General features: G+C 35.0%; 7 protein-coding genes and 2 long non-coding RNA genes across 16 annotated transcripts; 5 read left to right on the forward strand and 4 right to left on the reverse strand.

Annotated features, from left to right (window-relative positions):
* The first annotated feature begins 21,066 nt into the window (after window positions 1–21,066).
* LOC138333641 (uncharacterized) lies at window positions 21,067–35,374 on the forward strand. The gene is made up of 3 exons (XM_069282143.1): window positions 21,067–21,449; window positions 26,003–26,060; window positions 33,222–35,374. The coding sequence occupies exons 1-3, from the start codon at window positions 21,447–21,449 to the stop codon at window positions 33,833–33,835; spliced, it is 675 nt and encodes a 224-aa protein (XP_069138244.1). The 5' UTR covers window positions 21,067–21,446; the 3' UTR covers window positions 33,836–35,374.
* A 3,284-nt stretch (window positions 35,375–38,658) lies between these two features.
* On the reverse strand, window positions 38,659–52,236 carry LOC138333646 (centromere protein H-like). The gene is made up of 9 exons (XM_069282152.1): window positions 52,144–52,236; window positions 48,292–48,486; window positions 47,980–48,019; window positions 47,310–47,381; window positions 46,167–46,265; window positions 44,176–44,239; window positions 43,650–43,701; window positions 42,258–42,348; window positions 38,659–39,436 (listed from the first exon to the last, which is right to left on the reverse strand). Exons 2-9 carry the CDS (start codon window positions 48,458–48,460, stop codon window positions 39,286–39,288), a joined length of 738 nt encoding a protein of 245 aa, XP_069138253.1. The 5' UTR covers window positions 48,461–48,486; window positions 52,144–52,236; the 3' UTR covers window positions 38,659–39,285.
* Window positions 51,798–186,269, forward strand: LOC138333645 (serine/threonine-protein kinase RIO2-like). 3 transcript variants are annotated; one of them, XM_069282150.1, is made up of 10 exons: window positions 51,798–51,876; window positions 170,661–170,805; window positions 171,459–171,572; window positions 174,399–174,453; window positions 175,164–175,284; window positions 182,421–182,509; window positions 183,076–183,267; window positions 183,800–183,892; window positions 184,310–184,382; window positions 185,392–186,269. In XM_069282150.1, exons 2-10 carry the CDS (start codon window positions 170,667–170,669, stop codon window positions 185,995–185,997), a joined length of 1,482 nt encoding a protein of 493 aa, XP_069138251.1. In that variant the 5' UTR covers window positions 51,798–51,876; window positions 170,661–170,666; the 3' UTR covers window positions 185,998–186,269. The 3 variants fall into 3 exon arrangements, with proteins under 3 accessions (XP_069138251.1, XP_069138250.1, XP_069138252.1); XM_069282149.1 differs by lacking the exon at window positions 51,798–51,876 and adding an exon at window positions 164,236–164,374; XM_069282151.1 differs by lacking the exon at window positions 51,798–51,876 and having other exon boundaries at window positions 170,672–170,804; window positions 171,457–171,572.
* On the forward strand, window positions 52,267–62,429 carry LOC138333643 (uncharacterized). Its single transcript, XM_069282147.1, has 7 exons — window positions 52,267–52,310; window positions 55,002–55,243; window positions 55,937–56,140; window positions 57,113–57,249; window positions 57,622–57,776; window positions 58,486–58,603; window positions 59,060–62,429. The coding sequence occupies exons 2-7, from the start codon at window positions 55,009–55,011 to the stop codon at window positions 59,297–59,299; spliced, it is 1,089 nt and encodes a 362-aa protein (XP_069138248.1). The 5' UTR covers window positions 52,267–52,310; window positions 55,002–55,008; the 3' UTR covers window positions 59,300–62,429.
* Window positions 63,164–111,033, reverse strand: LOC138333642 (dual oxidase 2-like). 2 transcript variants are annotated; one of them, XM_069282145.1, is made up of 31 exons: window positions 110,875–111,033; window positions 103,557–103,643; window positions 102,890–103,051; window positions 102,466–102,641; window positions 101,848–102,082; window positions 100,387–100,553; window positions 98,319–98,433; window positions 97,578–97,674; window positions 97,002–97,149; window positions 96,268–96,361; window positions 95,801–95,985; window positions 95,162–95,358; window positions 94,659–94,786; window positions 94,011–94,178; window positions 92,275–92,382; window positions 91,764–91,984; window positions 89,306–89,491; window positions 83,593–83,815; window positions 83,043–83,136; window positions 82,377–82,558; window positions 81,568–81,640; window positions 79,086–79,291; window positions 78,328–78,558; window positions 77,873–77,966; window positions 77,664–77,713; window positions 76,422–76,703; window positions 75,473–75,705; window positions 66,360–66,521; window positions 65,732–65,887; window positions 65,273–65,401; window positions 63,164–64,939 (listed from the first exon to the last, which is right to left on the reverse strand). In XM_069282145.1, the coding sequence occupies exons 1-31, from the start codon at window positions 110,918–110,920 to the stop codon at window positions 64,817–64,819; spliced, it is 4,758 nt and encodes a 1,585-aa protein (XP_069138246.1). In that variant the 5' UTR covers window positions 110,921–111,033; the 3' UTR covers window positions 63,164–64,816. The 2 variants fall into 2 exon arrangements, with proteins under 2 accessions (XP_069138246.1, XP_069138245.1); XM_069282144.1 differs by having other exon boundaries at window positions 92,272–92,382.
* LOC138333647 (probable thiopurine S-methyltransferase) lies at window positions 119,477–127,172 on the reverse strand. Of its 5 annotated transcripts, none has more exons than XM_069282153.1 (2): window positions 127,086–127,172; window positions 119,477–120,463 (listed from the first exon to the last, which is right to left on the reverse strand). In XM_069282153.1, the coding sequence occupies exon 2, from the start codon at window positions 120,445–120,447 to the stop codon at window positions 119,749–119,751; it is 699 nt and encodes a 232-aa protein (XP_069138254.1). In that variant the 5' UTR covers window positions 120,448–120,463; window positions 127,086–127,172; the 3' UTR covers window positions 119,477–119,748. The 5 variants fall into 5 exon arrangements, with proteins under 5 accessions (XP_069138254.1, XP_069138258.1, XP_069138255.1 ...); XM_069282157.1 differs by lacking the exon at window positions 127,086–127,172 and adding an exon at window positions 124,069–124,098; XM_069282154.1 differs by lacking the exon at window positions 127,086–127,172 and adding an exon at window positions 123,786–123,900.
* LOC138333644 (serine incorporator 5-like) lies at window positions 127,492–164,131 on the reverse strand. The gene is made up of 12 exons (XM_069282148.1): window positions 163,885–164,131; window positions 162,136–162,303; window positions 143,295–143,473; window positions 142,009–142,085; window positions 140,669–140,762; window positions 140,379–140,422; window positions 139,435–139,608; window positions 138,470–138,565; window positions 137,284–137,530; window positions 135,754–135,854; window positions 135,168–135,306; window positions 127,492–134,893 (listed from the first exon to the last, which is right to left on the reverse strand). Exons 1-12 carry the CDS (start codon window positions 163,906–163,908, stop codon window positions 134,635–134,637), a joined length of 1,602 nt encoding a protein of 533 aa, XP_069138249.1. The 5' UTR covers window positions 163,909–164,131; the 3' UTR covers window positions 127,492–134,634.
* Window positions 186,270–203,443: 17,174 nt separating the features above from the next.
* Window positions 203,444–207,146, forward strand: LOC138333649 (uncharacterized). Its single transcript, XR_011210007.1, has 4 exons — window positions 203,444–204,176; window positions 204,420–204,570; window positions 205,064–205,266; window positions 205,644–207,146. It is a non-coding gene; the product is annotated as an uncharacterized lncRNA (long non-coding RNA).
* Window positions 207,147–209,523: 2,377 nt separating this feature from the next.
* Window positions 209,524–211,575, forward strand: LOC138333651 (uncharacterized). Its single transcript, XR_011210010.1, has 4 exons — window positions 209,524–209,739; window positions 209,983–210,133; window positions 210,629–210,831; window positions 211,211–211,575. It is a non-coding gene; the product is annotated as an uncharacterized lncRNA (long non-coding RNA).
* The last annotated feature ends 14,491 nt before the right edge of the window (window positions 211,576–226,066 follow it).

The following is a 226,066-nucleotide window of genomic DNA, read 5'->3' on the forward strand; positions in this document are numbered from 1 at the left end:
TTTGAAATTTTATTAATCATGTTTGACTCGGCTGTTTTGGGGTTCCTGGCCTCTCTGGTCCGCCCAGGGGGTCTATCAGGATATGGATGTTAAATATGCAATCATCTTGAGCTAATGATATGTCTAATCTAGTTTTGTACTAATTTCCTATGAAAATTGGGCAAAATAATGTGCAGCAAGATATGTTTTGTCCCTATATAAACTAAAAGTTTAACTTGACCCCGTGGTCCCCCGGGGTAAGACGTGAGACCCTAATAGTCATATAATGTCCACACAATTTTTTATAAATACATAACACCTTAAGACCTTTCCATCTATAATTATTTGATGTCTACTAATATTCCAGAATTTTAGAAGATATTTTGAAGTATTTTAGCTAATTTTGACACCTTTTTTTTTAGCCCCGGCCCCTCTGCCTCTGGCCCCAGGGGTCCGCCAAGGACCAGTGTGGAGATATGGATATTTAATATTCAATTCTGAAGGCTAATATATTCTAACCAAGGGTTATTGACTACATGTTCTTAAGAAAATTTGAGCCAAAAAATGTTTCATTTAGATTGTGATTTTTCCGCTATATAAACTATAGTACACTTGTGTCCCCCTCCGCAATAGGGGAAACGATGAAACCGTCCCAGGGTCTTACTGAATTACAACTTTTAATAAAACAACGTTCAAGACCTTTTCAGTCTATCAACAATGGGTATTTGATTCCTGTGGCCATTCTCCAGAATTTTAGAATATATTTATTGTAGGTTTTAGGCCTATTTTGACCCATTTTTGGGCCCTACTCGTCCCTCTGCCCCTAGGGGGGTTCGCCCCGGACTCGAATAGTGGATATGATGGATGTCAAATGCTATCATCAGGCTAATAATTTCCTTAACCAAGTTTGACTCGTTTTTCCAATGGACAATAGAGGCAAAAAATGCTGCATCAAATGTGTTTTTCCCTATATATACAACTATATGTAAAACGTTGACCCCCTCCCCAATGGGGGGAAAGCGTGAGACCTACCGGGGTTATATAAATTTCACAATTTGTTAAAAAGAGACCTTAAGACCTCTTCTATTTAATGAAAAGGTATTTTGAATTCTACCATTTCCCCAGAATTTCAGAATAAGATTTTTGGAAGTTTTAGCCTATTTGGACCCCGTCCCCGCTAAGGCTCCTGGGGGTCAGTCATAGTAAATTTTTGTTTACTAGATTAATATGGCCATCTCATACTGATAATCTCTGACAACAATTTTACTCATTACCTATTACAAATGGGACCAAAATAATGCTCAAAAATGTGTTTTCCCTATATAAACTATAGTAAACCTTAACCCACTCCCCAGAGGGAAAGCTGAGACACCCAGGGTCATATAATTTCACAATTATTTGTAGAGGGGGCCTTGAGATCTTTTCTATCTCTATAGAGTATTTGAATTCTACCACATCTGTGAGTAAATGAAGATTTTTGAAATTTTCTGAAAACTCAATTTTTACCCCTTTTGTTGGCCGCCTCCCAACAGCCCCCTGAGGGTGGGGGACCATATAATTGCACATCAATTTTGATTGTGCCTTATGCCATAGAAGGTTTGTGCAATAATTTCATTGAAATTGCTTCAGGCGGTTGTTGAGAAGAAAGTCGAAAAATGTATAATTGTTTCCGCGGGACAATACGACCCATCGACTGGACGACGACGGACAAAAGGCGATTTATAGAATAGGTCAGCTTGAGAGACTTCGTCCTCAGGTGAGACTTCAAAAAGCTCCTATGATAATTTTTCTCTATATAATGCCAAATATTGTGTTAAATAATGTTAAGGCCCCAAAATATTTACAGGACAATGGAACCTTAACTGAACCACATGGTCGTTGATTTCATGCTATATATTTCATATACCGCATCAGCACAATTTATTATTTTTCGGTTATTTAGGCTGTAATGTTTTTTAACAGACTAGACATCTTACTTATGACTTGTGAACACATTAAGTACACATTTTTATACTGTCCGTTGCATAAGCAGGATTGAACAACTCTATACCATTCTCTGCTTCCGATGTATGAATAGTAAGGTTATGCTGCCTTGAAAACAAAACCAGGGTTTGCTTCTATATGAACCAATTATCCCAAGAACACTTACGAACGCTAAAAATGTCACCATTAATCTCTGGCATTGTATTTAAATCGTTGCCGAAGGGGTAATTTTTTCTAGAATTGTTTGTTTTTAGCATTAAGAAAGAGGGCAACATTTTCCACTATACAAAGTAAGACAACAACACGAACATACCACAGTCTCCCAAAACATTCACCTCCGCACTTCAGCACACGCTACGCTTCACAACTTCCATACATTGGAGTCCGTGCCTTACATGACCCCTGGCTGTTTAATAGGGACATTAAAATAATCAAACAAACTAAACAATAGTGTATACAAGACATTGCCTTTTAATTAAACTAACCTACTGTTCAATTACAATTATAGGGTATGCACAAGAGCAACGGTATCACATTGTGTGTTACCGTGTATGTAAGTCGGCTGGCCGACCAACCACAACAACGCTATTAAATGGCCTTCCCGTTGATGAATGCCGGCGCTTCTAGGCGAAATTTTTCACTACGGCTAGATTTCCGTCAGTGATTGGTGATTGTGGATGGGACCCCATATCCCGGATCCAAGCTCCCACGCGTGGATGAGCCATCCCCTTCATCAATCGAAAGCGGATTCCACAGCATCAACGTGCTAGTGTGTCTGCGACTGCAGATGGTAGGTGTTAAGGTCCTTTAGTGGTTTGCCAAAATCTATAGTCTGTTTCAACTTTGGAATCTACAGTACATGTGAAACAGAATAGTTGGGAACCCAGCTGACAGGAATAGTAATTACATATGTAAATAGACTAATTTCATATAGATATTGTCTTTATTTTTATATATAGAGAACTATTATAAAAATCCATTAATGAAATAAAATAGACTGAAGAAATAGAAATTTTATGAAATCAAAATTGAATTGTCCCCTTGCATTAAATCTCACTTATAAATTCTATAAATATTTTAAATTGCACAATGACAACAGAGTATACATATTAATATATCATTCTAATTTTTTGAAGAAAGTTCATCAACGTGAATGCTGTGTGGCCGGGATGCTCGCACGATTCGCACGTCTTCCTGACATCTTCTGTAAGTCTTTTTATTTTTTAAATTAAATTGGAATATGGTTTAAATGTGATGAATAAGTATTAAATTGAAACTATTGACTATATTTATTGTGTTACCAGATGAATAAATATTGATAAAGCAAGTGTTGGAAATGTCTTGAACATGAAAGATATTGTAATAGAAAAGGCTATATTTTATTTTGCGGTATATGCAGTCAACCTTATACAGGTATTTCAATGTATGGTAAGTGATGCAAGCACATTGAAATATGTCCGGAACAGTTCCCTGGGAGACGTCTGAGTATCCTTGCCGTACCATTTTTTGCTAACACCCTATCCTTCATCCAGTTGGCTCCGCGCAGAACAGAGGTATAATGATGCACACACAGCAGAACCGGGGACCTGCATTGAAAGTTTGTTTGGGGACATGGGAAGCGTCTCGGAGGTAATTTTGTGTTGTAACATGTCATTTTGAAAGTTGACACGATGTGAAATAGATTTATATTAAACCTATTTAAAATAAATTGTGGTAACTATATCTATGTGACCCCCCCATCTCATCCTTTTTTTTGAAGAAATCGTTTTAAGATAAAACACTTTAGAATATCAATGGTTTTTCATTTGTAGTAAACCTTTACAAAAATAAAATAACAAAAAAATATTCTAAACTTGTTTAAATAATGTTGCATTTTTGAAAAAAAAAAATACATAAAAAATCTTTTGATCCGCAACACTAGTTCTTGTTATGTTTTCTTGGTACATTTGTACAACTTTAAAAGGTTAATTGTTACAATGTCTTTTTCAGATTCCCATGAAGCCTGAGAGGGTAGTAAGGATAGTCCTGGCGTGTGTCGTTCTACATAGTGTTAGACTTGTGCCCGCTGCCCCTATTGCATGATCGTAAAAGGCGACTAAATTTAGGATCTTATCTTTTCTTATAACTTTATCTTTCCTAATGCCGCACTTGGCACCGCCTCACTTTCGGCCTTGAGTTGAGCGTTCGCCCCTGTGAGGAAAGCTCTGGGTTCTGTCCCCTGGCCGAGACACACCAAAGTCTATAAAAGTGGTAGTTTCTGCTCCACTATACAAGAAGACACAACTTGAATATACCTCAGTTTCCCAAAACATGCACCACGCACAACATACACGCAACACACCGCATACATGGGAGACCGTCCTTATATGACCATAGACAAACTATTGCATGATCGTTAAAGGCGACTAAATTTAGGATCTTATATTTTTCTCTTCTCTCTAGCTGATTTTATAAATTTTTCTTTGGCACCACCTCACTTTTGGCCCTTAGTTTCGCCTCTGTGATGAAGGCTCTTTGGTTCTGTCTCCTGGCCGAAACACCAAAGTCTTTAAAAGTGGTAGTTAATGTTCAAACTCAACGCTCAGCATACAGAGTCGAACGACTGGTTTGCCTGTTGTCAGTATAATGAGACCAGGTTAGAAGTGGTAGTTTCTGCTCCAGTTTAATGTTCAGCGTACATGGAGTGGAACGACTGGTTGGCCCGTTGTCGGTGTAATGATACCGGTTGGGGTGTGTTGCTTTGTGTCTTCGGCTGCATGCTTCCGTGATATACTACAGTAAAAAGGACAAGGGTTGCACTATACCAGAGTACACAACATGAACATATATATCTCCCAAAAACACAGTACCTCGCACAACATACACGCAACACACCGCATACATGGGTGGCCGTCCTTACATGACCACAGCTGTTAATAGGACGTTAATGAATCAAACAAACAAACAAACAAATATATCTACAGCAATCTCCTAAAACACTGACATCGTACTACACCGCATACATGGGAGGCCGTCCTTACGTGTCTGGCGGTTAATAGTGTTGATTAATAAAACACACAAACCCTATCGTAAAAGGCGTCTATTTAGTATTTAAGATTTTATCTTTTCTTTCTTCCTAACATCTCCCTTGATACCACTTCACTTTTGGCCTTCTGTTGAGCACTTGCCTCTGTGAGGAAGGCTTTACTCGCTGAAGATACCAAGGAACACACCCCACCCGGTCGCTCTGCAGAAAGGATGTTTGTGCCTGCTGCATGCCCCTATTAGATGAGCGCTAAGTAGAAGCAGAAAACTACCACTTTTTAGTTTTATAGACTTTGGTGTTTCGGCCAGGGTACACAACTCAGAGCCTACTTTTCAAAGGCGAGCGCTCAGCAGAAGGTCAAAAGTGAGGCAGTGTCAAGCGAGACGTTTAAGTTTTTTAAGATTAGTCTGCACTGCAGGTAGGGCGTTAGAATTGTAAGATTGCATAATCTGAAAAAGCGATTAAATTTAGGATATTATCTTATTTCTCCCAAACTTACTTTCTTTTCCTTTCCGTTTGATTGATTATTGTCGTAGCTAGCCAGGATCATGCAAAGTCAGCCTACCATGTATGCAGTGACGACGCGCATATGTTCGGTCACTTTTATGTTACATCATTGAATGTAAAAGACGTCATTATTTTAAAACATGACGAGCGCAATTGACGTCATTTCCGACATTCGGCAAACCTGCAAGACAAAAAAAAACGCAATTTTTCGAATATTTTTTAATTTTCAATTCAGATTTAGCACACGTATAATTGAGCAAAAACGTATTTTTTTTTATTTTGAATAGAAAACAATTCCTAATATAAAGTCATTTTTGAACGTCGTGAACTTGCGTGACAGTCAATCTAAAAATTTCATTTTGTGTCATTTCTGCAAGACAAAGGTTTTGTTCGATAAAAAAGTAGAATGACGTCGCAGTCTATATTTTCTGACATATTATTACAATAAAAGAAAAATGTCATGAATTAGTACCGCTTTTTACTATGTGTGTTTGTGGTTTTTCACTTTTTTATCTTTTCTCTTCGGATCTGTTGATTGGCAAGTCTACAAACAAAGTCCATCATTTTGAAGTATGACGTCATGATAGTGCGTTTTCGGGGAATATCGTCATGATAGTGCGTTTTCGGGGAATATCTGTGTCAAATTTTATCGCCATGTGGTGTTCAGTATGACCACAGTGACACTTTAACTGGAACCTCATACATAGACGTGTTAAATATGTCGCGCCAATAAACGTCATTTTCTCAACAAAAACTGCATCAATAGAAAAAAAAAATATTGCAGACATTTTGATTAAAGTCCTCCCGTAATTGAATAAATATATACTTTCTACTTTTCAATTTAAAAAAAATATTGCGCTTAAATTATTTTACTGTTCAACGCTTTTTTATAAATTAGGGCGTTTAGAATTGTACCTGCTGCCCCTATTGCATGATCGTAAAAGGCGACTAAATTTAGGATCCTTATCTTTTTCTATTCTTTTCCTAAATCCGGTCTGACTTTATCCTTCCTAATGCCTCCCTTGGCACCGCCTCACTTTTGGCCTTGAGTTGAGCGTTCGCCCCTGTGAGGAAGGCTCTGGGTTCTGTCCCCTGGCCGAGACACACCAAAGTCTGTAAAAGTGGTAGTTTCTGCTCCTGCTTAGCGCTCAGCAAAAAGGGAGTGGGACGACTGGTTCGCCCTTGCCAGTATAATGTGACCGGGTGGGGCGTGTTGCTTGGTGTCTTCGGCGGCATGCTTCAGTGATATAGCACTATAAAAAGGGCAACAGTTCCACTATACAAGAAGACACAACATGAATATACCGCAGTCTCCCGAAACTACGCACCTCGTACAACATACACGCAACACATCGCATACATGGGAGGCCGTCCCTTACATGACCATAGCTGTTAATGGGACGTTTAATTAATCAAACAAACAAACAAACAAACAAACAAAATCCAATGAAATCCGGCGTTCGTGACGCAAAAGTGACCGAACATTGTGCGTTACGTCAGTGTGATGCGTGTAATGCATGTTTTGGGAGATTACGGAATATTCGTGCTGTCTTCTTGTATAGAAGAACTCTTGCCTTTTTTATGGTGCTACACTTCCTAATGCCTCCCTTGGGCAACGCCTCACTTTTGGCCTTGAGTTGAGCGTTCGCCCCATGTGAGGAAGGCTCTGGGTTCTGTCCCCTGGCCGAGACACACCAAAGTCTATAAAAGTGGTAGTTTCTGCTCCTGCTTAGCGCTCAGCAAAAAGGGAGTGGGACGACTGGTTCGCCCGTTGTCAGTATAATGTGACTGGGTGGGGTGTGTTGCTTGGTGTCTTCGGCGGCTTGCTCAGTGATTATAGCACTATAAAAAGGGCAAAGTTCCACTATACAAGAAGACACAACATGAATATACCGCAGTCTCCCGAAACACGCACCTCGCACAAACATACACACCGCATACATGGGAGGGCCGTCCTTACATGACCATACACCCGAATGTACCTGCTGCCACTATATCGCATGTGAATGTAAAAGGCGACTAAGGATCTTAATGTTTTCTCTCTTCATAGATTTACTTTCTTTCGATCCTACCGTCTCCATTGACACTAACGTTTTAACGGGTTGTTGCATATTACCCAGCTAGAATTATGCATTCTAGCTTATTAGCTTGTCAGTACATTGTAAGAACGTATAATGTAATTTCAAGAATTAAAATGAGTATAAAATGTACTAATAGCTGCTAATTTCTGTAGTGGTTACTTCCCTTTAATTGTAATTTTAGCTTAATATGAAACAATAATGAAAAGCGGTACAACTGAAGAGGGGATAGGTGTGTAACGTGAAAAATCATATTGCTTCCCTTTAATTGTAATTGTTTGAAATAAGTAACTTGTATTGTCCGTGTTCTGGTTAGCGATTGTATCAAAACCTTACTAGTTTTAATGTATTGCTCTGAAATGTATGTTAAAGTAAGTAGTTTATATTTAAAAATAGAAATGAGCTTTAAATTTATTAGATTGCCTGTAGTTAAATTTCATTTCTTTCTCTTGCTTTCACGTGTGATTAGTTGTAAAATTCAAATAATGGCCTCTATGACAAGGAGCACAGATTAATCATTATGTCAATGGCGTCTGAATCGTCTGTCCTGTCTAATTCTACATGTATCTCTTAATATCGCTATTTTTAGCAGATTTCATGTAAATTATTGTTTTGATTCAATTAAACGTCCTACTAACAGCTAGGGTCATATAAGGACGGCCTCAAAAACATTCCCTTGTGGGGATTGTATAAGGGACAAGAACTTGTATAAATTGGCGTCCTTAGGCTCCCTGACTGCAAAGCGCAGAGGAGCGCGGCGCCCTCTTGTAGCGGCGAAATAAGAGTGTATATTCCCTATATACAATCGACTGCTATGTCCTAGAGTTTCTTCCATCGTATTGTAACCAAATCCGTAAACATACTGACAACGGGCAAACCGATCGTAACACTCCCCTGTATGCTGTGCGCTAGCAGGTACATGACTACCATTTTTTAATGTATTACTTCTACTTAGACTTTGCTCTGTTCCACCGAGGAGATACAATCTAGAGCCTTCCTCCACAGGTGCGAACGCTCAAACTAAGGCCAATAGGGGAATTAGATGTATATATTCAAATTCCTTTCAGAATGAAACTATTAACCAGTATTACAGACAGTACTTGCATTACAAAACAGAGTCGTGAGCGATATCAGGCCCTCGTGGAGACCTCTTGTTTAACTATTTATGTACATGTTGTTTCAGTTTCAATTAACTGTCCTAGTTAAAAAGCTAGTGTCATGTAATGACGGCCTCCTCCCATGTATATGCATTGTCTAGCGTCGGTGTGATGAAGTGCGAGGTGCGTTGTTTTTGGGAAAAACTGCCGGTATTATTAATGTTGTGCCTTCTTTTAAAGTGAAACTTAGGGTTGCCCTTTTTATAGTGCTTATATCGAGCAACACACCACACCCGGTCACATACTGACAACGGGCAAACCATAACGTCCCACTCCTTGTATGCTGAGCGCTACAAACAAGCAAAGGAGCAGAAAATACCACTTTTAATTTTTACTTAGAATTTGGTGTGTCTCAATTGCTAAAAAATTGGTCAGACCCATTGCGCTTTTAAATGTTGATTTTAGAATGTCTTCTGTAATATCAAATAGATTAAACAGGGTGCTTATTAGTGAAACTCAAAATGGTTTCATTAAAGGACGGTATATTCAAGAATGCACCAGACTAATCGGTGATTTATTAGAATACACTGGGAAAGAATCATTCCTGGTTTGCTTCTTTTAATAGATTTTAAGAAAGCGTTCGATTCTTGAGAATAGAACTTTGTTTGTATAACTTGGGCCCATCCATCATTAGATAGATAGAAACTTTATAACAATGCCTGTTGTACGGCTAATAATGTTCATTGTTCTGAATTTTTGAAAGACAACGAGGTGTCAGACAAGGTGGCTCTATAAGTCCTTATATTTTCATTTTGTGTGCTGAGTTATTGAGTGCCATGTCCATAGATCTTTTGTTGGTATCCAAACAAACAAATATACCCAGAAAACAATAACACCCTAAGTGGGGGCTATGGTGCAGAATATTAACAAATTAGCCTCACTTTTGGCCTTGAGTTTTTTGAAACGTTCGTCCCCATGTGAGGTTCACGAGTTCTGTCCTCTGGCCAAGTGAGACACACCATAGTAAACAAGAGGCCCAAGAGGCCTTGACGGTCACCTGTGTGCTGCTACAGAAAAGCATTGCAAAGTTGATTCAAATCTGTAAAAAGTATTTACGAATTAGAATAAATTTTACAGTTGAACCTTTTAGAATTTTTATTTTTTGTTTTTCATTTTTGATAGTGTATTTTTTTTGTTACCAATTTCAACAAAACAAACCAAGAAGTCATGTTCATAGCAGTTTCAGTGATTTTCATAAATTTTTTCACTTTTTAACATCTAAAGAAATAAGATTTGGTGTCCATCAAATCTGATCATACCAGAATCATTGATTTATTGTAAGTTATAGCCTTTTTGGCCCCCGCCCCCTCTGCTCCATGATAAAATTACTATTCTTTAATTATGGGAGTCGGCCAGGGCCAGTGAATCAACATTATGGATATGTGGTGTTTAAAATGCTTATTTCAGGCTAATATATTCTAAAACCCAGTTTGACTAATTTTTCCTTATGAAAACAAAGCAAAATTAATGTTCAATAAATGTGTTTTTCCACTATATAAACTAGAGCTATATATGTACCGACCCTACCCACGTGGCAGAGAATCTTGGAGATCCCATTGCCTGACATGGCGTAGAAATTCACAAATTTTTGTAAAGGGCTCTTCTTAAAGGACCTTTCCCAATCTATGTAAAGAGTTAGTAAACAGCGATTTAAATCCAAATCTGTGAAATCAGATATGAAGAAGATTTGAAAATTAGGTCTGTTAGCCCTTTTGACACACTAATTTTAGAGCCCCGCCCTTTAAGGGGGCGGGCACCCCCCCCCTGGGAACGAGGTCGGCCAAGGCCAACCTATGATTCATGACGAATAAAATTATATCTCTGGGACATAAACATTGTAACCCAGTTTGGAATAATTTCCTACGAAAAAATATGCGAAAAAACATCCATATATTGTGTTTTTTTCCCTTATATATAAACTATAGTTATAATTAGACCTTGACCCTCTAACTCCCCTAGGAGGAGGAACTTTGAGATCCCTCAGGGTCAATATAATTAAACAATAGTTTCTGTAAAGGAACTAAAGACCCTTTCCATCTAAGAACCGAGTATTTGTATTTCTAACCAGATCCAGATTTTATAGACAGAAGAATTTGTTGAATGTGTTAGCCTATTGGACCCCTCTTATTTGGGCCACCGCCCCTAAAGGCCCACTGTGATTCTGTCAGTGCATGGGGAAATAGTTTGTTTAATAGAAATTCATAATGGGCCTATTCAATAGGGATAATTACTTGGACAATATGATTTGACTAGATTTGTTCCTATTATAAATGGACAAGTTAAATCTCCATAATTGTTTATTTTCACAATTATACAACTAATATGTAACACATACACCCCTCCCCAGGTGGCAAGACACTGAGACCCCAGTTGGGTCAATATAATTCCACAAATTATTTGTAGAGGGACTCGAAGGACCCTTCTTCTAATCCTAATTGAAAGTACGTATTTGATGTATCTACCTCATCTAGGTGAAGTGGAGAAGATTTGTAGAAAATCTCTCGTCCTTTATTTTACATCCTTTTGGCCCTGTCCCTCCCCACAAGCCCCCCTGGGGTAGTAGTAGCGGTCATATAATTCACAATTTTGAAGCGGCATCTATGCTCTTTAGACAGGTTTTGTGCAAAATTTCTATTGAAATTCCTTCAGCTGAGTTTTGACGAAAGATAGTCGAGAAAAGTAAATTGTTTCCGATCTATACCAACGTCGGACTCGACGCGCACGACGACTGAGATCAAAGAGCGATTTATGATTAGGTCTCACTAGAGACTTCGTTCTCCGGTGTCCTAAAATCGTATTTGGATAGCTCTATGACAACATTTTATTATAGTTTTTACACAGTTATTGATAACCAGAACGGTGATCGTTGGATAGATTACTACCCAAAGTCATTCACGAATTGTATTGCCCGTGCGCAACACGTCATTTGAGTAACACTTGTATAGCTTTGCTGTGTCTGCACTCTTCAGAAAAACATGACCACTTTCTCCACAGTAAGTATAATATGTAATATTGTTTTTAGTTTTCGTAAGGGTCAAATTGAGAAATTTCTTTCCAGAGTTTTTAAGTCCCATATTTAGCGAGATGAATTCCGTCACTAGTATGAAGTACCATTCATTAATACATTTCCACATTGCCTTTATTCCTGGGCAATTCATGACGCTAATTCTGTTACATAATCACGAAGCAAAATCTAACATAAATTGTATTGTGCTAATATCCTATTAAGTATATTTTGATTGATACCGTTGAAATTCCAAATCGCTGATCAATACGATTAAGCAGATTATAACATGTATACTGTACCCATACACGAGCCAAAGTCCACGTACGTTAACACAAATGCAATACATAACCACTGAGGAGTCGATGAAGTTATTTTTTAGACAAGAACATGCAACTTATAAGGAAAACACGCTACTGTAAAAGCAATTTGAGTAGTTCTTGACAAAAAGTTCTTACTACACTAGCAAGGGCAAGGGATTCGGCATACAATACATCCGACCACAATGTATTCAATGGCGGACAGCAAGCGAGTTTGAACATTTCACATACATTTCCTTACAATGGGCTTTTCTAGCATATCACAGTAAAACCAACAAATCTAATTTCAAGTAGAACTGGTTTGTTTCCGATATATAAGCAAATTTCTAATGTACTCTTAGACTGAATTGTCCTTTATGGCAGGTTTCACTGTAAACCTACTAGAACATAATGCATACAAAATATTAATGAATTTTCTAAATAGAGACATTAAAACACCAAGGCCAAAAGAGGAGATTGCCAATTTCATTCTAATTTCACAAATGTGTTTTAGTGGCCAACTATCGCTACTTCGACGGTTTCAGTGAGAGAACATTATAAAGGATGAGGCACAACACGAATAAAAACACAGCCTCCTGAAACATACAATTTACACACGCAATAGCATTGCACCCGGGACATGCTTAGTTGTAAACGGACGTTTAACAAACCAAGCATCTATATACTACTATGGCCAAAAATGCCACTTTTATTTAATAATTCATTCGCAAACAAACTAGTGCTATATCACTGAAGCATGCCGCCGAAAGACACACCAAGCAACACACCCCACCCGGTCCACATTATACTGACAACGGGCGAACCAGTCGTCCACTCCTGTATTGCTGAGCGCCTTAGCAGGAGCAGAAACTACCACTTTTACTAGACTTTGGTGTGTCTTGGCCAGGGGACAGAACCCAGAGCCTTACTCACAGGGCGAACGCTCAACTCAAGGCCAAAAGTGAGGCTGTGCCAAGGGAGGCATTAGGAAAGAATAAAGTCAGTTAGTGAAGAAGATAAAAAATAAGATCCTAAATTAAGTCTCCTTTTACGATCATGCAATAGGGCAGCAGGTACAATTATAACGCCCAACCAACCTGAAAGAGCAATTGTGACAGCACATCCAATTTTTAACGCGTTATATGGTAATCAAACATATGTCATAAGATGCGTTGTCCCTTGGAAATGTCTGTCAGTGACTGGTACGTAGTCAATTTCATTTTACGTGAGTTCGCAGATACATGTTGGTTTCTTTTTGCAAAGGATTACATTGATTATAAAGAGGAAATAAAGTGGTCTGGTAAGTATCAATGCTACTACGGCCAGCTGTTGGGTAATGTATGGTGGGAGTTGTTTGACGTCAGTACCCCAAGCTGTGTGCAGCATGTGACGTGGCATCATATGCCCATTAGTATCCGCAGACGACAGCACATCTAAATTTCCTTTGTATATGTTCATGGCTTAGTTCGCCCTCGATCAAGGCCATCCTCTGTCCAAATCAGCTATACATGGTGACCGATCATTATTAAATTATAATGTGACGATGTTTTCAATACTCAATGAATCAAGTGAGGTTTAATTTATTTTAATCACAACCAAAAGTTACCCAATAGTGTTTTTGAATTTACAATACTCATAGCCGCCATAAGTATTATATCACAATGTACAAATAAGAAGTTCAAAATGAATTTTGCCAGTATTTTTTTGTTTTTTTTTTTTTTTTGTGGTGTGTGTGTGTGGTGTGTGGGTTGGGGTGTGTGGTGTGTGGGGGGGGGGGGGGGGGGGGGGGGGGGGGGGGGTGGGGGGTGTGTTCTGCCAAATAATTAGTTATATCTACAACCACAGTGTCAGTGAAATTATATCCATCTTGACATTCAAACCAATGAAATCCAACTTGTGCGTCTACCATTTTTCATATACACATCCTAAATATGTGTTATATTTACTTATTGGTAAGTTGTTAAAGTGAATTTGGCATGTATATGTTATCATATAACCATCGCATAAAGAAAAAAAAAGCTAAAGTGCATACATTTTGTGTTGTAACTAATGTTTATAAGGCATAAAAACTGTTTTGTTCGTCCATTTAAATGAATACTGCAGTTTGAATTCATTTTTTTCAAAAGATTACTACGCCCAGTTAACTTATAAACATTATAGTCAAAATGGAATGTTTCCCAAACAACCAAATACACCCCACAATCAGTATCATTTTTGTCTTCAGCAATTCCAAATATATAACATGTATGGAAATTGTAAACAGAGTACAGTATAACCCACTTAAATCGCAATATTGCCTTTTTTTTAATTATAATGAATTAATTATATAATCCCCCAACCCCCAACAACTGAAGCTAACAGCTATTAAGATAATAGACACACACGATGTAATCAACATTACATATCACGCCCTGAAGAGGCAGCCATCCTGAACCAATGCATCAAACGGTTTCCTGGACATTGATTTTTTCTCTCTCTAGGATATTTGACGACGACATATATCTTCTGTACGAAGCTGTGCCTTGTTAATCAGCAATAAAATATGTGTTTGTCAATTTTCATTAAGGTAAACATCTATGTGGCTGACTAATTAACTTTTTAATAATCATTAATTGATATTTTGTTTTCCTGTTCGATAATTCATTCTTATATTTTGCTGTTGTTGATATCACAAAAAACCTATCTGAACTAGATTTGTAAATCACTTACACATGTTCTTTCAAAACCACAGATGAAATAGAGAAAAAAACAGGGTTGATATATTGACTTATTAGATTATAATGACATATAAAGCAAATTAAAAGCTTTCTAGAATAATATCAAAACAGGTGGTTTAGTTTTTATTAAGATTTTTTAGGTAATGACTTTTACATAACGGTAACGGCAAATTTAAAAGAATTCATTTGTCCTTGTGAAATTGTTAATTGTCGTGTTGCCAAAAGTGCGGTTATGCGTAATAACAGCTAAAACGTTACGTGCACGTGCTAAATTACCTTTTAATTACAGACGTTTTAATTTTATTACTAAATTTAGAAAGCCACTGATAGAAAGAGAATCAACTACATGCAATAATTCTGTCATTAAATGAACAATAAAATAACGTTTTGAGTTTATGTCCGAGATAAATTATACATACTGATGAACGCCGAAATGTAATCTAGACAATAAATAGTGTCATAACTTATTATTTAAGCATTTTGTAGCTGATGTAATTATTGTACAATAAAAGAGAAATAACAATAAGATGATGTAAAAAATAAGATTTATAATACCACATGTAATTTCCATGTTAAATGTGTATCGGGTTAAAACTAATGAGGTATTTACCGAGACATTTATTTGACACTACATTTTGTTTTATGGATTACATTAATGAATTCTCTACGAGAATAAAATCTCTTAAAATTTACAATACGTTCGACATTTTAAGTTGACTTTTTTAAAAGAAATCTTCCAAGTTACTTTTTATATTGAGACTAGCTGAGTAGAGGTAAAGTGTTAACATTTTCTACTGTTATTATTTAAAACAAATCACAATATTTTAAAAGATTGCAGTAAAGACATGGAAATGAGAAATAACAATAAGATGATGTAAAAAATAAGATTTAAGATTTATTACATCACATGTAATTTCCATGTAAACCGTGTCCCAGGTTAAAACTAATGAGGTATTTACCGAGACATTTATTTGCCACTACATTTTACTTTATGGATAGCATTAATGAATTCTCTACGAGGATAAAATCTTTTAAAATTAACAATACGTTGGACATTTAAGTTACTTTTTGTATTGAGGCTCGCTAAATAGAGGTAGTAAAATGTTGAACTTTTCTGTTGTTATTATTGAAAAAAAAAAAAAAAAGATTGCAGTAAATACATGGAAATAAGAAATAAAATGTGTCCCGGGTTTAAACTAATGAGGTATTTACCGAGACAATAACTTGATGCTTAACTACATTTTGTTTTATGAGTACCATTAATGAATTCCCTACGAGAATGCAATCTTTTGAAATTAATAAACACGTTGGACGTGAAATGAAGTATCAAACGATACTTTTTATATGAAGGCTTGCTGAATAGACTTCTGAGGTAAAGTGACTTTTCTATTGTTATATTTTAAGAAAATATTTTAAAAGATTGCAGTAAAGACACAATATTAATTAAGCACAACTTTCGTTCTTCTGCGACTAAAAAAATAGTAAAAACGGAAAAAAAATATCTACTTCAAACCAAAAAAATTAGGAAATAATATTAATAGTTGTATTACTGGATCATTATTGAGATGAGAAAAAATCTGGATATATTTTTCTTATGTTTTTAGCATAAAATTTGAAAATCAATATTAAGAACATGTCACTAAAGGGATAAAACTTCAATCAATCTAAAAAGTGCTGAATAATACATTGTATGTCTGTCTCCTTCGTATAAAGAAATATCCCAGCACAAATGATAAAAGTTCAATGATCTTATTGATCTTAGAAATTACTTTTTATCATAGAAATGGGCTTTATCTCTATTTTAAATGTTTTGTATTATAGATATGGGCTTTATTTATTTTCAATGTGTCTTTTTTTCCCAAAGTAACAGAATGCACGTGGTAGTTCTTGTTTGCCAGCTTAAATTAAAATAATGGGTCACCTATAACGCGTTGTATAAGCTCAAAACAAGCATTTGTTATGAGGGCAATTAAGCATCGGTCACTATAAACGCCACTGGTCAGCTCAGTGTACACTGACCATTGCTATTAATTGACCCCATGCGATGATATATATGCAATAAAATGCTTGTGTAACTACAGCCACGAGGTGTTTGTACGGTAGAGATATACCTGCTACAAACCAACGAGGACTCCATGAATGAAACCCCTTCACCCACATGGCACTTGTACTTGCTTGTTTCTGTCAGGAAACGCATGTTAACAAGCATCCAAACATGTTATCCACTTCCGGTTCGTCGCCTCTGCGTGTGTGGGCGGCCCAAATATCAACATTCGAACTAAAATTATTAATGAAATATCGGTGTACATTGGTCGTATCTGCATAATGTAGTCGGAGGTCTGTCACATGCTGTGTTGAATCTGTAATAACATTCACATGATGTCTCCGCTGTCATATTTACAGTTCAGAGCCATTAAAACATGATATATCGGTATCTTTATCAGGAATGGGGCCTACTATCGCACCACGATTCCCCTAGATCGCGTTTCACATGATTTCATTTTGCAGGGAACCGTTTACCGTTTGTATTGTTTTAGGATTTGCATCTTTGAACGCCCGGCTGGTTTGTCGTCATATCTATGGGATATTGACCTGCCCTGTGCCCAGACAGAATCGGCCAGGTCTCCGAATCTTGTCAAACCCTGACGGAGTGTTTACATGCAAACCCATTAAAATGTCATGAAAACACGGACTGCATTCTGACAAGAGCAGGTTTTGTTTCTCATACACGCACATTAAACTAAAAAGTAAAAATACAAATGATAATGTATTCTGCATGTTTACTCATGCAGTTAAAAACTAAGTTCAGGTATCTTAAATGTTAGATAACGATGACTTTGAAGGTTATAGAATTTGTCTACCTTTATTTCTGTTAGATATTACCGTACAATCTACTTTTTACAAGAACCAGAGACATCAGATAAAAATATAAAAATGTTTAAGGTTGACATGAAAATTATCAATATGTCCTAGGGCTGATTGCGGTCCCTCATTCACAAGAACGGACCGTAATAAAACTCTTATGATACATTAATTGGCCTGATATAAAACGACCCCATTCCTCTCATGCTTTCTGACAGAGGGTTACTTGATAGAAGATGTACGTTATGTTATTAAAATAGCAAAATCTTATTTCAATTCTTTTGTCATTTTGCACATGTTTCTTGGGTGGCAATTTAAAAGATACTCCATCGTTGACAAATGGTATTTTTTCTCGATCGAAAATAGAAGCAGTCGATTTAATATTTTTCTTCAGTTACAAAAAAATTACTTAGTTTACATCATTACCGCCATTGAAAAGTTGAAGCTTCTTATTTTTACTTCACAGAGAAAAAAAAATATTAAAAATCATCAATTGCATCCCAAAATCAATCCTTGGCACTATGTCCTATATGGAATGAAGGACTGATTGCGCATGACCAAAAGCAAAATAATAATTTTCTTTTATATTTTGTATTAATTAGATGTATATAAAGACGATTAAACACTAGCTATTGTTTAAATGTACCGTTTATGATGTCTGCGGTGGAGTATCTTTAACGCTGACAATGCAAAAACAACTAAAGGAACTACAAGCTCCGCTTATAAGAACATTACAGAAATATCCTGTAACTGTAATGCTTCGCCATTGATTTTTTTTCAATCAACTTTCCACAGTTCAGTGATTATTCATGAAGACACTACTAAAGGAAGAGACTATCCACAGGTTTCCGTTTTTGTCCTAGTACGCTGAAAATGATTATATAAATTGGGATATGAGAATATAAATTTACATTTTGCTCTTACTCTCTAAATTGAGATTAACTGAAATGAAAAACGCTCCTCTGCAAGACGCTTTGCAGTTGTGTTTGGTGAAAGACCAAAAAATGCGAAATTCGTATATTTAGTTAAGAGTACTCTTAGCCACAGCAATTCGTGTACATTGGAGCTCATTGTTCAAACCTGAATTGTTTTTTACATGTTGTAAAGTAATAAAGGAATAAATGTTTTGGGCTTTTCATCTAGAGATCTGTATCAGGTATTAAATCAAAAAATACGCCGTTCGCTTTCCATCCGTTGTCCTTTTTGTCGGTCCGTTAACAATTCTTGTTACCGCCATTTCTTAGAAAGGGGTCCACAGAAATAACCTCCAATACCACAAAACAAACCACAGACAAAACCACCTGCTGGGCAACCTTGAGTTAAAAACGTCAATTCCACCGACGTCTCCAGGACTTACACAACAAAAAGTACAAAAAAACACCAAGCATAAGAGAAAAAATTTACCGACGCTCGTCATAGACGTGCTTTATTCTCAACCGTCTATTGACGTTTTTTTTATTATTGTTTTTTTTTTTTAGAATCGTCGTTCCCTGTGATAAGATAAAACGCCAATGGCGACCACGCAAATTACACCTCCCCACTGCAAGTCAGGAAGTCAACGCTAAGACCCAAATATCACCAAAGTTTTTTTGTGGATGAAGATTCTCACGTGGAGGCTCCCTGCACTGTAATCTAAGAAAGTACCTACGGGTAGGGCTAGTTTTGAGTAATTTGTACCTGCTGTGACCCCTTTATTGCATGATGCGGTTTTAAAGGCGGAAGCTAAATTTAGGATCTTATCTTTTCTCTTCTTCCTAACTGACTTTATCTTTCCTAATGCCTCCCTTGGCACCGCCTCACTTTTGGCCTTGAGTTGAGCGTTCGCCCTTGTGAGGAAGGTTCTGGGTTCTGTCCCCTGGCCGAGACATACCAAAGTCTATAAAAGTGGTAGTTTCTGCTCCTGCTTAGCGCTCAGCATACAGGGAGTGGGACGACTGGTTCGCCCGTTGTCAGTATAATGTGACCGGGTGGGGTGTGTTGCTTTGTGTCTTCGGCGGCATGCTTCAGTGATATAGCACTATAAAAAGGGCAACAGTTCCACTATACAAGAAGACACAACATGAATATACCGCAGTCTCCCAAAACACGCACCTCTCACAACATACACGCAACACACCGCATACATGGGAGGCCGTCCTTAATCTTTCAAATAAGTAAGACTATCATTATGTCTAAGGAAGTACTATCCATTGACGTTGGTACAATAATATAACTTTATGTATGAATAATTGAGATTTCATTAATCAAAATCTCATAATTCATTTAATGTAATAACATACACATTATTTAAATTAAGCCATATACCATATATTTTGTGTAGATCTGTTTAAGATTACTCATTGCATCTCCACCGTATATTTACAGTTTTGAGACACGTTTTATGAGTCAAAACTGAGAATATCGTGTCATAATTAGAAGTAATTTATAGTCAAGGTCTTGACAAGTTCAGTTTTGTTGTTATTGTTGACAGCTATTAGTTGGTAATCGCAACCCCAATTACCCGATATTAATACCTGTATAACTAATGTTATTAACATATAGTTCATATAAATTGTACATGATATATAGGTGTACTCCACGAGGCCAATAAAAGACTACACTTTAGGCAGTAAGTTTGTATATGATTATCTGTTTCTTGGATTTATGACAGAATTACCAAAATGACGAGTTAATAATTAATAGAGAATATGATCTTTTTTATTAATTGTTTCTAGTATATATGTTTTGTGATCAAAAATTGGGTTGGTATAATTAACTTACCATTTCATACTTTATGTATTCAACAATATGTTCGGGTGTATTTGAGTTCAGTTTCATTCCCCACAAACATGTCTTTTTTGTTGTATCAGTCATATGTTGTGTAAGGTATGGGCTTTCCGTTAAATACCTTCATCAAATAGTATGTTAGAAAGCCAGACATCAAATGATGCACATCTCTTTCTCAGATATACCAGCTTACTACCCAGGTCAGACGTTTTTCTTTGATCAAAGCCGTCAAGGGGTAAAACGAAATATATTGTCATTAAATCTATGTAATATAGTTTAGTTAAATAAATATGTTACGTTTGGAATGTTGTAAAATTTTATGATATTTCAGAAATAAAATGAGAACTGCCCGTTGTAAATGACTATTGCTTTTTTTGTAAAAAAAAATCAAACTTAACAAAAACGTAGAGAACAGATTTAGGCCAAGTACGGTTAATAAGTTAAAATATCTATGTAATTGAACAGAAAGAACTACAAGCTGTAAACGACCGTTGTTTTTCTTGTCAATATATAGAATTGAAAATTGACATATATGTAGAAACCGATTTTTTTTCCTTTTGATTTTTTTCCGTGTATCGGTGGAAGTGAACGCCCTAGCGAGCGTCTCAGTAGATTATCACCTGTGGTAGTAATATTTGATTGGCCGATGCTTTATAATGTATACACACAGGTGACCTCTCAAGTAGTCATTTCTTATCCATCGTGTGTATGGACTGGTCACTTCGGATATACATTTACTATAAGTACAGTAATTCTTCAGCCAAATCTCTAGAGATGTTTCCGTCTAACGAAATCATTAATTAAGCGTTCCGTGGTGATATTTCATCTACCTGTACAACTTGTATTACAGGTGAATGGTATATGTGTCTCATCTCAAACTCATCTCTCAAATCTGCAGCAACCGTGGTTGAGTTATTTGCTAGCAGACACCTCTATGGACAGCTGTAGCTGAAGGGAAGAAGCGAGAGGACGAGCGAGTCATACCACTTTTCTTTGAAGAATGCGTTGACTTGACTTTCACACCTGATTCTGATTGTGCTTGGACAATTTTGTATCATTTAACTACAAAATGGTAAGTATACCGAGCTTCGGCGCAGTTTTTTTTTTAATTTTTTTATTATAAAAAATTAAATACAGCATTACATTAAAAAATAATTTCAAAATCGCTTACCTGTTCATTTTTTAAAGATTTTGTGTAACATATTTTATCTTAAAACAGCGAAAAAATGTATGATCCTATATTAAGCACATTGGACTTGTTTTTCATATTGTTCCACGTAAAGTGATATGGTCTTTGTTTGAGCTATTTCTGTTGTTTGCAAGAGAAAGAGAGAGAGAGAGATAGAGAGTATAAAAGTTTCCAAGCATGGTATTCGTTTATAACAATATTTTTTATCTTTACTGATAACTGTTCGAAGCCAACCTGTCTTACAAGCTCGGATAACAAGCTTTCTTTCGTCTAAGATTACGTTGTGAAGTGAGGCCTTTGTTTGGGCAGTAATGTTGTTTGTTTTCGCCCCATGATAACGTTTTGCTACATAACTTTTTCTATTCTTAAATTGTTTATTGGCTACATTATCATATTTGCCAGGAGGCCAATTAAAATGTATTGTCAAATAAATTTCATCGTTTTCATTTGTTTTTAAAATTAATTTATATTCACCTGACCAATGTATCACTTTGTACACTTTTAAAACTGTTTCATTTTCAAGTTCATTATTACTTTTCATAAACCGGTATTTGGTTTTATTCTTCTTTTTTTTCAAAATCATTGAATATTTCATAACAAGAAGGTAACAGTGACATTATAACCAAGTATAGAAGGTGATTCATACAAAATAAACATTCGCTGTTTGTAAATAGATTTCCGTAATAATAATCGTAAAATAAATAGTTGTAAACTATGGACGGTAACAGCTCATATATAGACCAGAACTGGCCATGTGTATGATAGATACATTAAAATTCAAATGTACTATTACACCATTGGCAATATGACGAATCTGAAACTTAAATTAACATTCCTTTCCATGAATATTCGAATATTGCGTTTTTCAAAGAACAAATACAACTAAATATTAACTTTATTTGTTTTACATCGATTACGAAACAAGTTATACAACTTATGCAAATCACTCTCGATGGCCCGGATGTAAGCGCGCGGGGATCTAATCCGAAGGTTAAAGGTTGGGGTGGTAGAACATTGATCAGACACGAGTAGTGTATTAATACAAAAAAATAGCATCATTTAAACTAGTCCCAGTTTTACTAATGCTACTTAAGTTATATTCACAACAAAACATAACATACTCTGAGACCGAAAGCAGGGAAATCCTGGTATATAAGGCTGTAGTCGATGTTTGACTTGGATATTATATATAGATGGGTAAAAGTCACCATTTGTTAAAACACGTCTTAACAACACAACGCAACGAAGTTAGGAGTATACTGGAATCCGCTGGTCCGTCCGTCTGTCTGTAGAATAATTTTGCCGAAAATTCCAAAATTAACGAGTTAATTTCAATGCAATTGTTGGGAATCATGAGCATTGGTGATAGCGCAGTCTCCCAAAACACGCATCACGCACTTCACACACTCAACACATCGCATACATAGAAGGCAGTCCTTATATGACTGGCTGATAATAGGACGTTAATTAATCTATCAAACAATCACAATAAAAAAATGATTAAACCATTTGAATGTTTATAATTTGACAATCTCATGCATCAGTAACCGTTATAATGGAGACAAAAATGGAAAAACATTTGATTGCCAATGTCTCGGATAAGTCGTAGCGGTTATATTAGTTAGCCATTAGCTTATAGTTTTAATTACATTGTATGTTGTTTATGTGTAAGTGATGTATTGTATTATCACTACAATTTCCTGCACGGTATTTCCTGTACTGCTATATGTGATGTATGTAGAATTTGATGTATTGGGATTGATGTGTATTTTGTAGACCTCTTAACCACGTGTGAGTGGATCATCCCAGACGTTTGGTGTGATTTATATAAAAGTTTAAATTATCAAGAGAGGATATAAATGATTTTTTGTTTGTTTTTGTTCCTCAATGATAAATATAAAAAGTACAAGGTTATGACCCTGATTGATGATATCAATTTTTCTTTAGATAAGCTAGAGTACATTTAATGACATTCGGTCATGTAGGTTGTCATTTTAGCGTACAAGGAAGAACGACAGTGGTCGAAACATGCTAGAAGATATATGGGTGTTCTCAGTTCTGTAAAAGATAGGTAGTAGTTTTCTTATAACGCCTAATCAAAATTATCAATGCACCATTATCTGAAATCCGAAATTGTTTTAAAATGTTGCTTTTGTTCAAAAGGGGGAGCAGAAAATAGGCAAAGCTTTTGATGTGTTTAATTTTCCATAAATATTCACTTTATTTAATGTTATTGTCATTACCATAACCGTTCTCATTCAGGGGCGAAGGTATCAGCAGAAACATGACAATTAAATATGTATCCAATTTTATTTGAAACGTGATCTTCGATACTAATGCTAGCCATCTGAGCACACCGGCGGCACTCAAAATAAATTGTCATGATACTTATTGTGGAACGTGAGAATGCAAAGCAAGGAAAACATCACACTAAGTATCTAGGTTGTTACAAGAAAACAACACTTTCTCCTAAAGATATTTCATGAAATAAAGAAGGGCAAACGTGAAACACGTTTTCATCAGGGGAGATATACTAAATCAGCAGCTTATTTTCATTATCAAGTGTTTATATATATTTAAAGTTAAAATGGTTTAAATTTCAACGCTTTTCATCAAATAGTACTGTAGTTAAAAAGTACTAGAGATCCCAGAGGGATCTTGGCGCCCACCAAAGAATGATCTATGTCTGACAACTGAAAGAGGGAGATTTTCCCTGCTTTTCAAACTTTTACTACATACTATATATGAAACTTGAGAAAGATCCTTTCAGTACTTTCTGAGATATGTAGCAGTAACAAACTTCAATCATCAAAATCCAAGATGGCTACCTGTCGATCATCTTGCTGACCGATAAGTCCGGAAATGCCCTAGACCCCTCGGGGAACCCGCACATGAAATTTGAGAAAGATCCCTTCAGTACTTTCTGAGAAGTAGTGGTAACAATCTTTAACTATCAAAATCAAAGATGGCCGCCAGTCGGCCATCTTGTTGACCGATTGGTCCCAGAATGCAATATGCACAACTAGGGCCCTAGGGGAACCTACATATGAAATTCAAAAAAAATCCCTTCAGCACTTTCTGAGAAATAGCGGTAACAAAAAGTGTTAACGGACGGACGAACGGACGAAAGGCGATTTGAATAGCCCACCATCTGATGATGGTGGGCTAAAAATACCTTGCTGTATAACGCAATGATATCGTCTATAAAACAAAACAAGCACAGCTTTTTCTAATTTTGAAACCAATCTGATCAAAATACAGCTCCTTATATCACAATGTTTGATAAGTTTGACAACATCCCATCACGTTCTGGTGACCTTTGGAAATGGTCAATCAAATTGCTACTATCAGAATCAGAACATGACCCCATATGGGATGTTGTCAGATCCTCTATTGAACGGAGTGGTTATAAGGATCTGTATTTTAATCAGATTGATTTCGAAACTATCATAAAAAACGACTTTTATAGTATTGATGCAAAATCATTTCCTTTTTAGATATGCGTTGTCGTTTAAGTTAAGTTTTTTTTTTACTTTGACAAAACTTACTGTAGTCGAACGTTTCAAGAACTGTAAAAAAAAGTTTGAAATTAAATGCAAGGTATTTTTACCAGGAAAACACGATTTAAGTAATTATCTCTTAAAATCAATACCTCTAAAAGGTATGCGATTGACGTCATATGGCATTTATTGGGAGGTCGTGTTACAGCCCAAAAGTACAACACAAAAATCATTTCTTCAAATCATGACTTCATAAAATTCATAAATGTCCAATTTTAAATTTCAAAAAATAGCAGACGTCTGCAAATATATGTAAAATTTCAATGAAAAGAAATATTAGCACTTCTCATATGCGAACTAATGCATTTTCTCTGTCGTTTGGTGGCCGCCTTAAAACATTCATAAGACTTCAAAATATTAAATCACAAATATGACTTAATGACGTACAGAAGAATTTAAGTAGACGTATAAAGCATGAATGTAGTTGTTTTTATAGTTTTTTTTGTAAATGAGAACGGACGGGACACGTTTACATATCAAAAATGACAAGCCATGTCTGTCTATGAAATATTACCAGTTCAAAGGTCATAGGCGTCGTGTCGTAATTTTATACTGTTAAGCACCTAACGACACTAATCCACTGGTTGGCTGTCGACTGCAAATAACCTTAATTCATTAGTAGACATGTTAACAACTTAGTGATGAGAGTTATATCTCCTATTTATGATCGAAATACGACTAAAATCTAATGTATGGAAATTATTCCTCTTCTGAATTTGTTGCGTTGATAACCATATCGTTGGATGAATTCATCTTTAATTATTCGAAGGAAGAAACAAGACACAATGGTAACAATATTTTAAGCAGAAATATGAATTTTTCCATGTGCAACTGTCGATAAAAAAATTCATTTGACATTATTTTGTCATTTTACAGAATTTGGAACTTTTTTGGCTGACGCTTTTGGTGGTGTGTGGAAGTGCCCAACGTCTCGGTAAGTAAATCATAACTCAGTGAGAGCTCTGTTTTCATATTTTAGTTTCCTTTTAAATTGGTTCCATTCAAAACTTTACATTCTATCTCCGTTATAATTACATTTTACATTGTTTACTCAAAAGACCATTAAAATTTTCTCAAATTGTCAGGTTCTGTGGGAAATCAGTTGATTAAAAACTTTAACTCATGGCCTCGTAGTGTTTACGTTTGCGAATTTTTAATGTGAATTCCGACGGTGTTATTGCTTGCCAATTCAAACTTCGCGATTTCACCATAATATTTTCAAAAGCTCAGTGTAGTAAATGTAAATTGATCACAGCGTGATTTTTATTTTCGCCTACTTTCCGGCGATTACGATGCGCACAAATAAATCGACACAAAAAATAAACTGCAATGCAATTGGGTGTTTAACTTGTAAGACGCAAAACTTAATCGCTGTAAAAATCGCCGAAAATAATTGCCTGTAAATACAGAAGTTTAATCTCCGTGAAAATATCTTGAGGTATGAACATGTGAAAATATGTTGGTTTACAGTATACATAAGTGTTATTATACCGTTTCCCTTTATTTGCCGTTACATAAGTGTTATTATACCGTTTCCCTTTATTTGCCGTTACATAAGTGTTATTATACCGTTTCCCATTATTTGCCGTTACAGGTGTGGGTATAACATCGTGCTAATAGTATTCCATATTTAAGTTATTTTTGTGGCCCGTTCCATAGATCAGCCATTTTTATTCCCCAATATTAGAGGTAACGATCGTCGTGCCTGTTTTTGCAGTGGGGGTATATTTCCGTTACCGACTTTATAGTACAATGCCTGTACCTTTATCATCTGGCCAACGAGAACAATCACCTTGCTTACACATTGCACTTTACGCCACTTAATAGGGATAGTTATGGTATAAATTTCAATCGTCCGCTGTAAATGTGTCCGCGCTGACGCGTGACGTGTGAGACGGTACGGTAAGAGATATATCGCGGTCAGTTGATTTCAGGGAAACCCACCGTTGGTCATTTATCACTGACAGACGTGATATATATAATTATACCGATGGACAAGGCCGACATCAAATACTAGGTCAGTCGTTACGAAATATAATTATACAACGAGAAAGATTTTAAATATATTTTAGACGAAATAACAAGTCGTCAGATACAAGGTCAATTAATACGTATTACAATTAATTTCAACGCAAATAAATTCATGAACATTGAAAATAAAATCAGTCGATTAAAAAAACATGCTTGAAAAGCAAGTAGAAGGAATATAAAAAAGAAACTAGAAAGATCACATATAATCATGCATAAAATTACTCATTAATAAGTTCAAAGACAAAATATCAACATAATGTATAAATTAAGCTCTTGACATCGTATTGGAAACGAGCTATAGTTTTGTACAGAGAATTTTCATATATCCTAAACATAGAAATGGTTCTTTTTTGCGTCGTTAGAGATCACTTAAAGCTGGATAGAATAAGAAAAAATCTACTATGAATTACATAAATGACAAATGCAATGTGTATATAATTCTAAGTGTCGAGTGACTGACAAAAAAAACCCAGGAAAGTTGTAAAAAAAAGGAACATATCTACTCTCCATGGTAACGTATCTGACGTTACTAGCCAAATTAACTAGCCTCGACGCTCGGCATTCGAGTGTAAAAATGGCCTGACTTATATAGTTATAGAATGAGATTTTGTTCCTAATGTTTCTTCATGGACCGCAACAAAACGCGTGTTTCTTCTTCATAACGTTGGCATACGCCATGCTAATCTAAGTCTATATTGGGTTAAAACTTATGAGAGCCGGAAGTTGATACAAGACTCACTAAACATTCCAACATAATTTTAAAAGATATATAAATTTATATTTCCCTAATAATATAATAGAGAATGATAAACAGCTTTCCTGAAAAAGTTCTGCTTTAAATATTATTTCCATGAAACTATAGAGCAGATACCAAATTGCTCTCATAACGTGCGAATAATAACTTAAGGGTGTACACCTCTGAGAAGTCAAAATTTTCTTGTATTAAACTTTTTTTCTCATATAGATTTTTGGAAAAAGGAGTTCGTACCATAAAAGAAAATGGAAGAAAAACCATATGTCCGTGTGCTCGTTTTTGAGCTTTTGTCACTCGAAGACACCTAGTTGACAAAATGTTGGATTTTATGGGAATTTTGCCGTTTTGACCATATGAGATAGCGATTAAAGCCATAATTTCCTAATGAGATGTTTGATATGAATGAATGTTTGTAGAATTCATTTTCTAGTAGTCTTCTTTAAAAATATACCAGTTTTGATCAATTAGACTAATATTTTTTTTCTCAGAATAACAACATATGCTACCCCTACCCCTTAATTTTGAGCTACAAAATGCACCATTTTCAGCCATTTTTGCCAAATTTAACCCATTATAGGAAAAGTTCTGGTATTAAACTTTTGTTATTATTTTGCATATCAATAGGGAAACGGTAGTTCTTTCTAAATCAGGAAGAAAAATTGGGGGTCCGTGTGCTTACTTTTTTGCCCCATTTTAATTTTTGTTATTTTTCAGTATTTTAAAGTAAAAAATAAAAGTGCCCAAATTACCATTAAATGTAAAAATAAACTCACAAACGTGTATCGTTTCACATATTAATGCTCAATATCTTAATTACTACGAACCTAGTAACGATTTGCAGCAAAAATTAGCTAAATACAGCTAAAAATGCTGGCGCAGTGATGATTTTAGTAAAAACAATTTCAGTAAAAAAATGGAAAAACTGTGGCTCTACTTGAAGCGAAAAAAAGACACAATTTCAAAATGGCCGCTAAATGGGCCATTTCTTAAAATCCCTGTATAAAAAAAATCTACTAAAAATAGAAATGTAATTCTTTGACAAAATTTGCATCTGGCAACTTGCTAAGGATACTGATAAATTATTTGAAAATCGCATAACTTCTTTGATTTATGTTGAAACGAGACTTCAACGGGACTGAAACCTCAGAAGAATACATCCTTAATCATATGTTATACGAAATACCTATGCTCCAGTTTACCGGTAATATACTGTAGTTGTAATATCATGTTACCACTATTTTTCATTATTCATCACAAAGGATTGTTACTTGAGAACGAAGGCGTTTCTTCATTTTGGGAATGAGAAAGTAAGATTGGTCTTTTTAACAATCGATAAAAAACAATTTACATAAGTTATTCTTTAGAAATGGTTGTCTAAAATGGATCAAATCTCTCATTATCTTTTTTCTGTAGCCTTTTCCATACATTCCCATTCAATTAATTTCTTTTTAGGTCTAGCAGTTATCCCGATGAATTGAAAGAAGTCCTAGCAAAGACCTTACTAAGCAGTTGCTAAATAAAGCAATGCGATTATTTATCCCGTTTTTCTCATTCTAAATAACATTATGTTAGTGCTATATTTAGTATTACATTAACCATTCTCTCTCAACTGGTACGAGCTTTGTTGTCCAGAGAAAGGGCGAAATGACAAAGCGTCGCTCTTCTAATGGAGCCTGTTTAGTTGAGCGGATGAATATGATTTAGAATTGAGATACACTAACTTCAAATTAGTTTCTTTGACAAAAATATATATTTAGCGAGCTGAAGATATATTTTCTTTAAGCCACATCCCGAACATTTTGACCCGCGAAAATTACCGGTATTACTAGTAGTAAACATTGTGACTAGGCGGTTCTTTGGTCTTTTACAGGGCGCAGATTCACTAAATACTTAAAATTATCTATAGAAAAGCATTACAGATGTTAACGAATTTTCCTTAACTAACGTTTTCGTTCTTGTCTTCTGTACTGTCTTTCAATGGGAATTCCTTAAACTTAAGGAATATTCGCCAATCTTGGCCGAGACTGATTTACTTATGATTCAATAATATGATGAAATCTAAATGTGTAAATATCAGCCTGTACCTAGAATATCAGTGGTGTTGATAGATATTGACATTTTACTATAAGTGTCAGTTATTCTGATAACCTCGCTCAATCACAGACAGGTGTGAATAGTGACAAGGTACTCCGAATGTGTAGCTATCACCTATACCTACAACTATGTGAACAACAACTATCTACATCATCAAATGGAATTCAGTACAAGTCATACTAAAACATTGTGTCCTTAATCTCTAAGAGTTTTTACTGTTGTCAGTATAACGTGACCGGGGTGAGGTGTGTTCGGCGTCTGGCGGTATGCTTTTATGGCGTAGCTATAGAAGAAAATACAGCACAAATATACCAAAGTCTCCCCAAACATTCAAACACCCACACACCACAAGACATGGGAGGCTGTTCTTCAATAACCGTGGATGTTAATATGACATTTAACCTATGATAAAACAAACCAAATTAAATGTACAATACACTTTGAATGTGAAAATATTAGCAGGTACCATACGTTCCATTAGTGTTAGCAAAAAAGTCGTGAAATCAGTATCATATGCACAAAAACAACACAAAACATGAGGTTTTTTTTATTATCTAATCGCGAATGATAATTCTTTATTTAATAAGCCTTTAATAAGTTCAAATCCGTTTGCAATTTATTTTTTGCACTTAAACCATGTGTACCAGCAGAAAGACGGACAAACATGCCCAAATCAACATCGTTGACAGCAGGAAATAGTGCAGCTTTGGCCTAAATGTATGACTGATAACTATGGACACCCACACCGAATGGTGAAAGGAGTGACAAAGTGTGCCGAATAAAGTGTCAAACCTAATGTATCCAACATACGGCTATATAGCCTATAATGCATATGTAATGTCCAGAAGGTGACAGAATTGGTTACCATAGAAATTACATACCTTGACTTCTGACAGTGTTAACGGTATCAGAAGGCCTGTTATTATAATATATGGTGTTAGTCATGCGGAATTGCAGATGGAGCAATGTCTCGCTGAATTCCCATTAGCCTTGCAATTAATCTTCGAAATGGCATTAACTTATTTCACCTGGACAAACTCCCACATAAACCTAAAATAGGCGGCAGTCACTTATTCGATTGGTAATGTTAATTATTTAATTCCAATACCGTTGTTAATGTGATGAAATATAAGCTTACTAGTTAATTTCAAAATGTTCACTTCCTAACACATTATTATGTTTTTTCGACGTTTTCCTTTCTTTCTGTGGATTTTTTTTCCACAGATATCCAATTTCACAATGACACAATGACCAACTGCGATTTCCCTTACTATTAATATGAGACGATTTTTTTATTGCCCACTATTATACCTTCTATCGATATAATATTATAGTGTCATCGAGTCAAATAGTCCGGGTCTTAACTCTAGTGCTCCAAGTGTGAAAATATGGCACAAGAAAGAAACATTCATGTGAGACATAAAATAAATATCATCTCAAGATATCAATAGATGATAGTTGTCGTACATCACACATTATAAGATAAAGCAAAATAATCCCATCTGTGTCATTCACATCACAAACAAGGGCTGGTAACTTTTACTTCTTTTTTCGACGCCAAATAATTTCGATATCCTAAAGATACTATTGCTGATCTGTGCCAATTCGTCTTTTCGTAATTTCGGCTTTTCGTTCCGAAAATCGTCTTTTAGGGGCAAAAAGACGAAAAGGGGAAATTTAAGGCTTCTTAATTCTCGTCTTTTCGGAACGAAAAGACGAGAATTAAGAAACCTTAAAGTCAGACGAAAAGACGAAATGGCAACAATCAGCCACCGTATAAAGATGTTCCATTACCGACATAGCATAAACGATACCCATTATTTCAACAAGAATTGGTGTTCACTCATGTGTGTTCACGTAAAATTAACACAAAAATAATATCAAACAACTTGTTTTTGCTATTGGTGGATGCACAATCTGTACTTCATTTCATGAACATGGCTGTTATTAGACAGAATCTTAGCGCCCACCAAAGAATGATCTATGTCTGACAATGGAAAGATGGATCTTTTCTCTGCTTTTCAAACTATTACCAAATATTACTACATATGAAATTTGAGAAAGATCCTTTCAGTACTTTATGAGATATATAACAGCAACAAACTTCAACTATCAAAATCCAAGATGGCTACCTTTCGGCCATCTTCTTGACCGATTGGTCAAAAAAAAGCAATATGCACATGTACAACTAAGGTCCTAGGGGAACCTACATACAAACTTTGAGACCGATCGCTACAGTTACTAGTACTTTAGGAGAAATAGCAGTAACAAACTTCAATTATCAAAATCCAAGATGGTGGCCTCTCGGCCATTTTGTTGACTGATCAGTCCTTAAATTTAATATGATATGCACAAGGACCCTAGGGGAACCTGTACATGAAATTTGAGAGATCCCTTAAGTAATTTCTGAGAAATAGCGGTAACAAACTTCAATTGTCGAAATCAAAGATGTCGGCCATCTTGTTGACCGATCTGTTCCAAAATGGCTATATGTACAACTAGGGACCTAGGGAAACCTACATGTGAAATTTGAGACGGATCCCTTTAGTACTTTATGAGAAATAGCGGCAACTTCAATTGTTAAACGCCATGATGGCTGCCTTGCGGCCATCGTGTTGACCGCTCGGTCAAAAATTGCAATATGCACAACTAAGGCCCTAGGGGAACCTATATATAAAATATGAGAAAATCCCTTCAGTCCTCTCTGGGAAATAACGGTAACACAAAATGTTAACGGACGGAAGGACGGACGACGGACCATGAACGAATTAAACAAACCATATACCACCATTGATTTTTTCGGGACGCAATTAATCCTTTTTTATATTCTCATCTCGAAATAAAATATGAATCACAAGCTTTAAACGTTGGTAATGGTATAAAATACTAATTCATCCGCTCCTGTTTGTGATAAGAGAAAAATACCATTCGTCAGCGGTGTAGCATCTTTAATATTCCGCCATCGCTCTCTGATACATGCGTTCGATAATGTCACTTATAATCCGGAATCATCAACGTTTGTACGGCGCGTGTGATAGATATACCAGGAACATAATCCCATCCGGGATACCAGAATCATACTTCCCATATAATGTCGGTCAAAGGGCATTTCGTTTGCAAAAGTTTAATTATTTTGATTTTTACTGTTGTTTCGTAATGATCTTGGTTTGATATTGCCAAATATATTTCTAACTCTTTCACATTTTGTTTTGACAGCACCCTACATGTACAGATGGCGGACTACGAGAGGAGGGAACCTTAACGACCGTTTTGTAACCAGACAACCCCAATTACGGAATCAGCTAAATACATTAAGACTTCACTCGGCGGCGTCCAACTTGTACAAACGGAGGCTAGCTTCCAGATTAGCAAGGCAACGATTGGCTACCTCCTTAACCAATCAGAGATTAAATGCAGCAAATCTAGCCAGCCAAAGACTGGCTTTTGTGGATCCAGTGCGAGGCAACCAGCATTCCGTCAGCTATCGACCTTTGTCAAGGTCGGACCAAATCGGCCAGTACTACAAGGGTAAAACTCAAAGTTTGTCGGGGCTAAAAATGTTTCCAGTAAGGCCATCGGCATCTTTCGACGACGAAAGTGTTTTCAGGAACTCGGCATCCTCTGAAAATGAAAATACTTACGCCAATGATAACAACTTTTTCCTGACGCTGCAGAAGACGAGGCAACAGTTAGCCGGTGGATATTCGGACAATAGTAAGTACAGTATAAGTGTGTTTCCGCGTGAGAATACCGCCATGAGGATTGTTCCAAAAACTTCCCTCTGGGATAGACTTATCACCTATTTACTGAACGACTGGGAAAGTCAATGATAAAACACTGTCTTTGCTTTTGTTCTACTGGGGAAAAAACTCACGTGACGTTTTTCTCATAAAATTTAGGAGTGCCACTTAATCCTTATATCATATATGCTTTCAAATACTCCAAAGCGGGGACAAGTAAGACGTGTACCAAACACGTTTCAAAAATATGAAAGCGGGAAAAAAGCATGTGACGCCTTTGTTCCAAAATTATTTTAATTGGCTTACTGTATGCTTTCAAACATTCCAAAGCCTGAACAAGAAAGGCGTTTTCTGAACACGACTCAAAAGATGTACGAGTGCTTGCTTTGAAGTATCTTGCTTTGCTTATAACTCTGAAATCGTGCTATAAAATGCCCTAATGCCTTGCATATAGACAAAGGAAAGGTGCAATGGTTTCAGCATTCATGGATCCCTGGAGTTGGGAGCGGGACAATGGAAGATGTTCCTAGAGACAGTAGAAGATGTGGTTATCTGATTTATAATAGAGGTCAGAGACAAATCCCATCAATGCCACACCAGTGGTCATCAGATTTGGACAATAGCTGACCAGTACAGGTTCGTCAGTACAGTAGTGACAGTTATATAAACAAGTATCTGACCCGTGTCAGTGGAAAACATATGGAGAGGTTATAAAAGTGCTTCGGCTATAGAAATCCAGTAGAATGGCGATATTAGTGCGATTGACCCTGCTCAATCGCTGGAATCCTGTTTCGTAATGATATACGAATTAGAACCATTTGGTGTTGTAAAATTGCAATGGAGTCAAAATAGTAAAGGATTTTGATTTCATTCAGCCGAGAGCACGCTATTTGAAATATAAAATAATATTGATTTTTTTTATCAGCATCTGAAATAGTCCTAACTTTTGATGCGAAAATTCCAACGTTGGTATGATAACATTGATATCTATGCATGTGTATTGCATTTGATACTATTTTTACAATTAATCGTCGTTTCAATTTTGATGGTTAATTTCGTGCATTAAAGTGTTTGCATGTATTGAATAATACAAAATACAATATTTACACTTTAAAACCTACCTATTTTCGTGGCGATTTAATTTCATAATCACCTGCCAAATGACTTTCTCATTCAAATTTGGAATTTTTTTGTTGTGATCAATTTTAACCACGCACAAAAATAGGTTGGTATACAGTACGTAGTTTATTTTATATAATTTTCAATTTCTATGAAATAAATATTGAAAGTGTCAAGTGCTGCCACTCTTAGTAAGCCTGACGCTTGTGTCATGAAATTTCATTATATTAATTATGTTTCGTAAGCACAGCATACACCATGTGACTAAACTGTTTAAGTGATTTGTGACGTGTGAAATATATTGAACCGTAACCGAACATTGGTATATTGTACTTTTTGATAATATTTCCATTGTTGCCTAACAAAATAGAGCTTGCAGTAATAAATAAGTTTTATATGTAATAACTGTTTAAGTTGTACTTTTCCAATATATTCGTTTTCCAAATGTAAATAAATGTGTGGGGTGAAAACTATTTATTTTTGAGCTACAAATAAACCGGTTTTTGATTACACATCTGTGTTTTGTTTTTCTGTTTCATTGCAGAAGTGACATATTTAAATTATCTGAAAGTACTGCAACAAATATTTTTATCAAAAAGTATTTTGTTGCGAAACTTCAACAATATTTTTATCAATAGTTTTATCGTTACATCTAAAATAAACTCATTAACATTGTTTTTGTCAATACTGAGATGCTGATCTAGACAAACGACATTTTTGATTTTTGAATCCCCTTCAAATACATAATTTTTATTGTACTTGACAAAAATACAATGAATATTTTATATTACTATAATTTTATCTACATACTAAAATATGTATTTCAATGCAAATAAACAAGGACAAAACACCAGAGAATAAACCTGAATCAGCATCCCCAATGCACCGTGGACTTCAAACCGCATGGATCCACCGTACACGTGTGTTGGGGATTGGAAAGTTCCTGCAAACTGCACTATACAAATTGGTTTTACATAAGATATTTTTTTTTCATAGAATAATGTACATTTTGTACATAGCTATATGTCAAATGAGACAATATTTTAATAGGATTCCAAAAAAAAAACCTTTAAACTTTTTCCTTTTCGAAAAATATTTCCTATTTTTTTTACATAAATGAGTTGGTTTTTTTTTTAATTCTACTACAAAAATGTAGTAATGAAAAATAATGTGGCACTCAATGTAAATTGACATAGTTGACACTACAACAGCAAAGTCTATGTAAAAAAATTGCTTGCTAATGCAGAAACGACCAATTTGTTACACTTTCTCAACATTTACACCAGCATACTTCAGATATCTGTACACATTTTAACCCTGATCATTGTTAATTTTATATTGAAATATAAATGTTTGAGGTGCTAAAATAATACATCATTTGGAGAAGAAAATAATTAGCCAGCTTCAAGACTTAAACCATATATTTTCTAATAATAAGGCGTTTGGGCTAGGGTAATTGGCTTAATTAGGGGACACCTTTATTGAGACAATTATCAAACAGTTGTCAAACATTATTTTATCGTCAGCTACAGAGACCAAAATCGCCATCTACCTCAATTTTTCTATGAAATGAGTTGAATTTTTTTCTGGAGAACATGTAAGTGGCCTTATTATGGAAAATATGGTATTCAACATAAAATATTTACTTATATCAGTTATATAAGTATTTGCCTTATATAAGCTTTCACTTCTTGGTCGCCTTAAAGTGAACAGTCGGGCAAGGATGGCTAAAGTCGGTAAAAATGGTGTGAATGTATCCAGTATAATTTCTTATGAAATGGAAAAAATAAAAATCTCTCGTCAAAATCTCTCTGCGTACGAAGAAATTAATTTAAAGTATGGGAATTCTAAAACGTCCTCCCGGCACACTATGTCCGTGGTTACATTTCCACAGCCTCGCTTTCAATGCTTTCAACTTTTCTTTACTTTAATGGTCAGAACTGGGAAACTAAGCAGAACTTGACAGTCGTATTAATATGTGAGATCTTTTGGAAGGCCAATGAACGCATTTAGACTGGTTTTCTTTGCCCGACTATTCACTTTAAAACATCACTTGTATATGATGTTCCATGGAATGAATTTCCCATACTAATTATCAGAGAAGGTGCAGTGATCAGGTATAGCTGTACTTGTTTATTAGTGGACAATGGCTATAGGTGGTGTTTTACCTGACGTTTTACCTGAATGTACAGGTAGGTCACACACCTGGAGAAATCAACATTGTATACACCTATCTATCATACCTGTACACATCAATGACAAACACACATATAAACAACCAGGTATGACCTCAGATCTTCATACCAAATGGATCAGGATTGAAACGTTCAATCACTTGAGGTATTTCTCATTTTTGTGTTAGGGAATGCATTTCTTAGACACACTTACTCTATTTGAAATTCAATATTGTGTATTATTGTTTTTGTAATTTAAGGATTTTATGGAGGAAAGTATCCAGAGAAAAAATCACCAACCTACAGTCATTACCTGGCAAATGCCCAGTGTGGGATTCACACTCAAAAGCTAGAAGTAGAGGCCTAGTGGTAAATTATGTAATACTGTCTGTCAGGATACATTTCACCACTATGACCCTCATGAAAATTTATATATTATTTACACTATAGTCATATGTTGTAATATCAGTTAAAATTTCTGAACTGACAATTTTACAAGACTTTATACCATTATTCAGTTCAATTTTGTTCTTTTAATCATTACTTTAAACTCTATAGTTCACTAATCCAATCTATTTACAAATGTATATCTTTCATTCCTCCAAGGGGAGAAAATTTATCAGGGTTTTTTTCACCAGAAAAAATAAGGATCCGTTCCCAAGTACTTGAACTCAATTTTCTATATCTTTTTATTATTTTTCCTGTGCTATAAGCTTTGCATTAATACCAAATAACTATATAAGTATAAATTATTCAAAGATAAAAGTCAGATCTTTTTAAAAATTAGTTTAAATCCATAATAAATTCAAAATAATGATCTAATAATTAATCACTTCCACTGCAAACTAGAACACTGACACGTCAGAAAGGGCCCCGCTATGTGTCTGACGTGCTTAAGTGGAAAAGTAGTATTTTGACAACGAATTCTTCCGTGTTAGCTATATGTTGCTAATAAATAATTAATGTCAACATTAATTGGGAAACCGATGATGGTACATTATTATAATTCTTTGGAAAAAGTCTTCCAAGTATTTAACTTGAATCCTGATTCCAAGCTAACATTATATTAAGAGCATACAATTAACTCAAATAAATTTGACCTTGACCTTCGACTTAGTAACCTTGGCCCATGACCTTACCTTTGGACAGTCAACTCCTTGTTTAATTCTGAACAACTTTGCATCATAATGTTATAACAAAAATGTTTATCAGTTAAGAGCAACAACATTGTGATTTTTTTTAAATGTTTAAAATCCAAGATGGCCGATTTTTTAATTTAATTTCAGCCTGAAAAATTACCAAGCAGATCTAGGATGGATGGGGAATCATTCATGTAAAATATGGGGAAAATACTACCACTCCCTTCCATCATTAATGTGCAAAAGAAAAAAAAAACGGACAGACGGACGGACGGACAGACGGACAACCTGATTACTATAGGGCACCCGCATCTCGAAGCGGGGGCCCTAATTACTTTACCAATATGGTATTATCATAAAGCTCAAAGCTTAATATGTTGGCAGAGAGCAAACATGCAGCACAATTACACTGGAACTCATCTATAAATAGTGAATCTGTCAGATATATCCACCATCTACATGTTATATTGACAAACACAAAATGATTCCAAATATTTAATTAAATATATAATCATACATGATAATTCATTACTTGCATATGTACAATATTTACAGTGTAAAGGAAAATCACTTTGTTTGCCTTCATTTTAAAATTGAACACATTGGGTTTCGACATATCAATCTGTAACAAAGATAAATCCCATTAATTGTCTGTAGCTAAGCTAAACTTTGAACAGTAGCTTCAGTAGGTCTGAGTTTTTGGATTTAGCTATTTTCAAAACGTTTGTTTCAAGATACTAAACGATCTGGGTAAGTAGGATTTACCATCAATTAGTCTACACCTTCTGCTGAATGTGATGTCACAAAAACCGTGGCAAAATATGTCGTCACAATCACTATAAGGTGGGACTAATCAACGGTAAATTGTACTTTACCCACATTATTTTGGTATACATGTATTGAAAACGACATATTAAATGGCTGTATCCCAATGTATCATTGAAAATACTCAATAGTTTGCTAGTGTAATTTAATAACTGTAATTTTACTATAACTTGTACTGGCACACAAGTCTGTAAGTTTGTTTAGAATTAACATTGTTTACCACTGATTTCACTAAAAGTTTTAGATTGTTGCCTGATTACCATTCCTGGGGCTATGATCGGCATCACAGTTCTAGTTTCTTGCCTATTTCCAGCACCAGTTCTTGCATGGCAGGATCCTGGGCCCAGTTGATACCACTACCAACAATAACTGCTTGTAACGTATTACGGGTTATAGTGATCTTCTGCAGAATCTTGTCAAGTTCTTCAAGCAAACTGAATAGAGAGAAGCAAAAATACAATTTAGTTTTATCAGTTTAATGTCATATTACCTGCCATTTCAGGGCATGCCAGGTTTGTAGTTGAAGCCTGAGTACTTGGAGAAAAACTATTGACCTGGCAAGTTGGCAACTGCCCCACATGGGATTCGATCTTGGAGCCCAGAGGTGGAGGGCTTGTGGTAAAAAAAATATATATTTTGAATTGCACTATAGTGGTTTTTTTTGCCATTAACATTATTATATAAGGTTTTCTTTCATAAAAAATTTAGTTGCTTTCAGATTCTACTGACTCATTCTCAATCTCCAAGAGTTACAATCACATATGTTCTCTTCCTGCGTATATGATAGTAACTCTTGGAGATCAAGGATTCCTCTGACTAAAGCCAAACGTAATTATCTGGCTTGATAACTAATGGCTCTATCACCTAACCAAAAGAAGCACAGCTTACAGACAGAGAGACAGTGACCATATTTGACACTGTGTACCAGTCACCATGACCTTCTCTCCTTACCATTCCAAATTCAGAATTGTTGACAACAAAGAGGACATTGTAACTATGTTTAATTGTCAGACAATACTTACCAGGCCAGTAAATTATTTATCATTAGCCTACTCAATGACCTATATATAGTCTAATGGCATATGTAAAAACTAATTAAATAAATAATTAATGAATAAATAAGTAATTAAGAGTCATTATTATAAATGATGGTCTATAAGAATGCTATATACACTTCATATGTAATGAATTAAAAATATCATAACTTTTTATTTTTTTTACTTCATATAGAATCAATTAAAGATGCTCCACCGCTGACAAATGGTATTTTTTCTGTATCAAAATAGGAGCAGAGGATTAAGTATTTTTCTTCAGTTACAAAAGTTACTTAATTTACACCATTACCACAATTGAAAACTTTGAGCTTCTAATTTTAGTTCAAGATGAAAATATCAAAAACAATTAATTGCATCTCGAAAAAATTCCGTGTCACTATATCTTATATTGAATGAAGTACTGACTGCGCTTGTGCCAAAAGCAAAATAAATCATTTTATATTACTTTTTGTGTTGATTAGACATACATCTACACGATTAAACACCAATTATTTTTCAAATGATGATTATTGTTAATGCTCTGTCGGCGGTAGAGCATCTTTAAATACACAATAATTTTTTTTTTTTTGACTTTATACAAAATGAATTAAATATACCATAACATTTTATTTTTTTGACTTTATACAAAATGAATTAAATATATCATAACATTTTATTTTTTTGACTTTATACAAAATGAATTAAATATACCATAACATTTTATTCTTTATGAACTCTCTACTTCTAAGTATTATATTTATTATTTAATGACGTTGAAGCTGTTTGAAATGTAGGTTGCTGTAGTTATGTGATAATAATAAGTATCTCCAATTTTGTTCATTTCATACGAGATTTAATGAAACTCATCTCAAAAGTTTTAAATTTTCTTTGCTAAAATAAAAACTTCTAAGACTTGTTTATTAAAATCTCATATGAAATGAACACTCATTTAAGATCCTTTATATATATTAGCTTCCTTTAATTTGACTGATTTATATCTATTCTGTTCCTCAATATGACATGTTGTCTGTAACATGTACTAGATATTCTCATTAACAAATTGACTTTCACTAAAAACTCTGCCATTAAATCATATCACTTTTCAGTTAACATTTTCATTCTGAAGAGTTCTTCCTGAACGGGACATGAAAGAGTTTGTTTTTACATGATTACATGTCAACAAAGTTTTTACATTGTATTAGGTTTTTTAACACTCCATGCATGATACAAAATAAGGTCAATCCATGTCCTATGACACAATGTTACAATACAACAATTCCAATGGGACCGTCGTCAACAAGGAAACAAGCGGTACAAACATATAGCCCAGGGCACCGAAGGTCAAGTGACAGGTATGCTTCAACGAGGTGACGAGTCAGAACACAGGTGTCAAGAATATCCATGGAGAAAAGGCGACACCACAGAGAAAAGGCTTTCTATGACAAAATGTGGGGAGAAAATTGATGTTTCTAAGAATTTGGGTTAACTGAACAGTCTATTGTATTCTGGTGATATATATTTAAATCTTCATATGAATGAACCAATTAATCATGGCTATGCATGTAGGAGTCAAAGAGTTATTGGTCATTGCATACAAGCAATAAATCCATCATAATTATGGGTTATTCACAGAAACATTATCTATAATGTACAAGCTGCAGAAAATCAACATACATTTTATATCTTGGAAGCAAACTAAGTATACTATTAAGTAAATATTGAAGGTTTTGGAATCGCAATTAATTAGCAGAGAGACAACAATTATTGATTACATAATTTACTACCATTCACCCTTCTTGATATATATTTTTGTTTCTAGTTTCCATGAGTTTTAACGAAAGATGAAACAGCAATCAAAAGATGCTAATCAAGTGTTTAGTTTGGTTTATTGTACGATATATAGTACTACAAACATACATACACACATCTTAAATATCCTGCACTTATATGTATAAATATATGAGTTATCTCCCCTTCATGAAATGATAATATAATTACAGGAGTAGAAACTAGAAAATTTATAAACTTATATTAAGTGTGTACTGGCCTTGGAACAGAACCTGAAGCCTTCCTGACAGGGGCAATCGCTTAACTCAAGAGAGGTGGTATCAAGGGAGACGTTTGGAAGAATAAAGTAGATTAGGAAGAAGAGAAAAGATAAGATTCCTGTAGCTGCCTTATAAGATAGGTCTCAGTGATTGTGACCACACGTTACACTTACTTCTTTATTTCTTGGTTCTGATTGGTGGAACGTTGTGGATTCTGACGTTCATGAAGAGTCTGCATATCTTGTCTGTTCCTACTCATCTGATCTGAAATCAAGAACCATAAATATGTTGGAAGATTGAGTTTTTCTAAGTACATAAAGATGATATGGATGTGTTCATTGTATGCCACAGATCGGTAATTAATAATTACTTTAACAATTAATTAAAGTTATAACGAACCACTGAGGACTAAAGATATCACCATAGTGTGTTGTAGACTTACTACATATATCTTATATGAACCTTAATGGGGAATAAAAATCACTTTGTTATCAATCTGATTAAAATCCGATATGTTACAGTCCCTATATTAAAATTTTCAGTTTCCAAAAATATTGAGAAACCATTTTAAGATTTAAGCCTAAATGACTCCAAGGTAACCTTGAATGAAAGTCAATATCATTTATTCAACCAACTTTGCAGCGCTTTGGGTCTCAAAGATTCTGTGTTAATTGTTGCTAATAATCATACATGTTTTTCTATACCTTTAAATAGTATTCACACCTTAATCCATCAAAAGTTACGGGAATCAATTTTTTATTGATAGATTACTGAAGAAAAAATAACATGTCAAAATTTTCACCCAGCTATGACAAATGACATTATCATAACAAGGTGAGCTAAAAATACCCCCTTTAGTATCTAAAGATATTTTTTCTAGGTATCCAAATCCATTAACTTGACTCAAATATAATTGCCATGTTGCATATATCATGGTTTTATTATCTATGTTACAAGATGAATTAAATCTAGCAGAAGATGACTCCGTAATAAAATATATCTATACCATGGGAGATAACTCAAGGTTCGTATAAACAGAAAAGCATGTCAGAAATGGCAGAGAAAATAATATTTTCGTGTTTCACTATTAACCTCAATTAAAAACCTTTATAGCTTGATAATAGTTTCATCTCATTCTTCATTGTCTCTGGTCTTAATTAGTATATGTACTATGTTCAAGGAGGGCTAAAAACTTGTACACTTAAAGTGAACAGTCGGGCAAGGATGGCTAAAGTCGATAAAAATGGTGTGAATGTATCCAGTATAATTTCTTATGAAATAGAAAAATAAAATCTCTCGCCAAAATCTGTCTGCGTACGAAGAAATTAATTTAAAGTATGGGAATTCTAAAACGTCCTCCCGGCTTACTATGTCCGTGGTTACATTTCCACGCAGCCTCGTTTTCAATGCTTTCAACTTTTCTTTACTTTAATGGTCAGAACTGGGAAACTAAGCATAACTTGACAGTCGTATTAATAAGTGAGAACTTTTGGAAGGCCAATGAACGCATTTAGACTGGTTTTCTTTGCCCGGCTAAAAACTTGTACACTTAAGATTGCTCTTACCAAAATTCTGTTTTTTGAGTTCAACCAATCTTTTCTGTTTCGGTTCCATTTCCTTAGAAAAAAAATATGAATATTAAAACATTTCATAAAATTAATTCTATCTTCAAACTTTTCCAAATATATAACAATTTATTATTCTAAATCATTTCAAGGTCTAAATATGACAAAATCCATGCAATATGTGGGTTTCGAGATACCAAAATAACGGGAGTAAAATATGTTTACTATTAATTTGTTCTACCTTCTGGTAATTATTACATCTCAGAATTCATGTCAAATATAACATCACAATTACCAGAAGGTGAGAGCAATCAAGAGTAAATCAAACTTCACCCACATTGTTTTTTTTTATATTTTGAAATCGTTGACAGGAGTAATTATCTCCCCTTATGTGAAAACTTGGCTGTGGTATATTAATCAGGATGGAAAGAAATGTTTTGACCAATGTTAGAGATAAACAAACTACACAGTGAAAAGAACAACAACAATTTGGTGTTCTGATTGTGTTTAAATTAAAAAAACATACTTTTACACTTTTCAAGATTCCGCTGACAAGTGCACATTGTTTATCCAGCAAATCCTTCAGATATCTGAAACCAACAACAAATTTCATTGCGTTTCATTCAAAATAAGTTTTAAATAATGACATGTTAAGTTTTAAAAGACATGTTAACAAGTGTATGAAAGATCAAATCTAACAAGAGATCCCAGAGGGATCTTGGTGCCCACCAAAGAATGATCTACATCTAACAATGGGAAGTGTTTTCTCTGCTTTTCAAACTTTTACTACATACTAATATGAAGTTTGAGAAAGATCTTTTCCTTACTTTCTGAGATATATCGCAGAAACAAACTTCAACTATCGATATCCAAGATGACAACTTCAACTATCAATATCCAAGATGGCTACCTGTCGGCCATCTTGTTAACCGATCAGTCCCAAAATGCATTATGCACAACGCAGATCCTAGGGGAACTTACATATGAAATTAGAGAAAGATCCCTTTCGGTACTTTCTGAGAAATAGCGGTAACAAACTTTAATCATCAAAATCCAAGATATCGGCCTGTCGGCCATCTTGTTTAGCAACGGGTCTCAAAATGCAATAGGCACAACTAAGAACCTAGGGGAACTTGCACATGAAATATAAGACAGATCCCTTCATGACTTTCTGAGAAATAGCAGTGAAAAACTTTTTTTTACTATCAAAATTCAAGATGGCAACCGGTCAGCCATCTTGTTGCCCGATCAGTCCCAAAATGCAATACGGCACAACTACAGTCCTAGGAGAATCTACATATGAAGTTTGAGACAGACCCCTTCAGTACTTTAGGAGAAATAACGGTAACAAACTTTTACTATCAAAACCAAATCTTGTTAAGCGATCAGTCCCAAAATGCAATAAGCACAACTAGAATCCTAGGGAACGTTAACCTACATAGAAATTTGAGACAGATCCCTTCAGTACTTTCTGAGAAATAGCGGTAACAATCTTTAACTATCAAACTCAAAGATGACTGCCTCGCGGCAATCTTGTTGAATGATCAGCCACAACATGCAATTGCACACTAGGGTTCTGGGAAACCTACAAATGAAATTTGAGAAGGATCCCTTCAGTACTTTCTGAGAAATAGCAGTAACAAACTTTAACCATCAAAATCCAAGATGGCTGCCTGGTGGCCATATTGTTGACCGATCAGTCCCAAAATGCAACATGCACAACTAGGGTCCCAGCTAGGGGAACCTACATATGAAATTTGAGAAAGATCCCTTTAGTACTTTCTGAGAAATAGCGGTAACAAAAATTGTTAAAGGACGGACAGTAGGACGGACGGACCACGGACCACGGACGAAAAACGATTTGAATAGCACACCATCTGATGATGGTGGGCTAAAAAGACAAAGAGTATACATATACAGAAGGTTATAATCAAGAAACAAGGCAGTCACTGTCCGTTTCAGATAATCTGTTTGTGTGCATTGTTAAGTGCTTCAAATGTTGGCAATGATATTTTCTGATGTCCCTTTGAGGTCTAGTCTTTTTATTACGGGAAGTTAATCCTACAGTGTTTCATTTCATGTCAGATATACTTGGAATTTTTTTTTTGTGGATATCATCAAATACGTTGAAGGTCTTTTTGTACTTCTGAAAAGATGAATTATTTGTAGTGTTATAATTTTTGCTTTACTTTGTTTCCATTGCATCTCTGCCAATATAGCCACATGTATGCAAACATATCAAAAAGTAAAAAATCTTGACACATAAAAAATAAGACTATAGTCTTCAGTGATTAAACTGCAAAACAGTTGGAAAGTTGACTAATAAAAAATGCCCCAATACCAAATTTTTCCTGTTTAAGATATACATTATTCTGCTTTTGCTGCAATACCTGTATAGACAAAGACAACAAATCAAATCAACTCCCATCTTTAGATGAATAACATTCCCATTGTAATACAGTGTGGTTTTTTGAAACAGAAAAAATAAACTTCCTTAGTTAGGTTTGTTTTACTTACTTTATTCTAACAATTTGTTTCTCCTTTTCAGAAGGATCAACGTCATTTGCTGTCGACTTCTCAAATAACTGCTTTATAAGGAATTTTCCCATCTGCATTCTATTAAAAGTAAAGATTATTTTGAAATATGATTCATACCTTTTTTAAAAAAAAATCCAGATCACATTTTGGACAGCAAATTCAAATCTAACTAGGCCTTCAGATCAACAACACATGTTCGATGCAGCGTTTTTGATAATTTAATAATATCTTAGAAACACAAGCGACGAAGGATGGCAATTTTATGAATCATACCCTATATATGGAGCTCAAATTCACAATCTTAGACACCCAATGCCCTAGCCAAACATAACAACGGCTACACCAATGCTCCACATCCAGATGTTTGCCTTGCGCAGTTCTGTGCTGTATATCATAAATTCGAGACCTGGTAGGGCACAAGTCATAAAATTGTCTTCCTTTGTCACTTCTGTTTCTAGGATTTTATTTGTCCTTTAATTTTTCATTTGGAACAATTTTCTTTTAATCAATGCTTCTGCACTTACAGAAATTAAAAAAAAAAATTAAAAAAAAAAAAAAAAAATGAAGGACTTTCATGATCATTTACCATCAATGATGACTATGGATGAAGAAATAGTTCATTAAATGAATTTCTGGGTTGTGTCTAAATTAGAACAAGAACACAGTCCAGAGTACAAAATTTAAAAGCTGGATTTCAGGTTGAATCACCCACCAACGCGGCAAGTTTGATCAACTTTCATGTTCATTTTACACTATATATATATTTGTAATACAAACTTTGAATGAAGAATGAAATCTGATTTTAGAACAAATGTATTTTTCAAGAATTTTTCAAGGCCACTTGGTGATTTTCAAGGACTTTTAAAGGCCTGTACCCACCATGACATCTACTCTGTATTTGCATATTACAGAGTACTCTGCACTTGCAGGTACTGTAGGTATTTATTGTGATGTCATGTGTTTGCCAGTGTAAGGTCATACTTTACATAGAAAATGAGGTAAATTGAGCTTAAAAAAATAAATACGTAACAACTGAAACCTACCTTCCAGGGAGCTAACTCTGTAATATGCAAAGACAGAATAATTGTCATCACTTTAGCTATGGTGACCTTTATACTGTACCTCCTTATGATGAGTTCCTTTTTATCTTTTTCAATATATTCTTCAACAAGTTTCTTCTCCAAATCTGCCAATCTGCACAAACCGAATATTTAGATAAAAACAAATGTTGTGATGGTGTGAATTACATAACCGATTGTTATAAGTACACCAGTACACACATTGATGTTATATAAACAATTTTGAATGTCATCGGCTATTTCTTACAGTAATAGTGTACGAGATAGAACACAAGCATTTTTAAGGGAGCTGATGTCTCAACATATTATAATTGCTCCATCTCAAGGTCATGAATTTGAATTATATGGGACAGTTGCAGGTACTGACAGCTGGTATTTTCTCTGAAAAAATTCACTGGGAATTTTGAGCCGATTGGTTCAAATGTCACAACAAATTACTACAAGCCCTTCACCTCTAAGTCATGAGTTCAAATACAATGTGAGGCATTTATTGTAGTAGTGACAGGAAAAGACAGAATGACAACAGGGCAAATCATACACATGCAAATAAAAGAAAAGACAGCACCATCAGCCCTCTCTCAATTGAGAACCAGGGGGAATAAGAATCGGTTTATTCTTGCTCACTCAAAATCTTGATAGGGTTCTTACCAAAACTATGACCACCCAATGACAATGTGTTGAATAGTTAAAAGGTAAGTGGTACCAGTACTTACACTTCGGTTCCTCCTGTGTCATCAATAGCAACAGATCCTCCTGATTACATATAAAAAATCTTAATTAAAAATTTCATTTGAAATAGATTTAATTAAGTAATAACAGGCAAAAAAAATGTAATTCATGATAGTGTACATGTACAACATATTCAAAGAAAAATAGAATGCTACTTGATTCTTCAGTTGAACCTGAATCTCTTTTTTTAATTAATTTTAGGTTCTCTTCATACATATTTATAAAACAAATACCAGATTGTAATCAAAATAAGTTCTTGCTGCCTACAATCGGTATGTACTAAATTTAATACTGACCTGTCAATGCCTCAGCCTTATGATTATCTATCTGAGCCTGGAGCCAGTCTTGTTTGGCGAGGAGAGTAGTACTGGTCTCCTGGTGTTCCTCCTCCTCCTCCTGGGATCCTAGTGGTGTAGAGGTCATCGGCTGTGGACGGCTGTCACCAGCCGCAGGAGAAACATCCATTACACTGGTCCGCTACATCTGAACCGCTGAATGTCAGAAACAATGCAACATATATCTAGCTATAGATAACAAGGAAACTTACAATATATACATGAAGGACAACAGAAACATACAATCGAAATCAGACTTTGTTCCTTTGATATATACTGTAGGGTTCAGGGTTCACATTTCCACCATTCCCATAATATATATCCAATTCAAGCACACAAGAAAACCCTCACTTTTTTCTGATATCCATTACAATTATACAGACACTATTTTATCTGAAAAGGACTCTATTTCTGGAATATCCAGCCCAAGCCCTATCTGGGCTTGCAATACCTATTTTAATATTTAGTTTGCAGGGTTCCCACTTTCACCCATTTTTTACATCTTTAATACTGAAGGTTGTGTGCACAACAAAAAATAAGACAGTTAATCTAATTGGTCCTCTGATGTATGTACATCAAAAGAATTGGATAGTGCATGCATGTGGTTGACAATATATTGATGTGGCTTTGGAGTTGGGCGTCGATCACTTTCTTATATATATAGTTTCCACATATAATCTTCAAAGGACTTTGTAGACTTATAATCGCTCACTAATTTCTTCTCCTGAACTGCTTTCAGTTAACTATATGACATATTCCAGCCTAATTTACTGTTATACTGGGTCGGGTTGTAAACCAACTATCAGTGCTTTCATAAGGTTAATGAATTTTGATTAAAACTGGGCTTGATAAAGTTCTGACAAAAGCCCCTGGCACACCTAATTTCCCAGGGGCAGAAAAATGACAGTGCACATGCATATGGTAGTTATAATTAAATACCCCTGGAGCATGGAGGATGGCATTTTAAAGCAAATTTTAAACAAATCATTCAATCATGTGAATTAGACTCTTTGATAAAGTTTTTCACCAAGATGTTACTGTAAACAAGGATTTCTAAGCGAGAAGGATTTGTCACAGTCTCTTTACACTACTAATCACCATGAGAGACGCCTATGAACTGGAAGATAAAAACCATTTTTCTCAACAAACACATAATTGTCTTATTGAGTCAAATGAAACACCAACGTAAAGTTAATTAAATTGCACAACGTTAAGTACTTGGGACGGATGATTTCGTAGAAATGTCTAAATTTTTGTTAAAAAAATATGACAGCTCATGAAATGAGAGCACGCTTCAGAAAGTAAGACGGTAACCCTCACACCCAACCAAAGGCTGCGCCGGCAGATTTCACAGAAAAATCAGTCATCTCCCAACATCACATCAGTGCATAAACACATTTTTATTAAAAGCTCCTGCACCGTACTTGCCCAAAACCCAGTGTGACTTATCCTTGTCATATAATTCCTTTCTGTAAACCACTATTTACTTTCAAAAGTTAAAATAATGCAGTTTACAATGTATATTTTTAGTAGTGATTTTAATATTTTTGTAACTCAGGGTATTGGACAAATATGTTGCAAGCACTTTTGTGTTTGTGCTCTGACCATGGCCTTGGAGGACGACTGATTCTCCTTTTGAGATCCGCCAGCACATGAACAATTTAATTTTGATGTAGCTTGTGGGCGCCAGACTTACCATCTTACCGTCATTTCATGTGGCGTCATATTTTCTAATGAAAATTTTGAGACATTTCTTCTAAATCCTCCATCCTTAAAACAAGATTAAGACATTGTGAAATTTATTAAGCTTTATCTTTGTGTTTCTTTTGATTCAATAAGACAAGAATTTGTTGAGAAAAACAGTTTTTATTCCCAGTTCATAGTTGTCTATTATGGTGTTTAGTAGTGTAAAGAGACAGTGATCAAATCTTTCTCACTAATATGACTGAAGGCAAGGCCTTAAAGGGTGCAGCCACATGTTTTAATATGAATTATGCACGGCATAGGAAGAGTGAAGCTCTACTTGTTTATTTTATTTTCTATTTCATGTAGAAGATGTAATTTAGAAATAAAAGGACACACTTTTAACTGTAGAAGTATATGATGTAATAATTGTCTAGCATTAACTCAAAGGTATGAACTCAAAGATTTTGATTTATCTGTGTCCATTCAACGCCTGGAGTGCCGTGCTTATGCGAATCCTTTGATTTCGCGCCATTTGTTGACGTTATGTGACGTCATGATTCCTCTGCTCATCTTCGCCTTGGTGGATATTTTGACTGCATTCTATAGCTTTTAATTTTCAAAGTGTTTATTATTCTTATCTAAAAAATAAAAAAGATGTTTAATTATCCCTGTTATGCATTTTCATTAGTAAAATATATATATATATTTACTGGAGAGAGCATGCAGTACTGGAGCAACGCACAACCTCCCCTTATGTTTGAAAAAAAGGCAGCCGCAAACTGAAGCTGTCAGTGTGTAGGATTGAATTTTGAAGATTGTGTTTTTTAACTTTTTTTTCTTATATTTTCGTGTATCTATTAACTTAACAGTGCTTTGCACTTTGTGCCCGAAGGCTGCGCCCTTATTATATCCTTGGTAGTGATTACAGTCCAAATATTCGGTTTTAATCTACAGTACATGTGTAGCGGGATTGGACTGGGTCGATCATCGGTGACCAGGTATACGTAGCTCAGTCGGTAGAGCACTCAGCTAGTATTCTAAGGGTCCCGGGTTCGAATCCCGGTCTGGCCGCTACATTTTCTCCTCTCCTGTTACAGAATTGGCGCCCAACTAAATAACCCACAGTGGTGGTGTTTGGAAGGGTCTCGTGTGTCTTCGAGGGCGAAAACTTCGAGAAAGGAGGGAGGAGTGTAGCGGGATTGGACTGGATCGATCATTGGTGAATAGGTAGCTCAGTCGGTAGAGCACTCGGCTAGTTTTCTGAGGGTCCCGGGTTCGAATCCCGGTCTGGCCGCTACATTTTCTCCTGTCGTGTTACACATGTACTATATATAAAATTATTTTTCGAGACAACAGATGAAATGATGCAATTCCGGCCATATTAGAAAGTTAATATAATTAGATAGGCCTATTTACTCGTTCAGTCGTCATCATCTTTCTGTTGCTGACCAGAATTACATCATCAAATCTCTTGTCAGTCATAAAAAAAAATTTAACGGTTACTGTTTGTATGTTTAATCCCTATTGAGATTCCTCCTCTAGACTCTTTTATATTCGGACGTCTGATAGATGTCTCTCGTCGGAATCCCTACTCGAGCCTTCTAAACTTTATTCTGGAAAATCAAGTCAGGTTGACCTACCTCTTGTAAGGGTCTATTACAGAAATAATCCAACTGCAGTGGCTGCTCAAAGTAGCGATAGAACAAGACATCATTTGCAAAATGAGATGGTTCTTTGTTTTCAATACATGTCACTTCATAATATATGTGCGTTTTGAGAGAAAAATATCTACACTATCAGTGTGTGCCAGTATGGGAACCACTGCAGTTGGATTATTTCTGTAATAGACCCTTACAAGAGGTAGGTCAACCTGACTTGATTTTCCAGAATAAAGTTTAGAAGGCTCGAGTAGGGATTCCGACGAGAGACATCTATCAGACGTCCGAATATAAAAGAGTCTAGAGGAGGAATCTCAATAGGGATTACTGTTTGTATGCCCCGGGGCAGTGTTACCGCAATATCATGTTAACGAATTTTTATTGAACTGGACTTGATCAATTTCAGACATAGGCACCTAACGCACTCAAATTGTATTAAATAATAGCGCCATTTGATGGGGATACTTACCAAAACACAACCTCTGTCTAACAGAGAAAAAACTCGTGTTTGTGTTTATTTCTTTTTCCCGCTTCCGTTTTCCGGTGTCGTTGGCAGTGAAATGTTTGTAACGCATTGGACTGTTACAGACAAGCGTCTCCGAGACAAACTTTGGAGCGGCAGATACAAACAAATGAGTGAGTGAACATTTCGGCGCTGTACGTTTGCATTATTAGATTGGGCTAGGATAGGCCCATATATTCTAAATAACGCTTAAGATTATTTGAAATGGCCCATTAACGAGAAATCTAATGTATTTGTACTGAGATTCCTTCTGATCACCACCTATAAAATCAATTGTGAATCATACCAGAGATTTAAATAGTATTGGGATAAGTAACTAGGGCTGTTCTCGCGATATCACGTACACACCTATTTGACAAAAAACATATCTTCTGTTGTCGTTAGGTTTTCAAAACATTTTCGATGTTACAATGTGTTGTCGGTATACCGTCACGGCAAACCTCTTGTCACTCGATCTATCGTTGACCAGCGGCCGATTTCAGAATATTCAAATCGCTCTAATTCCTTCATTTTTGCTCCAATCTTCATAAAACTTGGTAGAAATATTCATTTTAATGTACTGAATAACATATCCTGTGTTGTCACTAACTTTTCCTTGCATTTAACGTGTTGTCGTTTGTTGTCGTTTGTTGTCGTTATTAAGTGTGACCCGTTATCGTAAACGGATGAACGGTTACCGCGAGACCAAGCCGTGCGTCTGCGCACTAATAGCTGGAGGCGAGTTATCATAGTGTTAGCCCGTGAAGCTGTGTACGGCATATTTGACTACAAACCAATAAACATCGAAAAGTATCTCATAACTTTTTTACTGTTACATTAGAGACGCTCATCTCATGCATGTATATTTTACGTGTTATTTTTTATGAAAAATTGTAAAATTAAAACCTATGTATTGAAAATTCTGTAAGTAATGATCATAATGTTAGTAAATTTTGGTGATTAATGACATATCATAAAAGCTTTTCTTGATTTGTTAGAATGAAAATTACGACACATATAAATTAAATGAATTTAAACCTGGAAATTCAATTCGGCTTTAGTAAAAAAATTGCTTGGTAAAGTAGGATAGTTAAATAAATTATATTCAAATCTCTGTTGAAGCGGAATATTTACATTTCACTTAAAATTGATTTTTATTTCAATATGGTTCTATGCATTATAAATAAAGCTGTTTGGGAAAATTAAGATTAGAAAAATATTAACTATTTTACAAACTTAATGTATAGCCTTCAAGACTCAGACACAGGTAAATGGACCCCCGTTGAGTTAGTGAGGCGATGACCTGGGGCTGTGGCCAGGTGTTATGGCCGACGGTTCACTGATGACAGTATGAGACCAGTACATAGTAGTTGCAAATCACTTTCCGTTAATTAGATATCAAATTACGCTATCACAGCTCGATCGACACTATCTCTTCGCCATGATACATGTATGTTGGGTACCATCGATAATTTGTTAACACTTGTACTTGAGCTTTTAAAGTTTCCATATGTACAAACTCAACCAATAGAAAATTAATATTTGAAAACTTAATGGAAATCAGTCAATTATTGAATTCAGAGTACATGGTTTTAATTGTGCTATCTTTCACGACCCTATCTGAACAGTATCGTCGCCAGTATAAATTTAGGGTAGCTTCGATGATTTGTGTACAGTTTTACCTCCGAAAATTCAAAAGGTTCAATATGTTCAAATTAGATCAATTTAATATATTAACATTTAAAATTTACCAAGCAACAAATATTTGAAAACTAAATGGAAATTGGTCAATTATTGAAATCATAGTATGCGGGTTTTATTATATTAATATTTCACGGGGCGATCGATTGTACCGATCGAGGAAGTAATCATGTCGGGATGAGGACATTCACAGTTAACATTACGTTTATTTAGTCTAACACCTCTACAATTATGAAAATGTGATGGATTATTCAAATAAATTACATTTTCAATAAAGAGCAAACTTTAAGCTATTTGGTGGTTTTTTTTCTGTTCATCTCCTGTTATAGCCTAGATCGCTTCATCGGACGAAGCGTAGTTTCAATATGGCGTCGTTAGACTGTACTCGACTGTAAGTTAGACACGCGATGCACTCTGGGATAGCTTCCGCTGCGGGCGTCGTTAAGTAAGGCTATGAGCTACCTTCTTATCCCTACTATTTAAATCTCTGATTTGTGAATCACACTACTGAAATTTATTTGGGGATCACTTCATCCTCGATAATAAAAGGGTTACTATCACTGACGTTATATCCACCCGGGATCATCTCGCAGTAAAACTGGAGGCAGTTCAGGAGAAAAAAAAGCTGACCAATTACAGGCCTGTAAACACGTCCATTGATGATTTCAGAGAGAGTGCATGAGCCCAAACTTCAGAGCCATGCATATGTACAGTCAAATATAACTAACAGCGGAAACATATACTGTATTAAGTTATTCGCCCATCCCTACTATGTTCTTTGGAAAGGGTTATAACATTTTTCCAAAACTAGAAGCAGACGCTTATGGTCAACCACAGTGTACTATTACTAAGTCTCTTGATGTAGTACAACGTATTGAAAGGACCATATTTAGCTGAAATTACCTGTGTCTTATATTGTCATCGGTTTAATATGACATAGTCCAGGGGGGATATACATTATAATATGCAACGACTGTGAAAGTAACCCCTGGAGTATAATCGGGGATGGGATTAATTACAACTGGCCCATATATCATTTTTTAAACGGCCACAAACTTTTTGTACATACAAAAATTTAGCAAACTAGTGGTTAGGGTTTTTGTAAATGCATTTATGTTATTTAGATGTGATATGGCCAGAACTAACCAAGAAACTCCAGGATCTGCCAGGACAAAGGCGTTAATCAAAGAAGCAAATGGCTCGACTCCCCGCCGAACCAGGACTCCAGACTCGAACAATTTGAGCTATCTTAGACAGAGGCTAGACAGAAAGAGTGTAACAAAAAATCACATTCAAAAGCTGGGAGAGGATGACAGCTTCCAAACAAAGACAAGCCCGACGCTAGAACGGCTGAGAATGACACCAGGTCTATATTTTAATAATTCATTAGTTTTATTTTTCACTTTCAGCATTGATTGTCATAAATACGGACTTGTCATGAGTTCTAAATCAAACATTCCTTAATTAATTTAAATTTCCCCATAGAAAAACATTAAATTTCCCCATAGAAAAACATTACATAAGCTTAGGAAAAAATCGTAAGTTAAAGAGCCTTCCTTAAAATCTGCAATGCTTTCCTATGGAGAGTTTTAAGTTAAGGAATTCCTTAAATTAATGGAATGTTTGTGAAACTGGGCTCAGATGAGGTAACACATACAGTATGTACATACATACAAGAGTCTTGCACATATATGGCAAAGAGTAGCAAGATCAAGTCAAATTGCTTAGTATTGTAATATATATACACATTGTATATTAGCTTTGTCAAAAATAACATCAATCATCTATCTTTTTAAGAATAAAAGATTAGGTCCTGTACATAATAAAAAAAAGTACAGTAAGTCGACACTCATGAAAGCCAATCGGAATCAAGAGAGGTTGAAAATGACCAATGAGAATTGCCATAGATGTAAACATAAACAATAATCAACTGCTATGGAATTGATCACATGATTTTTCCATTGATAAACTTACATATAATTGTTATCCATATTGAATTGTATTTGTTACATAACTCTCTTCATATTAATTAAAGAAGTTTTATATTTATTATACACAGGCAGAGTGTTTAAAGATCGCCAGACCCTGATAATGAAGCATGCTGAAGCCAAAGATAAGGTGGACAGTCTGAGTGTAGGAGGTGGTGTGGCTATGTGGCCGGAGATGGAGAGAATGAGACTGTCACGTGGAGATACCGTCCAGATTATACTGGTCGCTATTTCATTGTTCTCTGCTGTTATTGCTATATTCAATTATCTACATGGTAGGTGTACATGTTCTGTCTACCGAGTACTGGTAGACATTGATTGCGACATCATATTTTTACAGGTATAACATAATGTCATATTTTTCTGAGAAAACGATATTACAATCAATACTTTCTTGAAAGGGAGATAACTCTGCCATATGGAAAGAAGAAATGTGTTTTCCAAAAGAATATGTTTTCCTGACAAAAATTGATATATTACAATGATTTTGATTTTTCATTTGAAATATATTTAATCTAGACTTGCATTATTAAAATTAACATGTATGACATTAGGAATCTGTAGTGACATCTATAGGGCTGGATCAATATATCGATATACCGATACGTATCAAATATTGATACACAAACATGCTGTATATCGCTGTATCGTTTAAACAACTCACCCTACTGTTTTTGTTATAGACATAGGAAATTCCAAACAAAATTTAATCTAAAACATCATTCAAGTAACAGCATTTCTATCAAGAGGAAGTGTTTAAAGCATCTGTATCACCTAGATGGATTAGAAATGCCTTTTCATAAATAAGTATACGAATTTACAGAAATTAATTTACACAGATGATAAACCCAATCAATTGTTTGGTAGATTTTTTTCCTGATTATAGATTATTTAATCAAACTTGTCTTTATTGTCACAATATTCGAAATACAAGGGTCAACTGAATTGAAAAAGAGGTCCACTGTATCATCAATACGTATCGTGTATTATTTCAGTGTATTGTCAATACGTATTGTATCGTATTAGACCTTCCAATACCCAGTCCTAGTAGACATATTAATGGATTAGGCTTCCAGAAGGCTCCTAGAAGCTGCAATTCAGGATAGGCTGTGGAAGTAACTATTAAAACCAGTGTCAGTAATCTAAAAACTGTGTGACAACCAAAGTCTTACAAGAATTATAAATAGTTTGAGTTAGGGTCCTTTGATCCAAGGGAGATAATCCCATTTCTTGTATGTCCTTTCCAGGTGCTGTGATATCCCAGTTACTATTTTACTACGGGAGATTAAAGACACATCATCCCTCCCACCCTGTCACCATGACAACACAGGAACAGTTTAACATGAGCCTTGTTAGTTGGCATAAAGACTTTACAGATTTACTAGTAAGTGTTAAACAGGATAAACTCTAGGATGTTCTGTCATCAATGTGAACGGAACAGTTGAGAGTGAACTAAACTTAGTGCACTACCCTACCATACTAAAGTGCACTAAAATTAAAATGATTGTGTTTCATTTAATAAAAATGACACTATTGCACTGCAGTTTAGATATTGTGCCATTATTGTTTTGTTCATTTTATATGAATCAGTTTTATCATCTCACAATTTTATATTTGCAAAGACTAGACTTGTAGTTTGATATTTTGGTTTTAATTAGATAGCTGCATTCAGACAATAGTAAATGAACTATCAATTGTGAAATAAATTGCAAAAAGAAGTAAATTAAGATTATCCATGTGTATTTGTTATTTTTAGAATGAGATTCACCAGCGTTTTGACGTGAGCAGTGTACCTCTAACCTATCCTGTATATATATTGTGCTACACCACAGGACTCGGAACTCTGGTGTTTTATCTGTATGACAGTATGTTTGCCAAAAATAAACTGTCACCGAAAAGGATCAAGAAATGGTAAATATAGTAATGTTTTAAAATTACAAACCCTCAATTAAAAAAAACAAACAACATTCCGCTTAACAATGAAACCAAGAATAAAAGAATGGTTTTGAACTCATTATAAATCAATAATAGATTTATTTTATACTTTAGCTTAAAGATGCTCCACCGCTGACAAACGGCCTTTTTCACTATCAAAAACAACAGGAGCAAACGATTTAGTATTTTTCTTCAGTTACAAAAATTACTTACTTTACACCATTACCCCCATCGAAAAGTTTGAGCTTCTAATTTTACTTCAAGTTAAAATTATAAAAAATAATTAATTGCATCCCGAAGAAATTTTATGGCACTATATCTTACATAGAATGAAGTACTGTTTGTGTTAATTAGACATATATATACACAATTAAACACCAATTATTGTTCAAATGATGAATATCATTTATGTTCTGTCGGCGATGGAGCATCTTTAACATTTGATTTAAATTTAAATTATTGTATTTGGTAAGAAGTAAAGATTGTCGAGCACAAAGCCTTAAATATTTTTTTAAAAGTTAATTAAAAAAGCAGAAAAGACACTGGCTAAAACACATGATTTCAGAATTTCAAGAGACTAAATGGACAAAAATGTACGTGCATAATTAGGTTCTTTGGTCTTAAAAGGCTGCCAGAGGTGAGCTTTCCTTCTTGTTAATCCTGGGGTGACTTCTCTCTCCTGTAGGATATGTCTGTTGACGGTGATTGGGACCTGGACGCTAGCTTTGGCCTGTCTGTTGGTTTGTGCTTACCTTGTAGAGACCACCATTCAGACCAACGTCCATCTCCTCGGGGACGTACTGGTGAGTATAAAGGAGTTTTAAAGTCAACTTCATGATAAAAATTGAACAAAAGGATTTGAAAATAGACTAAGTCTGTATAAATCTTTTCTTATTAATATCCAACCAATATATAGCAAACTCTGCAAAAGAGAGAAAAACAAATTATCTGCTGTCACTAATTAATGATCAAACCATCCAACCACAGGGGGCTGTCACAATATAGAAAGGGGTTGTTGTCTTGTGGCCATAATATTACAGTCATACAACCAACCAACCACCCAACCCCCCTCTCCCATTGTGACAGCCCTCTGTGGCTCCAACCATCATAATTTACATTTACACTGAATATCTTTATATTAGTGTCAATGTAAGAGGAGGGGGGAATGAACAACCAGATTGGGGTTTGAACCTGAAATTTCTTAACTTTCATTCATCATTTACAAGAATTACACTTAAGTGTTTTACTTTTGTTTTAAGGGGGATGCACTAACTATGAACTTTGACCTGACAATGCTGGGACATATGTTGGACTACTGGAAGATGAGATGTCTGCCCCCGACCACGGCGGGAATGCTGAGTATTCTGGGAGTTGTGGCCGTGAAGGACGTCATGTATTATATACAGTACTACAGTTTACCTATAATAACGGTCTTATTTACACCCGTGTTTAAACTGACTATGTCACTGTACACCATCTATAATATCAAGAGACATTAACATCTGGGGATGAACTGATATAAATGGATTTCCTTATTGTATCCTCAATATTTTAGGGGTTATTATCACTACCATTATATCCATCCCTAGACTTTGTCATAGTGAAACTGTAGGCATTTCATTAGATACAAACTGACCAATCACAGGCCTACAGAGAATTCCCTTGAATTAGAGTGACCATCCAGCTTCAAAGCTATAGACTATACAGTATTCTTTGAAATTATTTTGATGTACATTAAATAGCCAAACAACCTGTCTCATCTGTTGTCACACACAAAGCCTCCAGTATTTCTGTCATAGTCCAGGGGTGGATATAACAACAGTTGAAGTATCCCCTGGTATATTGAGAATATTCCTGTATATGCTTGCCAGTGTACATGTACTGCAAATTAACATATTTTTAGGGAATGATAAAATTCTACATATTTTGCTGGCAATATAATTGGAAAAGGTAATCAATATAATTTCATTCATTTTTTTTTTGCTTCCTCATTTCCATGTGATAAGACTTTTCTTGAATTTAATTGTGTGCTTATTCCATATGAGATTTTATGCTTGTATAATACATGGTTCATAAAATCCTAAAGGAATACAAAACTCAATATCATATAAGATTTTATATAGATTGTGTTATCATACATATTAATGATTGTAATATTTTGTAAACTATATATTGACATTCCTTGTTGATAGATAAATATAATTAAATATATAGATAGTAAACAATTTATTCGTACTTGACCTAATAAATGCCCATGGTGCTGAAAAAAAAAAAATAAAGGGGCGCTTAATAGAATACAAATTTTGACTAGCCTTTCATAAAATTATGGCACCAACTAAGCCATAAATCAAAAAGAAATCAATTAAAGAAACCCAGTAAGGAGTTCATATATCCAGTCTGCATTTAATGCAAAGTCAGGTGCCGCGGTGGTCGAGTGGTTAAGATGTTCCGACATATTACCACAATTTAACAAGGCTCAACAGTAGATGAGTTTCAAACTACCGGGTACCTAGAATTTAACAAAGGTGCTAAGAGAATCTTTTGAAACAAGCAATCTTTGGTGCAAACTCTCTCAATCTACACATGTTGACTTTTTTTTTTTTCTTTTTTTTTTCTGTATGTCCCCAAAAAGAATATGGATATATACATACAGTAATATAATTATCTTAAAATTATAGATTATTTTGATATACAAAAGAAAATAGAAGAATGCAGGTTTTTTGCATTAAAGTTGAATTAAAAACTATACATGTTCCATTAAAGGGACAATTCACTCAGGCTAATTCTTTTACATAACCAAGAAGCAAAATATGGCATAAATGTATTGTTCTACATTTCTTATGAAACATATAACATAAAATATTGACAAATTCCACGTCATTATTTAGTATTTTAATTGATACCGTTGTAATTACAAATCGTTGATCAATACGATTAAGCAGGTACAATATGTAAGCTGTACCCATACCCGAGCCAAAGTCACGCTCGTTAAACAAATGAACTACATAACCACTGTGGAGGTGATATAATGATTTTTTAGGCAAAACAATTTACCTAATAAGGTAAACACACTTCTGTCAGAGCGATTTGAGCAGTTCTAGACAAAAGTAGCATTACTCTACGAGCAAGGGACTGGGTTCGGCATACAAGATATTCGACCACAATGTGTAATGGCGGACAGCGAGTGAGTTTGAACATTTCACACGCATTTTATCACCATGGGATTTTCTGACATATCACAGTAAAACCGACTGATCTAATTTCCATTAGAACTGGGGGTTTTCCGATATATATACAAGTTTTAATGTTCTCGTAGAATGAATTGTCACTTTAAAGTTGTTTTAAAGTGTTAAAATGCCAAAATAACTGTAATACTGTGAAATTTAGTTACTGTTGCTCTGTGCATTAATGTAATCTCCCTTGAGCCGATCAGACTTGAAATTCATAAACACCTTCCTTACTTAAAGTGCTAGGATAAATTTTGGTTTGATGGGAAAAATCTACTTTCACCCCTGAGGACACATTTGGAGTTTTCCAGTTGAAGGATAGAACCAGTCTATTATGAGATTACAGGGGTGAAGAGGTTAAAAGTGACATCCATTCCCATGAATTTCTTGTTTTTACATGCATAGAAATAGGTTGGACTTTTTGGGTGGTATATATCTTTAAGATTGATGCTTTGGTTAGATGACAAAATGTGTTCTTGTTTTTTGTGTGTAATATATCCTGAAGATGCTTTGGTTAGATGACAAAATGTGCTCTTGTTTTTTGTGTGTAATATATCCTGAAGATGCTTTGGTTAGATGACAAAATGTGCTCTTGTTTTTTGTGTGTAATATATCCTGAAGATGCTTTGGTTAGATGACAAAATGTGCTCTCGTATGGTTGTGATATTGTATTTTAAATTGTCCTTAGCCTCTCTTATTAGCACCACAAAATGCCTTTTATTCATGTTCTTTGTTTGTTTTTCATGGGCAAAAGTGGCTGCATGGTTCAGATGTCAAAAAGTTCTACAAAACCTTAATTCACCTCCGGGTTGCAAGGCCAGCAACTTTAGGCTGACAGAAGGTCAGGGGTTTTGCTCTGTTTACTCCAGCTTTCTTTCACCTTTGAACAGATTTTAATGAATTTCTTAAATATTTGTATTCACTCTATACAATATGACAAAAAAACTAAGCAATCCATCCAGGAATATTATTTTCAAGGTCTTACTTTTTTCTTTGAAATTATACATAAATTTGTATATTCTGGAACGATCTATCTCAATTTTCATGTGAGAGTTCTCCTTTGTCTCGAGTACTGTAAGTTCATGTAAAAGCTTGATTACAAAATATCAATGCAGCTGGTGGATTTTTTTTGTATTTGATCCTTGAAATTTGTAATCCCTGTATTTGAGACTTGCATGGATATCACAAAATTTTCTCACATTTTAGCTGTTTCTTCTCATTGAAGTTGTCCAAATCAAATTTAAATTTGAAACTGACCACAGGATGAAATAGCCAAGACATACATATTGTTTACAATGCTGGTAAAGTGTTAATCATATAACTATAAGTAACACATGTATAATGTAAAAATTAAACATAACAAAGCTTGTTCAAAGAATTTTGAATAAAATATTTTAAAGATTTTTTTTTACCTTGTGTTGTTTCTTTGAACAATTTTTTATAATTAATTAATATACCTAAAAATCATACCAGGCTCCGATTTCTTGAAACAAACTTAGGTCCAAAACTGACTTAAGTCTAAAGTTTTAATATAAATTACATAACAAGAAAAACTTAAGTTTTGACTTAAGTCTGCACTTCTCATTTGTTTCGAGAAATCGGAGCCAGTACAAGCAGTTAAGAGTTATTTTATTAGTTCATGAGTGTAACATCCCTAATTTCAGAAAAAGATCATTTTCTCATAAAATCTTGTAATCTATAATAAACAATACAGTAAACCAACTGATTTTGAAGTGCGATTAAATTTTGCATATTTAACGGGTGATTATACGTCTTCATTATTATTATAAATATTTGAACATCTTGCTATTACCCATCTGTCATACGACTGTTACAACAATGACAGGACATTAAAAAATCCAAGATGGTGACCTCAGAGATCAATGTTATCAGGCGGGTTGTCCGCAAATAAGACCCCCCACCACTTTTGACCTTTATTTCTTCTCTGGGTGGGGGGTCTTATTTGTGGTGAAATACAGTAATTTGTGAAAATAAATTACCAAGAAGATGTTTCAACTACCAGCACAAGAGCTTTTAAATGTAATGCATACAATTAAATCACTGAACAAGTCGACACAAACAAGCTTGTAACTATGTAATAAAAGGACTCGAAAGTTAAATCAAATAACACTGGAATATCAGTCGAATAGAATTTTATTTCAAATGTAATGAAAACATAGTTATATATGCATTAAGAATTATACAATGGTTTTCATGACGGCTATCCTGGAGAAATAGGCTAAAGACATGTGACCTCTGAAACATGCCAAGCAGGCCTAAGGTAATCCTGAAAGAATTTGGGACAATATGTCGATTTGATTGTACAGCGACACACTGTATATTCAAAGATCTCTGAAATGATGTATTCAATTTCTTACCTCGTTCATGCATACAGAGCATTTTCATAATGACATATTATACAGAATTAACATACAAGTATATATAAGTGTACAAATGATATATATAAAATGTACATATTATATATTTTTAATGAATTATCAAATTGAAAATTTTTTAAAAGTTCGTATCTAATCTTCTGTTTTGGGGGAAGGGGGTTGGTTATTGGTAGTGAACATTACTTATGTAACAGGAGAGGAGTAAATGTAGTGGCCAGACCGGGATTCGAACCCGGGACCCTCGAGATCAGGTCACTAGCCGAGTGCTCTACCGACTGAGCTACCTGGTCACCAATGATCAATCCAGTCCAATCCCCCTACACTTATATTTTTGCCAATACATGTACTACAGCTCCAGATTCTAACTGTAAAAGGAAACTGTACACAATCACAGTCTCCTTCAATGAGCATTTTGTATAAAATCTGATACAGAGACAAGAACAATATAGTCACTGTGTGGGTATACTGTATTTGTATATTACAGAGTTGTCTCCCCCTGTAAAAACATGGTGATTGTGACACGATGTGTTTATGAGCATAATGCCATTTTTCAGAGAATACAACATGAATTTTGCTTACAAAATAATGACATCACAATTAATACATGTATCTACCCACAAAGGCAGATAACTCTTTAATACACAAATTGACAGAATACTTATACTACATTCTAGACAAAAGATCAGTCATTAAAGTTCTTCTACATGCCACTATGTATTTGATTTCCAAATTCATAATTTCAAAATCACAAAGATTTTAAAGGAATTCTATCCAAATTCTATACCTATTCTGCTAAAATTCTTAAACAAAGTCTTTCTTAAATTTATATTAAAAGTAAGGCACTGCACGTCATATTACAATATAAGTGAGAAGTGGAAGTTATAAACTCCAAAAGCTGATTAAATATGACAAATTTACAATACTGGGAAGATAATTTGGGATAAATGATATTTACCTCTTACTCTGTTCATTACTTGCATCTTAAAAATTAAACATATATACATAATCATTTAAAACTTAACAGCTATAAAGATTTTAGTTACATTGTATTACTAAAATAATATTCATCTTAGATCATCGTCTGATTCAGATCATTTAGACACATACATTATACATAAACGTAATCAGATTGGTTACTCGTTATCTGTACCATAAAAGTGATCTTGAGTAAGCAAAGTACATCTAACGGAGTATGTCAGAATTTTGGTCATCCATGTCCACCAATTCAAAATACATCCACAAGGAAATCAAAGCTTGCATTGCTGGAGGAGGTATTCTAGATATCCATATTGTTGGTAGACATCTGGTTTAGGTGTATCCCTATACAAGTTCTCAAAGAGACATCTGACTTATTGGGAGTAGAACTTTTTGTATGAGTGCACCAATATGCTCCTTAAAAGTTCTCAAAGTGGTGTTTGAATATGGTCCCCTGGACTTTGTTGAGGTCAGAACATGTGCGGTCCAGTTGATTGGTCATTGGTGGTGGACCACAGCTGAACACTCCTACGCGATTCACCTGTAGACATGTAAGAATGGAAGTAAGAACAGGCTCATCACATCATAACTATATACTATTCAATAAATTGTGGGACGTGTTATCTCTGAACATGTGTTTATTTGTTGGCTACAATAGATGTACACTGATAGTCTCAATGTTTGTCAATTGGTCACCAAGACAATTTAAACCCATGTGACCAGAGCATGCCTTTTCAATTAAATAAAGGACAAAACTCAAGTAGAAGGGAGGTAATAATGTTATCTCAATCAATCACATATATCCCCGCTATTACAAGTTTGTTTGTCTGTAGAATTTATTATAAAAATAAAATTATCACATAGTTAAAAGTACCTGTGGATGCTCATTCCCAATAGATCTGAGAATATCTTGAAACTGTGGTCTTCCAAAATGAGTGGTAGCACTGAGCCCAGTGAACAAACTTTTCCCAGCCACTTTTTGGAAATGACGCTCGCAAATGTACTGCAGAAATAAAAGGGAATCACTATAAGAAATATCATATATGGTACGGTATGCTCTTATTCCATCACAAAACTTGATACATCTGAAGCTGATCACAATGTGCAGTAGACAATTTTAGAGTTTTCTAATCTACTGTATAGCACATTAAATTGTGGGATCAATAATTCACGGTTACATATTTGTAGAGGTTAAATTTTGCGGGTCACTTATTTGTATGATTTTGTTAAATAATTGTTCTCGGGTATGTTAATGATTTTTTTTTATTATTAAGCTGGTTTTTAAAATTTGTCGATTTCAGTGAAAAAATGAATATCTCTTTGTATAACATACCAACATGGTCGTCCTGAAATCAAACTTTTCCTTGAACTGTGTGATGAAGATGTGAACATCCACAAAGTTTTTCAAGTCGTTGTTCTCGACCTCTCGGATGATATCTGTCATCCATTCAAACTGCTTTTGTGTGCGAGTCACCCACAGGAAGTACACCTGGAGAAAAATGATTCAACTCATACTGATCAGTCTGATTCTGGAGACCAGATTGATGAGTTAAGAAAATACACTCCCGACCATAATCATGTAATTGAAACATAAGATCATTAGCTTTCTGGGCATGTGCAGTTGAACATGTTCACGAAAAGTTTTTGCAGAAAATATTCTATATTAACATATTTATAATAGTTTAACTATCAATACACAACACATATGATACTGTTTAGTTTGAGATACATATAAAAAGATCATTTTATCCTACATGCATAATGAACCCGTCATATTCCAGACAGCGATACTCCAGAAAACAATCCAGACCAAATATTTGGCAACATATTTGACTATTGTCTACATAAACTGGATATGAAATTTTAAAAAAAAATGTGCAATTCAGACAGTTTGGGCTGAGTATCAACCAATGTTCAGATTATCAAGTGCATGTACAATATACCAGGGGCTATAAACAAACCTTTTTGCAGGGAAATCTGAAGTCATCAATTTTTGACTTGTGTACAATATCTTTCAAGATGGAAGCAAAAGGTGTGACACCAATACCTCCGCCAACCAAGATGGCTACTGGGAACCTGTACCAATCCTGATGTCCCTCTCCGTACGGGCCGTCCAGGAACAGCTGAAAACACCATTATTTTATATTGAAAAGTCGGTTCTTGATGTCTTATAAGACTCATCTGGGAATTAATTGCGGGTTACCAGACTGACCCTAATTTAAAAAATTAAAAGTAGGAATTACGATCTCAGACTCCTGTTCCGGTGTCATATCAAAAAAGTATCCGGATACTTTTTCTGCCTATCAAAAAAGTATCCACCCTATCAAAAAAGTATCCCCCCATTGTCTGTTTATGCTTTCCAAATAAAGATTGGTAATGTTAAGAAAATAAACAGAAAATCAGCAGTATATGCCTATATAGGTGACAAAGTGACTGTACAGGTAGTAAATTACACCTGGTCTACCTGTATTACATAACAGCACAGTGGGGGGGGGGGTCACACCTGACACTGATACAGGTAGAGGGCACCTATAAAATTACTTTGTGTTTTATACGACTGTTTGGTGCTTTTTAACATCGCTATAATGTTCTATATTACATGTAATTCACACTATAAACTTGACTGCCGATTATTTCATTGAAGTCACAGCGACAGGATTCTGAGAAATACTAATTAACATATTTTATCTTTTAAACACTTTTACAGTGATTTGTTCGATGTATAACTTTACAAAACTGGCGAGTAAAACTTACGATTTTTGATGGCCATCGAAAAAGTATCTAGGGGGAGATTAGTGTGATATTTAGGGGGGATACATATTTGATGGCTATCGAAAAAGTATCTAGGGGGAGATAAGTCTAATATCTAGGGGGGATACATATTTGATGGCCATTGAAAAAGTATCTAAGAGATTAGTGTAATATCTAGGGGGGATACATATTTGATGGCCATCGAAAAAGTATCTAGGGGGAGATTAGTGTGATATCTAAGGGGGATACATATTTGATGGCCATAGAAAAAGTATCTAGGGGGAGATAAGTCTAATATATAGGGGGGATACATATTTGATGGCCATCGAAAAAGTATCTAGGGGGAGATTAGTGTGATATCTAGGGGGGATACATATTTGATGGCTATCAAAAAAGTATCTAGGGGGAGATAAGTCTAATATCTAGGGGGGATACATATTTGATGGCAATGAAAAAGTATCTAGGAGATTAGTGTAATATCTAGGGGGGATACATATTTGATGGCCATCGAAAAAGTATCTAGGGGGAGATTAGTGTGATATCTAAGGGGGATACATATTTGATGGCCATAGAAAAAGTATCTAGGGGGAGATAAGTCTAATATCTAGGGGGGATACATATTTGATGGCCATAGAAAAAGTATCTAGGGGGAGATAAGTCTAATATCAAGGGGGATACATATTTGATGGCCATCGAAAAAGTATCTAGGGGGAGATTAGTTAATATTTAATATGTATTCCCTCTAGATATCATACTAATCTCCCCCTAGATACTTTTTCGATGGCCATCAAATATGTATCCCCCCTAGATGTTAGATAAATCTCATTCTATATACACACTGTACTTCTTTTATGGCCATCAAATATGTATCCCCCCTAGATATAATACTAATCTCCCCCAGGATACTTTTTTGATGGCCATCAAATATGTACCCCCCCTTGAATTTAGACTAATCTCCCCCTGGATACTTTTTCAATGGCTATCAATTATGTATCCCCCTAGATATTAGACTAATTTCCCCTAGATACTTTTTTGATGGCCATCAAATATGTATCCCCCCCTAGATACTTTTTCGATGACCATCAAATATGTCTCCCCCCCTAAATATTCCACTAATCTCCCCCTAAATACTTTTTCGATGGCTATTAAATATGTATTCCCCCTAGATATTAGACTAATCTCCCCCTAGATACTTTTTTCGATGGCCATCAAATATGTATCTCCCCTAGATATTATACTAATCTCCCCCTAGATTCTTTTTCGGTGGCCATCAAATATGTATCCCCCATAGATTTTAGACTATTATCTCCCCTTGGATACTTTTTCGATTGCCATCAAATATGTATCCCCCATTGATTTTAGACTATTATCTTCCCATAGATACTTTTTCGATTGCCATCAAATATGTATCCCCCCTAGATATTAGATAAATCTCATTCTATATACACACTGTACTTCTTCTATGGCCATCAAATATGTATCCCCCCTAGATATAATACTAATCTCCCCCTAGATACTTTTTCGATGGCTATCAAATATGTATCCCCCATAGATTTTAGACTATTATCTTCCCATAGATACTTTTTCGATTGCCATCAAATATGTATCCCCCCTAGATATTAGATAAATCTCATTCTATATACACACTGTACTTCTTCTATGGCCATCAAATATGTATCCCCCCTAGATATAATACTAATCTCCCACTGGATACTTTTTCGATGGCTATCAAATATGTATCCCCCATAGATTTTAGACTATTATCTTCCCATAGATACTTTTTCGATTGCCATCAAATATGTATCCCCCCTAGATATTAGATAAATCTCATTCTATATACACACTGTACTTCTTCTATGGCCATCAAATATGTATCCCCCCTAGATATAATACTAATCTCCCCCTAGATACTTTTTCAATGGCTATCAAATATGTATCCCCCATAGATTTTAGACTATTATCTTCCCATAGATACTTTTTCGATTGCCATCAAATATGTATCCCCCCTAGATATTAGATAAATCTCATTCTATATACACACTGTACTTCTTCTATGGCCATCAAATATGTATCCCCCCTAGATATAATACTAATCTCCCACTGGATACTTTTTCGATGGCTATCAAATATGTATCCCCCATAGATTTTAGACTATTATCTTCCCATAGATACTTTTTCGATTGCCATCAAATATGTATCCCCCCTAGATATTAGATAAATCTCATTCTATATACACACTGTACTTCTTCTATGGCCATCAAATATGTATCCCCCCTAGATATCATACTAATCTCCCCCAGGATACTTTTTTGATGGCCATCAAATATGTATCCCCCCTTGAATTTAGACTAATCTCCCCCTGGATACTTTTTCTATGGCCATCAAATATGTATCCCCCCTAGATATTAGAGAAATCTCATTCTATAAACACACTGTACTTCTTTTATGGCCATCAAATATGTATCCCCCCTAGATATAATACTAATCTCCCCCAGGATACTTTTTTCATGGCCATCAAATATGTATCCCCCCTTGAATTTAGACTAATCTCCCCCTGGATACTTTTTCAATGGCTATCAATTATGTATCCCCCTAGATATTAGACTAATTTCCCCTAGATACTTTTTTGATGGCCATCAAATATGTATCCCCCCCTAGATACTTTTTCGATGACCATCAAATATGTCTCCCCCCTAAATATTCCACTAATCTCCCCCTAAATACTTTTTCGATGGCTATTAAATATGTATCCCCCCTAGATATTAGACTAATCTCCCCCTAGATACTTTTTCGGTGGCCATCAAATATGTATCCCCCATAGATTTTAGACTATTATCTCCCCCTGGATACTTTTTCGATGGCTATCAAATATGTATCCCCCATAGATTTTAGACTATTATCTTCCCATAGATACTTTTTCGATTGCCATCAAATATGTATCCCCCCTAGATATTAGACTTATCTCCCCCTTGATACTTTTTCGATGGCCATCAAATATGTATCCACCCCTAGATATTAGAGAAATCTCATTCTATATACACACTGTACTTCTTTTATGGCCATCAAATATGTATCCCCCCTAGATATCATACTAATCTCCCCCTAAATACTTTTTCGATGGCCATCAAATATGTATCCACCCCTAGATATTAGACTATACTCTCCCCATAGATACTTTTACGATGGCCATCATATATGTATCTCCCCTAGATTTTAGACTATTATCTCCCCCTGGATACTTTTTCGATGGCTATCAAATATGTATCCCCCATAGATATTAGACTATTATCTTCCCATAGATACTTTTTCGATTGCCATCAAATATGTATCCCCCCTAGATATTGGACTTATCTCCCCCTAGATACTTTTTCGATGGCCATCAAATATGTATCCACCCCTAGATATTAGAGAAATCTCATTCTATATACACACTGTACTTCTTTTATGGCCATCAAATATGTATCCCCCCTAGATATCATACTAATCTCCCCCTAGATACTTTTTCGATGGCCATCAAATATGTATCCCCCCTAGATATTAGACTATACTCTCCCCATAGATACTTTTACAATGGCCATCATATATGTATCTCCCCTAGATATTAGACTCATCCTCCCTAGATACTTTTCCGATGGCCATGAAATATGTATCCCCCCTTGAATTTAGACTAATCTCCCCTTGGATACTTTTTCTATGGCCATCAAATATGTATCCCCCCTTGATATCATACTAATCTCCCCCTAGATACTTTTTCGGTGGCCATCAAATATGTACCCCCCCTAGATATTAGACTTATCTCCCCCTAGATACTTTTTCGATAGCCATCAAATATGTATCCCCCCCTAGATATCACACTAATCTCCCCCTAGATACTTTTTCGATGGCCATCAAATATGTATCCCCCCTAGATATAATACTAATCTCCCCCTAGATACTTTTTCAATGGCTATCAAATATGTATCCCCCCTAGATATCATACTAACCTCCCCCTGGAATATTTTTTCTATGGCCATCAAATATGTATCCCCCCTAGATATTAGAGAAATCTCATTCTATAAACACACTGTACTTCTTTTATGGCCATCAAATATGTATCCCCCCTAGATATAATACTAATCTCCCCCAGGATTTTTTTTGATGGCCATCAAATATGTATCCCCCCTTGAATTTAGACTAATCTCCCCCTGGATACTTTTTCAATGGCTATCAATTATGTATCCCCCTAGATATTAGACTAATTTCCCCAAGATACTTTTTTGATGGCCATCAAATATGTATCCCCCCCTAGATACTTTTTCGATGACCATCAAATATGTCTCCCCCCTAAATATTCCACTAATCTCCCCCTAAATACTTTTTCGATGGCTATTAAATATGTATCCTCCCTAGATATTAGACTAATCTCCCCCTAGATATTTTTTTCGATGGCCATCAAATATGTATCCCCCCTAGATATTATACTAATCTCCCCCTAGATACTTTTTCGGTGGCCATCAAATATGTATCCCCCATAGATTTTAGACTATTATCTCCCCCTGGATACTTTTTCGATGGCTATCAAATATGTATCCCCCATAGATTTTAGACTATTATCTTCCCATAGATACTTTTTCGATTGCCATCAAATATGTATCCCCCCTAGATATTAGACTTATCTCCCCCCTAGATACTTTTTCGATGGCCATCAAATATGTATCCAACCCTAGATATTAGAGAAATCTCATTCTATATACACACTGTACTTCTTTTATGGCCATCAAATATGTATCCCCCCTAGATATCATACTAATCTCCCCCTAGATACTTTTTCGATGGCCATCAAATATGTATCCCCCCTAGAATTTAGACTATATTCTCCCCATAGATACTTTTACGATGGCCATCATATATGTATCCCCCCTTGATATCATACTAATCTCCCCCTTAGATACATTTTTTGGTGGCCATCAAATATGTATCCCCCCTTGAATTTAGACTAATCTCCCCCTGGATACTTTTTCGATGGCTATCAAATATGTATCCCCCCTAGATATTAGACTATACTCTCCCCATAGATACTTTAACGATGGCCATCAAATATGTATCCCTCCTAGATATTAGACTCATCTCCCCCCTAGATACTTTTTCTATGGCCATCAAATATGTATCCCCCCTAGTTATTAAAGAAATCTGATTCTATATACACACTGTACTTCTTCTATGGCTATCAAATATGTATCCCCCCTAGATATCATACTAATTACCTCCTAGATACTTTTTCGATTGCCATCAAATATGTATCCCCCCCTAGATATTAGACTCATCTCCCCCTTGATACTTTTTCTATGGTCATCAAATATACATTACTTACCCCTTGATAGTAGACTTCTCTCCATAGATACTTTTTCTATGGCTATACAAATATGTATTAATTCCTTCTAGATATGACACTTAAATCTCCCCTAGATACTTTTTTGATGACCATGAAATATGTATCCCCCTAATCCCACATTTTGATAATACAAGTATCTCCCCCAAATACTTTCTTTTGGTCATGTATTTAAATATATATTTATTTCAATCTATAGATATTTTATCAATTAATTTTCCCTCTGATGGACATTATAATTATAACTGTACTGTACCTCCCCATCATGATATATTGTATAATTTTTGTCCACACGCACATCCTTTTAAATAAGTATCTCCCTGAGATGTTTTCAACAAAACTGTAGATTTATTTCCAGATTCATGCAACTATATATATATATACCTGCCATATATATAGTGTATATCCTAATATAAAGTTGAATTACAATTGACACACCATTTTACACTTATATTCACTCATAAAAAGATTTACATTGTATTCATCAAATTAGTAAATATATTATCTGAAATAAATATGACAAGTTTTATTTTATTTTTTTTCCAGATCCAAAATCATGCAATCAAATATGTATCCCCCCTATGTATCAATTGGTACATATATAGACATATAAGCTTATAAATGTGTTTGTATCTATATAACCAAGGTCTTGATAATTGAATAATCATAATTTATATGAATTGAAAATATGTATGCAAGTAATGAGCTATATATATATATCGTTTTAAACATATGGTTGCATGAAAACATAAATAAATTGTATCAATTTGCAAGCACAATAAAATCATGGGATGATGTACCTGTACAGGTAAACATTTGGTAATACCACTGTGTACAGGTGACTATCTGACAGTGCCTATATATAGACACACCTGTACCTGTCCGTCCCACCACTAATTAGGTAGTTAGGTAATACCTGACCAGGTGTAATTAGTTACCTGGTACTTGTAAAGGGACTCCTGGTATATCTTTATGACCATTTGATTTACTGCCAACTAAAATTATAACAATCACTATTGATGTCATGGGGGGGATACTTTTTTGATAGGGGGGATACTTTTTTGATGGGCAAAAAAGTATCCCCGGATACTATTTTGATGGGCAAAAAAGTATCCGGATACTTTTTTGATGGGGGATACAAATTTGATATGACAATCCCCCCTAGATATTAGACTATACTCTCCCCATAGATACTTTAACGATGGCCATCAAATATGTATCCCCCCTAGATATTAGACTCATCCCCCCCCCCCTAGATACTTTTTCTATGGCCATCAAATATGTATCCCCCCTAGTTATTAAAGAAATCTGATTCTATATACACACTGTACTTCTTCTATGGCTATCAAATATGTATCTCCCCTAGATATCATACTAATCACCTCCTAGATACTTTTTCGATTGCCATCAAATATGTATCCCCCCTAGATATTAGACTCATCTCCCCCTTGATACTTTTTCTATGGTCATCAAATATATATTACATACCCCTTGATAGTAGACTTCTCTCCATAGATACTTTTTCTATGGCTATACAAATATGTATTAATTCCTTCTAGATATGACACTTAAATCTCCCCTTGATACTTTTTTGATGACCATGAAATATGTATCCCCCTAATCCCACATTTCGATAATACAAGTATCTCCCCCAAATACTTTCTTTTGGTCATGTATTTAAATATATATTTATTTCAATCTATAGATATTTTATCAATTAATTTTCCCTCTGATGGACATTATAATTATAACTGTACTGTACCTCCCCATCATGATATATTGTATAATTTTTGTCCACACGCACATCCTTTTAATATAAGTATCTCCCTGAGATGTTTTCAACAAAACTGTAGATTTATTTCCAGATTCATGCAACTATATATTTATATACCTGCATATATATAGTGTATATCCTAATATAAAGTTGAATTACAATTGACATACCATTTTACACTTATATTCACTCATAAAATGATTTACATTGTATTCATCAAATTAGTAAATATATTATCTGAAATATATATGACAAGTTTTATTTTTTTTTTTTTTTTCCAGATCCAAAATCATGCAATCAAATATGTATCCCCCCCTATGTATCAATTGGTACATATATAGACATATAAGCTTATAAATGTGTTTGTATCTATATAACCAAGGTCTTGATAATTGAATAATCATAATTTATATGAATTGAAAATATGTATGCAAGTAATGAGCTATATATATATATATATAGTTTTAAACATATGGTTGAAAACATAAATAAATTGTATCAATTTGCAAGCACAATAAAATCATGGGATGATGTACCTGTACAGGTAAACATTTGGTAATACCACTGTGTACAGGTGACTATCTGACAGTGCCTATATATAGACACACCTGTACCTGTCCGTCCCACCACTAATTAGGTAGTTAGGTAATACCTGACCAGGTGTAATTAGTTACCTGGTACTTGTAAAGGGACTCCTGGTATATCTTTATGATCATTTGATTTACTGCCAACTAAAATTATAACAATCGCTATTGATGTCATGGGGGGGATACTTTTTTGATAGGGGGGATACTTTTATGATGGGCAAAAAAGTATCCCCGGATACTTTTTTGATGGGCAAAAAAGTATCCGGATACTTTTTTGATGGGGGATACAAATTTGATATGACACCGGCCATTACTTTAGAGAGAAAGACATTAAAACAAAATCCCAACCTACTGACCCTATTTTTGCCAATGTAACCCTAAACAGACAGAAAAATTATTTTGGCCTTACTTCAAAAAACTTCACTATTTGGCTATAGCAGTATACATCATGGAGCACATTTTCCTGGCCTTATCAAAGTTAAGTGAAATTGTGAATATCCTCATGAAAATAGTTAGTATTTTAATCAGAAAAAACTTATATTTCAAATCTTTAAATCAAAACAATAACATTGTTTTTTAAGGTGTAAAACCTACTTTAGGAAGCTTCTTTTTTACTTCCAGTCTGTCAGGGTCATACAGCTCACGGATGTTGGTCGTCCATGGTCCAACCGCTCGGATGTGTAAACTAAGATGTTCCTCATGTGGTGCGGAGGTTAGAGTAAAGGGATGGTACTCACTTTCACCTAAATTAAGGCAGGCTACCCTAACCCACTGACCAGACTTGTACTCAAAACTGGGGGGTCGCTTGAAAATTAGAGCTGTAACGTCTGAAACATCAAAATTTCACTTTGGGTTAAATGTTAATTTAAACTAGAATATTGTCGTCCCAGGAGGCTAATTGAACACTTTTGTAAATAAAGGGACATAACTTTGAAAAGAAGGAGGTAAACTGTTTCAACACATCTACACTGTATAAGGATCATTGCCACCAAGTTTCATTAAAATCCCTCCAGTAGTTTAGGAGAAGTAGCTGTTTAATTGTTTTGTTACAAAGGGGCATAACTCTGATAAAGATGGAAGTATCTTGTCTACAATATTATATTGATTCTATACATCTACACTGTACAAGGATTTTTGCAACCAAGTTCAGTAGTTTAGGAGGAGAAGTTGATTATTCATTCTGTCTACAAATGAACAGACAGATAAACGGACAACCTAAATCCAAAAAAAACACCAACCCCTCTCTTGTTAGGCATTTGAGTACATATAATTAACTGTCAAATAGAAAAAAAACTTGTGGATGAAGTAAATTTAAATGGGAAAATGAAATACAGAGTATAATAGATTGGGTCTATTACACATTCAAATATTGTACTAGAAAAGTTTAAAAGGACAGACTGGGTATTAACGAAACTATTTAATCATTCACTCCATTCACCGCTGAGGTTTCAAAATAGACTATTCCAGTCTTAGAATTAGAAAGGTTCAACTGTGTATTTAGAGGTGAATGGGTTTTTAATAATATATTTTATGATAAACATACCTGAGGGTAGAAGCTCTGCACTGATGACTCCTATCTGAATCTTGTTGCGGCTAACACTGATCATTTTGTCAATGACAAAGATGACAAGACATGGAAGTAGATACAGCCAGAACAGTGGAGGCTGGACCAGACGGGCAGAGCCATGCATTATGTTAAACAGGTACAACCAGAAGTAGAACTTGTGGGTCGTCCAAAAGGCATTGAAGACGTATCGACGAGCGTATGGCAACGCAAACACATACATTACAATGACGATTAACGTCAAAGCAACTCCAGTAAGTCCTGTTTAATAAATACAAATGATATTTACTAATAAGTTTATCATTATTCATTAGTTCAATAAATTAAATCAGCATACCATATTTATTCCAATAAATGCTCAATCTCTAAACAAGAGGCCCAGAGGGCCTGTATCGCTCACCTGGTTTGTAATGCCAAGTAATGATCTAAATACATGTTCATTGTTTCTTTTCCGGGGGGTCAGAGACAAAATTTATACAAGTTCTGTTCCCCTTCCACCATGGATGTTTGTGGCCAAATTTGGTCACAATCCAAGCAGAACTCTAGGACAAGTAGCGATTTATAGGATTTACCTCTATTTCCCCTATTGGACCCCACCCCTCCTGGCCCCGGGGGGTCAGAGCCAGAATTAATACAAGTTCTGTTCCCCTTCCCCCAAGGATGTTTCTGGCCAAATTTTGGTACAATCCATGCAGAACTCTATGACTAGTAGCGATTTAAAGGAAATGTTGAAGGACGACGGACGCCGGCCGCCGGGTACAATCCATGCAGAACTCTATGACTAGTAGCGATTTAAAGGAAATGTTGAAGGACGACGGACGCCGGCCGCCATGACATAAGCTCACCATCCCTTTGTGCCAGGTGAGCTAATAACATTTATTTCTCAGTAACTTTCCTATTTTCTAAAGTTAAAAACCTTGAAAATGTCACATATCCACATCATAAAGTACAGTAATCGAAATTTAAATTTGGAGAGAATCAAAAACATATCAACACATTATAATAAAGTCCTTACCCTGACAGACTTCCGACTATGAAATGTTTTGTTCTATCAAGTTAAATGCCTCTTTCTTGAAGACTTTCATCTCCAGAACGTATTATCTAATCACTTTAAATTCATTTAGTTATAGAATATAAAACACACAAGCATGACTGTAACTCTATCAATGCCTAAAATGACATTAATACAAAAGGCCCATGGGGATGTAACAGTAGACTTACCAGTGACTGTGGTAAATGTCCAGTATTGAAAAGATGCTAGCACATCTTGTCTGAAAACAAACAGAAGTTTTTACTTCTCATGTATACACTTGTAGAAATTTTCACCTATGCCAAGTGTTAATGGAATATACAATTCAAAGGAAATTATATAACTTACGCTCTGAAGTACTCACGGAATATACAATTGAGATGATTATTATGTAACTTACGCTCTGAAGTACTCGCGGAATATACAGTTGAGATCGCCGGAGGACTGTGTGGAGATGTGGTAGAGATTGATACTGTGACCAATAACATGGACCACTGTAATGAAAGGTTTATCTTTTTAAATATATCAAACAACGAATTGAAAAGGGTACATTTGTATATCTTTTGTGGTTTTTTTACCATAAAAGGTACAAAAATCTTATCTTAAATTTGAATTAAAAGTTGACATATGTTTAAAAATAAAATATAAAAGTTGACATATGTATAAAAATATCTCATTGTTTAAACAGACAAAATTTCTGATCATAAATCTCAAAATCATAGCTATGATTACTGGTAACATGGATATTTTTCCACTTGGATAATTTCACTAGGTCATGTTTGTATGTGGATAACTTTGTGCTGTGTTAAATCAGAATAATTATATGAATGTAGAGATTTGCATTTTTAAACCTACTTGTGAAAAACAAAGCCCAGAATGCAATATACTTGTGCAGGAAGTGCATGGAGTCCCAGGGAAAGAAGCGATGGAGAGACGTTTCTCTGAAGAATGTGATCAAGTTCCGACTCATGGTAATTAGTAGAGGACAATACGTAAACATCATAGCACTGGCAGCTCCTCTCGTGACTGTCACTCCGTAACCCGCGATACGACGAAGACCAGCATGTTCACGCTCCACCGAATAATCTGAATTGTGCATAAGTAGTTAACATAATTATTAAATCATACTTTTTATAATATCAGGGATGTGTGAGTTTAATCTCATCTTTTTAATGAAGATTCAGAATGAGTACAACTGATTAAATCTTTCTAACTGAAATTTATATTAATGAAGGATTTAAAAGCCTCATTGTTCATTTCACACAGAATATTCAATTCTTCAGATGAAACATTGCAAAACAATAGAATATGTATAGCAATTTTCACATGCTTTAAATATTTTCTAAAATATGCATCTGGTGATTGACCGATCTATCTTTGTTTGTTTATTTGGCCTGGCTCATTTCCATGCTAGGAGGTGAAGGAAAGCCAGAGTAACCAGAGAAAAACCACTGACCAGTGGTCAGTACCTGGCAACAGAATATGCCCCACACGAAAATTTGATTCAAACTTGTGAAGGGCTTGTGTCAAGACACTCGATCACCCAGCACCACGCATGCCTCTTCACTAAAATCAACAATGAAACCTTTGATCATTACTACAACTAAACGTACAATGAGCCCGTTCTGCAAAGACTCCGGCCAAACAGAGAGTGTAAAGAGAAGTCCAGAAGATCACCAGTTGGTAAGTAGCTACCCAGGACGTAAACTGAAACCACAATTGTCCGGCCCTCGTCTTGGGATAAGCCAGAGTTTTGGTTGTTACTCGAACTGTTGTTCCTCTCTTCCGATTTGACAGGCCCTTGCTCTTTGAATCTTTACTGTAATATACCATAAGTATTCATTATCAATTATTTACATTTTCTCTGCAGCCCTTCTATACCAAATGCAGTTGACATTCATCAGTCTATGAATTGCCATCCCCTTAATATGATGTCATTATCATCATGTGATGTCCCAATTGTTGTGCCAGTGATCATGGAAGATGGCTGTTTATATAGCTATTCCATCTGACAATAATCTATTCTTTGAATTATCCATTATAGATAGATGCAAAATTTTTTTCATGGAATTTGCCTTTGTCCAGTTGGCATTCATATTAGCTATGAATGCTAACTGATGCTTATAATTATAGAGAATCAATGTAGAAACTTTTATAGACATGGTGTAGAGTTATAAACAGTTGGAATATAATACAACAGGAGGAATATAATACAAAGACAAGGTGTAGAGTAACAAACATAAGAGTATTGCACTTCTGAATGTAAATATGTTTTGTAGAAATGATGGATATATGTTGGAGTACAAACACTAAGGTTATAGGAGATTGCAAAAATTGAAAAATACTGAAATATAATTTTATCACTTTTATAATTGTGACGTTTTGTTACCCATGTAAATAACCGGTTATATGGTAGTTAAAATGTAGTTAAACAGTATACAAAAACTTTTATGGTCAAATGCAATTAAACTACATGTACCGTACATCATAATGGGTAGATATCTGTGAAAATACAGTGTCTATATGTATACAGTTTGTTTACAGTTGTTACATTTTTATATATGATTACATGTATATGTTTATATGGTACAATACATCTATGGTGAGTTCACTTACTCTTTCTTTTTGTTCTTTTTTACTCTATCAAAAATAATCATACTCAGCAGATTAAACAACTTTCATTTCTCTATTTTAAATCATTGTTGTCAAACATCTGTTAATTAGATTAACCAGAACTGTTGTCCAGTAGACCAACTTATACTACCTACAAACATGTCAAAGATTTCAGATCTTAATCTAAAACAACAACAAAATTTTGGTTCATCATTTTGAAACAAAGGGGCATAACTCTGAAATGAGAGGAGGTAGATAATTGAATACAATAAAAAATACACAAATCTATACTGTATAAGTATTATTGCGCCACCAAGTTTTGTTGAAATTGCTTTGATAGTTTAGGAGGATTAGTGTTGTCGATCATTGTGACAACCTGAATCCAGTACACCCCCTTCCCCTAACAGGAGAGGGGCGGGGTATAAAAGGTTTGCACAAACAAACAGGCCTCCTCTGACATTATTGATATTAAAGATAAAATCAGGAGTTGTTTGCTGGTTACTAGGAATGAAAGTGGAAAGCTTGAAATATTTGTATTATATACATATAGGATCTTAAATGAGTGTTTATTTCATATGAGATTTTATGAAACGAGTCTAAGAAGTTTTTATTTTTACGAGCCTTGGCCCTTGACACAAATTTAAGATACTTTTTATCACACATCTACAAATACCTGTAAAACATAGAATTTAACGTCAAAATGTATTTCGAAAAAACAGCAGTGACCACCATTTTGTCCTGCCATTCTCGTAATCCTGACGTCCTGTCATTTTTCTTGACATCATTTTTTTGTTTCTGTCTGACGTCACAATGAATTCTCAGCCAATGAAAATTGCTCAAGATCATATTACACTAGTGATATATGCAAAAATATCAGACTGGCAAAATCACTGGATATCAGGCGGATTATGTGCTAAATGAATATACCCCTTCCTAGGAAGTCAGGCTGGACATGAGTATATGACTACATGGTCGTCCCACAACCTCTAGTATACCCCACCCATAATGAGGGCATAATAAAACAAGGATTCAGAATAATCACATACACAAATACAACATAGAAAAAGATAAGGATGATTCGTGTAATAGTAATTAAGTAGATTGATTTCTTTTCATGTAACACTTGAACTGACATCAAATGAAATGTACTGAAGTGTCCGTATGATAAAACACTGCCACTTCTAAACATATACATCCAAATAGGGTTGAATATGACGGGATGGGACCAGACAGGATGGGACAGAATAGATGGGTGTAATACAATTTGACTGCCCTACCCATTTTACGGACGAGACATGGCTGCCAAGAAACAGTAAATATCAGTGTTAAGTGATGAGGAAATTGATCATGTCGTAATTTTTCATTTTTTTTTAAACTCTGCTATTTTAAAATTTGCATTTTAGGACCCCACCCCATTATAATTACTGGTAAACAAAGGGCATTAACTCTGATAGAAGGGTAATAAAGTTTAGCAATACTTACTCATAGCTCCTCATTAGAGTCTGGCTTCTGGCATGGAGTTTCTTCTTGGTGTTATGGGAGTCTGAAGGCATTCCTGTCAGAACAAAATTCTGTATATATAAGAAAAATCTATTTACATACCATGTTAGTAGCTTAGTGAACAATTTAGTTAGTAATACCCATAAGATTTTTACATGTAGTTGTGCTGTACTTATATAGGGAAAGTTTCAATAGCCAAATAATTAATATGTGTGATACTGGAAATTATTTTGAAGATTTGATTTTTGTTCAGTTTGGAAATTGGCCATTCCTTGAGTTCATCATTAGAAGGATCATCTTGTAAAAAATTAAACGCAGATTTCCAGCTATAGTAGCAAATCAGATATGGAAATAAAGAAATCTGACACAAACAAAAAAGGAAACAATTTGTTTTAGATTTAAAATTAAGTTGAACACAAAAATCATAATGCACGCAACATTCTTTTGTTATAGAAAGCTTTAATTCAATTTCTGTTGTTGTATATTAAGTCATCTTAAGAACCTAAATACTAGTTACCAGACTCTTAGTTGTTGATAAGAATATTTCATGTGATCAAATTCTTATACTAGATTATCTCCCCTTCATTTGAAACTTAAAATCTTACATATTACAATCAAATATGTAGTTTTAATATTCTAAAGGCTGGAGGAGAGTCTAAAGAATTCAGAATGTGAGCCCTTAAAACACGAAATCATAAGATACTGGTATATCTATAAGCTTCATACTCTCACTTTGTCTTCAATATGTTAAAAGAATATCATGTAGGTAAGTTATCTTGGAAGTATTTTACCGTCAAGATCCAGCGTAGCACTGGCTAGTGTCTTGGCATATTCCTCATCTGCGAAGATCTTTTTGAAGTCTGCAAATGTCATGTCGGATCCCTCCCTGACGTTAGCAACACGATACATGGAGGAAATGAGATCTGCCATCTTACTTTTATCCAGTGTGGAGTCCGATAAGTCCAGGAGTGATCTGGATTTCAAAACAAAATCATATTCTGTATAAATATGTTAAAGCACACTAGCTACCAGAATGGCAGCTTATTGATGTCAATAAAATAAAAACAAAATACAAATACTACAGCATCTACAGTCAAACCTGTCTATAAAGACCACCCAGAGGCCAAGGGAAAAGACCATCCAGGCGACCAAGACAAATCATCTTTGGTGTATCTCGGCCAGGGGACAGAAGCCAGAGCCTTCGATCCTCACAGGCGCGAGCGATCAACGGAAGGCTAAAAAAGATTCCTGTAGCCTTTAAAAATATAAAGACAGTCAAATTGTTATAAATGACTCTAATATAATAAGCAGGTGTTCTTTATACAGAGGTGGCCGCTAAGTCAGGTCTCATGTTCATTTTAACTTTAACTATTTCACCGTTGATTAAAGTACCAATTTGTTGATATAAATATTGTCTTTAAACTGAAGTATTCTTTACAATGAGAAACATGTCTTACGCGATCATTTTCGTAAAGTCCGATTTCGATAGAACACCTTTCTGTCCGATGTCATACATGTTGAAGATCAGCTGCACTTTACTGTCCGAGTCCTCTATATAGATAAAACAATAATAGGATACAGTTGTGTTTTTGAGTATCACAAAATAATATCTGCTTACTATGCTTAGCAAAATTTATCAGAAATTTGGTAGTATTGATAAGATATATGTAACACGAGAAATGCAACTTCTACATATATGCAGAAATACATATTTGTTTCCATGGGATTGCATATCAAATCCCTATCCCCTATTAATTGAGGATTTTAACTAGTGCACTTCTTGGTACTCCTGAATATGTTAACATGGAAGTTTAAGTGAGGCAGAAAATTCCCCCGCACATATTTAGTGTATGTATGAAACTATATAATGCTATAAGTTTGAAGAGGTATGTATCACAAAAATAATGTCACAAGATTTTTTTAACACTTCCAAATTATTGAATTAAACACTCAAAATTTCATTCACATCTACAGTATAATTTAATCCTAAATGAATCAAATACTCACGTGATGACAGAACAACAAAGAAATCCAAAAACTCTCTAAAGTTAACGAAGCCAGACTTGTCCGAATCCACCAACAGAAACATATTACGGACAAAAATCGAGGTTGGTTTTAGTCCGAATGCCTCTGCGAATTCTGTGCGGGTGAGTTTGATGTTAGCTAGTTGTTTGGCAGTCTCCTGGTCCAACGGTTCCATCGCCATTTCCTCTGTGGTGCCCTGGAAGGCCTGGAATAAACACAGTTTCTAAATTCGCAATTTCCATTTCAAACCAAGTTAATGGTGAAAACAATTTTTGCGGATAATGTTTGAAAGTAATTCACGGAAATAAACGTTCGTGAAATTTAGCTTAATTATGAAATTTGTGAATATATATTGGACTTGAAAATTTTTTTTACAGCAAAGCCTCAGTTCCTAATACTAGAATTTCTAATAAATTGTCAGTTATTTATCAATCATCCAAAAATGGAGACTACAATGTCGTATAATTAAAGTTCTTTTAACCAGAATGGTACGCTGCAGTTTCAGTTAAAATAGTCTCTTTATAAATATCCGAACAAAACATATTTTTTCCCTTTCTCATAAATGATAATTATAAATCAAAGTACTGAAAGTACTAAATGGCTCGGTCTCGATATTAGGAGGAATATATTTCTAAGGTCAATACTACTGTAGTTTTGTACAATAAGAAATAAATTTGGCTGGTGTTCCTTCCAGTTTGGACTTTTGAGGATTCCTTGGACACCAAGGTGTAAAATAAGAGACACATACTAAAATCTTGGAAGCCCATTCTAATATTTCCTATGATGTTATATGTCAAATGATTTTATAACACCTTTAGCATTTTCCTTGTATGAAAATATCCCTTCTTAATGACTATTGTCATCAAGTTCCTGGGACCACAGTATCAGTTAACAAGTATTGTTTTGCAGCAGAGAAAGACAAGGGGCATACTTTTCTATGCCAAAATGTCTTAAATATAGAATATCTCTGTCCTCTAGAAGACTTATCAATATCAACATGTGATTTTTGAATAAATTGGTCAATTGGTATACTTTTAACAAGTTTTGTAATTGTTCTTTTGTAAAACAGCAAGTTGATTGATATACATTGTATCCGAACTTCAATTCAAACCGGATAACTTGTTAGCTCACCATAGACCATGAAATTGTTTGTACACTTTCTTAACTTCAGGATTGTTTTACAAAATTACAAATGAATTTTTCTACAACATTTTTTATTTTCAAATCCCCATACCTCTGATGAGTATAATAAAACTGTCAATACAAGTGAATCAAATATTTTCAGTTTAAGAAGAACAGGAAGAGATACATTCCTTTATTTCTTATAAACAGCAAACGCCGATTTAATTGTTTGTTAAGCAGGTTTTTTCCCTTTCTTTAAAAACGCTACCATTAACATTATTTTCTGTACCTAGATATGTAAACAATTCTTATAAATCTAATTCTGTATTCCATAACATCAACTGGTGTTGTTGTACCGATTTACGTCTTGAGAATATCACAATTTTTATCTTTCTGATATTAAGTTCTGATTTCCATGTTATGCAATATTGTTAAAATTCATGTAACACTTGTTGTAGACCATCAGATATTTCTGATATCATAACAGTGTTATTGGCAAATAATATGATAAAAAGTTTGGGATACATTCCAATATCATATACCGTAAAAACTGGTATAATTTTGCGCAGGTAATTTTTAGGGCTGAAAATGCTTAAAAAATCTACTATCAGTATATTTTGCGCATCAACAAAATGGGGAAAACAATGTCCAGGGATTCCCAAAACCGATGTATGAATGTGAAAATTTCAATGCAAAATATTCCCCATAAATGCTTGACAACTTGCACAAAAAGTGTTGTATTTAGAAGAAATAACATATGAAAACCGCATTGTGTTTGTTTTCTTTTATTGGCCACCGTAACCTGAAACTGAAATATCTAGCAGATGTCCAAAACATCGGCGGTCTGGTCCGCCGTACTCCGTGCACATGTCAATGTTTTGAGATTTTACACATGAATAGTAATCAGGAATATTTGAAAAGAGTAGAATATATTTACTTAAATTGGCACAATAAGTAATTAGTTTGTTTGAGATCATTAACAATCAACAGCAATCAGCTAGCGGATACGTAGTTTAGCTTGCAACAATCACAGTGTGCATAATTTGTCAAGATTTGTAAGACAAAAATATTCTTTTCCACCAGGTAAGATTCTAAGTCATAAAGGTAGATTGAAAATAGGAAGGGAGATAAAATAACCAGATAAATATTTGTAGCGGGATCAGACTGGGTTGATTATCGGTGATCAGGTAGCTCAGTCGGAAGAGCTACATTTTCTTCTCTCCTGTTACAGAATTGGCACCCAACTAAATAACCAACGGTTGTGGTGTTTGAAAGGGTCTCGTATGTATTCAAAAAAGGAGGGAGGAGTGTAGCGGGACTGGACTGGGTCGATTATCGATGACCAGGTAGTTCAGTCGGTAGAGCACTCAGCTAGTGTTCGGAGAGTCCCGGGATCGAATCCCGGTCTTACCGCAACATTTTCTCCTCTCCTGTTACATATGGTACCATACTGTGCTGTAGATATTCAAGGTAAATCAACAATGTTCGCTGATCTTGCAGAATTGCCTTACAGTGTTATAATGAATGCAGTACATGTATGTCTCATTGGTGTGATTGATTTAAAGGCAGTTCATGTGGTGACCGAAAAAAAGGTAAAATCAATACTTTCAGAGTGATCAGGGAACATTGATAGTCAAGGCGGGGAAAACATAAGACGACGACCTGTGTTATACAAATAATGTTTAATTGATTTTCATTAAATTGTCTCGAAGGTGATGAATAGTGTGTTATGAACGATAAGCTTAATATGTTTTTGACAAAAAATATAAACAGCTAATGTCATATTGTGTTTTAAATATAAATAATCTTTTATTTATTCATTTCATTTCAAGCATGTACATGTCATAGAATATAAACAAATATCAGGTATATGCTTAAATCATATTACAGTTAAATTCACAATAAGGAATTTGAAGATGATGATAGTAATTATTTTCGGATTGAAAATCAATACAATATTAAGCTTCCATAGTTGAAAATTACTTCTTTTTGTTCACACAATTCTTCTCCTAGACTGTTTCCAGTTGAAATGATACATGCATGCTGACATTCTGTAAAACATAAGGAAACAATAAATGTATTAACAGAGTAATTACTGAAAAGGCAAATATCATATAATTAAACATTTTAATCATAAATAGCAATACCAGCATAGAGGAAATATTATTGAAGTTTAATTCCCGCTGTTCTTCAGTCCTCCTATTCTTACATGTAAGAGTTTTGTCCTTCATAAATTGACTGTAATATACAGTCTATAGCAGTTGTTATATAATGTGCACAAAGAAGTATAAATACACACGTACAGTGTATGCATGGGTACAGTGGTAAATTAATAAGTTATACAGAAAATGATGGTGCTGATCATGAAAAGCGTAAAGTCTATTTTGTTGAGTAAAAAGTTAAAAAAACTAACATTGTTCACACCCTAAGATGTAATCGCACTAAAAACAGTGATCATGTGGGCTTTTGTGCGATTGCATTTTTAACGGCCCACTACCTTTCCGGAGCAAAATTTAAAGGTTTCTTAAAAACATTAATAACAAAAGAAAATATATATTGATGGCTTAAGATGAGGTTACAACACCAAAAATATGCAAGATTTCCTGTCTAATGTACGATAACAGTGGAGATTAATTTCGCTGTTTTGTCGTCTGGCGCAGTGATAGTCAACTACCGCGCGGCATTTAGGACGACGGCGGGAAACATAAAACGACCCGCGTTATGAAAATTAACATTTTTTTATTCTAATTAAATAGTTCTGAAGGCGATGATAAGTTTGCTTGTAAACGTATAGTTAATAACTTCTGCGACTCTACAAAATTATTGATCTCGTTTTACATTCCTATTTTAAAAATTAAAAGCCGTTTCGGAAAGGTAGTGGCCCTTTAAGACTGTGCCAGGTGGTAGAGATTAGTTCCGCTCGAGTGATCACATAATGCAAGTGAGAGTCGGGAATATGTTTATGTAAGTTTTAATTGCTAATCTCTGATGCTTGTTGGTAAAATATAACTCAGGATAATTGCTAAACAATTAACAGTTTTCTCTACATTTGTTACAGATTGAAACAGCTTTTTAAGTGCCGTTTTACGGAAGAATTATGAAGAAGAAATCGGCATTTTCGTCGATCTAGTAGTCCAAAAAATATCACTTCGAGTTATATGAACATTCCATATATGATTTATGTCATTCGGCCAAAAATTTATACTTCGTATTACCTAGTTTAATGAATATGCTGTATGTATATGATCAGAACGTCAAGCTCCTGTGGTGAAAATAACTAAAATGTTTTAAAAGTATGGTTTAGTGGTAATCTCTGAACGTGCTTTAGTATATAGATATAATCTGATATTTATACATGTGCTTATAAAATTATCGATAATAATGGATGTGGTAAATATTCATACCTTATTAACTGCCGTTAGTTTTAAGATTACGCCACCTTGGACATTTACAAAATGTTCACCGTCTGTCACGTGCTATTTTATCAGTAGTCCAAGTTTGTCCAAAATTTTGTTAGAGTTGTCTTTCTTCCATTGTGGATTTACACGTACATGTGGCATAACGCAGCCGTGATAAACAAATCTCCATATCGTCCTGAAATATATTTGCTCCCGAACTAATATGATTCAAAGTGCAAAAATCATTATTGTAACAATTTTAATATTTGAGGTGAAATATAGATTTCATTTTTTCCGTTGCGGGATAATTGTCACTAGTAGGGACTAAACGCGTGGGGCGAAGCGAAGCATTTTCGGGACGAAACGTCTTCATGTATTGAAAACAACATTTTCGGGACGAAAAGTCTAGATACATTGTACACAATTCAAGTGAAAATTTTTCAACCTAAGATCATTTGGATGATGTATATGGTAAGGATATGAAAAAAGTAATCTACTATTCCTATTTCAACATTACAGATACGCTTATTTCAGTATCTTTCATATTCAAAATTTGCTATTTAAAATTCCCGGTAAAATCAAAGTTGTTGAATACACTGCCGCTAGGAGCGCTAGTATCTGCGAGCAAGTTCTTAGCCAATCATATTGAGGAAATTGACTGTAAGAGAATTTTGCAACCACGATCACAATGGCGAGGTGACCCTCGCCAAAAACATTCTCATAAATACTGATTATAAAAAATAATATAATTTCTAGTGTATGAGAGGGAAATGCCAGAATGGAAGGAAATTGGAGTAATGTATATGTATGTATGTGTGGCAAATGTAGTTTAGTTGAAACATTGTTTTGAAAATAAAATTTTTTAAAAAAAATAAAAAAAAAGATATTGGGTTTCAGCTCAAGCCAACTGGGTTATAAAATTGTGATTATTGCAAAATTAGTTTCTCAGTAACCATTCCCTTTGTAACTTCAGATATATTCCATTCACTAGAACATATTACCTTCACTGACAAGCATAGCCAAATGATTCCTATAAATTGTCAGTATGCTGTGCTTTATTATTTCTTGTTTGATCATTTTTTTGACTAAGGTGGAATTTAAATATGAAGTTTAATAGTTCATCAAATACTTGTGTTGTAACATTAATGTCCTGGACTCCGTAAGTTCGAACCTACCTGGAGTGATACAATTCTAAAGAACTTATCAAGGAGTTTCTGACGCTTTTCTTTGGTCTGAGCATTGTTCATAATGATGTCGTGTCTCATATGAGTCTGGTTCATTTCTACGTTGATGGAGTTCAGAAAAGCTTCCAGCTTCTGAACAAATTCAGCCCTATCTTCCATGTCAGCAAACTTCAGAATCTGCAATATGTCATAGAGTGTATGGATAAGCTATGTCCACACTAAACTCTGTGTTTCTGATAACAGACCGTAATAAGCTTTTCATTTACTCAAAGTTACATTTACTTTACTCTACTGATTAAGGAACAGAAACAAGAGATCCCAGAGGGATCTTGGCGCCCACCAAAGAAAGATCTATGTCTGACAATGGAAAGAGGGATCTTTTCCCTGCTTTTCAAACTTTTTCAAACACATGACATATAAAATTTGAGACAGATCGCTATAGTACTTTCTAAGAAATAGTGGTAACAAACTTCAACAATGAAATCTAAGATAGCGGCCGGTTGGCCATCTTGTTTACCGATCAGTCCCGAAAGGCATTATTCATCAGTCCTAAAAGGTACAATGCACAACTAGGATACAAGGGGAACCTACATATAAAATTTGAGAAAGATCCCTTCAGTACTTTCTGAGAAATAGCGGTAACAAACTTTAACTATCAAAATCCAATATGGCTGTCGGTCGGTCGCCATCTTGTAGACCGATCGGTCCCAAAATGCAATATGCACAACAAGGGTCCTAGGGGAACCTGTATATGAAATTTGAGAAAGATCCCTTCAGTACTTTCTGAGAAATAGCGGTAACAAACTTTAACTATCAAAATCCAAGATGGCCGCCTGTCGGCCATCTTGTTTACTGATCGGTCTCAAAATGCAATATGCACAACTAGGGCCCTAGGGGAACCTATATATGAAATTTAAGAAAGATCCCTTCAGCACTTTTTGAGAAATAGCGGTAACAAACTTTAACTATCAAAATCCAAGATGGCCGCCTGTCGGCCATCTTGTTGACCGATCGTCCCAAAATGCAACATGCACAACAAGGGTCCTAGGGGAACCTAACTATGAAATTTGAGAAGGATCCCTTCAGTACTTTCTGAGAAATAGTGGTAACAAACTTTAACTACCAAAATCCAAGATGGCCGCCTGTCGGCCATTTTGTTAACCGATCGGTCCCAAAATGCAATATGCACAACAAGGGTCCTAGGGGAACCTGTATATGAAATTTGAGAAAGATCCCTTCAGTACTTTCTGAGAAATAGCGGTAACAAACTTTAACTATCAAAATCCAAGATGGCCGCCTGTCGGCCATCTTGTTTACTGATCGGTCTCAAAATGCAATATGCACAACTAGGGCCCTAGGGGAACCTATATATGAAATTTAAGAAAGATCCCTTCAGCACTTTTTGAGAAATAGCGGTAACAAACTTTAACTATCAAAATCCAAGATGGCCGCCTGTCGGCCATCTTGTTGACCGATCGTCCCAAAATGCAACATGCACAACAAGGGTCCTAGGGGAACCTAACTATGAAATTTGAGAAGGATCCCTTCAGTACTTTCTGAGAAATAGTGGTAACAAACTTTAACTACCAAAATCCAAGATGGCCGCCTGTCGGCCATTTTGTTAACCGATCGGTCCCAAAATGCAATATGCACAACAAGGGTCCTAGGGGAACCTTCATATGAAATTTGAGAAAGATCCCTTCAGTACTTTCTGAGAAATAGCGGTAACAAACTTTAACTATCAAAATCCAAGATGGCCGCCTGTCGGCCATCTTGTTTACTGATCGGTCTCAAAATGCAATATGCACAACTAGGGCCCTAGGGGGACCTATATATGAAATTTGAGAAAGATCCCTTCAGCACTTTTTGAGAAATAGCGGTAACAAACTTTAACTATCAAAATCCAAGATGGCCGCCTGTCGGCCATCTTGTTGACCGATCGGTCCCAAAATGCAATATGCACAACTAGGTTCCTAGGGAAACCTACATATGAAATTGGAGAAAGATCCCTTCAGTACTTTCTGAGAAATAGCGGTAACAAGAATTGTTAACGGACGGACGGACGGACGGACGGAAGGACGGACGGACGGACGGACGGACGGAAGGACGGACGGACGACGGACCACGGACGAAAGGCGATTTGAATAGCCCACCATCTGATGATGGTGGGCTAAAAATGTCAAATCCAGAAAAGTTTATAAAAGCAAATTAAACCAAAATCATTTGTGTTTGAATAAACATTTTTTATGATCCTTTCACAATACTTCAAAATTTTACCATCATTTTAAATTTTAAGTTTCTGTTGTTTGAAATTTTCTTTCTCATCAATTTGTTAAAATCTTTCTTCAGTCTTTTTTACTGTTGGTATAAATAATCATTTTCTACTTTTATACCATTATTAATTGTTCTTGATGACAATGTTTATCTTTTTCCATTGGTATTTGCCTACCAGATCAATTTCTCCTTCAGCCCGAACTGAACACATGGAGAGCGAGTGGTCGTCCTCAAGCCAAACATAGATTGGTCGAATCTGAACCTCTCCACGCTGTCTGAGGTCAATCATACGAAGCGGTTTGCCACGTCGATCACTGACATGTATTTTGCGACGCTGGCTGTCAAAGCGAATCTTTATGTTTCGTTCCCCTTCCTTTGGTCCAACCCATTCCAAAACTGAAAGAAGAGTAAAGAATAAGTCAGTTTCAGTTTCAAGATGTCAAAACGAAGTGAGTAAAGTACATGTTAGCTGCCTGTAATTGTGACATCATCTTTTGATGTGATTTTGTGATAAATATTGCTTTACCCACATTGTTTTGGTGTCTCAAAACCCCTGTATTAGACTGCTATGAATACTACTAACCAGGTTGCTGAAATATTTTGAGCATAAGAATGAAAAACAGTATATTTTCTCCAGTTTTTGATAACAAATTCACCCCAAACCCCAAATCTGATCAACTTACCATCAAACATGTTTGGATCACCTCCTTTTCCCTTCTTTGCTACTTTCTTTTTCTTTAAAGCCATTTTCTTTATGCTATGCTTCGCCATCAGGATCATGATTCCAACAGTTGCTAAATGATATTAAAAAAATAAATCATAAGATGTACATTATTGAAAAGCCAGACATCAAAATTAAGTTTCTTTGACTGTCTTCATTCCTGAAAAAGCAAATTTATATTTAAATCATAACAAGAGATTTATGTATTTTTGCATATTACAGACTTATCTGCCCTTGTGGGCAGGTATTAATTGTGACGTTATGTGTTTGTGACGTGGGCGTAACATCCATACATGCCATATTTTTCAAGGGAGGGTAAGGGAGATTGATAACCATTTTAAGGGATTTTGGTCTCAAATAAGGGAGGTATACGCGCGACATATATGAATAAATTCAATATCTGCTTTTTTATTATGAAATTCTTTGCAAAATAAACACAAACACATAATTTCATGTTCTGTAACAATTTGGCTTCATTTAGGTATCATTTTTAACATTGCATTTGCTTTCTTTGCTTTTTGGAATACAACATTAGTCAGAATGTAGCTGAAACAGTCTGCATTCATATTGAATTTTACTGAAATAAAGGAATGTGTGGTTTTGCAAAAGTAGTCACATCCCTATATATATATACACCAAGTTCTGGAGCAGTTTTATTGTTCACAATATTAGACTGGACTTTTTAATATATCTTTCACAATAACAAATAATTAACTTAAATAGAATTCTTAAATTTACAAGCACTAAATTAAGAAAATACATAGAATTGTTAAAGTAGTTTTCAAAATGTAATTCAATCTGAGAGAGAAAAAAATAAAATTTCTTTTTAATTTGATTTATTTAAATTCAGTTACCAATGTTAATTTTTTTATTAATGTATTTTTTCTGAAAATAAATTCTCACCGAAATTCTAAAAATAATAATACCTTTTCCATTTTTAAAAACGGAAATGCGGAAATGCTATAAAATCCGGATCATCTATTACAATTACCCACAATGGCAGCCATTACAATTGCAAAGTTTGTGACAGCCATCAGATATAGATAGGCCTATTTAACATTAAAAACGTGAGTAAATCATTTACAGTTGTAAGCAGTATTTGTTTTGTAGTAATGCTCACTAGCTGTATAGTCATAAAATTTATTGAAAGGCCAGTGATAAAATTAACCTAGCATGTACACAAAATATGGCGGCAAAAATAAAACGGAGGGGTTTATGGAATACGGGAATTTAGACGCTCCTCCCGTGAGACAATAAAAGGCATTAAAATACGTGAGGTTTTCTCTCATGCCGGGAGGTATGGCATGTATGAACATCATACTTTTCCAGAAAAAACAATTTGAATTTCACCCACATCAAATGACATCATAATGGATAGCATACCTACCTCCTAGCAAGGGAGCTAACTCTGTAATATGTGTCACAGGTACAATTATTTACTAATTGTTTAGTTAATAATTATGTATATACATTACATGTATTTGTCTGTGTGGTTTTAAAATGTGGAAAGTACCTTTTCTATTTTTAGTAATGTGGTGTTATGTACGCGTAGCCTGTACTGTGCATGTCCATATATGGTGTTGTTTATGAGTATATGTTAAGAAGGGTATGAAAGTGTAAGAAAGCATGCAAGAGTGAGAGTCTGTAAAACCAGCAAGCTGCGGGGAAATGCAGCAAACATAACCCTGTAACCATACTTACCAGGTATACAGAGGCCAACACCAAAGAAGGTCAAAGCAAACGAGTATTCACTGTTGTAGAAATAGTCGTAGGTCTGAAAGCCTGTACAGTTCTCCAGGATAAGGGATGTCTGTCCATTCAGGTCTATAGTTGTATCTATGTTCAGTTGTTGTGGTTGAGGACAAATATCTGTAACAAACAACATCACATGACAGAATACTGACTTCTGATTGGCTACTTACTTAAGCACTATGCTACAATAGTGCCCGCGTTCAAGGGCACTATTAAAGAGACATGATTTTGAATGTGAATCTTTTGTGATGATGCTATTCCATGATGTCATCATAATGTTGCGCTGCACCGAGACATTAAAATGGTGGACAGGCTGTGATATAGAGGGGAATAGAAATTAGTTGCTTTTCTGCTAAAAACCTCCCTCATACCTATATCATGATTACCCTACTCCATAAATCCTTTCCCCTCTCAAAATAAGAATTAGACAAAGTCATGTAAGGTATTTATGACATAAATGAGCCTCTTTTTACATACGGGATCATTTTTTCTGGACAATCTAATTGGATTTGATGTAGGTTAAACAATATGTATGAAGAGGAAACCTTTTTTCACATTTTGAAACAGTAATAAGGTTAAAAAAATATATATATATACCACCATTGGCTGCATTGTGTATGAAGGGGTCCGTCTGTATCTGGGTCTCGTCTACGTTTGTGACGTTCCTGATGATATCAAATATTGTTATACCATTGATCATATCAATGTCCGCCTGCGTAAACAATCTGTAAAGACAAAGTATTCATGGATATAAAAATTTAAAACAAGATCATTTATCATGTATCTGAAATGCTTCCACTCATTTTTTGACAAAGAAAAGAAAAGATCAGGTTTATTCACTATAACATGAATTTATAATTCCTTAACTGTTGCATTTCAGGAACCCATATCCTACTTAGAACATTATCACAAGTTCTTTAATGTTGATCAATAAGTCATAACAGCATTTCAGATACTCTGATAAACATCAAATTGCACTCTAGAGCAACTTGAATCATTTGTGTCAGACATACTATACAACATCAAAGAACATGTGTGCAAAATGATGCTTAACATGAACTAGCTAATCACTTCTGTATGATTGTGAAACTATTACTCACCCATTATCCAGGTTTTCATACCAGAACCGATCCCCATCTCTAATACGGCAAAACTGCTCCACCAAGATGGCACGGAAAAGTGGACCTGGCCCATCAAACGTGGTCTCCATGAGTCCGCCCGTAAACAGGTCCACATCGTCCGGGTAGCTGCCATTCAGGCCTTTGTCAATATATAGCTGACGAAGATTGGCTATAGCCTGTGTACACAATCAGAAAATACTAACTTATTTTCATGTGCGATTGAATTTCATGTGCTTTGCAAACAATACGAAATCACAAAAATTAATCGCTGAGAAAATGTTCTTAGTACAGGTAAAGTAAAACCATATGAGTGATATGGCTCTAAATCGTGAAATTAAATTACAGTGAAAAGGTAGCTAGTTGCAAAATTACCTCCTTGAAAAAATATTTGATTAGATACCTTTTCACCCTATCCCTTTGGACCCTATGAATGGGACCCATAAAATTCACAATTTTGCCATTATACCAAAAGTTCACTTAATTTAGTTCAGTGGTTTTAGAGCAAGAAAATCACACAAAAGACAAAAAAATATAATTATTTTTTAAATAGATACCAAAGAAGAATTCACTTTTAAGCTGAATCAGAAATATTTTTCTATGAATTATCGAGACTCTTACATCGCGGGTAGATGCTGGTACATCATTAGGAAAAGTAGGATTGATTTCCTCCCAGCTGTTTAGTCTTGGTAGGTCAAACGCCTCTCGCACCGCCTGGTAGTCAGGCAGACCATGATCACGACCTCTCTGGATGTTCAACGCTGCAAGGTCACGTCGAGAGAACTCCAGTGGTCCAAACACATCACCTGTGTTAGAAATAGGATACACAAGGTTACTCTCCCAACATCAATGGTTTTCAGAATAAAGCTACAAACAAACAGATCTAATCAGAAAATAAGGATGGGACTTATTATCAGACATGACCCTATTTCTAAAATACTTGATAAATTATTACAAGTAGAATATGATAAATAATGTAAATTAAGAGCCAGGCATTTTGCACTAAAACATGGATGCAATAATGACATTATCTGGATGTCAATTGAAAAGAGAAATTCCATTGAGTACAGGAATTACAGATTACAAACCTGCCAGATCAGCCACCATGATGTGATCTTCCCGCTCACCAAGAGTAGAGGCCATCCCACGAAACAATGCATCTATATCCTCAGTGACTGCCTCCTACAATCAAAACATTTACAACTATATACAGTCAAACTTCATTAACACATATGCATAATCATACATTTTGTTAAGGTTTAAAATATGATTGATCCAGACCATTGATTAAATTGTTGAAGGCTTTGTATGGACAACTAATAACAGTATACTGGTTTGGAAGTTGGGCATCGCTACTTTTTAATGTTAAAAGAGGTCTCTGTCTGCTTGTGAGTTGTCAGGTTTTTTTCTCCTGAAATGTTCTCAGTTTAACTACGACAAAGTCACTGGATAGACTTAACAACAGTGAGAGAAACCCCTGGTGTACTGAAGAATGATGTCTTTGCCAAACTACAAGGATTTGATTCAAACTTGTCCCCTTTGATTATGCATGCATTAATACATACAGCTGGTTATATTCACAGGGATAATAATAATCGTGATTTCCCACGACATTCCTTTGATCGCAAAAATTTGATCAGCAAAAAAATTACGAAATTATTCAATCACATATCACCTTACAGCCCCCCCCTATCACATATCACCTTACAGCAAATATAGATTGTAAAGATTGAAACTGTTAAAAAAAAATTATTTTTTCATTTTTGGACTAAATTGTGAAACATTTATCAACATTAAAAACTGGCTCTACGGTATAACTTACCTGTGAATTCCAGTAAGCATTACAGAGACGGAAGGCGTGGACTTGGTCGCCCACCTGTCCTGGAACTTTTAGCGATGTACGCGTCCAGTTGCAGTTCCTAAGAGCTTCAGTTCCTCTCAGATCATTACCAGATCCCTGGGGTGTGCCCCTGTCATTACAAAACACACAATATATCTTTGATAAAAGCAGACACTGCTCTATTTAACTCTGTTAAATTATCAAGAGGATGCCACGAAAATGCTACATGCATTTAAAACACTATTCTAAGAATTTAAAATGATGTGTTATACTTGCGTTAACATTTACAGCATCTGGTTTTCAATTTAATAGTAACATTATTAGTTTACATTGAATTAAACTGTTTGCCTGTATTAATTTTCAACACAAAGTAAATCGTCTATGCAATAATGCAGAATTTGGATATTTGGCACTAGCAAATAGCTAGCCAAGTTTACTTTTGTTTGTTTTTTTTTTTTTGTTTTTTTTTGCATTTCCATGACATATCTAAGAGATGCTGAAAGTGAAAGTAGCCCCAGAGGGTATGCTGGGCTGGTGGATTCTCTTGTTTCAGCTTACCTGCGCCACAATCCTGGTGTGACAAGTGTGTGTCCGTATCTCATGGCAGACGTCTGAAACTCGTGTGTAATACCAGGGTGGATGTTAGGGTTGTAACCTGTGGAAAGCAGCACAAAGTGATCGAATGTCTAATATTTCATTTATTACAAGTATCATGAAATCAACAGAAGTTAATTAGTCAACATCAAATACTACTGTAAACTAACTTTCTTTCACATGCCATTTCGCCAATTTCACAATCCATGTAAATTCGCAAAACTTTATCTGTGCCAACTAACATTTTAATCATGATACTGATAGGCATTACAAGTCTTTTTTTTTAAATCTACAAATGTTTATTTTCGCAAACTTGTTTTGAAATGGAAAAGCTGCAAAAAAAAAGTTGGTTGCAATCAAACCTGAGCACTTCTGATAAGAAATAAATGACATAAAAATATTTCAAGAAGGCTGTTTTTAATCTTGCTCACAAAAATATAATACAAATACTGATACAAAAAAATATCCTCCTGCCCATTATTGTTTTAGGGGCCACAGTTAAGCCGAGTGGTTATAAGATGTCCCAACATATTACCACAAGCCCTCCACCTCTGGGTCATGAGTTTTAATCACAGGTGAAACAGTTATCAATTACTGATTGTGGGTCGGTGGTTTCTCTCCAAGAACTCTGACTTTCCTTCACCATCATAACCTGGCACATCCCTGGCTGTTGTTAGGACATTTAGGCAAATAAATAATTCTCACCTTTGTATGGACAAGTTGGTCTTTCAGGGGTGGAGTTTGTATCTGTGATGTTATAAATTGAGCCATTGTTTAATATTTCCAGCCATCTTGGCAACCAGTCATACATGGTGATTTTCTGTAGATAAAAAAAAACAATAACAGCTAGATAGCACAGACAGACAAAAAATCTTGATTACCATAAAAAGTTATGATCAACCATAAAATAAAATTTGAAGTTTTGGGCGCAAAAATAACATCAAATGTTTGATAGAAAGGTTTAAAGTTCAATGAGGTAAAAAAGTTTCAACCTCCAAAGGACCTGTGTATATTACACTGGTTCGCAAATTATATAACTTTTAAAATCTATTACAGATACAGTTATGTTTAAAGTGTTTAAAGTCAGAATATTTTATTGTAAGATGGTAATACAAAAGGAATTAGGCAACAGGCACTGCCTATATTAGCCCTTTCCTGGTGAATCTAATGTTAATGAATTCTAATTTGATTTTCACTATAATTTTGATCCATCCCTTTGGTATCCAGTTGATGAGTGCAGGAACCTCATAACCATCCACTATCACAACCGGATACTACACTGGCATTAGCTCTACTACCTAAATCCTTAAAATCAATTTTTTGTATTTTTTGTCTCTAAATTAAACAAAAACACTAAAAGTCAATGCTTTAACTTTGGAAATTGAGGCTGAAGCATTCTCAATACTCCAAGGGTTACACTCAATGACATTATATACACACTATCGCTATATCATAGCAAAACTGAAGGCATTTCAGGAATACAAACCAAACAATCACAGGCCTATAGAGATATACTTTGAAGCTTAACAGAGGGCAACATGCAAATTAAAAGATATACAGTGTACTGTTGTTAAATTCTTTTGATGTTCATCAAAGTACCAAATTACCTGTCCCATCTGTTGTCACACTCAGAGCCTTCATTTTTGCTTCAATGTAGTCCAGGGGTGGATATAATCAATGTAGGTGATAGTAAACACTGGAAAATTGAGGATGAGGTCTAAGGTATTGTGTGGCTTTGAACAAGAACAAAGCAACATACTAGCCCCGATCAAAGCCTATTTACCAGATGTATGGCCACTACATATTTCCTCGCCTCAGTGAACAGAGCTATTTACCTGGTGTGTGGCCACTGCATATTTCCTCGCCTCAATGAACAGAGCTATTTACCTGATGTATGGCCACTGCATATTTCCTCGCCTCAGTGAACAGAGCTATTTACCTGATGTATGGCCACTACATATTTCCTCGCCTCAGTAAACAGAGCTATTTACCTGGTGTGTGGCCACTACATATTTCCTCACCTCAATGAACAGAGCTATTTACCTGATGTATGACCACTACATATTTCCTCGCCTCTCAGTGAACAGAGCTATTTACCTGATGTATGACCACTACATATTTCCTCGCCTCAGTGAACAGAGCTATTTACCTGATGTATGGCCACTGCATATTTCCTCGCCTCAATGAACAGAGCAATTTACCTGATGTATGGCCACTGCATATTTCCTCGTCTCAATGAGTAGAGCTATTTACCTGATGTATGGCCACTGCATATTTCCTCGTCTCAATGAGTAGAGCTATTTACCTGATGTATGGCCACTACATATTTCCTCGCCTCAGTGAACAGAGCTATTTACCTGATGTATGGCCACTGCATATTTCCTCGCCTCAGTGAACAGAGCTATTTACCTGGTGTGTGGCCACTGCATATTTCTTCGCCTCAATGAACAGAGCTATTTACCTGATGTATGGCCACTACATATTTCCTCGCCTCAGTGAACAGAGCTATTTACCTGATGTATGGCCACTACATATTTCCTCGCCTCAGTGAACAGAGCTATTTACCTGATGTATGACCACTGCATATTTCCTCGCCTCAATAAACAGAGCTATTTACCTGATGTATGGCCACTACATATTTCCTCGCCTCAATGAACAGAGCTATTTACCTGATGTATGGCCATTGCATATTTCCTCGCCTCAATGAACAGAGCTATTTACCTGATGTATGGCCACTACATATTTCCTCGCCTCAATGAACAGAGCTATTTACCTGATGTATGGCCACTACATATTTCCTCGCCTCAGTGAACAGAGCCTCATCTGAATACTCTGGGTGTTGTTGACTGATCATTTCTGCCCAGAAGTTGTGGAGACGGAACCACATCACACCAAAACAAAGAAGGAAAGGATTTTCAAAGCCTCTCGGATTGCCCAACCCTGTTTGAAAATTAATATCAACAAGTAATTTAAGTTATGGCTGGCCATTTGTTCTCATTCATGGTTTTTCACTGTATCAAACCCTTAAGTACTTAGTGAGCATGCAGAGCCTATTTGTGGATACCTCATCTTTATATAAACTTGCACCAACATGAAAATATTGTATTCTAAAGATTAATAATGAATTATTTACATTCATTACGTGGTAAACGCAACTAGATAACTTCAAATGATTCTGCATTGATATAAATATGCAGACTTAGAAATGTTAAATCTGCCTTTATTGACAGGTTTGACAGCATCTAACCCTTAAGTATACATGTAATTATTAGATAAGGGAGATAACTCCTATAGCTATATTTTCAATACATCCTAGGTCATATAATTAATTTAGGGTATAGAACTTTCTAGAATAATATCATGTATAAACATACATGTTTGTAAACATGTTGATTATAGGTAGGGATCTAGAATGATTTATTTCCAGAAAGTTCTGTCTGTTATTTATTTACTGTTTTTAGTTAGATATTTCTAGAAGTAGAATGTTCTCTAATATTATTGAATTAGGGTTTAGCTATATAATACTCCAGCTGACCAAGGCTTATCAGAACTGTAATGAGACCTGTAATTAGACATATCAAGAATTGTACAATCATATTAGATTCTATTAGGAGAGCTATTGTGACTTTATCTGTGGATTATTACAACACCTTGTGTGGATTTATTCATATTGCCTGGAACTTTACAAATTATCAGTGGACATTCATTTTCCTCATAGATTTGTGATTATTGTTTATTCGGAACCTGGAATGATCAAGGATTATACTAGGACATTCGCATACAGATAAGTAACACTTTAAATTATCGTATTACTCTTGTACCATCACCAATTACTTAAGATATTGTAAACCATCTCTGTATAATATTGTATATATAATTAGATTGTGTTTTGAATTTAGCTGCTGGATTCTCATTTCTGTTATTCGTTCTTGTAACATAGTGAACATGCAGAGCATGTGTATATGGTATATATCTCCTCTTCCTATAAACTTGCATTACTTAAAAAATGATTAACATGATTAATGTACAAGTATATTCCTGTAAAATATCTTCCCAACCCCAGGACTCCAGCTTTTGATTAGGGGTACCACCCATAGAATTTTATTTATCATTCATATACATATGTACAAGAAATACACTTCTAGGCAGAACAACTGGCCATTGATAGAAGGAATTTTTTCTGGAGTCCTGGGGTCTGATAGATTTTTAACTGGAATAGCCCTAATAGACTTACGCCAGAATCTGGCCACAGGTTGAAGTCTGTCATCACTGGACTGTTCTCTAGGATTCGGAGGATTGGCAAAAGGCAGTCGAATGTTATTGATGTCAGGGAAGCTCTCTTGAATTGGTGTGTATTTACCATCCAAGGCCTTCAGTCGACCACCTTTAAACTCCCGAATAGCATCTGTCCACGCCCGAGCAGGACCGTACATCAACTGACCATCCAGGTAAGGAGTGATCTCGTTCAACTATAGCAGAGAATCATGGGTAGAAAGTCTAGTGTTAAAAGGTCAGTAACAACAGTCAATAGTTCACAGTTTCATATAAGGAATATATACTCAGAGGTTAAATTTCCCTGTTCACAAAAACAAGTTCAGAGCCATGATTGTTCATAGGTACCTCAATGAATTAATGAATATATTAGCTGGTCAATTTAAAAATTTAAAAATATTTTTTTCTTGTGATTTTTTCGAAGTATGAGGATTCTGATTATTGAAAAAATAAATGTGAGCTACTTTAAGGTTTAAAGATGACTGTTCCATTAATGATGTAATACAATTAGGATAATTCAAGCCAACCTTTCATGTCAATACTTGCAAATGTATTGTTAATTTACTTAAATATGCTATACCTGTTGTCGAGGGTTGCTTGGTGACTGCCCAGTTCTAGCATCAAAACGTGAGCGTGTAAAGGGCATCTGTATTCCAGCAGTGTAGAGTGGATCATTATCAGGAACAACAATATTTTCATATTCCCTTGGACATCCTGGTCTCTGGACATCCATGATTTCCTCCACAACTTGTTGTCCTGTTTGCAGAAATAAGATTTCATTTATCAAATAAAATTTTATTATCATACAGTAATTAATTCATAAATGACATATCAATTGCAAATATCTCCACTTCAACTAAATACATTTTCATTTGTCGGCAAGTAAACATTTAATATTTACAAACACCAGGCTTATCACATTATAATTTTCATAGATTGAAATTTTGCAATATTTATCATTTACATTTTTGAGAAGCTTATTTTATCTCAATGACGTCACTTACCGTAGTACGTCATCAGGGCTGTCCTGCCTCTCTCTGATCCCAATCCCATGATGCCTCTGTGGGCGACCTTACTGATCTCAAAAGGGTTGGGTCGATTTTGCCCAGCCATGTGGTAGACTCCATCAGCATAGGAAGTGGGGCTCTTGCGTAACAAGATGGTGTCTGTGTCACAATAAAAATGTTGAATATTTAGCACAATTTTGTATATTAATGGAAGTTACACATAATTTCACTCTTAACATATTTCATTTAGGTATTGAATATCACTTTATCAAATCATCTGAGACTAATAAACTTAATTGAATTATACATTTTAACACAATGTAGCAAGTACTTAAAATACTTAATTAATTTGGAATTTATTATTTGCACATAAGTCTGTCTCTTGTTTGAATTTCAAAAATTTGCAAGCTCCATATCTTTAAAATAAGATTTAATCAAGGTCATTCATTTGAACAAACTAGTAAATGTAACTAGCGCATATTACTAATAATATTGTAAATTAGGTTATTTGAAATAGTACAGTAGTCTTGATCTACAAACATTTGGTGAACAAGGACCACAGCTCAATTAGATATAGCCTTTATATACATTATCAGATAAAATGGTTTCTAAATGCCACCGATTTATGAAATCCAGATTTTTTTCTAATTATATCTAGACTTACCAACAGCACCCCACTCCGGGTGAAGGAGGTTGTTGTACCAGCCATCAAGGGGAGCTAATTCTGGCTCAGTTGTTTCCTGTCCGGTCACTGTAAGTCAAATTTGAAAGATGAATCAGATGGTTTTTAATTTTCACTCATTCTGCATGTTTAAATGAAACATAGAATGATTATGTTAAGGGCCTTATATATATCCTAATACTTATTGTATTTGAATTTATCACCATATTGGGATCTTGTATTCTACAGCTTTTCATTTTAGAGGATTCTTTAATATGAAGGATATCATAATGAATAACAGATTATCAAAGTCATTCTCTAATTCATTTTAATAGCCCCTAAATTAAGATATGTTTCTGTTATAAGTGTTTTACAAAACACAGTTTTTTGTTGCTTGACATGTAAAGCTTGGCTTGTCATCTTGATTTTCAAATGTCTTTGCCGAATAAACCTTGTATGGCAAAAGAAATTTACAACATAGTCCCAGAGTCACTGCAGCTGGTAGAACTGTATATAAATAACTGGTATTTTAACACTGGAATACAACTCAATATTTTGGGATCCATTTCAGCAGTATTAACAACAAGTGCAACAAACTTGAATGCATCCAAATGAAAGCAGTCTGAGATCATTCATCACAGAGGACTTAAATTTAGATCCAGAGACCTGGGCTGTAGATAACCAACATGTTAAATGACGTAAAATTAACACACTACAAGATCGTAGGAAACAACTTTGACTTGTGTTTTTATTCAAGGTGGTTGAAGGGTTCGTGTCAGAAACAAAGGAAGAATCTGTGCTAGAAACACACCAGACTTTGTCACTTCTAACTTTGACACCCGACCAACAGAACCACAGTAAGTGCTATAGAAAATCCCAGCTGCAAAGACTGATATATAGGCCTAGACATTCATTTTTGTGCAGAACAGATACCCACTGGAACCAACTGGAGGAGAATATCATATCTATGAAAACATCAATATCTTCAAATCTCGCATGAACCATGACTAGCTGGCAACTGCCATTTACGCTTTCTATTTGTATAGTGTAGAATCTACTGTTTTGTGACAACATAAAGAACACTTGTCGTTCTAAAGACTAAAACGAATGCTCCAGGACCTCTCTGTAACGGTACTTTATTTTGTTGCTGGCGGATCTCTTTAGGCCAAACGCTTGTTTCTACCGATGAGTAACTCCGACATTAACTGATCCTTCTATCATAATGTCTATCTCTCACAAACAGATCGCATTATAACCTGTATTTGCAGTGAACCAGGAGATTATGGAAGTTTTTTTTCAGGAACAACTGGCTCGACCATTTTTTACATTCCAAAAGTTTTGCTAACTTTGAGGCTACGCGAAAGACTTCGACAAAGGGAGGCAACTCTGGGTAGCACCTGTTTTCTTTAAATCTCTCTATGCATATATACATGTACTATCTTATGTATTATTTTCCAAAGAAAATATTACACGAAATTGATGTAAGAATATATCTGGTTACTATTCATAAGTGTAACGGGAAAATCCAAATGACTAGGCCTGTCGCAATCGAAGCAAATTACTTTGGGTGAGACCAACTACATGTACAGGTAACTACACTGTATAAAGTCGTCCCTCAAACACTTACTGTAAAGTCTATACGGTGATGATCACGGAGGTCATTAGTACTTTAACATATTTTACCAAGTTTTGATTTGGTACAAAAAAACTTCGGAAATTTATATATATATACAAAGGTATGACTGCAGGCGCGGATCCAAGGGGGGGCGGACCCGGCGTACGCCCCCCCTAAAATAGGAGAGAGAAAAAAAGAAAAAGGAAAAAGAAGGGGAAAAGAAAGAGGGGAAGGAAGGAAAAGAAGGAAGAAAGAAAAAAAAAGAGGGAAAAAGGGAAAAAATTAAGGAATTAGATAAAGAGTGAGAATTAGACAGAAAGCTCCATTTCCTACCTTTACCGTTTGATGTTATCATTTTAAAATCTAAATGTATTCGACTTTGTGGTACATACATGCATGAACATACTTGTATCCAGGCGCAATGGAATAATTATAAATTTGTTTCGTGTAAGTTAAGGTTTTATCTCCATCACTTAAAAGGTACAATGTAAATCCCTTCAGGTATTTACTTTTTCCAAAAAAAAAAAACGATAAATTCCCAATATATTAGATAATTTATTGTCATTAATATTCAATATTGACAGGTTATATCTCGATATCCTTAGCAATAAAAGAAAAGGGGCAGGGGGTGGGTGGAAAGAATTGTAGCTGGCCATGAGTATTCGCTGGTTGACTATATATCATTCCCTTCGTTTTCCAGGTTGTAAATGATATATTACACATTTTTGAATCAGCATTAAAGTCCTGTATTAAATCCGACTATCAATTCACAAATGTGTGCGTACTTTCAAAACGCCAGTTACAAGATCACTACTGACGCCGAATGCTTCTAGAAGCCTTTATTTGTCCTAAGAAAATGTGTGTAAAGAAAAAAGTGGAATGCGACAGAAAATGAGAGCTTCTAGGGTCTGGGTGCACCCCATGGCCAGATGCCTTCCTTTTTTGTTTCAATAAAAACATATCTTAACGATAATGTTATAAGATAGGCAAACGATGTTAAAAAATTAATGCACATGACAAAAGGCTCCCTATTAGAAAACAGGATGATAGCAATGGCTCCTGGCACCTTATGGCCATAGACAAGACCACTAACCTTCTTTTCTTTCATTGTCCAATACACGAATTATGAAGATTGTGTAAGTTAGGGAAAATAAATTATCTAATCTGACAGATAATGTATAAAAGTAAAAGCTTATATCGTTAAAAAAGTTCACATACACTTTCATTAGTCCTATAAAAACCTTCAATAGGCGGACCCTAGCTGCAATATTGTAGCTAAAAAGACTTTTAGACTGAAAATGGTGTCTTCTTTAGAGCTACAATTGTTCCCTATTACTTCAAAACCTTCAAAAAAGTATGAAAAACTGTGCCCGAGTGATTTTCGGAGGCAGTGCTCCACTACGATACATAGGGACCAATTCGTACCCGGCCTAAAGGCATAGTAGGCCGGGTAAGTATATTCGTTCTAGGCGGCCCCCAGACCCCCATCCTTTTCTTTGCTTCGTGCCTCTATGAATAGATATTCAGATTTTAGGCAGTGCAATTCTATAACTTTATATTCAAAATATGACATTAGACGTCAAAAATAATAAACGAACATTTTTACATGGCTTCAATTATTTTTTGGAAAAAGTGTACATTTATTCGAGGGCTTGGGGGGGGGGGGGGGGGGGGGGGGGGGGGGACCCCCGCTCCGAGGGCTTCTGGGGGCCTAGGCGGCCCCCAGACCCCCGCCCTTCTTCGCTTTAAATGTCCATATAAATATTAAGATTTTGATATTGCAATTCTGTAAGTAAAAAAAATTCAATCAAAACTTCAAATAAAAAATATGACACGAAAACCATAAATAAACATCCTTAAATGGCTTCAATTATTTTCTGGAAAATGTGTTCATGAAATCCTCAGAATGCAGGATTTTGCGCCATTTATTCGAGGGCTTCTGGGGGCCTAGGCGGCCCCCAGACCCCCGCCCTTCTTCGCTTTAAATTAGGGCTGAAACGATTAGTAATTTTTGTATTCGATTATTCGGTCACATGTAATCGATTACTAATCGATTAATCGTTTGAATTGAAGGCAACTATATTTTTTCACTACTGACTACTGAAAACGTCCGCCATGTTTTGTTATCAACTAATAATAACACCTACTGTACCGTATAATATGACAGAGGACATGCCTTATATAATATAAGCTTACCAACAAATAAGAATAGATTTATTGACAAAACAAACGTATTTTATCCCAAATAAGCTCTGAATTCCGTTCCTGTATCGTCTTCCGTAACAATAACATCGTTTAAATCAAGTCTGCTAACCCGCTCTTTTGACGTGACCTTCACACGTACGACTAATCAACCAAATTTGGATCGCCACGAAGCGACATGACCAAATTTTCGTCAATGAACTTTTTTATTTCTGTGATCAAAAAAAAAATCAACAACTCTTATATACAATTAGAATATGAACAAAAACAATCTTTTTATATGATAAACACATGCAATAGTAAAATTTAAATGTTCAAGATTACTGCTCCTTCCACTCCCAAGCGTTCCGGCGGCGATTAGGCCTCCGTGACGTAACAACATGGAGTCGATCGCTAGTGAAAATTGGCGATCAGCGTGTTGCAAGCTTTCTCATGACATCCACTTTTTCATTGATTAATGACTTTAACTTCCACAGAGACGTAATTTAACAAGTATTTCTCACATCATATATGCTTTGTTGAGTTCAAAACATGTACATAAAGAGATGAAACTCCAGTCGGAATGACTTACTCAGAAATCCATGATCTGTCAACGTGTTTAGTCAGCTTACAATGCACTGGCTATGCATGTTACGATTAACGATTAATAAAATCTTTAATCGATTATCAGCAATTAGCTTCATTAATCTAATCGCCTCCGATTATTCGACTAATCGTTTCAGCCCTAGCTTCGCTTTAAAGTTTAAATGTCCATATAAATATTAAGATTTTGATATTGCAATTCTGTAAGTAAAAAAAATTCAACAAAACTTCAAATAAAAAATATGACACGAAAACAATAAATAAACCCCCAGACCCCTCGCCTGATTTGCTTTGTCCCACGCCCCCTCTAACCTCAAAACCTAAATCCGCCCCTGGACTGAACAACGGATATAAAATACTTTCTGTATAAAACGTTGGCCATAGGACGACACCCTGAGACCTCAACGTTTGGTCAATGAAGTTCACAAAGGAACGAACTCCATGTGGAATGACGAATGAGAATAGTGGAAAATCACACCATATCTGATATATTTGTCAACTAGTAATCAATTAAATTGCCCTAAAACCAGTTTTAGAGGTTTTAGAGGTCTAGGTCAAAAATCGGTAAAAATCATACTCTACATATATATATATATATATAGTACTATAGCGCTTAACGGGCACTATTCTATTAATCTGCCACCCAGATTGCATTTATATATCCAATGAATGCAGTCTAAAAATCCTTTAATTGTTAAATATGCGTATGGATCTATAGTATTATGTTGAGAATGATTCTCAGATCCCTGTGGAAATACCTACAGTATATATATAACTAAATCTGTCTATGGACAATCTGGTGGGCCCAGAATTATATAAACTATAAGTAAATACCAGACCCCTATATGCGTCTTGCATCAGGACATTTCCGAATGTGGCAAAAGGCACGATTGTGCACATTTCAAGATGCTCTAATAAAGGACGGACGCGACGAGTTTGAATGAATGCACTTATGCTAATTGCTTTTTAGGAACACTTGAAAACAGTAAATATGTTTACTAGGTGAAATAGGGTATGGGAGTTACCAAATGACATCAAGTACAAAGTTTGAGAGCATCGTATTTGATGTTGACTTCCGGATTAGACAGGTCGGCTTTAAGTGTTACCCACGTTTGTGTAGCGACATCCCGGAAATGCTATAGCCGAGACACATATATCGACCCCAACCTCGATACTCCAGGGGTTCCGATCACTAACGATCTCTACACCCCTGGACTATCTCATAGTAAAACTGGAGGCAACAGAATAGAACAGATAATTTAGTCGTTTGATGTACATCAAAAGAGCCGTATAACGGTACACTGTGGTCAAGATTGTATGGCTTTGAAGTTGGGCGTCGCTCTCTCTGTAGCCTTCAGAGGAAATCTTTGCTGGTCTGTAATTGGTCAAATGTTTTCCCCTGAGCTGCCTTTAATTTCACTATGAGATAGTCCAGGGGTGTAGAGATCGTAAGTGCTCGGAACCCCTGGAGTATCGAGGATGATATCGACCCATGCCCATCAAAACCTACCTATACAGATCAGTGTTAAACATACGCGTTCACTAATGTTGATATATTTTATCAAATATCTTACAAATATGTGTAGAAACATTTTGTTGGTTTTTTTTTCAGGAAAGTTTACTTATTTCATACATAAAAAAATAAAAGTACTTTCGATCGAAAGATCGGAAACAAATGTTTCCAAATAGAAACTTTTTTTTAAAGTTTACTTATATTACTTTTGATATAGAAATAAAAAATACTTTCCATTGAAAGACTGGAAACATTAACGAACATCTTAATAACTGTACTTTAATACACAAGTTTGACATGCGGCAAAAATATCAGTATTGTGGGTTTTAGGACAGTGATTACATATTGCAACAATTACGGATTAGTGTCAAATCCCTTTATAATATCCTGACTTTGTTTGGAAGGAAATTATACGAAAGACTTCCCCTTTGGTATGTAGGACAGTCTATGTGGATTCAGTATCTTATCGCGATGCTTTCTGTGACGTTTATCTTAAGTATTGTGGTTTAGATATACTGACAATACTTTGATATAAATACAAAACAGTGTTTAGTACATCAATCAAATCATCAGCGATACATCGACATGATACATTTAAATTGTATGTTTTGCTGAAAACAAAATAATAAATGATAAATTGATACACTGACTGTTCAAAACACCAGAGATTTAATCTAAACGAACACTGCAGCCACGAATGTCTATACCCACGAAATAATTTGAAAGACCAAAATCAAGAAAGAAAGGGGAATTACATGAACAGTTCAAGATATACAGTAATCCGTATTGTTAAATTAACTTCATGAATATCAAGCACTCTAATTAATTGACCTAATCAACATTTTATTCTCTTTCGTAACTTCTCTATTAAAAAAAAAACTATCGAGCAATTCAACCATTGAACATTCCATTCGCTTTTGTTCTGTTTACTGTAAACTAATTGTCTTTCGTGGCTAATAAAATACTGAAGAATGGATTATTTCTGGAATATTGAACCAATGCATAATTGTTTTTCCTTATTCATTCAAGCAATAACGGCAATAGGATATACACATGTAAATATAAATGTGTATATAAGTTCTCCACATGACATATGTATATCATAAACTACACGTACATATCCTTTCTTAAGTTATAGCTAAATTTGTTTTTTGGTTAGTTTTATTGACACAATGAATTTTAGCGCTGAGTCAATCATACTGGACCAAGGGCTAGCTGAATCAAGCGTGTCCCTTATATTATATATAAGTCATTCGTGGGAAAATCATACAGCTTTATATTTTTTGAATCACCTTAAGCAATGGACGTTTGTTTCCGTTATTGGTATATCGAAAAGACCTACATCTTGGATCGTTATTCAGCGTAAAACAGAATGACTAATCAATATATGTGGAAATTCATAAACTTACCAAAGACGAAGGCCAATATGAAACTTCCCGCAGTCGCCCCGAACATCTTGCCTGTAGGCTTACTACGAGCGAGCGTTCGTCTCTGCGCTCGACACACGGAAGAGTTTCCGCCGGGCCGGGATACTGGGATGAGTCGGATACATACAAACCGGAAAACCCTTTCTTAACACTCACGCATGCACGCATACACTGACCAAAGCTGGGGATGACCGATCCTTACAGTATTTAAACCAGTGTCAAACTTCTTGTAACACGTCACTAGAAAACGAACCATTAAGCATATACAGGATGCTGCTGCAATGTGTCACTGAAATCGACTTACATAACCGTCTTAATCATGCAACGGTCTTTTTTGAAAGTAGGAGATTTGTTTTGGACAAACAAAGCTTTATCATCTGCTCACACACTTTATAAAGAAACTGAATCCATTGGATGTATACATAGGAGCAAAGCTTTGGGAACCGCACATCCAAAAGGAACCATTCGGAATATAGGCAAATATATGGCTGTCAATGTATTTATCATAGCAGAAACAGGAAAGAAATCAATTTTGTTTCTTTTATAGCAAATTGTAAGAAATGAAACAATAAATAAGGAATGCCGAAATCAGGATCCGTCTAGTAATATCATGATGCCGTCATATTTGCACAAAGTCGATGGACAAAGCGGAAATGATTTTAACTAGCTGTTTCCGCTAAGCCGGTCTTGATTTTACAACACATGTATACGATGTTAATTTTCACTCCAAAGTGTATAGAATGTACTCACTCATATGGTTAAAATAGCGTCAAAACTTTACTTACTTATAGGTTGGTGTTAACAATAAAAATGAACAGAAAGAGACTTATGGAATCTTACATCGGTCTGTTAAGTGGAGATATATCTCAACCCGAGTGAAAGATTTTGGCTGTCAACCCGACGCTTGTCGATTTAGATATATTTTTTTCTATTCACATCGGCTAATACATGCTCACCTGGGGTTCATTATATAGCATATTAGTCTGCTAAACCTGCCTATAGTATTAGGCTTTTTATTTTTTTTGCCTAATATATATATAACGCAAAAAAATTTAAAAGCCTTATAATATAGTCAGGTTTAACGGACTAATAGCACATGGGCTCGACCTATCCATCTTTAGGAACACCAATGTCGTTTTCGGTAATACGATTTGACTGGTTGGACCTAGTTGTTCGTTTATGAATTAAAGTCGAACCTGACGATTTCATAATGTTTTCAGACGAGCCTTGACAAAGCCTTCACATGCCTGTATGAAAAATACAGGTCCGTCAGGATTTATACTCGAAATAATGACATTAACAAACCGTCGAACCGGTTGTTCCGAATAAATGAAAACGACCCAATATTTCTTTATTTCTGAGTTCCTCAGGGTGCCGTCATATGACCATCGTTCGTTTTGTAGTTAGTATACACATCAGACAATGGTTTTGACATTTTTTAAAGAATATATATATATAATAAAAATGACATTTAATTCGGTTCACATGGTAATCCTGATTACACGGAATACAATAACCTATCTACATTGTACAACAATATACGATCAATACCAGTTTCACACATTTTTCAAAATCGAGGTAATGGCTAGAACCAGTAATCATTCTCTGGTAAGCATTCGGTCACACAGATTGTTTGCCTTTTATGGACGTTTCTATCAAGTTCCATCACTGGCTTTAGACTCTAAAGATGTTATTTTCTATAATATCTGTAAAACTACAGTATTACGTACACATACCATATACATGTATATACACCTGGCCATAAGTTAGAAACAATAGTTTTTACTTGGAAAAATATGAAATTATTTTTTTTATCGATCAATTTACAATTACATTGGACATTTATGTAAAAACCCGATATGAATCCTTAAAGGCCCACTACCTTTCCGAAACTGCTTTTAATTTTTAAAATGGGAATCTAAAACAAGATCGATAACTTTGTAGCGTCTAAAAAATTATTAACTTACCGTTAATACTACATTTATCATCACCTTCTGAACGATTTGATTAAAATAAATAAAAATTTTATTTTCATAACGCGGGTCGTATTATGTTTCCCGCCGTCGTCCTAAATACCGGGCGGTAGTTGACTATCACTGCGCCAGCGACAAATCAGCGAATTGACTCTCCACTGTTTTCATTTATTACGCAGGAAATCTTGCATATGTTTTGTGTCGTAACCTTATTTTATGTCATCGGTACGCATTTTCTGATGTTATTAATGGGTTTTTTAAAGAAACCTTTATATTTTGCTCCGGAAAGGTAATGGGCCGTTAAATTTTACGGATCACTGACTATCTAGTAACATGAGTACTCTACGATTTCACGCTCTGAATTCGGGAACCCCCTACTTACGAAAGGTGTTCCAAAATTATTGTTACTTTGGTGATTTTTCTTTGATAGAAGTTATTCTGATCATTTTACTTTGCCCTGTCCCTCGAAGTACTCCCCTCTGCATTTATGCATCGTTTCAACCGATCAATCCACTTTTGGAAACAGTTTTCGTACTCATTGGTATACTCATAAGATACTGGTAAATGGCAGAGCCAAGGGCATTTCTTGATTTATATTTTGTTCCAGACAGGTGAAATTTTAGTTTGGGGAACAAGAAAAAGTCACAGGGGGCCAAGTCTGGTGAATATGCAGGGTGGGGGAGGACAGTGACCTTTTCTGCCTTCAAAAACTCCGTTACAATGCGCGCCTTGTGTGCTGGCGCATTATCATGTAAGAGCCTGAGGTACTTCAAACCTGTCTGTGGGCGGCGGCGTTTGTAGACTTTCTTAAGTTTTCGAAGTACAACGTCTCTATAATACTTCGCTGTGACAGTTTTGCCTTTTGGAACATTGGACCCTTGTTATCAAAGAATATGACATACAAAACCTTCCTCACGGTGCGTATTTTTTTAGCAATGCTAGGGCGCCTGGCGTTTTTGTTTGCCCAGATTCGATTAGAGCTTTTTGTTTTGGGTTCGAAAAAATACACCCATGTTTCATCACCTGTGACCAAATTATCAAAATCCTTTTTGCTGTATTTTGGATATTTCTTCAATAAGGATTTGGCCTTGTCAACCCGGAACCTCTTTTGGTTTCCCATAGTAAAAGGGGTATCCACCTGGCATTGATCTTGCCCAGCTTAAGATGTTTCTTTAAAATGCAATGAATACGTGCTAAAGATAAGCCTGTCATTTAAGCTAACTGCCGGACAGTGTACCTTGAATCTTTTTCAAGGATTTGCCGAATGTGTTCAATGATATGCTTTGTTGTTGTTGTTGTTGCATGACGACCTGTGTGGGCAGCATCTTTAAGCTGCTGGTGTCCCGACCTAAATCGAGCAACCCACCTACAAATAGTCATATATGACATTTGACCCTTCCCATATATATCACACACCTCACGATGAATATCCACCGGCTTTAAGCCAAGTAGAGACCTACCTTTGATATATGCCCTAATTTCAATTACGTTTTCAACTCTCTTGCCAACCATATTTGTATAGAGTGTAACGAGTGCGCTACAAAACAATGTACACAGCACCAAGGTCAGTGTAATTATGAGCGAGATATTTACCTATATCACGCTTCAGATATCACGCTATCGCCACGAGGTAGTTTTAAGCCCTTTTAGCACGATTTCCACGAGATATTGCGCAAGTAACATTAATTTCGGAACATCCCTCGTATACAAAACACAAGTTTGGTCTGGCTGCGTACAGATACATTTGCGCGTGGTGTATTGACGGTGTTTGATCAAGCTCGTCGAAAACTAAGGAATGCTGAAAGATGGCAAGCAACAGGCGTGGTACAAGGTGCGCGGTATGTCGTACACGTTAATGGAACATTAGGTCTTAGTGAAGTATCCATTGGAGTGACAAAGCCGTTTTTTACTGTGTCCCACCGACGGAAGGGTTCGTGTTTGGAGACCTAGAATACGGTTTACGACCAGAATCACATTCTGGCACGACAGCATACGGTGGTGACGTGTTGCGGTTTTGGAATGCTTTTCTCAGAACTGTAAACTACACTTACATGTTCTCGATGGTACTTTAAATGCGCAAAGTTACCATGATCATATCCTGCAGCCCTTAATTGTTCCTGATTTCGATGTCCATGCGTTAGCACTTTGTCCCATCTTGATGTACGATTATGTCAGACCGCACAGGGCCTTCCTAGTACAGGAATCATCTCCATACAAATCTCATAGAGACTATCCCATGTCCTGCAATGTCACCAGACATGAACCCCATTGAGCATGTGTGGGACAATGTCAGACAAAAAGTCAATTCACGGGTTTCAAGATGCCGAATTACGATCCCTCAACGCCGTCGACGTCTGGTCCATGGCAAGAGACGAAGGGTCAGGGAATTGTACCTGGAGGCTACACCACATATTGATAATTGTATGGTCATTAAAAATTGTTGATGAGTATTTGCGTTGGGTCTAGTTTAGGAATATGCCATTACATGGTATGATCTTGTAAAAAAAACACCAATGAATTGAAACTTTTTTCAGTGTTTAGAAAATGCCTTTTCAGAGCATGTTTTTAAATTCATGCAACACATCCGGGTTGTGTATATGCATTTCCTTTTGATAAAACATTATTATTGCATATGAATTTCCGTCCGTTTTTGTGATTTTACAAAAATAGGGTGCTCCCTAACTTTGGGATCCATATATTTCTTTTGAGCCAAAGGCCTGCGCTTCCACCATAAATAAACAGTTGGTGGATTAAGCATATGTGCTTGTATCGAAATGTGCATCGTACATTTAGTTGCAGTTTTTTTCTTAGATTTCCTGTAACCTATATGTAATTTATTCGTAACATAATCAGAGCGTCGTTAAAAGGAAGAAATACTTAAGTGCTGACAGTATGTGTCGATAGAGAGTGTCATGATCACGCGTTTAGATCTGTCACACAGTGAGCTAATCTTAAAGTGACCGCGCGCATTCCGTTTATAGGGATTCCTCGTCAGCGGGTGGGGATACGTACTGGAACATATTCACGACGGATCCAGTGGCGTAGCTAGGTCTGGATAGGTCTGCATGCCTGTGGGTGCAGGGGGCGACAGCCCCCTGCTCAGGGTCCAGGGGCGAAGCCCCGGTAGGGGGTATGGGGGGCGAAGCCCCCAAAAGCTGACGGGAAAATATTACAATGTAGTAACCATTTTACTTCTATGGAAATTTTTAACGTATATACCAATGGTTAAATGGAGGTCACGATATTTAGTTGATAACCATGCAAAACTATACACAAAATTAGAACTGTGTTGATTTTTATATACATATAATAGTACTATACTAGACTCCCCTGACAAGTGCTCGAACAAAAAAACAACGGATTTTTGTCTGTAAAAATTAAAATAGTAAGCAATGGGAGAATTTTGTGTTATTTCAACTGATGAAAAACTTATGGCAAATATTTTAAACAAAATTGATATTAAGTTTACGTAATTGCGTAAGAAGCGACCAGTCCTCGACCACCTCAATAAAAAATTAAACATAGTATTTATGACCTATTTTTCTACATATTCTGTTCTATTTCTAACAATTACAATAACAAAAATTATTTTCTTAATCAACAATCTGTTCATATTCTACAAAAATAAAAGTCAACTATTTCGTGAGTAGACACCGAAAATCATGGATTAACACGCGTTTTAACGGGGCGGGAAGTGAACTAAAATTGAAAAATTCACTTTGGCCAAGAACATATTGCAATTGCTATTTCAGTTGATTTGCTATCATTTAAATATAGTTATATGTTTTTAGAATATTTCTCACTTTTCATGCGATGTTGTTTATTTTGGTATTCGTAAGTGTTTCCCGGATCAAAATCCACATTTGCTGGAGGGAATTTGGTGAAGAAGTCTAATATTGTCTTCGACAAGATTCAAACAATCAAATTTAACAACTAAATGCACGTGGTAACCGGAAATATATAGACTATTCTAATAATTTTCCAGAATGTCCAATCTTCAAGTCTGTCAAATGTGCACAAAGTTATGTTAGGCATACAGTTGGACATATCATATGTATTTATACGTAATTTATATTCAGCAGCGTTACGTGTATTCAAATGTTGTGTTTTTTCTGACTGTACAAAAATGTAAGTCAGATTATTTTTTGCATGCTTGAGCATGCAAGCATGCACGGGCGCTACGCCACTGGGATCCCATCAGTTCTGAAAACAATCTTATATAGTTTATAAATCACGCTTTGTAAGTGATTGTTTCCCTGTCTGCCAAGTAAGCATGGCCATAAGACCGAAGTTATTAATAAAATTTTCTTTGCAAAATTATAATACTAAATTATCCCCCCTCCCATGAGTTTGATTTGAAATTCATTGTCGTAAAGACAAAGGTTTAAATGTCAAAAATTATCAACCCGAATTTTAGTGGTATTTTAAATATTCTAGAGACTGTTGACCAGTCTAGGTCACAGGGACCTGGCACGATTTTTTTTAAACTAACAGTATACATATATATATATTATAGATACTATAATATATATATATACTATTGGTTAAAAAATTTCGTGCCAGGTCCCTGTGGTCTAGGTACTCAAAGTATTGGTTGGCTGTAATTATCAAACAATTTAACCACAGAGAATGTATAAGATACCAGAAAGGATACGTGTTACCGAGGCTTCGGGGTTAAAGTGTTGTGTCCTTGCTCGACTCCTAGATGACGAGTTTAACAGTCCTGTGGAACATTTGTCAGACACTCAACGAATGTTGTTTCCTTTGTATCCAATATGTTTTCTTCGACCTCCAGAGCCTGTCACTTTTAAGCAGTAATTGGCTTTGACTGTCTTTTTTTAGCAGTAATGTCTATCTTTTTTTTTTAGCAGTAATTAGCTTTGTCTGTCTTTTTAGCAGTAATTGGCTTTGTCTGTCTTTTTAAGCAGTAATTGGCTTTGTCTGCCTTCTTTAGCAGTAATTGGCTTTGTCTGTCTTTTTTAGCAGTAATTCGCTTTGTCAGTCTTTTTTAGCAGTAATTGGCTTTGTCTCTCTTTTTTAGCAGTAATTAGCTTTGTCTGTCTTTTTTAGCAGTTATAGTCATTGTCTGTCTTTTTAAAGTGAACAGTCGGGCAAGGATGGCTAAAGTCGGTAAAAATGGTGTGAATGTATCCAGAATAATTTCTTATGGAATAGAAAAATAAACTTTCTCGTCAAAATCTGTCTGCGCACGTAGAAATTAATTTAAAGTATAGGAATCCTAAAACGTCCTCCCGGCTGACTATGCCCGTGGTTACATTTCCACGCAGCCTCGCTTTCAATGTTTTCACCTTTTCTTTATTTCAATGGTCAGAACTGGGAAACGTAAGCAGACTTGACCGTCGCATTAATATGTGAGAACTTTTGGAAGGCCAATGAACGCATTTAGACTGGTTTTCTTTGCCCGACTATTCACTTTAAGCAGTAATATGCATTTTCTGTCTTTTTTAGCAGTAATTGGCTTTGTCTGTATTTTTTAACAGTAATAGGCTTTGTCTGTCTTTTTAAACAGTAATTGGCTTTGTCTGTCTTTTTTAACAGTACATTGGCTTTGTCTGTCTTTTTTAACAGTAATAGGCTTTGTCTGTCTTTTTTAACAGTAATTGGCTTTGTCTGTCTTTTTTAACAGTAATTGGCTTTGTCTTTGTCTGTCTTTTTTAACAGTAATTGGCTTTGTCTGTCTTTTTTAACAGTAATTGGCTTTGTCTGTCTTTTTTAACAGTAATTGGCTTTGTCTGTCTTTTTTAACAGTAATTGGCTTTGTCTGTCTTTTTTAACAGTAATAGGCTTTGTCTGTCTGTTTTAGCAATAATTGGCTTTGTCTGTCTTTTTAGCAGTAATTGGCTTTGTCTGTCTTTTTAGCAGTAATTGGCTTGCTTGTGTTAGCATAAATGGCTTTGTCGTCTTTTTTAGCAATAATTGGCTTTGTCTGTCTTTTTTAGCAGTAATTGGCTTTGTCTGTCTTTTTTAGCAGTAATTGGCTTTGTCTGTCTTTTTTAGCAGTAATTGGCTTTGTCTGTCTTTTTTAGCAGTAATTGGCTTTGTCTGTCTTTTTTAGCAATAATTGGCTTTGTCTGTCTTTTTAGCAGTAATTGGCTTTGTCTGTCTTTTTAGCAGTAATTGGCTTTGTCTGTCTTTTTTAGCAGTAATTGGCTTTGTCTGTCTTTTTTAGCAGTAATTGGCTTTGTCTGTCTTTTTTAGCAGTAATTGGCTTTGTCTGTCTTTTTTAGCAGTAATTGGCTTTGTCTGTCTTTTTAGCAGTAATTGGCTTTGTCTGTCTTTTTTAGCAGTAATTGGCTTTGTCTGTCTTTTTTAGCAGTAATTGGCTTTGTCTGTCTTTTTTAGCAGTAATTGGCTTTGTCTGTCTTTTTAGCAGTAATTGGCTTTGTCTGTCTTTTTTAGCAATAATTGGCTTTGTCTGTCTTTTTAGCAGTAATTGGCTTTGTCTGTCTTTTTTAGCAATAATTGGCTTTGTCTGTCTTTTTAGCAGTAATTAGCTTTTCCGACGTAAATAATAACATAAAGTCAAACAACAACTATTGATCGAATTTTAGAGACACCTTATAAAAATGATATAACACAAGACTACTGCATTATTTTCAGAATTTTATACAATACGACACTTTCAGGTCTGTTATACATAATAATATGCGAGACACGTATCTCATTGAGCACCATTGTCTGAATCTGCTCGATTCCTAACGTTAGGTCCATGGATATAAATTTGGTACATTTGTTAGCTCATCATCTGTTGACTCATAATGAGGACTACAGACAAATTAAATACCGCACTTTATTTACTATTTTATAGCCTATCGTAACTATTATAGTTATGAGTATGGCAAGGGTGTTGATGCTGACACGCTTAACCATCCACTGACGAAATATAAAACATGGTGAAACCCTCTAAACCAAATTGTTCATAATCTTTTCTTTGGGTCTTAGTGTAACCCAGATACTCCACAGTAAACTGCTCCCCGTACATCCGTTGGAGATCGCTAGACTTCACTTCATCGCTTAAGGAAGGAACATCGGCCATCACCAAAGTCCTACTGGAGGGCGCTAAGACTGACTTCATCACCTTGATATAATCGTCCCTCTGTGACATCGGTAAAGAATACAGCGAACCAGCGTCCCACACCGCCTGGAAACCTCCCTCCACCCGTGGTCCAAACTTCCAAAAATCACAACAATATATGCGAATGCTGAGACCGTCCTTTGTACTCGTATATACTGTTCCTTCAGGGTCCTTCATAGGCTTGCTTTCGTAAGTGATGTCAAACATTTCAAAGAACTGGAGAATGGCTACTTCTGCGAATTCTACGCCAACGACATCATGTCCCAGTTCAGCCAAGTATTTTAATTCTGCAGCCCTCCCACAAAGGGGGATAAACACCTTTTGTTGTTTGTTGTCCCCCAGAAGTTTATCTTGGTATTGGAGTAAACACTCGTTTGCTTCTTTAATGAAGACTTTGTCCTCGTTCCAGTACTTTGAGTATTCTTCAACTCCTGGAGGCGTGTATTCCTCTTCGCCCTGCGCAACCGCGTGATCTTCAGTGGACATCTTGTTAAATGTGAATCTGTAAGGACAAAAAAGCACAAGCATTCTTATTATGAAAACAATATAAAAAGCAAAGCTGTAATCCAAAATAAAAATTGAAATTGAGCAAAGAGACAACTATTTGTTTGCAAAATAGAAACCCATACTTTATGAAAGTAAGCATTTTAATTGATTGAAGTAACCAACCGTCTTCATAATGAAGAGACAAACCTCGTTTCCTAAGTGATACGCATTACTCGACCAATATTGATGTACATAACTCTTATCAATTCGATTCTTCTAATTCAACGATTGGAATAGGTCGTAATAGAATTTAAGGGACGAATGACATCAAAAAATATGCGAGGATCAGCGGTGCCTCTACCAGGTTTTCAATCAGCAATATCCCAGCGATAGAAGTCAATTGCAAGGTAAGGCTGTGCTCTATTCCGATAATGGTGATGCTCTCGGCAAATGTTAACAAATAGTAAAAAATAAGAAGATTGTGCAGATAAATGATGCAGGTGGATGGCATTTATAGATCTAAAATCAACACTGTTGATACAGATCTTACGAAGGTAATCCTGATGGGTCTCTTTTGGTCAGAAATAAGATGCAGATAATGCATCTGTGTGACACCCTGTGACAATCAAGATGACAGAGGAGACATCTTTTGGGACACCCGGTAGTATCAGTGTAGATATTAGGTGTCTTAATATTCATTTTGGTTTCTATTTCGTCGACCGTTTAGTTTTCATGTCGATATTCTCGATATTTTGGACAGTCAATGTTGATGGGCGTGATAAAATTCATTAATACACTTAAAATGAAATGGTCAGCACAAATCTAACAATGAAGAGATTGCATTAGCTAAATAACAAAATAATGAAACCGAAATATCAGAAATGGAAAGCACATTTAAACTTTTTAAACACCCTCTTAATCAGGATGCTGTTGGAGTGTTTCGTAGGAAAAGAACTAGTGGAAAAAATATCTACGAAGCAAAACCAACACAAACTACGAGAAATACAAAGAGGCAAGAGATCAGACTACCAACCTTGTAAAGAGGTCAGGTTTCACTAAGGAGAAATACAGTTCAAAGAACATCAAATGTAATCCTAAAGAGACGCATTGGCATCATTTTTGCCAGAGTGTATACAAATGAAACAGAAGGTAACATACCATAGTTAAGACCTAAACACATTGAACATCTGTTAGTATATGAGCCCATCACAGATAACGAGATAGTCGGTACGGTAAAATCAATGGATGGATCAAAATAATTAGAACCTGACAATATTCATCCGAGATTCGTCAAGGAAACGCTAAATATACTACTTTTACCATTAATCTTCAGCTTATCATTAGAAGAAGGAACACTAGCAGCCGACTGAAAACACGCCAACATCACACCAATCTTGAAGAAAGGGAAATAAGTGTTGTAACTATAGACCTATAAGTCTAACATCTTTAACAGACAAACTACTACAAAGGATTTATACACAACAGTGTTGTAAACTTTATGTCGCAAAACAACTTATTCTCCGACCAACAGTACGGCTTTTGAAACAAGCGCTCATGCAAATTAAAACTACTGGAAACCATAGAAAGTTGGACTGAAAGCATTGACACAGGTATTCAGGTAGACGTTGAGTACCTCGACTTTAGCAAGGCGTTTGACACTGTTCCCCATAGAAGGCTCACGTAAAAGGTAAAATGATACGATACAGGAGGAAACATCGGGAAATGGATTATTGACTTTATACAAGGCATGGAATAGTGAGTAGCAATTAACGGTATTCGTTTAAGGTCAATCGATGCACCAAGTGGAGTCCCTGAAGCAGCGTTTTGGGTCTATCCTGTTTCTCATTTTTATAAATGACCAAACAGATGAAGCCAACAACAAGATCGAAATGTTTGCCGATGATGCAAAACCGTTCGGAGAAATTTCTACACCTGACTCCATTGTATCCATGTAGGAAGATCACGATATTGTCAATAACTGAACAAATAAGTGGCAAATGTCTCACAATGAGGAAAGATGTTAATATATGCAAATCTATCAAGGGAACATTACACCTGATCATCACTAGTCGAACCCAGGAGGATAAAAAAATAAACTTGAAAAAAGGATCTTGGTGTGAACTTGTGACGACAAATTGAGCATATCAATACGTAGGCGAAGAAAGCAAACAAAATCGCTGATCTCATTTTCAAAACCTTCCTTAATATGGATAAGGGGATCTTTCTTAAATTGTACAAATCCCTTGTAAGACCTCATCTCGAATACTGTGTTTCAGTCTGGTTCCTCATGTTCAATAACCTCTAAAAACGTACAAAGCCGCGACACTAGACTAGTGTCTGAACTAAGAGACTAGACCTTCGAAGATCGCCTGGTTTACCATCTCTGGAGTACAGACATCATAAAGCTGACATGATATTTATACATGATCTGTATTGGAACTATTGACACTGCACCAGATAATTTAAACTCTCTGTCATGTTAAGGCAGAACGACCAAACTATTAGAGGACACGGTAGTAAACTATATAAGAAGAGAACCAAGCTCCGTGAAAACTCCTTCTTAAACCGTATCACATACATCTGTAGTCTATCAGCAACGGTTGTAACTGCCAAAACATTGAACTCATTCAAATCTCGTCTGAACTCAGCCTGGAAACAACACCATTAAAAATTAAGCCCATTTTGCAACAATACAGGAACCATCAGAGTAGCCATACCGGTACAACCAGTAGTAGAAGATACGCTAATAATAGTCACAGACTAATGGTATGACGATGAGCTTTTTTAGATCACGAAGCATATATGTCTATAAATAGAATGGGGAAATGCAGTTATAGGATCAATAACTACAGTTTCAAATACATTAATACAATTATCTTCGAGACGACTGCATGTACACACAATAAGCCAGTGTACTACGGGCCGTGCTATACTTACTGATAAACGAACCCGGAAATGTAATATAAACAACATTCTGTTATCCTCTAGATTATACAATTCACATATGGGATTACCTACTATTTAAATAGTGAGACCTCGGAGTTTTTCCTTTATCGTACATCGTGATGACAATCATCACAAATTCACAATGCATTTAAATTGTAAGTAACATAGTGGATGTATTAAAATAGGGAAAGAATGGAATTCGATATAAGTTTCCCAGAGCAAACATATTGCATTCCAGCTTGTCAGAGCTAAATAAATTTTGGCCTAACTCAACAGGTGTGGTGCGATTTCATGAGGAATGAAACCAACAACGAAGAACCTCTAACAATTAAAACGTCTTATATTTTAGATATGGAACAAACCAAACTAGCCTTCATGTACAATGTACTTACATCAAGTTTTCACTGAACTATTAGTAAATAAGGTACGCACTGCTTCCCTTAGACTGTCCGTAACACACTAGTGTTTTACGACTAGTCTAACGTTAGCTATTTGAATATGTTTCTTCATGCACGAACAATTATTTTACATAAATTGTAGTACTATGACTTTTAACTTTAGGGTATAAGAACCCGTTTAAACTAGTGATTTTTATTTGCCTATATATCACTTCTTAGGTGTAGTTGAACATAACTTTGTTACTAAAAAGTGTATTTCATATGCATCCGTCCTAACCTTAGATATAACTGCTGACTCGTAGATTGCTGTGTTATTTGTAAATTTTGGCAAAATACACAAAAAAGTACATTTCAGCTTGCAAGTCAAAACTAATTCAGACTGACTGGTAGGTAACAGTTCAGATCTTTTACTAGCCTGACCATCGACCTCTAGAACAGCAAGGGGGTATCACTTTAGGCAGTTGTACGACCACTCAGTGATAAGCAAAATATTTTGCATGAAGGTACATTGGGGTCATCTGCATATTGTATGCTTTTCAGAATTATAACCATTTTTCTGGGATCATGGTAATTTCAGAGGTCAAAGGGGTATCACTTTGGGCCGTTTTACGACCACTCAGTGATAAGCAAAATATTTTGCATGTTGTAGTGTAATGGGATATTCAGAATATCCCATTTTTTCTGGGCTCATGGTAATTTCAGAGGTCAATGGTCAAAGGGGGTATCAGTTTTGGGCCGTTTTACGACTGGCACTCAGTGATAAGCAAAATATTTTTCAAGAAGATAAAGTCACTAAATAAAGGTTCCATATTTAGCCGCCTTTTACGATCACCCAATGGGGCAGCAGGCACAATTCTAACATCATAATGCAATTTAGGTATTGCTTGAGATTCTCTCATAAAACAAACTAGTTTAAACACTTGCTTTAAACGTATAACCATAAGATACATTGTTTACAGATGATATAATTACTTGAATATGACCTAATTCATCCCCATCTCCCTCCTCAGGTGACCCCAAGATGCAACTATCTGAAGCAAATCATTACAAAATCCAAATAAAGCTCTAAACGTCACTCCTAAGCTATGAAATGGTTGACGTAGTTAAGTTGAAAGTTAAAATTAGTTTTCATCTAGGTATACACAAATTGATATTCCAGATTTAGTCGCCTTTTACGATCATGCAGTGGGGCAACAGGCCACAGGGACTTGTAACGTAGGTTGTGAGAAAGTCTGTTGTGTTTACATGTGTACTAGGCCTATATACTATATAAAACTTTAATATAAAGCAGTATACCAAATTTGGTTGAAATTGGACAATAAATAATAAAGTTATTGAGCGGAAACCATGGATTTATCTGTTTTGACAATTTTAAAGTCCCGTAACTCTTAAAAATATTGACGGATTTTGACAATTATTGAACTCATCCGAGATCTCATTGATATAAAGCAATATACCAAATTTGGTTGAAATTGGACAATAAATAATTAAGTTATCGCACGGAAACCGTTTCCCTGACGCCGACGCCGTCGACACCGACATAGTGATACCTAAGTGTCGCCCTTGCGTTGCAGGCGACACAAAAATGTGAATTTTCATTCTTTGTCCTTTGAATTCTGAAATTACTGGTTATATGAGCCCAGAAGAAAATTGGATATTCTGAATATCATAGGGGGCCAACTCAATGAAAATGGATGTTGTCATACATTTTTTTTGTATTTGGAGGATGGACTGATGAGTATATATGACAGTCATGTGATTTTTTTTCAAAAAATACGAGATTTGAAAAACTATTAAAAAATCGGGATATTTACTATAAAACAGAGAAAGGGACGACAGTCGCCATATTGGATTTTTTACCCCCACCTCGATTAAAGTTAATTTTTTCCACAATAATATACCTTTTTTTCCTAGAGACATAATCACGCATCAGTCCTCCGATAATCTATAATCACACACAAACCATGCAAAAGCATATAAACGATGTCTATATAGTCAAACGCAATATTTTAATCCAAAATTACCGGCGCTTTCTGACTTGTGACATCGAAAGCAACGTCCTAGTGAAGAGCGATTAGAGTAACTTCCCCTGCAATGTCATTCAATGGGTTTAGTCAGTGGTATTCCGATACGTTTTCATATTCAAATTTTCCGCGAAAACAAACGTATCGGAATATCTCTGATTAAACCGATTGAATTACACTGCAGTCACTCTAATCGCTCTTCACTAGGACGTTGCTTTCGATGTCACAAGTCAGAAAGCGCCGGTAATTTTGGATTAAAATATTGCGTTTGACTATATATATAGACATCGTTTATATGCTTTTGCATGGTTTGTGTGTGATTATGGATTATCGGAGGACTGATGCGTGATTATGACTCTAGGAAAAAAGGTATACTGTTGTGAAAAAATTAACTTTAATCGAGGTGGGGGTAAAAAATCCAATATGGCGACTGTCGTCCCTTTCTCTGTTTTATAGTAAATATCCCGATTTTTTAATAATTTTTCAAATCTCGTATTTTTTGAAAAAAATCACATGACTGTCATATATACTCATCAGTCCATCCTCCAAATACAAAAAAAATGTATGACAACATCCATTTTCATTGAGTTGGCCCCCTGTGATTCTGAATAGCATAAAATATGCAGCTGACCTAAATGTATCTTCATGCAAAATATTTTGCTTATCACTCAACCCCTCCTTTGGCCTAATAATTTTTGTCTCTGCGACATGTCTGATTCTCGTTTCAAACTAGGGTAGATAATCTAGTAGTAATAATAGAAATTCTGCCGAGAAAACCTTAAAGTTCTAGAGTCTGGTGACGATTCTAGTATTTCACTAGTGTGGCCAATTTTGAGATAAAAATTTTCGTTTTGCTTTGTATATTTTCTGCTGTCAGTACTTTTATAAAAAAGAAAATGCACAAAACACACACACATATATATATATATATATATTATCTCATTCTTTTCTAGGGAAATATAATGCTACCGGTATTCGGTATTCTGAAAGCGACACTGAAAGGTAAGGAGTTGTATTTGTAACATTGTTTTTAAATGTTCAGCATGATAAAACAATATTCATCTACAAAATGAGATGTTTTTGTATATATACAACAGACAACTTCGTCATACAAATCCATTTCCATTCAGTGATTGGACATTCCTTCAATTAAAATGACTTTGTGATATAGAAATGAAAATAAAAATGCATTATTCATACAACAGTGACAAAAATACTACATGAACCAAAGTACATAAAATAATGTTGTCTCTCTTCGTCGATTACCTACAATGTAAGTCTACACTGGGTTGTGGTCTAATAAACGGAGCGTAGTGCGGTTTTTTACACTGTTCGAAGTCTCCGGGAGTGGTCGCCATAAGAACTATAAATTATATCTGCAATATTGCCGCAAACCCTGCAAGAACTCAATCATACTTGCTAAAACAAAGAGCTTGTCGCAGCATTTAGTAACGATTCCAATTATACTGGTTATAACACTTGTTTTTTTTTAATATTATGTTCCTATATCATTTAGATCTTCACTTTTCTGTTGTCCCAAAGAAGGAATGCTAATTTGAGCTTCATAATGGTTTTAAGAACTTTGAAAAAGAAGCCAGAAACATTCTGGGTAATTGCAATCATTTCATGTTTCACTTTCGTAAACAAACGCCATTGATAACAAACAAGATCAGATGAATAATTAAATAAAAAGTTTATTTCTTTCTCCCTACTGATATTGAGCACGTCGTACATAACAATATAGGAAGGCACAACATCAGAATTTTCTAGTGAGGTTACTGACCATACAAATTACAGGTTTGCTACACATAAAATGAATTTTAAAATATAAACATGGAATTTAAAAAACATTTTAAAGGAAAATAAATCTGAAAAGTCTTAGATACATTTGTATTTACAACAGTATAAAACATTATTTCTAAAATAGCTCAAGACGCAATTTCAATAACCCTTGAATTAGATAGCAAAACCCAATATTGTTACCTTGTTTAACCCCTGAACAGCACCACATTAAATTTACACGTGTCATCTTAGTAATACTGATGGATTGTAACCCGTTGACATATATTATAAATGATGGAGTTAAGTGGTTCATTAATTGAAAATTTTATATGTATAATTATATTGGTACTGCTAATGGCAAACATGAATTATATTTCAGCAAAGGAGAGCCTGCAGGTTTTCTTACAAGGACTGGTGACTATTCTCCAATGACTTATGATTTTGTTAATGACGCGCGGATACATAAGTCAGGCCCAGCATACACGATGCTCCCCACTTCAAAACGATCAAGGACAGGATTACGATGTTCCCCACTTGAGAATCCCGGAGGTATGTACTTATCTACGTCCGTGTACGTGTATTAATGCTGAACTTTAAGGCCCTGTTTAAGATACCTGGCAAATAGTCTATATGATGATTTGCGTCATTTATTAGAAACTAGACCACAATGCTGTAATTAATCTAATTAACACACCGATAATGTAAACAAAATTTTCATAACAAATGATAAACTTCTTTTTCACATAAAGTTGCATTTAGGTTCCATTATTTGATATTGATTTATAGAACAGAACATTTTCAATGGTCCTGAGAAGCACCCATACAGTACATATAGTACCCAGATAATCTGGTTATAAATATCCCAAACTTAAAGATTTGCTATTAAAACAAGTGATCCTTAGATAATTTGATTTTACAAAATGAATTTGTTTTAAAAAAAGTAGCATTATTATGCTATATGACAATGAATTGTATCCAACTAACAAAGCTTGCAATTATTTCAATTACAATTTGACAAAGTAGTGTTATGCATATAAACACAAAATATAGTAATATGAAAACTAAGACATTCTATCAGGGATCCATACATATAAAAGACATCATTTAATTTATAAAATAATAATGTGTATATTTATAAAGAGTTGGTTTCTAACCTCTGTGCGGTATCTTATGAATTAAATAAAATGTACTATAACAGCATATAAAAATCTTTCTTCTGTGCTATGTGCTGAACAATATTCTGTGTTCCATGATAAATGAATAATGTATATGTATATGTTTCTGTAAACTATGATAGCAATACATGCGATAATGCTTCCACATCTGAAAGTCTCCAGTTTCCGTATCTAACATAAAACTACAAAGCTTATGGTACTGTATGTATTAGCACTTTACATAATAAAACTTATTGGCTGGTAAAATATTCACAAACACGTCTCTAGGTTAAAAAGAAAGTAAACATACATATAAATTTACCTTGACATTAAACTTTTTTTTTTTTAATATAAGACTTCAGACAGTAAGATAAAATAATATTCTTTCTATTTTAGATCTAATTATTCTAATGAGATATGGTATATCCTGTAAACATGGACACTATCATATGAGAATATCCTTGTTTGTTAAACAAATGGTTTACCGTGTGATATTTCCATGCAGCACATTTTAGTCTAATCATTTGCATGTCAAAATTTACGCTTCTTGATACATGTATGTTTGCACCTGGATATATTGGCAGAATGTTATAATAGAACAAGTGAAAATTTTCAAAAGCGTGAATAATTCCATTTTACGGTATAACATGTATTTAAACTTATATAGGTAAATCTGTATCATACTTTTTGGTGATACGTAATGTAATATAAGATTAAACTTAAAGTAAGTGTTTTGAGAACTATATCATTCTGTTTTACACTTTCTTACAATTATTTGTTATAACGACCATGTTCCGAGTGCCTTTCAGGCGAATATTGTATCAATCATTTTTAGCGTGTAAAGAAATACTATATATGTACATGTATGATTTGACTAGAACTATTAATGTATATTCACTTTATTGACTCCATAACAAAGACATCAAATAGACAAATAATTTAGGGCTATCCCATTTTGTATTTCATAACAACATTGAATTTTGATATCCATAACGTACTTCATAATTTATTGTTTTTTTTTCAGTATGTCATCATTATTCAATTACTGAATTACAAATTACTGAGAAAATGTCATTCATGTGTACAGATTGTGAACTAAGAAAATTATCAAAAGTAATTTATATTGACCAAATCGACAATATCCATTAATCAAAGGGGAAAAAACTTGTCATGTAGAAAATATAGACCGGTATAGGTATTTACAACCTTTAAAACAATTAGCTTTAAGTCTTCACATTGCACTGCCCATCTAAAAAGGGACACAACTCAATTTTACAACCGTTTCGTAATTAAAAAGATGCATTATTATTTTATCTTTTTACCATATTTGCCTTCACTATCTCCATCAAATAACTGTCAAAGGTAATATATGCAAATCACAAACATATATATAAAATGTTATATAATAGCTGTAAAATTAACAAATATTGCACATGCGTATAGCCTATGCCAAATTTTCAGTGACTGAAATAACATTGCCAATGTCATAAAGCAGAGAGAGGCTTGTCTCTAGGTAATCAAACATAAATAAACACAGTCACACACATGTAATATACCGTAATATACACTAGTAATACACTATTTTATAAAGTTCATCACTACATAAAACACCCATTCAACATATTATAATTCAATGCAAAGAGGGAGAATCATAGGATCAAAACCAATAGCAGCTAGGAAGCAAAAGCAATGGACATACAATGTAGATGGAAGCAAGAATGATTTGAAATCTAATTAAAAGACATCTTATAAACAAACCATTCACAAATAGCTATAATGTAAAAGGTTTTGATTTTGCGAATGATTTTTTTTTCCTGTACAACAGAAATCGTAGCTTCATGATGTCTGGAGAGTGGTAGATAATTTGAAAGTCTGCTGTTCTGCATTTGAATATTACCTCAGTTATCTGAACTTGCGGGTAGGTATTAATTTTGACGTAATGTGTTTGCGAGCGTAACGTCATAATTTTCGGAGAAACACCATGGATACCTACCCACAAAGGAGCTAACCCTCTTATATGCAAAGACTGAATATCATTTAAGACACATGGTGATTTGTAAATAAACTTTGGATAAAAAACACAGTAGCTTCTATAATCATTACCGAGTGCAACTACAAATAAATCGAACTTTAAACAATAAACGCCAATTGACGCCAAACTTTAATTCACACCGGAAAAGTGTGATGTAAAATATCAATTAAACAAAAAATATAAGAAGCCATCTAAATAAAAATACGGTATCTGTTAGAAGAAGCTATCCTAAGATTCACAACATTGATAACGAAATGTGCATGTGTATAATAATTAAAATAAAAACTTCTTTGTACAAAAATAACAGAATATTTCATCATTCAACGAAAACAGGAATTGATCAAATTTCAATTTAACAAATTAAGGGCATGAGTTCTTGGTCAAAATATAGAGGGCTTACAAACTGAATACAATATCAGTGCCAGGACAGAATTTGTCCTATAACATGTAGATTGCACCTAAATAAATCATCAGGAAATTCAGTCAAATTCATTATTTTAAAACTTTCTATGCTAATCACAATAGTGACACTCAGAAGTCAATTAATACCATCTTTAAGCTTTAATTCATGTACGTGTACAGATAGTGAAAAAAGATAATGATCAAATGAATTCATATTGACAAAATCCAAAGTATCAATTTTTCATCTCTAGGCTTTTCATTCCTAGGAATTCTATCGACGAACTAGCACTGATAAAAATCAGGACAACTGAAAAGGAAATTGGTCAGAATACACAAGATATTTTTAATTAGAAGAAATCATTCCTGTAGAATTTTATTTCATTTCTAACTTTGCCATAATTTTAGCTATAACAAAAGTATTGAGCAATTTAACTAAATGGGAGTGTCAAACACAATTATAATATGTGTAATGAAATTACCTTATACAGGCTAATCTTTAGCCTTGACATTCATTGATCATTACATTGACATTCATTTATCACTACAATGTGTGAGAAATGTTTTTATCTTCTTCAAACATTGATGATGTAACTGAAGTAATAAATACATGTCTACATGTAAGAATACTTAATAATGAAAACGAATTAAATGTTCTCCTATATTTTATACTCATAATGAAAATAAATGTTTTCTAAATCTACATAACAAAACAACTTATAATTCTTCCCTCAGGAATCTCCTGTAAACCAATCGATTTTCGCTACAACTTTTTGCGGCGATTTTAATTCACGTTTTCATCCCAAACAACATTTTCACTGCAAAATACATAGCAGTAAAATGCGATATTGTACTTCTGCGGTGATTTATTTTTGCGAATTCTAATTGCCTGTGTAATTTGTGAAAATAAATTACACACGACAAGACGGTTTACAGTATTATAATGAGCTAACCTAACATTTGTTATCAAATATTCAACGAATATTAAATAAGGCTGGAAGTTGGGAAAGTTTCTCGTGGAAGACAATTATTATCAATACGTCTGGAAATGAAAGTTTGAATTTTTCGTTGGAAAATAGCATAATTTCATATAGGAAACATCTAAAATAATTTCAGTACAAAGAAATTAGATATATACACGTATCTGAAAGATAATAATAAACTTCATAACTATTTTGAGAACATTTCAAGCATATTTTTTCCACTTTGAAAATATATCTTTCATACAAATTATTTTGAATATACAATATGATAAAGACTTAATTATCTAGTACAAATACTAAATTTCCATAAAAAAACTACAATAATTTCCCACACAATTTCAATGTGACTAATATTTGATAATTCCATACGTATTTCAATTTGGATCAATATATCCCTGAACAAGAAAGGCGTACCAAATAGATTATTTTCATATTATTTTATTTAGAAAATTGCATAGAAAACTTTTTGACTTTTGATTAACGCTAAAAAACAACAAAAATAAGAACAAAATGTAATATATATTTTAGTTTATATTAACATTCGTTTTTTTAACAATTATACATAGCTTGGCAGATTTTTAACAAGTACTGAAACAGTATTCAGATTAATAAACATTATCATTGACTAACAAACAAATATTTGTAGCCATTTATCAGAAAATTATAATTTCCTATTTTTAAAATTGTGTCTTCAAAAACATTTTTTCACAACATGAACATGTTCTACAATATATTAATTATCATAAAAGACATGGTTAAAATGTACAACACATTGGGTATCAAACATTACAATATTGCACTTTTTACAATTTGTGTCTCTCTGTTATAACTTGTCAAACCCTAATTATATATAAATAAAGACACATTTGACCTCTTCCAGTCCAAATGTTGGAACAGTTCATTATGAGTTTTAGGGATGAATTAGTTAACTTCATGGCACTGAATTTTCAAATGTACTTCAATTACAGGTGACTGTTCATTAATGATGGTTGATTTAAGAAATAACACATCAGCTATCAACCAAAATACTGTACTATGTCCGTTTTTTATCAATGTATGTGTAAATTGTAACCTGATTTCTTACTATTCTGGGAAAAAAATCTTAGATCAATGTGATATAGTTATTCCTATTGAAAATAATTTTTACAGGATGTCATAGTTATCGACTTTATATCTCCCAAAATTACTTAGGTAATGATTCAAGAAAAATATTAAAATCGATTGAAAAATGGACAGAAACATGATATGAGATTCTAGTACTCTTGAATTACCCCATAAAGGACAACATGTTTATCTGAACTTTGGGATGACCACATTTCTATAGGACCATGGCTACTTTAAATTATTAGTAAAGGTTATCAACTAGACTTGTAAATAAGACACTTGCTTCTATAACAGTTTCAGGTGATTTATGAAAACCATGAAAGATTAAAATAAACGAATTGAGATAAGATATCAATGGTGACAAACGAATGACAGCTAAATGGAAGTCATTAAGTCACACCTCCTCTTGCATTGTATAACATTTTTAAAGAACATTAAAATTAAGAATGGGTGAAAAATCAATGAAGACCAATAATGAATACATGTGCACCTTAACCATGTCTACATGGGCTTTTTTTCATGATTTCAAGTTCTTATATGCCAAATACACAATCAGATTTGTGTCATGCCTATAGAAGCAACATGTACGATATACATGTTTCTGAATGATGAGTTTCTATGGAAACCATAATACAAAATATATCCTGCACCATTCAACAGTTCTACAACCTTGAAACTATAATGCTGATTATTATCAGGGACAACCTCACCACATATTTAATTTAGATGACGTCACTGAACATAATTCACTGCTATATAACAGTATCAATGACAACAATTGTTACCATCTGAAATTACATCATGGCACCTACACAACTGCTTCCCTAGGTGTAAATATGGCGACCATCACCAACTATACATAACTTCAATAAAATAATGTCTCACAGTTTACTAGTCCGCTAAACCTGCCTATATTATTAGGCTTTTTAAAATTTTTTTGCCTAATATATAGACCATATATTAGGCAAAAAAATTAATTAATTAAAAAGCCTATTAATATAGGCAGGTTTAGCGGACTAACATTTTACATGTGTTCAATATCTTAAGACTTAATGAATTGCAATGATGCTTAACACTTCAGCATGTCATACAACAGTTTAATAACCATCTTGTACATTTTGTAAACGAAATCTTTCTTAATATACGAACTTGATGATGGTGACACACTTTCAGTGAATTACTGTTATTTGATGATGTTGACACACTTTCAGTGAATTACTGTTATTATAATGAAACGAATCTCTGAAAATGACTCTTATATTCTAATGAATTTCATGGATGTAGCAATTAACATTTGAGAACTGACCACCCATGAGTTGACAATGATATTCATGCCAACAATGACTAAAGCACACATGCTGACCGCTACACAACAGATTCTCTAGAAGTAATCACAGCCTCTGGGTTGATTGGTCCATTTAGATTGTCCAGTTCCTCCTGGTCAATCTCGTCAAGCTGTTCGTCCGGCTGAGGCTGTCGGATGAAAGTAAGGTCACGACCACGACAAAGTTTTGGGAGAAACAATGACCAGATATAAACCACTACACAAACCCAACTGGAAGTCATCTTTACCCACACCGCTGCCCAGTTGAGTCCAAACATGTCCACATTAGACTCGGCTGGTCTAAAAATTAAAACATGACATGAGAAACATAAATAATGCATCCTTACAATATTGTCGAACAATTTTTAATTTTATACAATGTATTACTCGCGGATTTTATGAGGCAAATTATCTTGAAATCTCATTATCGTGTTGAATTTGGGACTACCATTCAAAATTTTCAATCAAAAATTTCAAAGTTACATACTGGTACCGTCCCAACTTTTAACATATCTCTTTTGAGATTATATTACCATACATGTACATTATATGACTGGTTTTTGCCTGAACTCACCTGTACCAGTTTGTAAGCTGCATCATGATATACAGACTGGCAAGACAGAAGATAAAGTGGAAGAAGGCGTAATTGTACTTGGTACCAGCAGCCTCATTATATCTGACCTTTTGACCTCCATGTTCTGTGGGATTTTTCCCTAAACAGCAGAAAAACATATTTACAATGTCATTCAAAAGGACTAGACAGAAATCATATTATTAAATGCCTCTACTCCTAATCTAAACATGAAATGTCAATAAACTTGTTTTAATGTCATTCAATAAGACCACACAGTAATCAATTTAGCAAACTTCTTGAAACTAAGCATCGCAATGTAGATGACATGCCATTGTAGATAACATTCAGAAAGGCAGAAACGTTAGTTATTCTTGAAACTTGTTTTATTGAACAGTAAAGATTATAGTAGAACAAGCTTTGGAGGTGGAGGAAAGCCAAAATACATGCAGAATTCCATCAATTTGCAGCCAGTACCCTACAACTGGCCCACATTGGATTCTAACTTGTAACCTAGAGGTGGAACACAAATTATAGAATGTAGAATTTCAACCACTGTGATACCCTAGACAAAGAAAGCCACACTCACTTGGTTTTACAGGACAGCAACAACAGCATTCATAGTGCTTCACATCCTGGTCTGCGTGACGAGGTACGCCAAGCTTGTGAGACTCTGCTGATGTGCTTAGGCTGCAAATACACAAATAAAACCAGCTGATAACCACAGGTTAATATACTTGTTTTTACTACTAGTGGACAATTATCCAACAGCAAATAAACCATTTCTTGTCACAGACTTAAAGATAAAATGCACTTTTAAATGGTATACTACAGGCTTATCAACATATACTCTAAATACTTATAGTATTCACTGCCGAGAGGTTTGCAACTGATACATGCACTTATTTCATATCCTAATTACAGAAATGATGCATATTAATTGAGAGCTCCATACTTTTGAGAAAACCCATGACATTTTTTTCTAACAGGTCTTATTTTCTTGCATTTTTCATGTAGATTTCAAATATGTAAAGATAAATGGGTGTTCTCGAACTACTTTTTGAGATATCTGAGCTTGAAATATACCATCCATGCAAATTTGCTGGCCGAAAATAGAAAAATTCATAAAATTATGTTTTCTGTAATATTAGGATGAATGAAGTCTCGATCCTGTTGATATTTTGTCCTAAATGTCTAACGATAGAACAATATACAAAACTCTTGTATTTTTACAAATGCTAACTATTTTTTGTTATTTTCCAGGACCGTTTCTATACGTAATTCTCATGTTTTGCCATATTTTCGCCCGTAAAAAATCAATGAAAAGGCCAAAAAGGAAATGAAAACCCATGTCAATTTCACAATAATTGTATATGATATGCCCAAGATAAATATATTTTTCAAATATCATATAAAAACATGGGGTCCTCGATCAAAATTTCACAATTTTGCAAGCTTGAAGTTTGTAACTCACAACCCTACCCCCATTTCATCCAGTGCTAAGATGGGTCATATTTGACTATTTTTTGAAAATCATGCCGCAAAAAAACATTCCACATCAGTTCATATGTTTTTGTGATAGTATATCTGGTTTATGTCTGTTTGTTTTTATGATTTTTTCCAAATTTTGTGTTTAAAGGAAATCCGTATGCGATTTTTTTACAATTCCGGAATTTCGGTCCGGTCGGGTCCCCTCTTATCATTTATAGCGACGAAGGGCACTTCCGGTGTTTTGAAAATCCATTCCCATTTACGACAGGGAACGCAAAAACCTCAGAGATAACATATAATTTTCACTTCACTGCTTTTATTTGATTTATTTAATGATTTTAAACATTCAATATTATATGTAGACAATTTTCACCTATTGAAAAAATATCCAAGTGGGATGTCGTGGCGTATCGGAAACCATTCTGGAATTCAAAACAACCTCCGCAACTTCCGGTATAGCGTCATATGAATTGGCGCAGTTTTCAAAAGTATGGACCTACCTTATTAATTGAGAAATACTTTTTTGTTGCAGTTTAAATGATACAAAGTATACTTATCTATTTATACAATCACCCGTATATTAGTAATTGTGAGGTTCTAATTATTCAATCCTAAACCACGTTTTTACCTGGAGTATATGGCCATAACAAACATCAGAAACAGTCCTGCATAGGCTGATATCATATCCATGTCCTGGAAGGCTGGTTTAGGGCGACACATCTGTCTGGTCGTGTTTGCCATCACGTGGAAACTCTCACTGGGGTCTGCCACATACTCCATCCTCAAGTGTGGTTCAGCTGTGGTCTGAACACTCGACTTGTCGTCTGACATCATACTGGCCAAGATTAGGGTTCTAACCGTCTCCAGGATATGGACTGAAACATTGGAAAATATCGTAAAACTTGCTGCCTGGTGAGGATTGAATCTTTGATGTAGATGAAAGACTTGTAAATATGCCATATTCAAACTGATCGGCTAAACCTGTTAAACTCAAAAGTCAAAGACAATAAGATTAAGTCCAAGTTGTTGGTAATGATAAAACTTTTCCCTATTCCGTATTTGTGTATGACTAAATTATCTCCGTTGCAGGAAAGTATTGATTGTGGTTGCATGATTTTGTGAACAATTCTCATGTCTTTTTCTATGAAACGTTACACTCACAAACACAGTGATGTATGACACAATCAATACATACCCACAAGGGCAGATGACTATTTAAAGATGCTCCACCGCTGACAAATGGTATTTTTTCACTATCAAAAACAGGAGCAGACGATTTAGTACTTTTTATCAGTTACAAAAGTTACTTACTTTACACCATTACCACCATTGAAAAGTTTGAGCTTCTCATTTTACTTCAAGTTAAAAATACAAAAAATAATTAATTGCATCCCGAAAAAATTCCGTGGCACTATATCCTATATGGAATGAAGTACTGATTGCGCATGGACCAAAGGCAAAATAAATTATTTTATATAATTTTTTGTGTTAATTAGACATGTATATACATGATTAAACACCAATTATTGTTCAAGTGATGGATATCATTTATGCTCTGTCGGCGGTGGAGACTATTTAATATGCAAAGATGGAATATATTAAAGTAAACTGAACAGGAATACTAAGACAAGTCAAATAATTATCATAGTCCCACTCAATTTGTAGTTTCAGGCGTTAAACTGTGATAAGTCTTCAAAAGAAGTCGTTGACAATATGTAATATGTCTACATCACCTGAAAGGCTTTACAAATCACAGCAGGTCACAGATATTGACAATGGAATGTTTGTAGAAACGTGGAGAGAAATATACTTACTCTCCTCGGGAGGTTCACTGGAGAGGGCAGACCATGTGAGGTAGACCACATACAGACTGATTAAAGAGGACTGTAGCGTTCCTGTGTTAGGGTTAACTGTAGAAAATTACAATTTATTGTTAGTATTTCTTTAGATAGATAAAAACAAAGGACTAGGTATGGTCTGGGCCCTTATTTGATATTTTTAACTACATATCAAGAAATAAAATTATTGCATTTCAAATACTAAGTACATCCCTAATTTGATTGTAATAAAAGATCTCTTGACTAATTTCACAGCTTTAAGTTGCCATGGTTACCATCCAAAATATGCATAAAATTAACTGAATTTGAAAATTTTGTCCGTTTTTTTGCAATTTTTTTATATAGTTTTTGTCTAAGAATCAATTGAGTGCAATTTCAAAGTTGGTTCAAGGATGTGCTCTATGGATTCTATATAAAAATCTAAGCAAAAAAAGGGCCAAGATTTTCACATTTTTATAACTTTTGCATATTTTGGATGGTTAGCATAGCAACTTCAGCTGTAATGATACATAATTATTATACTTATTCTATCAAAGATGTACTCGATATTTGATATTCAACAATTTAATTACTAAATAACAGGTTTGAAAATTTTTATCAATTTTATCAAACGTCTGCAAGACATATATTAATTCCTTCCCCTTTTTGTTACTATGCACTGTGGTTAGGTCTAACCTTATGTTTAAAATGCAAAAATATGAATGAAACAGGCAAAATATTCAGTAAATAGCATTAGACTCCCTGTTTTAGAGTACATTTAATAATTGAACATGATAATGATATTAGGTCTATAGATGTATAGACTGAAACCCTATATATAATATAGCACTCTGCATACACCGATACCTCCTTTGGACTATACAGGATTATCACAAAATGATTTAATAGATGAAAAATTGTGTTCCAATCAAAATAAAAATTAATATAGCAGTAAAACTTACACTTTGAGACGACAGGTAGAAGTGTGATGATGGAGAGGATGATACAGAGGCCGGCATTAACTCCAATAAATACTTTGTTATGCAGGCAGCCCTTCAGGCTCGTGTAGTTAAAATACAACATAAACAGGCCCACCACTGTCACCATGTAGAACACAGTCGCACAAATCAGGGTCCCTACAAATCAACGTTCGTAAGAAGGATATAAATAACTTAATTCAAACCATATAAGGGTCCCTTCAAATTAACATTTGTACATTTGAGAATTTAAATAACAGTGTTCAACACATATCAGAATCGGCCAAGGAAAAAAGCCAAAAATGATCTTCACAAGCAGGCAACCAATTCTCACTAAGTACCCATGCTTGCCATCGTATGTGTATTTGTTTGGTTAAATTTTTTGTGAATAAATTCATGTTCTGTTAGAAGACGCTACCATGCAGATTTTCACAATATATTGCTTGAGAATTTTTGTGTATAATCATACAAATACACATGCAATGGTGAGAATGTGTACTTGATGAAGATTGGTCTCTGACTAGTAATACCAGTGGTCTTAAGTTGACCATTTAGGACCTTAAAAATGTGGTCTTATCAAGAAGGTGGTCTTTATATAGAGGTAGTCACTAAGGCAGATTTTACTGTATTAATACGCTGTTACATACTTTGTAGGAATCAATGGATATGAAGATTTCTGTGCCTCTTTCTTAGGATTTTTATGGGTTAAATAATATTTATGTCCAGTCTAGGATAAAAAAATGTTCATATCTGATGAACTTCTAGCATTGAAATATTAAATAATCCAAAAATGGGTCTTACACAATCAAGAACAACAAGCAATCTGACTAGTATGTCATTAGACAATACTTTTTGCACAAGGATTACATGTTTAGAATCAAGAGTTACTTCCCTTTGTTCACACCAAACTGTAACATCCCATGACTTACCTACATATCCACAAGTACTTCTTTTCCCTGACTTTATATTCAACCTGAAAAAAAACCAAACAAATGAGAAATGAAAGATTTGTTTCATTCTTAAAATATTAAGAAAAATCTTCAGCAAAATATCCTTCTCAAACGGTCATTAAATTTGTTTTAAAAAAATATCTTGGTCAATAATGCAAGGCCATATGCGGCCTGCAGCCTCAAGTCAGACAGCAACATACAGAAAATCCAACAAGTGGAATAATATTTTTAGTATAAATTTCAATAAGATATGTTTGGAAACAGCTTACCACTTTGCATTCCAGGAATGTGACAAGTCAACTAGAAGGATAAGTTGGAACAAGATGAAAATGAAACCGCCCACCATGCCTACATAGAGCCAGTCTGAAATAGAAACACATTGGAAGAAGTCAAATATTTTAAGGAATTATGTCTAAATTTAAATTTTACACAAAGAAACATCAGGTACCATATGAACTTCTTACACATTTTTATCTCATAATGAAAACAAACAAGGAAACTATTATTGAATCTTCAGGAACCTATAAAGCATAAAGGAAATTATTCTGGTTCAAAAATATTTGGATTATAATTGAGAGCAAAATACAAAGTAGACATGATGCTGAGAAACTGCACGCACTTGTATATGAAACTAGGACAGAACCCAAAGGGTTGAAATGGACAAGGGTAATACCATAAAACATCATCTTCATGGCAGGTCAATAATATAACACATTATGACATATAAACTATAAAATATCTTGTCTCTATCGTCACATGTATGTATGAAAACTTCAAACTTTGGGTTTTTGACTTACTTCATGATCCCATGCATAAAATACCACCTCTAGTGAAAATAGATGGGGCCTTATTTGTAGATATTTCACATACTTATATCTCTGATTTGTAAAATAGATGGGCTTTTATTTGCAGTAAAATGGGTTAATAAAATGATATTCTTAAAGTGGGTATGTAGATATAAAGGGAGTTTATCGTGGGTATGAAGAAATAAAGGGAGTATATCATGGGTATGGGGAAATAAAGGGAGTATATCATGGGTATGGGGAAATAAAGGGAGTATATAGTGGGTATGGGGAAATAAAGGGAGTATATCGTGGGTATGGGGAAATAAAGGGAGTATATCGTGGGTATTGGGAAATAAAGGGAGTTTATTGTGGGTATGGGGAAATAAAGGGAGTTTATCGTGGGTATGGGGAAATAAAGGGAGTATATAGTGGGTATGGGGAAATAAAGGGAGTATATCGTGGGTATGGGGAAATTAAGGGAATTTATCGTGGGTATGGGGAAATTAAGGGAGTATATATCATGGGTATGGAGAAATAAAGGGAGTATATCGTGGGTATGGAGAAATAAAGGGAGTATATTGTGGGTATGGAGAAATAAAGGGAGTATATCGTGGGTATGGAGAAATAAAGGGAGTATATCATGGGTATGGGGAAATTAAGGGAGTTTATCGTGGGTATGGGGAAATAAAGGGAGTATATCATGGGTATGGGGAAATTAAGGGAGTTTATCGTGAGTATGGGGAAATAAAGGGAGTATATCGTGGGTATGGGGAAACAAAGGGTGTATAAACTACAAGCTCATTTAATACTGCCAAAATACTTACATCTACTGTACTGGTATGGAACGAAGAATGCAGCAACACAACAACCAATTAACAGTAGTAACTTGAGCAGCCAAAACCTGTGTACAGAAACAAAGTCCTGGAGTTATTCCCTCATAGTAAGGTACTCTATGTAATACAAATCATATACAAATATATCCATTTATACTATTAGGAATTCAATATAGTCACGAATGCTAGATAATTACAAGCACCAAGTGACTGCTTTGAATGAGAACAGTTTCCTGACCTAAATCTATCAATAATGATTAAACGATGTTGGTAACAACCATAACATAACAGCTTGATAATGACAAATATTTATACATCAATAGTAATTAAGAAAATGAAATACTTTTGCTTACATGATGGCTAATAATGGTAAACAATACTTCTACCATTAGGGCTCTTCTGTTTTTTCATTTTTCTCTTCACTGGGTACTTATAACAATGTAGATTGGTATAAATAAGCAGAATTGTTATTTGCATGTCTGAATTACTTCTTGAATTTGAACTTGTCCTTCATGAATTACAAGTTGCCCTACTCAAATACTACTTGCCCTCCTTAAATTACTACATGTCCTACTTAAATTACTACTTGTCCTACATAAATTTATAATCACACATTCCTAATAACTTCATGAATAACTTGCCCTACATATGAATTACTATTTGCCTTGCATGAATTACTACTTGCCCTGCATGAACTACTACTTGTCCTACATGAATTACTACTTCCCCTACATGAACCAGTGCCACTACTGAATAACTACTGTACATGTACTTGCCCTTCATGAATTACAACTTGCCCTGCATGAATGACTTCTTGCCCTATATGAATAACTACTTACCCTTAATGAATTAATACTTGCCCTACATGAATTACTACTTGCCCTACATGAATTACTACTTGCCCTACTTGAACACTACTTGCCCTACATGAATTACTACTTACCCTATATGAATTACTACTTGCCCTACATGAATTACTACTTTCCCTACAAGAACCACTACTTGCCCTACATGAATTACTACTTGCCCTACATGAACCAGCGCCACTACTAAATGCTACATGTACTTGCCCTTCATGAATTACTTGCCCTACATGAATTACAACTTGCCCTGCATTAATGACTACTTGCCCTACATGAATTACTACTTGCCCTACATGAATTACTACTTGCCCTACATGAATTACTACTTGCCCTACATGAATTACTACTTGCCCTACATGAACTAATACTTGCCCTACATGTATTAATACTTGCCCTACATGAACTAATACTTGCCCATTGTGAATGTTGCCTGCCCACTGGTCACTACTCCGTGTACACAGTGTGAGGATCATGAGGATGAAGCTGAAGGCCACCATACCCATACACAGTCTGTATACAGCCTTGTACCCTGTCAACATCTCACAGCCCTCACCCAGGCTCAGGTCTATACACGTCTCATTAAACTCAGGTATCTGTGGACATAAAATTATAGAACTCATCTGTAGACATAAAATAAGAGAACTCTGGTATATGTAGACATAAAATAAGAGAACTCTGGTACCTGTAGACATAAAATCTTAGATAAGAACTCTGGTATCTGTAGATGCAAAATCTTAGATAAGAACTCTGGTATCTGTAGACGCAAAATCTTAGATAAGAACTCGGGTATCTGTAGACGCAAAATCTTAGATAAGAACTCGGGTATCTGTAGACATAAAATAAGAGAACTCTGGTATATGTAGACATAAAATAAGAGAACTCTGGTATATGTAGACATAAAATAAGAGAACTTGGGTACCTGTAGACATAAAATGTTAGATAAGAACTCTGGTATCTGTAGATGCAAAATCTTAGATAAGAACTCGGGTATCTATAGACGCAAAATCTTAGATAAGAACTCGGGTATCTGTTGACATAAAATAAGAGAACTCTGGTATATGTAGACATAAAATAACAGAACTCTGGTATCTGTAGACAGAAAATCTTAGACAAGAACTCGGGTATCTGTAGACAGAAAATCTTAGATAAGAACTCGGGTATCTGTTGACATAAAATAAGAGAACTCTGGTATATGTAGACATAAAATAACAGAACTCTGGTATCTGTAGACAGAAAATCTTAGACAAGAACTCGGGTATCTGTAGACAGAAAATCTTAGATAAGAACTCGGGTATCTGTAGACATAAAATAAGAGAACTCTGGTATATGTAGACATAAAATAACAGAACTTGGGTATCTGTAGACAGAAAATCTTAGATAAGAACTCGGGTATCTGTAGACAGAAAATCTTAGATAAGAACTCGGGTATCTGTAGACGCAAAATCTTAGATAAGAACTCGGGTATCTGTAGACATAAAATAAGAGAACTCTGGTATATGTAGACATAAAATAACAGAACTCGGGTATCTGTAGACAGAAAATCTTAGATAAGAACTCGGGTATCTGTAGACATAAACTGGTAGATAAGAACACTGGTATCTGTAGACGCAAAATCTTAGATAACAACTCAGGTATCTGTAGACACAAAATCTTAATTAAGAATTTGGGTATCTGTAGACACAAAATGGTAGGTAAGAACTCGGGTATCTGCAGACAGAAAATGGTAAAATTCATTGAACTCGGTTATATGGAGACACAAAATGGTAGGTAAAATTCATTGAACTGAGGTATCTGCAAACATAAAATGGTAGATAAATAAAAGTTGACAATAAAGTGTTATAAGAACAAGGTATGCTTAAAAGTTACAGCTACTAAATTAAACAATGTGACCATAACAAGATACACTACAGAAAACCCTAGTATGCATGACAAATCAAATCACAAGTCTTCAGCTCCATTGTCTTTAAATATTAAGTTATGAACCATGGTTTAAGTCTCTTTTCTTTTGTCTTTTTCCACTGCATAACAAATTGCAGATTGCATAAATATAGATGAAGACCTAGTAAACACGAGAGTGATATTCAACAAATCACGTTCATCATCTTTCTGAAAGAAACAAAACAGGAAGGAGAATACATTAAATTACACAATTTTAACCTAGCTATAAATTGATCCTGAGATCTAGTCAACAACCTGTAAACAAATGTTCACATCAGTCACACAACTTCAAAGGAATCTAGAACAGACTGAAAGAATGCTTTTCAATATTTTATGTGATGTTAAACAGTTTAAAACACCTTTCAAACCAGCAATAAACTAGGTGCGGTAACAGGTAGGTAAATTACAGGTAAATTTTATCAAATTCAATAACACCAATACAAATACACAAGTTTACAAATTGTTGATGGATCATTATCGAGTAGATGAAATATTTTACCTATCCATCAAAAGAAATGTTTCTATTTATGGAAACTTAGTAACATGTACACAGTGTACCTGGTTTATTTTCAAATTTTAAAAGGTTCTTTACAAAAAGTTTGAAGCAACTAATACAGTAATGCAACTTATATTATTAACACCTTTTGGCCCCCATAACTTAGGTCACAGTTATCTATGATAAAGGAGCACGCATTTATGGTTGTGCATGTATCACCAGATCCACGTCAATTGACATCTGATCACAGAATTGCAACATTTAATTTGATTGGTTTAACATCCTATTAACAGTCATGCAAGGGTCATTAAAGGAGGTATCAGGTTCAAAAGTGGAGAAAGGGTACCAAGAGAAAGCTACTGTCCAAGGGATATTACCTAGGAACTACCACACATAAGATTCAAACTAGTAATTGGTACATGGTATGACTTCACCACTCTGCTACTCCAATCTCAAAATTAAACTACGTCTGGCAGCACAGTCTAAGTGAAAGACACGTTGTTACCACTGTACAACCTCATGACCACCATATCTTTCCAAAAAGATCAAGATCCATTGATTTTGGTATTTCAGTATGTTATAAATCATAAAACAAACTAGATGAAAGTAAACATGTCACATTACATTTTTTCGGACATTTTACTTCTCTAGTCATCCATCTCTATTGAGGTACTTATAAGTTGAAGGCCCGTAAGTAAGACACCCTCTAAATTTACTTAAAACTTATAAATATCCTGATACTGAAATTGTGTCTATATAAGAGTGACACTCAGAAAGGATAATATAGGTCACAGTGACCTAGCTACCTTTCACACACCCTTCAAGACACAACACTTAACAGTGACTTCATACACACATAGACATATATATAACATTTATAATTGAATGTCTGCAGGATATATAATACATGACAAGTACAACTGCAGCCAGGCTAGGTTAACCAGTTAATAATAATGTACAGACAGACTGACATGCTGTATGCCAGTGGCCATGTGCATTCATCTTTTATACAATTATCTGTAGATGCTGATAGATTATAACTGCACAAGTCCTCCACAAATAATATATACATAAAGAGTACATCATAAACCTCCAATTACAGCTTGATAAATTAAACTTTCTAATAAATGTAAGATAAACAACAAAACAACAGGACTCTAGATCTGTAATCATGATGTTGACCTCTTTATCAATCAATGAAAGATCTTTAATTGTTTGACAGTATTATCTAATTTATGTTCTTTATTGGTAAAATTAAATTAGATTTAATTTTATATACCTAGGATCAGGCTACAAGCTATATACCCTTAAGTCAATTTAATGGTGAGACCCAAATTATGCATTTTTGTTTTCTTTCCCTAATTAATCACATGACCTTGGGTCAAGGACATTTCTTGTCACAAGTTTTACCAGACTAGTGCCAATGATCAAATCAGCTTCCATTACAAGGCAACTATAAGATATATACCCAAGTCTCTATTTAATATATGAAAAGGACATGATGGGACAAGATATTGACAAGACAAGATGTGATGGAATGGCATGGGTATAATACTAGAATACACCCATCCACCTATCCCTCCATTCACCTTCCCATCTATGTAATGGTGGAGAGACATGCATGGAAAATAGCAACAAATGTTCTCTACAAAGGAGAATCGACAGAAGTATGCTTATGGCACTTTTTGTCTATAGTGCACTTACTTGATGGCCCTCTGGGGCAGGTATGCTGAGAATTAGCTCAACTTTATTGACTTTTTCTCGTTAAATTAGAGCTTTGAAACTGTTCTGACCTTTCCTTTCACTAATGATTAGGGAGACAGACCGATCCTAATGTCAACAGTTTGGCTGTGTGGTGTGTTTTATGGTGATTGGACAGGAGAAATACAATCAAGTTATAAATCCATTTACAATCACAACAACTTTTATCGTTTGGCATAAAGTAATTACAACAGAAAGCTTTGAAAGGAAGCGTCCACTCCAAACCTTAAACATAGGAACCATATCTCCAAATCTAATGATGTGTTCTCTCGTCATATTAGGCCGAATATGTGAGTTAGCAGAATGGTTCAATATCAACAACATAGCTGAGGATGATCACAATATAATGGCAGCGGGCACCAGGTTTCTGCACGATAGTCATAAATTTTCATGATTAATCACACAGAATCAAGAAAACTGAGGTACGCCAAAAAGAGTATGTCCCGCCCCAATGGCCACTACTGCAGCATGAAACATTTGTGGGTATACTTTCTCTCATGGTATGGAGCTTTGAAACCATTTTATGGTTCAACAATAGACCATGATTCGTTGTTTTTATATTGATAGCAACCAAGTGGGCGAAGACAACAAACAAGAGGCCCAGAGGGCCTGTATTGCTCATCTGGTTTGTAATGCCAAGTAATGTTCTGAATACAGGTTCATTGTTTCTTTTCTGAAGGAATTTGAATATTACTTCTAATTCACCTATTGGGCCCCATCCCTCCTGCCCCCAGGGGGTCAGAGCCAAAATTTATGCAAGTTCTGTTCCCATCCCCCCCCCCAAAGATGTTTGTGGCTAAATTTTGTAACAATCCATGCAGAACTCTTGGACAAGTAGTGATTTATAGGATTTACCTCTACTTCCCCTATTGGGCCCCGCCCCTCCTGCCCACCAAGGGTCAGTGCCAAAATTTATACAAGTTCTGTTCCCTTCCCCCCCAAAGATGTTTGTGGCCAAATTTTGTTACAATCCATGCATACCGGTAACTCTTGGACAAGTAGTGATTTGTAGGATTTACCTCTATTTCCCCTATTTGGCCCCGCCCCTCTTGCCCACCCAGGGTCAGAGCCAAAATTTATACAAGTTCTGTTCCCTTTCCCCAAATGATGTTTTGGCCAGATTTTGTTACAATCCATGCAGAACTCTATGACAAGTAGCGATTTAAAGGAAATGTTGACGGACAGACGGATGGACGACTGACGATGCGCCACTGACGATGCGCCATGACATAGATGAGCTAAAAATACATGTTATACTGTAGGTTGACCTTTAGTTGCATGTAGTAAATGCAACACATATTTTTTGGTGTCATATTTCACCAATGATCTTTTATTTGATATGAACGTAGCATTTAAAACATTGCACATCACATAAAAGTGATAATGATTAAGGTATTTATAAGTTCCAGCACTTAAAATGTTATCGAGACATGAATTATTATTTAGTCTTTAACCTTGACCAATGGCAACATATTTATTATCTATTATCATCATTTTACTAATGTAAATATGGCAATGGAGGTTTGTCAAAACATGGAACCATTGTGTTCTGAGTATTTCTCAAAACCATTTACCAAATGCATACCAATTCACAATATCTATATTATCTCTAGATCTGCTATAACAATACCATAAAGAATTTCAAAACAGCATGTTTTTTGAGAAAACCTCTGAAAACCAACTGTGGATGCTGACAGATAGACACGTTGATTGATATGATTAGAGCTCCAGCATGTGGAGCCTTCAGATTTGGGGCATTAAGTACGTAATTATTTTTCCATTTCCCCAAAATTTCATTTCACCGAAAACTTAAGATTAATGCAAGTAACAATTATATATATACCATATAATATTTACATTTTGCCACCGCGATTCCCATTACTCTAATGATAATCGTGATCTGCATTATGACCCAATAAATGCAGCCTAGACCCTTGGTGTAGTAATATATATATAAATGGATGTGTGTCTTGTTTACTGACACCATGTTAGTCCGTACGGGAAAATTGACATTGTAGTTGAATGAACCAGTTTGGTTATGAATCTATAAAAAATCATTTGAATGTCTAGATGCAATTTGGGTGGCAGATAAATATTCATTAATTACTCCAATAAATACAATCTAACTATCCTTTAATTATTAAATAATACATAGCTATTTAGGAAGTGTGAAATATACCCATTACCTACCGATACCACAAATTCTAAATATGGAATGTTGAAGCTATCATATTCCTATCTATACAGACACAAATGTTGTTCTCAAAATTATGTGTGTGGGAATTATAAAATAGAAACATGCTATATAGACAGACAGACATTACACAATTACCAGGTATGTAATATCTTAATTACTTGAAAGCATCATAGTTATTGAATCAAGATTCCATAACGCAGACAAATGAATATGATGTCTTTAAAATTAAGTGCAGGTGAGCCGTTTCTTCATCACCCTTTCCAATGTGCCTCAAAACTGAGACACCTTACTTTAAACAATTCCCTACAAATCGGTTAATTACCTATTAATATCAAAAAGACTGTATATAAACATGTTGGAGAATGATGAAATCAAAATAAACCCAGAGAGAAATAAAGTTTAGAGACCATAAAGCATTTGGTATACATAATAGTCAAAAGTATGATGTGTGTACAAGGTATAGCTACAAAATCTGGCAGCTTTATATATGTAAACTATTGAGATGAAGACGATCGAAAATATGATAATTACAAAAATATTGGCAACATCTACTTCATTATCTGAACTCTTTGTTCTAAATTACATTTACAGGAAAACAAAAATGGATCTCAAATCAAATTATGTAGACAAAGCAATTGGTTTGTATGAAGAGTAAATTGCTGTAGAGAAGTAGGTTGGTGTATTGATTGTACTGTTCCCTATGGATAATATACTTAATTGCTACACAACGTCCTAGTAGTCAGGGCAGTGTACTGTTTATACTGGCCGTGTAGTGATTAAATAGCTCAATCTTTAACATCACAAAGCTAACATACACATCACTGCAACAACCGTATGGGAATGATGAGACTTAATTACACATGTTTAAAAACTGTTAATTGATGACATGTTAATGATGCAGATTTATGATAATATCCATATATCCACCAACTGTTAATATACATGAAGGTTGTTATTACACTGAGCAATAAGGGGGAGATGTAAACATACATGAAGGTTGTTATTACGCTAAGCAATAAGGGGGAGATGTAAACATACATGAAGGTTGTTATTACACTGAGCAATAAGGGAGAGATGTGAACATACATGAAGGTTGTCATTACGCTGAGCAATAAGGGGGAGATGTTAACATACATGAAGGTTGTTATTACGCTGAGCAATAAGGGGGAGATGTTAACATACATGAAGGTTGTCATTACACTGAGCAATAAGGGAGAGATGTGAACATACATGAAGGTTGTTATTACGCTGAGCAATAAGGGGGAGATGTTAACATACATGAAGGTTGTTATTACGCTGAGCAATAAGGGGGAGATGTTAACATACATGAAGGTTGTTATTACGCTGAGCAATAAGGGGGAGATTTAACATACATGAAGGTTGTTATTACGCTGAGCAATAAGGGAGAGATGTTAACATACATGAAGGTTGTTATTACACTGAGCAATAAGGGAGAGCTGTTAACATACATGAAGGTTGTTATTATGCTGAGCAATAAGGGGGAGATGTAAACATACATGAAGGTTGTTATTACGCTGAGCAATAAGGGGGAGATGTTAACATACATGAAGGTTGTTATTACGCTGAGCAATAAGGGAGAGCTGTTAACATACATGAAGGTTGTTATTACGCTGAGCAATAAGGGAGAGATGTTAACATACATGAAGGTTATTATTACGCTGAGCAATAAGGGGGAGATGTTAACATACATGAAGGTTGTTATTACGCTGAGCAATAAGGGAGAGCTGTTAACATACATGAAGGTTGTTATTACGCTGAGCAATAAGGGAGAGATGTTAACATACATGAAGGTTATTATTACGCTGAGCAATAAGGGAGAGATGTTAACATACATGAAGGTTGTTATTACACTGAGCAATAAGGGGGAGATGTTAACATACATGAAGGTTATTATTATGCTGAGCAATAAGGGGGAGATGTCAACATACATGAAGGTTGTTATTACACTGAGCAATAAGGGGGAGATGTTAACATACATGAAGGTTGTTATTACGCTGAGCAATAAGGGGGAGATGTTAACATACATGAAGGTTGTTATTACACTGAGCAATAAGGGGGAGATGTCAACATACATGAAGGTTGTTATTACGCTGAGCAATAAGGGGGAGATGTTAACATACATGAAGGTTGTTATTACACTGAGCAATAAGGGGGAGATGTTAACATACATGAAGGTTATTATTATGCTGAGCAATAAGGGGGAGATGTTAACATACATGAAGGTTATTATTATGCTGAGCAATAAGGGGGAGATGTTAACATACATGAAGGTTATTATTATGCTGAGCAATAAGGGGGAGATGTCAACATACATGAAGGTTGTTATTACGCTGAGCAATAAGGGGGAGATGTTAACATACATGAAGGTTATTATTATGCTGAGCAATAAGGGGGAGATGTTAACATACATGAAGGTTATTATTACGCTGAGCAATAAGGGAGAGATGTTAACATACATGAAGGTTATTATTATGCTGAGCAATAAGGGGGAGATGTTAACATACATGAAGGTTGTTATTACGCTGAGCAATAAGGGAGAGATGTTAACATACAAGAAGGTTGTTATTACACTGAGCAATAAGGGGGAAATGTTAACATACATGAAGGTTGTTATTACACTGAGCAATAAGGGGGAGATGTCAACATACATGAAGGTTGTTATTCCACTGAGCAATAAGGGGGAAATGTTAACATACATGAAGGTTGTTATTACACTGAGCAATAAGGGGGAGATGTCAACATACATGAAGGTTGTTATTACGCTGAGCAATAAGGGGGAGATGTTAACATACATGAAGGTTGTTATTACACTGAGCAATACGGGGGAGATGTTAACATACATGAAGGTTATTATTACGCTGAGCAATAAGGGGGAGATGTCAACATACATGAAGGTTGTTATTACACTGAGCAATAAGGGGGAGATGTTAACATACATGAAGGTTGTTATTACGCTAAGCAATAAGGGGGAGATGTTAACATACATGAAGGTTGTTATTACGCTGAGCAATAAGGGGGAGATGTCAACATACATGAAGGTTGTTATTCCACTGAGCAATAAGGGGGAAATGTTAACATACATGAAGGTTGTTATTACACTGAGCAATAAGGGGGAGATGTCAACATACATGAAGGTTGTTATTACGCTGAGCAATAAGGGGGAGATGTTAACATACATGAAGGTTGTTATTACACTGAGCAATAAGGGGGATATGTTAACATACATGAAGGTTAATTATTACGATGAGCAATAAGGGGGAGATTTAACATACATGAAGGTTGTTATTACGCTGAGCAATAAGGGGGAGAAATAAGAAATATATCTTTGTTATGCTTATCCTATTTGATCTATATCGAATGGGTTGATATATGATAAAATGACTGGAAAATGTGATACACACTACACAGTATATATACACAAGCTCATGCCTCATTAACTTGTGCTTTTCTGAGGCCAAGATTTTTTCTAAAAATAACACTACGTAAAAATTTGAATAAATTATATTGACATTGCTTATCATTTATAATAAACAGTATCTTACATGCATCTGAAGTGATGTGACATGCTTCCATGGTTCAGTCACCATAAAATACGTGTTTGGGTACAGTATCTGATTACTGTAGTTCAGTTAACAAGAAGTGGTCATCACTGCATCAAAAGAGACTACAGTGGCCGAGTGGTTATTAAAAGATGTCCTGACATGTTACTACAAGCTCTCTCCACCTCTGGGTCACAAGTTCGGAATCCAGGTGGGGCAGTTGCCAGATACTGACTGCTGGTCAAGGTTTTTCTGCAGGTACTCTGGCTTTCCTCCACCATCTAAACCTTAAGCAAGTCCTTAAATGACCCAGCTATGACATGAAAATAACCAAACCAAACTAAATGAGAAGTGATCACCACTTCATTAAAAACACAACTCATTAACAATTACGACACTCCTTAGCAATGCAGTAAACATATCTGAAATACCTGGCCAAATACCAACCACGATATTTAGATCCATCAGTATTTATAGCATATATCTACATGTATATATATATATGGGTACTGATTACAAAAGCTTACAAATTCACACGGATTGAGATAACTGTTACACACCAGGTAAAAAACTACCTGTATTGTGTGTGGATTGATCTATTGACTGTTCGCTGTGTGTGATACTTGGCTTTTTTTAAGGAGAATAATCACTGATTGATCAATAAAACAATAAGCATTGTCATTGGATGTTCAGCTTTATCTAAAAGTTTGATTTATTTTGTTAACCAGTGATTTGCTAGGTTATACAAGCATTTTGATCTATACAGTAAATCCTGCCCTATATAGAGTAACCTCTGTGACCACCTGCTCAATATGACCTATTTAGGATTTTTTATGTACATTCTAGGTTATACAAGCATGCATCATTAATGTATCTATACAGTAAAACCTGCCCTATAGCTAGCAATCACCTCTGTATGAAGACCACCTGCTCAATAAGACCGCATTTCTAGGATCCAAAAGGACCAATTTAAAAAAGAATCAACCTGTCTTTAAAGACCACCTGCTCAATAAGACCACATTTCTAGGATCCAAAAGGACCAATTTAAAAACAATCAACCTGTCCATAAAGACCACCTGCTCAATAAGACCACATTTCTAGGATCCAGAAGGACTCATTTAAAAACAATCAACCTGTCCATAAAGACCACCTGCTCAATCCACATTTCTAGGATACAAAAGGACCAATTTAAAAACAATCAACCTGTCCATAAAGACCACCTGCTCAATAAGACCGCATTTCTAGGATACAAAAGGACCAATTTAAAAACAATCAACCTGTCCATAAAGACCACCTGCTCAATAAGACCGCATTTCTAGGATACAAAAGGACCAATTTAAAAACAATCAACCTGTCCATAAAGACCACCTGCTCAATAAGACCACATTTCTAGGATCCAAAAGGACCAATTTAAAAACAATCAACCTGTCCATAAAGACCACCTGCTCAATAAGACCGCATTTCTAGGATACAAAAGGACCAATTTAAAAACAATCAACCTGTCCATAAAGACCACCTGCTCAATAAGACCGCATTTCTAGGATACAAAAGGACCAATTTAAAAACAATCAACCTGTCCATAAAGACCACCTGCTCAATAAGACCACATTTCTAGGATCCAGAAGGACCCATTTAATCAACCTGTGTATAAAGACAAACTGGCTATACAGACCCTTTTTTATCTAGTAAAGATATCCTGTGTACCTACCTCAAACTTAAACTCCAGAGGTTGTGGGCTCTATCAAACAATAGAATAATGGTCACTCTAACCACTAAGCTACTCCAATAACAACAATCTACGACTCAACAGTAATACCTGAGGTTAAAATATAAACTTATTTATTTTACATCGATTGAGAAACAAGTTATACATTAACTTATGTAAATCACTCACAATTACCCGGATGTAAGCGCGCGAGGGGTTTTAGTGTAGGAGGAACCGGAGTGCCCGGAGAAAACCCACGTGATCAAGCAGGTGACCCCTGACCTTTTCATGTCTGTGCTGGGAATCGAACCCCACTCGGCTAGGTGAAAGGCGAGCGGCTTAACCACTTCACCACCCGACAACCTGAGGTTAGGCCTGAAGCTTGTTCAAGTACACCTAAGAAGTGATATATAGGCATACATAATATCTCTAGTTTAAACAGGGACTTTTACCTTAAATGATGGTGTGACCAACAGACAATGACACATACAATTTAACTGTATGGGGAATAAGGATTTTGTCTGAACATCTATACAGTGACACAATACAAGACAACACTCAATTAATGAAATTAAAGAAAATAGAGCAGTTCCAAATACAATGTAGACAAACTGAATACCATATGCATATTCCGTCCTTGCATATTACAGAGTTAGGTCCCTTGCGGATAGGTATCGATTGTTACGTCATTATTTTGTGAGCGCAATTCACGCCGTTTTCTTCGAAAAGTATGATGTTACGCTTACAAACACATGACGTCACAATTAATACCTACCCGCAAAGGCAGATAACTCTGTAATATGCATATACGGAATATTCTTAAAGGTACAGACTAGCAGCTTAACAGAAGCAGTCCTGTCCCTCCTCCGACCACATCATTATCAGTATGATACTACCAACTGTAGGCCATAAATATATAGTATCAAACATATGTATGTTTGTATTAAAAACAAACCCCTAGATATTGAAGCTATATAAATATTGGCTGATGTAAGTTATGGTACCGAGTAGCCAGAATTGCCTGATGTATACTGGTCTAGCTGTACACCAATACTACTGTTCCTGGCCTTATGTCATAGGCTGATATCTAGTTAGAGTAAATAGTAATATAAAACAGATGTTTCAACACTAATCCACATTGACATGTATTATATTGTTTTATAGATAGAGCTGTGAGAAGCTAGACCTAAAGCCATTGTTTGTAATACCCATCTAAAGTTTCACTGCTTATAATGTCACTGATTCTGTGGCATCTGTTATACCAGGTATGTGCATGCTAAAACACAGATACGATCAGTATCAAATATGCTTTGGTTTGATAAGTTTAACATCCAATTGACAGCCAGAGTCAGGTTTATAATTGGAGAAAGCCAGAGTACCCAAAAAATAACTACCGACCAGCAGATATTACCTTGTTACTGCCCCATCGGATTCAAACTCACAGTCCAAAGGCAGAGGGCTTGTGGTAATGCATTCGTATGTTTAGAGGTGGAGGTTTGTGTCGTATGTATATACTTTAGTGTGAAAGATGATTACATACTATCTCCTATAGTTTAAACTTAACTCAATAACACTAGGTGATTTTCATTCATCATCTTGTTGAAATCTTTCTGTTGCAAATAACAGGGTTGTGTTAACGTTGATGGTATGATGATCAGGTGTTATGACTTTCTAACACCTTTATTACTCTCTATCTGTGTCACCAGATGACATCTGCATAAGTCGAGGCAGTTACCAACTACTGAACATGTGCACAGGCTGGTTTTTTTTTCTTACCATGTGCTTTATGTTTTGGACTTCTAATCCTGGCACATCCTTATATTAGTTAGTTCTGGATTTTAAAAGATGTAAACAAAAACCAAATCAAACTCAATGCACTGACATTATTGTATTACAATCAAATAATTGCATTTTGAAGTCATAAACAGAAGAAAAAACTTATAAGTTTTATCCTTTTAACACATTAATTTACAATTAGAAACTAGCGACCTTGAAAGAGTGTCAAGGTTTAATTAACTATAACAATATAATACTGTATGTGTTTCTTGGCCTGGCTCCACCCCAAACCCCGGATCTGCTTGCACAAGGCATTGAGAAAATCTTTTAAGATTCTAGCATTAACATGTGATTAAGTCAAACCTGCCTTAGTGACCACCTCTATATCAAGAAAACCTGCTTTATAAGACCACTTTTCTAGTATCTTAAAACACCAATTTCAACACAATTCAACCTGTGTATAAAGACCACCTGGCTATAAAGACCTTTTCCATCTGTCCCTAGGGTCATCTTTGTAGACAGGTTTGACTGTAGATTTACACCATACAGAAAGAAAGGTCCATTTCTTTCATTTTGAACCAGCATATATTTTGAAATGTGTTTTATTTGGTGGATACTCTGACTTTCCTTGATATCATAATCCTGTCCTTAAATGGTTCTGCAGCATGCAGGCTGTTAATTACATAGTAGGACACATTAAACCAATCAACCAAATCAAATCCAGACCTTACAAAATTGACTCAGTCTCCTTTATTTTGGAGACGACCTCTGTAAAGTACTCTCATTCTGTGTTTCCTATATATGAAGTTGTATAAGGCTAGCTATTTAGTTACATGTCGCATGTAAATTATAGAACATGCATGTTACAATTTCTAGCTTAGACACGTTCATACACCTATATACAGTATGGGAACATTATACACAGAATGTGAATGTAACATATCTGCGTTTTACAGCCCTTACAAAAACCTTTTGCATCAAATTTAACACATAAGGTCACACATAATGAAGGAAACAGTTAGGGCTTCAAAGTCAATGTATGACTTTACAGCACTCCATAGGCAGATACTGTACACAGGAGCTGTGGGCTAATTGACAAGTAGTCTATAAATTACTAGCATTAACATCGATATAAGAGTCTATAGCTATATAGTACGCGTTCCTATAGCTTTAAATATCAAAGCTCCATAATGCTTTGAGTCTATCAGAAAAAGAACAATCATGAAAGTAATACAGGAGAGTTCCAAAGAGCACACTGCTAATTGAAGGGCTAAGTGATTTATAAGCGGAGAAGTAAAACAGTTATTGGTCGGTAATTACTCTGGAGAACTTGGCTGCCCTGGATAGTTCACATCACTACAAAGTTCAATAGAGCAGCATTAGGTCTCCGACCAGGTTTAGATTAGTTTTACAGAAGTATTAACACAGCGGGGAACCTAAGTAGCTACCTCAAGTATAGGGCAAGGATTGTAGGATTCTCAGATAGTTAAATCTTCAGATGATCATATGATACCACTTCAACCAGAACATTTATAAATAATTTACAGTTTACACATACAAAATACTTTATATCTTATCTTTTATCTACGTAGTAAATATTGATATTGGAAAATACAAGCAAACATCAAACATGCAAACACATAACAATCAACAACTATAGTTCTAAGTTATCACCTTGGCAGAAGTTCTTGCATATTGATCATGACTACCTCGTTTTTTATTCTGTACTTTATATATATAATATATATACTTTTCTATTACCAGGAAAATTTGAATATTTAATTACAAGATGAAACTGAAAATATAAGCAATTGCATTTTAAAGGAATGTCTTAAAGAAATGGAATAAAATAATCATAGCTCGATTTTACAAATGAGATTAGAATTAAATAATGGTGGTTTGGGCTATATATTTGATTTAGAATTGTTTCTTAAATCTGATTTTGGTTGAATTTCATTCAAATTGCTTCAACAATTTTGGAGAAGAAGTCAAAAATGTAAATTGTTTACAGACATACAACCCACGACGGACGATGACGGACAACAGGCGATTAGAATAGGTAACTTGAGACTTAAGCTTGGTCTCAGGTGACCTAATAAATTGATCAAATCGAGACATACCTTTTGCTTATGCAATATTATACAGTACCAATAAAACATTTTGATTTACAAATATCACAGATTTTGTTTTTCCTTAATCAAATGACTAAAAGGGCCCATACAGTAGCTCAAAAACAGGTGTTTTCACTCAGGTTTATGAAGTAGAATTGGTTTAGCATTCTGATCAAACTTAAACATCAAATTTGGATATGAATTCCCACATCTCATACACTAAGTGATTCATTTGTTGAGACAAACAGAGATACAATCTTCATTCCCGCATTCAGGTTTCTAGGAGCTATCAAATTAAAGTTAAAAGACTCCCCTGTGAAATACAATGATGGCATGTTAAATGATTTTTTTTATTGGTTAGCACATAATCGTCCTAACAGATAGTCTGCATCTTTTTCTGGGTCCATAGCTCCATATCATTACTGTCATTATCAATACTGGTCATAAAATAATCTTAAAATACCAAAAGTTTAGTCTGCAAGCGAATACATGTATTGCAACATGGGTATGTTTAAAGAGTTCACAATGTTGTCCACCAAGAGGAAATCTGTTGTTGGCATGCAATACAGTGTATGTGCTGTCTTTATATATGTGTGTCATACATGTACGTACACAAATTTGTTTTAATGTTTTTATCTTATTACCATTACATGTATACATAATAAGTGGTCAATAACTAATCAACTGAACACATATAAAACATTCTGGGCATTGGAGCGACCACCTGGGCGGTACCGGCGAACGAAGGAATAGCTTTTTATTAGGTGGAATCCGCTATATTGCACACTTTTAAGAATGTTCGTTTTAGTAATTATTGATATCACACCGGGCACATTCTTAATTTGATATTTAATGCATTTTGACTAATTTTCAGTTTTCACGTTCGTTTTTCAACGAATTTTTCCATAAATTCTGTGTTAGTGCTTAACAAAAATATTGACGTCAATATCATGTATCCGCTGGCGATAAAAATGCAGCATGTACCTTTAAAATATAAATTTAAATAAATTAGACCAGGAAAATCATACATTATTATGGAATCTGCAAATTTTTATCTACGATCATAAGGAATAAATTAAATTTTGGTTAAATAACAAACTGTGACAATCAACTAAAAAAAGGTATGTGGGCAAAAGGGGTCATGAAATATATTAAAAAAATTTTACAATACCAGGAAACTGATTTTACAATTAATTAATTGGCAAACGTATCAAGAATTGGTTTTCGACAATGCCATAGGCCAAATACATAATAGCAATTTTTTTTAATGTCCAAACAATTAACTGTACAAGAAGTTTACCAATAGTTTTCTCTGCAATACATATTATGCATCATTAAAATGGACTCAACAGTTAATTAATTATGGTGACATTATAAAAAAAAGAAATACATAATAATATAAATGTTAATGAACTATTCGTGTATGGCTTAAAAGTTAAAACAGAAGACTATATGCGAGTAACATTACAAGCTGTAATTCTATTGAGAAATCTGAAAAAGCTTACTATATATCAAATCATAAATTTAATGATAAGTTAACCTACTTTAGCTAGCAAATTATAATTACAACAGATGGAAATGCAATTGAATTAAACCGTATGCCATTAGTGTTGCATGAATACAGCTTAAAATTATATTGTTTCAGCTAAATTAATGACTGTACATGTGGACCCTAATTTTATTACTTAAAGTCATGATGGCCATTCTATTCAAAATACATTATATGTTATTTCTGTTCAGCATGTAAAGATACATATATTTCATCCTATTGACTGTAGCAGCATGATCGCAACAGCATTCAACTAGATGTTATGAATTTATGGGGTGAGACAATTGCAAACATGCATAATATTCTATGCCCAAGGATTCTTTGCGAGGGGGTAAAAACAATTTCAGACTTGTTTCGTTGCTAGCTTTTACATGATTGTCAGACGCACCTTTTTTCTCTCTCTTATATTTTCAAATGATATTCTTGAATAAATTGACACTCTTTATCTTAAGTCTTTACATGTACTTCTAAGTGTTTGCTCGTGATCATGTGCAAAAATCTTTGGGTTGTCTCAAAGCCAAGATGCATATGACCAGAGCTCAAAACAAAGGAATTTCTACTCCTTTTCATTCATGGACTCTGATCATGAGCGGGATAAATTAAATGTTTCAACTTATATGTAACTTGGTATGATGTTGATATATATTTTAGTCCACAGTCACAGACAAAACAGAATACATGTCTAATAAATAAACATTATTTTGATTGAAAACCCATAATTTATAACATAAAATGACATAAATTTTACTGACACTTGTACTTAAAGCATTAACTATAAATTATTTTTTTATCATATGAATTAAATGAATTGTCATTGTGTATTAATTTTTAATCATAGACATACCAGTATTTGCTGTCACATATATATAGTCTATAGCATTTGTCTCAGTAGAATCTCTGAGACATGAGGATATATCTGAAATGACCTATACCTATTCCCTGTAGATACAGATCTAGAGTACAATAAAATTATTATATTAATGCACATTGTATGCACACTGTACAAGATTGATCGATTTGCATCTGGTCCTAATGGTCCATTACATCAGATCAAAATTTATAGTTTGATTTAGCTTTTGTTTGATAGTATTTATTGATTCTTGAAAGTGTAGTTTATTAACATGTTCATGGTATACTGGCATTTGTCAGAATTTATTTCTAATACAGTAATTATTGATACTGGTACATAATATCATAAACAGTTGGAAAGAAAAACATGATGTGCCATACATTTATTAACTAGGTCACTGTGATTTAGTTTGGTTGATTTATATTTTAATTAATGTCCTATCAACAGCCAAAGTCATGTAAAGTTAAGATGGTGAATGAAAACCTGAGTACACATATGTGGAAAGTGGTTACCGTTACCTGGCAACTGCCCCACACATGTCACTAACTCGTAACCCACAAATGGAGGTTTTGTGGCAATATATGTCAGAAGATCTTAACGGTTAACCACTGGCGATGGCCCTAAGTGACCTCACCTCACACCTATATCTATATTCAAGTCTAATCAGGGAATTGTAACTTGACTGCCTTAGTAGAAAACAAGTGTAATACCAATTAACTACCCAACCACCGTAGATTCTTCTTTAAAAATATGGTCCTTTACTTTATAGTGCTAATTCAATAAAACTTACAGCCAAAAAAATATCCGGGTTTCTCCAACTTTCCACCACCTCCTAAACCTAGCACATCTTCAAAATCACCCCGGCTGTTATAATAGAACGTTAAACCAAACCTTTGATTTGGTATATCAATAGATGAACATCAAGAGATGAACACTAACTTGCATGGGAGATGAAGTGCAAGCGGTTGTGATTTATAAAACTGGCTACAGAGAGAGGTCACATTGTACCAGTAGTTACTGTTTTGATACTTATATAAAGGAATCATAACACTTATGGATGCAGATCACCCCACAATGGTAGCAATTATTTTCTTGTGACGAGAGCTACATGTTATAATAAGCTGACATTTCCTGTTCCATTTACTAATTTTATAATAAAGCTTTTATTTTATGTCTGTGATGGTATACACTAAACAGTATTATACAGTATACACCCATAATGTACTCATGATTACACTCTACACTTAACACAGTTAACAGCAAAATATACTAGTCAAAATCTCTTCAAGTCAAAAATTGAATATGGACTCACATTTTCCATGACTAAGGTCTGTATTTTAGGGGAGAGCATGAGGCAGGCGATGATAAATCCTGTTATCAGATATATTGAATACATGATGCGGGTCCCCGTTGACTCGGTGACTGGGGGACATGTTCGACAACACAACCCACAAGAAGCTGGACCACACCAACACTTCAGCTGAAATCAATTAAGAAATAATTATAAGAATAAATAATTTCAGTAGATAATGCAATTATTTTAATCATTATCTTCTAAATTATAAGCAAGTCTATCCTGTACTTTAACATAAGAGTTTGATAATGTAATTATATAAGAAATAAAGAGGTTATGATTTCTAAACTTTTTTACAAATACAGTATACAAGCTTAAGTTGCATATTGACATTGTTAATTTAAAGATGCTCCACCGCCGACAAAGCATAAATGGTATTCTTCATTTGAACAATAATTGGTGTTTAATCATGTATATATATGTCTAATTAACACAAAAAATAATATAAAATAATTTATTTCGCCTTTGGTGCATGCGCAACCAGTACTTCCTTCCATATAGGATATAGATATATATATATAGTGACACAGATTTTTTTCGGGATGCAATTAATTATTTTTCATATTTTTAACTTGAAGTAAAATTAGAAGCTCAAACTTTTTAATGGTGGTAATGGTGTAAATTAAGTAACTTTTGTAACTGAAGAAAAATACTAAATCGTCTGCTCCTGTTTTTGATAGTGAAAAAATACCATTTGTCAGCGGTGGAGCATCTTTAATGAAAACTAACCCTCCACATGAAAAGCTAATTAATACATTGAAATAGATAAAAAAAAAGGACATAACTTACTGACTAGCAGTAAATAGTCATTAAATACCAACATATCAATTTATAGCAATAATATTTTTGAATGTATTCTCGAATCAATATATTAATCAAACAGAATTGAAAATATTATCAATTATCTCATTAATACCATTTTATATGATAACTTATATAATGTCAGCATATAAATGTACACAAAATGCCTATTATTTCTTAACAGTATATGTCTCAGTTTCAACATGCCCACTATATACTTCTTTAAAGTCTCAGATCTGTTTTAAAAAAAAATCAGGAATTCCAAGAACATATTAAGCATCTGAGTCATTTATCAATAAATACAATTATGGTCAATACTGTTATATTCAAGACAAAAATAAAACTGTACATATATATAAAGGGAATACAGATAAAGGTAATAAAGATGTAAAAGTCTGACCAATAATATTATAATGATTTCTTTCACAGTTAATCATTGCCCAAAAATCCATTTATAATTACAATTGAGTCAAAATAGTTATTGAAAAACTAATACTAAAGTTGCTAGCTAACTTTACTATCTAAAACCTATCTACCATACTTAGCATTATACTTTTATTAGCAAAAATGAAATTATCATGTTTGATTTTTTTTTCCAATTTTACAGCATGGTCATTCTGTGTAATTTACTTAATTAGAAATCTAAATAATTAGTAACAATTATATTGCATAATTTTATACTGACAATTGTCAATGGTGTAACACATTTAAAACTTTATAGGGAAACACATGTACATATACGTTCTGCCGGAAATCTCAAAAGAACATTTGTGTATGTATTGTAATGCAAAACATGCCAAAGTTGATGGAATCCTGCCACACCTTTGGACAACTTTTTCAAATGACGCGGCAATGAAATATACACATAAACAAATGATGACTATTAACAACAGAATAGAAGTTTACCTGAGCAGAGCAACAGCCTCCCATTTTGCTTAAGTCCGTTTACTGTCCCAACAAAAATAATCAAACATCCATCGTGCACTGCCTCGTCGTAGGCGAACGCATCAGCTGTCAAACGATCATAACACAAGAGATGGGTGACCTTTCACCTGGCCTATTTTTTCAAACGGATTTTCAGATAATTGATTATGCATGATATATCTTTATGATGTATCATCAGAAAGAACGAAAAACTAAAGCAGAATGCCTAATAATAAACAAAATAAGTACAAAAAACAAATTTATAATATGAAATTTATCGGATAGTTTTGCCTTTTTACGAAACGATGCATGTGGCGGAAGTTTATTCGAGATACTTCTACGTTTTTTATTACTTAACGAGGACTTCCGATAAGAAATCTCAACACGTGAAGTTGAAAACTACAAAATGGGGAAATTAAACGTGTCTATTTTGAGATATTTAACGAAAGAAGATTTCAGAGTTTTGACTTCAGTAAGTAAACACTTCTTTGTTATACAATATGTATTTTAAGTTCTCGATGTTAAACATGTTTGTTTGTTATTCACATCATAAATTCATAGACACAGCTTGTTTTACTGTTGTATATCGTGGTGTAATGACACACCTCATCCTCGACACTCCAGGGGTTCCGATCACTCGCGATCTCTACATCCCTGGACTATCTCAAAGTTAAACTGAAGGCAGCTCAGGTGAACAAATCTGAACCAATCACAGACCTTCACAAATTGTCTTTGACAATTACCATGCAGGTCCGGTAGCACCAGAAACATATATACATATATGTTTCTGGTAGCACGCTAAATCTGGCTATATAGCTAGATTTGACTATATTGCAAAATCTGACAACACGTATAGTGGACAAATGTAAACAAAAGTGACATACCTGGTCACAAAATCAGCATACACATCGAAAATTGAATTTCAGTTCATCTTCATGTTCTGGGCCGTTTTCGTTTATTCTGAACGACTGGTTCGACCAATGGTTAAAGTAATTATTTCTAGTATAAAACCTGACATCTCTGCAGTTTTTGATACAGGCCTGTGAGGGCTTTGTCAAGGCTCGTCTGAAAACAATATAAAATCACTAGGTCCGTCTTTAATTAATAAACGAACAACTAGGTCCAACCAGTCAAACGGTACAATTGAAAACGGCCCAGATGAAAAAGATAATATATAATTTTAGGCAAAAGCCTATCAGAGAGCATAGCAGGTATATATAATTAATCCATTCTTTCGTTTGTTGTTTTTTTAACTGTGTAACTAAATAGAAATATGCCAGGTAAATAAAGGATTTTCAATGTTGAAAGAGTAATCTCCCCTGACCCATCAGTCTTATCGATGTTGACATGTGTTTTGTTTTTATTGCCTAGTGTGTGCTGACTAACTGTACTGCTAGACACCATTTATAGATTTATTAGCTCACCTGGTCCAAATGACCGAGGTGAGCTTATGGGATACCGCAGCGTCCGGCGTCCGTTGTCCGTCGTCCGTCAACAATCAACTTCTTCTCCATAACCGCTGGTCGGATTTCAACAAAATTTGACTGGTAGCATCCTTATGGGCTACTAACTGAAAATTGTACAAATGATGGGGCTGACCCCCCGGGGGCCTGAGGGGCAGGGCCAAAAGTGGTCAATTTGGCTATTTCCATATAAACGACTTCTACTCTGAAACCAAGCATGGGATAGCACCCATAATGCAATGGTAGCATCCTTATAGGGTGGGGATTCAAAATTGTACAAATGATGGGGCTGACCCCCGGGGGGCCTGAGGGGCGGGGTCTATTTGGCTATTTCCATATAAACGACTTCTTCTCTGAAACTAAGCATGAGATAGCACTCATAATGCAATTGTAGTATCGTTATAGGGTGGGGATTCAAAATTGTACAAATGATGGGGCTGACCCCGGGGGCCTGAGGGGCGGGGTCAAATGGGGTCAATTTGGCTATTTCCATATAAACGACTTATTCTCTGAAACTAAGCATGAGATAGCACTCATAATGCAATTGTAGTATCGTTATAGGGTGGGGATTCAAAATTGTACAAATGATGGGGCTGACCCCCCCGGGGGCCTGAGGGGCGGGGTCAAATGGGGTCAATTTGGCTATTTCCATATAAACGACTTATTCTCTGAAACTAAGCATGAGATAGCACTCATAATGCAATTGTAGTATCGTTATAGGGTGGGGATTCAAAATTGTAAAAATAATGGTGCTGACCTCCCGGGGGCCTGAGGGGCGGGGTCAAAAGGGGCCAATTTGGCTATTTCCATATAAACGACTTCTTCTCTGCAACTAAGCGTGGCATAGCACCCATTATACAATGGTAGCATCCTTATAGGGTGGGGATTCAAAATTGTACAAATGATGGGGCTGACCCCCGGGGGCCTGAGGGGCGGGGTCAAATGGGGTCAATTTGGCTATTTCCATATAAACGACTTCTTCTCTGAAACTAAGCATGAGATAGCACTCATAATGCAATTGTAGCATCCTTATAGGGTGGGAATTCAAAATTGCGCAAATGATAGGGCTGACCCCCCCCGGGGGTCTGAGGGGCGGGGTCAAAAGCGGTCAATTTGGCTATTTCCATATAAATGACTTCTTCTCTGCAACTAAGCATGGCATAGCACCCATAATGCAATGGTAGCATCCTTATAGGGTGGGGATTCAAAATTGTACAAATGATGGGGCTGACCCCCCGGGGGCCTGAGGGGCGGGGTCAAATGGGGTCAATTTGGCAATTTCCATATAAACGACTTCTTCTCTGAAACTAAGCATGAGATAGCACTCATAATGCAATTGTAGTATCGTTATAGGGTGGGGATTCCAAATTGTGCAAATGATGGGGCTGACCCCCCGGGGGCCTGAGGGGCGAAGTCAAAAGGGGTCAATTTGGCTATTTCCATATAAACAACTTCTTCTCTTAAACTAAGCATGGTATAGCACCCATAATTGGCAATGGTAGCATCCTTATAGTGTTGGGACTTCTTCTCTTCATGGTATAGCAATTGTGCAAATGATAGGGCTGGACCCCCCCCACCCTCTGCAACGTTAAAGATTCAGGGACATGGGATTGCGTATTCTTTCCATCTCCCATAAATGCAATGGTTTTATAGTGTCCTTATAGGTGTGGGGATTCATAAATTTGCAAATGTTGATTAGGCTAACGACCCCACTCTACTCCACATGAGTTCGCTTTGTCGAACAGGCCTTCGGGCCCGTTCGCTGCAATCTCTATAAAAAATACCAATTTTCACATTTAAATATGCCACATATCTTATTGTTTAAACTTTTTGAAACATAGTTAATTTTGCTCAGGTTCTGATTGCTGCAGCGCACCTGTGGACAGCATCTTAAAACAGGTGGATGTTATTTGCTGACGACACAACGACGTTTGATATGAAATAATTGCAACGATGGAATTTTAAAAAGTCACAAATATAGGCAAACATTCATATGACTGACTGTTTCAATTCATGCTTTCATACTGCAAGAGAAAAATGGACCGGTACCTGTATCAAGGGAATGGGCGGTCGAGGAAAACGGACCTCCGTAATTATTTTAATAAATGGGCTCTACACAACATTGACCTATATCTTACTTAAAGAGAAATAATTTATCCATTGAGTTGATGAACAAAATTGGCCAAGTATTGGAAGTTATGGCTTTATGAATCAAGAAATTTACGGAAAAGTATTGCTAGGTAGAACATTTCCCTGTCTGGTTGTCGTCTCGCATAATGGGTACCTTAAAAACCAAGCCAAAATCACAAATAAAACAGTACCCATAACTGTGTTCATCCACAATCTTATTTGGAGGTGTCATGACCCGTACTTTGTAGAAACTCAATTTAAACATTGTGTAGCTCATTACTTCAACCATCACCGCCATGCTGGTAGGCATCCTTATAGGGAGGTCGATGGGTCTCAAAATTTTACAATTAAGAATGGCTGCGGGCCCTGAGGGGCGGGGTCAAAGGGGTCAATTTGGCTATCTGCCATATAAATGGCTTCTTCTCTAAGTAATGCATGAGATAATAATCATTGTATGCATCCTTAAGGGTGGAATTCAAAATGCGCAAAATTTTCAGGCGGGGGCCTGAAAAATGATGGAAAAATTTTTCGATTAAGAACTAAGTGATATAGCACTCATAATGCAATTTTACGATGAATTTTGATGAATATTTATACTATTTGCATGGTATAGCACCCATAATGCAATGGTAGATGGGGATTTTGAGCGCCGAAAATGATTTTTCGGAACTTAACATGCATTTGGGGATTGAAATTTGCGAGCACTGAAGGCATTGGTGATTGAGAGGCTCGGGGGGTCCCCCGGGAAAAAAGATTACATTTAGAATGGCTGAGATGAGTTTTACGATGAATTTTGATGAATATGCGTGCGCCGAAGGTGCAAAATTTTGTTGTTTGAAGGGTCTCCTCCTGAGAACAATATTACGATTTGGAATGGCTGAGATGCGTTTTATAATGTATTCTAATGATTTTAGCGTTCTTAATACGGTAATTTTTCGATATAAAGTTACCTGCCTTTAGAAATGATAATTGTGAGTGGCATTATACCATTATGCAACCCAGCTCGATCTGAATTACTGGATTCACACCATCGGCACATTGTTGTGTAACTCAAAATAAGAATGAATTGATTTTCTTGCTAAGACATCTAAAGAAATCAATCTTTTAAGAAGCATTTCTTGAAATAGTATAATCCCTTGATGGACATTTTTAGTCTAGTTCATGTGTATTGAATTTTCATTATTAAAGAACATCTTGAATGTTGTGGTAAACTCGCCGCGCAGCAGAAAATGTTCTAAAATGAAGTACCCCTGCCCCCCACCCACTTCCTACGCCCCTGAAAGTTGACTGAAAACCAGAATATTACGAAAATTTGCTTTGTACAGTTTGATCTTCGACTTTCTACAATTCTATAGCCATTTTTAGCCCACCATCATCAGATGGTGGGCTATTCAAATCGCCCTGCGTCCATGGTCCGTCGTCCGTCCGTAAACAATGCTTGTTATCACTATTTCTTAAAAACTGCGGCAGGGATTTTGTTCAAACTTCACATGGAGGGTCCCCTTGGTCCATATTTGTGCCATACAGATTTTGAGGCTGATCGGAAAAACAAGATGGCCGCCAGGCAGCCATCTTTGATTTTGGCAGTTGAAGTTTGTTATCGATATTTCTTGAGAACTACTGAAGGGATTTTGTTCAAACTTCACATGAAGATTACCCTTGGTCCCTAGTTGTGCCATACAGATTTTGAGGCTGATCGGAAAAACAAGGAAAAACAAGATGGCCGCCAGGCAGCCATCTTTGATTTTGGCAGTTGAAGTTTGTTATCGATATGAGAACTACTGAAGGGATTTTGTTCAAACTTCACATGGAGGGTACCCTTGGTCCCTAGTTGTGCCATACAGATTTTGAGGCTGATCGGAAAAACAAGATGGCCGCCAGGCAGCCATCTTTGATTTTGGCAGTTGAAGTTTGTTATCGATATTTCTTGAGAACTACTGAAGGAATTTTGTTCAAACTTCACATGGAGGTTACCCTTGGTCCCTATTTGTGCCATACAGATTTTGAGGCTGATAGGAAAAACAAGATGGCCGCCAGGCGGCCATCTTGGATTTCGATAGTTAAGGTTTGATATCCCCATTTCTCAAAAAGTGCTGAAGGGATCTTTCTCAAATTTAATATGTAGGTTCCCCTAAGGCCCTTGTTGTTCATATTGCATTTTTGGACCAATCGGTGAACAAGATGGCCGCTCGGCCGCCATCTTGGATTTCGATAGTTAAAGTTTGTTATGGCTATTTCTTATGTTTATAAAGTTTGTTATCGCTATTTCTCAGAAAGTATTGAATGGATCTTTCTCAAATTTCACATGTAGGTTCCCCTAGGGCCCTAGTTGTGCATATTTGATTGATCAACAAGATGGCCGCCAAGGAGTCATCTTGGATTTTGATAGTTGAAGTTTGTTGCCGCTATTTCTCAAAAGGGATCTGTCTCAAATTTTATATGTAGTATGTTTGAAAAAGTTTAAAAAGTAGAGAAAGGTAGAGAAAAGATCCATCTTTCCTTTGTCAGATATAGATTATTCTTTGGTGGGCGCCAACATCCCTCTGGGATCTCTTGTTGTTTGTATATATATCTTCTATCTGGACCAAAAGTTGCAGGTCAAAGGACCAGCTACACGGTAAAAATTGTCTGCCCGACTATAAAATTGCCGGTCACGGGCAGACAGACAGGCATTAATTTCGAATGCTGTACATATGTCATTTCTCCAGTATCGAAGACAAAAAACTCTATATGCCATGTGGAAATTCAGTTTGGCACCAATTCTGTAACAGGAGATGAGAACATGTAATGGCCACACCAGTGTTATAGCAGTGCTGTTACCTGTAGCGAGTAGTTTAATTGCATGCTTCTAATCTTCTTCTGTTTATGTATAGACTGGCCACCAGTCTCTAGAATATTAAAAACATCACTAAAATTTGACAAGATGATTTTTGTTTAAATGTCTAAATTCCTTCCTAAGATTCAAAATAAGGGAGATAATCTATATTAGAGGGCGCAACCCAATGTACACTTTCCCTCTGATTAACATAAAATTATCTTATTGAAAAGAAATCTATAGCAAAATTCTGTTGAGAACATCTTATTAATAATTATTAATTTAGCGTCTGGTGGCCAGTCTAGTTTATGTGCTGCATGGACTAAAAAAAAAAAATTTCATCCTTTTAGGTTGAGATGGGCATGAAAAATCATGAGATTGTCCCATCTCCTCTAGTGGCGTCCATTGCACATCTACATGCGGGAGGTTGTCACAAAGTCCTGAAGGAGCTGGCCAAACATAAACTTGTTTGTTATGAACATGCAGGAAAAAAAGGTTTGTGTAATTTGTAAAGAAAGTACAGAAAAACTATACATAGCACTTTAATGTACAGTCCAAATTATTACAAATTCCTTCAAATCCTTTCACATTATGCAGGATTTGAACTGAGTGTGTTAACATTTCTACATCCCATAGCCATTGCATATTTTAATAAGAACAAATATATATATACCACTTGTATAAATATTCTTCGATATCTAATAATTTCCATCCTTATTCATTTTCATTTTAGAGAACAACATCTCTGTTCGTGATCACTAAGAATTGTTCCCATTGTTTCAGAACAGATGATATTTGATATAAGTACGAAAAATGTACTTGCTTTGATGTCAAATTCCTTGGCAATTTCATTCTTCAATTTTTTTTCTCCAATGACATTTAATGTCATTTAAAGAAAACACTTGTATTTAATTTAATACAATCATTAAAATATTATATTTCTTGTATGTCTTTAAAGATACACAGATAGTCCTCTTAAATGCAATAAATCCTGATCATTTAAATGATATACTGATTAGCAATCAGGTTTTACAATAAGACATAACAAGACCCATTCCAATATAGGGGAGGAAGATACTTTCTTTAGTAATGTTTTTGAAATACTATCTTTTTGAGACCTCTTTCATATTGAACTTTTCTATTTGCAGAAAATGGTTACAGACTGACGAACAGTGGCTATGACTATCTGGCTCTGAAAGCTTTAACCAGTCGTGGAATCATTCATTCTGTGGGCAACCAGATAGGTGTCGGAAAGGAGTCAGGTACTTACTTAGAACGAATATACGTACCCGGCCTACTATACCTTTCGGCCGGGTACGAATTGGTCCCTATGTGTCGTAGTGGAGCACTGCCTCCGAAAATCACTCGGGCATAGTTATCTATACTTTTTTTGTAGGTTTCCAATTATTTTATGCGTATACATGCATTTACATATTATTTTTGTCCAAAACAAACATAACAAGACGTCAAATTCACAATTTGTGGACTTGCCGTATAAATTCCCTTCAGAAAGACCTTCTTATGTATTATGTAAAAATAATGCCTCGATGAGAATTTGCTATTTCATGTGGTTCAGTTTTTATTGCCTGGTAGGTAAGCGATATCAAACAAGTACGATAAAAATGCAAACAAACGTTTTAGAATGGTTTGCACAATCATTACTTTGCTCCAGGTACACAGTATAGGAGATTTCAGAAAAGATGGCGTGACGTCACAGAAAGTTTACATCCGGGTCCTCAAAGGTACAAACACAATATGGCGACTTATAAAAACAATAACAGATACGTACATCACTGCTACAAAATCGATACTGTGACAAAAGTATACACTTTCATACTTGCAAATTCTGGCATTAAAATAGTTTCTTATTGTTTCAGAGCTTACAGACATTTATATTTACAATTTCTTATTGCTAAATATATTTGTGTAGATTTATATATAGTGTTGAGGCCAGCTTGCGAAGCGGTGCCGGGCCGTCACATGTACCCGCTTTTTGTTCACACGTAGAAATCCATGTTGTGAAAAAGTTATGAATAAATAATTGATTTCAATGTATCATATTTCTGTAATACACGGAAAATCTGTTCATAACACTATTTAATATAAATATAACGAAATGTGAACCACCTGGTCAGACTACGGCCGCTCAAGCATGGCTTCGCCGGTAGATCACCTCGGTCGACAGCCAATAGTTGGGAAATTAATAATATTTATACGTAATTACCAACGTATATCTCAACAAGTACTTGTAAAAAGATATATATTTCGTTATTTCCTATGTATATCTGGTTTTAAATAAATGGTATATAAACCACTGTTACACATAAAAGAAGATGTATGTGTACGTACACGTACAGTATTGCTGCCGATATCTCGAAAAATAAAATAGTGAAATTGTTCAATTTCATGAGTTTATTTTTTAATTTTTAGTCACCCTTATTCCATGTGCCGTTATGTGAAATGCCAAATTGAGGAGATATTACTTTTAAGTAATTTGAATGCATGTTAGATAGACTTCATTTAGATTTATGAATTACAACATAGCTAGGTCGTAATACTATAAATGCCGACCAGGACACATTGCGCACGGCTTCGAGAATCCTAAAATACTCGAAGTTTTGTTTTAAAATATGATAAAAAGAAACTATAAAATGACTCATTTGAATGTCATAAACTAAATTCCAAAATTTCTGACGAAAAAGTTAACCAGAATATATATAATTTTGTGACTCTTAAAAATGACGAAATTTGGGATCTCGGCAGTACTGTACGTAATGGCTGCCGTGCGCTTGGGGTAATCTACGAAGGCAAATTTTAATTTGGTCATAATCACACATCGTAAGATGTTTTACCAAGTTAAACTTAGAAAACAGTAGTCGCTTATTAAAATGTCATTATATTATTTGGGGAAACTTGGAATTTAATATGTAGTTTCTGTTAATTTTGTAACTTCTGTCAATGTTTATACGTATGTCTAATGTCGACCATGTTTTTACTCGTGGCGGTCGAAAATGGAGTATAAACAGAGTAAAATATATGAATACCAGATGTTTATATCTAAATATTTTTGTTAAATATATTTATTTACCCTTTTTATAATAATAATAACTCAATAGTTCTCGGATTGTCGCACTATTTATTACAATAGAATGTAAACAATCATCGCAAGCGGCTGTGTTCCCACTATGTTTATGTGTAGATATACAGAGTTGTACCTTTGAGCGCCCGGATGTACCTTTGTGTGACGTCATCGCCATCTTTTCTGAAATCTCCTATAGGCACCAATTGTAGCTCTAAAGACGACACCATTTTCTGTCAAAAAGTCTTTTGAGCTACAATATTGCAGCTAGTACTTACTATATCAAATACTTAGATGTCAGGTTGATTTGAGAAGTTTTCCCTGTCAATGTGAATTCTACAGCAAGTACGACCGGAAAATATTTTATTATCTCGGTTATCCTACTTTACAAGTTGTCTAAAATAAAAATTTAAATTACATTTTAGAAGGCTGCTATTGAAAATCCAGTGAACGATTAATTTTCATTGTGATAATTAATTTTTAATTAATTAGATATTTAGTTCCTTGTAACACATTTTCCTTTTGATATTTCAATGAAAAGCATGCTTATTGGCAAAAATGTTTCATAATGAATGTCTACAATTGCATCTCAAGCAAATACAAAATTGTACATATGTACACAATTGAACCAGTTAGAAAGTGCACCTCTATATAAATGAATTCTTCTATAGAGACCAGGTAGATTTGAATCAACTCCATCAAGTTTACCTAATTTACTAATCAACTGACCTTTCCAAAAAATACGATTTACTGCAAACCAATATATTTTTGTGTGCTGTTAATTTTTTTGAGTATCACAGGTGATTAGAAATCACAAAAAAGTCATAAAAATGTTTTCAGCACAGATACAGTAGAACAACATATTAATTATTCCAAATTATGAAATTAACTTTCAGTGACAAAATTGTTTAGGCATGGAAATGCAAGTTAGTCACTGCAGAAATAAGTCATCTATATATATCCTTTATAGACAGTCTTGACAATATTTCATATCATTGTTATGTTTCAGATCTCTACATAGTAGCTGATGAGAAAGATCACCAATATGCTATGAAGCTACATCGGTATGTTCTAATTTCAAAATTGTTACCTAGCGAATTGTAGAATTTTAAAGTTTAAACAGGATTATTTTGGTTCGTTTGCTAAGGTGTTCTGACATTCTAACACAACCGCTATATTTTAAAACCTAGGAGAGACAGTTTCCAAATACCAGTAAGTAAAGATGCTCCACCGCCGACAGAGCATGAATGATATTCATTATTTGAACAATAATTGGTGTTCAATCGTGTGTATGTATGTCTAATTAACACAAAAATAATATATATATTTTCATTTTGCCTTTGGTGCATGCGCAATCAGTACTTCATTCCATATAGGATATAGTGCGTCGGAATTTTTTCGGGATGCAATTAATTATTTTTCATATTTTTAACTTGACGTTGAATTAAAAGCTCAAACTTTTCAATGGTGGTAATGGTGTAAAGTAAGTAATTTTTGTAACTGAAGAAAAATACTAAATCGTCTTCTCCTGTTTTTGATAGTGAAAAAATACTATTTGTCGGCGGTGAAGCATCTTTTACTGTAAGTTGGTGGTACTTTGACTTTCCTCGTTCTTCTAAATCTGGCCCTGTCTGTTAATAGTAGTTAATCGTCATGACCAAATCACATACTTTAGAAAGAATAAGTTCTATCATTCATATTTAAAGTTATAAAGTATCCATCAAATCAAATAACATGATATTGATGCAGTGTGTATTAATGTTTTTGTTGTTAGATTGGGTCGTACGTCATTCCGACAGTTGAAGAACAAGAGAGATTATCACAAACACAGGAAGAATGCTTCCTGGCTTTATCTGTCTAGACTGGCCGCTATGAAGGAATTTGCTTATATGAAGGTATTATTATTAAAATAATCTTTAATTTTAAAATATTGCTTGCCTAGGTAGTTTTGTAACGAATATCATTGTAGCTGAAATATTGTAGAATTATCTCCCTTGCAAGTAGATATTGATTGTGACATCATTACTTTGTGAGCAAAAATAATTTAATTGCATAACTTTCTTTGTAAAATATGATGTTATACTCATCAATTAATTGTACCAATGAAAGAGTTTGATGATAGAGTAAATCATACTAGAGAGTTCTAAAGTAAATCATACTAGAGAGTTCTAAAGTAAATCATAGAGTAAATCATACTAGAGAGTTCTAAAGTAAATCATACTAGAGAGTTCTAAAGTAAATCATACTAGAGAGTTCTAAAGTAAATCATACTAGAGAGTTCTAAAGTAAATCATAGAGTAAATCATACTAGAGAGTTCTAAAGTAAATCATCAAGTAAATCATACTAGAGAGTTCTAAAGTAAATCATACTAGAGAGTTCTAAAGTAAATCATAGAGTAAATCATACTAGAGAGTTCTAAAGTAAATCATCAAGTAAATCATACTAGAGAGTTCTAAAGTAAATCATACTAGAGAGTTCTAAAGTAAATCATACTAGAGAGTTCTAAAGTAAATCATAGAGTAAATCATACTAGAGAGTTCTAAAGTAAATCATACTGGAGAGTTTTAAAGTAAATAATATTAGAGAGTTCTAAAGTAAATCATAGAGTAAATCATACTAGAGAGTTCTAAAGTAAATCATACTAGATAGTTCTAAAGTAAATCATACTAGAGAGTTCTAAAGTGAATCATACTAGAGAGTTCCAAAGTAAATCATAGAGTAAATCATACTAGAGAGTTTTAAAGTAAATCATAATAGAGAGTTCTAAAGTAAATCATACTAGAGAGTTCTAAAGTAAATCATACTAGAGAGTTCTAAAGTAAATCATAGAGTAAATCATACTAGAGAGTTCTAAAGTAAATCATACTAGAGAGTTCTTAAGTAAATCATACTAGAGAGTTCTAAAGTAAATCATACTAGAGAGTTCTAAAGTAAATCATACTAGAGAGTTCTAAAGTAAATCATACTAGAGAGTAAATTTCTAAAGTAAAATCATAGAGTAAATATACTAGAGAGTTCTAAAGTAAATCATATAGAGTTCTAAGTAAATCATACTAGAGAGTTCTAAAGTAAATCATACTAGAAGTAAATCATAGAGTAAATCATACTAGAGAGTTCTAAAGTAAATCATACTAGAGAGTTCTAAAGTAAAATACTAGAGATCTAACATACTAGAGAGTTCTAAAGTAAATCATACTAGAGAGTTCTAAAGTAAATCATAATCAAGAGAGTTCTAAGTAAATCATACTAGAGAGTTCTAAAGTAAATCATACTAGAGAGTTCTAAAGTAATATAGAGTAAATCATACTAGAGAGTTCTAAAGTAAATCATACTAGATAGTTCTAAAGTAAATCATACTAGAGAGTTCTAAAGTGAATCATACTAGAGAGTTCCAAAGTAAATCATAGAGTTAATCATACTAGAGAGTTTTAAAGTAAATCATACTAGAGAGTTCTAAAGTAAATCATACTAGAGAGTTCTAAAGTAAATCATACTAGAGAGTTCTAAAGTAAATTATACTAGAGAGTTCTAAAGTAAATCATAGAGTAAATCATAGTAGAGAGTTTTAAAGTAAATCATACTAGAGAGTTCTAAAGTAAATCATACTAGAGAGTTCTAAAGTAAATCATACTAGAGAGTTCCAAAGTAAATCATAGAGTTAATCATACTAGAGAGTTTTAAAGTAAATCATAATAGAGAGTTCTAAAGTAAATCATACTAGAGAGTTCTAAAGTAAATCATACTAGAGAGTTCTAAGTAAATCATACTAGAGAGTTCTAAAGTAAATCATACATAGAGTTCTAAGTAAATCATAGAAATCATACTAGAGAGTTCTAAAGTAAATCATACTAGAGAGTTCTAAAGTAAATCATACTAGAGAGTTCTAAAGTAAATCATACTAGAGAGTTCTAAAGTAAATCATACTAGAGAGTTCTAAAGTAAATCATAGAGTAATCATACTAGAGAGTTCTAAAGTAAATCATACTAGAGAGTTCTAAAGTAAATCATACTAGAGAGTTCTTAAGTAAATCATACTAGAGAGTTCTAAAGTAAATCATACTAGAGAGTTCTAAAGTAAATCATACTAGAGAGTTCTAAAGTAAATCATACTAGAGAGTTCTAAAGTAAATCATACTAGAGAGTTCTAAGTAAATCATACTATAGAGTTCTAAAGTAAATCATACTAGAGAGTTCTAAAGTAAATCATACTAGAGAGTTCTAAAGTAAATCATAGAGTAAATCATACTAGAGAGTTCTAAAGTAAATCATACTAGAGAGTTCTAAAGTAAATCATACTAGAGAGTTCTAAGTAAATCTAAAGTAAATCATAGAGTAAATCATACTAGAGAGTTCTAAAGTAAATCATACTAGAGAGTTCTAAAGTAAATCATACTAGAGAGTTCTAAAGTAAATCATACTAGAGAGTTCTAAAGTAAATCATACTAGAGAGTTCTAAAGTAAATCATACTAGAGAGTTCTAAAGTAAATCATAGAGTAAATCATACTAGAGAGTTCTAAAGTAAATCATACTAGAGAGTTCTAAAGTAAATCATACTAGAGAGTTCTAAAGTAAATCATACTAGAGAGTTCTAAAGTAAATCATACTAGAGAGTTCTAAAGTAAATCATACTAGAGAGTTCTAAAGTAAATCATACTAAGAGAGTTCTAAAGTAAATCATACTAGAGAGTTCTAAAGTAAATCATACTAGAGAGTTCTAAAGTAAATCATACTAGAGAGTTCTAAAGTAAATCATACTAGAGAGTTCTAAAGTAAATCATACTAGAGAGTTCTAAAGTAAATCATAGAGTAATCATACTAGAGAGTTCTAAAGTAAATCATACTAGAGAGTTCTAAAGTAAATCATACTAGAGAGTTCTAAAGTAAATCATACTAGAGAGTTCTAAAGTAAATCATACTAGAGAGTTCTAAAGTAAATCATACTAGAGAGTTCTAAAGTAAATCATACTAGAGAGTTCTAAGTAAATCATACTAGAGAGTTCTAAAGTAAATCATACTAGAGAGTTCTAAAGTAAATCATACTAGAGAGTTCTAAAGTAAATCATACTAGAGAGTTCTAAAGTAAATCATACTAGAGAGTTCTAAAGTAAATCATACTAGAGAGTTCTAAAGTAAATCATACTAGAGAGTTCTAAAGTAAATCATACTAGAGAGTTCTAAAGTAAATCATACTAGAGAGTTCTAAAGTAAATCATACTAGAGAGTTCTAAAGTAAATCATACTAGAGAGTTCTAAAGTAAATCATACTAGAGAGTTCTAAAGTAAATCATACTAGAGAGTTCTAAGTAAATCATACTAGAGAGTTCTAAAGTAAATCATACTAGAGAGTTCTAAAGTAAATCATACTAGAGAGTTCTAAAGTAAATCATAAATCATACTAGAGAGTTCTAAGTAAATCATAGAGTAAATCATACTAGAGAGTTCTAAAGTAAATCATACTAGAGAGTTCTAAAGTAAATCATACTAGAGAGTAAATCTAGAGTAAATCATACTAGAGAGTTCTAAAGTAAATCATACTAGAGAGTTCTAAAGTAAATCATAGAGTAAATCATACTAGAGAGTTTTAAAGTAAATCATACTAGAGAGTTCTAAAGTAAATCATACTAGAGAGTTCTAAAGTAAATCATAGAGTAAATCATACTAGAGAGTTCTAAAGTAAATCATACTAGAGAGTTCTAAAGTAAATCATACTAGAGAGTTCTAAGTAAATCATACTAGAGAGTTCTAAAGTAAATCATACTAGAGAGTTCTAAAGTAAATCATACTAGAGAGTTCAAAGTAAATCATACTAGAGAGTTCTAAAGTAAATCATATAAGAGTTCTAAAGTTCATAAGAGTAAATCATACTAGAGAGTTCTAAGTAAAGTAAATCATACTAGAGAGTTCTAAAGTAAATCATACTAGAGAGTTCTAAAGTAAATCATAGAGTAATCATACTAGAGAGTTCTAAAGTAAATCATACTAGAGAGTTCTAAAGTAAATCATAGAGTAAATCATACTAGAGAGTTCTAAATGTAAATCATACTAGAGAGTTCTAAAGTAAATCATACTAGAGAGTTCTAAAGTAAATCATACTAGAGAGTTCTAAAGTAAATCATAGAGTAAATCATACTAGAGAGTTCTAAAGTAAATCATACTAGAGAGTTCTAAAGTAAATCATAGAGAGTAAATCATACTAGAGAGTTTAAGTAAATCATACTAGAGAGTTAAAGTAAATCATACTAGAGAGTTTCTAAAGTAAATAATCATACTAGAGAGTTCTAAAGTAAATCATACTAGAGAGTTCTAAAGTAAATCATACTAGAGAGTTCTAAAGTAAAATCTAGAGAGAGTAAACATACTAGAGAGTTCTAAAGTAAATCATACTAGAGAGTTCTAAAGTAAATCATACTAGAGAGTATAAATCATACTAGAGAGTTCTAAAGTAAATTATACTAGAGAGTTCTAAAGTAAATCATAGAGTAAACCATACTAGAGAGTTCTAAAGTAAATCATACTAGAGAGTTCTAAAGTAAATTATACTAGAGAGTTCTAAAGTAAATCATAGAGTAAATCATACTAGAGAGTTCTAAAGTAAATCATACTAGAGAGTTCTAAAGTAAATCATAGAGTAAATCATACTAGAGAGTTCTAAAGTAAACTTAGAGTAAATCATACTAGAGAGTTCTAAAGTAAATCATACTAGAGAGTTCTAAAGTAAATCATAAGTAAATCATACTAGAGAGTTCTAAAGTAAATCATACTAGAGAGTTTTAAAGTAAATCATAGAGTAAATCATACTAGAGAGTTCTAAAGTAAACTTAGAGTAAATCATACTAGAGAGTTCTAAAGTAAATCATACTAGAGAGTTCTAAAGTAAATCATACTAGAGAGTTCTAAAGTAAATCATAGAGTAAATCATACTAGAGAGTTCTAAAGTAAATCATACTAGAGAGTTCTAAAGTAAATCATACTTGAGAGTTCTAAAGTAAACTTAGAGTAAATCATACTAGAGAGTTCTAAAGTAAATCATAGAGTAAATCATACTAGAGAGTTCTAAAGTAAATCATACTAGAGAGTTCTAAAGTAAATCATACTAGAGAGTTCTAAAGTAAATCATACTAGAGAGTTCTAAAGTAAATCATAGAGTAAATCATACTAGAGAGTTCTAAAGTAAATCATACTAGAGAGTTCTAAAGTAAATCATACTAGAGAGTTCTAAAGTAAATCATAGAGTAAATCATACTAGAGAGTTCTAAAGTAAATCATACTAGAGAGTTCTAAAGTAAATAATATTACAGAGTTCTAAAGTAAATCATAGAGTAAATCATACTAGAGAGTTCTAAAGTAAATCATAGAGTAAATCATACTAGAGAGTTCTAAAGTAAATCATACTAGAGAGTTCCAAAGTAAATCATAGAGTTAATCATACTAGAGATTTTTAAAGTAAATCATACTAGAGAGTTCTAAAGTAAATCATAGAGTAAATCATACTAGAGAGTTCTAAAGTAAATCATACTAGAGTTCTGAAGTAAATCATACTAGAGAGTTCTAAAGTAAATCATAGAGTAAATCATACTAGAGAGTTCTAAAGTAAATCATACTAGAGTTCTGAAGTAAATCATACTAGAGAGTTCTAAAGTAAATCATAGAGTAAATCATACTAGAGAGTTCTAAAGTAAATCATACTAGAGAGTTCTAAAGTAAATCATACTAGAGAGTTCTTAAGTAAATCATACTAGAGAGTTCTTAAGTAAATCATACTAGAGAGTTCTAAAGTAAATCATACTAGAGAGTTCTAAAGTAAATCATACTAGAGAGTTCTAAAGTAAATCATACTAGATAGTTCTAAAGTAAATCATACTAGAGAGTTCCAAAGTAAATCATAGAGTTAATCATAGTAGAGAGTTTTAAAGTAAATCATACTAGAGAGTTCTAAAGTAAATCATACTAGAGAGTTCTAAAGTAAATCATACTAGAGAGTTCTAAAGTAAATCATACTAGAGAGTTCTAAAGTAAATCATAGAGTAAATCATACTAGAGAGTTCTAAAGTAAATCATACTAGAGAGTTCTAAAGTAAATCATACTAGAGAGTTCTAAAGTAAATCATACTAGAGAGTTCTAAAGTAAATCATACTAGAGAGTTCTAAAGTAAATCACACTAGAGAGTTCTTAAGTAAATCATACTAGAGAGTTCTAAAGTAAATCATACTAGAGAGTTCTAAAGTGAATCATACTAGAGAGTTCCAAAGTAAATCATAGAGTTAATCATACTAGAGAGTTTTAAAGTAAATCATAATAGAGAGTTCTAAAGTAAATCATACTAGAGAGTTCTAAAGTAAATCATACTAGAAAGTTCTAAAGTAAATCATACTAGAGAGTTCTAAAGTAAATCATAGAGTAAACAATACTAGAGAGTTCTAATGTAAATCATACTAGAGCGTTCTAAAGTAAATCATACTAGAGAGTTCTAAAGTAAATCATAGAGTAAATCATACTAGAGAGTTCTAAAGTAAATCATACTAGAGAGTTCTAAAGTAAATCATAGAGTAAATCATACTAGAGAGTTCTAAAGTAAATCATACTAGAGAGTTCTAAAGTAAATCATAGAGTAAATCATACTAGAGAGTTCTAAAGTAAATCATACTAGAATCAAAGTAAATCATAGAGAGTTCTAAAGTAAATCATACTAGAGAGTTCTAAAGTAAATCATACTAGAGAGTTCTAAAGTGAATCATACTAGAGAGTTCTAAAGTAAATCATAGAGTTAATCATACTAGAGAGTTTTAAAGTAAATCATAATAGAGAGTTCTAAAGTAAATCATACTAGAGAGTTCTAAAGTAAATCATAGAGTAAATCATACTAGAGAGTTCTAAAGTAAATCATACTAGAGAGTTCTAAAGTAAATCATACTAGAGAGTTCTTAAGTAAATCATACTAGAGAGTTCTAAAGTAAATCATACTAGAGAGTTCTAAAGTGAATCATTCTCTGTCAATGTTAACCACCCAATTCACCATTACCTTCTTTAGGCTTTATATGATAGAAAGTTCCCTGTACCAAAGCCACAGGACTTCAACAGACACACAGTCATCATGGAACTGCTGAGTGGACATCCTCTGTAAGTCTCATCAACTCCTAAACTGTAGTCCTATTATGATTGTATCTAAACATTGAAGTTGTTGGTAGGTGAGAAATGGACTGGTCTGTGGTGCTGTGGAAATGTTCTTGGGCGAGACACTATACCCTTTCGTAAATTAGACAATTGCAACTGGCACCACCCTCTTTATGCATTTAACTTTTACTGACGTGAAAATGGCAAACAAAATTGTAACAGTATGAAAATAATTTTTGCTTGCCACCCTCTTTCCATTTCATCTAAATCTGCCTTATTGTTATCTTAGGTAACCACCAGTTACTACAAAATGACAAGTTCCAAATTAGTCAGTACTGTCTGGACTAGTCCTATTAATAGATGGCCCCTTCATTACTGTAAACCAACTTTCTTTCGTGTGCTATATATTTTAGAGTATTTCGAGATCCAAGTAAATCGAGAGAACTGTTTATTTACGTAAATTAATATATACATCACTTATATCATTAAGGATTTTCAGACAATTAGTAGCCACAAAAGAAAGTTGTTACTAAAAAATATTAAAATAGTGATTGATATGTTTCACCCTATAGATGCCAGGTACGTGAGTTATCGGACCCAGCTCAGGTATACAATGACTGTATGGAATTGATAGTCCGTCTGGGAAACTGTGGAGTTATCCACGGAGACTTCAACGAGTTTAATCTGATGGTTGATGATGATGGAACAGTGACTATGTACGATTTTCCACAGATGATCTCCACATCCCACTTCAATGCAGAATGGTAAGTGCTTTTTTGTTCATGAAGTAACTTTTATACTATCATGGATTGGCAAACTCACCTTTCCATGTGTAAGATACATTAGCAGCTAACAAGGGAAGTTACTCTTTAGTATTTAACAGGAGAGGAGAAAATTAATTAAGCAGCCAGACTGATATTCGAACCCGGGATCTCTGAACACTAGCCGGATACTCTACAGATTGAGCTACATGGTTGCTGATGATCGACATGTCATAGTACTGAGATTTATTGATCGGTATGTCAATGTCAAATAACAGGAAAGGAGACATAACAGGAGAGGAGACAATGTAGCAGGCAGACCAGTATTCGAACCTGAGACCTCTGAACACTAGCCAGATGCTATGTTGATTGAACTACTTGGTCGCTGATGGTCGACAAAGTCTTATCCTGCTACCGTTATAGAGACTTAGTATTGAACCATCAATTCAATGATTGGATTCCAAGAAAACTTGTAAAGAAAGAGATTAAGCAGATATATATAATATTTATATACAAGTATCATCTTTCTTCCTAGGTATTTCAACAGAGATGTCCGATGCATTCGTGAATTCTTTGCCAGACGATTTCATTATGAAAGTGAGCTTTACCCAACGTTTTCAGATATAAGGTATGTAAGAAATGTCCAATGTTCAAATCCTGGTACCTTGGTTATATCTGTTGTTGAATTTAATTGAATTCATTCTCAATTTATTAAGAGTACACCTATCCATTTTGGGCTCTTCAATTCTTTTTGCTGCATGAAGTATTTTCGTTGTACTGTATAACATGAAATGTTCATTAACACTTTCTTTTCCGTTTAAAGATTTAAAAATATTTCATGGGTTGAAATATTCATGTTTGGTGACAATAATGTATAAAACCAAGTTCTTTGTTTTTTATTCACGATTCAACATTAACCCCAAAAACAGAGAATGCAACTTCACAACAACATTTCATGTTATACAGTATCACATTTATATCAGAATATTAACCAGATCAAATGTGTAAAGCGGAATAATTATGGCTGTGTGATTTTATGTTACAGACGAGATGATAACCTGGATGTAGAAGTATCAGCCAGTGGATTTACAAAGGAAATGGCCAGCACATTTGACGAGGTAACTATACTAATTATGAAGTCCTCATTAATCATCAATCCTGTGAAGTTACATCCTATAAATATTCCACAATTAGTTTTACAAATTCTGTAACTTTACCATCCTCGATATTCTAGGGGTTACTGTTACTGTCGTTATATCCACCCCTATAACATATCATAGAAAAATTGAAGGTTCTGTGTGCGACAGCAGATGATACAGGTAATTCGGTCCTTCGATCTACATCAAAATAATCGAATAACTGAAAACACTGTGGTTGACTGTATTGCTTTGAAGGTATGTGTCACTCTGCATAATCTTCAAAGAAAGGCTCTATAGATCTGATTGGATTTTTTTTCTTCCCCTGAAATACCTTAAATTTTGCTTTGACATAATCCGGGGGAAGATATTACCACAGTATTACAAGGAAGTAACCCTTGAAAAATTGAGGAAAGCAGGATTTCAGGGTTAAATAGCAACTTATTTTAGGAGGTGGTCAGCAGGACCACCAAATATTTTTTTCTAGTGGTCCTTCTGAATTTCAGGTGGTCCTTCCAACATGTAATAAAAAAAAGCACAAATACATAACATCATTGTCTTCATGGCCGTTTATTGGCATAAAGGACATATTTTTACTCTCCATCCGTTAGAGAGTTCCGGTACCATGATTTACGGCATCGGTCAATATTACAAATTATGAGAGAGAGAAAAAAAAAAGAAAAAAAAAACAAAAAGACTATCAACTTGGAATGGTGAATTAGAAAAACAATTGAAAGAGGTAATAATATCATGAATATTTTAGGTGGTCCAACGGACCACCAATCAAGAATGACTTAGTGGTCCTTCCATTTTTCTTGTGGCCTCGGGCCACAGGACGAGGCCACAGGACCACCGCTAGCATCAATCCCTGGATTTGTAAAACTGTGTTAAACGCCTTAGACAATGATTTTGTTACTATTAAATTGTTTATTAAATATAATGGATTTATTTTGCCATATGTAATAAATGGATTCTGACTTGATTTATTTAGGCTGCTGAGGAACTAAACATACTTCAAGGACCAGAGTCATCAGAGAAAGATGCGGAAGATGAAGATATTTCTGGTGATGAAGATGAAGTCATTGATGAAGATGAAGACCAAATTGAAGAGGAAAGTGATAATGAGCTTGAATCTGAACCTTTAGAAGCTAAACCAACATCTAATGACAATGTTACAGATGAGGCGTCTGAGGCATGTGCGAGTTGTGTGGAGGAACGTTTAACAGATAATGTGGTGGATACAAAAGACAAGGACGATGTAAAGGACAGACTATCTGACGATGATGAGGAGGAGCAGTTGGAGGATTTAAGTGATACCAACAGAGCTTACAAACCTTTTAGAAATGAGGAGAGTATGGAGCATACAAACTCTCATCTCACCACCACAAGGCAGCGTAGCTCCCTCAGTATGTCCAGCAACGCCTCGTCTATGGACCCCGAAATCGTCAAGGAGAAAATGAAGAGACAGCTCAAACAGAAGCATGAGAAGCTACACGCCAGGCGTATCAGAAAGAAAGGAGAGGCATCGATTGTCACACAGTCAAAACGTAACACAAAACATGACATCAAGGACAGTCTCTCTGCGACGTGGTATTGATCTACCATGAAATATCATTGTCGCATCATATTACAGTCAAACCTGTCCATAAAGAACAGCAAATGGACATAGCAAAAGTGACTTTTAAAGGCAGGTGCCCTTTATACAGAGGTCAACTATCTAGAAAATTACATCAACTTAGGTTGATGAATCTGTCCTTTATAGACAGGTGTCCTTTATAACAGGTATATTCTTTAAATTAAAATTCAACATTTTTTGTTGAGTGATTGAACATATTTTATAATAAATTAAATTGTTACCAAGATTTCAAATGTGTTATGTTATTAGATGTGTTATGTTATTAGCTCACTTGGTCCTTGTGATCGTTATAAAAACATGGCCGACAAGTTACGTCTCAGATTCTGAAATTTATCACCAGCTATGTATTCTCTAAAAGTACTGAATGAATCTTCCATAAACAGTTATGCATTTCTGTTTGGAGATCATCCTTGATATTCAAGAGGTTACTATCACTTGCAAATATCCACTCCTGGACTATGTTATAGCAAAACTAAAGGCTCTCTGTGCAACTACAAATGAGTTAAGTCCTTTGATGAATACCAAAATAATTGAATAAAAGTACACTGTGGTTGAATTGACAAAGTCACAATTTTATCGCCAATGAAATATATTTTTTGGTTTGAACCCTGAGTTGACTGTGATGCTTTTGAGTCAATCTCTGTAATCTTCAATAGAAGTTTCTGCAGACCTGTGATTGGTCTCTTTTATTTCTCCTGAATTGTCTTCATTTTTTCTATGACCCATCCCGGGGTTGGGTATAATGAGAGTGATAGTAACCCCTGCAACATCAAGGCTGTTTGGAGATTAATTGAGGATACAGAATAATGGGCCTATGACCATTTTGATTTTTGGACAACGGAAGTTTTTAGACCAATGACCAATCAATCAACAAGATGGCCGACTGGCGGCCATCTTGGATTTTGATAGTTAAAGTTTGTTACCGCTATTTCTCAGAAAGAACTGAAGGAATCTTTCTCAAATTTCACATGTAGGTTCCCCTAGGGCCCTAGTTGTGCATATTGCATTTTGGGACCAATCGGTCAACAAGATGGCCGACTGGCGGCCATCTTGGATTTTGATAGTTAAAGTTTGTTACCGCTATTTCTCAGAAAGTTGTGAAGGGATCTTTCTCAAATTTCACATGTAGGTTCCCCTAGGGCCCTAGCTGTGCATGTTGCATTTTGGGACCAATCGGTCAACAAGATGGCCGACTGGCGGCCATCTTGGATTTTGATAGTTAAAGTTTGTTACCGCTATTTCTCAGAAAGTACTGAAGTGATCTTTCTCAAATTTCATATGTAGGTTCTCCTAGGGCCCTAGTTGTGCATATTGCATTTTGGGACCAATCGGTCAACAAGATGGCCGAAGAACGGCCATCTGGGATTTTGATAGTTAAAGTTTGTTATCGCTTTTCTCAGAAAGTACTGAAGGAATCTTTCTCAAATTTCACATGTAGGTTCCCCTAGGGCCCTAGTTGTGCATATTGCATTTTGGGACCAATCGGTCAACAAGATGGCCGACTGGCGGCCATCTTGGATTTTGATAGTTAAAGTTTGTTACCGCTATTTCTCAGAAAGTTGTGAAGGGATCTTTCTCAAATTTCACATGTAGGTTCCCTAGGGCCCTAGTTGTGCATATTGCATTTTGGGACCAATCGGTCAACAAGATGGCCGACTGGCGGCCATCTTGGATTTTGATAGTTAAAGTTTGTTACCGCTATTTCTCAGAAAGTTGTGAAGGGATCTTTCTCAAATTTCACATGTAGGTTCCCCTAGGGCCCTAGTTGTGCATATTGCATTTTGGGACCAATCGGTCAACAAGATGGCCGAATGGCGGCCATCTTGGATTTTGATAGTTAAAGTTTGTTACCGCTTTTTTTCAGAAAGTTGTGAAGGGATCTTTCTCAAATTTCACATGTAGGTTCCCCTAGGGCCCTAGCTGTGCATGTTGCATTTTGGGACCAATCGGTCAACAAGATGGCCGACTGGCGGCCATCTTGGATTTTGATAGTTAAAGTTTGTTACCGCTATTTCTCAGAAAGTACTGAAGTGATCTTTCTCAAATTTCATATGTAGGTTCTCCTAGGGCCCTAGTTGTGCATATTGCATTTGGGACCAATCGGTCAACAAGATGGCCGAAGGAAGGCCATCTGGGATTTTGATAGTTAAAGTTTGTTACCGCTTTTCTCAGAAAGTACTGAAGGGATTTTTCTCAAATTTCATGTGCAGGTTCCTGAAGGGGTCTAGTGCATTTTCGGACTTATCGGTCAGCAAGATGATCGACAGGTAGCCATCTTGGATTTTGATAATTGAAGTTTGTTTCTGCTACATATCTCAGAAAGTACTGAAAGGATCTTTCTCAAGTTTCATATATAGTATGTAGTAAAAGTTTGAAAAGCAGGGAAAAGATCCCTCTTTCTGTTGTCAGACATAGATCATTCTTTGGTGGGCGCCAAGATCCCTCTGGGATCTCTTGTTCTATGACCCATCCCAGGGTTGGGAATAATGAGTGATAGTAACCCCTGCAACATCAAGGCTGTTTGGAGATTAATTGAGGATACAGAATAATGGGCCTATGACCATTTTGATTTTTGGACAACTGAAGTTTTTAGTTCAATTTATCATTAACAGCTTATATTGCTTTTTGTCTGTGATCCATCCATCCGTAAACATTTTTGTTACTGCTTTTTCTCCAAATGTGCTGATCATATAAGGTAAGGTTCCCTACTTTGCATTTTGGAGCCAATCTGATTATATGTAGGCTTTCCTTAGACACCAATTGTGAATATTGAATTTCGGACCAATTTATCAACACAATTAAAGCCACAATTTCTTAACAAGAGGCCCAGAGGGCCTGAATCGCTCACCTGGTTTGTAATGTCGAGTAATGTTCCGAATACAGGTTCATTGTTCTTTCCTGAAGGAAAATTGAATATTTACCTCTACCTCCCTTATTGGGCCACGCCCCTCCTGCCCCCGTTGGGGTCAGAGCCAAAATGTATACAAGCTCTGTTCCATTTCCCCCAAGGATGTTCTTGGTCAAATTTGGTTACATTACATTCCATGCAGAAATCTATGACTGGTAGTGAATTAAAGGATTAGCCTTAATTTCCCCTATTGGGCCATGCCACTCATGCCCCCCGTGAGGTCAGAGCCAATATTTATACAAAGTCTATTCCCCTTCCCCTAAGGATGTTTTAGGCCAAATTTAGTTTCAATCCATGCAGAACTCTAGGACTAGTCACGATTTAAAGGAACCGTTGCCGGACGGACGGGCCAGGTGAGCTAAAAACCGCTGAAGGGATCAGTCTCAATATCATGGACATAATTTTGAAGGAGTGAAGAACAGGAAATCAATGTGGCCACATTGCCATTATAGGCCCAGGACTGAAAAATTGTGTATTTTCAATGAAAAGTTGTATACAAAGATTATGAGGACAATGAAATGGTTAATAAATAAAAGAGGTCCCAAATTGCTGTATATATATATATATATATATATATATGCCATGAAAAATGGCCCAGTTTTTATGAAAATTTGTTTACAAGGGTCCTATATAGGCTCAGATTCTGAAACTTATCACCAGCTATGTATTCTCTAAAAGTACTGAATGAATCTTCCATAAACAGTTATGCATTTCTGTTTGGAGATCATCCTTGATATTCAAGAGGTTACTATCACTTGCAAATATCCACTCTTGGACTATGTTATAGCAAAACTAAGGGCTCTCTGTGCAACTACAAATGAGTTAAGTCCTTTGATGAATATCAAAATAATTGAATAACAGTACACTGTGGTTGAATTGACAAAGTCACAATTTTATCGCCAATGAAATATATTTTTTTGGTTTGAACCCTGGGTTTACTGTGATGCTTTTGAGTCAATCTCTGTAATCTTCAATAGAAGTTTCTGCAGGCCTGTGATTGGTCTCTTTTATTTCTCCTGAACTGTCTTCATTTTTTCTATGACCCATCCCAGGGTTGGGTATAATGAGAGTGATAGTAACCCTGCAACATCAAGGCTGTTTGGAGATTAATTGAGGATACAGTTTAATGGGCCTATGACCATTTTGATTTTTGGACAACTGAAGTTTTTAGTTCAATTTATCATCAACAGCTTAAATTGCCTTTTGTCTGTGATCCATCCATCCGTAAACAATTTTTGCTACTGCTTTTTCTCAAAATGTGCTGATCATATAAGGTAAGGTTCCCTACTTTGCATTTTGGAGCCAATCTGATTATATGTAGGCTTTCCTTAGACACCAATTGTGAATATTGAACTTTGGACCAATTTATCAACACAATTAAAGCCACAATTTCTTAACAAGACGCCCAGAGGGCCTGTATCGCTCACCTGGTTTGTAATGTCGAGTAATGTTCCGAATACAGGTTCATTGTTCTTTCCTGAAGGAAAATTGAATATTTACCTCTACTTCCCTTATTGGGCCACGCCCCTCCTGCCCCCGTTGGGGTCAGAGCCAAAATGTATACAAGCTCTGTTCCATTTCCCCCAAGGATGTTCTTGGTCAAATTTGGTTACATTCCATGCAGAAATCTATGACTGGTAGTGAATTAAAGGATTAGCCTTAATTTCCCCTATTGGGCCATGCCACTCATGCCCCCCGTGAGGTCAGAGCCAATATTTATACAAAGTCTGTTCCCCTTCCCCTAAGGATGTTTTAGGCCAAATTTAGTTTCAATCCATGCAGAACTCTAGGACAAGTCGCGATTTAAAGGAACCGTAGCCGGACGGACGGTTGAGCTAAAAACGCTGAAGGGATCAGTCTCAATATCATGGACATAATTTTGAAGGAGTGAAGAACAGGAAATCAATGTGGCCACATTGCCATTATAGGCCCAGGACTGAAAAATGTGTGTATTTTCAATGAAAAGTTGTATACAAAAATTATGAGGACAATGAAATGGTTAATAAATAAAAGAGGTCCCAAATTGCTGTATATATATATATATATATATATATGCCATGAAAAATGGCCCAGTTTTTATGAAAATTTGTTTACAAGGGTCCTATATAGGGGACAATGAATACCATGGTTTTGAAGGAGTTTGTAAATCACTACTACATTATTAAAGGATCATTTCTGAACGATTTAATGCCAAACTGTATCTGGTAAAGTTTTGAAGCATTTCCTTTTTGAACAATCATTTTTACATGTAATCATTAAATTATGAATGCCAAAAAACCATCTGTCAATTTCCTGAATTATTTATTCCGAAAACAAGAAATACACAACAACTGAATTTCATAACATATTAATACCAATATAAAAATGCCACCTAATTTCACTACATGCATTGTCATTTTATAATTTATGTATGAATTACCGGTATGATAAATTGCTGAATACAGTTTTTGTAAGCCTCTGGCACTGGTGCTACTATCCCCAAAATGAAATTTAGGATGTCTACATACATAAATATATATATATACCTAAATGGGTAACATTGGTTATTTAAAAGTTTTGCTTCCTTAATTTCATCTTCACACTTCATGGTACATAAAGACACCAACAAAGACACTAACCTAAATTCTTGTTGAGTATAACTTGGGTACACTGATGATTTGGTTCTGTGAAAGTGATGAATGACATTCATGTGACTATATTGCCACGGGCATGTATTTATTCATGATAAACGCAGTTAGCCATTGGATTTCTGTTAAGAGTCAAAATCTCATTCGCAAAGTATTAGGTACATGTTCCTGTATATCATTTATTACTTAATCATGATATCTAAGGCTGGATAAATGGAATGGAATACATATTTGTATTTTTCATAAATACAATAAACATAACTGCCACTAGGACAAGACAATAATACTGATTTGTCTGTATTTCCATAATCGTTTCCAAACAATCAGTTAAAATTCACTTAAGTATGATATTTACTTTTAATTGCCACAGCTTGAAATTTAAATACATATCATCAGAATGTCTCAAAAATACCCTTTTAGTCATTTTGTGCTGGAAATATCGTATTGGCCCAATAAGCACCCAGGTGGCTTAAAACATTAAAACAACAAGGCATGGCTAAATACAACCAAATTTGTATACATGAATTTCTCATATTTTCATTGAAAATGAGGCCTCAAAAGGGTAGCATGGCGCCTTTAGGAATGAGGGGGGGGGGGGGAGCTTATTAGGTCAAATACAGTACATGCATGTATTTAAGACAATATTATGTTATGCCAAATTCTTTTGACTTTCACATTCACAGACAATCCCATCAGATCTAATCAAACAATAATTATCCATGTATTTTTTTTTTATAAAAACAAATCTCCAAATTCCCATCACAAAAAGTTGCAATGATTCATTAACTCTTATAGTGTCAAATTGTCAATCAGGATAATTTTAAATCACCAAACCATTCCTGAAATATTGTACTATTGGTTGTCACATCATGTGAATTCACGTTACTGCTTTCTTCAGTTTACATTCCGGCTAATGTCACCTGGCGGTATATTTTTATTCATAATCCAGTAATAATAGAATAATTGATGTACATGTTTATGAAATGATTTTTTATGGAAACAAATTCCACAATGAAAGACATGTATGTGTATGTTCATTAATTGTCCTTTTTACTCCCACCGCCTACTTCTGTGGTTGTCTGATGTCCATTTGGTATATCACTCGTTCCGTTTGAAAACATTTTTGCAAATTTGCATGATCCATTATTTACCTATAAAATAAAGCCATGCATTATTATTATATCTCAAAGATAAAATAATAAAGGCAACCAAATATTTCAATTAAGTGACTGTCACAAACTTCATATATGAAATAAAGTGCATTATACAGTGCGACCTGTCTCTACCGGATGTCTTGTGGACCAGCATATTTGGCCAGATTGGCCCTGTTTACGGATTATACAGGTTTTGATTATGTGTGTACAATAAAATACATTTATCAACTATATAAGCAGGAAATATAAATGGAATACATCGATACGTTTAGAATATCTCTATCAACTTAAACAAATAAAGTAAAACGTCGATATATTATTATTTTGGATATTTTCTTCTTCAGTGTTGTAACAGCTGCAGTTATCGATCGCCTTACCGTTTCATCAGACTTTCCGGGATCGCTTTCAGTGTTTTGTGTACTTGACGTTTCAGGTAATTCTTTAAACCACGGGATGAATTTTGCTGCGTATGGTCGAATAAATTTGTTGAAAAACCATAGAACAAATGGTATTACAATGCAGGGTACACAAACCATTTTGACCGAGTGACTTGACAGCAAATTGCGCACTTGTCAGCTGACAGGAAGTTCACGCAACTGCCGTAGTTTCGTAAAAATCGGCAAAGTAGTCGATAACCAGTTATTTGTTTGCCTACCATTGTAAATTTGAAACGATTGGTTCGTTCCCCATCATTTGATTTATTTTTTATTTTCATAATTTATGATATTTGAATAACCAGGAATAAGTATATAAATATATTTCTCTATTTTCATTCCATCATAGATACAATATTCAATTAAAACGATACCATTTGGTCATTGAACAATCGTCTCAATCTCAAAAAAGAAGGCGTTTATACAGTACGGAATAACCCTGAAAGATGGCTGGGAAAGAGGTTGTAGCTGCCGGATTTATAGTGTTTCGGTCTTTAGCCTCTGAAATACAATATCTTTTACTTCAAACATCGTATGGACAGCACCACTGGACACCACCAAAAGGTTTTCTTTTAAATTTCTGATTATGTCTGATATGCCTCATTTGTTTGATAGAAGGGAAGTAACTCTCACTAAGTCATATCACAGGGAACTGTATTTTTATGATTGACGTCAACATTTAACTATGACGTCAACAATAAACGCATGCAAACGCTCCGCCCGGTCAACAGTCAAACTATTGACCGGTCAATAGGCGAAATTACTTCATTGACATTTAATGTTATACAGAGTTAGGTAACAATAACAGTTCCACTGTGGTGTACCCGATCCGGAGTGGACACTTCAAGATGGCGGCCGGTTCAGAACGAAAAAGGTAGGTGCCTACCAATGCAAGAAAGCAATCGTTGTTGTCGTAGGAGAAGTCTTCCACCATAGGGACCACAACATAAGGAAACATGCAAGCGTAGAGATAAGTGTAGTATTAGTACACTGTGTGTATCCACTGTGTGTATCTCTCTACATTTTAAAAATCGAAGCGTAACAATCATTGTAAACGTGCGATTTTCGGACGTTTTGATGCTTTTAAAAATACCGAATGTTTCATCACGTATATCACAAAATGGCGTTTCTACTTAATTCTGCCAAAGCACAACTCATTTGGTCAACTTATTAATTAGTTATCGATGTTTAAACAATTAAGCATTTACATGGAGTGGACCCTGAATTTCACGATCTTTTAATCACGGAGTGGACTCGAAATTTTGGGTACGGAGTATACTTTTTGGATACGGAGTGGACAATTGTAAATGATAATAATTACACTCATTCATGTGTATGGTATGATATTCATATGAGTTTTATTAAGTTACTTTCGTTTAACAATTATTGTATTAATTAATAATTGATGTTTGTAGGGACCATGAGTTCGATGCAGTAGAAAGGGCAAGAGGTGCGCGGTAACGAAGAAAAGGAAACGTGAGCAAGCCAGATGAACCTTCCCGAAAGCCGCTGTTTAGATAGGGAATTTCACCGAGCCCACGACACCAAAATCCTTTCACATGTTAGACGTGGACTCAATTTTTAAGACTGTGACTGAGTGTATTTAGGTCCAAATCGCAAAGACAGCGATACTTTTTTGTGAAAAACAATAATCAGTGTTGATCATGCTATGAAAGAATAAAACAATTTCATTTGTAAAACAATTTGGTTTCTTTATCAAGTAAATCAACATACATGTACATGTATGATTTATGCACAACAACACCTAACCGAAAAAAAACCTTATCATACAACTTTCTCTTCTTGAGTCATTAAAACCTCTGAAAAATATTTCGTAAAACTATGAAGTAATAAAATATTTCAAAGCCATGCTAAATTATATCATTATGATTCACTATTAATTGCGTTGACATTAAGAACAATGATTATAATTCAAAATGATACAATGTGAGAATATAAACACCAAAAGTCGGTGAGAGCTCCACTGTAAAAAAACTAAATTTATTTCTGACTCCTGGTTACGTAAATTCTGAAAATCATAAAAAACAAAAATGATATATTTTACATGTAAGCACAGACAGTCATCAAAGTGAACTGGTGTCAAAAAGAAAAGTAAAGGACTAGCTATATTTCAATAATAAAAGCATCCGTTCTGCAAATGTTCCAACCAAATACATGTATGAAGATATTAATCATGGGTTAGGATGTTCTTACGCAACGTGTACTGCTTGTCGCTGTGTCGACATGGATATTTCACAAAGTGATAAACACGCCTCTGCTATCGGCCCTAGTAAAATGTTTGTCACAGTTCGGACACTTCACAGGCTGTAATGCTTCCTGTCAGTGGCTTTCCATGTGCCTCTTGAGATTACAATTGCCCAGTCCACTCCGTATCCAAAAAGTATACTCCGTACCCAAAATTTCGAGTCCACTCCATGTCAATGCTAAATTGTTTAAACATCGATAATTAATTAATAAGTTGACCAAATGAGTTGTGCTTTGGCAGAATTAAGTAGAAACGCCATTTTGTGATATACTTGATGAAACATTCGGTATATAAGCATCAAAACGTCCGAAAATCGCTCGTTCACAATGATTGTTACGCTTCGATTTTTAAATCTCAACTAACGCCTACTTCTGAGCAGTGATACAACCATAAAACGTAATGATGGATCCAGAGGAATGGAAGTGCGTGTTCCTTGTCAAATTCTCTCAAAATCTAGCCATGCTATGGAAAAATCGGCTCCTTATTTCTGCAGAAACCTCACTTTGTAACCGACACCTACCTTTTTCGTTCTGAACCGGCCGCCATCTTGAAGTGTCCACTCCAGATCGGGTACACCACAGTGAGGTCTTCGGACCGCTCGACGGAACAGTTTATTTATTGGCATTTTTAGCCCACCATCATCAGATGGTGGGCTATTCAAATCGCCTTTCGTCCGTGGTCCGTCGTCCGTCCGTCCTTCCGTCCTTCCGTCCGTCCTTCCGTCCGTCCGTCCGTCCGTCCGTTAACAATTCTTGTTACCGCTATTTCTCAGAAAGTACAGAAGGGATCTTTCTCAAATTTCACATGTAGGTTCCCCTAGGGCCCTAGTTGTGCATATTGCATTTTGGGACCAATCGGTCAACAAGATGGCCGACTGGCGGCCATCTTGGATTTTGATAGTTAAAGTTTGTTACCGCTATTTCTCAGAAAGTACTTAAGGGATCTGTCTCAAATTTCACATGTAGGTTTCCCTAGGGCCCTAGTTGTGCATATTGCATTTTGGGACCAATCAGTCAACAAGATGGCCGACTGGCGGCCATCTTGGATTTTGATAGTTAAAGTTTGTTACCGCTATTTCTCAGAAAGTACTTAAGGGATCTGTCTCAAATTTCACATGTAGGTTTCCCTAGGGCCCTAGTTGTGCATATTGCATTTTGGGACCAATCGGTCAACAAGATGGCCGACTGGCGGCCATCTTGGATTTTGATAGTTAAAGTTTGTTACCGCTATTTCTCAGAAAGTTTTGAAGGGATCTTTCTCAAATTTCATATGTTGGTTCTCCTAGGGCCCTAGTTTTGCATATTGCATTTTGGGACCAATCGGTCAACAAGATGGTCGACTGGCGGCCATCTTGGATTTTGATAGTTAAAGTTTGTTACGGCTATTTCTCAGAATTTATCAGGGATCTTTCTCAAATTTCATATGTTGGTTCTCCTAGGGCCCTAGTTGTGCATATTGCATTTTGGGACCAATCGGTCAACAAGATGGCCGACTGGCGGCCATCTTGGATTTTGATAGTTAAAGTTTGTTACCGCTATTTCTCAGAAAGTACTTAAGGGATCTTTCTCAAATATCATATGTAGGTTTCCCTAGGGCCCTAGTTGTGCATATTGCATTTTGGGACCAATCGGTCAACAATGATGGCCGACCGGCGGCCATCTTGGATTTTGATAGTTAAAGTTTGTTACCGCTATTTCCCAGAAAGTACTGAAGGGATCTTTCTCAAATTTCATATATAGGTTCCCCTAGGGCCCTAGTTGTGCATATTGCATTTTGGGACCAATCAGTCAACAAGATGGCCGACCGACTGACGGCCATCTTGGATTTTGATAGTTAAAGTTTGTTACCGCTATTTCTCAGAAAGTACTGAAGGGATCTCTCTCAAATTTCATATGCATGTTCCCCTTGAACCCTAGTTGTGCATATTGCATTTTGGGAGTGATCGGTCAACAAGATAGCCGACCGGCGGCCATCTTGGATTTTGATAGTTAAAGTTTGTTAACACTATTTCCCAGAAAGTACTGAAGGAATCTTTCTCAAATTTCATATGTAGGTTCCCCTACGACCCTAGTTGTGCATATTGCATTTTGGGAGTGATCGGTCAACAAGATAGCCGACCGGCGGCCATCTTGGATTTTGATAGTTAAAGTTTGTTAACACTATTTCCCAGAAAGTACTGAAGGAATCTTTCTCAAATTTCATATGTAGGTTCCCCTACGACCCTAGTTGTGCATATTGCATTTTGGGACAGATCGGTCAGCAAGATGATCGACAGGTAGCCATCTTGAATTTTGATTATTGAAGTTTGTTACTGCTACATATCTCAGAAAGTACTGAAAGGATCTTTCTCAAGGTTCATATATAGTATGTAGTAAAAGTTTGAAAAGCAGGGAAAAGATCCCTCTTTCTGTTGTCAGACATAGATCATTCTTTGGTGGGCGCCAAGATCCCTCTGGGATCTCTTGTTGTCAATAGAGTTTATAAAGAAACTATTTCATTGGGGAATAACAAAATCAAATATGTTAAGTCTATCAGAAAAAAATACTTGCCGGAGCAACATCATAACTCAACAACATAAAAGAAGGTGTAGGCATGTGTAGGCCCTAATGTAATGTAGACCAATACGTGACCGTCCCCTGCTACATATAATAATAGCGGGGCATTGAACCTACAGTGCCCATTCGCCTACTAGTCAAACGTACATACATGTAATGCTCATATGAATGGAACATGTTGTTCAAGTAGGCCTTATGACATCAACAATTTTCTTTCTTTTAGGTCATGTGGACCCTGGCGAGTCTGAATTCGAGACAGCGCTGAGAGAGACTGCAGAGGAAGCCGGACTGAATAAATCACACCTAGATATCGTAGAAAACTACAAAAAGACATTACACTATCCCGTGAATGGAAGGCCAAAGAGAGTGGTGTACTGGCTGGCTAAAATGAAGGACCCCGACATGGCCATTACATTGTCTGATGAACACATTGACTATAAGTGGCTAAAACTGGAAGAGGCAAATAAACTGATTTCTCAATATAAAGATATGCAGACAGTGTTAAATGAAACAGAAGAGTTCCTAAAAAGTAAAAACAACAAATTGTGACGGTACCAGTGGTTTTTGTTTTTTCTTTTATTTACATATGTGTGTCTCACAATAATACCCTTTTCACGCGCTTAACAATTTTGATAACGTTATCAAGAATTTTTTGAAAGTCGAATGAAAGTCAAAATTTTGTATCCGCAATCCTTTCAGAAATCTCTATAGAAATGGACATGGGGGGATTAAACCCTGTCGTATTCCTCTTTCCACTGTAACAATTTCCGCAATTGGAAACAGCAGAGACATAGATACATATTGTAACTTAATTTATACTATCTAAATATCTGTAAACGGGCATTATCTACAAATTCAATTAAATGTTGGACGAAATTCCATTGTATTTGCAAGATTTTATTTAACTCGTTCAACATTTTTCCATTTCAAAACACACATCTGTTTGTCGTAAAATAGCACCGAGCCTCTTATTTTGTGGTTTCAGTGCAGAGATTCAACCACATGCACTGTGGAGAACTTATGATTCATACGCAATATTTCATTAACTATTTTTTCTCATTTTTCTGTACGAGTGCATCGGAGGGCCACTTTTGAGAATAGGATTTAAATTGTAATTTACAACACTGAATAATAAATGTGATCAAAGTAAGGTAATTAGACTAGTCTTTTGTGATATCAATAAGGCCGTCGACAGAGTATGACACTCGGAACTAATTTTTAAATTAAAGTGAATAGTCGGGCAAAGGAAACCAGTCTAAATGCGTTCTTTGGCCTTCCAAAAGTCATTGTATACCATAATGATGGTCAAGTTCTGCTTACGGTGTCCAGTTTTGACCATTGAAATTTTGGGGAAGCCCCGTGTAAATTTAGCACAGTTCTAAATATAAATTCGCCAAACTCTTTGAAAACGAGGCTGCGTGGAAAAGTCAACATGGACATGTGTTTCTCAGTCGTGTCGGTTTCGTTTCGTGTGATAAACCACTAATGCGGTATGCAAATTGTTGTTTTGAGATGATGCATTTGATGCAAATGAAGTATTCTTACATTAATGACAATGCTTTGTAATCATTTTTCGATAAAAGCATCTTGTACATGGAAATCGACACAAATATTCGGCCGATGCAGAGATGGGGCCCCGGCAAGGGGCAATTATTGCAGCATCGTATTTTACATCAACCGAATCATGAAGGTTAAATACAAATAATCGTAACATAATTTCCCATTTAAAACCACACGAAAACGTTCCATAGAACGTCCATGCATGTAGCTGTCAAAGATGTGAAAATAAATTAGCTCATACATAGATATTTTACAAGTACAATATATGTGTTCAATGTGTAGTTTTTTGGAGAGATTTAATTAAATTATCTATGTCTCTGGTTGTTTTTTTTTTGTAAACAATATTTGAGTTCTGGAGAGAGATGACATGAATGTCCAGCTGGAAGGAAAGAAACTTTTATGATGTATATGTATCGTACAATGTATATATGTAAACGTACATTCCATGTAGCTGCTATAGAATTACAACTAGGAAATTCTCTCAAACATTGATAATATTTAATTCTTTACATTCATGTAGGCTTATGCTGTGAGAATTAACACATCATATATATTTCCAGAAAACATATAGGCCTACATGTATGTTACTTTCCTTTTCTGTTGTTTCCTGTTCTTTTTTGTGCTCTGGAGAAAAAGATGATTGAGTTGAAGAAAAGTAATTAATTAAGAGAAATGTGTACCACAGTACTTTGTCTGTAGCCGAGGGATTCTATACTGTTTTAATAGTCCAGTAATTAATAATTAAATTGAAAATTTCAAAATTAAGATGAAATTGTAAATTCCATTTTTGAATGAAGTGGTTCCCCTCCTTTGAGAGTACACAGTGTGTATACCCTTTTTGGTTTTTAGGAATAATACCTGAATAGGAACCTGAAATAACATGACAATCAATCAGGTATGTGTGTGTTGGGGGGTGGGGGGGGGGTGGGGGGGTGGGGGGCTAAAAGACAGAAGAATCATGAGGTTGGGAAGTTGTAACTTGAGTGGGGGGTTGAAATATAGAATAGCTACAGATAACTGGAAGTGGAAGGGTGCTTTATCATTGATCTGGTCATTGCATGTTTGGGGTTTACATGGCTTTTTTTTTTGGTTATTTAGTCTCATTGATTTTGAAGCAACTTTGAATCCATATGGTACTGTATATCTTTCTTTTTTCCATGTGTAGCTATTTCTTCTGTATTTCACCCTTCGCCCAAGTCACAACTTCCCAATAGGTACCACTTTTTTGTTTAGAACTCAAATCAAAGACAGGTGTACATACAAAAAAATGTAGTACTACATACTACATTTTAGTCTATGTGTTTGTAATCACTGTTACTACAGTATTAATACATAAATGGTCTATGTACAAGTTACACATAGACAATAAATGTGAAATTTGGTTCAGACAAAAAGATTTTTAACATTTCAGATAACTTGCTAGTTTTATGGTTTTATTTATATGTTGAGTCTACTCTCTTGTAAAGTAGAATTTAGAAATCCTAAGACAATGGTATCTATATTGCTATATGTAAAAAAAATCCTTATATTCTAAAAGTAATTGAAAAGCTATCTCACAAGCCCTGACAAACAAATGGGCAGGCATATGGATGCAAGAATTATAATCACTGGATCTAGAGGACTATATATAAACAAATATTTCTACAAAGTTAAACAATGAAAAAGTATTGCATCATAATTTTATTTAATGATTACAGTTGAAAGGAACATTTAATAAATTAATACTGTTTAAATGTTCTGTTCATGATCTTCTAGGTCCATATTGGAAAAGTTTACTTTCAAGAGCACTCAAATCAACATTCTTCAGTCTTCATATGATGCTAATTGTATGTATATGTATACATACACTTGTATACAGGTCCAAGGGATGAACTTTCTGTATTCATGTCACTATGCATGCATGGTGCCTGAAAAAAAGAACCAACAATTTTTTATATCTGTTGAATGTGACAAAAATTGAAATGATCAATTTCAAATATATATAGGTCTAAATGAATAAATGTAGGTTCATTCTACAGGTTTTTTTTTTATTTTAGAGAAAACATTTTATAAGTTGTGAATGTGTCACTGATGCATTTGATAGAATCAAATGTTGTTTCAAAAAAGATACAAAATTCATTATCTATAGTTCCAACAAAAATTCAGAATAATTATAAATGATACATGGCTGCAGTACATTTCAACTCTGTAAAGTTTGTCATATACACATGTACAAACACTATTTATTATTATGACCAGAAATGATACTGTATGTGTCCTCCAAATATATCTAAAGAACAAGCTAAAATCTACATGTACATATGTATATGTGTATATCAGAACATATACAATACAATTTTACCAATTAACCTACAATGTAAATCCTATATACAATGTATGTGTATAACACTACCAGAACATGTACAGAACAAAAATTTACAAATTAAAAATCTATAAATATATACATCAGAACTGTATAATATTATAGATTAATTGAAACAAATCTTAGCTTGATAATGCACTAGCGGTTACATTCTAACTGTACATGCATTACAACGGTACATTTTATAAATATACAGGGCATTCATTACCCCTAAAGAGGCCCCACTAAAGAACCGCTATTTACCCCTGGGTTACGTTTTACGCGATTGGGGAACAGGAATGAAACATGTGACCATATGTGACCACTCATTTATGAAAAAATACTGCTAGGGACTATTTACATAATGATCAAAATACGAAGACTCACTCACTATCAGCTGAGCAGGGAGTACCGGGTAGTAGGCCTAGGTACGTACATATATACAGTAGCGGTCCGGAGCCGCGTGCTCGTTTGAACTGTTCTCTTCACTATAACAAGTTGTATTAACACTGTCCATGCGTTGTAATGTTTACCGAGTCAGTTGTTGGGATTGTCGCCGCTTCATTGCCTTTCCTTTCGCATTTTAGGTGAGTCAGTTGGTTGTTTTGGCGGAAACATTTTGGTTCAAAACTACGGTACTCGGTAGCCATGTTTTGTTTACTACGGAGAGTGGTGGGTGTTGCGCATGCGTTAAGGTTGAACTGCACTCATAGCCGGTCGGGAGGACTTTTAGGATTCCCATAGATATTATTATTTTCTTCGCATGTACAGCGATTTTGACGGAAAGTTTTATTTTTCTAATTCATAAGAAATTATACCGGATATATTAATACCATTTTTACCGATTTTACAGTCACTTGCCCGACTATTCGCTTTAAGGCAATTATGCATTGGGGGTAATTTATTATCATTGTTCAGAAGCTATTTAAGTGATAGGAGGCAGAGGATTGTCATAAATAGTAAGGCCTTCGATTGGAAGGATATCGAGGCTGGAGTCCCTCAGGGGTCAATATTGGGTCCTTTGTTGTTTTTAATTTATAGATACTTCGCTATATCATATGTATACGCCATCGTTGATACTCCAAATGCACATGTGCAGATTTGCTAAATAATAATTTAAGAAAAATATATACCTGGTCAATAATCTAGTTAGTTTATTTTTAACCTGAAAAAAACTGCATCTCTTTTGATTAGTAGGAAATATGATAAGTCAAACTATCCTCCCATATTCATGAACGACGTTCCTATATAAATGAATTAAATCACACAAACATATAAGTATATTCTTCTATGAGGATGGAACTTGGTCTGCCCAAGTTGAGTACATGTATATGATCAAAAAATCTTCTTAATTATCCATTTTTAGACAATTAAAATTCAGTATTGACAGAAAATCGCTCCAAACATTTTCTTTTTCTTTCAGAAGACCAATACTTGAGTATGCAGATATTGCATGGGATAACTTAACAAAACACCTGTGTCAATTACTAGAAAACATTCAAATGGAAGCTTTTGGTTATAATGCTCGAGTTTGTAAGGTTGTGAAGATCAAGAAGTCTAATGCAAAAATGCAAAGTCATGTTATAAAACATAACTCTGGGTCTTTTTGTTTAGTTGATAATTTATTCCTGGGTTCATGATCGTATAGTGTTTATAAAATATTCATTCTCTCACTGTCTTTGGTATATCCAATTTCCTCCTTGCTATATTAAATTCATTCTCCGGACTCTTCCTGATGGTCTCTCTCTCGTCTCTGTCCGGTCTCTCTCTCCTAACCCCCGCACCTCTATTTATCCTCAAACTTCCTACGATTCTGAGAAGACTCCAGAACCCTTTTACCTTATTTGGGCCCATGTCCAGTATAAACCGCTTGACCAGCGTTTTACTCCTACCACTAAGTCTAGGCTCTTTACGTAGGTAACGGTATCTAATTAACAATATATGTGTACTTTTAATTAGCTTCGGACATGTATTGAACCCCATTACTCATAATGACCTCTCGCTATCAATCGCGACATCTCGGAGTAATTTCCGTGAATCTTCGGAAATATATCACCTCGAGTGCATGCATGGAGGGGCACGTGGTATGTTCACGTGGTATGTACGTCATATTCCAAAATGGCTGCGCCCATGTATTGGCATGGAATCAACACGACGGAAAGCACTACGTTTTTGTTTGATGTGTTCTAGCACAACAATGCGTCCGTATAATGTACTGAACCAGAAATACAAATCTGAAGATGTTTGTGATAAACTAGAGATGGGACATGCAGTTCCTAAGACCACGCGAAAAAGGTGAATATATGCGATTCTTGTTTGAATTAAAAACTGAAGAATGAAGTATAATTAGGCCTATTTTGTTAAGAGTTCTGTTTTAAATATGCAGTTCGTGTACACTATATAGTATATACAGATACAATGTATGTTTATGCTATTATTAGTTTAGTGCTTGTAATTTATCTATGTACATGTATCAATGTAAGTGATTGAAAAGACATATAAATTGATATTGCATGTTGATGTTTGTTTTTTTATCAGAAGGAGAGAATTTATTTCACAATCACAAAGACGGCATAGAAATGAGATCGTATATTCCTTGGGTGATCCGGTGATCCATATGCACTTAACAGAGGAATAACAGTATGGCACACAGAAAGTAGCAGTAGATCTACCACTTCAAAATGATTATGTAAATTTTATATCCATGGTATATCTGTATTGCATTAATGCACAAGATAAAAATATCTTCTTGTTTTGATAAATATATTATGTAAATGAATTATAAGCGAATGAAGTAGAGCCATGACAGAGATACAATTATGCTGTACAGTATATATAGTTATATAATATTGTATGTGAATATCTTCATTTTATTCAATTATAATACTGCATCATGTATTCCTAAGAGTAATTAAGATACATGCAACACAATACCTGAACAAAACATATATGCACAGGGGTTTGACATTCTGCCAAAAATATATACATGTGTATATATATGTACTGCATTGTATGTATTATTGCGTGCATGTATGGAACATTTATAAGTTCACATTATTTTTTATTCAATCTTCAAGTCTAATACTGTTTTGATATCTGGATCATCACAAAATGTAACTTACCTATAGCCTAGGTACAATTATTATGTTTCAAATACTGTTGATGGTATTTGTGTTTTGCAGGCCTATAAAGATTGACATATGGAAAGGCCATTACTTATCACTTCAAAATATGGGATGTCAAAGATGCACCATGTATGCAGTCATCAAAACTAAGAGGAGACATTACCTTATCCAGCAAAACAGAAATACAGCATAATGGAGGAGATTCTGAATGTACATGAATGCCTATATAGATGTGCATGTATATATTGTCTCTTGAAAAGGTGTCAGCAAATCTTCATTTTTTTCCATTACATATTATTTTCTTAACAAGCATTTGATATGATCTGAGCCTCTGAGGACAGTTAAGTGATTAAAATGTCTGGTTTAGGTTTTAATGACTAAGTCAGAAATATTTTAAATTGTCATAATAAGATCACTTGCTTGATCAAGAACAGCTATAGTTTTCCCCAAGTTTGTCTATTTTGTAGATATTTGCTTCCATTAATATTACAAATACATACTACTTAATATGAAAAAAGCATGACAATTCTTTGTGACGAAGAAGTGTAAGGTGCAATGCAACAGTAAAATATACAGCTTGAAATATTTATGCTTTTACTGATCAATAGTTTACCAGTATTTGATTTTCTCGTTCCAGGAAAAGTTATCAAAAGATACCACTGAATACCATGAGAGCAGTTTGTTTTGGATGTGACCGCACATAGCATAAGATAAATGGAAAAGACACAAGTTTAAGGCGTTCTGGAATCCCTTGTCATCGCAACAACCTTTTAATACACCTGTGTGTCCAATTCGAAAAAGTGGCCCTACCAATCTTGGATATTGTAGAATAACTGTCACTAAAACATATACCAGTTCATCAGACTTTTTAGTAACCTAATTGACTTTGAGATTTCACTATTGAATAGAACATCAATTGCCAAATTGATAAGTAAATAAATAGAAAAAGTATTAAAATCAAAGATTCTGATTTCTTTAAAGGTAATTTAGCATACAGGGTACAACCTACTTAATAATATATGGAAAATCAAAAATATTTACTTTTCTTGTCCAAGTGTTTTCATTTGATAATATGTACAGTATGTATAGTTTCCCTTCAAGCCAAGTACTGGTATACATGTAAAAAAAGACATTAAAATTATGTATTTAGTAATAAATAGCTGTGGTATTAAAGTATGTGATTTAAATACTTATTACCCAGTACTCCTGTGTATTCTTTAGAGAGAAAAAACCCAACAAACTACAAGACATTCTATTGGAGCTGCAGTGCATGTGAATGGGTGCATGGTTAAGATATGACAAAATACAACAATCCCATTTGTGGCAGTTTTCCTGTATTAATGCTGGTTTGTTTGTGTTTTTCTCTAGGTACTCCAGATTTCTTCGATTCTGGCTATTAAACATGCTAATCAAACCACACCAAACAACAAAGTATCTGTTTTCTTTTTCACACTCACCAAAAACATCCTAACCAAAGACCTAGAGTCAGAATTCATTATTAAAATCAAAATAGTTCTTTTATCCCTAATGACTTCCTACTTTTCTTGCATCAAGATACATTGGAACCCAGGTATAATGAAATTCTCACCAGAGAATGGAGTACAAATTGTAGCTAACACATGTGTATGTACATTCTGTACATGGAAATCATTCCAATATGATTTGAAACAATAAAACAGTTTAGCATCAGCATTTCTTTCAATATTTGATATATAGATGTTTCAACATTTGAGATATAGATGTTGATTATTGTAAATTCTGCCTTAGCACAATCTTTGTATAAAGACCACCTGCTTATAATTTTTAAACCACTTTTAAGTGTCTAAAATGGATGTTTATAACACAATTTGGTCTGTGTATAAAGTGTAAAGATCTATATTATAGAAAAGTTTGACTATAGTTATCAAATGCACACAAAAACACAGTACATCAGATGTGTCCTCTAGTAAATAGATTACTTTTACATTTAAAAATTTTGAGGCAGAGTGGTCAAGGTGTTCCAACAGTACCACTACTCCTTCACCTCTGGGTTTCAAGTTTGAACCCTAATAGGAAAGCTACCAAAGTACTGATCATCGGTTTATTGATCTTCTCTAGATAATTCAGCTTCCTCCAACTAAACATGGTACAAGGTAATCTCACCAAGGTACAATTTAATAGGCAGTAAAGATCTTTGCAAATACTCGCATAGGGTAAGAGAAAAAGAATTGTTCACTCTCTTTTGGTGAGAGGAGATCTCGCCCCTCGGGATTAGATTTTTATACTTTTTGTTTGACAACTTAAGAATTTTACTCCTTGGTTTGTTATTCTGTCTAAGCCCAAAGGGGTTTTATGATTTTATTACTTTTTAATATATATATTGGTTCTTTGGTAGTATGCGTTAACGTTGGAAAAATAATACTGTATTATAAGTCCCAGGCCAATCAAATATAACCTAAAGATCCTTGGAGAGTCTGAAAAGAGTGTCCTCTACCAGATGTGAGGGAAACTTCTGTATGTAGGGTCTTTAAGTCCAAAAATCATATCTAATCATCTTATGAGGTTTAGAAATATTAAGTTTGGGGAGTCTAATTGATACACACCAGTCGTCCGTGTTCGCTTATTTATACAGACCTTTTAATATTGGAAAATACAGAAAAACATGGTTAAAATTAACATCTGGAGAACAACAAAACAACTTTGTTATACAAATATACTTTCAGTAGTTTGTTATATGCACACGGCGGTGGCCGACTGGTTAAGATGTCTCTGACTTAATACCACAAGCCCTTCCCTACTGGGTCACGAGTTCGAATCCAGGTAATGCCAGGTACAGGCCGCTGGTCTGTGGCTTTTCTCCACCAACAAACCTGGCACGTCCTAACATGACCCTGACTGTTAATAGGAGGTTGAACAAATGAAACCCAAACCCATTATATGTAAACAAACATTACAGATATTGTATAGGAATATTGACAGGGACTGAAAATTACTGTGTGCTATTGAACTTAATTGTAAGAGTGTTCGTTATGAAATGTTTTACTGTACATACACTAGTTATTGTTATTTGGACTTGTAGGCCTAAACTTAAACAAACATGTAACCACATGTGGAGTGTTGTAAATTAATTGTTTATGTGACTGGGTGTTATGTTTTAAATGACACCTGTAACTATATAAGGTATAATTTAAGCCATAGTTATAAGTTATGATCAACCACAGCATGTGGTCATATATAATCCTTAAATGAATAAGTGGCATCTTCCAGTTATAGGAAATAAAACAAGTGTGGAAAGGGTACTTGCATGTCCACAAATAGATTCATATTCATATATGAATGGGCAGAAGAATTCAATCCATTTTCTGATTTTAAACCCATTTATCTTTATTTCTTCAGTTCACAAATTCAGATATCTGAATTAACAATATATATACTCTTAAATATCTTCATATAAAATACAGATATCTATATTTATTGCTATAAGTATATATTATACAAATATCTGTATTATATTACAGATATCTGTAAAATACAGAATTGTTACATTTCTAAATTCAAAGACATATTCATTTAAAATAAATTGAAGATATCTGTAATTGAAATAAAGATATCCGTATTCAATGGGTATAAATATGCCATAGTACCTGACAATAAGAGTTATTTGATTAAAAGAATTGATGGTGGTCTGCAAAGGATCCTTTTCATGTAGTGCATTCATGCTGATAGCAACTCGAGGGTTTACTATAGCTGACATTATATCCAACTCTGGACTATCTCATAGTTATAGCTGTTGAAGTTGAACATTACCACAAACTAGTAAACTTATATCCATAGTATCCTAATAAATTTGGTATCCATCTACATGTATATAGGCCCTATGTTTTCTCTGCGTTCTATGTCTCTACATAAAAATATTGACTGATTGGAGTTCAGTCTGCAATTATCTGTAGCCAAGGAGATACAAATGAATTTCACAGGTGACATGACAAAACTATAAAACATAAAGAAACGTTTGTATGGGTCACTTTAATGTCTGCAATTTCAAATCGATGAATAGTTAATCACATACGCGTATTATATCAATTTCACACAGACATCTTCCCATGATATGAATAACAATGACGGCGGCTGCAAAGTCTCCTAACTTTACAACGAATACTAGGCCTAACTCAGAAAAATACAAATGAATGACAAATGCATCCAAAATAACTTGAAATCTAACAATAACGAGTATCGCACCAATCCTGCTCTGGTAGATTTTCTATTTCAGCATGCTGGCAACTGATCATTAAAGAAACTGACAGGAAATTCGCCCTTGTTTCAGTTTGCGTATCCTTATCAAACTTACCGCCACTGTAAACATTGGCAGCCATATTTCTCTATTCGGAACCTATAGATACATAAAGTCCGAGGGTTTTCGAACTATGTCGTGATTCACGGCATGGCGGCTTCGGCACACACTCCCGAGGTGTTATATTTCCGAAGATTACCGGAAATTTCTCCGAGGGGATCCGATTGGAGTGCATGCATGGAGGGGCACGTGGTATGTTCACGTGGTATGTACGTCATATTCCAAAATGGCTGCGCCCATGTATTGGCATGGAATCAACACGACGGAAAGCACTACGTTTTTGTTTGATGTGTTCTAGCACAACAATGCGTCCGTATAATGTACTGAACCAGAAATACAAATCTGAAGATGTTTGTGATAAACTAGAGATGGGACATGCAGTTCCTAAGACCACGCGAAAAAGGTGAATATATGCGATTCTTGTTTGAATTAAAAACTGAAGAATGAAGTATAATTAGGCCTATTTTGTTAAGAGTTCTGTTTTAAATATGCAGTTCGTGTACACTATATAGTATATACAGATACAATGTATGTTTATGCTATTATTAGTTTAGTGCTTGTAATTTATCTATGTACATGTATCAATGTAAGTGATTGAAAAGACATATAAATTGATATTGCATGTTGATGTTTGTTTTTTTATCAGAAGGAGAGAATTTATTTCACAATCACAAAGACGGCATAGAAATGAGATCGTATATTCCTTGGGTGATCCGGTGATCCATATGCACTTAACAGAGGAATAACAGTATGGCACACAGAAAGTAGCAGTAGATCTACCACTTCAAAATGATTATGTAAATTTTATATCCATGGTATATCTGTATTGCATTAATGCACAAGATAAAAATATCTTCTTGTTTTGATAAATATATTATGTAAATGAATTATAAGCGAATGAAGTAGAGCCATGACAGAGATACAATTATGCTGTACAGTATATATAGTTATATAATATTGTATGTGAATATCTTCATTTTATTCAATTATAATACTGCATCATGTATTCCTAAGAGTAATTAAGATACATGCAACACAATACCTGAACAAAACATATATGCACAGGGGTTTGACATTCTGCCAAAAATATATACATGTGTATATATATATGTACTGCATTGTATGTATTATTGCGCGCATGTATGGAACATTTATAAGTTCACATTATTTTTTATTCAATCTTCAAGTCTAATACTGTTTTGATATCTGGATCATCACAAAATGTAACTTACCTATAGCCTAGGTACAATTATTATGTTTCAAATACTGTTGATGGTATTTGTGTTTTGCAGGCCTATAAAGATTGACATATGGAAAGGCCATTACTTATCACTTCAAAATATGGGATGTCAAAGATGCACCATGTATGCAGTCATCAAAACTAAGAGGAGACATTACCTTATCCAGCAAAACAGAAATACAGCATAATGGAGGAGATTCTGAATGTACATGAATGCCTATATAGATGTGCATGTATATATTGTCTCTTGAAAAGGTGTCAGCAAATCTTCATTTTTTTTCCATTACATATTATTTTCTTAACAAGCATTTGATATGATCTGAGCCTCTGAGGACAGTTAAGTGATTAAAATGTCTGGTTTAGGTTTTAATGACTAAGTCAGAAATATTTTAAATTGTCATAATAAGATCACTTGCTTGATCAAGAACAGCTATAGTTTTCCCCAAGTTTGTCTATTTTGTAGATATTTGCTTCCATTAATATTACAAATACATACTACTTAATATGAAAAAAAGCATGACAATTCTTTGTGACGAAGAAGTGTAAGGTGCAATGCAACAGTAAAATATACAGCTTGAAATATTTATGCTTTTACTGATCAATAGTTTACCAGTATTTGATTTTCTCGTTCCAGGAAAAGTTATCAAAAGATACCACTGAATACCATGAGAGCAGTTTGTTTTGGATGTGACCGCACATAGCATAAGATAAATGGAAAAGACACAAGTTTAAGGCGTTCTGGAATCCCTTGTCATCGCAACAACCTTTTAATACACCTGTGTGTCCAATTCGAAAAAGTGGCCCTACCAATCTTGGATATTGTAGAATAACTGTCACTAAAACATATATCAGTTCATCAGACTTTTTAGTAACCTAATTGACTTTGAGATTTCACTATTGAATAGAACATCAATTGCCAAATTGATAAGTAAATAAATAGAAAAAGTATTAAAATCAAAGATTCTGATTTCTTTAAAGGTAATTTAGCATACAGGGTACAACCTAGAATTACTGATTTCTCTTTTTAAAGAGTAATTTAGACATACAGGGTACAAACCTCTTCTTAAAAACTCTATACTGAGGACAATAGCAACATCTAAATTTAAATCCTTCTATTTCTCAAGATATCCAATGTAGGGTTATATTAATAGAACATTATGCATCTAAGGTATGACTATTTCAATTTTGTGGCATGGGAAACCGAATAAATGACAAGACCTAAATTTTCTTAAAATGATAAATTCAAATTGTTGATGAATTTAGTATTATTGGATATTGTAGAGTAAAAAAAAGACCTGTATTCGTACTAAAATGTTTTTGCAGTTATCTTCCATCCATACATATGTTGGGCATTCAAAGGACCTTTTTGTTTTGAACTTTTAAGTGTGAGTCTAAGTCCGAAATTTGTTTAAAAATCACTTTTTAAAGAAACCTAAGTTACCAGATAATAATTCTACTTATTTTATAAATCTGGAAAATCTGTATTACCACATCATCAAAAAAGGGATAAGATTAGCGAAAAAGAAAAAAAACATTCAACAGATCATGAAAATATATTATAACATAAATATAGAGCTAAAATCAAATTGTGTTAAACCTGATTAAATTTTAGATACAGGTGTACGAACCTACTTAATACATATATGGAAAATTCAAAAAATTATTTACTTTTCTTGTCCAAGTAACTCGTTTTCATTTGAAAATATTGTTACTGGTTATATACAAGTTTCCCTTCAAGCCAGTACTGGTTTATAACATGTGAGTTAAAAAAAGTACATTAATAATTGTGTAGTTTAGTTATATTATAGCTGTGGTATTATGTGGTTTAAATACTTACTTTACCCAGTACTCCTGTTTTATTTCTTTAGAGAAAAAAAAACCCCAAACAAACAAACAAGACAATTCTATTGAGAGCTGCAGTGCATGAGTGACCTGGTTGCATGTTTTAAAGATATGACAAAATTCCAAACAAGACACTGAGCAATGTCATCACAGTATTTTATTTGAGTCTTTGAATCCCATTTTTGTGGCAGTTTTTCCATGTATTAAATGCATAGGATTTATTAATATTTTTTCCTCTATGTAACTCTTCCAGATTTTCTTCGATCCTGTCTGGCTATTATTTAAACCATGCTAATCAAACCACGACACCAATACAACAAAGTATCTGGTCTGTTTTCTTTTTTTTTTCACACTCCACCAAAAAACATCCTAACCAAAGACCTTAGAGTCAGTATTCATTATTAAAAATTTAATAAAATAGTCTTATTTATTCCTAATGACCCTTCCTACTTTTCTTCTTGCATCAAGGGAATACATTGGAACCCAGGAATATAAGGAAATCCTCACGCAGAGAATGGAGTACAAAATTGTAGCTAACACATTGTGTATGTACATTCCTTGTACATGGAAAATCATTCCAATATGATTTGAGAAACAATAAAAACAGATTTAGGCCATCAGCATTTCTTTCAATATTTGATATATAGATGTTTTCAACATTTTTGAGATATAGTTGTTTTTTTTGATTAATAGTAACAATTCTGCCTTAGCACAAATCTCTGTATAAAGACCAACCTGCTTATCAATAAAGTTTTAAACCACTTTTTTTTAAGTGTCTAAAATGGATGTTTTAATAACACAATTTGGTGTCTGTGTGTTTTATAAAGTGTAAAGATCTATATTATAGAGTAAGTTTACAACTATAAGTTTTTGTTATCAAATGCACACAAAAACCAGTTCAGTACATCAGATGTGTCCTCTAGTAAAAATAGTATTACTTTTTTACAATTATTAGAAAATTTTTGAGGCAGAGTGGATCCCCAAGGTGTTCCAACAGATACCACTACTCCCTTCTACACCTCTTGGGTTTTTTCCCCAAGTTTGAACCCAAATAGGGAAAGCTACCAAAGTACTTGATCATCGGTTTTTATTGATTTCTCTTTCATTCTAGATAATTTCAGGCTTCCTCCAACTAAACATGGTATTACAAGGTAATCTCACCAAGGTACAATTTAAATAGGCAGTAAAGATCTTTGCAAATACTCGCAATAGGTAAGAGAAAAAGAATCCCCCGTTCACTCCCTCTTTTGGTGAGAGGAGATCTCGACCCTCTGGATAAGATTTTTATACTTGGTTTGTTTGACAACTTTTAAGAATTTTAACTCCTTGGTTTGTTAATTATTCTGAGTCTCAGCCCAAAGGGTTTTTTATGATTTTTATTACTTTTTAATATTCAACCGATATATTGTTTTGTGTGATATAGTTGGTTTTTTATTAGTAATGCGTTAACGTTGGAAAAAATAATAACTGTATTAATAAGTCCCCCCAGGCCAATCAAATATAAACCTAAAGATCCTTGGAGAGTCTGAAAAGAGTTCCTCTACCAGATGTGAGGGAAACTTCTATAGTTAGGGGTCTTTAAGTCCAATAAAATCATATCTAAATCATCTTATGAGGCCTTATTTTACAGAAATATTACATAGTTTTGTGGGAGTCAACCAAACTCATTGATACATATACTTTCAGTAGTTTTGTTATTCACGGCGGTGGGCCGAACTGGTTCGCTTCTTATTTATAATAGGGTAAATGGACGATTTTAATATAACCAAGGGAAAAATACAGAAAAACATGACATGTGGTGAATGAATTATAATTCATTGTAACCTCTGGAGAACAACAAAACAACCTTGTTTATACAAATATACTTAGTATTTTCAGGTTAGTTGTTTTTTGTTTTATGCACACGTATGTGGCGTGCGCTGTGGCCTGTGGGGATGGGGTGGTAGGGGGGGAAGATGTTCTCAAGACACCTGACAACTTTGCTTTGCGCGTGGGGCTGCGGCTAATACCAAAGAAATTTTGATAACAAAGCCCTGGCCATGGTACTCACCACGACGTCCTCTACTTGGTCGCTCCCCCGATATCTCTCCGCCTCATTCGAATCCATGCGACAAACAGGCCAAAAGGTACACCGGCCAACCTGACCTTGTCAGTGGCTGACACCTTTTCGGGCCCTAGCGCGCCGGGTACTCCTGCTTTTCTCCACCAACAAACCCTGGCACGTCCTACTGAATGACCCTTGACAATCAGTTGACCCACTGGGGTCAAATTCCTCAGCTGAGCTTCTTTTTGAACACAAATGAAACCCAACATGACCCTTCCCATTATATGTGTTCTACACACCATTTTACAGAAATTGTATATGAATACTTGAATACAGGGGACTGTGAAAATTACTGTGTGCTATTGAACTTAATTGTAAGAGTGTTCGTTATGAAATGTTTTACTGTACATACACTAGTTATTGTTAATTTTGGACTTGTAGGCCTAAACTTAAACAAACATGTAACCACATGTTCAGATGTTGTAATAATAAAATTGTTATGTAACCCCATAAAATAATATGCCTGGAATGTGAGCTGGGGTGTTATGTTTTAAATGACACCTGTAACTATCATAAGGTATAATTTAAGCCATAGTTTTATAAGTTATGATCAAACCACAACCATGTGGTCATATATAAATCCTTAAATGAATAAGTGGCATCTTTCCAGTTATAGGAAATAAAACAGTCTTGGAAAGGGTACTTGCATTGTCCACAAATAGATTCATATTCAAATATGAATGGGCAGAAGAATTCAATCCATTTTCTGATTTTAAACCCATTTTATCTTTATTTCTTCAGTTCACAAATTCAGATATCTGAATTAACAATATATATAATCTTAAATAATCTTCATATAAAATACAGATATCTATATTTATTGCTATAAGTATATATTTATACAAATATCTGTAATATATATTACACAGATATCTGTAAAATACAGAATTGTTACATTTCTAAATTCAAAGACCTATTCATTTTAAAATAAATTGAAGATATCTGTAATTGAAATAAAGATATCCGTATTCAATGGGTATAAATATGCCATAGTAACCTGACCCAAAAAGAGTTATTCGATTAAAAGAATTTGATGGTGGTCCTTGCATGTAAAAGGATCCTTTTTCATTTAGTGCATTTTCTGAACACAGGCATGCTGATACTGCTACTCGGTGGAGGGATTTTAGTCTATAGCTTGACATTATATCTCCGCAACTTTCTGGACTCAAAACTCATAGTTATAAGCTCTGGTTGTTGAAGTTGAATACATTACACACAAACTAGATAAACTTATATCCATAGTATCCTTAATAAAATTTGGTATCCATCTACATGTATATAGGTCCCTATGTTTTCCTCTGCTTTCATAGTATAAGCTCTCTACATAAAAATATTGACTGATTGGAGTTCTGTCTGCAATTATCTGTAGCCAAGGAGATACAAATGAATTTCACAGGTGACCATGAACAAAACTATAAAACATAAAGAAACGGTTTTGTATGGTCACTTTTTAAATGTCTTGCAATTTCAAATCGATGAATAGTTAATAACATACGGCGTATTAATATCAATTTTCACACAGACATCTTCCCATGATTATGTATAAACAATGGACGGCAGGCTGCAAAAGTTCTCCTAACTTTACAACGAATACTAGGCCTAACTCAGAAAAATACAAATGAATGACCAAATGCATCCCAAAATCACTTGAAATCTATCAATAACGAGTATCGCATCCCAATCCTGCTCTGGTAGATTTTCTATTTTCAGCATGCTGGCAACTGATCATTAAAGAAACTGACAGGAATTTCGACCCCTTGTTTCAGTTTGCGTTCCTTATCAAACTTACTGAGATGTCCTTCGCCACTGTAAACATTGGCAGGGCCATATTTCTCTATTCGGAACCTATAGATAGATAAAGTCCGAGGGTTTTCGAACTATGTCGTGATTCACGGCATGGCGGCTTCGGCACACGTTCCACTCCCGAGGTGTTATATTTTCCGAAGATTACCCCGGAATTTTTTCTCCAGGGATCCGATTGGGTTTCAGTAGACAAACCAGTAAAAAAAACTGATTTTCATTGCATTCAAAAAGTCATTATAAAACATTTTAATTTGGAAAAAACTATACTTATCAAATAGCATGGTATAAATGTTTAAACTTAAATTTATGCTACAGATTACAATAAAAAGTAGTTAGCTAAGGAAACTAAGACTTATAACTCGATGGTGTCCCTCTGTGCCGTCAAGCAAAGAGAATGAAGGAGATTTGCTCGTTATGTCAGTGTTGAAACGACAAATGTTCATGAGTAACGTTGATCGTGTAAAAACAGGGAACGCATAACTATCGTTCAGAACAAACTATGTACAGCCATCACATGATATGTTTACCTACTCACACCTCCTTTTAATCAGAAACTTACAATAACAACTGCAGCTATCATAACCAGAATATAATATCCACGTAACCATACATTTACAGGGAATTACAAATCTTGCCATTAAAGTAATTAACGTTAAACCAAATTCATCGAATTCACTTCTGCATACTAATTTTTCAAAACTATAGGATTTAAATTTAACAACATGTTTTATATATAAGAATGATAACATAGAACTCAAACTGTTTTTTTTAAATTCCATATTTCTATTATCGGTGCCGTACGGAGATGACCTGGCCCGATACCAAACGGTGTCGGCTTCAACCAGGTTTTCGAGTACTATGTGCGCTCTGGCCCTAAACCAGAACATCTATCTATCATTATGTCTAAGTCATGGGTGTTAGGGCCAGAGTTATCTCGGCTAGGGTGCCATATTAACACATGTGTAAAAGGATCGTCAATATGAAGCAAACAAACCGAATTAATCAATTGAATGACGTAAATATAGATTAAATCATTGTTACTATCACGCTATACTCCATACACCAAAATAAGAAACAATTTTAGCTAGTACCGTACAATTTCCCACAGCTATAAGCCCGTACCTGAAAATTCTTGCCTTAAAAACGAATATTTCTAAACATCATTGAAGAAACCCAGGTTCTGGACCTTTTTTTTAATAAATAAATATATAATATATCCTTTTAAGTAAGAGAGGTGAACTGTAGGTTAAAAATATATAATCCATTTTTGCAAAATAAACGAAAATATTAGTAAACCTAAATTTTTAGCAGGTACACACCATATATCTTAACATATTATTCAATAAAGACCATTAAAATTCCACAAGAGTTTTATATTCTAATCTAATTCGAATGTTTTCTGAAATTACGACGAGACCAGGATAGAGTCTGCATACTTGTGCTGTAGAATTAAAAATGAATGACTAATCATTTATGACCATGCTGTATTTTTGAGCTGTCGCTTCGAGTTGTAATCCCTGGTGTACCAATGACATAGACTGTGAACTATAACAAATAACATAACACGCAAAAAATTCTCAGATTCTCATATTATCCCTGTGGTATAACCGATCGGTTTGTTTGATATGTTGTGCCAGCAGTCCTCATGCTTTAGTATGTCATGCAAATGTGTCACGTGGTGATTTGTGTACCTATTTTTTGTGCACCTGTACGTTTTTCTTTATGTTCGCATTCACATGTAACAATATAAACAGGGACGGCATCTGGACATGTTTTTAAACATTGCTATACACATGCATTTACCACACTGTAGACAGACTAAAGTGGCGGACACGTTATCTCTTCAAACGTAAGTTATTCTGTGGAATGATTTATGCTTAATACCATGGAAATCTTCTGAAACCTGAACGACAAGAGCCGCGAAAGCGCTTGGGAGAGGAGGCTGTTCCCTTTTTTTGTTTTTTTTTTTACCAATATTTTTTGTTCATAAGCGATACTGTGGCGTCCGGCGTCCGTCCATCAAACAATCGACTTTTGTTCCCATAATCATGCACTCAACCGGAATTCACAAAATTTGAATGATAGCATCCTTCTCATCAATTAAATGTAGAAACCGGTAGAATAAAGAAATACAGACAGACACATTCAAAAATGATCTATGTTGTGATAATGATGACATTGAAGACGAGTACCATTTCATAATTAAACTGCAATAAAATACTTAGATATTAGAAACCGTTTATCTCAAAAAAAAATATCATCATAATAATCCTGCATATGGCCAACGTGCATTTATTCAACTTCTGTAAACAAGGAATAATAAAGAAACCCTATCAATTTAGGAAAATCAGGTTAAGTTTTGGCCATGAATAAAAGAATCAATAAACCTTTTGAACACTGTTTGAAACAAATCCTAAAACACTCTCTACACTAGCGTAGCGGTCTGCACGTGTTGGGTGTATCCTACACTATGTATGTGTGTTCTGTGTGTTAAATATCTATGTTATCTATACTTATTGTAATTGTAAGTTTTGTTTGCACTGTTCCGCGCCGATATTATTAATGCACTTTTTCTGATGAACCGTAAGATTCAAGGAATAAAATATGAATTGAATCCTTATGGAATTACTGACTGTTTAACAAATGATGGGGCTGACTGACAAGCCGAGACTTGAGGGGCGGGGTCAAAAGGGATCAATTTGGCTGTTACCATAATAAACATGGATATCACTCTTAAATACTTAAAGCAATGGTAGCATCCTGTATAGAGTGGGATTCAAAACACGGGGGCCTGTGGATTTAAATGCGGGGTCAAAAGGGGTAAATTTGTCTATTTTTCCATGTAAACGACTTACTTCTGTACCTAAGCATGAGAGAGCACCAAAAATGCAAATGGTAGCATCCTTATAGTGTGAGGATTCAAAATTTTACAAATGATGACTGACCCCCGGGAGCCAGAGGGGCGGGGTCAAAAGGGATCCAGTCCAATCTTCTTCCCTGTAACTTATCATGGCTTTGTATAAATGTGGGGATTGCAATTAAAAACAAAAGAATGGGTGAGACTCCCCATATAAACGACTTGGACTATCGGTTTCAGGGATCAAAATAGGGGGATTCCCACACACTAATTTCCTAAAGGGAAAACGACTTCTCAGAAACTATGCACGGGATAGCACTCTTTAATTCAATAGTAGCATCCATATACGGTGGGATTCAAAATTGCACAAATGATAGGGCTGACCCCTCCTGGGGGCTTGAGGGGCGGGGCCAAAAGGGTGAATTAGGCTACTTTTTTATTGTCATATAAATTACTTCCTCTCTGAAAATATGTATTGGATAGGATATTCCTATGGTATATATATCATCATTACATGGTTTGGATTTAAAAACAAACAAATCGTGGGTCAATTTCAATTGCTAATTATCTAATTAAGTTGTAAGATAAATACTCTAAAAAAACAGGTGAGAGACACAAGAACTCTGGATATATTTATGCATGTTAAAACAAAATTCAATGCCAGGTCTTAGACTATTCCAAGACGTTCATTGGGAATATGGGGCATTTTTTAGGGTCTAAATTTAAAAAAAAGAAAAAACCAAGAAACGTTTTAAAAAAATAATTTCCAGATCCTCCACAAGCCATTGAGAATTAGTCACAGTTTAAGACCACGGACCATTTAGACGTTTTAAAGGTCTAAATCAGAAATCGGTAATTCCCTATCCCATGTGTCCGATCCCCGTGATGTGGTGAGTTGACCACTTTTGTACACTAACCGGTCGTAGTATCCTATTGGCTGGATTAATATGCTGGTCACGTGGCACGAGGACTATTGTTGGTTCTGAATTTGGCGCCCAGATCTCTGCCCACTTCTCAGATTTTTTCTCTGACGATACTGCACGCTCTTTTGCTACCTATCCCAAGATTCATCATGGAACTCTTTCGTTGCGCTCTTCCAAATTGGCATTGGAGGTGATCCTTCAGTGTCCTAGGCAAGTTTGTGTACTGTGGTAAGGTATGTAACGTTCGTTTTTTATTCCTAGTCCAGACTAAAGTTTTAAGTTTATTTTCTTTTTAAAAAACAATTTTTATCTGTGTAAGAACAATGGGATCGGTGAACAAGTTATTTTCAACTTATGAAGCCTTCTCATATTCACGGCAATATATATATATAATAGATGATTCTGAAAATTTTAAAAATATTTTTACATATTATTAAAGTAATAATTACACTTAAAGTGAATATGTCGGGCAAAGAAAACCAGTGGTCTAAAATGCGTTCATTGGCCTTCCAAAAGTTCTCACATATTAATACGACCGTTACAAGTTCTGCTTAGTTTCCCAGTTTCTGGCCATTAAAGTAAAGAAAAGTTGAAAGCATTGAAAGCGAGGCTGCGCGGAAATGGTCTGTGCTTTTTTTCTTAATTAACATTCAAACTCGTATAGTAAAATACTGTACATGTATGATACTTTGCCACTTCTAAAGGTTGTAAAGCCTGTTAGGTATACTTACTATTACCACAGGCATTTGACTCTATAGACAATTTTAGCTCTCTTTATGTAATACTGTACATATCATAACATATATAGCATGGAGAAAATGTCTGTAGAGCCAAACGCCAAATTACTATAACTTTAATTCATTCCACTTAGCGAATGATTGAAATAGGTGGCTGATGTAATTTTTGATGCTGAATATTGTTAGTTAAATGTAATAAAATAAGGAGAATTGACAATATATCATAGTAATACATGTAAACTTTAGATAGAGCTCTGTTAAAGGTACAATATAGGTAACTATTCAGTTTTTTAGGTCACTCTGAGACGAAGGCTCAAGTGACCTATTCTAATCGCCTTTTGTCCGTCGTCGTCCGTCGTGGGTGCCGTCGTTTATGGCGATAAACAATTTGTACTTTTTGACTCGACTTCTTTCTCCAAAACTACTGAACCACCAACATATGTTGAAATTTTGCAGAAACTTTTCATAGCCAAAGGTCCACCAAAATTGTGAATTATATGGTCCCAGCTCCCTAGGGGCCTGAGGGGTGGGGCCAAAAGGGGTCAAATAGGCTAAAACTTCAAAAATCTTCTTCTGAAAATTTCCAGAAATGGCAGAATCAAATACTCAAAGGTCTCAAGGCCCTCTACAAAAATTGTGAATTACATGGGGTATGGGGTCTCAGGTTTCCCCCCGTGGGGAGGGGGTTAAGTTTACTATAGTTTTATGTAGTGAAAACACATTTTGGAGCATTATTTGGTCATTTAAATAGAAAATTAGTTAAATGTTGTCAGAAATTATCCCTATGAAATGGCCATTGAATCCTATTAACAAATTTTCCATGACCGACTCCTAGGGGCCTTTAGCGGCATATGGGGCCAAAAACGGTCAAATAGGCATTAAACTTCAAAAATCTTCTTCTGAACTGGTAGAATCAAATACTCTTCATAGATGGAGAGGTCTTAAGGTCCTTTACGAAAAATTGTGAATTATATGACCCTGGGGTTTCATGTTTCCCCCTGGGGAGGGGGATCAAATTTACTATAGTTTATATATAGGAAAAAACATTTTATGAATGTTAAATTGCTTATTTTTTTCATAGGAAATTAGCCAAACTGGGTTAAGAATTTATTTTGCCTGTGACAGCATTTTATCGTCATATTTTAACCATATCATCTATGTCTTGACCTTTTGACCGACCCCCAAGGGGCCTTAGGGGCGGGGCCAAAACGGGTCAAATAGGCTAAAACTTCAAAAATCTTCTTCTGAAATTCACAGATTTGATGGAACCAGATACTCTTCATAGATTGGAAGGTCATAAGTCCCTTTACAAAAATTTTGAATTGCAATGGCCCTTAGGATTATCAGACTTTCCCCCCCCATTAAACAAGGGTCAAATTTTTCACTATAGTTTATAAGGGGGGCAAATACATTTATGAACATTATTTGCTTAGTTTTAATAGGAAATGAGTCCCCTCAAACTGGGTTAGAATTATTAGCCATGAAATAGCATTTTAACACCATATCCATATTGGTCTTGGCTGACCCCAGGGACCAGGTCTACAGGGGCGGGCCAAAATGGGTCCCGTGGCTTAAATTTCAAAAATCTGCCCCAATTCACAGGTTTGATGGAACCAAATACTCTTTCATTCATAGATTAAATAGTGAAATTTATAAAATCACTGACACTGACTGACTTCTAGTTTGGTTTTGTTGTTTAAACGTTGGCAAAGCAAATTGGAATTTTAAGCATAAGGTTTGGTAAACATAATACACATATCAAAATAAAAATTCTAAAATACGAAGGTTCAACTTTAAAGTTTATTCTGATTCATAAATACTTTTTAACAGATTTGAACCAACTTTGAAAACTTTGCAAATGGCTTTTCTGTAGCAGCACTCAGGTGAAGGCCTCTTGGCCTTTTTTTTTTTTTTTTTTTTTTTTTACATTCGCAAACATTTACAAGAAAATTGCCACGTTCTCTAGATCCCTGCATAAAATGTTTTTACCTTAAAAAACTGGGTAATACGTTTACTGACACCAAATGTGAAGTCATAAAAAAAAAGGTTGAAATAATTAATGTGTGCCCACAATAAATTCACGGAAACACCGGAAAACATTTTCATTGGCCCGATCGATGTACTGTTAGCCGACAATGTAAGACTAATGTATAAACACAAAGGCACATACCACAGGAGTCTGACGTTCTGATTGACTGTCAATAATACAAAAAAAATATAAAAAATACCCCCCTATACTATAACAAGCTAAAAAGCGATACATTCTTGTTCAGATATTTTTTTTTACATTTATACTATACATAACGTTGTCTATAAAATAGTATAAAGGTATTTCCTTGATATGTTTTATATATACACAAAAACATCATTATAATAAGAAAATAGTATATATATAGAGGTATTTTTTATATATATTTCAACTATCTGTTATTGACAGAACGTCAAACTCCAGTGAACATACATGTACGAAACGCTTCCGTAATTGTCGTGACCGTTTTTCAACTTCGCACGGGAAAAACAAAACATTTTTAGATGTGGCAAGTCTAAACACAGGGACCTAACAACAATTTGTAGTTTAGTCACATAGTATATACATGTTTTATGGTATCAATTATTTCTTTTTAAAGTTATAGGTATGCCGTATATTTTATACTCGTGAAAATGAGTCAAGATGAGTTTTTAATATGTTATTTCATCACCAAAAGTAACCATTTTCATTTTGAGAATTACAACTACTTTCTATCCATAGGTTTTTATTTTACAAGCACAAATAAGAGCTGAAAAATGATTTTTGGCATTATATTTTATATTTTTAGTGAATTGAAATGAGTACATACGGTCAGACCATGAAGCCAAATTTGGTCTACAATTTCATTTCACATTTTTACAGTGTTATTAGTAATTGTAAAATTACCCCCCACCAGGTATGTTTCCATCTAAACATACATAACGCATAAAATACAACAACTTTACAGTACTATCTATGTGTTGAGGCTAATATTTATAAAGGCATCTGAAAGTCCCACAATGACTTTCCTCAGCCTTAATTCGTCAAACCCCAGGTTTTCAATAGATTAATAAAGAAAAAAAAAAACAATTTTTTTGTCCAGTTACGGCACATATAACTTTAATGTTCAGATATGCGTCACTGATAAATAGAGCCCGTTTATAAAAACAACTCGGATACACAAAAAATTATGTCTGTTTTTCCTACCCCCCAATTAGAATTCAAAAACCCCCCCCCCTAAATAATACATATATAGGGGCCAAAGAAGTAATATCAACAGAATTTTCCAATGACCCCGGGATCCAATCAAACGTAATGGTCTTGGGGGTACTTCTGGTGGGTCCAAATTAACCACCCAAATCTGTAACTAATTCTCCCCGATCCCTGTGATGTAAAAAAAAAGGAAAAAAACACCCAACCTAGAACCGTGAAATAAACGTTTAACCCATCACTCATCATTTGCCATGTGTCCTTCACCTAGGGAATGTGTATCCAAACTTGGTATGTATCCAAGCATATTATTATAAGGGTCCCCGATAAATTAAAACAGCAATGGATTCACCCCCATTTCATCCCAAAGAAATCCAAAGAAAATCCCCCACCCACATCCATGTGTTTTTTCACCCCCACCGACCCCCCCCCCTTACACACGACCGGTATAAAAAGTAAAAAGCAATTGTACCCCCCCACCCCCCCCCCCGTCGTTTTTTTTTTTATCCAAGCCTCCTGAACTTCAACACCCCACTCGCACCTTGTTCCCCCACAGGTTTGAAATTTACACACCCCACCCGCAGTTTGGTAATTCACCAGGTTGCGACGTCGCTCCAGTGGTGGTTAGTGGGGCTTTCTCATTCCTTGCCCCCCCCCCCCCCCAAGATTTTAGATGTAAAAATTCATTAAAGGTCCCCCGTGAAACCCCCCCCCCCACCCCCCCATCAGAACCCCCCCCACCCCACCCCCCCCCCCCCGACCCGATTTAAACCCCCCCCCCTTCGAAACCCCCTCCACCCCCCCCCCCCCCCCCCCCCCCCCCCCCCCCATTCCCTCGCACCCCCCCCCCACCCTCCCCCCCTCCCCCCCACCCATCCTCCCCCTTTACTCCCACCAACACCCCCATACCCTACCCCCCCCGCCCCCAAACCCACCCCCCCCTCCCCTCCCCCCCCCCCACCTCCCCCCCCCCCTAGCCCCCAACCCCACCCCCACGCCCCCAACCCCCCACAACCCATCATAAACCCCCCCGCCCCCAACCGACCCCCCCACCCCCCCACCCCTACCCCCCCCCCCCCCAACGCCCGCTCCCTCCACATCATACTATCCAACCAGCTCCCCCGGATTATCCCCCCATACTCCCACCCACCCCACTTGAAGGCCCCCCAACCCCCCACCCTACCCTCCTCACACCCTCCCCCCATCACATATCATAAATCGTACCCCTCCCACCCTAACAAGAGTCCCAGACCGATACACCCACCCTCAAAAAATTACCCACCAAACCCCTCAATAACTCAGCCACCCCCCCCACCACATACCCCCCACCAAAAACCCACCCGATTCCACCCTCCCATGTAATGGCCCCCAGTCGATACACCTTGACGGCCATCAGACAAGACCCAACAACCTCCCCAAACATTTGTCCAACGCTACCGCCCTTCCCCCCCACCGCCTAACACAAATCCCCACAATTTTTTTATTCACACCCCCCCCGACCTAAAAGTCCCCATATAAAAGCTCCATATCGTGTACAAAAATTATATTATAAAAGTTTCACCATACACGTACCGTAGTCCTATATTAAACGCCCTTCCAAATAGGCTCGGACCCCACCTTTTAGGATACTATATTCTTCGCCCTTTACACCAAGACTTTTAGACCGGTAAAATGGTTGTCATTTTTAGAGCTCCCCTACAACAGGTTTCACCTATTACTTATCAACAGCGGGGTTTCATGCAACGTATTGTAAAAAATACTCTAGGGGCCCGAGCAGATATTTTTCGGAGCAGTTGTCCACTACATTCAAATTAGGGACGGATGGAGGTTACCAGGCCTAGGAGAGGGACATGGCTGTTAGGCTCGGTGGTTGGGGCGTTGGGTGCCGGGGTTTGGATAGTGGGGGGTAAGTATATCTATGTATGGGACATGTGAGGACGTAGTCAGGGTCAGAGTATTTAAACAACAAAGGTACAATATTATTTGGATGATTGTTGGGAGAACATC

Source organism: Argopecten irradians, chromosome 10 (assembly GCF_041381155.1).
Source record: "Argopecten irradians isolate NY chromosome 10, Ai_NY, whole genome shotgun sequence".
Lineage (NCBI taxonomy): Eukaryota > Metazoa > Mollusca > Bivalvia > Pectinida > Pectinidae > Argopecten > Argopecten irradians.

Bases quoted from the DNA above. Each gene is read 5' to 3' on its own strand.
- LOC138333644 (XM_069282148.1), bottom strand. From the start codon at position 163,908: ATGGGAGGCTGTTGCTCTGCTCAG. The intron at 162,304-163,884 runs GTAAACTTCTAT...AATTGATTTCAG, and splicing joins GAGGCTGTTGCTCTGCTCAG to CTGAAGTGTTGGTGTGGTCC. The intron at 143,474-162,135 runs GTGAGTCCATAT...TTATGTCCACAG, and splicing joins AGACCTTAGTCATGGAAAAT to ATACCTGAGTTTAATGAGAC.
- LOC138333641 (XM_069282143.1), top strand. The intron at 26,061-33,221 runs GTAAGTAAATCA...TTGTTTTGACAG, and splicing joins TGGAAGTGCCCAACGTCTCG to CACCCTACATGTACAGATGG.
- LOC138333647 (XM_069282153.1), bottom strand. From the start codon at position 120,447: ATGTCCACTGAAGATCACGCGGTTGCGCAGGGCGAAGAGGAATACACG.
- LOC138333643 (XM_069282147.1), top strand. From the start codon at position 55,009: ATGGCCAGAACTAACCAAGAAACTCCAGGATCTGCCAGGACAAAGGCG. The intron at 57,250-57,621 runs GTAAGTGTTAAA...TGTTATTTTTAG, and splicing joins AAGACTTTACAGATTTACTA to AATGAGATTCACCAGCGTTT. The intron at 57,777-58,485 runs GTAAATATAGTA...TCTCTCCTGTAG, and splicing joins CCGAAAAGGATCAAGAAATG to GATATGTCTGTTGACGGTGA.
- LOC138333642 (XM_069282144.1), bottom strand. From the start codon at position 110,920: ATGTTCGGGGCGACTGCGGGAAGTTTCATATTGGCCTTCGTCTTTG. The intron at 96,362-97,001 runs GTAAGTTATACC...TTTTGATTGTAG, and splicing joins ATGCTTACTGGAATTCACAG to GAGGCAGTCACTGAGGATAT. The intron at 65,888-66,359 runs GTTTGTTTATAG...ATTTTTCTCCAG, and splicing joins TCAGATTTCCCTGCAAAAAG to GTGTACTTCCTGTGGGTGAC.
- LOC138333646 (XM_069282152.1), bottom strand. From the start codon at position 48,460: ATGGATGTTTCTCCTGCGGCTGGTGACAGCCGTCCACAGCCGATGACC. The intron at 47,382-47,979 runs GTAAGTACTGGT...CGGTTTGTGCAG, and splicing joins GACACAGGAGGAACCGAAGT to ATTGGCAGATTTGGAGAAGA. The intron at 44,240-46,166 runs GTAAGTAAAACA...TGTTGGTTTCAG, and splicing joins AAACAAATTGTTAGAATAAA to ATATCTGAAGGATTTGCTGG.
- LOC138333645 (XM_069282149.1), top strand. From the start codon at position 164,309: ATGGGGAAATTAAACGTGTCTATTTTGAGATATTTAACGAAAGAAGAT. The intron at 164,375-170,660 runs GTAAGTAAACAC...TCATCCTTTTAG, and splicing joins ATTTCAGAGTTTTGACTTCA to GTTGAGATGGGCATGAAAAA. The intron at 174,454-175,163 runs GTATGTTCTAAT...TTTTGTTGTTAG, and splicing joins TATGCTATGAAGCTACATCG to ATTGGGTCGTACGTCATTCC.